The 288,358-nt window shown below is 41.9% G+C and overlaps 7 protein-coding genes across 19 annotated transcripts; 2 read left to right on the top strand and 5 right to left on the bottom strand.

Annotated features, from left to right (window-relative positions):
- Nucleotides 1–65,399: 65,399 nt before the first annotated feature.
- Nucleotides 65,400–70,797, bottom strand: tcim (transcriptional and immune response regulator). The gene has a single exon (XM_021606380.3). It carries the CDS (start codon nucleotides 66,297–66,299, stop codon nucleotides 65,994–65,996), a length of 306 nt encoding a protein of 101 aa, XP_021462055.1. The 5' UTR covers nucleotides 66,300–70,797; the 3' UTR covers nucleotides 65,400–65,993.
- Nucleotides 70,798–84,069: 13,272 nt separating this feature from the next.
- On the top strand, nucleotides 84,070–97,043 carry LOC110525887 (zinc metalloproteinase-disintegrin-like berythractivase). Its single transcript, XM_021606373.3, has 22 exons — nucleotides 84,070–84,239; nucleotides 85,414–85,499; nucleotides 85,695–85,771; nucleotides 86,056–86,134; nucleotides 86,237–86,313; nucleotides 86,407–86,599; nucleotides 86,869–86,931; nucleotides 87,180–87,251; nucleotides 87,586–87,755; nucleotides 88,976–89,057; nucleotides 90,204–90,337; nucleotides 90,606–90,783; nucleotides 91,651–91,740; nucleotides 92,199–92,394; nucleotides 93,054–93,159; nucleotides 93,281–93,437; nucleotides 93,562–93,648; nucleotides 94,424–94,517; nucleotides 94,762–94,870; nucleotides 95,021–95,108; nucleotides 95,221–95,310; nucleotides 95,424–97,043. Exons 1-22 carry the CDS (start codon nucleotides 84,182–84,184, stop codon nucleotides 95,451–95,453), a joined length of 2,316 nt encoding a protein of 771 aa, XP_021462048.3. The 5' UTR covers nucleotides 84,070–84,181; the 3' UTR covers nucleotides 95,454–97,043.
- A 270-nt stretch (nucleotides 97,044–97,313) lies between these two features.
- On the bottom strand, nucleotides 97,314–178,237 carry ppp3cca (protein phosphatase 3, catalytic subunit, gamma isozyme, a). Of its 9 annotated transcripts, none has more exons than XM_021606375.3 (14): nucleotides 177,387–178,237; nucleotides 152,037–152,234; nucleotides 148,637–148,761; nucleotides 123,927–124,038; nucleotides 117,659–117,804; nucleotides 116,014–116,153; nucleotides 113,588–113,665; nucleotides 111,859–111,953; nucleotides 111,025–111,150; nucleotides 110,718–110,795; nucleotides 110,147–110,237; nucleotides 107,875–107,972; nucleotides 102,609–102,635; nucleotides 97,314–100,648 (listed from the first exon to the last, which is right to left on the bottom strand). In XM_021606375.3, the coding sequence occupies exons 1-14, from the start codon at nucleotides 177,454–177,456 to the stop codon at nucleotides 100,506–100,508; spliced, it is 1,527 nt and encodes a 508-aa protein (XP_021462050.1). In that variant the 5' UTR covers nucleotides 177,457–178,237; the 3' UTR covers nucleotides 97,314–100,505. The 9 variants fall into 9 exon arrangements, 8 of the variants coding, with proteins under 8 accessions (XP_021462050.1, XP_021462052.1, XP_021462051.1 ...); XM_021606377.3 differs by having other exon boundaries at nucleotides 97,314–100,639; XM_021606376.3 differs by having other exon boundaries at nucleotides 110,147–110,234.
- Nucleotides 178,238–183,895: 5,658 nt separating this feature from the next.
- Nucleotides 183,896–205,586, bottom strand: LOC110525886 (vacuolar protein sorting-associated protein 37B). Its single transcript, XM_036980055.2, has 4 exons — nucleotides 205,337–205,586; nucleotides 197,613–197,784; nucleotides 187,703–187,785; nucleotides 183,896–187,375 (listed from the first exon to the last, which is right to left on the bottom strand). Exons 1-4 carry the CDS (start codon nucleotides 205,466–205,468, stop codon nucleotides 186,905–186,907), a joined length of 858 nt encoding a protein of 285 aa, XP_036835950.1. The 5' UTR covers nucleotides 205,469–205,586; the 3' UTR covers nucleotides 183,896–186,904.
- A 289-nt stretch (nucleotides 205,587–205,875) lies between these two features.
- On the bottom strand, nucleotides 205,876–218,785 carry abcb9 (ATP binding cassette subfamily B member 9). Its single transcript, XM_021606367.3, has 12 exons — nucleotides 218,526–218,785; nucleotides 216,617–217,356; nucleotides 215,421–215,535; nucleotides 215,091–215,221; nucleotides 213,430–213,635; nucleotides 212,971–213,168; nucleotides 212,590–212,718; nucleotides 212,252–212,440; nucleotides 210,916–211,089; nucleotides 210,509–210,668; nucleotides 208,461–208,597; nucleotides 205,876–207,992 (listed from the first exon to the last, which is right to left on the bottom strand). Exons 2-12 carry the CDS (start codon nucleotides 217,302–217,304, stop codon nucleotides 207,756–207,758), a joined length of 2,364 nt encoding a protein of 787 aa, XP_021462042.2. The 5' UTR covers nucleotides 217,305–217,356; nucleotides 218,526–218,785; the 3' UTR covers nucleotides 205,876–207,755.
- Nucleotides 218,786–222,918: 4,133 nt separating this feature from the next.
- On the top strand, nucleotides 222,919–226,204 carry ogfod2 (2-oxoglutarate and iron-dependent oxygenase domain containing 2). 2 transcript variants are annotated; one of them, XM_021606369.3, is made up of 7 exons: nucleotides 222,919–223,228; nucleotides 223,336–223,392; nucleotides 223,484–223,594; nucleotides 223,713–223,812; nucleotides 223,929–224,053; nucleotides 224,192–224,449; nucleotides 224,738–226,204. In XM_021606369.3, exons 1-7 carry the CDS (start codon nucleotides 223,094–223,096, stop codon nucleotides 224,993–224,995), a joined length of 1,044 nt encoding a protein of 347 aa, XP_021462044.2. In that variant the 5' UTR covers nucleotides 222,919–223,093; the 3' UTR covers nucleotides 224,996–226,204. The 2 variants fall into 2 exon arrangements, with proteins under 2 accessions (XP_021462044.2, XP_021462046.2); XM_021606371.3 differs by having other exon boundaries at nucleotides 222,959–223,228; nucleotides 224,192–224,323.
- Nucleotides 226,205–230,729: 4,525 nt separating this feature from the next.
- On the bottom strand, nucleotides 230,730–287,968 carry LOC110526893 (electrogenic sodium bicarbonate cotransporter 4). 4 transcript variants are annotated; one of them, XM_090237880.1, is made up of 27 exons: nucleotides 287,829–287,968; nucleotides 282,962–283,043; nucleotides 281,391–281,630; nucleotides 262,009–262,138; nucleotides 261,403–261,563; nucleotides 260,713–260,868; nucleotides 260,334–260,414; nucleotides 257,897–257,952; nucleotides 256,339–256,496; nucleotides 255,811–255,898; nucleotides 255,320–255,474; nucleotides 255,013–255,141; nucleotides 250,005–250,179; nucleotides 249,292–249,425; nucleotides 246,941–247,121; nucleotides 246,734–246,824; nucleotides 246,004–246,068; nucleotides 242,586–242,777; nucleotides 238,305–238,418; nucleotides 237,993–238,154; nucleotides 237,342–237,520; nucleotides 237,104–237,176; nucleotides 236,774–236,842; nucleotides 235,932–236,105; nucleotides 235,265–235,447; nucleotides 235,101–235,159; nucleotides 230,730–230,988 (listed from the first exon to the last, which is right to left on the bottom strand). In XM_090237880.1, exons 2-27 carry the CDS (start codon nucleotides 283,023–283,025, stop codon nucleotides 230,874–230,876), a joined length of 3,384 nt encoding a protein of 1,127 aa, XP_090094006.1. In that variant the 5' UTR covers nucleotides 283,026–283,043; nucleotides 287,829–287,968; the 3' UTR covers nucleotides 230,730–230,873. The 4 variants fall into 4 exon arrangements, with proteins under 4 accessions (XP_090094006.1, XP_090094007.1, XP_090094008.1 ...); XM_090237881.1 differs by lacking the exon at nucleotides 230,730–230,988 and having other exon boundaries at nucleotides 233,506–235,159; XM_090237882.1 differs by lacking the exon at nucleotides 230,730–230,988 and having other exon boundaries at nucleotides 233,506–235,159; nucleotides 246,004–246,041.
- Between the last annotated feature and the right edge of the window lie 390 nt (nucleotides 287,969–288,358).

Here is a 288,358-nt window from a genome sequence, read left to right as displayed (position 1 = left end):
ATTTTAAGTCAATTGCCCCAAAAGTATTTTTGACCTCCATTGGACAAAATTATATTGCAGTTCTAGAAGCTTGTTAGAATTAATTCTGAAGAGGGCATTGGTCACATTATTTTGGACTGACTGACTGACTGACTGACTGACTGACTGACCGCCCGCCCGCCCGCCCGTCCGCCCGCCCGCCCGCCCATAGAGATCTCACTCAATTATTAGAAGGTCTATGTCATAACCCTCAAAGTTCCAAAATTGAGTGAAAATGGCAGCCATATTGGTCAGGGAGAAATCCAAAACAGTCTAATTGATGGTTTCCCAAACACAGTCCTGGATTCCCCAAGGGGTGCTCATTTTGGTTTTTGCCCTAGCACTACACAGCTGATTCAAATAATCAAAGCTTGATGATGAGTTGGTTATGGGCAAAAACCAAAAAGTGCACCCCTTAGATACCCAGGATCGAGTTTGGGAAACACTGGTCTGATTGGAATGATTGGCAGTAGAGTCATAATCCTGATTTTACTTATGTAGGAAAATAAAAGTAAGGCATGTGATATATCAGAAATTGTGTAATAGAATTATTGTCAACCTAAAAAATGGTCATATAAAGTAATTATAAATACAGTTTATACATGTTTTTGTATGTAGGGCTGTTGCTGTGACCATATTACCGCCACACTGGCAGTCATGAGTCATGACCACAGTACAATTCCTTGGTAATCTCCTCTTATGCACTCTGGACATGCTTGGTAGTGCTCGCTAACAAACATAAGGTTGCTAACGGTCTGCTGCTCAGGGCTCTATTGTTCCTCTAACCACTCTGACATCAATGCAAATCCTATCAAAAGTCACATCAAACACTTATCATCAAAACAGTATCATGCTTTTAAAACTTGATCATAATGTATCAATTTGAAGAAATAAGTTTAACAACAGGTTGAAAATGAGTGGAAACATGGTTGTTGTGGATGTTGTTTCAAAGCCTAACACAACTAAATGGACAGCGCTTTCTAAGGTGAGGATTCATTAAAAACACCCATAGGCATATTAGAGCTTATGCATAGGCCTATATGTGAGCCCAAGCCCCCCCAAAAAACTGAATTGAAATATTGATTGTGCCGTTATACAATACATAGCCTATTACTCATTGCAAAAAAACGTTTAAAAAAACTGATTTAAGATGCTTTTGGTACATAATAGTCTGGCCTACACTCCAAAATTAAACAAATGATTGTAATCACTTTAGAGTGTGGACTGTATCATTATGCATACTGGATGGACTGGTTGCCTTAAGCTACACTCCAAACTGTCTATCCATGAGTCTGGGAGAAAACTATAGATCTAGGTGATGATGTTGGTTCATTGATTGTGTAGGGCGGCTTACAGAGAGCCTTCAATTAAAGTGCATTTGTATTTGATTTTGAATAGCCTAGTAATAGGGCTTTTTTTTATCATAATGAATAGGCTGACACATTACCTTCAGCTACAGAATATCTCACCACTGTGTGTTTCCATCTCCTCACCTCTCTCCTTCATTCCTTTCTCGAGGGTGCAGAGAGAGGGGCTGTCAAAATTTTAATTAAATATGTTTTGTTGTTAAAACATGTTACAATCCATGTTCCCGAACAGATTTCACTTGGTTTCCCAAAACACTTGCCCCTGTTCCTACCCATTTGATAATAGGCCATTCTACATATTAGTAAAGACAAGGTTGAATTGAGAATAGTCTGATGGGTACAAATATGATGACTTGATGAGAGAACAGCATGTGCAGCCTGAGGCAAGGAACAAATCGCAAGCTTTTGTTTTAGAGCTTCTTAAACCATCAGCAGCCCATAAACCGTAGTTGCATCATGCAGCCCATATATGTTTCGATTTCAAATAAAATAAAATACAATGTATTTTTATTGGTCACATACACATGGTTAGCCGATGTTATTGCGAGTGTAGCGAAATGCTTATGTTTCTAGATCCGACAGTGCAGCAGTATCTAACAGGTAATATCTAACAATTCCACAACAAAACCTAATATTTAACAAATTCCACAATAAAACCTAATACACACAATCTAGTAAAGGAATGGGATAATAATATATAAGTATGAAATATATGGACGAGCAGTGACAGAGATGCAATAGATAGTAAAGAATAGATAGTGAAGGATACAGTATACATATGAGATGAGTAATTGACATTGTTTTGTTGACATTGAGTGGTTATTTTCCTGGCACCACACTCCAATGGCCCTCACCTCCTCCCCGTAGGCTGTCTCGTCGTTGTTGGTAATCAAGCCTACCACTATAGTGTCATCTACAAACTTGATGATTGAATTGGAGACGGCATGGCCACGCAGTTGTGGGTGAAAAGGGAGTACAGGAGGGGGCTGAGAATGCATACTTGTGGGGCCCCAGTGTTGAGAATCAGCGGAGTGGAGATGTTGTTTCCTACCTTCACCACCTGGGGACGGCCCGTCAGGAAGTCCAGTACCCAGTTGCACAGGGCAGGGTCGAGACCCAGCGTTTCAAGCTTAATGATGAGTTTGGAGGGTACTATGGTGTTGAATGCTGAGCTGTAGTCAATTAAAAGCATTCTTACATAGGTATTCCTAATCATGAAACATACACCTCCGCCCTTCTTCTTACCAGAGAGATGTTTATTCCTGTCGACGCAATGCACTGAAAATCCCGTTGGCTGTAAGGACTCCGACAGCATGTCCCCAGCTAGCCATGTTTCCTTGAAACAGAGTATGTTACAATCCCGGATATTTCTTTGGAAAGCAACTCTTGCCCTGATTTCATCGACTTTGTTAACTAGGGACTGGACATTAGTGAGTAATATACTCGGAAGCGGTTGGTGGTGTGTGCGCATCCGGAGCCTCACTAGAAGACCGCTCTGGCACGCTCTCCTCCGGCAGCTTTGTTTTGGGTTGGCCTCTGGAGTCAGGTCAAACACCCTGGGAGGTGCAAACAAAGGATCCGCTTTGGGAAAGTCGTATTCCTGGTCGTAGTACTGGTTGTGCTGGTAAGTTGACGTCTCTCTGATATCCAATAGTTCTTACCGGCTGTATGTAAAAACACTTAAGGTTTTCTGGGCAATGTAAGGAATAATACATAAAAAAACAAAATACTGCACAGTTTCCTAAGGACTAGAAGCAAAGCTGCCATGTCAATCTATAATTGTTTTTAAAATGTTCTGAGGTTCGTATCATTCATAACCAAAGTTGCCAAATAACTCTAAATCTAGCGTATAGGACCTGTTTCAAATTATAACTTTTATGCTCAACATAGCCACTTCATATCTCGCTCTGGAATGGGAAAAATATCCTTTGGATTTTATTCAGCTAAGGTAAATTAAGCTGCAACTAGATCTTCTGCACAGATTCTGTCAGACCTGGGCCCTGACAGTAAATCTCAGTAAGACAAAAATAATGGTGTTCCAAAAAAGGTCCAGCTGCCAGGACCACAAATACAAATGTCATATAGACACCATTGCCCTAGAACACATAAAAAACTATCCATACCTCAGCCTAAACATCAGCACCAGAGGTAACTTCCACAAAGCTGTGAACGATCTGAGAGACAAGGCAAGAAGGGCCTTCTATGCCATTAAAAGGAACATAACATTTGACATGCCAATTAGGATCTGGCTAAAAATACTTGAATCAGTTTTAGAACCCATTGACCTTTATGGTTGTGAGGTCTGGGGTCCGCTCACCAACCAAGAATTCACAAAATGGGACAAACATCAAATTGAGACTGCATGTAGAATTCTGCAGAAATATTCTTCATGTACAACGTAAAACACCAAATAATGCATGCAGAGCAGAATTAGGACGATACCTGCTAATTATCAAAATGCAGAAAAGAGCCATTAAATTCTACAAGGAAGTGATTCCCAAACCTTCCACAACAAAGCCATCACCTACAGAGAGATGAATCTGGAGAAGAGTTTCCTAAGAAAGTTCGTCCTGGGGCTCTGTTCACAAAAACAAACACAAACAGACTCCACAGAGCGCCAAGACAGCAACACAATTAGACCCAACCAAATCATGAGAAAACAAAAAGATAAGTAATTGACACATTGGAAAGAATTAACAAAAAAATGGATCAAACTAGAATGCTATTTGGCCCTAAACAGAAAGCACACAGTGGCAGAATACCTGACCACTGTGACTCACCCACAATTAAGGAAAGCGTTGACTATGTACAGACTCAGTGTGTCACGCCCTGGTCGAGGTATTTTGTGTTTATCTTCATTTATTTGGTCAGGCCAGGGTGTGGCATGGGTTTTTGTATGTGGTGTGTTTTGTCCTGGGGTTTTGTTAGGTATTGGGTTTGTGGCTTAGTAGGGTTATCTAGTTAAGTCTATGGCTGTCTGAAGTGGTTCTCAATCAGAGGCAGGTGTTTATCGCTGTCTCCGATTGGGAACCATATTTAGGCAGCCATATTGTTTGGGTGTTTTGTGGGTGATTGTCCTTAGTGTCTTGATGTCCTTGTTCTGTGTGTATGTGCACCAGTATTAGGCTGTTTTGGTTTTCGTTACGTTTATTGTTTTTGTATTGATTCGTGTTTACTTTGTTTTTATTAAACATGAATCTCAATAGCCACGCCGCATTTTGGTCCGACTCCCCTTCACATACAGAAATCCGTGACACAGTGTGCATAGCCTTGCTATTGAGAAAGTTCGCCATATGCAGTCCTGGCTCTCAAGAGAAGACAGGCTATGTGCACACTGCCCACAAAATGAAGGGGAAACTGAGCTCTACTTCCTAACCTCCTGCCAAATATATTACCATATTAGAGACACATATTTCCCTCAGATTACACAGACCCACAAAGAATTTGAAAACAAATCCAATGTTGATAAACTCCAATATCTATTGGGTGAAATAGCACAGAGTGCAATCACAGCAGCAATATTTGTGACCTGTTGCCGCAAGAAAGGGGACACCCAGCCTCTTAAAGAATAAGTTACAGGTCTGTGAGAGCCAGAAATCTTGCTTGTTTGTAGGTGACCAAATACTTATTTTCCACCATAATTTGCAAATAATTTTTTTTTTCTCATTTTGCCTGTCATAGTTGAAGTGTACCTATGATGAAAATTACAGGCCTCTCATCTTTTTAAGTGGGAGAACTTGCACAATTGGTGGCTGACTAAATACTTTTTTGCCCCACTGTACGTCCATAGCCATGGGAAGTAGGGGTGCTGAGTGTGCTGCAGCGCCCCCTGGAAAATCAGAATAAATAAAATACAGTGCATTTGGAAAGTATTCAAACCCCTTGACTTTTTCTACATTTTGATACGTTACAGCCTTATTCTCAAATGGATTAAATCGAGGGGTTTGGACCTTCTATAGACAGATGTGCCTTTCCAAATAATTCTTATGTAAATTGGTATCTGTTTTTTATATTGTTTAAATTTGCAATACATTTCTAAAAACCTGTTTTCGCTTTGTCATTATGGGGTGAAGGTTGATGATTTTTTTTAAATTATTTAATCAATTTTAGAATAAGGCTGTAACATAACAAAATGTGGACAAAGTCAAGGGGTCTGAATACTTTCCGATTGCGCGGTATATTATTTTCTCACAAAAGTAGTTTACCGGGCCTTTAATAGTACTGTATTAGCGGACAGATATATATTTTCTGCACACTCCATGAAAATACAAGAAAAAGGAATAAGAAAAAAACATGCCAAAGACATGGATGACGATTTAAGGCAGTCCCCCGCATCTCTCTGATTCAGAGGAGTTGGGTTAAACATTTCAGTTGAACAACTGACTGACTGACAACCCTTTCACTTTGACATGAGCTTCAAATGGTTGACACTCATCTTTTCCCATTGGCTCCAGAAAGCCTGCTGAGTGCATGGCCAATTGACATAAGCGTCAATTGGTTGAGGCATAAGTTTTAGCACAAACATGACCGTATGACGTTTTCCTATGATATCATGTTAGATTTGATTCCTTTCTCTTACTCTCTGTTGAGCACACCAGGACATTTACTTTCCAAGCTAAAAACTAATTGTTAGGTGATTTTGGTATCAAGGCACAAGGCGAGACCCATAAGTGACACCTGGAGGGGTTGGAGACAATCACAGGAACAGGTGAAACAGATCAGGGCGTGACAATTGGAGAGCTCCCAGGGTTTTATCAAGTTGAATTTAAAGTCTATAGATTGTGTCTGTGCATGTTACATCTTAACACCTCTTTTCGATTTAAGTAATTGTTCTAGAAACAGAAACACATTTCTTAATCTACCAGTTCCTATTCTCTGTGGAAGATAGATTAGGTTGAGGCTGTAATACAGTCACCATTAAAATATATTAGATAAAAGGACAACCATGATGTTGTTGAGTGCGTCATCTAATAAAAAAGCACCACTTGCTTTCATGTGCCAAATGGTGCACTACAGAAAATTCAAATGGCCTTTCTACATCTCATTTCCATCCTGATGAGGGAAATGTATTGCTCTCATTCGTTCCATAGTCAGGGGGAGATACTGCAGCTGGTCACTAGAGCAGCCACTTAAGGATACAGCACAAAACATAAATTGCTGTGTGATTAATATGCATGTGTGCAAATCTAGCATGTGCTCTAAATTGATTCCTCATGTCATGGCAGAGTACATGTTGCTAACATCCAATGCAGGGGTTTGCAGAAATGCCTTTAAGCTCATCTCTAAAGCATCAACAAGTTGCTATTGAACATATGGGACAACCATGTACGTCACCATTATCTACATACACCAACACATACAAAAGAACCATGACATTTAACATTACCAATAATATATATTTAAAAAAATATATATATTTCACCTTTATTTAACCAGGTAGGCAAGTTGAGAACAAGTTCTCATTTACAATTGCGACCTGGCCAAGACAAAGCAAAGCAGTTTGACACATACAACAACACAGAGTTACACATGGAGTAAAACAAACATACAGTCAATAATACAGTAGGAAAATAAGTCTATATACATACAATGTGAGCAAGTGAGGTGAGATAAGGGAGGTAAAGGCAAAAAAAGGCCATGGTGGTGAAGTAAATACAATATAGCAAGTAAAACACTGGAATGGTTGATTTGCAGTAGAAGAATGAACATAGTAGAGATATAAATAATGGGGTGCAAAGGAGCAAAATAAATAAATAAATACAGTAGGGGGAGAGGTAGTTGTTTGGGCTAAATTATAGATGGGCTATGTACAGGTGCAGTAATCTGTGAGCTGCTCTGACAGCTGGTGCTTAGAGCTAGTGAGGGAGATAAGTGTTTCCAATTTCAGAGATTTTTGTAGTTCGTTCCAGTCATTGGCAGCAGAGAACTGGAAGGAGAGGCGGCCAAAGCAAGAATTGGTTTTGGGGGATGACCAGAGAGATATACCTGCTGGAGCGCGTGCTACAGGTGGGTGCTGCTATGGTGACCAGCGAGCTTAGATAAGGGGGACTAGCAGGGTCCTAGCAGGGTCTTGTAGATGACCTGGAGCCAGTGGGTTTGGCGATGAGTATGAAGCGAGGGCCAGCTAACGAGAGCGTACAGTGGTGGGTAGTATATGGGGCTTTGGTGACAAAACGGATGGCACTGTGATAGACTGCATCCAATTTATTGAGTAGGGTATTGGAGGCTATTTTGTAAATGACATCGCCGAAGTCGGGGATTGGTAGGATGGTCAGTTTTACAAGGGTATGTTTGGCAGCATGAGTGAAGGATGCTTTGTTGCGAAATAGGAAGCCAATTGTAGATTTAACTTAGGATTGGAAATGTTTGATGTGAGTCTGGAAGGAGAGTTTACAGTCTAACCAGACACCTAGGTATTTGTAGTTGTCCACATATTCTAAGTCAGAGCCGTCCAGAGTAGTGATGTTGGACAGGCGGACAGGTGCAGGCAGCGATCGGTTGAAGAGCATGCATTTAGTTTATCTTGTATTTAAGAGCAATTGGAGGCCACGGAAGGAGAGTTGTATGGCATTGAAGCTTGCCTGGAGGGTTGTTAACACAGTGTCCAAAGAAGGGCCAGAAGTATACAGAATGGTGTCGTCTGCGTAGAGGTGTATCAGAGACTCACCAGCAGCAAGAGCGACATCATTGAGGTATACAGAAAAGAGCGTAGGTCCAAGAATTGAACCCTGTGGCACCCCCATAGAGACTGTCAGAGGCCCGGACAACAGACCCTCCGATTTGACACACTGAACTCTATCAGAGAAGTAGTTGGTGAACCAGGCGAGGTAATCATTTGAGAAACCAAGGCTGACGAGTCTGCCGATGAGGATGTGGTGATTGACAGAGTCGAAAGCCTTGGCCAGGTCAATGAATACGGCTACACAGTATTGTTTCTTATCGATGGCGGTTAAGATATCGTTTAGGACCTTGAGCGTGGCTGAGGTGCACACATGACCACCTCTGAAATCAGATTGCATATCGGAGAAGGTATGGTGGGATTCGAAATGGTCGGTAATCTGTTTGTTGACTTGGCTTTCGAAGACCTTAGAAAGGCAGAGTAGGATAGATATAGGTCTGTAGCATTTTTGGTCAAGAGTGTCCCCCCTTTTGGAGAAGGGTCAGTAACGGTTCAAATAAAGAGCCAGTTGTAATCAGGATCTTAACGGCTGAACAAAAAGTAGCAACCAGCCTTATCTAATTAGCTATTCATGGATTTCAGATTTGTCAGAGATTTTCCACTGAAGAGAGATGGAGAATAAAGAGAGACATCCCCTATCCGCTCCGCTCTCCCTGCCAAAATGTGGTTTTAACACAGCGAGCGGAAAAACTGAACCAGTGTAGGCTTCCCAAATGGCACCCTATTGCATATATAGTGCACTACCTTTGACCAGAGACATGGTCAAAAGTAGTGCACTAAATAGAGAATAGGGAGCCATTTGGGATGTGGACACTGTGTTACTGGGAGCTGGGGAGCAGTAATTACCACTGCCCAATGACCTCTTGAATCATATTGATTTGGAAGTCACTGTTTTTTTGCAGCTGACAGACACAGACACCTCTGCTTGTTAAAATGCCTTGCTCCCTGGGGATCTGGTTGAAATCTGAGGGAAATCCATTCTGGTTGCATCCCAAATGGCACCCTATTCCCTATAGAACATTTGAACATCTTGGCCATGTTCTGTTATAATCTCCACCCGGCACAGCCAGAAGAGGACTGGCCACCCCACATAGCCTGGTTCCTCTCTAGGTTTCTTCCTAGGTTTTGGCCTTTCTAGGGAGTTTTTCCTAGCCACCGTGCTTCTACACCTGCATTGCTTGCTGTTTGGGGTTTTAGGCTGGGTTTCTGTACAGCACTTTGAGATATCAGCTGATGTACGAAGGGCTATATAAATAAATTTGATTTGATTTAGTGCACTACTTTTGACTGCTGAAACAAGGCAGGCAATAACCTCTGATTGCTTTACTCAGCCTCATATGAGAATATGAATGAATCTCTGTTGTCCTAAGATTACTCAGGTTAAGAATGTAATATATTATAATTATTGTTTCATTTCAAGTGATGTGCTCTGCCAATTCTGTTAATTTTTTGATAGACTGACATAAGGATAGGAGATCAACACAACTATTTCCAAAATCAAAAATGCTTGAAGTCCTCCCTTTACTAGCTTCAGCTTGATTGGGAGAGAAGCAGAGTCCCAGCTAACAATTCTAGGGAGAGAGAACGTTTCTAATGTTATCGGTAATGTTCCCCTAATGTTAGCTAGGCTAGGGGTTAGGGTTACAGTTAGGGTTAGAGTTAGGGTAAGGCATAGCTAAAATAGTTAAGGTTAGGGGAAGGGTTAGCTAATATGCTAAGTAGTTGCAATGCAGCTAAAAAGTAGTAAGTAGTTGAATAGTTGATCATGTTAAAGTTCTCTGTGATGAGATTGAAACTCGCAACCTTTGAGTTGCTAGACGTTCGCGTCACGCACACCCATCCACCCTGACCAACCACCCTACTTTAGTTTAGTAACCATCTGTCTTATGTAACCATACCAAACTTAACATACCATACTAATTTGGGTGTCCCGGATTTACTTTTAATAATTTACATCAAGTCTATGAGACCAGGCTGAGCACTTGCCCCCAAAAGTGCACCATTTGGGTTAACTTGGTTGAGTTTACAAAAACAGATAAGATCTAGGTCAACCTCACTGACTGGGGTCTAACATAGAGGTGTCATCCTCAAGTGGGAGGATAAACACACAAGTACATCACAGAGTACATGTCAAATATGCATAAGAACAAAGTAATTGCTAGGTGTTACACTGGATTTGTATCTTGAGGGGTACCTACTTGTTATTAATGTGTACTTACAGTGAGCACCATAATTCATTGGACAGTGGCCATTTTTTGTTATTTGGTTCAGTACTCTAGCACTTTGAGTTTGAAAGGATACAGTGACAATGAGGGTGAAGTGCAGACTGTCAGCTTTAATTTGAGGGCATTTTCATGCGTACCGGATGAACCGTTTAGAAATGACAGCACCTTTTGTACATGGTCCCCCCATTTTAAGGTACTACAAGTATTTGTTGAATTGGCTTCACAAATGTGTGTCGTTAGGCAGGTGTATTCATTTGTGTTGTTAGTGAATGCAGGAAAGCTGTTGATGAATAGTATTGATTCTAGACTTTGCTATTGCCTTTGGAGGTGGTTGTTGGGGTGTGGCAACATGAGGAAGACAGCAGTGTCGATGCAAATTAAGCTGGCCGTCATAAGGCTCAGAAATGAAAATCAAACAATCAGGAACATTGCAAAAACCCTGGGCATGCCCAAGTCAACAGTTTGGTCTCAACAAGAAAAAAACAACAGGTGAACTCAATTATGTCAAAAGACCGGGTAGATTGAGGAAGACCATTGTAGTGGATGACCGGAGAATACTCTCTATGGTGAAGAAAACCCCCTGACAACAGCCCAACAGATCAAAAACACTCTCCTTAGATGCAGGTGTAGATGTGTCAACGTCTACCATACGTAGAAGACTACACCAGCAGGACTACAGACGGTACACTACAATATTCAAACCACTGATAAGCCTGAAGAACAGAAAGGTGAGACTACAGTTTGCTTAAAAGCACCTAAAAGAATCCCAAGAGAAAAAAAGTATTGTGGACAGATGAGACAAAGATTAACATGTACCAGAGTGATGGAAAGAGGAAAGTGTTGAGAAAGAAAAGACATGCCCATGATCCAAAGCATACCACCTCATCCGTGAAACATAGTGGAGGGGGTGTTATGGCTTGGGCCTGTATGGCTGCCAGTGGAACAGGCTCACTTGTCTTCATCGATGGTGTGACTGCAGACAGAAGTAGAACAATGAATTCTGAAGTCTACAGAAATATTTTATCTGCTCAGATAAAACCAAATGCCAAATGCAACAAGACCGTGACCCTAAACATACTGCTAGAGCAATGAAAGCGTTTTTTGATGGCCAAAAAGTGGAAAATCCTTGACTGGCCGAGTCAATCACTGGATCTGAATCCAATTGAACATGCATTTTACATGCTGAAGAGGAGACTGAAGGCAAGTCCCCAAAACAAGCAGGAACTGGCAGAGCATCACCTTGGAAGATACCCAGCGTCTGGTGATGTCGATACATTGCAGACCTCAAGCAGTCATTGCATGCAAAGCATATGCAACCAAATATTAACAATGATTACTTTATTCTACATTATGTTAAACTGTCCAATGTTTTTTGATGATCGAAAATTGGGGGGACTATGTACAAAAGCTTCTATAATTTCTATACGGTTCATCTGATATGTATGAAAATACCCTCAAATTAAAGCTGACAGTCTGCACTTCACCCTCATTGTCATTGTATCCTCTCAAACTCAAAGTGCTAGAGTACAGAACCAAAATAACAAAAAAAGGGTCACTGTCCAATGAATTATGGTGCTCACTGTATATAGTACATTATCCATCCTGACAACCTGGCCCTAATTTTAAAGCTTATGGTTGCACCATCCAAATGAGGAAATAAACACACAAGTACACCAGAGTACATGTAATATCTGCACACATACATTGTATTTATTAGGTCTTACACAGGATTTAGCTATTTAAAATAAAGTGAATCTTGAGGGATACTTACTTGTTATTATTGTGAACCTACAAAATATGATACCCTTCCTGACAAACTAATCATCAGCTCCTGAAAGCGCCATCCAAGTGAGAAAATAAACACACTAATACACCATAGAGTACATGTCTGTAATATCTGCATAAGTACAAGGCCTTCGCTAGTTGTAACATACGATTTAGTTATTTAAAGTTAAGTGTAACTTTAAAGTTACTTACGAGCAATTGCTTTATAATTACTTACCAAGTGAAAATACCTACAAACACAAGATGAGATTTTCCTTTAGTCAACTTTATTGCAACATGTAAAAATTACCTTACATTTCTTACAAAAGGTGTTATTGTTAGATTAATAATTTGTTTAATTAGATTAAATAAATAAATAGACCTACTCAATAACATAAAAATAACCATTCTACCAGTGGTGAGGAGTAGTCCAGATGGCTCATTTAGAAAAATGGGATGATCTTTTTCTCCCCTTTTTAACATTACAAGTAAATAGATAACTCTGCCTCCTAACCTAATATGTGTAAATATTTGTATGAACATAACAAGATTCAACAACTGAGACATAAACTGAACAAGTTCCACAGACATGTGACCAACAGAAATTGAATAATGTGTCCCCGAACAAAGGGGGAGGTCAAAATCGGAAGTAACAGTCAGTATCTGGTGTGGCCACCAGCTGCATTAAATACTGCAGTGCATCTCCTCCTCATGGACTGCACCAGATTCGTCAGTTCTTGCTGTGAGATGTTACCCCACTCTTCCACCAAGGACACATGCAAGTTCCCAGACATTTCTGGGGGGGAATGGCCCTAGCCCTCCCTCACCCTCCGATCCAACAGGTCCCAGATGTGCTCAATGTGATTGAGATCCGGGCTCTTCGCTGGCCATGGCAGAACACTGGCATTCCTGTCTTGCAGGAAATCATGCACAGAACGAGCAGTATGGCTGGTGACATTGTCATGCTGGAAGGTCACGTCAGGATGAGCCTGCAGAAAGGGTACCACATGAGGGAGAAGGATGTCTTCACTGTAATGCACAGAGTTGAGATTGCCATCAATGACAACAAGCTCAGTCCGATGATGCTGTGACACACCACCCCAGACCATTTCAGACCCTCCACCTCCAAATAGATCCCGCTCCAGAGTACAGGCCTCGGTGTAACACTCATGCCTTCAACGATAAACGCAAATCCGACCATCGCCCCTGGTGAGACAAAACCGCGACTCGTCATTGAAGAGGACTTTTTGCCAGTCCTGTCTGGTCCAGCGACGGTGGGTTTGTGCCCAAAGGTGACGTTGTTGCCAATGATGTCTGGTGAGGAGCTGCCTTACAACAGGCCTACAAGCCCTTAGTTCAGCCTCTCTCAGCCTACTGCGGACAGTCTGAGCACAGATGGGATTGTGCATTCCTGTTGTAACTCAGGCAGTTGTTGTTGCCATCCTGTACCTGTCCCGCAGGTGTGATAATCGGATGTTCCTATCCTGTGCAAGTGTTGTTACACTTGGTCGTCGACTGCGAGAACGATTAGCTATCCATCCTGTCTCCCTGTAGCGCTGTCTTAGGCGTCTCACAGTACGGACATTGCAATTTATTGCCCTGGCCACATCTGCAGTCCTCATGCCTCCTTGCTGCATGCCTAAGGCACGTTCACGCAGATGAACGGGGACCCTGGGCATCTTTCTTTTGGTGTTTTTCAGAGTCTGTAGAAAGGCCTCCTTAGTGTCCTAAGTTTTCATAATGGTGACCTTAATTGCCTACCATCTGTAAGCTGTTAGTGTCTTAATGTTCATTAATTGTTTATGGTTCATTGAACAAGCATGGGAAACAGTGTTTAAAATGGATTTGCCAGTGGATTGTCAACTTGATTCATGATGATGACTGCTAGCTAAGATTTTGAAAGTATGATATTGACATGATCAGTCCAATCAAATCTGCTGTAGATATAACACGATTTGAAATCATTTTATCTGTGGCCAATGATCTTGAGCCTTCTTGGATGGCAGCACCCAAGGGTCTTGAAATTTTGAGCTCTACCCTTAGACTTGGCGGTGACATAGTGTCCCCATGAGTGAGCGAACACTGAGGCGCAAGGCTCCCTATTTTCTGCTGGCTTGCCCCACCACCACAAAAAGAGACCATGTTTCTACATGGCTTTATTAACTCAATGATATATATATATTTTTACATTGTTTGCAAACTGATATATGTCACATATTAATATCAAAATAACATACAAAACAGGCAAGCACCCCATAAAAAAAATATTTAAATGTTATTTATGTTTGCCCTGAATGACGGGTCACCACTATTTGGGATATATGTTTGGGATGCTAATTGTAAACTTGAACAGTTGTAACAAACATGGTAACAAGCGTTCAATGTTACACCTCAGTAATTACAGACTGCAATTACCACCAGTTAGTTACATGTTGCTATTACAGTGAAACTATGTATTACAATTTATAACAATATTTGTTACAGTATAATTACATAAGTACCCTTTAAAATGAGTTACCAAAAGGTCAATTGAGTAATGGCACAAAAGTTCTGTGATTTTAATGTTTCATCATTTGGTTTGGATCAGTTGTGGGTCTACTCTCTAGAAATGCACACTAGCAGGCCAGTCTGACTGTATTTTCACTTCTGATACTGAGCTGTGCGGTCTGTTGCAGAGCCTCATTCTCCCAAGTCATCCTATAATAATGTGGCCACATATGCTCCCAGCAGGCCCCGTTTTTCAGGAAAGTTAAACACGCTCTCTGCCTCCTTTCCAATCTGAGCGGCTATTCCTTGCACACCTAGAAGCTATCTCTTCAATATAGCCTATTATCATTTAACTTTTATGTATTACCTTTTATATGTGGCATAAACGCAATGAGTCACAATGTTTTAATCTATGTAGACTACTTCAAAATTCCCCTGTAGGCATGTGCACATTCGTCCAAAATGTAATTCCAGCATCCTCAAAATAGCTTGACATTAACCAGGTTTCCGTCCCACCTTTTTATGCGAGTAAAATACATGTTGGATAAAACATGTTGCTACACCATGGGAAAGCATGCAGTTTATTAGGCTACAGATGAAATAAATGATGATGAACTTCACAGGGTGGTAAAAGTGCACAGTGATGAGGTTGATGCTCCTTTCAATAAATATGGAGGGTCTTATTCTGGTGACATTATGATCGATGCTTGGCTGATATTTGACAGATGAAAATGATCTCTTCCATAATAATCTCATCATGTAGTAGGCTATACCTGCACTATTTCTGCAAGCTGTTGGCTAGAGTGCACGTGCCAAATCCAGAGTGGGAACATTTGTGTCACACCCTGACCATAGTTTGCTTTGTATGTTTCTATGTTTTGTTAGGTCAGGGTGTGATCTGAGTGGGCATTCTATGTTGGATGTCTAGTTTGTCTGTTTCTGTGTTTGGCCTGATATGGTTCTCAATCAGAGGCAGGTGTTAGTCGTTGTCTCTGATTGGGAAGCATATTTAGGTAGCCCGTTTTGTCATTGTGGGTTGTGGGTGATTGTCTATGTGTAGTTGCCTGTGTCTGCACTAGGTTTCATAGCGTCATGGTCATGTTTAAATACTGCAGAGATTGTTTATTTATCCGTTATCTGAGAACCCATTCTCATTTGCAGCAACGACCTGGGGAATAGTTACGGGGAGAGGAGGGGGATGAATGAGCCAATTGTAAACTGGGGATTATTAGGTGACTGTGATGGTTTCAGGGCCAGATTGGGAATTTAGCCAGGACAACGAGGTTAACACCCCTACTCTTACGATAAGTGCCATGGGCTCTTTAATGACTGCAGAGAGTCAGGACACCCGTTTAATGTCCCTTCTGAAAGACGGCACCCTACACAGGGCAGTGTCCCCAATCACTGGCCTGGGGCATTGGGATATTATTTAGACCAGAGGAAAGAGTGCCTCCTACTGGCCCTCCAACACCACTTCCAGCAGCATCTGGTCTCCCATCCAGGGACTGACCAGGACCAACCCTGCTTAGCTTCAGAAACAAGCCAGCAGTGGTATGCAGGGTGGTGTGCTGCTGTCAAGCCAAGCCTTGCATACTGGGTAGGCCTACAAGGTAGAGTTTGATTGCTGGGGTCCGACACATAGCGAAAAAGACATTACAGACAAAATACTTTACAATTGACGTACATTTTAAAACATGAACATCTAGTGTGTGTGTGTGTATCTATCAGTTACACATACATGTCAGTATACATACAACAAGTAGGTCACATGGGGGAGGCGTTATTCCATGAGGCGTTGCTTTATTACAGTCGTTTTTTTTAAACCAGACTTGCCGTTCACTTGTGGGATGGAAGGGGGTTCCATGCACTCACGGCTCTGTATAATACTGTACCTTGAATTTATTCTGGACCTGGGGACTGTGAAAAGACCCCTGGTGGCATGTCTGGTGGGGTAAGTGTGTGTGTCAGTGTTGTGTGTAAGTTGACTATGCAAACAATTTGGAATTTCCAAAACATGAATGTTTCTTATTTTTAAAAGTGAGTCAGCCTTTTCTCAACTCTTAGCCAAGAGAGACTGGCATGCATAGTATTAATATTAGCCCTCTGATTACAATGAAGATCAAGATGTGCCGCTCTGAACAGAGCCAGCTGCAGCTTAACGAAGTCTTTCTTTGCAGCATTTGACCATATGACTGGACAATAATTAAGATAAAAATTACCATCTGCAGGACTTGCTTTGTGGAGTGTGGTGTCAAAAAAGCAGAGCATCGCTTCATTACGGACAGACCTCTCCCCATCTTCACAACCATTGGATTCGGTGAATACAGTGTATTTGGAAAGTATTCAGACCCCTAGACTTTTTCCATATTTTGCTTAGGGATGATGTTCTGTTGAAAGGTGAAGCTTCGCCCGAGTCTGAGGCCATGAGCAGGTTTTCATCAAGAATCTCTCTGTACTTTGCTCCATTCATGTTTCCCTCGATCCTAACTAGCCTCCCAGTCGCTGCCGCTGAAAAACATCCCCACAGCATGATGTTACCACCACCATGCTTCACTGTAGTGACTCCAAGTGAGACGTCATGTGCCTTTTACTGAGGAGTAGCTTCCGTCTGGCCACTCTACCATAAAGGCCTGATTAGTGGAGTGCTGCAGAAATGGTTGTCCTTCTGGAAGGTTCTCGCAATCTCCACAGAGAAACTCTGGAGCTCTGTCAGAGTGATGGGTTCTTTGTCAACCTCCCTGACTAAGGCCCTTCTCCCCCAATTGCTCAGTTTGACCGGATGGCCAGCTCTAGGAAGAGTCTCGGTGGTTTCAAACTTCTTCCATTTAAGAATGATGGATACCACTGTGTTCTTGGGGACCTTCAATGCTGCAGAAATGTGTAGTCTTCCCCATATCTGTGCCTCGACAAAATCCTGTCTCGGAGCTCTATGAACAATTCCTTCCACCTCATGGCTTGGTTTTTGCTCTGACATGCACTGTCAACTGTGGGACCTTATATAGAGAGGTGTGGCCCTTTCCAAATCATGTCCAATCAATTGAATTTACCAAAATTGGACTCCAATCAAGTTGTAGAAACGTCTCAAGGATGATCAATGGAAACAGGATGCACCTGAGCTCAATTTCTCATAGCAAACGATCTGAATACTTATGGTATTTCTGTTTTTGTTTTTCTAAAAACCTGTTTTTGCTTTGTCATGATGGGATATTATGTGTAGATTGATAAGGATTTTAAAAATGTATTAAATACATTTTAGAACAAGGCTGTAACGAAAACTAAATTTGGAAAAAGTCAAGGGTAATACTTTCCAAATGCGCTGTATGTACGTTTAAAACACCATATGTTAAACACAATGTGTGTTTAAGTATCCCTAACCTTGCCAACAGACAAAGAGCTATGAAAGGATCAGTGGGTCACCAATCAGGGCCTTGTATGGCTCGGTAAGAAGACGTGATGTATAATTAAACTTTTTTCGGACACATATGTTCTTACAACGTTTCCATGAAAAGTGTCTAGAAAATGAATATCTTATGTTCTGAGAACATAGCAACCACGTTCTGTTAAAGTTAGTTGGGACGTTGATGGAATATTCTCGTAACCCACAGAAAACTGTGATACATGAATGTTCTTGCAACGTTCCCATGAAACGTGTCTAGTACATTAATATCAAGTTCGGAGAACATGGTAACAAAGTTCTGGTTAAGTTCTATTTGACTTTAAGGGAATGGTCTCTTGGAAACTTTCCTTGCACATCACAGGAGCATTCCTATGAAACCGTTAGTTAATGACCTAATGACACTCGTAATCCTTTCCTGCAGTCAAATGACCTAGTGGCCTCATGGGTGCAATATTACAGTATTAATATTTTTCTTAGTTTCATAAATTATAAACAGTGTTTAAAAAAAAAAAGCCGAAAACCTGGTGTTTTTATGTCAAACGGTTTTGTTACATTTCAGTCTTCTGTGAAGTCTATATAGTGTAACATTGGGATGCAAACTCAAAATGGAATACATTTCAACACTATATCTGACATTTTTTAAGACCATAATCATGTGTGTGAGGTGTATACTTTAGTTTCAAAGTAGATTTGTTTGACTACCAAGAAACAGTCTTTGTGAACCTGATTTAGCCCACTGCAGTTTTACATTTTTATTGAACCTTTATTTAACTATTTAAATTTATGTACAGTGCCTTGCGAAAGTATTCGGCCCCCTTGAACTTTGCGACCTTTTGCCACATTTCAGGCTTCAAACATAAATATATAAAACTGTATTTTTTTGTGAAGAATCAACAACAAGTGGGACACAGTCATGAAGTGGAACGACATTTATTGGATATTTCAAACTTTTTTAACAAATCAAAAACTGAAAAATTGGGCGTGCAAAATTATTCAGCCCCTTTACTTTCAGTGCAGCAAACTCTCTCCAGAAGTTCAGTGAGGATCTCTGAATGATCCAATGTTGACCTAAATGACTAATGATGATAAATACAATCCACCTGTGTGTAATCAAGTCTCCGTATAAATGCACCTGCACTGTGATAGTCTCAGAGGTCCGTTAAAAGCGCAGAGAGCATCATGAAGAACAAGGAACACACCAGGCAAGTCCGAGATACTGTTGTGAAGAAGTTTAAAGCCGGATTTGGATACAAAAAGATTTCCCAAGCTTTAAACATCCCAAGGAGCACTGTGCAAGCAATAATATTGAAATGGAAGGAGTATCAGACCACTGCAAATCTACCAAGACCCGGCCGTCCCTCTAAACTTTCAGCTCATACAAGGAGAAGACTGATCAGAGATGCAGCCAAGAGGCCCATGATCACTCTGGATGAACTGCAGACATCTACAGCTGAGGTGGGAGACTCTGTCCATAGGACAACAATCAGTCGTATATTGCACAAATCTGGCCTTTATGGAAGAGTGGCAAGAAGAAAGCCATTTCTTAAAGATATCCATAAAAAGTGTTGTTTAAAGTTTGCCACAAGCCACCTGGGAGACACACCAAACATGTGGAAGAAGATGCTCTGGTCAGATGAAACCAAAAGTGAACTTTTTGGCAACAATGCAAAACGTTATGTTTGGCGTAAAAGCAACACAGCTCATCACCCTGAACACACCATCCCCACTGTCAAACATGGTGGTGGCAGCATCATGGTTTGGGCCTGCTTTTCTTCAGCAGGGACAGGGAAGATGGTTAAAATTAATGGGAAGATGGTCTGCAAAAGACCTGAGACTGGGACGGAGATTTGTCTTCCAACAAGACAATGATCCAAAACATAAAGCAAAATCTACAATGGAATGGTTCAAAAATAAACATATCCAGGTGTTAGAATGGCCAAGTCAAAGTCCAGACCTGAATCCAGTCGAGAATCTGTGGAAAGAACTGAAAACTGCTGTTCACAAATGCTCTCCATCCAACCTCACTGAGCTCGAGCTGTTTTGCAAGGAGGAATGGGAAAAAAATTCAGTCTCTCGATGTGCAAAACTGATAGAGACATACCCCAAGCGACTTACAGCTGTAATCGCAGCAAAAGGTGGCGCTACAAAGTATTAACTTAAGGGGGCTGAATAATTTTGCACGCCCAATTTTTCAGTTTTTGATTTGTTAAAAAAGTTTGAAATATCCAATAAATGTCGTTCCACTTCATGATTGTGTCCCACTTGTTGTTGATTCTTCACAAAAAAATACAGTTTTATATCTTTATGTTTGAAGCCTGAAATGTGGCAAAAGGTCGCAAAGTTCAAGGGGGCCGAATACTTTCGCAAGGCACTGTAACTAAGTCAACACCCCAGGTTAAGGGAACATCCTTTAAAGTTGTGGGAACGTTTGTTGTCAGCTGGGTGCACCTCTACAGCTCCACCTCATCTGTCTTGAGAGAAGAATAATAACAGAAGTTCCAGCCTCTCCGCCTGCCCTTTTCTCCTTCTCCTAATCTACTGTATGCTCATCACACACAGATCTGTGCCCTCCGATGACTTCATCCATCTGCTCAGTCTGACATAGATGACCTATCCATCAGCGGCAGACTATACATTCGTCCCAAATGGCACCCTATTCCCTTTATAGTGCACTAGTCAAAAGTAGTGCACTGTATAGGGAATTGGGTGCGATTTGGAACGCGCACTTATGAGAGATGACCTATCCATCAGCTGAAGACTATGACAGACAGATGATCTGCTTTCGCCTCCCCCACCTTCACCACCATGACAGCCTCTGTCTCTCATACAGAGATGAGTTATGGAGAGACTGAGAAAAAGGATCCCAGAGTCTAATGAACTCAGAGAGCAATGAATGAGCTATCAGACTTTATTATAGAGTGAAATTCGACACGCCCAATGTTTTCCTGATAATTAATACGATATCAGAAGTTTTAGATTATAGTTATAATAATCTAAAAGGCTATTTGACCAAGAAGGAGAGTGATGAGCGCTGCATCAGATGACCTGGCCTCCACAATCACCCGACCTCAACCCAATTGTGATGGTTTGGGATGAATTGGACCGTGTGGTATAACACTGACATAGAGGTAATATGCATTATAAACCTGTGGAAATGGACAAACACAATTTGAGAAAATGAATTACAATTTTTAAAGGAACTGTTTGACTTTATCTTAGCTAGCTAGGTCTTTTTAATTTGTCTAAATTTGCATTAAGAATGGCATAATGAAGTTACTGATTATGGTTTATAATGTCTGACTTTTTGGTTTGCTGTGGGCTTCCTACTGGTGAGAATGTTTAACTTATTTTGTCCTGCCATGAAAGACAATTGCAAGAACAAGAAAAATTTTGCATGAATAGAATGTACTGTATGGGGTTTGGCCACGTGCCCATATTTTGAATAGGGATTCAAGGAAAATAATGAAAAAAAGAGTGAACCATCTCATTATAAATGAAGATAGCTGCATGCCTCATATGGAAATTGCTCTGTACTCTTTCCAAGAGATGTAATTAGAAAATGTTATAGCTCCCATGATGACCCAGAGGAAAGTGTAGACCAAGTGTATCTACACCGTGATGGAATGAGGCAAAAAATATTCCCTATCCAGTCTATCTTAAAGATAGATATTGCTCATAATATATTTTCAGAATTGCGTTCAACAACACCCCCGTTGACACGATTCAAGCTCCAAAAAAAAAATTATTCACACGTTTGTTTTCACACTCGCTTTTTGACTTTGAGACTCAGTCTAGGGAGAATGAACATCGTATAATTGCACATTACTACACTGTGCCGTTGTCTCTTTACTAACAACAAGCATCACACCCTCCCTCAATTTCCTGCCAAAGTGCTAAGTGACCTTCATGAGTCACAGATGTAAAATAATTACTCAACCTATGCACAGACAGACACCTCCGGAATTATTGTCGACCTTGAAAAAGACTGTGTACAATAAATAATACAAATACGGAGCTATATTGTATGCTCAAAACTTGTTGAAAAATACATTATTTGATAATAATACAATTGCTCAGAGAAAAATATTTAGTTTAAGAATGATTTTTTTTGTATCTAGGAAACATAGCTGTCAAAAATGATTGCCACCCCTAAAGATTCTTATAAATAAAATCAAACATTATCAAATCTGCATTAACATTCTACTTTTTAAAATGTATCTCAGCTTAAGGAACTGTATTGTGGCCTTCCATGGTTTTCTGTTTCACTAGGGTATACAAATAAGGTAACACACTGAGGGAACTGCAAAATCCATTTGTCATCCATCACCATGGGGAAAGGCAAAGAACTCACAAATGAAAAGAAACAAATGCTTGTTGACCTTCATAAAATCAGGCAATGGGTACAGAAAAATAGCAAAAAAAAAAATACTTAACACTATTAGGGCAATCATTTTGATTAAAACCAATAGAACAGTAGTAACTTGTTGGTAAAGGACACACGTGTATCTTGTTCCCAGGCACAGTGAGGGTGATGGTTCAGAAGGCAAAGAAAAACCAAGGGGCCACAGTTGGAGAATTACAGAACTTGGTTGTATGTTGGTGTCACCATGTCTCCAAATCTACATTTAGAGCCACCTCCATGCCAATAGGCTCTGTGAAAGAGTTGCCAGAATATAGCCTTGATTGAGCGCAACCAACATACGTAAACACCTGGCGGTTTCTAAACAGCATTGGCACTTTGGAACCTGGTGCTATGGTCAGATGAGATGAAAATGTGGTCTTTTGCAACGCAAACCAGCGGTGGGTTTTGCTTCGAAAGAAGGATGCATATGCAGAAAATAACCTCATACCTACTCTAAAATATGATAGTGGATATTTTATGTTATGGGGTTGTTTTGCTTCCACTGGTCCTGGGGCCTTTGTTAAGGTCAACAGCATCATGAACTCTACCAATTATCTGGATCATGGCCGCAGGTGGATGTTCCAGCAAGACACTGACCCCAAGCACACATCAAAATCCACAAAGACATTTGTAATTGACCACAGAATCAACTATTTGCAATGGCCATCAGTCTCAGTCTCCAGACTTGAACCCCATTGGAAACCTGTGGTTTGAATTAAAGAGGGCAGTCCTTAAGTGCAGACCAAAGAATATCAAGGATCTGGAAAGATTATGTATGGAGGAAGGTTCTAAGATCCCTCCCAATATGTTCTCCAATCTCATAAAACATCATAAAAAAGTTTCAGTGTTGTTATCCTTGTAATGGGGAAGGTGCACAAAGTATTGAAAACAGGGGTGCCAATATTTTTTACAAAAATCGTTTTTTATTTTAAAAAATGTATCACTTGTTAACAAAATCTCTTTCTCTGAGAAAATGTATTACAATAAAATAATATGATTTTAACCATTTTTGCACATCTTTATCAAGGGTGCCAATGATTTGAGGTGACCTTATCCTACTGTAAGCTATTATAATTGTTCTCATTGCCATAGCAAAAGCAAGAAACATAATAACCAAGTGTGTAACACACAAGCTTGATTTGATTGATTAGACCTTTTGCCTCTCCTGCCTCTCCAAGACTCAAATGAACTAAACCTTGCATATGTCATCTGCTCTTTCCAGTACAGGGAAATCAAGTAGGATCAGCAATGTATAGCGGAATAGAAAGGGATGGAGTAAAACACTGTGGGATTTGTATATGGGATTAAGTGGGAGAGATTTCTGTTCCCAATGCATTTCAACTACACTCTTTCTCTTCTCCTAACCCGGCTTCGTTCTCATCATTGACTTTCCGGTAGAGAGCCATGCCTTTATCTCAAGGCATTTGTGAAAGAACATTGAATTTAATTATAAAAAATGAGGGAGAGATTGCAGAGCAAGTCAAAACTGAGCTGAGGAGAGGAGAAGCGCTGTCATGTGTGGATTAATCAAGCTTTGAAGACTCAGCAGAATCTTGCGGAGGAGGGCAATGAGATGGAAAGCCAATAGAGAAAGAAAGTGTTGACATTTGCTCTCTATTACACTTTAATGCTTTTGCTTTGATGTGAGGGGCCGCTTGTGTCTGATTGGGAGATTCTTCAGATATGCTGGAAACGCAGTAAAGTTGAGCTATGGCTTTACTTTGGTTTATCTTCTGGGCTCAGAAAGTGGGTTCCAGATCGCCTTGTGTGAAGAAAAGCACGTGTCTGAAAATCTCCATCCGGTGTAAAATCTTGCAACAGTACTGAACATATATAAAAAAACACATATACATCAAATACGTCAGAGGAAGTGAAGATCATGGACGTCAGTTTAAGTATTATGAGGAGAGACAAAAATGTTTGTCATTATTCAAAAGAAAAGCATGTGTCTGAAAAGCTCCATTAGATTAAACTGATCACATAAATGTTACAAAATGAATCATTCAGAGTGCTAAATCAAGTCGTATACTTCAGTTTATAAAACGTTTTTATAAAGTGGTTGATATGTGGGAGTTGTGGGACAACAACTCCCGCAAAATACATGGTGTGTTAATCTCATAATTCCACTGTCCCCGCAGCCCAGGCAGGAAATTCATGAATTTAATCTCCCTCGGGAAAAAAGTGTTCACACATTATTTTTCCATGCTACTCTTTGGTTTGCAACCATGGGGGATTGTATTAACCTATCTGTCTGCCGGTAGACTAGCTAGACCAAGAATTCATGCAAAACTAATAATTCACCATGGAAACAACCGTAAACAATTAACTAGCTAAGTGGTTTATTTAAATTATTGTCTCTCATCGTTATTGAATCTAAGCTACATGCCAATGATTTGTTTAGCATAGCAACGGTCAAATTAATTTCAATTATTAGAATTAAGGATTGTGCCAAAAGATGAGAAAATGACCAGCCCGCTTGGGTTGCAACTTCAGAATGCAAAAGGTATCCAGGCCCGCATTGGATAGAAGATAAATAATGGCTGTGAGTGGCAATCGGTGTGAGATCTCACTCAAGAGTTATTGGCAGCCCCTAACTTTAAGAACAGAAAGCAATGGAGTGCCATTTAAACTGGCAACAATGTGAGTGGGTCGTCCTATTCTCCTCGAAAGAAGAAGCAAGTGCTGGCTGTCGCAAACCAGCACCAGGACGATGGACAGTTCCACTCGCGGGCCATCAAGGGAACCATCACTAATAACATCACCAACTAGTTTCGTTAACTCGGATTCGTCAACCATAATAGTTGCTGCCTATGTAAGGCTATTATTGGATGTTAATTCTAGTAAATCGTTATTTATCGAAGTTATTGTCTCTCATCTTTGAGTCTCTGCTAGCTAGCCACATGCCAATGATTTGTTTAGCATAGCAACGTCGAAAGAATAGAATGATTGGTATTAATGACTGGGTCAAAACATCAGAAAATAACAAACAACCAGTCCTATTGGGTAATAACTTCAGAATGCAAAACTAATTTATTGTTTCCATATATTGTACACGGAAACCAAATGAGGGTGGTCTACGGTGATGGGTGGGCTGAGAGTAGCTGAGGGGTAGGATTAAGGACCTCATGATCCAAAATTGTATTTTTGAAACACTACATATAATGTATACCAGAGTAAATGTATGTTGGTATATGTGCTGTATGTGTGTGTATATACTGTATATACATATGATATCTTTGTCATGTGAATGCTGTATATAAAAAGTACCATGTACAGTGCATTCGGGAAGTATTCAGACCCCTTGACTTTTCATTTTTTGTTACGTTACAGCCTTATTCTAAAATGGATACAAATGTTTTTAATGACAAAGCAAAAGCAGATGTTTCAACAAAACTGAAATGTCACATTTACATAAGTATTCAGTTCAAGTACAGACTCTGGCTGGGCCACTCAAGACTTGGGACTTGTCCTAAAGCAACTCCTGCGTTGTCTTGGCTGTGTGCTTAGGGTCGTTGTCCTGAGCGCTCTGGAGCAGGTTTTCATCAAGGATCTCTCTGTACTTTGTTCCGTTCATCTTTCCCTCGATCCTGACTAGCCTCCCAGTCCCTGCCACTGATAAAAATACCACACCATGATGATGCCACCACCATGCTTCACCGTAGCGATGGTGCCAGGTTTCCTCCAGACGTGACGCTTGGCATTCAGGCCAAAGAGTCCAATCTTGGTTTCATCATACCAGAGAATCTTGTTTCTCATGGTCTGAGAGTCCTTTAGGTGTCTTTTGGCAAACTCCAAGAGGGCTGTCATGTGCCTTTTACTGAGGAGTGGCTTCCGTCTGGTCGCCTGGAAGGTTCAACCATCTCCACAGAGGAACTCTGGAGCTCTGTCAGGAACTTGGTCACCTCACTGACTAAGGCACTTCTCCCCCAATTGCACAGTTTGGCCAGGCAGCCAGATCTAGGAAAAGTCTTGTTGGTTCCAATCTTCTTCCATTTAAGAATGATGGAGGCCACTGTGTTCTCTTCAATGCTGCAGAAATGTTTTGGTACCCTTCCCTAGATCTTTGCCTCGACACAATCCTGTCTCGGAGCTCTACGGACAATTCCTTCAACCACATGGGTTGTTTTTTCCTCTGACATGCATTGTCAGCTGCGGGACCTTATTTAGACAGGTGTATTCCCTTCCAAACCATGTCCAATCAATTGAATTTACCACAGGTGGACTCCAATCCAGTTGTAGAAACATGTCAAGGATGATCAAAGGAAACAGGATGCACCTGAGCTCAATTTCGAGTCTCATATCAAAGGGTCTGAATACTTATGTAAATAAACTATTTCTGTTTTGAATTATTAATCCATTTGCAAATATTTCTAAAAACCTGATATATATATATATATATACACACTCTCTCTCTATACACCATATTAATTATTATAATACGCTCTCTCTCCCTCTACAGCCCTCTCACACACTGAAGTCATTGATTTGTGGCTTCTCTACACAAGAGGGCACGAGGGCTCCGTAGATCAGCACAGCCGTGCTAAAAAAAAGTTGTTTTACACAACCTCAAGTGTACAATTGCTTTTCTACAATGGGTCACCAATTACATACGTAACTTAATTTTGATAAGTGTATTCATAGGTTACTATTTCATCCCTCAATAAAAATATAGGCCTAGTCCCAACACATCTACGGTTGCTAGCCAAACCGACTGGCCATTCGTTCTATAGGTTAGGTTGCCAGAGACGCGACCCAGTCGTGAACTCTTTTTGTTCTATATCTATGGACGTTACCCCAGTCGTTGGTTCTAAATGCTCCGTTGCCATGCTGGCTGGGAACGCTCTCATCCCTTTCTTGCTAGCTAACCAACTACAACTAACACAGTCAGGTCAAACAGTCCACCTAGAATAACGTCAAAGTAGCTGCATTTGTGTTTGTTTAATAAGCTGTTTTGGATACATCCATAACAATGAGCTAATGAGGAGCGATTTCGCCTGGCATAGAAAATGTCCTCTCTCGTCAGGACACTGTTCAGAGGAGCTAGCCAACTACACAGATAACTTAATCACTTCAAACGGAAGCTGATAAGACAGCAGACTAGCTGCATTTCATGTTGTTTGACCAGTTTCTCTAGTAACATTTCTTTCTATATATCCATAAAAATGATGCTGATTCATGATTTCGACTGGCTGAGAAAAGATGTCTGTCTTGTCCTGTTAATTGTCAATAGGACAGTGGAGATTGAATTCCAGAAATATTCAATATACCTGTACGTTGCAAAGCCTCGAGAGACAGACAGAAACTTTTGTACAAACCCCCGTTTTTGCTAACAAAATGTTAGGCTAGAAGCAAGGGGAAATAATGTCTGGATGCTTTTTACAGTGGAGATCAAGTTAATGAATTGGCTGGCTGGGCTGATGGGATAGTGGATGCTCAGGGATTTCTCATTTGGAACAGATAACAAAATGCCCATTTTTGGTTCAAAGGCTTGCCCGTGCTAAACATGTTTTTGAATATGGCTTAGAACGCGTCTCAACCAATCACAATGCTTGTTCTGGCTAACCCGTTGTAGAAATTTGAATAATGAATGGAGCGGACACGCAACAGTGTGAGGCTTTCCGTGTTTATTTATGTATTGGAGTGAAACATGTTGCTAGTCGACAGATTCCTCCTTGAATCCAATGAACAGGGTGTTAGACATTGGTTGTATCCCAAATGGCATCTGATGCACTACATAGCGCACTACTTTTGACCAGAACCTTGGGACACAACCATCGACTCCTAAAGGATAAACTCAGAGAGAGAGAGAGAGAGAGTAATGGGGATAGGTTCACTTCATCTTTCAGATTGATGTGGGTGAACTTCCACTTAAAATCACCAAAATGTATAGACTCCTCTGGTAGTAGATCATGCCATTTTAGCATGAATATTCTCCTCTCATCACAACTGACTGCTTGGCATGATTTGATTTGTGGAAGGCTCCCCATGCTCTGAAAGAGATTTGAATTCTAACCTTCTTTGTTTGTCAGGAGTTATGTTGAAGTTTTTACCAGATCGATATAGTTCTAACGGAGAGGTGGACACAGTGCCAGGACTGGAATTCACTCATTACTGAAACGTGGTTACAGGTGTGGTAGATCTACAGTAAAGGCTGCTATAAAGGAAGACAAGGGGCATTACAGAGGAAAGCTCATTCTCATAATGTACGCTATGGGATTTCATCTGTTTGCATGGTAAGCTATTCAATTTTACTGTACCATTACACAGTACATGCAGTCCGTGGGCCCCATTTTACCAATACTTTGTCACTGAAAACATCCTGGATTAAGTTTAACTCCCAGTGAACCCCACAGCAAAACACTGAATGTCACCCAGAGATAAAAACGTATTGTGTTGCTAAATCTGATTGGACATTGTGAAACACTAGCTCGCCCATTGCAACCAGATCCCAGAGAAATGGCCACGTTCAATTCATTTCCCATGTGGTGCAGGACACTTGAGAGCACAGGAACGTGGCTTTTGTTTTGCTAGACGTCTACAGAGCCTGTATATGAGCTAAGAGCTAGCTGATGAGAGCCTGTCCCCAAGTGTAATATCTCTGCTGCAAAGCATCTTTGTTTCCATAACCCCCTGACAGTTAATACTGCGTGCCAGGGGATACCTGTTGAATATTTGAAGCCTTTTTTTGCAGGCCTCCTGTGGAGTGAGATATATAAGTCATTTTAGCACGCTTGCTCTCAATTTTTTAAAAAAAGATGGCAACAAATGATAAAGCCAGTAGAACATTTGTGACCAGAAGCCTATGTGTTATGTGTGTGTGCGGAGTTTTGAAGATGAGCTGGAAGTAATCAGACTTGTCATATTGTACTGCATGTCCACCTGTAGAAAGGATCCCCTGCAAACTAGTTTCATTACACATCTCCCCGAGTTACTGTTGCCAGGACCAACAAGGCTGGTGACTGGTGAACCACTGATCCATTCACAACACTTTGTGTTTGCAATTTTAGGGACATCAGAAACAGTGCTTTTAACGTGCTGGGGACATATTCGCATCTCCAAAGGTGTATCCACCAATTACAATGGTCAACTTAGTTGCACGTGATCAAACGTTACGTGTTAGCTGTTCCCATTACATAACCTGGCACATTTATCCCTATGCTAACCGGAGCAGGTTGCCGTGATTATTTCCTGTAACAAATTCTGCAAGGCAATTTCTACTTCCAAATTCAAGGTTTACTTTTTTTCCCACATGGTCTCTCACAATTGTAGAACGCCAATATTGCACGATACATCATTTACTGGGCTACTATCTACTAACATTGAACAAAATTCACAAAGTTTTCGCATATATGACAAAATCCCCAAATCTTTTTGCTCATCCGTTTCACGCACATCCATGTGCTTCTACAGAAAAAAAGATAAGCAGGTCTATACAACATTTAAAAGTCAAAGAGCCTCATGGTCTTGTCGAATAGCTGTCATGTACCGTCATCATCATTGCTTCCTGGTGGCGCACACCACTAAAGGGTTGACTCTAAAATGAGAGTGCACATTAACCATGGGTTCTTTCAGAAACTGTCAAATACAGCAAATGTCACTGTGAAAGTTTAAAACATTCTGACAACGCCTCCAGAGACATTTGATCGAGTTCACAATTTTTGTTTATTTTAGAAAAGGCCTTGGCCTAATTCCAATACTTAAAAAGTATACAGCAAATAAGGGCGTTATTGTCACCATAAAAGGTGAATGATGGGCGTTTTTCAGGCAGAGTTTTAATGCTTGTTCTCAGGACGGTTCTGATTTATAACGGGAAACATGCGTATGTATGGCGTGCACCAAGTTCATAAATCTCTTTTCAGAAATGGCCCACACAGACATTTAGTGTGAAATGTTATAAATGAGGCTCCTGGGATTTGAACTCACAACCTCTTGGTTCACGGCATTTCGATCTTCCTGCTATGACACCATGTCTGTATCAATGACAAATTTCCCCTGTACTCCTTGTCACGTTCTTCCTCCTCTTCATCTGAAGAGGAGAGGCGAGAAGGATCAGAGAACCAAAATGCAGCGTGGTATGTGTTCATGTTGAATGTTCAATTAAAGAAAGAACTGAACACTGGATACAAAACAATAAACAAATAAAGACCGTGAAGCTATCATAAGGACTGTGCTGACACAAGCAACTAACATAGACAATCACCCACAAACAAACAGTGCAACCCAGGCTACCTAAGTATGATTCTCAATCAGAGACAACTAATGACACCTGCCTCTGATTGAGAACCATACTAGGCCGAAACATAGAAATGCCCCAAAACATAGAAAAACAAACATAGACTGCCCACCCAACTCACGCCCTGACCATACTAAATAAATACAAAACAAAGGAAATAAAGGTCAGAACGTGACACTCCTACACTTTGCACTTCAAAGTAAATCTCAGCTCTCTTAAAAAACACACGCAAAACAAACAATTATATTTAGGGACAGATCACAATTTACTGGGGGGAGGTTTGGTCCAAAATAGGGGAGGGTTGTCAAACTTATTTGTTTGCTTTGGGGAGGGTTGTGTGGTCTTTTATTGGACACAGGGAAGGGCATTGCGTTTTTTATCCTCTTTCACATTCGCTCTTTTGCAGTTTTTACAATATAATTTCTTCCATCCTTGGCAAATTTACTCATCTGCTTGCATGTGCCTCCACTATATCAAGGTGTTTTGGTACTTCCCTTACGCGCTACGCTTTTCTGTGTGCTAACTTTTACTATACCACAGGTCAATATAGTCTACCAGTCTAACAATCTATCCCGCCCGTTATCCATCATTCATAATGACAATAGTGCCAGGTGGATTGTTTGTCCAGATCTGCAATTATGTCCTGGTAACTTACAGGGAACTACACAAAGGTTCCCTCGGGATCATCACTTGATGTCCTACCATGCAAACAAAAATGAGTCGTAAGGACATCCTTGGAACATCACAAAATGGTTGCCTAAAGTGCCAAGGAGTCAGGACGTTGTGTAATTGTCCTCTGGATATGTTGTCTAGTTCCCGGTTTGTTCCGGGAACATCCCCAAGGACATTTTTAGGACTAGACAAAAAAACTCAACTAGACAAAAACTTCCAGGGGATGATGACACATCTTAAAAACTTCCTAAAAACTTCCTTGGGGATGTCTCTGGAACCAAATGAGAACTACACAAAAACCTCCAGGGGACCATGACACAACATCCCAAGAACGTCCTAAAAACGTTCTCGGGGACGTCCCCGGAACAAACCGGCAACTAGATAAAACCTCCATGTTGTGACAAAGCTCTTAAAATAAAAAGTGAAGGAAAAAAATGAGAATGGACTGTACCTACATGTGTATTTATCCTACTGTTTTCAACAAACAAATGTAAATTATTTGACAGCATAGCACCACTTGCGTCATGTCTCCAACATTGAAGGACTGGAGAAATTCATGTTCATTCCATCATGCACCACATTAGGTCATCAGATGTCTCTGCAAAAACAAGTGAATGCTAGCTAGGAAAAGACACCACATTCATACGGATTTTCACAAAGTGGGCAGTTCGGATTTGTCACTTCAAGCCGAAAATATATCATACTTTGACTAAAACAATGACTTATTGGCTTACATTGTTGTGCAACATCATAGGTAAGCTCTGGCCATTGTCTTTCACCTCGGAAAAAGCGGATTTCTGGGAATTTAATGTGACCTAATGTTGCCTAATGTCCTTAGGACATCCCCTGTTTGCTAGGGGTTGACACCTTAGTCTACAGCAGACAAAAACTCATATAAAACCTGATTCTCTGTCCTTATCCATGCCCAATGGCATACATTTTTTAAGATTAGCTGTTGGGTCTCTCATATCCATATTGTGGCAAAGAAAGAACAACTAACTACATCATGTAGCATGTGATGCAGACTTTTTTCTGCAGATAATTGTCCTGCTTAGCTTCTGTTCTTCTCCTATGAATGCCGAATGAGAGAATGAGTGATGACAGATTGAAAAACATTGAGTGCCCTGAAGGCGGCAGTCCCTCGCTAAATGACAATGTCAGTGTGCGAGATCAGGCTGATAATACAGACACCTGTCAAGTGAATGATTCTCTCAGCTGCTGAGGAATGTCAAAGTCACTGTCACTGGCCTCATTGTTGCCTGTGTTTCTTATCATGCAGCTAAATCACCTGCCTAAAGATGTACAATCCCTTCTGCTATTTGTAGTACATTTATCCATCATGTTGTTAATAGGGTACTGTATACCCAGTGGAATATGACAAGAAGTAGCCTAAACGTGTATTAACGTCCTTTCAAATCACTATTGTGTCCCCTCCTGGCTCTGCACTTTAATCTCTGACGGATTTATTTTTAGCATTTTGAGGTGCTGGAGATTATCAGCGGCACATCAGTGATGACTATTGCAGAGGCGCAACTTCAACATTCCCTTATCGCCATTCTGCAGGGGGCATATAGCAATTGTGACTGTGCTAAGCAGATCTAACCAGGGTTACTCAAACTCAGAGAGAGTCCCAAATGGCTCCCTATTCCCTATATAACATACTACTTTTGACTAGAGCCCTATAAGTCCTATGGGTCCTATGGATCCTATGGGTCCTGGTCAAAAATAGTGCACTATATAGGCAATAGGGAGGCATTCGGGACAGACTCTGAGTCTGAGTAATCCTGTTGAGCCTTCAGACTCAGAGCTGTACACTCTTAACTGGCGGCCATCTCTTTATTTTTATAATATAACACTGTTCGGCTCTATCTAACCCGTGCTTACAATTTCATTTTTTTTTTAAATTCAGACATCCATATGATCTTATCTTCACCTTTAATGCCTGAAACATAATTCACTTACCTTTATAATTAATCAGCGGTGGTCTTAATTGTAATCTTCAGCAAAAAGTCACATACATTTTGAAGCCAGCCCTCCACTGGGGTCTGTGTCGCTTTACTGTGGCATCACTCTTGAGAGTCTCAGAGAAGGTAAACACATGAATGTTTTACAGAAACATTTCATATGACACGTCTTTTTCCCTCTCATTAAGTTACTTTTAGTGCCAAAACCCAGGGCTGTCAAATAAAGCGTAGAGTTATTAAATTACACTAAGTATGCTTCCCACTGAGTTTTTAATCATAAAACTGTTTATCGGATTACAACAAAAGCTATCTTTTTACAGGGGGGAAATGAAAATATGATTCAGTCCGAGAGGAGCGAGAATATATTAGATTCAGATAACTAATCAGAACGCTGTGTGTGTATTAAGATGAATAGCACAATTGTCTTCATGCCCACCATGACTCTCTGTAGATGTTTCTCTTAAAGTGAAGGGTGACATGTATGTAGACCATGTGAGTCCAATTTTTAACCATACAGTAACGGATAGTCCAGCTGTGACCGTTGTTGTTTATTTATTTCATTTTGTTGTTCTATGCTCAGATAATTATGCACCTAACCCACTGGGCATATGCTGGTTGAATCAACGTGGATTTCACATAATTTCAAGGAAATTACGTTGAACCAATGTGGAATAGACGTCGAATTGACTAATGAATTCACATTTGCCCCTTGCATTTGTCCATTTGCTCAATCAAGCACACACGGTACCATGCAGTACCACCAGTTATGTTAACACTGCACCAGTCACTTTGGTCAACCCTGAAACAGCAACGTCCCGAAGAACAGACGACAGCGAAGCATGACAGTATGTTTTGCTCTGTTCATTTCCACAGACAGGATCAGGGATGTGACATTCTCCATATTCTCCCCCAGCCTAATTGAGTCCCACACCCCCTCCATGCGTGTTCTCCTTGTAAAGCAGGTCATTAAAGATGCATGAGATTTATCCGCCGCTGGTGTGCCAAACTTGGCTGCATGTGGTCTCTCCATCTTTCTTTCTCTTCCTGCTTCTTACTCTCTCTTTCTCGCTTTCTCTCTCATCTTTCTCTCTCTCTTGCCTTCTTTCTCTATCCACGCCTCTATCTCTCTTTCTCGCTTTCTCTCTCATCTTTCTCTCTCTCTTGCCTTCTTTCTCTATCCACACCTCTATCTCTCTTTCTCTCTGCCCCCTGGATGTTGTCATTCTGTGGGCCCAGGAGAATGAACCTGCTCTGCGCTCCTCTATTCTCCCCCGAGTTCTCCGTCACTCTAGCCGATCAAAGGTTTGAGCGACAACAATGTAAAACAGTTCCCAGGCATCTACCACACTGGGGAATTTCAACACCCTCTCTCTCTCTCTTTTCACATACAGTGCTACTATGCATTGATTGCCTTGTAAGAGTGAGAATTGGAGTTGATGATCAATGATTAGTAGTGCCTGGCATGTGTCTTGTAAATTCCTGTCGTCGCGTGAAATGATTCAGAATAAAGACACGTTTTGTAGAGCTCCTTTATGCTGCCTCTGTCTGGTCTTAACTTTTTCATGAGTTCTTCTTCTCACCATCTGACAAACGTGTCGGAAGGGGTAGTAGTTGATGGAGTTTGGTAGAAGGGTTTTGACGTGGGTGGTAATTGTGCTGAGCCTGCTGGCGGGGTCAGCTCTCAGCCGTAGGGCAAGGTTGTGCTGCCCCTCCTACAGGCGGGGACCAAGGTTGAGCTGGACCGCCACTGTGCAGGAAGCCTGAAGGGTGACTCAATGGGGGGGACGGGGGAGTGGGTCAAAGGATCAGCACAACCTGCAGTACGACTGTTTGTTAGGCAGAAGTACAAAGGAGTGAAGATGGATACCGTTTATTAAATACTATGAGGGTGGTTGATTAGGCAAGGGGATTCAGGCAAGCGGGGGCGGGGGGGGGGGGGGATTTTGCTTCTTAAAACAACATGTACAGTTTTTCTTTTATGGTTAAGAAACAAGGACGTTTTCTAAGTGAGTAACACATCCCACTGGGCACACCATTTGGGTAACATTTGATTGAGACATTGATCAATGAGAGAAACCTTTATTCACAGGCAGAAAGACAGCCAGAGGTTTGTTGAATTCCCTATGTTTTATCACTATGCTTTCAACCTTCTAAAAGCACAACCAAATTCCAATGGAAAAACAACGTCAGAAATGTTTGTTTAGTTGACATCTAAATGTGTTATCACTGTGCTTCATCTAATAACACAACCAAATGACCTGGAAGGCAGTTGAGAGTACATGAAAATACAAAGTGCAAGTGATCAATGTACAGATTACTAGAGCAATTGTGAAAATCTCCACAGACCTGCGACCTTTGCATGCTATATTGAACTTGCACGCTTTCTATGATTACATAATCATACATTTATAGTTCTAGTAACCTCAAAACGTGGCCATGGATGTGTCACTCCTTTTAAGGTTGAATAAATACTGTTACATTAGCTAGTATTATAGCCTTAACTTTAGGCTATTTACTGTATTACAAAAGTCATATTGAATTATGTTTCATTGACAACACAACCAAATACAAGCATTTAAAGGATACCTAATGCTTGGATAGTTTCATTTGAGCCACTGGCTTAATCCTTTTCTTTGACATTTATTTTTGGTTTGGTTGGAGAAGATTTCAACGTATCATTTGTTAAAGGCCCAGTGCAAGAAAAAAAAAAGAGTTTTCCTTGTTTTCTATGCACTTTATTAGGTACACACAGTTAATTTGGTACAGCCATCTAGTAACGGGTCAGAGCCCCCTTTGCCTCTAGAACAGCCTGAATTATTCAAGAGGAATGGTTTCTCAATTGGTATCAAGGGACATTGCGTGTGTCAGGAAAACGTGCCTGGCCCCGATGATCATACCATACTCAAAGTCGCTTAGGTCACTCGTTTTGCCCATTCCAATGTTCAATTGAACAGTAAAGGAATACCTCAATGCCTGTCTGCCTGCTTTATTTCGCAAGCCATGGCCACGTGACTCAGTGTCTGTAGGAGCGTTCAATTTTTGTGAACATGGTGGTGTACCTAATAAACTGACTGTATATTTTATACTTGGAATAATACTGTGAAATTGTGAAAATTATGATAATTCCCTTATAGTGTAAGAGCTGTTTGAAAAGACTGACATTTCAGCCTATTTTGGTGGGATGGAGTTTTGACCTGCCTGGTGACATCAACAAGTCATAAAGGAGTTAATAGACCAATAAGAAAGAGAGTTCCAAACCTCTCTGCCAACAACAGCTAGTTTAAGTTTTCCTCTCCCCACTCAGACCACTCCACAGCAAAATTCTAGCTTGAGGAAATATTAGTCGCTAAAAAGCTATTTTTGTTTCTTTTTGACAATTTCGATTGAAAACAATCACAGTTTAGGTACTTATTTGTTACCTAGAAATTATTTTGATGTTAAGATAAAAACAGATGCATTGGACCTTTAACTTTTCGACAAGTAATAGGGCATTTACTGTATTGCAAGAGTCATGTTTTTATTTAACTAGGTAAGTCAGTTAAGCACAAATTCTTATTTACAATGACAGCCTAGGAACAGTTGGTTAACTGCCTTGTTCAGCAGCGCGACGGATTTTTACCTTGTCAGCTCGGGGATCCGATCAAGCAAACTTGTGGTTACTGGCCCAACTCTCTAACCACGAGGCTACCTTCCGCCCCATGTTGAAGTGTGTTTGGTTGTCAACACAACCAAAAATCAACATTTGAAGGAGGTGTATCTTTTGTGCCACTGACTTAGTCTAGATTTAACTCGGTTTGTCTAAAAATATATATATAATTGATATGTTGGATCCACGTCTCCATCTGAACCAAACATTGAAGTTAAAGAATAGTACTAAATCAAATCAAACTGTTTTTAAAATGCATTTAAAGATTGATTTGATTTGGCTTAGTCCTATTCTTTAACTTCGATTTCTGGTTGAGATGGAGATGTGAATCCAACATATCAATAATTATTTTGTAGACAAACTGGAATTAAAAGCCAGATTAAGTCAGTGGCACAGATGGCAGACAATACATCTCCTTCAAATGTTGCATTGACCACCAAACACAATTCAATATCCAGTTTGTCTGCAAACCAACAAAGTTAAAGAATAGGACTAAATCAAATCATACTTTAAATGTGCTTGAAATATATTTCGATTTGATTTAGTTCTATTCTTTAACTTTTTTGGTTGAAATGGAGACGTGAAACCGACATATAAATTGTTAACTTCAAGATTACATTTGAAATCAATTAAAGCTTGAAACTCTATGCCTATATGTATTGTCTATTTTTATTTGAACCCTGGGTTGAATTGAAACAATAGTTGTTGATGACTTCGCAAATGCTATGTAGACCTAAGTAGTTTCTTTGGTGATATACAGTGCCCGCAGAATGTACTCATACCCCTTGACACATTTTGTTGTGTTACAGCCTAAATTTTAATTGGATTAAATGGAGAATATTTTGGGTCACTGGCCTGCCCTAAATACCACAACGTCAAAGTGGAATTATATTTTAATTTTTTTTTTAGGAATGAATACGTAATGAAAAGCTGATGTATTGAGTCAATAGGTATTTAACCCCTTCTTACGGCAAGCTTAAATAAATTCAGGAGTAAAAATGTCCTTAGCAAGTCACGTAATAAATTGCATGGACTCACTCTGTGTGCAAAAACATTGTTTACCATGACTACCTTGTCTCTGTACCCCACACATACAATTATCTTTAAGATCCCTCAATCGAGCAGGGAATTTCAAACACAGATTCAACCACAAAGACCAGGGAGGTTTTCCAATACCTCACAAAGAAGGGCATCTATTAAAAAAACAGATATTGAACATCCCTTTGTTCATGGTGAAGTTATTAATTACACTTTGGATGGTTATCAATACACGCAGTCACTACAAAGATACAGGCGTCCTTCATAACTCAGTTGCCGAAGAGGAAGGAAATTGCTCAGAGATTTCACCATTAGGAGAATGGTGATTTTAAAACAGTTACAGAGTTTAATGGCTGTGATAGGAGAAAACTGAGGATGAATCAACAACATTGTACTTACTCCACAATACTATCCTAATTGACAGGAGTAATTGATACCAGTCAAAAGCTGCGACACCTACTCATTCAAGCGTTTACATTGTAGAATAATAGTGAAGATATCAAAACTATGAAAGAATACATATGGAATCAGCATATGTGGGAACTCCTTCAATACTGTTGGAAATGCATTCCAGGTGAAGCTGGTTGAGAAAATGCCAAGAGTGTGCGAAGCTTTCATCAAGGCAAAGAGTGGCTACTTTGAATAATTTAAAATATCAAATATATTTGTTTAACACTTTTTTGGTTACTACATGATTCCATATATGTTATTTCATAGTTTTGATGTCTATTCTACAATGTAGAAAACAAATTAAAATAAAGAAAAACCCTAGGTGTGTCCAAACTTTTGACTGGTACTGTATATATTATATTGGATTTTTTTCTTCACAGTAGTGCACTGGGCCTGCACAAACCACATCTGCTATAGAGGGCTCTCAAGTCTGATACCCAGGCCCAGGTCCAGCTTTCGTTTGAAATGCATGGAAGCTTATGAGCGTTATGGCAAAATGGGACGTTTATGGCAAATATCTTAAATTGTTAAATCATTTAATGGTGTATTTGACCTGGAAAGCAACAGTAGTTCAGGAAGACAGGGCTTGACAATGGGCGAGTTGCTTTATTATTACTTTTGTATACTTCTTTGCCAATAGATCTGAAAGGAGCTCTCACGAGACAAAACTAAAATGGTGAGGGGCTGAAGTTTATTGGCTAGAACTCGAATTGCTAGGGGCCTGGTGCATGTGGGGGAACATTTTGGGAAAATGGCGCAGCACAGCTTCCAGAAAAAGTTACTATCAAACTAGGGATTTCTTGGCTAATTGATGTAAGACTGTAATTCTGCTCATAGATTATGCATGTATGAACTACTGTACACGTTGACACATCCAGCCCAAAGCGGGAGGTATGAAAAAATACTTGGTGGTTTCCAATGTTCTGGAGCATGTCTTAAAACGTCAGTAAAACATTTTTAACACATGAATAAACAATTATGGATGTACTTTTGAGATAGGCATTCAGTGCTTGCCAAATTGTGAGCCTACTAAGCTCAAATCAAATCAAATTATATTTGTCACATTCACAGATGTTGTTACGGGTGTAGTGAAATGCTTGTGTTTCTAGCTCCAACATTGCAGTAATATGTAACAATTCACAACAAATATACAAAATATACATAACCTAAAAGTAAAACAATGTTATTAAGAAATATATAAAAAATATTAGGATGAGCAATGTCGGAGTGGCATAGACTAAAATACAGTAGAATGGAATTCAGTATATACATATGAGATGAGTAAAGCAAAAATATGCAAACATTATTAAAGTGACTAGTGTTCCATTATTAAAGTGGCCTGTGATTTCAAGTTTATGTACATGGGGCAGGAGCCTCTAAGGTGCAGGGTTACGTAACCGGGTGGAACAATGGTTCATAATTGGTTGGTTGAATAATGGTTTATTCATCTTGATGGTTGTACAGTCGTCTCAAATAAAACTGTGAAGGACCTCGGCGTTACTCTGGACCCTGATCTCTCTTTTGAAGAACATATCAAGACTGTTTCAAGGACAGCTTTTTTCCATCTATGTAACATTGCAAAAATCAGAAACCTTCTGTCCAAAAATGATGCAGAAAAATTAATCCATGCTTTTGTTACTTTTAGGTTAGACGACTGCAATGCTCTACTTTCCGGCTACCCGGATAAAGCACTAAATAAACTTCAGTTAGTGCTAAATACGGCTGCGAGAATCCTGACTAGAACCAAAAAATGTGATCATATTACTCCAGTGCTAGCCTCCTACACTGGCTTCCTGTTAAGGCAAGGGCTGATTTCAAGGTTTTACTGCTAACCTACAAAGCATTACATGGGCTTGCTCCTTCCTATCTTTCCGATTTGGTCTTGCCGTACATACCTACACGTACGCTACGGTCACAAGACGCAGGCCTCCTAATTGTCCCTAGAATTTCTAAGCAAACAGCTGGAGGCAGGGCTTTCTCCTATAGAGCTCCATTTTTATGGAATGGTCTGCCTACCCATGTGAGAGACGCAGACTCGGTCTCAACCTTTAAGTCTTTACTGAAGACTCATCTCTTCAGCGGGTCACATGATTGAGTGTAGTCTGGCCCAGGAGTGTGAAGGTGAACGGAAAGGATCTGGAGCAACGAACTGCCCTTGCTGTCTCTGCCTGGCCGGTTCCCCTCTCTCCACTGGGATTCTCTGCCTCTAACCCTATTACAGGGGCTGAATCACTTGCTTTCTGGTGCTCTTCCATGCCGTCCCTAGGAGGGGTGCGTCACTTGAGGGGGTTGAGTCACTGACGTGATCTTCCTGTCTGGGTTGGCGCCCCCCCTTGGGTTGTGCCGTGTCGGAGATCTTTGTGGGCTATACTCGGCCTTGTCTCAGGATGGTAAGTTGGCGGTTGAAGATTTCCCTCTAGTGGTGTGGGGGCTGTGCTTTGGCAAAGTGGGTGGGGTTATATCCTGCCTGTTTGGTGGGGTGCGTCACTTGAGTAGGTTGATGACACCCCCTGTCCGGGGGTGTCATCGGATGGGGCCACAGTGTCTCCTGACCCCTCCTGTCTCAGCCTCCAGTATTTATGCTGCAGTAGTTTGTGTCGGGGAGCTAGGGTCATTCTGTTATATCTGGAGTACTTCTCCTGTCTTATCCAGTGTCCTGTGTGAATTTAAGTATGCTCTCTCTAATTCTCTCTGTCTCTCTTTCTTTCTTTCTCTCTCTCGGAGGACCTGAGCCTCAGGACTACCTGGCATGATGACTCCTTGCTGTCCCCAGTACACCTGGCCGTGCTGGTGCTCCAGTTTCAACTGTTTTGCCTGCAGCTATGGAACCCTGACCTGTTCACCGGACGTGCTGTTTTCAACTCTCTAGAGACAGCAGGAGCGGTAGAGATACTCTTAATGATCCACTATGAAAAGCCAACTGACATTTACTCCTGAGGTGCTGACTTGTTGCACCCTCGACATCTACTGTGATTATTATTATTTGACCATGCTGGTCATTTATGAACATTTGAAAATCTTGGCCATGTTCTGCACAGCCAGAAGAGGACTGGCCACCCCTCATAGCCTGGTTCCTCTCTAGGTTTCTTCCTAGGTTTGGGCCTTTCTAGGGAGTATTTCCTAGCCAACGTGCTTCTACACCTGCATTGCTTGCTGTTTTGGGTTTTAGGCTGGGTTTCTGTACAGCACTTTGAGATATCAGCTGATGTAAGAAGGGCTATATAAATAAATTTGACTTGATTTATAATTGCACCTAAAATGGTCATAAGGCAACCTATTATTTCATCATGTAAATTTGCAAGGGTTTCGCGGTTGAAGAACATTCTCACTTTTAGATGGGATGCATTGGTGCACTTATTTATTTAGCCCAAGAATTAAGGCATCACATCAAGATCTGCCCATCGGTGCAACGCACTCACCTGGCTTTTCCATTTCAAGAAGCTTCAACGGTTAACTTGACCCCGCCCTTATAAAATCAAAATCAAATATTACAGGTGGAGAAGTATCACGTTATTCACTTAGCCTACCTCAGAGAATAGAGGTGAGAAGCATTTTTCCCCCACTTTTTTATGGAAACCCAAAGGAGTCATACCTAACCGCCGAGTGGCTTTCCATAGCCCCCTACAGACACCGTGGCGCACCCTGTCCATTGTGCTGAAGTAACACAGTGGAGATACAGTATTACGTGAGACACAACCAGCATGTTAACGTTAGCTAGCTAGGTACTTGTGTCAACATAGGGTCAACATAGCAATGAGTAGTTCATTTTCAATGTAAACACTAGCTAGCTTATTAACGTTGGCAAGCACTGTTATTAGTATAATGTTAGCTGGATAACAACTAGGTAGCTAGGCCTTAAACAATAGAAATCATGATAATTATGATAACAGATATATTGGATGTCACGCGGTATAAAGGATTTGGAGACAGGCGCAGGAATACACAATAGGGTTTTTTAATACACCCAAAACAAACACGTATACAACAACACTGGGCTGTACCCAAACAAAAGAGCGAGGGTAAACCTCATTGAATGACACGGGATGAGACCCGTAATACACAATATATAAAGCACACAGCATAACAGCTGCACCAACGCATAGGTACTCACACGACCAACGGACATGGGAACAATAACCGACAAAGACAGAGGGAACAGAGGGCACATATATAACATACAAATGGGAACCAGGTGTGTGTAATCTGACAAGAGAGTCCGGGGTTGATGATGATGAATCCTGTTCAGTGAAGCCTAGAAAGCCGGTGGCGTAGACCTCCGGAACTGGTGAACAGAATGAGCAGCAGTACCGGGGGGATCCGTGACGTTGGAGGAAGTTCCCTATAATATATCTCATTATAGCTAGCCAGTGGGTTAATTTTAGAGTGTCCTTTCCTAAATTGTCAAACATTCTTCTACTTTACAGATTCCCACAAGGTTTCAGACTCCAGGATAGGAAAATGCTTACAAGAAAGAAACAGATGAATACACAGATGTTGTCGATTTCCATTGTTACTAAGTAATGTTGTATAAAGGGGAGAACAAGACAATCCCATTTTCTCTGAATTAGCTAGCTAGCTGCCTAGGCTACTCACCATAGGGCTACAGATTTGAGAAAATATTTATTTTATGTTATTGAGTGAGTCTATATCTTTGTTCATTCTAATTAATCAAATTATTAATCCAACAATAAAAGTCCTTATTATTTTGTAAGGAATGTTTTTACATGTTGCAAGAATATTGACTAAATCAGAAGCTCAGCTTTTGTTTTGTTTTGACTTTGTAATGTAAGTAAGCATATGATAATTACTCATAGGTAACTACAGTACCTTGCAAAAGTATTCAGACCCCCTGGATTTCTTCACATTTTATTTTGTTACAAAGTGATGTTTTTTCTTCTACAAACTGCACAAACTACACAAAATACAAAATACTCTTGAATGTAATTTGATATCATTGATACATAAAACTAAATATATAGAACAAAAATATGGTCTTTGCACAAGTATGTAGACCCTTTGTTTAGGCAAGCCTCATAAAGAAGTGCAGTGATTAGTAGATGGGTAACAATAACAAATCAGACAGCAAAAAAAAAAAAAAAAAACAGCAATGGAATAAACTTTTTGGTCTAAATGCGAAGCCTTATGCTTGGGGCAAATCCAACACATCATGGAGTAACTGCCTCCTTATTTGACATCAGTAAAATGCTGGGGAGTTTTTCAGGATACCAATGAATTGGATGGAGCTAAGCACAGGCAAAGTCCTAGAGGAAAACCTACTTCCATTTGCTTTACACCAGACACTGGGAGAGGAATTCAACTTTCAGCAGGACAATAACTTACAACACAAGGCCAAATCTTGGTTACCAAGAGGACAGTGAATATTCCTGTCTAGCCACGCTCCCCAACATCTTGACAGAACTTGATGAATTTTGAAAAGAATAATTGGCAAATATTGCACAAGGTTTGCAAAGCTCTTAGATACTTACCCAAGAAGACTCACAGCTGTAGTCAATACCAAAGGTGTTTCTAACATCTATTGACTCAGGGAGCTGCAACGATTATATTTTTTGTTTTAAAAGTTGTATTAATCAGCAACAACAACAACAAAAATCTACCACTTTGACAGAGTATTTTGTGTAGATTATTGACAAAACAATGACACTTCAATCCGTTTTAATCCCACTTTGTAACACAATAAAATGTGAAGATATATAAAGGGACGGAATACTTTGCAAGGCACTGTATCAACAGTTTGTAGGTAATGTACTTACTTGTAACAATAATTACAAGTACTCCTCAAGATACAGTTCATTTTACTAGCTGGTAACTACATTGTGCTTCGGCAGATATTACATGTACTCTGAGGTGTACTAGCGTGTTTATCTTCCCACTTGGATGGTGCTTCCAGAAGCCTTAAAATGAGGGCCAGGATGTAAGGATGAGTAATGTATTATATAAGTACACATTTATTAAAAGTAAGTACCCCTCAAGATACATTTATTTTTAACTTGCAAATCCTGTGTAACACCTAGTACTTATGCAGATAGTACATGTACTCTGTGGTGTACTAGTTGGTTTATCCTCCCGCTTGGATGGCAAGGAGGTTCAGGTTGTCATAATGGGCAACATGCACATTCAGTATAAGTACATTATTAAATTATAATATTTAGTAAACTCAACGAAATTAACCCAGATTACTGCTACTGTAGCAACAATTAGAAGCTATTGAGACACCAACCTTTCTTAACATAATCTGGACACCCAGATTATCTGTCCACGAGAGATTACAACCTTGTGATAGTTGTTACTGAATCCGATGCAGCTCTGAGAAGAAGCAAAAAACTGAATTGGTGATTTTAGTGGAATCTTGCCCATATCGTTTCGGCCGGGCTAGAGTGGGCATCGAGCCAAGTGCCATGAAGCCGGCTCTACGCATCTGGTCTCCAGTGCGTCTCCTTGGGCCGGCTTACATGGCACCAGCCTTGCGCACGGTTTACCCGGTTCGCCTGCATAGCCCAGTGCGGGCTATTCCACCTTGCCGCACTGCAGGGCGACCGGGAGCATTCAACCAGGTGAGGTTGGGCAGGCTCGGTGCTCAAGAGCTCCAGTGCGCCTGAACGGTCCTGTCTATCCGGTACCACCTCCACGCATCAGCCCTCCGGTGGCAGCTCCCCGCACTCGCCCTGAGGTGAGTGTCCTCGGCCCAGTACCACCAGTGCCGGGCACCACGCACCAGGCCTACAGTGCGCCTCGCCTGTCCAGCGCCTACAGTGCGCCCCGCCTGTCCAGCGCCGCCAGAGTCTCCCGCCTGTCCAGCGCGATCCGCCAGAGTCTCCCGCCTGTCCAGCGCGATCCGCCAGAGTCTCCCGCCTGTCCAGCGCGATCCGCCAGAGTCTCCCGCCTGTCCAGCGTGATCCGCCAGAGTCTCCCGCCTGTCCAGCGCGATCAGCCAGAGCCGCCAACCTGCCTGAGCTTCCTCTCAGGCCTGAGCTTCCTCTCAGGCCTGAGCTTCCTCTCAGGCCTGAGCTTCCTCGGTAATGAGGCACCCCTCAGTCCAGGTGGACCCTTTGTTAAAGTTACTAGGCCAAGGTCGGCGGTGAGGGTCGCCACTCAAGGGACGCTAAGTAAGTGGACTAAGACTGTGTTGGAGTGGGGTCCACGTCCCGCGCCAGAGCCGCCACCGTGGACAGACGCCCACCCAGACCCTCCCCTATGGGTTTAGGTGTGCGGCCGGGAGTCCGCACCTTTGGGGGGGGGGGGGGGGGGGGTTCTTTATTATTGTGGTTTGGCCAGGGTGTGACATGGGTGATTATGTGTTTGTCTTGTCTAGGGGGTTTTGTAGATTGATGGGTTTGTGTTCAGTGTAGTATTCTAGGTAAGTCTATGGTTGCCTAGAGTGGTTCTCAATCAGAGGCAGGTGTTTATCGTTGTCTCTGATTGGGAACCATATTTAGGCAGCCACATTCTTTGGGTATTTCGTGGGTGACTGTTTCCTGTCTCTGTGTTTTGCACCAGTTAGGACTGTTTCGGTTTTTCCATGTTTTCTTGTTTTGTATATGTATATTGTTCACGTTATCATCTTTATTAAAGATGTTTAACCATAACCATGCTGCATTTTGGTCCGCCTCTCCTTCCCAGGAAGAAAACCCTAACAGTCACATGAAATGATTGAGATGGTGGTTGCTTCTAGAGAATAAAGACAATCCTCTGAACAGCGTGTTACAGCCTCTTATATGAGGAAAAATATGTCTATGTTAAAAGCATGTATGATAGCAATCTGAACCCACTGGGTACAGACGTCAGTTCAATGTCTAGTTTTGATTTACATTTGGCTGAGTTGTCAACTAATGGGAATTCAATGTTAAATCAACCAAAATGATCCTGTCACCCTGTCATTGGATTTAGGTAAAGAATTGGGTGAAAAATACTAAATTCCCTTAGGTTGATGACTTTTCGCAAATCCAATCAGTTTTTCACATTGATTCAACATCATCACATTGCATTTTTGGTTGAAATGACGTTGAACCAACATTGATTCAACCAGTTTTTGCCTAGTGGGAATGCACACGTATGTTAATGACGAGTGTCATGCAGCAGTCTTCTCATGGCCTCTATATGGCACAATATGACCAGGCTTTAGATGTGTTTTATCTGGTTGCATACAGTGCACATTCCATGACAATATTGTTGGCTCGGCTGAGTGGGTGTGTGTGTTGTTATTTTTTTCCCATTGCGTGTGTTAGTGAAGCTAAAAGCCTGGTGTGATTGAGGGTAGTAGCATGAGAACAAGCATAAGCGGTTGAGTGCATAGTGCCCTTGCAGGATGACCTGAGCCTGTAGGCGTTTGTGAGTTTTTGCTTCCTGTGGCTGATGGCTACATGAGCGGCTCAGCATAATGGACTTAGACAGAAGCACTGCAGGGGGAGGGGCATGCAGGCAATCTTTTCTGAGTCAAATGTGAAATGAGGTCAGACTAGGGGACAAATTTGAGATTTGTTTTAACGTTACTGAGATACAGGGTGGATGTCTTGACTTGAAATGATCATCCCTCACTGCATGGCATCTAAACGAACTGTACTTCTACTACTGAGAAATAATCAATAATGTGTTAACATTACCCCATCTCCTGTTAGTTCTATTCTGTTCTATTCTAAGTTAGAACAATGTGTAGTGTCACGTGACAATGTCACAACTGTCAATACATATTACAGATTTAAAAAACACATTGTAGACCACTCCGAGAGTTTAAGGCACTTCAATCCTGCTTCTACCTCCACAGAGAAGACAAGGATAATCAAGATGTCCCTTAAAATGGGTGTTTGTCACAACAGCCATTGTTTCAGCTGAGCACTCACTCACGCAGCGGAAAACACTTTTCACCCCTCTTAACAATTCCCCTGAATCTTAAAAATGTGGATCAAGCCTCCACTATACAGACAGCATAATTATATCCATTTCCTCTGAGTGAATATCTGTGTTCACATCTGAGATCTGACAGTCACTATGCCTCATCTCCATACAGATGGCTTTGCTGGAGACTGCTGGAGATACAGGCTACATCACAAATGGCACTATATTCCCTATATAGTGCACTAGTTTTGACCAGGTAGTAGTGCATTATGTAGGGAACAGTGTGCCATTTGGGATGCATTCACAAGCTCAGCTCTCCCACAGTGATTGGTCTCCACCACTAGGCAGTCACAGCCTCTGGCAGCAAAACAGCAATTAAGGGAAAATAGCCATGTCAAATTCAATGACTATATTTCTGGTCGTCTTGATAATCATTTCATGTCTTGGAAAACCCCACAATCCCGCCTGCTCAGCAAAGAGGCAGTGTTGTTTCAGAGAGAGAAGTACTCAGAGAGGACAACAGGGAGATAAAGATAAATAAAGAAGAGTCCCAATACTGTCATTAAATCCCCAACAATAAATAAGACTTCAATATCTGACCTCTATAGTATTACTATAGCTAGCCTCAGGCAGTGGGCCAACACTTTCAAACCACCGGTGAACATTGTCCACTTCCGAAATGGTATCCTATCCCCTAATATAGTGCACTACCTTCAACCAGAGAGACACCCTCCCTAGGCCCTCTGTTGCTCAGCTCTTCTATAAAGGACCTTTCCTTTTTAAAGAGGGCACTTGCCCGCAGTTGTGTGTGTTCAGTAATCATTGTGAACAGCTGGCCTTTAGCTGGGGCCTTGAATGTACCGTGCCCTAGGGTACAGGAAGCACCTAAACAAGCACCAGCCCCAGTCCATGCCTTAGCCCCATAGCAGCATCAAATACGGTGAAAGTGTGTGTGCATGTATGATAGTGTGTGTGTAGGTGTGCGTGTGGCGTCAGCATGCGCGAGTGTGTGTGTGCGTTGTGCGTGACAGTGTAAGTGTTTGTGTGGGAGTGCGTGGATCGAGACCTGAGAGTGTGCATGGAGTCCGTGCAGATTTTATCAGTGCAGATGGGGGGGACAGCAGCCATTGGTTAGCTATACAACAGTCTGCTTGGAGACAGAAGCTGTCTCTGAGCCTGTTGGTCCGAGACCTGATGCTCTAGTACCCTTTTCTCTCTGTCTACTCTGTGACCTTTCAGTATTTCATGTGTATTTCATTTTTTTCCAAATGTCAACATATTGTCATTGTCCATTAAGCCAGTTGTGCTAAACATGATCTGAAGTTCAAGTCACATCTTGGGATCAAATAATGGATGTAGTGGACAATACATGTTCAATAAGTAATTGTGACCCCCCCCTTTTTGATAGGTTGAATAAAACATAGAAGAAAGCATGGTTGTTCCTATATCCTCTCCTGTCTATTAAAAGGGTGAGTCACATGTGGATGTTTTAATGCTCTTTCTTGCATACCTTGTATGCTTGGTATGTCATTGTCAAGTTCTAACCACAATGACCTTATAACAGTGACCATTGAAAACAGCACAACAACATCTTGACTGAAGTGTAAAGTGTCAGAAACAGACAATCAGAAATAGAGGAAATGTCATTCCCATTCCCTCACTTCTGGGAACTTTGTTTATTGTCTTGCCCAAAGTCTGAAGTATGTGCTCAGAACAAGTGATGGGATATTATTGTCTGGATGCAGGCTTTTGTGTTGTTTTTCAATGTTAAAACTTCCATTCTTATTTCATAATAATATATGATCAAATGATGTTAATATGTTTGCTACTTCTGTACTGCACATACCTGCTATTCCAATTCCTGTACGTTGCAACTAAAGATGCAGTGTGCAGTTTGACCACAAGATGGAGGAATGGTGCAAAGAAAAATAAGTTGCAAATGGAGAAAACAGTACGTGTGAGGGAATATAGCACAATCAATTGTTTTTTTTTTGTTTTTATTTGACTTTTGACTTTTATTTATTACCAATGTTAGTGATATACATCCCATGGATTTCAACTTCCATTAGACATTGCCCTTTCATCTGCTAGAATGTAAATGATTAATAGTTCATCAAAATCGGGCAAAAAATCACTAGAGATTTACATCGGAAGTCATCTGTAACATACAGTAACTGAACATACAATAACAGTACATCCTTTTATAAATGCTCTGTAGATGAACGATGCTTTGACCTTTAGCCCTGCAACAATTACACAAAAAAATACCAAGGTTGTTTCCCAAATGGCACTATATTCCCACTACTTTTGACAAGAGTAGTGCGCTATGTAGGGAATAGGGTGCCATTTGGGACGCAGTAGCTGCTCTTTTATGGGGAAATTATGGAGATAAGGACTGCATGCTGAAGAATGTGGACATTGTTATCATCTGGAGCTGCTGTCTTGCACTGGCTGATGGGATATATTAACTAATCAGGAACATATGGCAAAAACTTGCATGAATGAAAAGAACAGACTCAGAGGAATATTAATATGTACTATATAGCCTATATATATGAATACATTAAAGAAAAAAGGTAGAGAAGATAGGTAGAGGTACTGTAGAATGCAGGTAGAGGATAAATATGTCATACAGAACACCCACAAACACTGGGAGGGAAGGAGTGCCTGAGGTTCAGAGTTCATTGTAGCGTGTCCTGGTGACCTGAACTGGCAGGAGCACAATCTGTTCCGGCCGGGTGGACTCATTAAATCCAGCCAAGTACTCGTTTGTTTACTTGTTTGTTTATTTAAACTACAATTCCATACAAAGGGTTTGTTTGTACCCTAGTCTATCACCAGTAGAGGATGTTTTTAATTTTAAAACGGTAGCAAAGCAAGGTACGCTAATACACAGATAGTGCTACATTCTCCAAAAGAGCACTGACAGCATACTAGATTATAGATGGCATGAGCTGGAGTTCTGTATTGCTCTACAGTGTAGGGAAGGTAGCCTAGTCATTATTATTGACTGTATGTTTGTTTTACTCCATGTGTAACTCTGTGTTGTTGTATGTGTTGAACTGCTTTGCTTTATCTTGGCCAGGTCGCAATTGTAAATGAGAACTTGTTCTCAACTAGCCTACCTGGTTAAATAAAGGTGAAATAAATCAAATAAATAAAGAGCGTTGGTCCAGTAACCGAAAGGTCTTTGGCTCGAGTCCCCGAGCTCTGGGTGAAAATTCTATCAATGTGCCCTTGAGCAAGACACTTAACTCTGGATAAGAGTGTCTGCTAATTGACTCAAAAAAAAAAAAAAATATATATATATATATATATATATATATATATATATATATATATATATATATATATATATATATATATATATATATAAAAATGTGTAGGGGAAATGCATAATTCGGTCAGTAGATGGAGCTCTTGACATATAAAGTTTTGGTTGGGATTTCCCAGTCCAGTGCACTGCTATAAAAACGTGAACAAATACAATCAGGTGAAGTGAGTAAACACACACTCAGCAGGGCACAAGAAGACTGGCTCCGTCCCAATGGGCCCTATATAGTGCACTACTTTTGAGCAAAGCCCTATGGGCCCTGGTCAAAAGTTGTGCACTACATAGGGAGCCATTTGGGATGCAAGAACTGTGACTGATGTTATCAAAGAGTCAATAGACATTTCTTTGTTTTCCAGTCCATTTTCCAGCCCATGTTCAATAGTGAGCAGGCTCTAGGATGTACTGTAAGAGACGTTGGTAGAATGTGTGGGCCTGGAACAAAGCTCTGGTGCGTCAACAACAAGACAAAGCAGCTGTCACAAATACGCTGCAGACTGCAGCGTCACACTGCCTTAGGCCTCTCTCTCTCTCTGTGTGTGTCACTGTCTTTCTCTCTCTCTCTCTCTCTCTCTGTCACTCTTTCTTCAGCCATCTTTTAATCTGCTGCAAACACACACACACACACACACACACACACACACACACACACACACACACACACACACACACACACACACACACACACACACACACACACACACACAAATACACACAAACAAATGCAGGCAATTAGACTCTAGTCAAATGACACATGAACACTATTGGTTGTGGGTTTGTGAGGAGCCGGTGGGTGGGAGGAGAGATGCTACTACTTGGAGACAGTGTGCCCCTGTCTGGTGAGAGAGCGCGACTTTGACAAATAAAACAAGATAAGCAGGTCTGATTTATCCTGCTGGTAGGTTCTGGGTCATTCCACTAGTTGACAACAACCTCTGTGTGTTTACACAACAACAATACATGTAGAACACAGCAGCTCGATCTGTGTTGCTTTCTACCCAGACTGCTCTTCCATAGTGTGTGTATGCAGAGAGGTCTTTGGACTGCTCGCTCCCTCGACTGATTGGCAATAAGTGGTGAAGTTTATACCCAGCCAGACCAGTGTTGTGACATAACCCCCTGCCTGTCTGACTCAGGAAACCACCTGACACCTCACTCTGAGCAATAAGCAGCTTAGCGTTTCCATCCATGCTCCTGCTACCTGTTATAGTTTGTGTTGTTGTTTTTATTTACCCCATTTAAGAGTCATTTGTAAGATGAGTCGTGCCAGCATTAACTTTCTTGAAATTTGGAATTTGCAAGGATTGATCTGAGACTGACTCAGTCACAAGGTGCTTTAGGCATTGTTACGAGAGACACTGAATTGGATCTGCTCACCAGAGTGTGACAGAACAGCCTCCCTAAGCACATGTAGGACAAAAATACCATATGATATGGCTCTGCATAGAAAACGAGCCAGAGCTTGAAACGAAATACAAGGTTACGCTTTTCTTAATGCATTATGATGTCTTTATAATATTCAAATGTTCTAAAATGTAAATGTTATATTAAAATGGAATATGCACTGAGTAAAACTAACATTTGGAACACCTTCTTAATATTGAGTTGCACCCCTTTTAATTTCAGAACAGCCTCAATTCGTTGGAGCATGGACTCCACAAGTTGTCGAAAGCGTTCCACAGGGATGATGGCCATGTTGACTCCAATGCTTCCCACATTTGTGTCAAATTGGCTGGATGTCAATTGGATGGTGGATCATTCTTGGTACACACAGGAAACTGTTGAGTGTGAAAATCCCAGCAGCTTTGAAGTTCTTGACTCAAACCGGTGCGCCTGGCACCTACTACTACACCCCGTTCAAAGGCACTTAAATATTTTGTCTCGCCCATTCACCTTCTGAATGGCACACATACACAATCCACGTCTCAAGACTTGAAATCCTCCTTTATCCTGTCTCCTCCCCTTCTTCTACACTGACTGAAGTGGATTCAACAAGTGACATCAATAAGGGATCATTTACTTTACCCTGGTCAGTCTAAGTAATGGAAAGAGCAGGTGTCCTTAATGTTTTGTACACTCAGTGTATAATGCATTGTAAGACCTCCTAAGCATGTATGACCCACTTATAATATACTATAATCATCTCGTAATGATCCTGATTAAATACTTTCCATTTTAAGTCAGTTGATATTTTGGAGGTGCTTAGCTAGATGGTAATTGTGTCACTGTACCACGATTTCACCTGCTGCAGTGAGTCATCTGTGTTTTGGTCAGGCATTGGGTACGGGACGGTCATGCATCCTGGCAGGCTGACAGATGAGCTGCTTATGGGCTTTAAGTGTTAGGCTTCCGCCCGTGATAAGGTGGCCTGCCTAGCTGGCATACTCTCTGACGGCAGCGCCCTCTCCAACTCACTCTGACTTGACTTGCTGTGTTAATCTGAACAGGTTTCAAACCGGTTCTTTGGCTGCGGTACCCAAGCTCAGGCAGCTCTGGTTCGACTGCTGCTACTACTTGGGCCAGATACAGTGTGATACTGTGTGTGTTCTCTCTCTGCACAGCCAGATGTGTAGTTACTGTCTACTCAGCTCTGGGTGTGTCTTAGATGTTATTTGGACATCTGCTGGTCCTTTTCTAAGAAGCTCTCTGATGTTATTATCTGTCAGACCCAGAGGTTATTCTGGGGTTTGTTATTTTTGCCATCCCCTCAAAAGTTTATCCAAATATCATCATTTCCAATGTTTCTGTTATTTTGAACTTGTTCAAATAACTCTTTCAAAACTTTGGGAGTTTTTTGCCTTGTTACACAACCAATGTTGATGTGATGATGAACTCTACTCTAGTATTGACAGCGTGTCATTGGGAGAAAAGTACTGAGATGGATCCATTGTTTCTTCAATAAATGTGCAGAAACCAACATGTACTTTTTCATCGCAACACAGCAAGAGCCGCTGAAACAGTATAGGAGTGGGGAAACAAAGATCAGTGAGACAGAAGAAATCAAATCGCCAATGACATCTTTGCTCTCATTTATGGATTTAAAGTTGCCCTGGTTTGCACACAGTATGTAGACATATGGAGCTTTTACACTAACTCTACCCTTTTGTCCCCCTTGGCTGGAATTCAGGTGTTAGTTTAGTGTTAGTGTTATTTTGACGGGTGGGGGGCTGCAATTGAGTTGAGTTGCATTGACCCAGAGTACTGAGCACTAACCCCTTTCCTCACAGTACTGTATGTTACCCCATGGGTGTGCCCCAAACGGCACCCTAGACTCTGATCAAAAGTAGTGCGCTATAGGAAAAGGACTGAGAGGGAAAGAGAGAGACTGTTTCTTTTGCTGTTTCCTGCATTACTGGTTCACTTTATGTAGACTGAGGAAATACAGAAGAGGAAGTGCATTCCACGAATAGAAAGATTCTATAGTACAAAGAGTTCAGTAAGTACTTGAGTTGTTTATTGTTCAGTCAAAGAGACATCATGTGATGATCAATATGGAGGCCCAGATAGTGTGGCCTGGAAGCGTGGCTGTATTATAGACCGCAAATCAATTCTATAGACACAAGGAACTGTGTTTTCCACTAAAATACCTTTGCATGTATGCACTGAATAGTAATCTAAACACACAAACGATTGACCCTTCATGACCGCACAACAGATTAGGAAGCAGTCATTTACGGGCCTTAAAGATCTGACTATACGAGAGACGACTAGCTCCTGAAGTTAGCCAGGCCTGATACGGATCAAGCCGCGAAGCAATAGAGGCTTATCAGTTTCCCTTTCCCCTATCAAGTTCCTGTCTGAACTGATGGATGTGAGGCAAGTCTGCACAGGGAAAGAGCCATTGGGCTAGATTCTATCCGATTCGTGCTAGCCGACACTCACATAGTGGTTGTTTTGGAAGTGTCGGAAGTGGAACTACGTTAGAGCTGTCAAATCCACAAGCAGCTCCAGGCATTATACCTAAAGCGGACATTACCATTGGCTGTATGGAGTCACATTAAGAGAAACCCCATTCAGCCTTGTTTACAAGCGCAAACACTGGAATGTGAGAAGTGTAATCTACACCCCAATTAGACTGATAGAAGTCAATATTTTGTTCAATGATTTTCAAATTAAGCGTCATTATTTCTATATAGCCTATACTTTCTCATTCCGAACTTCTAATGCGAGTGGGATGGGTGTGGCTTTGTGACAATGATCACAAGAGCATCTGCTCACCGATTTGACAGTGCCGTTACACCTCTGACACTGCCAAAACATCAGCTGTGCGGGTGTTGGCTATCGTCGGCTAACGCTTGATCTGATTTAATCTAGGCCAGGGATGGACAACTATCCGCCAGTTCCCCCTTTTGTAGGCATGCGATTCATATTTTTTGGTCGAACTCAGTCAGGGTCTCAACGTAGTGTTGACAGTTAAAATAGCAGAATACACAAGGTCAGGGGCATCATGCACCCAAACAATCTGAGGGGGGCTCAAAGTAGGTGTTGTTGTAGGGAGGTGGTCAGAGAATTTTGGCATAATCATTATAATTGTATGACATACAGTTGAAGTCGGAAGTTTGCATACACCACAGCCAAATACATTTCAACTCAGTTTTTCACCATTCCTGACATTTAATCCTAGTAAAACTTCCCTGTCTTAGGTCAGTTAGGATCACCACTTTATTTTAAGAATGTGAAATGTCACAACAGTAGAGAATGATTACTTCAGCTTTAATTTCTTTCATCACATTCCCAGTGGGTCAGAAGTTTACATACAGTCGTGGCCAAAAGTTTGGAGAATGACACAAATATTAATTTTCACAAAGTCTGCTACCTCAGTTTTTATGATGGCAATTTGCATATACTCCAGAATGTTACGAAGAGTGATCAGATGAATTGCAATTAATTGCAAAGTCCCTTTTTGCCATGCAAATGAACTGAATCCCAAAAAAGCATTTCCACAGCATTTCAGCCCTGCCACAAAAGGACCAGCTGACATCATGTCAGTGATTCTCTCATTAACACAGGTGTGAGTGTTGATGAGGACAAGGCTGGAGATCACTCTGTCATGCTGATTGAGTTCGAATAACAGACTGGAAGCTTCAAAAGGAGGGTGGTGCTTGGAATCATTGTTCTTCCTCTGTCAACCACGGTTACCTGCAAGGAAACACATGCCGTCATCATTGCTTTGCACAAAAAGGGCTTCATGGCAAGGATATTGCTGCCAGTAAGATTGCACATAAATCAACCATTTATCGGATCATCAAGCACTTCAAGGAGAGCGGTTCAATTGTTGTGAAGAAGGCTCCAGGGCGCCTAAGAAAGTCCAGCAAGCACAAGGACCGTCTCCTAAAGTTGATTCAGCTGCGGGATCAGGGCACCACCAGTACAGAGCTTGCTCAGGAATGGCAGCAGGAGTGCATCTGCACGCACAGTGAGACGAAGACTTTTGGAGTATGGCCTGATGTCAAGAAGGGCAGCAAAGAAGCCACTTATTTCCAGGAAAAACGTCAGGGACAGACTAATATTCTGCAAAAGGTACAAGGATTGGACTGCTGATGACTGAGGTAAAGTCCTTTTCTCTGATGAATCCCCTTTCCGATTGTTTGGGGCATCCGGAAAAAAGCTTGTCCGGAGAAGACAAGGTGAGCGCTACCATCAGTCCTGTGTCATGCCAACAGTAAAGCATCCTGAGACCATTGATGTGTGGGGTTGCTTCTCAGCCAAGGGAGTGGGCTCACTCACAATTTTGCCTAACACAGCCATGAATAAAGAATGGTACCAACACATCCTCCGAGAGCAACTTCTCCCAACCATCCAGGAACAGTTTGGTGGAAAACAATGCCTTTTCCAGCATGATGGAGCACCTTGCCATAAGGCAAAAGTGCTAACTAAGTGGCTCAAGGAACAAAACATCGATATTTTGGGTCCATGGCCAGGAAACAACCCAGACCTTAATCCCATTGAGAACTTGTTGTCAATCCTCAAATTCTGACAAACTCCAAGCATTGATTATGCAAGAGTGGGCTGCCATCAGTGTGGCCCAGAAGTTAATTGACAGCATGCCAGGGTGGATTGCAGAGGTCTTGAAAAAGAAGGGTCAACACTGCAAATATTGACTTTTTGCATCAACTTCGTGTAATTGTCAATAAAAGCCTTTGACACGTATGAAATGCTAATTATACTAATTATACTAATTATACTTCAGTGTTCCATAGTAACATCTGACTAAAATATCTAAAGACACTGAAGCAGCAAACTTTGTGGAAATTAATATTTGTGTCATTCTCAAAACTTTTGGACATGACTGTACACTATATAATTATTATTATTATTTGGTAGCATTGCCTTTAAATTGTTTAACTTGGGTAAAACGTTTCGGGTAGCCTTCCACAATCTTCCCACAATAAGTTGGGTGAATTTTGGCCCATTCCTCCTAACAGAGCTGGTGTAACTGAGTCAGGTTTGTAGGCCTTGCTCGCACATGCTTTTTCAGTTCTGCCCACAATTTTTCATAGGATTGAGGTGAGGGCTTTATTTTTCCAGGTTTCATAAATTCACAAATAGCGATTAAATATTCACTTACTTTTTGAAAATCTTCCTCTGATTTGTCATCCAAAGGGTCCCAGCTATAACATGTAGTGTCGTTTTGTTTGATAAAATCCTTCTTTATATCCCAAAAAGACTGTTAAGTTGGCGCCATCGATTTGAGTAATCCACTTGTTTAACATGCAGAGAAAGGAATACAAAAATCTACCGCTAAACTTTGTTAAAACAAGTCAAAATACGTTTCTATTGACTCCTCAGATACCCTAACATTTTGTCAAACTATAATATTTCATATGCAAAGAAGTATGTTCAATAGAAAAACGATATTAGCAGGTGTGTCTCCTCTTCGTCGCACGCGCTGACACAAATTTCCTAGACTGTGTCCCTGTAGTAAAACTCATTATTCTTACTCGTTTTGGACGAAACAAGCCTGAAACCTGGAACATTGAGTGCTGACTCCCAGTGGAAGCCATAGGAATTGCATACTGGGAGCTAGATTTAAACATTTCCCTATACTTCCCATTGTAAGAGCATGGGCTCTCAAAACAAAATGAAATTCTGGTTGGTTTTTCTTTTGGATGTTCTCCAGCCATATCTATTGTGTTATAGTCCCCCACATTATTTTAACATTACTACAAACTTTAAAGTCTCTTCTTTCCAATGGTACCATCTATATATGCATATCCTGGCTTCAGGGCCTGAGCAACAGGCAGTTTACTTTGGGCACGTTAGTCAGGCAGAAATTGAGAAAAAAAGGACCCTATCCCATTTTGCCACAACTTTGGAAGTATGGTTGGGGTCATTGTTCATTTGGAAGACCCATTTGCAACCTAGCTTTAACTTCCTGACTGATGTCTTGAGATGTTGCTTCAATATATCAACACATGATTTTCCTACCTCATGATGCCATCTAGTTTATTAAGTGCACCAGTCCCTCCTGCAGCAAATGCACCCCCACAACATGATGCTGCCACCCCCGTGCTTCACGGTTGGGATGGTGTTCTTCGGCTTACAAGCCTCCCCCTTTTTCCTCCAAACATAACGATGGTCATTATGGCCAAACAGTTCTATTTTTGTTTCATCAGACAAGAGGATATTTCTCCAAAAAGTACAATCTTTGTCCCCATGTGCAGTTGCAAACTGTAGTCTGGCTTTTTTATGGAGCTTTTGGAGCAGTGGCTTCTTTCTTGCTGAGTGGCCTTTCAGGTTATGTCTGTATAGTACTCGTTTTACTGTGGATATAGATACTTTTGTACCTGTTTCCTCCAGCATCTTCATAAGGTTGTTTTACTGTGCTGTTGTTCTGGGATTGATTTGCACTTTTCGCACCAAAGTAAGTTAATCTCTAGGAGACAGAACGCGTCGAACGATTGTTTGTACAGATGAACGTGGTTGGAAATTGCTCCCAAGGATGAACCAGACTTGTGGAGGTCTACAAATGTTTTTCTGAGGTCTTGCCTGATTTCTTTTGATTTTCCCATGATGTCAAGCAAAGAGGCACTGAGTTTGAAGGTAGGCCATGAAATACATCCACAGGTACACCTCCAATTGACTCAAATGATGTCAGAAGCTTCAAAAACCATGACATCATTTTCGGGAGATTTCCAAGCTGTTTAACTGCACAGTCAACTTAGTGTATGTAAACTTCTGACCCACTAGAATTGTGATACAGTGAATTGTAAGTGAAATAATCTGTCTGTAAACAATTGTTGGAAAAACTACTTGTGTCTTGTACAAAGTACATGTCCTAACCGACTTGCCAAAACTATAGTTTGTTAACGATAAATTTGTGGAGTTGTTGAAAAACGAGTTTTAATGACTCCAAGCTAAGTGTATGTAAACTTCTGATTTCAACTGTAAATGTGTATTTTTCTGCATAGGTTATCTAAACTTTACCTGCTTGATTGCAATTTTATTAATGATCCACATATATTTTTAAGAACTGTTATGGCTTAGGGGTTTAGTACAACTGCCACACTCGTATATGGTATTATAACTATAAGAATTAAAGCAATTTTTGTCAATTGTGTACATAGCCACAGGAAGTCGGAGTGCTGAGGGTGCCGCAGCACCCCCTGAAAAATAGGAAATGTAAAAAATATCTTATTTTATGTCTTTTTTTTTTTATTCTCACAAAAGTAATGGATTGGGCCTTTACAAATCCTGTATTTGCGGACTGATATAGCCGTCTGTAGTACAGGCAACCCCGCCCCTCCCCCAAGCTTGATCAAATTAAATTAATCCCCTACGAGTCCTACCCATCACATTCACCGACAGTTGAAATAAAATCAAATGAGGTAGGTCTCATTCTAGTCTACTACAAAGATGGTGGATAGTATACTCTTACTCTGTGAAGATAGGCCATTTACCAGTGAAGTTCCGGTCTACTTAAGGGGAGTGCTCTCCCATAGACACTAATGCGATAGAGGCTGAGTCTGGTCAGACAGGAAGAGGCGAAGCAAGAGGGATAACTGGGCCCAAAATCTTCTCCAGCAGGAGAAGGAGACGCCTCTGCACGAGGTACAATTTCTACATTTGGTTGTGCATCAGCAGTTTTACTCTTGTTATGTCAGTCACTGACAATCACCCAATTAGCCCATGCCAGCTAACATTTTTGTATTGTTAAGGTAGTCTAGCCAGCTATCTAAACTTATATTAACCATGGTCGAATTACCGATTGGGGGCCCCCACTGATTTTGTTGGTCACTCTCACTCAGATATCATTCTCAAAACTGCAAACATTTCTCTCCGCCCCATGACAAAATGTGTAGAAATAAAGAAAACTTGTTTTAAAACCCCACAACGCCTGGGTCAAGCACCCATTGGCCTATAACTCTATCAGTCTCTGTGTAGGTATAACCAGCATTATACCAAGTGTCAATGATGAGGATCAATGAGGATCTGTCTGCCAATGTACTCGCCATATTCTCATAGCATGGATGTTATGTGTTATCTGTGGCGACGACTGCACCTGACCAGCACTGATAACAGTTGACCCTTGAAATGGCACCTATATTCAGCCATTACATCAAAGCTACTGTAGCTTGTGTTCACTTTCCAGAGAGAATGTTACAACATGTCAGTCATGGTGGGTTTTGCTTTTCAAATATCAAAGACAATCGAAAGACAGAAGTATCACAGTCTACCATATACAGTGTGTACGCCACAACCTAAGAAAGATGACATTGGGAAATTCCTGACACTGTTGGCCTTCTTCATCCACAGTGCAGTGGGGCAAGAAATACTTATCATTCACCTAAGAACCTTTTCATAACCCATCGTTACAAAATCTTCATCAGTGAGGACCTAAAAGTGATATATAAATAGAAGCTGGGATCTGCCATTGTCTATGTCTTGGCTTAGCTTCCTCCTCAGGCCTATAGTCCAGCTGCACCTGCAGGGCCAGGAGCAGGGCAAGGTGGGGAAGGGGCACTGGGGGGTTGGCGTGAGGGGCGGAGGGGACAGGACGAGGGAGTGAAAGAGAGAACAATGGCAAGGCCGCATGGTGGAACTGGAGCGAGACAGCCAGTCTGCTTGGCGTACTGGCCAACCCAGCCCCAGGAGGAACCTCAGCGCCACACAGGAAAAGGCTTCTCTGGAGCAGCCCCCCCCACACATATAGACAGACAGACAGACAGACAGACAGACAGACAGGCAGGCAGGCAGACAGACAGACAGACAGACAGACAGACAGACAGACAGACAGACAGACAGACAGACAGACAGACAGACAGACAGACAGACAGACAGACAGACAGACAGACAGACAGACAGACAGACAGACAGACAGACAGACAGACAGACAGGACAGGACAGGACAGGACAGGACAGGACAGGACAAGACAGGACAGACAGACAGACACATACACAGCCATCCCAGGTCTACAAGCCCGGCCCCGAACATAACTCCAGCTCCAGGGACTTAACGCACACAACCGAAAGAACAGGAAGTCCTGTCAGAGAGGGAGGGGAGGGAGGAGAGAAATGGTTACACAATCTTAGAAGAACTGCTCTGCATGGAGAGATCCCCCCCACTAAGCCCTGTTCGGCATTGATGTAGTGCTGGGGTGTACAAGATTACTGCTCATATCAACACACAATATCTGTGAGTTGAGAAAAAAAATATTTGACCCATTGTGTTAGGTTTAAAGGCCTAGCCTATAATGGGGACAAGCACAGTGCTTGATTTGGGCAGGAGCTAACATTAGCTGAGTACTGGAACCTCAAATTTCTACTGCTTGAGCTCCTGTTCCTCTTGTAGAATATAAGCTCAAATGTATTGTGGAGCACCTGCACCTAAATATAAACAGTACCGGCACCTATTTAAGTCCAAGTCAAGCACTTGACAAGCTGACCTGAATGGGACAACCTGGTTCTGGAAATAAAAGTTAAATAAATAAAATACAGTCTGAGGTCTTGAGCGCTCTGTAGCAGGTTTTCATCAAGGATCTCTCTGTACTTTGCTCCGTTCATCTTTCCCTCGATCCTGACTAGTCTCTGAGTGCCTGCTGCTGAAAAACATCCCCACAGCATGATGCTGCCAACACCATGCTGATGCCAGGTTTCCTCCAGACGTGACACTTGGCATTCAGGCCAAATAGTTCAATCTTGGTTTCATCAGACCAGATCATTTCTTATGATCTGGGAGTCCTTTAGATGCCTTTTGGTAAACCTCAAGCGGGCTGTGCCTTTTACTGAGGAGTGGCTTCCGTCTTGCCACTCTACCATAAAGGCCTGATTGGTGGAGTGTTGCAGAGATGGTTGTCCTTCTGGAAGGTTCTCCCATCTCCACAAAGGAACTCTGGAGCTCTGTCAGAGTGACCATCAGCTTTATCACCTCCCTGAATTTAGGCCCTTCTCCCCCAATTGCACAGTTTGACTGGGCGGCCAGCTCTAGGAAGAGTCTTGGTGGTTCCAAACTTATTTAATTTAAGAACGATGGAGGTCACTGTGTTCTTGGGGACCTTCAATGCTGCAGACATTTTTTGGTACCCTTCCCCAGATCTGTGCCTCGACACAATCCTGTCGTGGAGCTTTACCCGTCAATTCCTTTGATCTCATGGCTTGGTTTTTGTTCTGACATGCACTGTCAACCGTGGAACCTTATATAGACAGGTGTGTGCATTCCAAATCATGTCAAATTCAATTGAATTTACAGGTGGACTCTAATCAATGGAAACTGTATGCACCTGAGCTCAATTTTGAGTCTCATACTAAAGGGTCTGAATACTTATGTAAATGAGGTACTTCTGTTTTTTATTTTTAATACATTTCTAAAAACCTGTTTTCACTTTGTCATTATGGAGTATTGTGTGTAGATTGATGATGAAAAAATGTAATTTAATCCATTTTAAAATAAGGTTTTAACATGACAAAATGTGGAAAAAGTAATGGGGTCTGAATACTTTCCAAATGCACTGTATGTGTCCCCACTGATAATGGACTTGTCATGTCAACACCCGTAATAAATCCATGGCAACAGGAATAGACAGTAGAGTGATGTTTTGTTTGGGAAGTGAAAGAAGCATCAGTGTGTCTCCATGGTTCTCCTCTGGGCTCATGACGGGCCAGCAAGGGTCATCTCAAATGGAAGTGACTGAAGCAACACACACACACACACACACACACACACACACACACACACACACACACACAAACACTGGCCTCAATCTACAGCCCTGCAGGACCAATCCTACACAAATTGCACCAAACACAACCAATACACTGATTCATCCAAAAACAAAAGAGGAACTCAGACTAGAGTTAGTTGTGTGTCGCTGTCTACGACATAATGCCAGTGATTAACAACCACAAGAATGTGCCAAAATCTAGATATCTCAGATATTCCAGAACTGGAAACGAGTCATTTCTGTGTGATTGTTTTGTGTACCCTTTATGAGGTTGTCAGTACTGCTGATGCGCTTGGCTGGCTGGCTGACCCCTTTTGGGAAAAATGAATGAGTCAGACTGTAAGACACACAAAGGAAAAGTATTGGTCAGTTCCTGTTCGTCTCCATCTGTACCTCTAGCAAATTCCTGACTTTCCTGTATGGAGCCCACTTTTTTCATCCCATTTGACCTTTAGGAGGTCTCTCTCTCTCTCTCTCTCTCTCTCTCTCTCTCTCTCTCTCTCTCTCTCTCTCTCTCTCTCTCTCTCTCTCTCTCTCTCTCTCTCTCTCTCTCTCTCTCTCTCTCTCTCTCTCTCTCTCTCTCTCTCTCTCTCTCTCTCTCTCTCTCTCTCTCTCTCTCTCTCTCTCTCTCTCTCTCTCTCTCTCTCTCTCTCTCTCTCTCTCTCTCTCTCTCTCTCACCAGCTGCTTTTGACACACAAGATTGACTGAGAAAGAAGAAAGGTTGGCCATAGCACCTGAGTGCTTAGGTTAGGACCATCAGAGTCAAGACATGTGAGACTAAGAACTGAGTGGTATGAGAGAGTGAGTCAGCATTTAGGCTATTGAGAAAAAGGGGTGATTGAGTTTTAGAGCTGAGGGTGACAAGCTAAATAGTTATTCACTGTCTGTTTTCAGTAGACGCCAGTAAATATGTAATTGCTTTGTTGTGGGGAACACTTGAAACCAAATGAGTTTTTCAGTAGATGGGATGCATGGGTCACAGAGTTACCAGAGCAAATACCAGAACAAACCAGCTTTTTCAATTCTGTATCAAGAGAGAAAATATGAGTCATGAGGGTAACTTGCGGCTGTTATAGATAGGATCTTCCCAGCTAATGCTGACTAATATTAACATCCAGCTCACTCTTAGTTCCTCTTCTAAAGAGCATGATTAAAACCGGTCCACACTGGAATCAGAGGACAGTCCTTCTGATCAGAAAATCCCGCCTCTACTCCCCTCTCACTCTCTCACTCCCTGTCACCATAGCAATGGCACCAACACAGAGGCTAGATGGTCGTCTGCCACAGTGTCTGTTGACATCAAAGTGATGCAGCACTGAGCTGTATGAAAGGGAGGAAGAGTCATTTGAACATAACCCTATAACAATCATGTCAGGCACTTTTTTTCAAACCGAGATGGCCAGTTACTTTTTAGTGTGTTTATGAAGCAAAGAGCTGTGTTTGATTTTCACAGGTTTAAAAAGCAGATCGCGCAGACACAAAGAACGTGATCTAGTCAGGGCTCTATTTAATCCGTAGCGCTGAAGATCTGATTTATAGTGCGATTGACAATCCAAGTCATTGTTCCCATGGTCACGGAGACTGCATTAACAGTATATGTTGGCTCAATCGGAAATTACCTTTATATTTTAACGCAGATCTTCTGCGATACGGACTGAATCCGGACACTAGTGTAGTGAACGAGTGAAAGCGTGTGCATTTGTGTGTGGGTGAGAAAAAGAGAGAGAGGCAGAGACAGAAAGAGAGAGAGAGTGTTTGTATGGTATGTTTTACCTTGCGTCACCGTGCCTGTAGGGTCTGGCACAGGTAGATATTTTCCTGAGAAATCCCCACCCTCAGGCTAGAGGCAGGGTTTCCTGTGTCTGTTGCAAGCGGCGGCCAAGTACATGTTCAGATGTCAGACAAATCATCCATGCCTCTGGTTTGAACTGGTTTGAGACTACCAAAGCAATGAGATTAGCAGACTCTCACTGATCCCTATGACGCCAGCTAATCCAACCTGTAACAAAACCCTGATAAAAATGACAGAACTGATTAAGACCCCAAAAGTGTGTGAAAAGATGTAAACTGTTATTAGACAGTTTAATAGGTGATATTGTCACTGTACTGTCTGATGAAAGACAGGTAAAGGCAGCGTATTGTAGAACCTCTTAACACAGCAGACCTAAACCCTGTAATACTAGTCAAACTAATTCTTATCTGCAGAGCGGGGATGATGAGATACACCTTAGACAAACACTGCTGTGCACAGCAGCAAACCTCCCCAGCAGAACTGGTTTGCACCGGTCTGGAGTAAGCCACATCAGAGGGGAAACCGATGAAGGTTAACCACATCAAGCAATGTGTAAAATCCCCCCCCCCCCCCCTCGTTTCAGTCCTGCCATCAGGGCGTAGATATAGGTCTTATAATATATATATATCTTGTAAGCATTTTTATCTCTGTGTGAATGTTGCTGTTTATATGTTTACTATATATATTTATCTTATCCAACTTGCCACAAGTGAAGTTCCATCTGGAAAAACAGTCATTTTATTATATAAAGGTGTAACTTAATGGAATTATTAATAAAGGATGAACCCCCTTTTAGACTAAATGAAGCCTGAAATAATTACAGTGTATTTAAAAACTAAGGTGAAAACAGGTCTATCAGAGAGGATTCAAACAAAGTAATGTGATATGGAGTCATTTTAAATGAAAGCAAAGAGAATGGACATTATATTTCAATAATAATTTATTAAAGAAATTGCAAAAGGACATTTCATAAATGCATGTCATTATATTGCTGTAACATTTTTGTTACAAATACATTTGTGGCCACTAATAAACAGTGTTTATAGCAGGTATCACAAAGTTAATATGATACAGAGACAAGGCATATGTTTTCACCGGAACAGGCATTTTCAGGCAGTTTCTTCGGCAGTCTCTTCTTATAATTACTATGTACCAGCAAACAGGCACCTATAAGGTACACATTGAATGTGAAGCATTCGACAGAATGCATAGTCAGTCAGGGAGAGCATCGTGTATCCATGTTTCTTTGTTCGGGACAACAACCCTCGGTATTCCATTCACCTCCTTCTTTCTCCATCCAGCACGACGTATCCAAACGAACATACCATTACGCACGGAGTGCATGTTCATGGAATAGTCTCACTTTGTTGCCTTCGAAGCAAGTGGCTTGAATTTAGGCAAAATCCATTCGAGGACGTCTCTTCTCCATGACAGGTCGGCATTACCTGACCAACCGCTGCAGCGACATTGTTGGGCACTTCAATTCAACTCGTTCAGCAGAGCCGAAAGAGAATGTTCAACGCAGTTTCAGCATGTGGCGAACCAGGCCCACGATCTGGAAGAACTTGTCCTTCTTTCGCTGCTTGAGCGCCATCAGAGCTTTGGCCGTCTCCGCTGGGTCCTGCGTGAAGGAGAAGATGCTCCTCACCCTCTCCTCCGCTTTCTTGTCCCCGGTTTTCTCGAACAGCCTCATCACCGCGTCCTGGTTGACGTTCTCGAATATGTTGGGCACGGCCTTCTTGCGGTAGGCAGTGTCGAATTTGTTCCCGTGGACGGATGGGCTGACTCGGCGAGAGTCGGAGGATACAATGTAGCTAGTCATCTTGATGACTCTCTTGTAGCGGCTGCGGTGCAGTCTCAGAAACTGGTCCAGCAACTCCTTTGACTGGTGTTGTAGGGGGGGAGAGAGAGCACTACTCGCCTGAGAGGGATTGCAGTGAGTGAACGCTGTGAGCGCTGCCTGCGCTATTTAAAGGGATTAGAGGGAAGCTCGTGCAGTCAAGCCCCAGTTACAGAAGTGACATCACTGGTTCCAGGGAATGACTGACTCTCTACACCGACTGCAACAGTAAGCTACTTACAGTGCCTTCAGAAAGGATTCACACCCCTTGACTTTTTCCAAATTTTGTTCTGTTTACAGCCTGAATTTTAAATGGATTTAATTGTGATTGTGTGTCACTGGTCTACACACAATACCCCATAATGTTAAAGTGGAATTGTGTTTTAGAAAGTTTGACAAATTATTAAGAAATGAAAAGCTGAAACGTCTTGAGTCAGTAAGTATTCAACCCCTTTGTTATGGCAAACCTAAATAAGTTCAGGAGTAAAAATGTGCTTAACCAGTCACATAATAAGATGATATGGACTAACTCTGTGTGCAACAATAGTGTTTAACATGATTTGTAACTTTTTAAATGACTACCTCCTCTCTGTACCCCGCACATAACATTTTCTGAAAGGTGCCTCAGTCGAGCAGTACATTTCAAACACAGATTCAACCACAAAGACCAGGGATGTTTTCCAATGCCTTGTAAAAAAAAGCAGGCACTGAATATCCCTTTGAGCACGGTGAAGTTATTGATTACACTTTGAATGGTATATCAATACACCCAGTCACTACAAAGATACAGGTGTCCTTCCTAACTCAGTTGCCGGAGAGGAAGGAAACCGCTCAGGAATTTCACCATGATGCCAATGGTGACTTTATTACAACAGTAGCAGAGTTTAATGGCTGTGATAGAAGAAAACTGAGTATGGATCAACGACATTGTAGTTTCTCCACCATACTAACCTAAATGACAGAATGAAAAGAAAGGTGCATGTACCAAATCAAAATATTCTAAACCATGCATCCTGTTTGCAATAAGGCACTAAAGTAAAACTGCAAAAATGTGGAAAATAAATTAACTTTATGTCCTGAATACACAGAATACATATTTGGGGCAAATACAACACAACACATCACTGAGTACATCTCTTCATATTTTCAAGCATGGTGGTGGCTGCATCATGTTAAAGGTATGCTTGTTATCAGCAAGGACTAGGGAGTTGTTTAGGATAAAAAATAAATGGAATGGAGCTAATCACAGGCAAAATCCTAGAGGAAAACCTGCTTCACTCTGCTTTCCAACAGATACTAGAAGACTAATTCACCTTTCAGCAGGACAATAACCTAAAACACAAGGCCAAATTTACAGTTGTTTACCAAGATGACATTGAATATTCCTGTGTGGCCTAGTTACAGTTTTGACTTAAATCGTCTTGAAAATATATGGCAAGGCTTGGAAATGTCTGAATTTTACTCTTCCTGGGGTCCAAACAGGAAACAACACAACAAATAAAATACAAAATATTCATAAATATACATACATAGCACTGAATTTACATTACAATTTAGCCATTCAGCAGACACTCCCTTCCAGAGCGACCCACAGCTAGTGAATCGTTTTTATTATTATATGGTTTTATTGCTAGTTTGAGTTACCTGGGGTGGCAGAGAGTTCGATTTAGTCATGGCTCTATTTAATATTGTGTGTTTCCCAGCCTTTGTTCTGGACCTAGGAACTGTGTAGAGACCTCTGGTTGCATGTCTTGTGTGATACCGATGAGTGTCCAATCTGTGTGCCAACTGCTTGAACAGACAGTTTGGTACCTTCAGTACATCAACACCTCGCACAAAGACCAAAAGTGATGCAGTCAATCTCTCCCCAACTTTGAGCCAGGAGAGATTGACATGCATGTCATTGACATTCACCCTCCATGTAAATCTACGTGCAATACGCGCTGCTCTGTTTTGGAGCAACTACAATTTGCCTTTGTCCTTCTTTGCGGCAACTGACCACACAACTGGACAGTAGTCCAGGAGCGACAAAACACTAGTGCCTGTTGAGCTTTTCTGATTGACTGAGATATTAAGAAAGCAGAGCAATGCCTTATCAAGGACAGACCACTTCCCATTTTAGTAACCATTGAGTCTACATGTTTTGACCATGATAGCTTGCTATCTAGGGTGACACCCAGCAGTTCAGTCTCTTCAACTTATTACTGTTGCTGTCAGTATTATTACTGCCTTTACTTTCTAAAATATAAAAACAGGTTACATTTAAACATTCCAGTTAGTAGCACTATAAATACCCTTCGTTACGTTTTCCAACCCAGGGGGGATGTTGTTGTTTTTACTGGCAGGTCTGACTGAGAGGAAGGGGTGCATCCCGAGACCCAGCTCCCTACTGATGATAACAGAGTGTGCATCCCAAATGGAACCTTATTCCCAATTGGCCCTGGTCAAAAGTAGTGTAGTATATAGGGAATAGGGTGGCATTTGGGACGGAGCCAGAGAAAGGCGTTCCTCTTTAAAAACTTTGGAATGTATAAACTCCACATCATACACAAACGTCTAGGGCACATATCTTGTAAATACTCACTGTGAATGTTCATGGAGCTTGAACCCTCAAGCTGCCCCCCATTCCTTAGCATGTTTGCCCTGCCTGGACTGAGGGGAAAGTTCCCACTGCCCTTTGTTATGTAGTTCACTCCCCTCATTGATGTACACACTCCCTTATATGGAAACAAAGGTTAGAGACTGTTACCTCTCTCAGCAATTGTTCTGGTATGTGTCTCTAGAGAAGTTGTTTAGAGAGTTGTGCCAAGGTATGGAATGCTGGTTATTTTGTCATTGTCTGTCTGTGCTGAGTGAAACAATGTACAATACATAACCCCTGACTTAAACTCCGTTTCTGTACTGAGGCTCCAGGGCTGTCTGTACACTGTCTCGCCACAGGATACTTGTCTGTCTCGAGCTGGCATGGGAGTTATGGCTGAGGACACAGAATATTAGCCAGGTTTTGGAAAGGTTGAGTCAGCAAAATGGCATATTTATGACCCAAAAGTACTTAAGTTGAGTTTATTTAATTTTTTACATGGACACTGCACATTAATCAACGTTTCAGTAAAAGTGCTGGTTTTAGCCAGCCGGCTAATTTTCAACCGCAGTCCCTGGGCAGGTTATTAAAAACAATTACAATATAGACAATAGCAACATAGGACAAGCAAGGCGTAGCATACAGACAGAGCAACATAGGACAAGCAAGACGTAGCATACAGACATAGCAACATAGAACAAAAAGCAGCAAGACAAAATTCATAAAAGCAACAAAGTGTTTCCACACCTCACAAGCTACAGACAACAGACAACATGGAAAGCGGCAACACACAGCTAGGGACCATGTTCACAAATTTGATGACCTTTAGCCATGTCTTCAAGCATTTTGTGAAAGTGTGATGTGTGGTGCAGTTATGTGTGTCTGATGGCAGTGTATTCCAGACATGGGAAGCTCTCACAGAGAAAACGGATTTACTAAAGGTGCTTTTCCTTAAGGGAACTATACAGTCACCTCTCATGGTAGACCTTGTGGATCTGCTGCCATATGTTTGGGTTTTTTGTTTAACAAAAATACTGAGCCAGGCCATTTAGGATCATGAATACAAGACATGCGTTGGTGTATTGCACAATATTTTCCCAACTCAGGAGCTCATGCTTTCTGAGGATGTAACAGTGATGATGGCTATTGGGTTTCCTATCAAGCACTTTGAGAGCCTGTTTGTAGACAGACTGAATAGGTCTTAATGTTGTACAGCAAGCTTGGGCCGAACTAGTCAAGCAGTATGTTAAGTGGGGGAGTATCATAGATTTGAAGTACAGTTTTGCTACCTCTGTAGTCAAACAATTTCGTATAAATCGGAAATTAGCTAGGTTGAATTTGGTTATTTGAATTATCTTTTTCACATGCTTTTTAAAAGAGAGGTTGGAATCAAGTATGATGCCAAGGTGCTTAAAATCAGATACCACCTGGAGCTTCTCCCCTGACACATATACATCTGGCTCAGTAGCATCTGTTGCCCTCTTTGTGAAGAACATGCAAACATTTTTTTTCACATTGAGATGCAAACACGAGTCGCTGAGCCACTTTGTAACCTGGACCATTACATTAGTGAGTTCTTGTGCAGCTTGTTGTTTGCTCTTTGCATGCACTGTGTCATCTGCACACATTTGAACTTCAGACCCAGTACAGACAGAAGGCAGTTCATTAATGTACAGGCTGAACAGGAGGGGCCCCAGTATTGACCCTTGGGGCACGCCCACATCATAGCTAAGAGTGGGCGACAGCTCATTGCTCACTCTGACACACTGAGTTCCGCCTTCAAGGTATGATTTCATCTATCTCAAGGCATCAGGGGAAAAGTTGAACTTGGACAATTTTGTGATGAGAATCTCATGGTTAACAGTATCAAAAGCCTTCCTTAGGTCCAGAAACAGAGCCCCAACAATGCCCCCTTTGTCCATCTTGGACTTCACATTTTCCAGAAGAAAGCAGTTGGCCGTTTCTGTGGAGTGTTTCGCTCTGAAGACAAACTGCATGGAGCGTAATGTGAAGGGGCTGTTGTTGAGGTGGGCAATCAGTTGTTCTGCTACACACTTTTCAACAACCTTTGACACCACAGGTAGTATACTAATGGGCATGTAGTTACTCACGTCAGCAGTGTCGCCTGATTTAAAGATAGCCAACTTCCATACCCTTGGAAACACCCCGAGACCAATATATGTATTGGTGACCTTAGTCATGGGGCCAATGAGTGACTCTTTGTAGTTTTTAAGAAAGGTAGAGTCCAGCCCAAACACATATTTGGCTTTAGAGTTAATTAGTGAGCTAATTACCTTGTTCACCTTTGACTCAGAAACCTCCCTTATGATGAAGACAGGTTGAGCATCATTTACTAGCACTGAGCCCAAGAAACCAGTGGAGGGGTTCTGTGTCAGGACCCTGACAGAGTCAATAAAGTAGGAATTGAAGGCTATTGCTATTTCGACTGCATCCTGTGTTAGATTGTTATTCACTATGATTTCTAGTCTTTTTGCAGTGTTACTATGCTCTTTCCCTGTTCACTTTTTTAGAGTCTCCCAGATCAGTTTAGAATTTCCCTTTGCTTCACAAATTATGTTAATAAAAAAGTTTGCCTTGGCCTTCAGAGCAGAGACACTGTCATGTGCACAAGTACAGTGAAATGCCTTTCTTGCAAGCTCTAAACCCAACAATGCAGTAATCAATGTGAATATAGTACTAAAAATATCATGAGGTAGAACAAAATAGATAGAGGTAGATATGTATGTATAGGGATGGGTAAGGTGACTAGGCATTGGGATATATGATAAAGTAGTAGCAGCAGCGTACATGATGATTGTATGTGAGTGTGTGTGCATGTGTATAGAATCAGTATAAATGTGTGTGCATGTTATGTGTGTGTGAGCAAATGAAGTGTGTGTGTGTGTGTGTGTGCGTGTGTGTGTGTGTGTGTGTGAGCGAGCGAGCATGTAGAGTCCTGTTAGTGTGCATAGAGACAGTGCCAAAATATGGAAAACTCAGATAGTCCGCGTAGCCATTTTGTTAGCTATGGCTTGGGGATAGAAGTTGTTCAGGAGCCTGTTGGTATCAGACTTGATGCACCCGTACCGCTTGCCATGCGGAAGCAGAAAGAACAGCATATGACTTGGGTGGCTGGAGTCTTTAACCATTTTCCAGGCCTTCCTTTCACACCGCCTGATATAGAGGTCCTGGATGGCAGGGAGCTTGTCCGCAACACCTTCTGTAGGGCCATGTGTGTTGCCATATAAAGCAGTGATGCAGCCAGTCAAGATGCTCTCAATGGCTCAGATGTATATTTTTGGGAGGATTTGAGGGCCCATGCCAAACCTTTTCAACCTCCTGAGGGGGGAGAGGCGCTGTCGCACCTTCTTCGTGACTGTGCGGGTGAGCGAGGATCATTTTAGACTGTGAGACACAGTCACAGACAGCCAGCGCTGCACAATGAGATCTCTAGGTGCAGCCAGCGGGGAAACGGAAGTTCGGGCCATTTACCCCGTTCTCTCATGCAGACAAGTGTCCCAGTATTAATCACAACAAAAGGGGGCTAAATTTAGCGAGGGTCAAAGGTCTTGTCATCATTCTTCCCCTTGGGGTCAACTCTGTGGAGACTCCTTTTCCAGACATAAACTGTCTCCGCTTGCTTGGCAGAACAGTTTGTTCATGTCTGAATCATAAATGTGTACTAGACCAACAGGGTCAATGTCCTTCTGTAGCTAACTCTATCCCCTATCCCCATGTCTTGATCATGTCTGCATCTTGTTTTATGATGGATTCTAAGGTGCATTATATGACAATATATAGTGCCACTGATAACCACTATCTCCTCTATCACTAATATCAGTCAAATTCAATAATATTGGCGTTGTGGCCAGTGTTATGAGCTGGCATTCTAGTGGTTTAAATGAGGTAAACTGATTTTCTTTTAGTTCTTCTCCATCCTGTCTGTGTGTGCATGGCTTACCATGCTGGAGTTCGGGTTACACCATTGTCGGATGTTGTCGGATATTCTTGGAGCTTTGTCTGGAGTGGATGATTTCATGCATTGTAGTTTGGGATATGATGTCAACCAGCCAGTTAACGTGGCCATGTCCTATATTAATAATGTAGGGTGTGGGTGTTGATATTTCTATCCATTATTATCTTAGTGAGGCTCTATGACAGACGGAGCAGTCTGGCACCCCATTACCTATTTAGCGCAGGTTATTGCGTGTCACTCAGATAACTTTGTCAAATAACTGTCAAATAGGTACGTCAAGCTGTGTGTTGTTTACTCAGCTACTGTTGTTCTGACGGGCACAGTTATTGTCAAGTTGGTATGAATGATTCGGGAGACAGGCGCAGGAATGCGTAATAGGGTTTTTTATTACACCAAAATTACGGCGTGCCGTGTAAAGGCACGGGGGCAAAGACCAAACAAACACGTATACAAAACACAGGGTAGAAACCCAAAACAAAAGAGCAAGGAGTACCTCAAATAAATAACACAAGCGCACAATGATTAACACATGGGCCGAGACCCGTAATCATCTGCGCAATCCACAATGGCACGAAAGCCAAAACACACACGCACCAATGGACATTGTAACAATAATCGACAGGACAATGGTAAACCAAGGACACACTTATTCAATTACTAATCACTGGGAATTGGGGCCAGGTGTGTGTGAGACCAGGTTGTTCTGTACTGAACGACACAGTCCTCTTGTCATATAGGGTGGGACAATTACAGTTCTGCTGTATTCACTGGGGGGAGGGGTTGCATTTTCATTGTTGGACATAAAAAACTGTATGTAAGAACACCAGGATTTTAATTTTGGAAATCTGTTCCCAGGTATTTCCACGCATAATAGAGAGACACGTGATCATATACAAATGTAAGTAAGGTTTGAAATGATTATGTTTTAGTCAGATATTATATCTGTTTGGGCTTCTTGCAGTAAATTTGCCGTACACAAATGATTAGTAATTATGTTCCGGCCCCCTGAACATCCGACCAAGAAAAAATAATCCAGTGGCTGAATCTAGTTGATGATCCCTGCCTTACAAGGATCTGTGGTGCTGGCAGAAATCATCCCATAACCATGATCCAATGCCACCTTATTACGCAATTCTGAGAAGTGAATTTTGGCCCTGGCTGTGTTTATAACAGATCTTACCCATGGCACCTCTCCAATGGCAGTGGCAAGCCAGCATCTTTTTTACATTTATTTTTTATTTAACCTTTATTTAACTAGGAAAGTCAGTTAAGAACAAATACTTATTTACAATGACGGCCTACCAAAAGGCCTCCTGCGGAGACGGGTGCTGGGATTTAAAACAATTATATATTTTTTAATATAGGACAAAACACACAAAACGACAAGAGAGACACCACATCACTACATAAAGAGAGGCCTAAGACAACAACATAGCATGGCAGCAACACATCAATACTCATAGTATGAACCAGGCCGGCATACCAGACATATTCCTGCTTCTGACTGGCAGTCAGGCAGGGGCTCAGAGGGATGGAACACGGAACAGGGCACTGGAACACCGAAGCACTGCACTACCGAGGGATATAAACATTATCAGAGTTATGTGTGTCAGACCTCTTTCAAGATGAAATGACATGTTTTCCACCCAATCAAAGGATCAGAGAATGAATCTAGTATTGACCGCATAAGCTACAGCTAGCTAGCACTGCAGTACATAAGATGTGGTGAGTTGTTCACTCAAAGAGAGAGAAAGACAATAGTGGAACAGTTTTGAGATAATGCATTTCTTCAAAAATGAAGGAGAAGCAAAAGAGAGAGAGAGAGAGAGCTAGCTGTATTTTCTTGTATTTTTTTCACTTTCACTTACTTAGCTAGCGAATGCAGCTAGTCAGTTTAGCCTACTCAAACACCCGGCTCAAATATAGAGGGTAGCCATGTTAGCCAGCTGTCTATGGCTATCCAACACTGGTGATTTTTCAAGATAAGCTTTTGGTTTTGTTAATGTATTGCTACCGAGGCCCGCCGGTGTAACTGCTAAACTGCATGTGCTGCATGATTGTAGCGGGTTTTCTAACGCGTTAGTTCTAGTAGCTATGTTGATCATGGCGTTAGCTAATAGGATGACAATGATGTAGGCTGTGTGAAGCGGTTATGATGGTCTGGCTTGCAAAGGTTTTTTCACCTGGTCACAGACAGCTGATGTGATGTGCACTGAAGTCCACAAGCATTGGGGAAAAGGTGAGAGGAGGAGAGCGTGTGGATGCGAGAAGAAACACCTAGCGTCAATTTCTGCGGCCCGGGGATAACAATTAGCATAATAAAAAATTCACCTGAAAAATGTGTCAGTTTAAGTTAGAGATATTGTTGCGACACCGCATCCGCCGATGTCTCATTTCCGAATCTGAGGTGAAGATGACAGAGCTACAGTGGTGTTTGTCAAGACCATGAGACGAAAATCGATCTTCACACAAAATCTATTGTAGCGTCTGAAAAGTTTGGCCTACAAAACTATTGTGAACCCTCTATGGAAAGATGAGACTCTCACTAACACGATGGTGTTCTCAGTTCTCCGTTCTGAAGTCGGTACAGCCGATCTGCCAACTTCTGTCTGTAGCGTCCAAACAGTTTGGGCTACACACTAACCTTTCCACCCCTCTGTGGGAAGGTGAGACTCTCATGAATGTGTTGGTTGTTTTGCTCTAGGGCGCCCACAGGCCTCACAATACTTGTATGAAGGTCTCCCGGTACCCGTTGAAAAGATTTATGGAAGTATATATGGAGACTATTTAGAGCCAAAAATAAGGGGTTAAATATATGTAACAAAAAAAAAATCCTGATCCTTCTTATAATGTATCTCTCAGATATAGATACTTCCGAACCTACTTCCTTTCAATTTATTTGGGGAATTTTCTGTTATTCAATGCGTTTTAATGGGCCAAATATTTTTTTTTATCTCAAAAAAAAAAATCTGTGTTTTAAAATTCAAAATCTAAAAGCTAAGTTATCCTGAGTATGACCTTCTTAAAACAATTCCATACAGTTTAGTAGAACCCCCCTGCCCCAGCTTAGACAGGGCGTATACTGTAGAGGGATTTATTAACGAGCAAAGTGATCGTGCTGTTTGTATGTGGCTACTATGAAGGTTACAATTAGTGTTAGGGTTAGAATTAGCTTTAGGGTTAGGTTTAGGAGCTAGGGTTAGATTTAAGGTTAGGGTTAGGAGCTAGTGTTAGGTTTAGGGTTAAGGTTAGGTTTTTGGGTTAAGGTTAGGGTTAGGGTTACGGTAAGAGTGCAGGTTAGGGTTAGGGAAAATATAATTTGAATGGGACTGAATTGTGTGTCCCCACAACGCTACCTGTACAAGAACGTGTGTGTGTGTGTGTGTGTGTGTGCGTGTGTGCGTGTGCTTGCGTGCGTGATCTCCTGACGGTAACACAGGTGCATTCATCAGTTCACTCATTGGCCTGTGACTGAAAAACACACAGCAACGCTTGACTGACTTTTAAAGCCTATTATAAAGACGAGCTCTTCAAGGGGGGTCCAATCCAGTTTTAGTGTCAATAAAAGTCTAATACCTACAGTTATGGGAAATAGGCTTAATATATCATCTAGCGGAGTAGCGTTTACCAGAAAAGGTTTGTGTTTTCGATGACAAAAAGGAAAACAAAAACTAGTAAGCTTTTTCAGTTTTTCTGGGATGAGTTTCATAACCCTCAGGGAGCCTGGCGCAGAAGGCAGGCAAGAGAGAGATCGGGCAACTTTTGGCCAGAGATTCTGGAGGCAGCACTGGCATGCACAGAGCAGGCAGAGCTATAGAGCTTGTGTTTCCTCTTTCTCTCTTTCTCCCTTTGTCCTCCTCTCCCCCAGGGACAGGCCTGAACATGCAGATTAAATGACTGTGCATCGCTCCCACACACAGCCTGGGCACCCAGGCAGGCAGGCAGCATTACACAGAACCGGCTCAAACCGGCTGCTGCCGGCTTGCCTCTACCTCTGATCACGGCTGGTTGCACTAAGACGGCCACGAGGGCCATGGTGCATCTGTCTTCACATCACTATCCAATCAGAGTCTGAACGCCAAAGACACATCAATACAACACATGATCAGGTACCTCATTAGGGTCACTGCATGGTCCTAGGGGGTCAAGGTGACATTCCAGACTAGGGCACCATCCCAAATGGCATCCTGTACCCTATATAGTGCACTACTTTGGACCAGAGAACCTGGTCCAAAGTAGTGCACTATGTAGGGAATAGGGTGCCATTTAGGATGCATCCTAGAATTATAGGTGTGAATAGCGTCGGACTGTACCAAATCAGGTCAGAAGTAAAAAATAAATAAAAAATAAATTTGTATTTTATTTTTTTAAATGTTGCTTTGTCTTGCATGGAACTCACAAGAACATAAATAGGTATCAGTCAAACTTAATGTCTCTTGATATCGTACAGTTTCAGTTACAACATAATAACCACTAAAACCAGAACAAAAACCGACACATTGTTGCTGTCTATGTGTATCATTACAGATGTTCCGGTTTTCAGGGGAAATGGAAAGAGAGCCTGTGACACGACTTTTGCTTATGGATGTTAACAAGGCAACACTCCATCTTAATTGGAGTTAATTGGACTTAATTGGAGGTTGAAATGTGCAGACGAGAACCTTCCCCAACATTTATTTTCTTCGCATCAAGACCAGTATGTAGGGGATCTAGTTTCAGGCTTTTCTTTTACACCTGCTAAGTTAGGTTAGGTTACCTGTGACGAACACTGTTGTTGTGTCTTTGAGATCACCTGTGGGTCATGTGCTACATACCATCTCCATGGCAATGCAGGGACACAAACAGGAAAGGTGAGGGGGAAGGGATTTCCAACAATACCACACGCTGAGGTGACAACAAGATCAGGTGAATGGGGGAGAGGTGAGAGGGGGGAGGTGGGGGGGGGGGGGGGGGGGTGCGAGAGGGAGTAGGAAGGCAGGGTGAATGATATCAGCACGTTCGACTGTGTCACCAATCACCATAGTAATGCAGTCCCACTCACAACTTAGTCAGAATGGTTAGTACATTAGAATGTGGCTTCCTGTCACAGTGGCAAATGGTTTTGGCCATTTTGTCCGACCACATCAGAGGGATATGGCATCCCTTTCTTCCCACTTATTATGTAAGTGGTTTTGGATAAGATGTTGGCAAGTGGGCGGTCACGTGTGTTTGAAAGGCAGAGGATCTGAGATCGAGTACCAGTAAGGACTTTTTAGGAAGGAAGCTATACTGTTAGGCACGCACAGGAACGCCAGTTACAATAGCGATGGACACAATTACTTGAGTAACAATCAAACTGACAGCATAGGTCCTGCCAAGAATAATTTTATCTTGGATCTGTCCAATTGGCCCTGCCGACCTAACATTGAGCCTACAATCCCATGGGGAGTCGTTTGGACTGGCGCCAGGTGAAGGACAGGAAAGTTCCAGAGGAGAGTGGGAGAGGCTCTGGGAGGGACAGGCTCATTGTTCATCCTGGCTGGAGGACAAGGTCAGAGCAGGCAGACTTGAGGCTGGTGCTCCCTCCCCAGGGCTCAGTCTTGCTGACTCCCCTCTCTCCACCCCATGGCTGGGGCCTCCACACTCTCCGCTCCTGGAGCTCCCTCCCCCTGTCCTCACGACTAGAGCCTCCCAACTCCCTATACTCTCCATTTCCCTCTTCCCACAGCTGGGGCCTTTGACTAGCTCCCTCCTCACTCAGTGGTGTAAAGTCCTTAAGTAAAAATACTTTAAAGTACTACTTAAGTAGTTTTTGATGGTATCTGTACATTACTATTTATATTTTGGACAACTTTTACACACTACATTCCTAAAGAAAATAATGTACATACATTTTCCCTGACAGCCAAAAGTACTCATTGCATTTTGAATGCTTAGCAGGACAGAACATTTTTCCAAATTAACACATTTATCAAGAGAACATCCCTGGTCATCCCTGCTTTGTTTGTAAATGATGTCTGAGTGTTGGAGAGTGCCCCTGGCTATCCGTAAATTTAAAACCAAGACCATTGGGCCGTCTGGTTTGCTTAATGTAAGGAATTTGAAATTATTAATACTTTTACTTTTAATACTTAAGTATATTTTAACAATTACATTTACTTTTGATACTTAAGTATATTTATAAACAAATACTTTTATACTTTCACTCAAGTAGTATTTTACTGGGTGACTCACTTTTACGTTAATCATTTTCTATTAAGATATCTTCACTTTTACTCAAGTATGACAATTGGGTACCTTTTCCACTACTGGTCATATATGGGCTGGCAGGTAGCCTAGTAGTTAGAGCGTTGGGCCAGTAATGGAAAGGTGACTAGATCGAATCCCTGAGCTCACAAGGTAAAAATCTGTCGTTCTGCCCCTAAACAAGGCAGTTAACCCACTGTTCCTAGGCCGTCATTGTAACTAAGAATTTGTTCTTAAATGACTTGCCTAGTTTAAAAAAAATACACTAAGTGTTTCGGCTGGGAAGAATGCGGATGCCTTTAATCATCTGCTAGTGTCTGTGGTAGCCCCTACCTACTGAGGGCAGCAGAGTATGCTGTGTGCCAAAGGACATATTTGGACTGGGAGCACTGGGCCAAGGGCCAAGGGCCCTAGAACCAACAGATTGGCTAAGGGACAACATTACAGCACTTATTTACAGTAACTATCTGCAGACTTTGACGGAAACCCTGGCTAAAGCTTGGGATATCCACATCAGCACTTTCAATGTTCAAGCTGGCGCTTCTGAACTCTAAAGAGTAGGGTTGCCCGGTACTACAAAACAAAACCAATGTGTGGTTTTCATTGGTGTAATGGGAAATTATTATTCATTATTTTCCTGTATGTGATTTACTGTTGAAATGGATTGATACGTATTAAACATGAATGTACGTGCGGGAAGACGCAGACAGATGCATTCCCCCTGGGAGAAGGAAAACAGGAGTTAACCATGTATGTTTACGCGCCATATTTAATCAAGTAGTTTTCACTTGTTTGTCTACAAAATCTGTTGTAACTAAGTACTGATGTTCTACCTTTGACCTGTTTAACTGCCAGTATCAAATGTCTGCCCGTGTTGAATGTTGTGGTTAAAGTTTGACGCCCGGCTGGATTCAAGGGAACACTGATAATGTGTCTGTGACACTGTGTGATTCTGTAGCAGCTGCTGTTGTGACTTCCTCTCGGGGCTGGTGGGGCTGGTGTTTACAGAACATTTGGTACTGTGCGTTTAATATATAACGGTCTTCTCAGAGAAGGATCGTTAGACATTTTCTCGGCTTCTGTTCTGGAGGTGTCTCCCTGTTGCAACTTGTAATAAACCAGATTTTTAATTATTTATTGATATTATCAACGACTGCTCTCCTTGTCCACCTGGAAATCCCCTTTACAATCGGGCAACGATCAAAGTGGAGCAAAGCTAGTGTAGAGGAGGTCAAGTTACGTCAGACATTCTACAGCTGTTCTACAACATAACGGAAAGTGTGACAAATGTTAGTGTCTGTATTGTTTCTATAAAGACTGAATGAATATGACCAACATTTATTACCATTCTCCACACAAAAATATGATAATTAAAATAAATAGGTCATCCAACCAGACAGTACCTCATATTATACAACCTGCAGTGGGGTGTATTTATTAAAATTAAAATCCTACAAAACACCAATGAGATTTACACATAGTAATACGTAACAATACTCGAATAATAAAAACAGAAGGATTGACCACAACAGAGCTGTCTTGCGACTGGCCCCGCAGGAAACAGTGTGAGCTCAGAGAGGTTTTATTGTGCTTAGCGTGGCTGCGTGGATGAGGAACTGAGAGCCGACAGCTCGGCCAGGGACTAGCCAGGGCCTAGTGCAGTCGGTTCTATGCTGGTTCAAACTGGTCAGCCGGAAAAATAAACCAATCTTGCAGATGACTTAACTCACTACAAGGCAGGGCTTTGGATATCCACCAGCATAGCATCAGTTCTAGGGCCAGAACATGGAGAAAGCAGGTCAGAGAGGTACAGCAATATCAGTATCAGCAGCTCACCATACAGGGAGAGACAGGCCGGGAATAACATTCAACCATACCAACAATTATTCTCCCAGCATCTCAAGGATGATTAGAAAGTGCACAAGCTCTCCTGGAATTGTATCATAGAATGACGGATAGTGAGGAAAGAGAAGAACAGAATTAGGTCAAACAGACATGACTCTCCAACTCCACAATGAGACTAATTCTATAAAACCATTCACGTGTGTTTAACTCTTTCTAAATTTAGCCGAGAAGACAGGAGGCTTATTGTAAGAGATAGTGTTTTGGAGCAGAATAGACCATGTGTTGTAGCAGGCAACATTATCCCTGCTCTGTTGTTTAAGTCCCACACGTGCAGTCGGCTACTCTAGCCCAGTGGATCATTCCAGTCTAGCATGAACTTTCAATCTCTCAGCTGACTTCTGTTGTTTGCGTTGTTCTGGAGTTCCTCCTTTTCAGCCATCTTGGTCAAGGCTGCATCTTCCAATCTGGTAACATTAACAAAACTCCACGGTAACCGCATCTGCAGACCAGCACCACAGACAGACGGACAGACAGACAGACACGCGCGGTGTTTGATAACATCCATCGTAGAATGGACATATCGACAAATCACATTAGACTGAAAAACATCTACAAAACGTCACCTTGCATCCTCAATAACTCAGTCGCGTTTTGACAAAAGTCATGCTGTCTGACGTAAGACAAAGCACCACAGAGCCTCATTTTTTTTTTTTTACGGCTCAGCCCACAGCATTGTGTTACACAAAAAGAAATAGACAGTGAATACAAATGAAGGCTCTACTGAGCTTCAGTCATATCATTAATAATCATGCCAATTCTGTAGGTTATATTAGAAATCTCCTAGTTTCAAAGCTTTAAAAGGATGCCTAACCTAAGTTATTTATATTGACGCTGTATTCTATTAAGAATTCAACCTGGACCACACATGCAAATGTTTTCTGCAGTGGCAGTTCCTCATTTGTATGGTTCCTCACAGTGACTTTCAGCACCGCAGCCTGCACCTACACGCATTAAACCAAGCAGCAATAAAAATACATGCATAGACAGCTCTCGTTTGTCATGATAGCAATAGCATAACACGGTAATCCGTTTTACAGGACATGCTTCAGCTTCAAAAGGCAGACGTAACCTCCTCCTTCAGAGACAGGGAATCATGAATCATGCAACATGGTGCGTGTTGGAGAAAGAGTTCCGCATAAAAAGATCCAATCCCAAATTCGAGCATAATCTCCCCGTCTCCCAAAAGTGTCTGAGATTTGTCTGATTTGTCTTTCTTTATTGGTGACATGCATTGTAAATGGTGCATACAAATCCAATTATAAAACAGTGGTGCACAGTCCTGCCACACACTTTCCCTCTGTCATCAAGGACAAAAAAACAAAGAACAGATTGCCATGTCCCTGGCAGGGCTCCAACCACAGAGATGCGCAAACAAACCCAGCCAGCTGTCCTCTTTTTGCCCTGTGCTCATATCTGCCCCGGGCAGGCAGGCAGAGCAGAGAGACAGGCAGAGAGGTAGGGAAGAAGGGAGGTAGGCAGAGCAGAGAAGGCATGCAGAGGCAGGAAGAGCAGAGAGACAGAGAGGTAGGCCGAGCTACAAACTCTCACATTCTCACGTCAAAATTAGACGTTCATCCATGTTTCTCAAACGTCAAATTTCAAAGTGGTTAAGGTTATGTTTAGGCATGATCTCCTCATTTTTAAGGTTAATCATTCACTCCGAATGGTTATGGTAAGGGCTACGGTTTGGGACAGGCTTAAAGCAAAAATATGAAAACAACTTTCTATCGCTGGATTTGAACATGCAACCTTTGCTTACACCCATACGCCATCCCTGTCCGCAACGCCAAAACCTACTTGAAGGTAATAGCACCCACTGATGCCCCTAGTTGCTGAATTCCACATCAACTTCCGACGTCCTCAGACATGGATGGACGTCGAATACTGACTTGTATCACGGGTGACCTGCCTGGGCAGAGAGGCAGGCAGGGAGGCAGAGCAGGAAGAAAGGCAGGCAGAGAGGCAGGCAGGGAGGCAGAGCAGGAAGAAAGGCAGGCAGAGAGGCAGGCAGGGAGGCAAAGCAGGAAGAAAGGCAGGCAGAGCAGGCAGGCAGGGAGGCAGAGAGGCAGGCAGGGAGGCAGAGTAGGAAGAAAGGCAGACAGAGCAGGCAGGCAGGGAGGCAGAGCAGGAAGAAAGGCAGAGAGGCAGGCAGAGCAGGAAGAAAGGCAGGCAGAGAGGCAGAGAGAGAGGCAGGCAGGGAGGCAGAGCAGGCAGAGCAGACAGGCAGGGAGGCAGAGAGGCAGGCAGGGAGGCAGAGCAGGAAGAAAGGCAGGCAGGCAGGCAGGCAGGGAGACAGAGCATGAAGAAAGGCAGGTAGAGAGGCAGGCAGGGAGGCAGAACAGGAAGAAAGGCAGGCAGAGAGGCAGGCAGGGAGGCAGAGCAGGAAGAAAGGCAGGCAGGGAGGCAGGGCAGGAAGAAAGGCAGGCAGGGAGGCAGGGCAGGAAGAAAGGCAGGCAGAGCAGGCAGGCAGCTGAGCTGAGCTCCATTGTGGACTGCAGTGATTCACTTGGCATGAGAGCCTGAGGTATTATGAGGAGAGATTGCCCTCTTGTGGTGCTATATTTTCCTCACAATTTTGTATTTATTTTACTCTCAAAGGTTAGTTTCTCCTAACAGACAAAAACAGCTTACCGGAGGCCAGGACTAACATGAGTAAAATAATATAATAACATTAAGATGACTCAGTGATTGGTCAGTGTGGAAAGTGGTGAATATTGCTAACATGTAATTGAAATGTTCTGTTTAAATGTGTACCATGTTTTGAAAAATATATCGAGATAGATACCAAATCAAATGTGACAAATACGCGGCAAATATATATATTCTCATTGTACCCTTAGTCACAACATTACAGAGATTAACTAAGTAAATACATGTGTTCATACAGTACTTTTCACTTTATAGTGCACTACCGGTCAAAAGTAGTGTACTTTATAGGTAATAGGGTGCCATTTGGGAAACACAGGCACTGTAGCAAGTCGTGTGTACACTAGCTATGACTAACAGGAAGTGGCCATGAACACCACTGGGCCATGAAAAACAAACTCCATCACTGACAGGCTGGGGCCGCCCAATAAGGTGTGGCCTGTAGATGGTATCACATGAGCATGCAACCAGGTAACCCATTAAACCCCTCAGACCATCACTTGTGTTTCAGTAGCTGTCTGCACTTCGACAATGACACATACACGTCTATTGTGGATCTTTACCCTAACTGCCTCCCTCAATCTCTCAGGTAAGTCATTGGATACACCCGTCTCCTCACAGCACAATGGCACAGGTTAAGCCCTAGTCAGCCATAGCCAAAGGGCACTTTATTCAGACTGGTTGCATTAACAGTACAGTGAGTATATAGATACAGAGAAAAAAATCGCTAAAATGCAATCTGGATTATTTTTTTTTTACTGCTATATTGATAGTAAATGTAGCAATTGTATAACAAGGGAACAACATTCCCACCTTTTCATTGTCAATAATTCCATTTTGCCCATATTCTTGATGTTAATAAGCTCACCGGTTAGAGACCACAAATCAACCAAATCCGCTGAACAGCACAGAAAATAGCTCTATATTCAAAATACTGACTGAAGAAGAATTGATCAGAGATTAAATTATTTTATCACTTTCTACTGTGTTTTTGTGGTTTAAGTGATTTATTTTTTACTCAGACACCCTCAACCCTTTCAAAACCTCCCACTCCACCAGTCAAGAATCACTGATTTATAGTGATAAATCCTTAGCCAAGTCTCATTCTCACAGCGACTATTGGGAAACATCAATTTAGTAGTGTTAGTAAGTGTTGACACACCAGGTGCAGTACGGATGGAATGACAAGACAGAGATTATTGCATTATCTGGTCAACTCAAACTGACTGTGGTGGACATCGCCCATATGTCAAAACCTTGTGCTGTGGAAGTGTCTGGAAACGAGATGACCAATTTAATGACATAATTCCCAATGTTCCTCTACGGCCTAATCATGGCTCAATGGGCCAAGGTCAAGTACAAATCAAACAGGCCTGATGGAAAGAAAAAAAAAACATCTATCCATGTGTCAGCCCTTGATATACACTCTCTAACAAAACAGCACCTAGTATAATGATCATATACGAGGGTCCAACAGCCTGTGTTCATCATGTATCTGAGGTATTCAGACTGTAGTTTTATTAGACAATGTGTAAACATGAATGAAATGCATTGAATATAAGGAAAGCTGGGGTTATACTCCTATAGTTCAAGGGTAAAACACTGCTATACTGCCATCTGACTGTTCCTTACCAATGGACCAGTCAATGCCTGAAAACAAGGTTCAGCTTATGACACGTTTAGAATAGAATGGAAAAAGACAAAGATGGTCCATTCTTGAACTCTCTCTATCCCTCACGTTCTCTCTCCTTCTCTCCCCACAGTGAGTCATGGTCCTCTTGAAGGAGTGAGGGACTATGAGGTAGTCCGACCCATCAGACTACATACTCTGCGGAAAAGAGAAACCGAGGTACATTCGTCTCCTGTTCTTCCTTCCTGCACAGGAGCTGTTTTGCTGTGAAGTACTCTGTAGACATCAATGCCAACCTATTCTTTGTTAACAAATGTGTTTACTGCTTGTAACAAAGTGGTAAAAGAGACCATGTTAATATACTGAGGAGAGATTATATCTATGGTATCAACTAATCCTAATCCTCTCTCTCAGTCATCCAGGCCAGAAACTTTGAAGTATGCAATGAGAGTGGGTGGGAGAGACATTGAGATGCATCTGGAGAAGAATAGGTATGTACTCTGGCAAAAGACTCCTATCTCATTCTCCAAAATGTTGACCTCTCACACAAGTAGGATTACCACATGCTTCTTCTTACCCCTAAATAAGGAATGGCACTATGTGGAGAACTGTCTTTCCAGTCTTATCTTAGTTGCCATTTGTAGCCACACACTGCATCCTCAAATATATTTTTAAAACATTCATGAATTTTGTTATCACCTCATGAATTCCTTTGAACATGTAGGACAGTCTAAGGAAATGTAATAAATAACTTTTTTTTTTTAAATCCCCTCAGGGAATTACTCACGAAAGACTATAGTGAGACTTACTACACTGAGGATGGCACACCAGTCACCTCTACGCCTCAGGATATGGTAAGTGATTAGAACATAGGCTACATAGGTAGCCGTAGGCTGTTTATAAGTGTCTTGATTAAGGCCCTTTAACCTCGCCTTCTACTTAATTCTCTTCTCCAGGATCACTGCTACTATCACGGTAGTATTGTGGATGACAGTGAGTCTATGGTCAGCATGAGCACCTGCGATGGACTCAGGCAGGCAGCACTACATTTCTATTAGTCCACAGTGAAACACTATTTCATCCCCTAAATCGATTGTATAATGTCTATTGCGTGTTTTTATTTTAGTGGATATTTCAGAACGGCCGCCCAAAGGTACCTGATTGAGCCCCTGTCAGGGGGGGATGATGGGGATCACGCAGTGCTAAAATACGAGGACCAGAGCTCCAAGCCTATGCTGTGTGGAGTCACTAATTCTACCTGGAACGAAGATTACCCTGACTACCCTTCCATTACTAGCAGGAGCCGTTCTCGAGCCTCAGTAAGACATCCAATCCATGAATACGCCTAAAATGTCGGCAGTTAAATATAGTCTGATATTCCCTAACAGGAAATGATGTGTTCTGATGAAGGCCATTGATGGCCGAAACAACACCTTTTTAACTTTGCGTGAATTAAACATTGAGATTTTAGTGGTGAGCGAGCGTTGAGCCTTTTCAATGATGATCCCAATCCTTTTTTTGGTTGCACCTCAACTCACATTGGTTTAGCGCCCTCCACTTCTAACCACAACGTTTTCCTGTTTACTAGGGTCCATCTATACTTCAACAGCAAAAATATGTTGAGCTTGTCCTCGTTGCAGACAACCGTGAGGTAAGAACTGACAATACACCAGCTAACACAAGTGCCTCACCTCTACCCGAATCAACACAATAAACTTCAACATTTCATTTTTATCATTTATTTGGCCAATATTTTTTACCAAATAATATTTAGGAAAGCAACGCAATATCTATAAAATAATGTTAATAATCATATCTAATTGGTGAGCAATGCATCGTGACAGGGTGTCCGTTGTTCTCGTGTGCACACTAAAACATATCGCATCCATACCGTTTCAGTACAAGAAGATGGAGAGTAATCGGGGAGAGCTGCGTAAGAGGATATTTGAAGTGGTTAACTTTGTCAACATGGTGAGTCAGTCACATGGTGATGCCAGCTTTACATACCTACAAGATCCCCTTACAGCACCGTGTCCCTGTTGGCCTGGTATCCGAATATCCAACACCTTCACATTTAATCCGTTTCTCACCACAACTTTTTTGGTCTTCTGGCTCTGCTTGGACAGTACTTGTTTGCTTCTCTGCCTTATGAAGGTCATTCAACTCAAACCGCTCTATGTTTTAATTGCTTTCCAATGAACTGTAATGGTTTCCAGGACACCGATTAGGCCTAGTTCTGGTAAACCACCCCTAATTGTTTTAATGGGGAGAGTTTAACCTAATCATGAAACAAATCTGCCTGCAGGTGTATAAGCCCCTCAACACCTTTATTGCCCTGGTTGGTCTGGAGGTGTGGTCAGACAGTGATAAGATATCAGTGACCGCCCCTGCTGGCGCCACCCTGGACGCCTTTACCACGTGGAGGAACAACGACTTGGTCAAGACTAAGCCCCACGACAACGCACACCTCATCAGGTAGGCCATGACGTACACACCTTATTAGATAGGCCCCAACACAAACCTCATCAGGTAAGCCCCAACTCACACCTCATTGGGTAGGCCTGGACATACACACGTCATCAGGTAGGCCACAACGCAGATCTAATCAGGTAACTATAGGACTCAGCCAAAGAAATTGAATTGTTTTTCTAAATGTCCTCACCTCTTATCTCTGACTGGTTTAAGTGTTTCATCTCTGTGAGTCACTCATGGTTGAATATAAGGTAAACAGTGAGTATAAAATAAGAGGCAGATAACATTCACTTTGGACATGAACGCAAGTCCTCCAATGTCTGCCAAACCATGAAATGTTTGGTTTGGGGACACTCTTTTCACACTACTTCGATACAGCTACGACCGGAAGTGATTTTCGTAGCAGGTTAGGTGATCATTTTTTGCTAACCCTAATTCTCCTAACCTGCTACGAAAAAGGTAACTTCTGTTCGTAGCGATATCAAAGTGGCGTAAAAATTGTTTTTCTCGTTTAGTGTGTGCTTGTCAGACACCTTTATAGGGTCAGCTGATGGTCACCTGATTAGGCCATCTTGGTTTGGAACATTGTTATTCTTGATAGACTCATATTGAAGAATTCATAACATGGGTATTTGACATCAGGATCATAATCTTCTTTATTCACCAAGTACATTAAAGCAATAAGGCCTGAGGACGGATGGTATACGGCCAATATACCACGCCTTAAGGCTGTTCTATTGCTCGACACAATGCGGAGTGCCTGCACACAGCCCTTAGCCGTGGTATATTGGCCATATACCACAAAACCCCATGGTGCCTAATTGCTATTATAAACTGGTTATCAACGTAATTAGAACAGTAAAAAAAAAATACAAAAATGGTCATACCCATGGAATACGGTCTGATATACCACAGCTTTCAGCCAAGCAGCATTCAGGGCTCGAACCACCCAGTACATAATTACACATACCCAGTCCACAGACATCATACAGATACAATATCAGTATTTCGGTGGCTGAGGACAAAAGTTTGTGAACAAAAACAGCTGGCAATGTGTCTCTAATATTCAGTAGCTCATCCTGAGTAAAAGTAATCCTCATTCGTCGCAAATCCATGAGTAAACAAACAAAAACAACGAATACACGGGCAGCACAAAAACACTGTGGCTGACATGAATACATACGTATGTGGGGTTGACATGTTTCTTGTTCCCTGTGTTTCAGTGGCATTGACTTTGAGGGATCGACGGTGGGTCTGGCCTTTATCGGGACTCTATGTTCAGGTCATTCTGCTGGGGTGGTGCAGGTAAAGTACATTCATTAGGTGTACATTTGCCTACACAATAAGCTGCCATTATTTGAAATGTGGAAGTAGGATCGTTTTTGCTTCGAGGAATTGAATAAGTGAAATGGGACAATGGAGAGGTTCTACCAAGCATTCAAACTGTGACGTTTACAAAGCAGAAAGGGAGAAGATTGAATTGCAAGATTAACTTCTTTAGAAATAGTTGTGAGAAAAATGGCATGGTAATGAAATGTATTTTACGGTCCCATGTGGCTGAGTTGGTAGAGCATGGTTCTTGGGTTCAATTCCCACAGGAATACAAAAAAGTACAACAAATATATGCACTCACTACTTTATGTCGCTCATGTGGAAAAAATGTATGAAAAGTGTAATCATTGGCCCCAGAGAAGTCATTAAAGACTTCTCTGGGTCTAGTTAGGGACCATTAATAAATTACACAATGTAAATGGGACAATATTTTCATGTTGCACAACTTTAGTTGTCTCATTAAATGTTTTCAATATTTGTGTATGAATTTCTACAACTTATAGTTGGTTTGAGGTTTTTAAGTCATTGAAATTTGGAGCTATTGACATCATTTTTATTTCCCATGTACATTGTGTAATTTACTGATGGTCCCTAAATAGCCCCATAGGGATATCGAATGTCATTGGGCATTGTGATCGGGTTGCATGCAGCTGCGCTATTAATTGATGATTATTTCGGTGCTGTGGGCATTTGTGCAGGATTTAAACAAACCCAACCCAAGGGGGGAAAGAATTGCGTACCCTGTATTCTGTGACACACAATTTTTTCCTAAATCTCAGTTTTGGACGAGACAGATTTTATGAGCAAAAGTATCCTATTTACACTTTGTAGTAAAGTTTGACAGTAGAATAAATGTTTCTGACTCATATCAAAGCCACGTAGGAATTTTCAAAATGAGAAGTTGCTTTTTGCTCTAATCAACCAACATGCAGAACAAGATGTCTAAATCAGAAAAAGGAAGCTCGATTAGATCTTAGCGCATTTTGATAGAATGAGACAGTGACAGTCATTGTATGTCAATTTAATCTCTAATTTATTCATCCAGGTTAGTTTCACTGATAGAACATGTCATCAAACACAGTCAATTCTATTTCATGTTAACTATTTACTTCCTTACAGGATCACAACCCCAGGGCCATAGCTGTGGGGGCCACATTGGCCCACGAGATGGGCCACAACCTGGGCATGAACCACGATGACTCCAGTGCCTGTGCTTGTTCTGGGAATAGCTGTGTAATGGCTGGGGCCCTCAGGTAAGGACTGTTATTATGAAAAGTTTCAAGATATATAATGTTGTGACTAGATTGGAATGCTGTCAATGATAAACCATATGATTGATTGCGGTTTACAAGCAAGAGGGAACTTGTATTAAAGAATACTTACAGGCATTGTTTTCTCTGCTCATAACACACACAGAGCAGCCATACAGTACTGACCCCTTGGACAGCACAGTGGTTTGTGCTACAGTGGTTATATTGAAAGTCAGTATATGACCTTATGGGTAACAGTTTTTTCTTTCAGCTGGGATATCCCAAAGTCATTCAGTAGCTGCAGTAGTTTGAGCTATGACCAGTTCCTGAATAATCGTAACCCTGAGTGCCTACTGAACAAGCCAGACTACCGAAATGTGGAATCAACCCCAGTGTGTGGGAATGGCTTTCTGGAGAGAGGAGAGGAGTGTGATTGTGGCTCCCTGGAGGTGAATTAACCTTCTCATTCTATTCCATCTACCCACCATTTAGATCAACAATGTAGCAATCAAATCAGACAAAAGTTGGTTCTCGTGGAGTTAATACAAGTATGTCAAGTGATTACATTACATTTCTGGGAATAACATTTCAGATTTACGTGCGTGGTCTTGCCTGTTTTCCTTAGCTCGGGGCAAAAGGGAGAATGCCTTTAACAAGCACAGGCCTATCCTGATATATATATCCACCACCACCAGCCTTAGAAAAACGTACATATTTACCCAGTTTGGGAATGTCTCTTCAAATGAGTACTAACATAGCAGTAATGCAATGATAAGACTCACTAGATGATTCACATTTCCAGACATTGCAGTCTATACATTTCCACACATAGTATGAGAGTCATGGCTATATGGTGATCTGGTAAAGGAAACTTTGAAGGTAACAATCCATGAGCATCTGTTTACATTCCAGTCAGAGGGAGTTAAGTGTGCAGAGCAGTTCATTCACGTCAATCTGTCCAGACCTGTTAAGTCAGTTGGATAAGATACCATATTTTTGTGTAACTATCTTGCTAAACTACACCTCTCCTGCCAAGTCGTGTTTGTTACAGATGCTTGTAATTCCTATTCATAGCCTACTAAGGTACAATGTTTGTTTTAGTTAGTTAGCGTGTCTTACTGCGGTATAATACTCTAGCAGTAATCATGGAGTGGGGAAACCCCAAGTTATCTAGTTAAAGCCTACACATGCATAGTGGCTTGACTTTGAGACAACTTACACACTGGATGGACGTACGTTATGTTCTCATTCCTTAATAACTTTCTGATCCCCCTCATAGCATCATCATAATGACATGTAGGATGTTGATGTTATAGGAGTGTACAAACCCTTGCTGTAATTCCACCAGCTGCACACTGACCAAAGGCTCAGAATGTGCTGCAGGAGAGTGCTGTGAAGACTGTAAGGTGAGACCCGACCACATAGCCACCATGCCTCTCCGTCTGCTCTAGACATCCGGATGTGTTCCTTTGATTCTACAGCCCCCTCGAGAACATGCAGCAGACACGTATAACTATGTCAAAGGCTTTTTATGACTCAAGTGCATTGAAGACATTTCACTTGCATTCCTTTATTTGATCAAACTTAAAAAGGAATGGAATTAGTGGAAGCAGAATATTTTCCATGTCATCACTTGAAAACAAATCCTCTTGAATGCGTATTTTGTTTAGAACTAGGCTGGCAAAAGCAACTCGCGGTGTACACGTAAATTAATCTTCTATTTCGGCAATCGGAGTGGATTCAGAGTACAGATGCAGCTTCACATCTCCTTCACCAAGCTAATAGACTATACATTCTATACTCATGACTGTCGGAAGACTAACAAGCTAGTGATAGTGAACATAGCAACAACCACTCTCCACAGATCATGGCCTCGTCCACAGAGTGCAGAAGGAAACATGACGACTGTGACCTAGCGGAGTACTGCACAGGGAATTCAGCCGTCTGTCCTGAGGACGTCTTCTCTGTCAATGGGATCTCCTGTGACAGAGGGAGGGGCTACTGCCGCAACGGCCAGTGTCCACAGCATCATGACCAGTGTGTGAAAATGTATGGCCCATGTAAGTGTGAAAGCATTTCCCTGTCTCGTCATCACGGAGTCACCTCTCATCAGATCAGGTGATGGAGGTAGCTAGCTTTTCTGGTCTTTTTTTTAGATTACATTTTCTGTCATGAAATGGTCAAGTCAAGTGTATTCTAATGCTAATGTTTAAAGTGTGGAAAAAATGGTAACTTTTGTTGTTGCAGCCTTTTTGACACGTGGTGTCAAAAGGGAAACACGAGCGTGGTCGTATCAGCAGATATTGCACCAATTTGATTCAAACTCTACTTAAATGCTATTTAAATTTGACCAATTGTACAAATGCTTCTTCAATGCTGGATGTCATGCGCAACCATGCCCTGGTGTCTCTTGCTACATTTGCTGCTGTAACTAGCTGTTACTCGCTATGCTTGCGGTTTCTGATATCCCACCACCCCAGCCTCCACCTGTGGGTACTGTTTCTTCCATCGGGGTATCTGATATCGTGCTCACTGCCTGTAGTTATATTATCATCTTCATATGACGCTTCGCTCTGGCAGATACCCTGAAGGAGCAGAGCCCTAACGCCAAGACTATGCGTTGTAATATTTTCTAATAAATGGTTAAACGTACACGTGGTGTTTCCTTTCTGAACTACTCTAATGCATTGTGTAACATTGGGTGTTATTCCCTCCTCAGCTGCTGAAAAGGCCACAACGTACTGCTATAACCAGAACACCAGAGGACTGTACTATGCCTACTGCAGACGGCCTTCACAGGACCAGTTCATCCCCTGCCAGAGCCAGTGAGGCCTAACGAGCAATAACATGTTATTTCAATAGGCTGCTTTTACACTCAGATTGTGGTGTTGCTTATATAAGCGACATGTCACTGATATGACTCCCTCCTGTGGCTCTCCTCTGTAGAGATGTGCAGTGCGGGAAACTCTTCTGCAAGAACGGTAATGATGACCCCAACTATGGTCGCATGGTGAAATTCTCCGACTGCAAAGCCACATTCTACGGTGATCACACCAGTGACTTTGGACAGGTGAACACGGGGACCAAGTGTAATGATGGGAAGGTAAGGTTACTTTTGTCTGTTGCTACTGGGGCCACCTCTAGTTTTTTGAAATAAAATCAAATTGAATGTGTACCGTGTTATTTTCTCATTTATTCTGGTGCCCATTCCTGTCTTCTATTCTAAGGTGTGCAGCAAGAACGAGTGTGTGGATCTTGAGACAGCCTACGGACCCAAAGCCACCAACTGCTCAGCACGGTGCAAAGGACATGCTGTGAGTACAGCACCCCCCGTCTCTGGTTTGGTATTTGTGAGCTCAAGAAGAAACACTGCTAATAAGGAGCATAGGCCATTGACGAATGTTCTCCATCTCATTCGGTTTGAGGCAAGATTTTCCAGGCTTCACCAGTTGAGGCTGCTTTTTGTCATCTCTGCTTGGACGTCTCTCCTCCAAGTGTTTCTTGGACGTCTCTCCTCCAAGTGTTTCTTGGTTGCGCTTTCTTTTTGGTGAAAAAGCCAAACTAATTTTGAATGACATACCTACTGTAGGAAAAAAAGGATAATATTTTCTTTCTAATGATGTACATTTTTTAATTCTCAACTCCAAATATTGAGCAAATTACACTCATTGGAGCCAATTGCACTCACTGGATTATTTGACATAGGCTTTGAAAATGCACCCGTGGTAGGCTACCATTATGGCAATTTGCTGCTGGTAAGCTTTCTTGACTTGGACATTTTTGCCAACACATGGCTAACCTTTGTTTAACCAGCTAAACAGCTGCTCTTAGCAAAAATGTGTTTGGGGTTACCTTTCATGCTGATAGGCTGTTAGAATTTACACTTCCTCTACCAAATTTTATGTGGGAAAGTCAAAATAACGAAACTATCTACCAAATCTATTCATTTTAAAATGCATCTTTCCATTATCATTCACCTTTTTGTTAATGTATTATGGGGTTGCCGGGGAGGGGGTTCCCTAGGCACGTAAAGGTTGAAGACCCCTGCCTTTATTATAATGTATGTGTTTCTGTGTTGTGACACTGCAGGTGTGTAATCACAGAATGGAGTGCCAGTGTGAACCTGGATGGTCACTTCCAGGCTGTGATACAAAGGATGGAAGCTTCACGGGCCTTTCCAGAGGTAGGCCCCTAAAGACATAAATCAGAAAATCGTGTTAAAAAAAAACCAAAAACAGTTTCAATTGATACAAGGGATAACATTGATACATGTTACTCCAATATTGCTAGAGTAATTAGTGTTACTACAGGAATTTGAGCATCTTTATGTATAGTTTTGCCAATAGGTTTGGTCTGTGTTTTCATTGTATTCAACTTCTGTATAGACCTTTCCTTAACCTTGCCAACCTCTCTATGTGTGATTGTAGAAGGAGTGATTGGCATTGCGGTGACAGTCTCTCTGCTGCTTCTGGCTGCTATTGCTGGGGCAGTGGCTGTGTTCCTAAAGAAGAGACGACAGTCCCCCACTCTGCCTAGGTTAGTCCACCACGTGGGGCATATATAAACATTCACTGCCAAGATAATTATTTGATGTACTCAATTGTCAGGTCTCCATTGTAAAATACGTATTCTGACATCATTGGGACTTCCTGGATAAAAATAAAAATCTGTCTGCTCATCCACCAGCCACCATACCCAGAAGAAAATCCATGAAGTGGACAACCACATCCATAAACTGCCAATTCCCAGCCAAAATAAAGCTATGCCACAGCAGGTAATGAAATACCTTTTGATTTATACAGTATCATCTCAATGTTGGTCTTGGTTGATAAGGTTCTTGTGTCCGTGCACTGTTGCCCATTTATGAATAGCTTTACTATTTCCAGCCCAAGCGACCAAAAGTAGCTCCGCCCCCACCCCCTCCAGCTGCTAACCAATCACAAGTCCCGGTCTATGACTTCAGGGCCGCACGACAGGTAAGAGACTATTAGCATAATTTTAGATATTACAATGGCACATAGGTGAATTAATCCATTTAGATATGAATGGGAATAACATTTAGTATTAAGTAAATATTTCTCTCTCTCAGGCTCTGAGACCACCACCACCACGTGTCTGATGTCAACATCTAAAGGAGAAGAGTGGAAACATGAGGATCTCAACCCTTACCAAGACCTCAAATGCAGGGCCACAACTGCTAGGCCAGCCAGTGCAGTCAGTCCAGAGACCTCACTTCTTTGGGATAATTTTACAGAACCCTAGACTAGAGACAAGTTGGCTCTGCCACCACTTCTGAAAAAGCCTGGTCCCAGATCTCTTTGTGCTCTGGCCAACTCCATTGCTCATTGTTTGGCATGACAACGAGTGACAAGGAATTAGCATGATGGCACAAACAGACTGGCACTCAGGCTACCTATGAAGCCCAAGGAATGTGTTTGTGCCAATGATGTGCATGATGGGTGAACTCAGTATAGTCACAAATATGGAATGGACTGAGGAGTCCTCTTTACGAGGAACGTCTTAAAAAATGACACTTTTTAGTATTCATTTTATACCTGTAATTTATTTGTCACTGCCATGTCAGGGAGTGAGTGTTCAGTATGTGATAATATGCCATTTATTTTCATACTATTACATTTATCAATGGTGACTGTATATTCCTGACTTTGGCTGAGTACTGAGTCTACAGTAAATATTTTTTATTCATTTAAAGATTTACTGAGCACAGCCATTGCTGACTAAAGTTCTGTATATATAAAAAAAAAATACACATGCTCAATACTGATAAAGTAACTCAATTTTAGATTTAGGAATTCTAGTGAGCAAGAATTTACAGATTTTTTTTTATAGAACATTCTTAAATGCTGCACAACTAACTGCAAGTCTGCATCCACCGTCTGAGAATACAACTGCAAAACTATTCAGACCCCTTGGATTTTGTCACAAAGTGGGATTCAATTTGATTTGTCATTTTGGCAATCAACACAAAATACACGGTCAAAAAAAAAAAGTTAAAAAAAAGTATTCTTTAAGACGAATAAAAGTGGAACTAAAATAGTCGTTACATAAGTATTCAGCTCCCTGAGTCACTACATGGTAGAAACACCTTTGGCATAGATTACAGCTGTCAGTCTTCTTGGGGAAGTCTAAGATATGTACCTGGATGACTATGTATCTGGGTGATTTAATACATAATCCACAGCATTATATTAACCATGTTTAAAAGAGATATTCAATGTCTGGTAGATGGGTAACTAACAAATCAATCACTGCCCTTCTGTTAAAGCTTTCCAAAAGCTCCCTGGTCTCTGTAGTTAAATCTGTGCTTGAAATTCAATACTTGACTGAGGGACCTGAAAATGTATGTATGGGGGACTGAGGAAGGCTTAGTCATTCCAAAATCATGTCAACCCCTATTATTTGTTAAGCCAAAATGTACTCCTGAACTAATTTAGGCTTAACTAAACAAAGGGGCTGAATACTTATGCAACAATATATTTAGTACTGAATTTATTAAAAGAAAAGAAAGTGAAATCCAAGGGTTCTGAATACTTTTGCAAGGGACTGTATCTGTGTGTGAACGTGTCTGATTTGCTATTAGAGTATACTATTACTTGAACAGCCTTTTCTGTAATCACAATCTCTCTCTCGGATTGTAAAAAGATGCCACCTGATTAACATGTCAGGCATAAAATGTTTTTATTTTTGACACGATTGTCCTGTTTATGTAGTACTTTGACATTTATAAACAACTATTCGGCGCGCAACATTTTAGACACTGAAGTCTACCAGAGGACATGCATCCACCCATTCAACCAGACGTGTAGAGAATAGATTAGCAACATGTAGTATAATTCAGATCAAGAGATACCTAGAATGTAGGCCTAACACGAGCAACTGAAGTGAGAAGGTATTTGGCAGACTGTCCTCAAACCTGCAGAGCTAAAAACTCCAGAAAGCCACGACAGGGAGAACAAGAAACATTGCATTTAATTTTTATTTTTTTAAGTGATACATCTACATAGATTTCATGGCCTCGCATGACAAGCACTGGACTTATTTTTCCTCATCCTTTTTTTACAGCTATTAAGAGACTTTAAATGACAAATATTTTTTTACATTCGAGATATGTTTAGAAACTGACAAGAGGTGAGAAATACGGCCCTCCTACGGGGCCTGTACTTCCCCTAACTCGGAGCACAATACAGGGAAAAGAAACAAATCACATTTTTAAATACAAAACAAAAGTCTCAGATAAACCTGACCCATGTTGAGTTGAAAGAGGCGCCAAGATCTCTCCATGACCACTGCTGAACACAAGAATGGGACATTCTGATTTCCCTTCTCCTCACCAGTCACACACAGGTGTTGGCGTGTGTTTTGGTAGTGGCATGGCACATTGAATGCAACTCGTTTAAAAGCCTTACAATATATATATTATAAAAGGGAAAATTCACATGAGAATAAAAATCTTAAAAGCTCTTCTTGAATGATTAACACAATAGAATAAACTACATGTGGCGCGACGGGAGGAGTGTCAGACAAGCAGTTGTAGCCCCCAAAAATGTTGGGCTAAAACTAAGCACCGGTTCATTAAGTCACAAGTCCTAAAGAATCAAGTCAAACCTTAAAGGGTTGAGAGCGGGTGTTATAAAAGTAGTGTCAGTTCCTGCCATGGAGGGTCAGTTCCTGCCATGGAGGGTCAGTTCCTGCCATGGAGGGTCAGTTCCTGCCATGGAGGGTCAGTTCCTGCCATGGAGGGTCAGTTCCTGCCATGGAGGAACAATTACTATGTATATGTTAAGACCATATAATACTCACAATCAAATTAATTCAGAAGAACCATCAGACATTACTACATGATCAATGTAGAGACACTGTAGGTCCGCAGCTTTGATTCTACCACAGATAGTGAAAACTGTCATAGGGGGAGATAACTCATAGGATGGACAAAGAGCCACTAAAGAGAATGGAAATTCCGATAACATCAATCTTCACAGCGTCTCACTGGATGACTCAATCCACTCCTCTTCAGGGTACTGCTTTCCTCAAACTGCTAGCAACTAAAACATTGAATTGGAGCCAATTTGGAGGCCAGCTTACCCGTACGTTTCCAACATTGGAGTCATTTGAACGCATCTGCATCAAATCAACAGTAGATGGAGACATTAACACAGCTTTTGTCAAGAAACGCCCCAAATATTTCCTTTATGTAGCGTTGACAAGGAAAGCAATATGAAATCAAACTAAGCGTCATTATTATTTCAACACAGAAATGTTTTATCTTAAAACATAAAATAATGAACACGAAGAAGCTTCAGTTCATTTTGGGACATATCTGTGGCGTTACCATTTGCTCCATGGGAAAGATTTCTCCACCATCTTGTCACGGAGGGCATTGAGAAGACGACACCACTGGTTGTTCTTCCCTTGTGTTTAGTATGTTTCTTCACCATGAGGACTTTCTTCCTTCCACATTCAGCACATCACTCAAGAATAGTAGGCCGCTCCCCACTCAATGTTCCAGAAAAGCTGACCAAATGGGGGCACCACACACCCAAGGTACTGGTGGCTGTCTTCAATACATACTGTCGGCCTATATCCCTTTTGAATCAAACTTTACCTTTGCAGAATATCTACACCGAGTGTACAAAACATTAAGAAGACCTGCTCTTTCCATTACATAAACTGACCAGGTGAATGCCATGATCCCTTATTGACGTCACTTGTAAATCCACTTCAAATGAGTGTAGATGAAGGGGAGGAGACTGGTTAAAGGAGGATTTTCAAGCCTCGAGACAACGGAGACATGGATTGAACAGAGTATGGTAATAGGTGCCAAGCGCACCGGCTTGAGTGGGTCAAGAACTGCAACACTGCTGGGTTTTTCATGCTCAACTGTTTCCCGTGTGTATCAACAATGATCCACCACCCAAAGGACATCCAGCTAACTTGACACAACTGTGGGAAGCATTGGGGTCAACATGGGCCTGAATCCCTGTGGAACGCTTTCAACACCTTGTAGAGTCCATGCCCCGACGAATTGATGCTGCTTTGAGGGCAAAAGGGGGTGCAACTCAATATTAGGAAGGTGTTCCTAATGTTTTGTACACACAGTGTATATATTATATAAACCCCCCCCCCAACTGACCTCAGTTAAACACACTGTTAGTAACGGTTGGTTAGTGACAGCTTGCAAACAACAACTATCAAAACACTATGTAGAACACCTAGCACTAGAAAAACAAATCACCGTCCATTGATACATCACATCAATGATCGTAGCAAACTAGAATAAATTCTGTCATGGTTTTTTAAAAATTCTTTGACAAATCATTTGGAAATTCTGTGCAGTTTCTCAAGGATTGACTAAAGGCTGTCAAATTAAATCCTGTTTAACCTAACTATAAAATATAGGGGCAACAAGTTGACCCAAAGCAGCATAAATAGCATTCAGTGGTTTCAAGGTTTTTACCAAAGAAATTAGACGAAAGAACAAAACAGTTCTACTGAACTTCTGCTGGAGGTATAAAATAATCTTCTGCTTGGTGTCAAATCGTTCCCTTCATTATTTTCTCTCTACTTAACACATATATGTTTAAATGGACAACATGTATGAGAGCACAAACTGTAGATATCTGTAGATTCAGTCAACTTTCCCTTGCAAAGCACATAAAATAACAGTAGAAACACTTGCATTGACTAATAAAGGATAAGGTCTCCTTTACTAGCTACCTCAATCCTCAACTCAAATTTACAAAATGGTCTTGATCTTTGACATTTACCATAGTTATATGCTTATTTGAACATCTTAGAAATGTATGTGTTCATTCAATTGTAGCATTACATAATATACCTAATATTATTCATTTAATAAATAAAATGTTTTTTTGTTTATTTTCATGGTTGTACTCTGTGGTGTCTGAAACCATTCTCCCAGTGTGGTGGTGTCTTCCCTACCTACATGTCCTGTGCTTGTCCAACTATAGGCCAGCTGGGTGAAGAGTCACAATGGGACAGAGAGATAGATAGATAGAGATAGAGAGATAGAGATAGAGAGAGAATGAGGGAGATAGAAAACAGAGAGCGAGAGAAGATAGTTTTGGTGTATGAGACAGGGCCATGGCCTGTGTCTGGTGAGGATGAGAGAGGGGGGGGTCACTCTCCGGGCCTAGTCTGTGCCATTCTTGGGGGCATTTGGGTTGACCGGCTGCTGGCCATCCTTGCGTGGAGGCATCCTCTCGTTGACTTTGTCCAGGCTCTGCGCCTCCGCAAAGTCCTTGATCTTCCTCGTGGGAGAGAAGCCTTGAATAGCTAGAAGGAAGAGGAGAGGGAAAATTAGAAATCAAAGGAAAAAATGGTTTGAATGCTTCAACTTGAAATGTTTGTGAAAAAATATTTAGCCATCTCTTTTAAGGATCTGCAATAAAGGATCTTCAGGTATTAACCTGAAAATTAACCTATTTGTTTTGCCTTTATTGTAGGTCCTTAGTAAACTCCAGGTTCTTATGCTTACAAATGCAGGTAATAGCTGACCGTCCTTAGACAAACAGTGCAGACATACAACAGCTGTACGTACGGTGAATACACAGTCCTAGTACTGTTGACAAAACCACAGAACAAGCTACAGTACAACACCTCACAGTGAATGTGGGACTTACTGTAAAATTCCAAGTGCCAAGTAAAAACCACAAAGAAAACATGGGCAAACGAGAGATATACTGTAAGTAACTATTCAACAACAACATCAATAAGGCAAACATTTAGAATAAGAGGAAAATATGGACGTTTTACAGTTGACAATAGGAGAATGTGATCAATGACACTGCACTCATAGAAAACAGATCTGCAATTTTAAATAACATCTTAAGTTAGTTGGTTTGCTAATGAGAAATGTATCATTGCAAGGCAAACATTAGTTGTAGTTGAAGGTGCACTACGCAGAAATCTGAAATTGCTAAAATTCTAATAGTCACCTAATTTCCGTTTGGTGGCAAAACAAGCAAGTATATTGTAGAGAATCATTGTACCATCTGAACTGTTGTGAAATCTCTCTTCCATTAACAAAAATATAGTATTTTCAGCTGACAAAACCGAAGGTAAAACACGCAAAAAAATAATAATCTGGAAGCCTAGATATAGGTCACCTAGAACAGATCTACCGCTTCCAATGACAGATCTATAACTCACATTTTTATGTGAATTTGGTCAACTTGCCCAAAAAGTTATATATTGCAGCTTTAATAGGTGGCTATAAATCAGGGGTCTCCCCAATCCGGCCCGCGGGTGGTTTGAGTAAAAGAATGACAATAATTTAACTACATTCATACAGTTTCTTGACCATGTCCAGCTCGCTAATAATCACCTAAAGGAAAGTAAGACAGCATCGGAAATTCTAAAATCCATGGCTAGAGGACATTCTTCAGAAAATTTTGACAGAGAGGAAATAAACTTTCAGTGCGGCCCTCCGGAACCTCGTTGAAGACCGAATGTGGGCCCCGGGCCAAGATGAGTTTGACACCCCTGCTATTAAACATGCTCTGACATCAACAAAATATATTTGGACAGAAACCAAACTACCTATTACTACTCCAAATGTGTATGCGATCAAAGAGTGTATCTGAATGCTAGAACAGTAACATGCCAACAGAAGCAGACAGTAACAGAGTAGCAACAGCCAAGCAGCGTAACAGGATTAGACCCTGAATATATCCCTGGATAGCCAGGAGGAGGAAGGAGGTGCTCCCTAGGCTAGCAGAGTCTTAGCTGGCTTTGCTCAGGGACGAGCTGCCTGCAGCAGTGGCAAGGAATCTAGCTCCCACCCATGTGACCTCTGCCTACAGCTGTTTGTTAACAAGTCTCTGTTTCTCAACATGTCACTGTTAGGCCAAATGCCTGACTCTCTGTATCGGTATCTATATCTGTAGCCTATCTGTGAAGACTGTGTTTAGACCCAGGAACAATGTAACTATACAGTGCCTGTTGAGGTTCAAGCTAAAGTCCTTCCTGCCAAATGGAGTGCCCACTGCATTTGAGTCCTATCATGCATGTACAGTAGTAGCAGGAACTGGTAATGCAAGAGCAGCAATTTTGCAAAATGAAGTACACCAATCCATGGCAAAACTCACAAATCACACACACACAGTGAATGCACAACAATAACAAAATGAACATTTAAAAAGGGACAACAGGGGTGCATAAAGAATGAGGGCCCTGTTGGAAGGGTTAGAAGTAACAACACACTGAGGGAGGGATCCGGGGACCGCTTGCGTACCTTTTGCCTCCGCTGCCTCAGCGGCGGCTATGTAAATGTGAGTAGTGGTGAGAGGAGAAAAGTGAGTCATCAATGCAGAGAACCAGAGATCATCAACCACAGAACAGACAGTCCGAATCATCCAAACAACCCATCATAGACGAGATCCCCCCCCATTATCAACATCATGATCAGAGAAAACACAGGCAGGCAGGAGAAAAACATCCCTGACAAACATAGGCGGTATAATAATAATTATAATAATATAGAATTAGGTGTATTGGGAAAGTATTCAGACCCCTTGACTTTTTCCACATTTTGTTACGTTACAGCCTTGTTCTAAAATTGATTGATGAGGGGGAAAAAATATTCAATCTATACACGCAATATCCCATAATGACAAAGCAAAAACAAGTTTTTAGAAAATTTAGCAAAAAACAAAATGATATATTACATTCACAGAAGTATTCAGACCCTTTACTCTGTACTTTGTTGAAGCACCTTTGGCAGCGATTACAGTCAAGACTTCTTGAGTATGATGCTGCAAGCTTGGCACACCTATATTTGGTGAGTTTTTCCAATTCTTCTCTGCAGATCCTCTCAAGCTCTGTCCGTTCTTTGATGTTTGATTGTGTTCAAGTCTGGGCAAGTCGGAGACATGTCCCAAAGCCACCCCTGCGTAGTCTTGGCTGTGTGCTTTGGGTCATTGTCCTGTTGGAAGGTGAACCTTCGCCCCAGTCTGAGGCCCTGAGCACTCTAGAGCAGGTTTTCATCAAGGATCTCTCTGTACTTTGCTCCGTATATATTTTCCTTGATCCTGACAAGTTTCTCAGTCCCTGTAGCTGAAACACATCCCCACAGCATGATGCTGCCACCATCATGCTTCACTGTAGGGATGGTGCCAGGTGTCCTAAAGACGTGACACTTGGCATTCAGGCCAATCTTGGTTTCATCAGACCAGAGAATCTTGTTTCTCATGGTCTGAGAGTCTTTAGGTGCCTTTTGGCAAACTCCAAGCGGGCTGTCATATGCCTTTTACTGAGCAGTGGCTTCCATCTGGCCACTCTACCATAAAGACCTGATTTATGGAGTGCTGCAGAGATGGTTGTCCCCCTGAAAGGTTCTCCCATCTCCACAGAGGAACTCTGGAGCTCTGTCAGAGTGACCATTGGGTTCTTGGTCACCTCCCTGACCAAAGCCCTTCTCCCCTGATTCCTCAGTTTGGCCGAGCATGCAAGCTCTAGGAAGAGTCTTGGTGGTTCCAAATTTCTTCCATTTAAGAATGATGGAGGCCACTGTGTCCTTGGGGACCTTCAATTCTTCAGACATTTTTGGGAACCCTTCCCCAGATCTGTGCCTCAACACAATCCTGTCTCTGAGCTCTACGGACAATTCCTTCGACCTCTGGCATGCACTGTCAATTGTAGGACCTTATATAGACAGGTGTGTGCCTGTCCAATCAATTGAAATTTACCACAGATGGACTCCAATCAAGTTGTAAAAACATCAAGGATGATCAATGGAAACAGGATGCACCTGAGATCAATTTAAAATCTCATAGCAAAGTGTCTGAATACTTATGTAATTAACATATTTATTTGTATAACTTTTTATACATTTGCAAAAATTTCAAAAAACCTGTTTTCACTTTGTCATTATGGGGTACTGTTCAAGGAAACATTTTTTTAAATCAATTTTAGAATTAGGCTTTAATGTAACAATAAGTGGAAAAAGTCAAGGGGTCTGAATACTTTCCAAATGCACTGTGTATAGTGGTGGAAAAAGTACCAATCGTCATACTTGAAAAAGACACATTCATAAAAAATTACTCAAGTTAATCACTACTTGAGTAAAAGTCTAAAAGTATTTGGTTTTAAATATACTTAATTATCAAAAGTAAATATAATTGATCAAATGTACAAGTATAAATAATTTCAAATTCCTTATATTAAGCAAAACAGAAGGCACAATTTTCTTTTTTACCTTCTTTTTTACAGATAGCTAGGGGCACACTCCAACACTCAGACATAATTTACAAACAAAGCATTTGTGTTTAGTGAGTCCGCCAGATGAGAGGCAGTAGGGACGACCAGGGATGTTCTCTTGATAAGTGTATGAATTAAACCATTTTTCCTGTCCTGCTAATCATTCAAAACCTATCGAGTCATTTTAGGTGTCAGGGAAACTGTATGGAGTAAAAAGTACATTCTTTTCTTTAGGAATGTAGTGAGGTAAAAGTTGTAAAAAATAAATAGTAAAGTAATGTACAGATACCAAAAAAAAACGACTTAAGTCGTACTTTACACCACTGACTGTATAGCTCTGTTTCACTGTATGTACAAGTGGGTAACCTGTACAGGTGTGAAATGGAAATGTTTATCTTGCATATCCCACTTCCCCTTAGACATCCTCGGAGAGTGGGGTCACGGCCAGGGATCAGACATTATTGACGGCGATCCTGGAGCAATAAGGGCTAATTGCCTTGCTCAAGTGTAGAATGAGATTTTTCCTTGTCGGCTCTGGGATTCAATCCAGCAACCTTTTGGTTACTGGCCCAACGCTCCTAACCGCCAGGCTACCTGCCGCATCTACACATGTTATAAATGCTTCTAAAAGGCTACTTACAGAGAGACTGTACAATTCAAATACACCTCAAACTGGTTTTAAGTGTGATAAAATCATCTGCATCCTTAGTGACACTTTATTCCTTTAGAGCCCATAGGGCTCTGGTCAAAAGAAGTCCACTATCGGGAATAGAGTGTAATTAAGGACACACCTAGAGTGAGAGATGCCTGCTGGAGACCTTAAGATGGTGCTTGCTGGCGTTAAAGAGCCATTGGGATTTTGCTGCGCAGTGAGCACACACACACACAGGCCTTTATATAGTTATTCTGGATCTTGTTATGGGAACCAAATCAATTGATGAAGTCTGCTGGGAGGAGAAGGGAACTGATTTCAGGCAGCTCACTACGTCTCACATTGTCATAATGAAGTGTGTTTAGGCTCAGTTTTCAAAAGGAACACATACATGTGATGAAGACAGATGAGAACTGTGGTGAGATGACAGATTTAATCTTTCTATTTGAGTTGTTCTTAATGAGGTGCTTTGTTACTGGTGTCACTTACATAATAAGTGGTGGTGAATCTAGCTATAAGACCATCTTTCATTTGTTATAGTCATACAGGCAGCGGGTAGCCTAGCGGATAGAGCAGGGGGGGGGCAAAGACATCATTTTATCCCTTTTTCCCGCCCCAATTTTGTGGTATCTAATTGGTAGTTACAGTATTGTCCCATCGCTGCAACTCTTGGGAGAGGTGAAGGTCGAGAGCGGTGCGTCCTCTGAAACACGAACAAGCCAAGCCGCACTTCTTCTTTACATGCCCACTTAACCCGGAAGCCAGCCGTACCAACGTGTCGGGGGAAACACCGTGCACCTGGCGACCGTGTCAGCGCGCATGCGCCCAGCCCGCCACAGGAGTCGCTAGAACGCGATGGGACAAGGACATTTCTGCCTGCCAAACCCTCTCCTAACCCGGACGACGCTGGGCCAATTGTGTGCCGCCTCATGGGTCTCCCAATCACGGCCAGCTGTGACACAGCCTAGGATCGAACTCTGGTCTTTAGTGATGCCTCAAGCACGGCGATGCAGTGCCTTAGACTGCTGCGCCACTCGGGTGGCCCCCGCAAATTGATTTAACAAACAATTATTCCCTCAAAAAATGCGTCCCTCAAAATCAGTAGCAGAAAAGTCGCTGGTTCTAATACCCAAGCTGACAATGTGAAATTTTAAAAAATGAAAAAAATATATATATATTTTTATTTTTATTTGTATCGGTTGATGTGCTCTTGAGCAAGGCAATTTCGATGCAGCTATCCGGTGTGTGTGACAATAAAACATCTTCGAAGGAGTGGAATAGAAATTGCTAGGCTAAGGCATTTCCCTTCTTAATTTGGCACGGCATGTTTTTAAAGAGCACTGCAGTCAAAACTGGACAGTGTATCCCTAAAATGTCACTAGAGTACTGCTAGGAAGCAGTGAAGAGAAACAACAAACGGGATGTAATGAACCAGAACACACATCTGACTGGAGGGACTGACAGACACAGGGTGCGTCCCCTAAATGGCACCCTATTCTATATACAGTGCAATACCTTTGATCATTGCCTATAGGGCTCTAGTCAAAAGTCGTACACTCTATTGTGAATAGGATGCCATTTGGGACGCATACAGACAATGGCATTCTGGTAAAGGTCATGTCATGTGGTTTCCGTCCGAATGCTCACAGCTCTACCTCTATTCGCTACACCTCTGCCTCGCCTGGGAGGAGACCAGCCCCCAACCTCCAGCATTCCCTTCTCTCCTCCCTGCTGACAGACCAGGTCCTCCTGCGCCGTGTGTGTGCATTCCCCCAGCTGGCTGGGCTGGTTGACCTTTAGCTGGGCTGGTTGACCACATCAGTGACAGGCCACTTTGGTCCAGCCCCCCTCCAACCGCCTGCCCGCCCACAGCTCAGTCTCCCTAACCTTCTACCCAACTAGTCTCGAAAATCTGGCCCAAGGCAACACAGTGACTAGGGTCTGGTTTCAATGACTTTTGGCAAAGAAGAACTACGACACTGCCTTCGTTATTACTTTATCGGCTTTAATAAAATACTAAATAATAGCAAGCAAGATGGAGAACAAAGAGGTTATTTTTTTAACGAGTGCATTAAGTGGCTAGTTCGCATTAAATCAAATTTGTCACATGCGCTGAATAGACCTTATAGTGAAATGCTGGGTAGCCATTTGACTAGATGGCACATCAGCTACCTTAACTAAAAGGCAGTGTATTTTAGGCAGTGACGTAGTTCCTCTATACCAAGAGAGTCATTGAAACCATTTTCTGTTGCCTCGGGTCGGGTTTTCAATACTACCCAAAGCGGACAGCTGGCTTGACACAGAGACCCAAACAGACAAATGCTGCGTCCCATATGTAGGCTTCAGTGGCAGTGATAGTTTCCCTCTCGACTGCATAATTGAAAACGGAACACAGAGGAGCAGGGTCTATGATTTGTTTTCCATAATGAAATGTAAAAATGTAAAAACGTTCAGTGAAGCGTACATCCTTCAGTTTACCGTGCGGTTGGGCTAAGCCTGTGTTAGCGCAGGGAGAACGGCAGTGTTAAATGACACCCCAAGGCCCTCTGTGGGGGTAGGGCATGGGGGCTTCAGAGAGAGAGAGAAAGACAGCAGGGTGCGGGAGGAGAGGGGCGTTTGAGGGGGTGAGGAGGGGGAGAGAGACACGTACCGGTATGCAAGGTCTCTTTGCCCCCTGACAACACTCCTAGAGGCAGCGACCCAGTGGGGGTCAGTCCTTTGAGTGTCAGCACACTCTCACTCTCCTCCCTGAAGAAAGAGAGGGAGCGAGAGACACAAACACCTTAGAGATCTAACAAAGCTTTCAGTAACTAAACTCAGCAAAAAAAGAAACATCCCCTTTTCAGGACCCTGTCTTTCAAAGATAATTCGTAAAAATCCAAGTAACTTTGCAGATCTTAATTGAAAAGGGTTTAAACACCGTTTCCCATGCTTGTTCAATGGACCATAAACAATTAATGAACATGCACCTGTGTAATAGTCGTTAAGACACTAACAGCTTACAGACGGTAGGCAATTAAGGTAACTTTTATGGAAACATAGAGGACACTAAAGAAGCCTTCTACTGACTCTGAAAAACACCAGAAGAAAGATGCCCAGGGTCCCTGCTCATCTGATTGAACGTGCCTTAGGCATGCTGTAAGGAGGCATGAGAACTGCAGATGTGGCCAGGGCAATAAATTGCAATGTCCGTACTGTGAGACGCCTAAGACAGCGCTACAGGGAGACAGGACGGACAGCTGATCGTCCTCGCAGTGGCAGACCACATGTAACAACACCTGCACAGGATCGGTACATGCGGTCATCACACCTGCGGGACAGGTACAGGATGGCAACAACAACAACCTGAGTTACACCAGGAACACACAATCCCTCCATCAGTGCTCAGACTGTCTGCAATAGGCTGAGAGAGGCTGGACTGAGGGCTTGTAGGACTGTTGTAAGGCAGGTCCTCATCAGACATCACCGGCAACAACGTTGCCTATGGGCACAAACCCACCGTTGCTGGACCAGACAGGACTGGCAAAAAGTGCTCTTCACAGACGAGTCACGGTTTTGTCTCACCAGGCATGATGGCGGATTCGTGTTTATCATCGAAGGAATGAGCGTTACACCGAGGCCTGTACTCTGGAGCGGGACCGATTTGGAGGAGGGTCCGTCATTGTCTGGGGTGGTATGTCACAGCATCATCGGACTGAGCTTGTTGTCATTGCAGGCAATCTCAACGCTGGGCGTTACAGGGAAGACTCCCTCCTCCCTCATTCTGGTACCCTTCCTGGTCCTGACATGACCCTCCAGCATGACAATGCCACCAGCCATACTGCTCGTTCTGTGTGTGATTTCCTGCAAGACAGAAATGTCATTGTTCTTCCATGGCCAGCGAAGAGCCCGGATCTCAATCTCATTGAGCACATCTGGGACATGTTGGATTGGAGGGTGAGGGCTAGGGCCACCCCCCCAGAAATGTCCAGGAACTTGCAGGTGCCTTGGTGGAAGAGTGGGGTAACATGTCACAGCAAGAACTGGAAAATCTGGTGCAGTCCATGAGGAGGATGCACTGCAGTACTTAATACAGCTGGTGGCCACACCAGATACTGACTGTTACGGTTGATTTTGACCCCCCCTTTGTTCAGGGACACATTATTCCATTTCTGTTAGTCACATGTCTGTGGAACTTGTTCAGTTTATGTCTCAGTCGTTGAATCTTATGTTCATACAAATATTTACACATGTTAAGTTTGCTGATAATAAACGCAGTTGACAGCGAGAGGACGTTTCTTTATTTGCTGAGTTTACATATGTTAAAACACTCGTCATTTCTGCTCATACAGAGCTGTAGCAGCATCCCATGATATCTCTGTATATGGGCCACTGTGAAAGACAGACTGCTCTATATAGAAATAGGCCTACTTCTAGAACAAACTTCAATTCTAGGATCTCTGTGCTGATCTACATATCTCCCTTTCCCCATTGCAGTTGTGTGGCAGGCTAAATCACAGAGACAGCATTAATCTGGAATCATGTCTAATGGCATTATGCACACGGTGGTGTGCTGCCTCGTGACTCACTGTTGCCTGCTCATTCATCCTTATCGAAAAGCGGCACTGTGTTTTCAAACACGAAGTCATTGTGCACTTTCAAATTGACTTCACTCATTTCATAAACTAGACTCATTCTAGTCTCAACTAAAAATAGAGACTGCAGTCTATTCCCACCCCGCTCCATTCACTCTGACTTTCCCTTTTCAGTATGGTTGAGTCCAAAATGTCAACCTATTCCCTGTATAGTGCACAACTTTTGACCAGAGCCCTATGGACCCTGGTCAAACGCAGTGCACTACATAGGGAATAGTGTGCCATTTAGGTCAGCCTTTATGCTGTCGTGTGTGATGACGAGACAGAGAGAGTGAAAGGCTTTTTCACCTGAGAACAGAGAAGACTCTGGCCATTTTCCCGATGGCTCGGATCTTGTTCCGGATCACCTCCTTACGCACTGCTGGGATTCCTCCATCTTCTCATAAAATACAACAAAATATTCTAAGCATTTGGTTGGGCATTATAATGCGTTCTACTGCTTTAAATAGTCTGTGAACATCAGAGCAGAGGAAGGTGGAAAGAAAATGAGAAAAGTAAGGGAACAGAGGAAAGAAAGGAGAGTAAAGAGGAGAAAAGGAAGGAAGTAGAGGGGAACAGGGGAGGAGGTGGAAGCGGAGGAGAGGGAGCGGAGGGGAGAGGAGTAAAGGAGAGGAGTGTACAGTGGAATGTCGAGTTGAGCACCGTCAGATCTCTTGTGACTCCTGAGATGTTCTAGATGAACTCCAGATATGAGACTGTGTGTGTTTGTCTGACAGAGCTGTTATGACATGCTGTGGATGAACCAGCTGTAATGAAAAATGAAGCTACCAGCTTTACCTTCTTAACACTAGTGAGGAGTTAGGAGGGGTGCGGGCGGGGGTCTTAACGTGCCTCATTAAATCCTGGCTGTTCCTCTTACCTTCACACAGGTCGTCTCCTTCTGACATGAGTTCATCATCTGAGCAGATGTTCAGCACATTCACCAGCATCTCTGTCACTGTGCAGAGAAGGGAGGTACCACCACAACTCAGCTAGCACCACCACCAAAACGCTCTTTGCTACATCTTTTAGAGTGCAGACCTAGTACTGTTTTTTTGTAGTTGCATTTTTAGCACCAAAACACACCCCTCTCATGCTAGAATTTTCCAATGCTCATTCCTGGAATTCTACTGGCACATTCTTAACTCTGACAAAAACACTGATATGGACAGGGAGCACATACATACCTTTCTCTCCGACAAAGGGCAGAGACCAGGTGAAGACGTCCATGAAGTTGGGCAGCCAGTAGGGGTGGGGGGAGCAGTTGAACTGCCGAATGTTCATCACATTGTTCTCATACTTTAATACAGCAGCTGGAAGTTGGAGTGAGATGTAAAGAACAAAAGAATGATCAAGTTAGCCATTCTGACTAACAAGACTAAATGTTTCACTGACAAACACTACTAGCCAATTGTTGTCATATTTTGGGGACAGCCCAAGTGGACCTGGAGGGGCAGAAAGGTCAGAGGGACGGGAATCAAAATCCCAGATTTGTGAAACCTGACCCCCGTGGCTGTACGCCAGCCAGAAGACAACAGCTATAGACCCATTTCCCGGCCCGGTCATGAATAGTTGCCCACACGTGTGTGTCAGAAAGTTTGTTTACATGGAAGGAGGATACGATCACATGCAACTTCAAATTCAGCTCGTGCAAGTCAACAAACACGTAATCAGATGGTTATCGTCGTCAAAAGGGTTGATTACATAGCAAGCCAGCAACGCAAAGTAAAACATCACAAACAGAGCTAGATAAAGCCAGAAGAATAGTATACTTGTTGAACATAGCTATAGCCACCAGTCTTGCATGTTTTCATTGTCTTCACTCACTCACTGGACGTTTGTCAAGGTCCTGACATCAACGTTAGCTATCCTGTTACAAAGATTTTTGATGGAGGGACACGCGCCTCACTCGAACGTGACGCTTGATGGTAAACAGAAAATGGCTCTTTACAACAGCACAAAGGCACGTGCTACACTATGCATATAACCCATCACAGTCTTGATCTAAAGAGTACACACACCTTTGTTGTTGTATACATCTAGGTAATTTGGTGCTGAGAAGATTGTAATTAATGAAGGAAAGCCTGTAGTCTGGCTTTTTCTGTACATCCGATACCTGGGAAGAGAGACAAAATTACCTTAGTTTGAGAAATAAAATGGTGAAGAGAGAGCAACATTTTTTTTTGTAAGCCCATACAAATACACACACACACACACACACACACACACACACACACACACACACACATACACATATAGAGCGATTCATTTAATTAATATGAATCGATTATTTTAAACAATTATTTTTGAGAAATCAAATGATTCGCTTTGCCATTGTAATAGTTAGGGTTCTGTTCAATCAAGGTGAATCAAATCATTTGTGAATCGCAAACGGTAAAAGGAAAACATGTTAGCTGTAGCCTTACAGATTGTTGTCGCTGCAAAAAAACGTATTTTGTAGATACTTTAAGTTGATTTGGACATTTATGGAACATTGCACCAATAGATTCCAGAAGTCAGCCTGAGGTAAACACTTCTTAGGTAAGATACAGTATATATAGGGCCCTATAAAATCTGCAATATGGAAAAGCATGCCAAAACAGTCAATTCTAAAGGTTACCTTTAAAAAAAAACACGGCAATTAAATGTAGGCCTACCTTGCAGAATGATATGATGCTTGGTATCAAATCGGGTGAGCAATAGCCTTTATTTCTGCTAATAGTCACACAATGGTCTCTTGCTAGGAGGCAGTTCAATTATTTTTTATTTAACCTTTACCTAGGCAAGTCAGTTAAGAACAAATTCGTATTTACAATGACGGCCTAGGAACAGTGGGTTAACTGCCTTGTTCAGGGGCAGAACGACAGATTTTTACCTCGTCAGCGCAGGGATTCGATCTATCAACATTTCAGTTACTGGCCCAACCCTCTAACCACTAGGCTACCTGCGTGGTTAGGGGAACCACTACAGAATAACTACATTCGCTGAAGAAAAGGTGTGCGCTTGCTTCAGCCGTCTTATTTGTATGGTAGTGGGAGACGTGTAGAACTCAAGCTAAATAGTTCAAGCACAAACTGAAGCAGTTCAGTATAGTAAGAATAAGTCTAATTAGTTTAGTAGACTGCTATCAGCAGCACATCAATTATTAAAAATGGTAGATCTATGCATCTGTGACTAAAACTGGGTTAGTGGATGTAGTGGATCTGTCATTTCAAAACCATTATACTATCATGATCCTCGCTATATGAGCAGCGTTACAATTCCCACCAAGAGGGTTTACCCTCTGGCCTTTCACACCAGTGACCCGGTTTTGATTCCCTGCCACGGCGTTTGCTAAATTGGTGCAGAGGTGGGAAGACGGCCGTGAGGGTATCGGAACACACGGCCAGGACGTACTAGGGTGCCGAGTATTCAAAGCGCGGGGCGTGCCTTCCGTTCGGAAAGGGCACTGTAGCAATGCTCGCTATATGAGCTACTTTAGAATTCCCACCAAGTAGATTTACCCAATTGGTGCGATGTGTAGGGTCTTTGCATTTCACAGCAGCATCCCATGTTCTATTCCCTGCCCCTCCAGTCACTGCCATACCAAAAGGCTAAAATCTCTTGAGGTGTTGTCCTAAGATTGTTTAATATTATTACAAGGGGTACAACTTATAAAATGTTTATATTATTATTTTATTTTTTCGCCTCACTTTAAATAAAAATCCGTTTTACGGTTAAATGTATTACTCTGTAAACAGTGAAACTTACCCTGCATCCTGTGCTTCGTGTGCTCTAATTACCGACAGCAAGTTATTATTTATCAAAAAGTCACATACTGCCGGGTAACTGCAAGGCAAGAGAGAGAGGAAAAACAGCCAATTAGAACAGCCAGTGGAGTGAGGTTAAAGCTGGACCGCACAGTCAGTCTTGGCAGCCATGTAGTGTGAGATATGACTGAAATTCTTTGAGGAACAGCGTGTGGCCATTAGAAGCATTTTCTGGCTGTTCTTTACTTTTGGAAATACATTAGGAATTCCTGTCAGTATCTTGCCCTCTGGCCTGGGAGGTAGGGAGGGTTTAATTGAACCACTGAGGCCAGAGCAGAACAGTGCCAAGGAGGGCTGTGGTATTTATGGACTCGTATAGCTGCTCCAGAGGCAGCCAGTAGGCCACAGCCACAGGAGAGCAGACCTGGTGTGAATCCCAAATGGCACCCTATTCCCTAAACAGTGTACTTCCTTGATCAGAGCTCTATGGGCCATAGCCGAAGGTAGTGCACTATATAAGCAATAAGGTGCCATTTGGGAAGCACACCATCTATGTGGCTGACCGGCTTTTACTTGGGTTTCTACAATGACCCCACCAGCCTATTCCACCTCTCATAAAAGACTGCTCGGGTAATTAGCCGGACACCTGCATTTAGTTAGCATGGCAAAAACCCATCAACAGCAGAAAGAGATATACAGTGCATTCGGAAAGTGTTCAGACTCATTCACTTTTGTTACATTACAGCCTTATTCTAAAATGGATTAAATACTATTTTTCCCCTCATCAATCTACACACAATACCGCATAATGACAAACCAAAAAGGTTTAAAAAACTGAAATACCTTCTTTACATAAGTATTCAGAAACTTGCTATGAGACTCGAAATTGAGTTTAGGTGCATCCTGTTTCCAATGATCATCCTTGAGATGTTTCTACAACTTGATTGGAGTCCACCTGTGATAGATTCAATTGATTGGACAAGATTTGGAAAGGCACACACCTGTCTATATAAGGTCCCACACTTGACAGACTGTGCTCATCAAAGCAAAAACCAAGCCATGAGGTGGAAGGAATTGTCTGTAGACCTCAGAGACAGGATTGTGTCGAGGCACAGATCTGGGGAATGTCACAAAAACATTTCTGCAGCATTGAAGGTCCCCAAGAACATAGAGGCCTCAATCATTCTTAAATTGAAGAAGCTTGGAACCGTCAACTCTTCCTAGAGCTGGACGCCAGGCTAAACTGAGCAATTGGGGAAGAAGAGCCTTGGTCGGTGAGGTGAACAAGAACCCTATGGTTCAGAGCTCCTTCCAGAAGGACAACCATCTCTGCAGCACTCCACCAATCAGGCCTTTATGGTAGAGTGGCCAGACGGAAGCCACTCCTCAGTAAAAGGCACAGGACAGCGGACTTGGAGTTTGCCAGAAGGCACCGACATGACTCAGACCGTGGAAAACAAGATTATTTGGTCTGATGAAACCAAGCGTCATGTCTGGAGGAAACCAGGCACCGCTCATCACCTGACCAATACCATCCCTACGGTGAAGCATGGTGTTGGCAGCGTCATGCTGTGGGGATGTTTTACAGCGACAGGGACTGGGAGACTAATCAGGATCAAGGGAAAGATGAACAAGGCAAAGTACAGAGAGAACCTTGATGAAAACCTGTTCCAGAGCACTCAGGACCTCAGACTGGGGGGAAGGTTTACCTTCCAACAGAACAACAACCCTAAGCACACAGTCAAGACAACGCAGGAGTGGCTTCGGAACAAGTCTCTGAATGTCCTTGAGTGGCCCAGCCAGAGCGCGGACTTGAACCCGATCGAACATCTCTGGAGAGACCTGAAAATAGCTGTGGAGTGACGCTCACCATCCAACCTGACAGAGAGGATCTGCAGAGATGAATGGGAGAAATTCTACAAATACAGGTGTGACAAGCTTGTAGCGTCATACCCAAGAAGACTCGAGGCTGTAATCGTTGCCAAAGGTGCTTCAACAAAGTACTGAGTAAAGGGTCTGAATACATACGTAAATGTGATATCAGTTTTTTATTTTTAATACATTGAAAAAAAATCTAAAAAACAGTTTTTGCTTTGTCATTATGGGTATTGTGCGTAGATTAATTAGAATTTTTTTAATCAATTTTAGAATAAGGCTGTAACATAAAATGTGGAAAAATTTTCTGAATGCTAGTACTGCTAGGGAGGCAATGGACTGGCGCTTCCTAGGGTCAATACCTTACAGTACACTCCCAAACTGGACAGTGCAGTGGCCTATACTTCAACTAACTAAAACACAGATATATCCCTGGTGTGTCACCAGTAGCTCTTCAAGTAGCAAACTGTATTATTTTCAACTTATGGCCAGTATTATTGGCCATATAAGTTTCTTATGTAGCTGAACCTTGATATAGAGCAGGTAGCACACCTGAAAAAGTAGGAGCAGCCTCGAACAGAGTTGTGGTTGAAGTGTTCTGCTGTCTTCTCACTGCCGTAGTCCTCTCCTGGGTCAGCCCAGATCAGGTCACACATAGGGCCGAATGCTGGAGGCTCCTTAAACCTGTCTAACTGTGGAGCGCAGACACACACGCACAGCACCATGAGTCAAAGAAAGTTGATTGATCACAGATTTTTTTTATCCACTAAACTCAGCAAATAAAGAAACGTCCTCTCACTGTCAACTGTGTTTATTTTCAGCAAACTTAACATGTGTAAATATTTGTATGAACATAAGATTCAACAACAGACATAAACTGAACAAGTTCCACAGACATGTGACTAACATACATGGAATAATGTGTCCCTGAACAAAGGTGGGGTGGGGGGGGTCAAAATCAACAGTAACAGTCCGTATCTGGTGTGGCCACAAGCTGTATTAAGTACTGCAGTGCATCTCCTCCTCATGGACTGCACCAAATTTGCCAGTTCTTGCTGTGACATGTTACCCCACTCTTCCACCAAGGCACCTGCAAGTTCCTGGACATTTCTGGGGGGAATGGCCCTAGCCCTCCGATCCAACAGGTCCCAGACGTGCTCAATGGGATTGAGATCCAGGCTCTTCGCTGGCCATGGCAGAACACTGACATTCCTGTCTTGCAGGAAATCACGCACAGAAAGAGCAGTATGGCTGGTGGCATTGTCATGCTGGAGGGTCATGTCAGGATGAGCCTGCAGGAAGGGTACCACATGAGAGAGGAGGATGTCTTCCCTGTAACGCACAGCGTTGTGATTGCCTGCAATGATAAGCTCAGTCCGATGATGCTGTGACACACCGCCCTAGACCATGACGGACCCTCCTCCACCTCCAAATCGACCCCACTCCAGAGTACAGGCCATGGTGTAACGCTCATTCCTTCGACAATAAACACGAATCCGACCATCACGCCTGGTGAGACAAAACCGTGACTCGTCTGTGAAGAGCACTTTTATTTGAGGGCCTGCAAGCCCTCAGTCCAGTCTCTCTGAGCCTATTGCAGACAGTCTGAGCACTGATGGAAGGATTGTGCATTCCTGGTGTAACTCGGGCAATTGTTGTTGCCATCCTGTACCTGTCCCACAGGTGTGATGTTCGGATGTACCGATCCTGTGTAGGTGTTGTTACACGTGGCCTGCCACTACGAGGATGATCAGCTGTCCGTCCTGTCTCTCTGTAGCGCCGTCTTAGGCGTCTCACAGTACGGACATTGCAATTTATTGCCCTGGCCACATCTGCAGTCTAAGGCACGTTCACGCAGATGAACAGGGACCCTGGGCAACTTTCATTTGGCGTTTTTCAGAGTCAGTAGAAAGGCCTCTTCAGTGTCCTAAGTTTTCATAACGGTTACCTTAATTTCCTACCGTCTGTAAGCTGCTAGTGTCTTAACGACGTTCCACAGGTGCATGTTCATTAATGGTGTATGGTTCATTGAACAAGCATGGGAAACAGTGTTTAAACCGTTTACAATGAAGATCTATGAAGTTATTTGGATTTTTCCGAATTATCTTTGAAAGACAGGGTCCTGAAAAAGGGCCATTTCTTTTTTTGCTGAGTTTAAATTCATCCAAACTTAGTTTGTAGTCAAACACGGACTTACTTTCCTAATGTCGTCTAGGCAGTTGATTTCTGGTGAGAGCCCACCATGTACACACAGGAACTGTTGGTTGAGGAGAGCAGCGAGCGGCAGGCAGTCAAAGGCTTCCATGCAGGCATCGTACACGCGCTCTGAGTACTTGATCTTACCTAAACATGGAACAGGGGATTCACATAAGATATGGTTCACTATCGCTTTCAGAGCACATCTGCTTGCGCTTGCTAAACTCTTGATTAAATGAGGCAGTACCACTTCAATTGTAACCAAGGTCAAACTAAGCTTCACTACATGCCAGGTTTTTTCTGCATTAATGAAAGTGTAAATATATATATATATTTTTTTAATACATTTTCGGGATTGGAAAACAATTTCAGTGTAAACTTTATGACTAAAATCATATATAAAGTACGTAGAAAAGATAATGGACCTAGATACAGTGTACAAAACATTAGGAACACCTTCCTAATATTATCATTTTTTTGCCTTAAGAACAGCCTCAATTCGTCGAGCATGGACTCTAAGGTGTCGAAAGCGTTCCACGGGGATGCTTGGCCCCGACTCCAATGCTTTCCACAGATGTGTCAAGTTGGCTGGATGCCCTTTGGCTAGTGGACCATTCTTGACACACAAACTCAAACCAGTGAGCCTGAATTCAGGAGTATTTATTTTGTTATAATGTTTAAGTATTGAATTGCAGAAAAAAAATTGCTTTAAAACTGCAACATTTTCTCTCAGCTCCATGGCAAAAATGTGTAAAATTGCAAAAAGTTTGCTTTAAAACACAGAAATGCTCTTCAGCCAAGATGGGGGGCCTCAATAATTGGGGCTGAACATTGCCCCCACTCACGACCTAAGCCACTTTTTGATCCAGAAAAACAATGTATGCCAAAATAACTGCTAGGGAATCATCTCAATTAGCTATACAGTGCCTTGCAAAAGTATTTGGCCCCCTTGAACTTTGCGACCTTTTGCCACATTTCAGGCTTCAAACATAAAGATATAAAACTGTATTTTTTTGTGAAGAATCAACAACAAGTGGGACACAATCATGAAGTGGAACGACATTTATTGGATATTTCAAACTTTTTTAACAAATCAAAAACTGAAAAATTGGGCGTGCAAAATTATTCAGCCCCCTTAAGTTAATACTTTGTAGCGCCACCTTTTGCTGCGATTACAGCTGTAAGTCGCTTGGGGTATGTCTCTATCAGTTTTGCACATCGAGAGACTGAAATTGTTTCCCATTCCTCCTTGCAAAACAGCTCGAGCTCAGTGAGGTTGGATGGAGAGCATTTGTGAACAGCAGTTTTCAGTTCTTTCCACAGATTCTCGATTGGATTCAGGTCTGGACTTTGACTTGGCCATTCTAACACCTGGATATGTTTATTTTTGAACCATTCCATTGTAGATTTTGCTTTATGTTTTGGATCATTGTCTTGTTGGAAGACAAATCTCCGTCCCAGTCTCAGGTCTTTTGCAGACTCCATCAGGTTCTTCCAGAATGGTCCTGTATTTGGCTCCATCCATCTTCCCATCAATTTTAACCATCTTCCCTGTCCCTGCTGAAGAAAAGCAGGCCCAAACCATGATGCTGCCACCACCATGTTTGACAGTGGGGATGGTGTGTTCAGCTGTGTTGCTTTTACGCCAAACATAACGTTTTGCATTGTTGCCAAAAAGTTCAATTTTGGTTTCATCTGACCAGAGCACCTTCTTCCACATGTTTGGTGTGTCTCCCAGGTGGCTTGGGGCAAACTTTAAACAACACTTTTTATGGATATCTTTAAGAAATGGCTTTCTTCTTGCCACTCTTCCATAAAGGCCAGATTTGTGCAATATACGACTGATTGTTGTCCTATGGACAGAGTCTCCCACCTCAGCTGTAGATCTCTGCAGTTCATCCAGAGTGATCATGGGCCTCTTGGCTGCATCTCTGATCAGTCTTCTCCTTGTATGAGCTGAAAGTTTAGAGGGACGGCCAGGTCTTGGTAGATTTGCAGTGGTCTGATACTCCTTCCATTTCAATATTATCGCTTGCACAGTGCTCCTTGGGATGTTTAAAGCTTGGGAAAAAATATTTTTGTATCCAAATCCGGCTTTAAACTTCTTCACAACAGTATATCGGACCTGCCTGGTGTGTTCCTTGTTCTTCATGATGCTCTCAGCGCTTTTAACGGACCTCTGAGACTATCATAGTGCAGGTGCATTTATACGGAGACTTGATTACACACAGGTGGATTGTATTTATCATCATTAGTCATTTAGGTCAACATTGGATCATTCAGAGATCCTCACTGAACTTCTGGAGAGAGTTTGCTGCACTGAAAGTAAAGGGGCTGAATAATTTTGCACGCCCAATTTTTCAGTTTTTGATTTGTTAAAAAAGTTTGAAATATCCAATAAATGTCGTCCACTTCATGATTGTGTCCCACTTGTTGTTGATTCTTCACAAAAAAATACAGTTTTATATCTTTATGTTTGAAGCCTGAAATGTTGCAAAAGGTCACAAAGTTCAAGGGGGCCGAATACTTTCGCAAGGCACTGTAGCCTGGGTTTTCAGAGGGTGTTGTTGCTTTGGTAACCTATATGTTTTCAACCACTAACTCCACAGTTACTAGCTACTCCGCAGGGGATGTTGTGTTCTCCTAGGTGATTGCTTAAGCTTGTTTTACTTCAGGCCTAATAGACAACTCCTATCAGATTGAGTGTAACTTGTCTTTCAAGTTATCGCGCTCCTGAGAAATCAGGAGCGCGATAACTTTTCTTGGGCCCAAAACCACAGCCCGCCTTATAGCATGGAACGTCCGCACCATGTTTGAAACTTCAAAAGACAAGATAACCCATCCACCTGACAGGTGTGGCATATCAATAAACTGAATAAACAACATGATAATTGCACCTTGTGCTAAGGACAATAAAAGGCCACTCCAAAATGTGCAGTTTTGTCACACAACACAATGCCACAGATTGGCATGCTGACTGCAGGAATGTCCACAAGAGCGGTTGCCAGAGAATTGAATGTTAATTTCTTTACCAAAAGTCGCCTCCAACGTCATTTTAGAGAATTTGGTCCAACCCGCCTCACAACCGCAGACCACGTGTAACCACGCCAGCCCAGGACCTTCACATTCGGCTTTCTTGACCTGTGGGATCGTCTGAGACCAGTCACCCGGACAGCCGATGAAACTGAGGAGTATTTCTGTCTGTAATAAAGCCCTTTTGTGGAGAAAAATTTATTCTGATTGGCTGTGCCGGGCTCCCACCCATGGCTGCACCCCTGCCCAGTCGTGTGAAATCCATAGTTAGGACCTAATGAATTTCTTTAAATTGATTTCCCTATATGAACTGTAACTCAGTAAAATCATAGAAATTGTTGCGTTTATATTTTTATTCCGTATAGATGAGAAGGCTGGGCAAAAATCTGCTGAGCGCAAAATCCCCCAGGCTGATTGTGCGAGCACAGCAAGAATACAAGACCATGGACAAAGACGTAAAATGAGTGCTTGAAGGGATAAGAGAGCCTTTGTCCAGGAATTGGCCTGTAAGGCAGAACAAGCTGCAGCAAGAGGAGAACTAAGCACTGTATATAAGATCACAAGACATCTCCGTGGCCAAGCTAGCAACCACACAATGCCAGTCAAAGACCAGGTAAAATGTTAACAACCAAAGAGGAACAAACTGCAAGATGGAGAGGTCCTCAACTGGCCAAAGCCTAATGATCCAGCAGACCCACCACCCTCGGATGAGATTGATGGTATAGACACCGACCCACCAGTTGAAGCAGAGGTCCAAGAAGCCATCAAGGCTATGAAGAGTGGCAAAGCACCAGGGATTCTCTCAGCAGGCTGAGCTACTTAAAGCTGATGACAACACGGTTACCAAGGTGCTGACTGATCTCTTTAGCAAGATCTGGGAGCCACAAGACTGGAGAAAAGGCCTTATCGTCAAACTGCCAAAGATCGGAAACCTCAGCGAATGTGACAACTGGCGAGTTAAAACACTTGTTTCCACCCACAGCAAAATCTTTGGTGGAGATTCCTGCAGTCAGCATGCCAATTGCATGCTCCCTCAAAACTTGAGACATCTGTGGCATTGTGCTGTGTGATCAAACTGCACATTTTAGAGTGGCCTATTGTCCCCAGCACAAGGTGCACCTGTGAAATGATCATGCTGTTTAATCAGCTTCTTGATATGCCACAACTGTCAGGTGGATGGATTATCTTGGCAAAGGAGAAATGCTCACTAACAGGGATGTAAACAAAGTTGTGCGCAACATTTCAGAGATAAGCTTTTTGTGTGTATCTAAAATGTATTTTATTTCAGCTCATGAAACGAACACTACAGGTTGTGTTTATATTTTTGTTCCGCATAAAATGCTTAGTGCTGGACAGGGGCCATTCTCACTGAGAGCTCAAGGAAAGCGAGATAATCTGCGAGTCCCTGGGGTGAGAGAGAGTAGCTAGCATTCAAACGATTCCAAGGTAGGGAAGGGAGAGAGCACGACACTGCACCGCAGTCCCTTCATTTGGCCTTCAGGCTTTGAAGTCAGTTAGCATGGAACTCATGCTTCCTGATATGGTTAACATGTTCAGAGGCCTTTCTAGCAACACAGAAGTTCATTTATCAGTCTTGCAATAGCCTTGCACAAACCCAAAGGCTGAAGAACCAACCAAAACAACAACAGTCAAACAGCAAGTCTCTTTGAAATACTATGGCTAGACAATAGCCAAGCTAATTTAATCTACAGATGTAGCCGATCAAGTGAAAAAGTCATGTATCTCCCCAAGGTGCATAAAGGACCCAGAGATAAACTGTCAGTTACATGAACTCCTGGCAGCGTAAGAAGGACATCCGGAGAGGAGAAATAATAAGGTCCTGACAGATGGGGGTGGACCAGGGCTGCCGTTACAAGACCAGGCTTTAGTAACAACAGACAGACACGGACTGACTGGGCTCAACGGTTAGGCGCAGCCTGTGTCCCAAATGGCACCCGTAGGGCTCGGGTCAGAAGCAGTGCACTACATAAGGAATAGGGTGCCATTTAGAACGCGCAGAGTGTCTTAGACCTGTCACTTCTCAAAATGCCTGAGAAACATACAGGCACACCCACTCTCTCCGGGGGTGTTCGAGGTCAGATTTTTTCAGATGATTCGATCTCACAACACCTGGAGAAACATCCCAGAAACCACATTAACATGATCTAGAAATCTTCGGCTGTGCAGCGTGACTGCTAAACGACGACCTGGAACACCACCTAAATCTAAAGCAGGAGGGGAGCAGTCTATTTTTACAGTATGTTGACTTTCATCCTGAAGAAAAGAGCAACACTTATCAGTGGAGCCATCTGCTGCTTAAGGCTAACTGCCTCTGTCAGCCCAGCGCTTGTCAATTAGTTTAAATGCATGCTAATGAATGCATTCATTATAAACTAATTAGACTGAAGCATCTTTCTTTCCAATAGGTTCTTCCCATTCAAATGCTGTTTGCCAATGTTGTTGCTGCCTCTCCTGTCCTGTCCGCCAACGCAAGGTTTGTTTCTTTGATGAGGTTTGCATACTAATGCCTAACACCTGTGCCGCCACTTGAATGCACAGCGATAAGTGTTCACTCACACATACCCATACTCGTGCACAAACACACACACCTTGTGGGTGTGGCAGCTCTCTTTCATTGTGTGTAACGGTCTGAATAACGTCATCTGCATGGCTGGCTGCTCTCCATGCCTCAGCAGCTCGCCGTCTGGCTGCACCGTGAAGAGGAGACATGGTCTCTATGCACGATGGATAAAGACACCTGAACAATGAGATGTTCCTATTGGGAACTGTGGCAGACAGGCTTCCTGATCCTGATGTGTCAGAGTAGAGGGAGGCTGTTCAATCACGGAGACAGCCACCAGGCACAGGCAGGGAGGGGTCTGTCTCTTTGTGCCTGTGTGCCTGCGTGTGTCTGTCTGTCTCTGTGAATGACTCCGTCTCTCTGTCTGAATGTCTGTTTATCTCTTGGTTTGTCTCTGTCTGTCACTGAACGGTTGCTAAGCTCACCAGCCACAAATAATACTGTACTATAATAAGAACATCAATAAGCCACAGAGCTAGGGGGAAGAATGTCCCCTTCAAGTATGTACTTCATGTCTGTTTGCAGAGTAGGGCCAAGTCTGCTTCTCTAGGTTGCAGAGGGCCTTTGATCTCTAAGTAGTACCCTATGGTGTTGCATCACATTAGGCTTGCCCTCATTGGTGTGACATATCATGCTGCAGTGACAGTATACTTACATTCCTGTTTGAAGGTGAAGTACTCTGTGAGGTGCCGGCACTCATGGTTCCCTCGCAGGAGGAAGAGTGTGGTCGGGTGATTGATCTTGAGTGACCAGAGGTACAGCACACACTGTGAGAGGAGAGAGCGAGTGAGGGACACAAGGCAACCAGGACATGAAAGTCAAGCACACAACCCAAACATAGATCCTGAATGCCCAACATGAATTATAAATCACAAATCTCTACACAAAATAAACGTTTACATTCGGTTGAGGCTGAGAAGGTCAGAAAACACAAAATGATAGAAGAACCACAGGACCAGGCCCCTCAGATTGTAAGGACGAGGAGAATTGTCAACTGCAACAGGTAGTTTAAAACGGATACGCTCCAGCCAAAAGGTTTGCCTACACCTCTTCAACCAACCAGATGGCCTGTGTCTACAGTACAGTGCAAAAATAAAAACAATAAAACAGGGCATTAAAACTGGGGTCGTATCCACAAAGTGCCTCAGAGTAGAAATCGGTTGTAAGTGCTGAGAATAAAGACTTTACACCTATCCTTATGGGTAAAAATAAAAGCTATACATTTAGCCTCTTTAGTCATAAGAGCCCCATCTAGGCGACAGATACTGTATTTAGGACACCTCATGAGCAGTGTGCCACACGCAATTGCATTGGAGTTGTTAAAGGGACAATTTTTATCTCAATATAGAATAATTAGTGCCTTAGTGTTCTTTTTTAAATTGTTAAAATGGTTAAAAATAGCTTCTTAGCAAAGAACAATTTCTTAAGGAAGAATTTTGCTACAAGCGGGAAGAGGACTCCTGCGGGTTCTCATTTGGTTGTTATCAGTTGTGTACAGGCAACTGTCTCGTGAGCGCTGAGCAGCAGCCAAAACGAGCAGTTGCTAGGCTACTCACACGCAGAGCGCCTGTATCGCATTAGTGGAAACAAAGACTTCTCAGGGAATATCTTCCGGTTGTGACTATAAGAAGTGACTTTTCGTAGCAGGTTAGGAGAATTAACGTGGTAGGTTGGGATAATTAGGTTAAGATTAGGAAAAGGTTAGGGTTAGCTAAAAATGTTGAAAGTATCTAGCTACAACCAGGCTGCGTATAAAAGTTTGCATGGGTCGGAAGTGATTTTTATCGGGATGGGACAGACAAGTATGCGAAAAAGTTTGACAGGACAAGATGGACAATAATTAATTTTCACTCCTGTGTCAACCTCAGAGTGGTCTGAGTGATGGGCCTAATTGGACAAGCCTAATGAGAGGGAAATGTAACCAGGAAACTCTGATATTGGCAGAGGTTTGAAACTCTTTGTTATTGGTATATTAACTTATACCGCCTGGTGATGTCGCCAGACAGGCCAAAACTCCATCCCACCAAAACAGGCTGAAATTTCAGTTATTTTCAAACAGCTCTTACACTAAAACGGCATTATCATAATTTGTACAATTTCACTGAATTATTCCAACCTCAGTGTGGAAATGTACACAGAGTACACCAAACATTAGGAACACCTTCCTAATATTGAGTCGCGCACCTTTTGCCCTCAGAAGAGCCCTTAATTCATCAAGGCATGGACTCTACAAGGTGTCGAAAGCATTCCACAGGGATGCTGGCCCATGTTGACTCTAATGCTTCCCACAGTTGTGTCAAGTTGGCTGGATGTCCTTTGGGTGGTGAACCATTCTTGATACACACATGAAAAACAGTTGAATGTGAGAAAACATGCAGCCTTGCAGATCTTGACACAAACAGGTGCACCTACTACCATACCCCGTTCAAAGGCACTTCAATATTTTGTCTTGCCCATTCACCCTCTCAATGGCACACAATCCATGTCTCAATTCTTACAAGGCTTAAAAATCCTTAATGAACCTGTCTCTTCCCCTTCATCTACACTGATTGAAGTCTATTTTAACAAGAGACATCAATAAGGGATCATAGCTTTCACCTGGACTCACCTGGTCAGTCTGTCTCATTCTTAATGTTATGTATACACAATGTATATAAAACTAAAGGTAAATCACATTTTGACTGCACTGGGCCTTTAAAATAATGTTTTGATATATCCATATATGATCAAGCCATAAATAATCTAAATCTACATGCAACAGTATCGCTTGCACTTTAACAACGATTTCACGAGGCCTATTTCACATTATATGCAAAGTCAAAATTCTGCTTTTAACAACCATCAGAATAGGTTAAACAGAAAGTTATTCCAACATACTGTATTTGTCAATTGTTAAGAGTAGGCAAAGTGATTATGTCAGGTGAAAATTATATAAAATGTTTAAAGGGCCAGTGCTGTCGAAAACATGATTTTCATGCGTTTTAAATATATTTCCACACTATGAGGTTGGACTAGTACTGTGAAATTATGAAAATTATGATAATGCCCTTTTAGTGTAAGAACTGTTTATTTGAAAAGACTGCCTGAAACAGCAGCCTGTTTTGGTGGGATGGAGTTTTGGCCTGCTAGTGACATCACCAGGCGGTAAAATGAGTTAATAGACCGATATGAAAGAGTTCCAAATCGCTCTGCCAATAACAGCTAGTTTCCCGCTCCCCACCCAGACCACTACCAGACAGTCCTAACAACATTTTTGCTTGAGAAATTTGTCTTCGCTAAGAAGCAATTTTTGTTTATTTTTTACCATTTCAATTGAAAACAAATCACAGTAAGGTACTTCATTGTTACCCAAAAATGATTTGATATTGAGATAAAAACAACTGCATTGGACCTTTAACCATTGCAAAATTTGATGTAGTCACATTTACTGTGGTTGTCTGAAGCGTGCTATAGAGTTCCCAGCTGGCGATGCCTCATCACAATTTGTTATTCCCCATAATTTGAAACAATGCCAATGAGCATCATCACAATCTTTCCTTTGCCTCAAACTACAGTGACTACCACCTGAGATACACTTTTATGAGTTGATTTTAGTCCTGGCTCAGAGTTTGTCTGGGCAGTGTCTTATTAACATCGTCCTAAAATCTACTCGGGAAATGATTTTTTTTGTCAAAACAGGTTAACAGGATTCAAAGGACCTTTTTTGCGCTGATTTGTGGCTACGGGCCCAGGTCTCCTCTGAAAAGCAACAACAGACTAGTCATTCTCTCCCCGTTTAGGGCTTTCAATGAGAGAGGATAAAAAAACACCAGATTCAATCAAATTTAATTCACCCTCAGACACTCTTTGATGCAGTACCCAAATAGAGTTCGGGCCGCATTTAATGTGTGACGACAATATGAAAAGCGGGCTACATTTACAATCCAAATGAGATTGCTTCCCCTTCCACTTTCCAGCCTCAGACGACAGACAAACAAGGTAGCAGCACTCATTAGTCTCCACTTGGCTTGCCACTCTCAGTCTCCCTCTATCTCAGCCCCCTCACTCTTCATCCTCTACTTTAAAATACAGCCAGGCAGGAACACAACCAGAGCCCTACATTAAGTCCCTAGAACAGGATGCCAAGGCAACCAAGGCCAGCAGGTGTCCATTCAAATAATACACAATAGAGAAGTGGGCATTGCGCTACCCATAATTCCAGAGTTTCTAGGAAGGATGGGGTGTTCCGAAGCGGAGAAGCGCAGGTAGGGACTTGGGATTGTTTGTGTCATCATCATGCCAACTCCTTGTCATTCTTTGGCATGTCAAACATCGGTTAACTATGACTAGGGGACTGGTTGACCATGGGGAGAGGTTCAAGCCAGGGAGGGAGCCAGGGTGAGGAGAGGGGCAGTTTAGAGTCAGTGAAAGGACCTCTAGTCTGAGTGAGGGGCTTTGAGTGGAGTGCCTCAGGCTGAAGGGCGATTTAATGAGTCTCTCCCCCCCTCTCTCTCCCTCCCTTCCTGCCTGCCTGCCTGCCTGCGTGCGTTGAGCGGGGGAGGCAGACAAAGGCAGCAGAACAGCACGTTGTGTGTCAGACACAAGTGGCTGCTACCTCCCTCACCTCGAAACACACACACTTCACTTCAGACAGCAGTGTGCTGCCTGGTGGTGGCTGGAGGCTGGGAGAGGTCTATAGGTTAGAGCACTTTCCTGCATCAAAGAGGGAGAAAGGAATGAGGAGGCGGTGATGCAAAGGAGGGCACACAGGAGAATCAAAATGGATGGCTCACACGTACTCAATTTAGACCGAGCAAATGTCTGGCCTGAAAATGGTAAAGCTACCTACCTTCTACGAAAGGATAAGGTCAGTCTTTCCATTCTTGGCCTTCATATGGAACTAGAACACAGGTTTCTGAGCCCATTTCCACGAAATCAAAATCAATCTGGGTGTACATATACCAACAAGTGCCTTAACAGGGCGTCGGGGCACCACGAGCTAGAACAGCTTCAATGCACCTTGGCATAGATTCTACAAGTGTCTTGAACTCCGTGCGACACCATTCTTCCATGAGAAATTCCATCATTTGGTGTTTGGTTGATGGAAAATGATGTCTCAGGCTCCGCTCCAGAATCGCCTGTGTGTTTAATTGGGTTGAGATCTGGTGACAGACGGCCATGGCATACGGTTTCCATCATTTTCACACTCATCAAACCATTCAGTGACCATTCATGCCCTGTGGATGGGGGCATTGTCATCCTATGGGGGCATAGCCTGGTAGCCAAAATAATGACTAAGCATGATGGGATGTTAACTGCTTAATTAACTCAGGAATCACACCTGTATGGAAGGACCTGCTTCCAATATACTTTGTATCCTTTATTTACTCAAGTATCCATTATTCTGGAAATTACATGTAGAGCTCACCATGTGTCTCCCTATTCCATATGTAGTGCACTAATTTTGACCAGAGCCCTATGAGCCCTGGTCAAAAGTAGTGCACTACATAGGGGAAAAGGGTGTCATTTGGAACGCATCCACCCATAAATCCAGTGAGTTATGCTGTGGTCCACCTCTGGCCCATGTCCAATGGTAGATCTCATTACTGGCCTAGTCAACACACTGGTTTAATTTACGCAGCACATCAAAGAGAGCTTTGCTTTGCCAGTCCTTCTAGGAGGGCAAGGCACTGGCAGTACCCTCCTCCTTACCCCTAGACTAAAGCACAGCCGGTAATCATATTAGCAGATATTTGATGTGTAACAGAAAGCACATGGAGTCATTTCATTCTTGTCATTTTAACCAGGATATTCAACTAAGTAACACTTGCCACTGTTAGGGCCCTAGAAAATCTGTGTTGCAGAGAACGTGGACAGAATCAAGACATTAAAACTGAATTTTAATTAACACATTTTCCCCAAGTTTATCATAAGACATGAACAAAATACATCGTATTTTACTTCAACTTTGTGAAGAGGCAACAGCACAGGAATGCCCCAGTCTGTTTGTCTACTACTTTGTGTAGCCTATAGCGATGATGCTAATTTAATGACAATCGTCTTCTGGTAAAAGGTTCCCAAAAACATTCTCAATTAAATGATAACTACAAAGTAGCCTACCTGGCAGAATGATTTCATGATTATTTGCATCAATCCAGTGGCCATTTGTTTTGCAAACTCTGCAATCACAAGCGCTACAGAAACACTGCTAACCAAACAGTCTCTGGCTGGTGCTCAGTTGCATTAAAGGTTAACAACACCTAAAATAAAACAAATGTCAGATTTTTCACAGACCTCAAAAGTAGTCTCCTGATGTGGTTTAAGCATTGTTGTGGACTTGAAAATCCACTTTTGTTGTTTTTCTATTAAAGTGTGATTTTGGGAAAAACAGAACGAAGTCGGCAAAATAAAATAGATTTTAATAGGGCCTCACACTGTTTTCCTGGGAGTAAAGTGAAAATCAAGTGAACGCCAAACGACGGAGGCTTGACTACACAATAAGCGTTTCAAAAACTTTTTGGTGAGTGAAATGAGCCTTGATTTTTACAGGCACATAACTCCATTGTGCTTCCAGAGGGGTCATTGATGGACATTAGCCTACCTATTTCCTGTGAGTCCTGTCTGGTTATGAGGGGAAGAGAGCATTTAATCTAGAATAGCTGATCAATGGCCCAGGAGTCACCCGTCATTCCCTATGCTCTTTCACCGACACCTTTTCATCTGTGACATTTCACCTACCGCCTCCCATCAAAAGCCCCCCAGAACCACAGACAAAGCAGGTCGATGCTTAGCCCAGTTAGCCGTCCAGGCCCTATGGCCCTGTTGACTCTTCCATTCAACCCCCCTCAGCCCTATAGCCCCGTCGACTCTTCCATTCAACACCCACAGGTCATAACTCAGCCAGCCCAGTTCTGCACCCTGAGGACTAGTCAAACTCTGCAGAATTTTGTATTCGATACCAGGTTTAGTATCACGATACTCAATACCATTACAATACTCAAAACGAAAAAAAGCAGGCTTATTAGACAAAGTTACAGAATGGTGCTTGAGCCAGACAGATCTTTTGCGTTGAATATCATTACATTTGAAATTTATAGTCAATATGACTGTTTACCAATCTAACTACATAATGGTAATCACTTATTTGAATAGTACATCTCTAATGATAAACTCAGTAAATCAAGCTGTAGGCCAGCCTAGGCCTATTCACAATAGAGGTGTGAGTACATGTAGTGAGGTATTGAGCTCATTTTGGCTGATTTCATGGGCTATAGATGAAACACAATCTGTTTTCTTTCCATTTGGGACTTATTTATTGTACTGATCAACAATATTTGCATAGAAGAAGCAATCTCTTATTTTATGAAAGTGTCTCATTCACACATGCAGTCAGTAGAGACGCGAGGCGGGGGAGACTAAGTGAATGAATAAAGTTTTTGGTGACAATCTTTAAAAATCGGCAATATTTTGCTGATACTAGGGTAGTGAATTGATGTTAGCTTCAGCTATATGCAAGCAAGGAAAGTTAGCCTACAAAGCTGGATGCTACCTGTATCTTCTTGCATTAAGTGTTCTAGCCTGTAATGGATATGCTTGTGTGAACAGTAATTCCGTAATTAAAAAGAAAATAACTAAAAACACAGCGTTACATTATGCTGCAGTTAACACACTTGAATAAGTGTTGAATGTGAATCAGCCCAGACTCCCAGTGAGTGCAGTGGTTCATCAGGACAGGCTAGAGCTAGCAACGACTAAGAGGAGCAGGCACGGTGCACTCGCTAGGATTGAATACTTTCCCGGTGTTTTACAAATGTTCCACCTGACAATAAATCACTTTTCTCCCGGGTAACCCTCTATTCCTGCCAAAACCCGAAGTGTAATTCTAAAGCATATAAATAGGCCTGTCTGGATTTGATTAGAGCTTTGATAGAAAATGCATGCCTGATGTTAACTGAGCCTGATGAGCCATACAATAAATACATTTTATGAGCCCTATATTAAAATAAATTTACATTTAGCATCTTTATTTTTCACTATTTTCTACATAGTAGAATAATAGTGAAGACATCAAAACCATGAAATAACATATGGAATTATGTAGTAACCAAAAAAGTGTTAAACAATTCAAAATATATATTATATTTGGGATTCTTCAAATAGCCACCCTTTGCCTTGATGACAGCTTGGCATTCTCTCAACCAGCTTCATGAGGTAGTAACCTGTAATGCATTTCAATTCGAAAGGTGTGCTTTCTTCAATTTGTATTTGTGTAATTTCTTTCCTTCTTAATGCATTTGAGCCAATCAGTTGTGTTGTGACAAGGTGGGGGGGTATATAGAAGATAAAACTATTTGGTAAAATACCAAGTCCATATTATGGCAAGAACAGCTCAAATAAGCAAAGAGAAACAACAGTCCATCATTACTTTAAGATACGAAGGTCAGTCAATATGTAACCCTTGAAGAACTTTGAACGTTTCTTCAAGTGCAGTCGCAAAAACCATCAAGTGCTATGATGAAACTGGCTCTCATGAGGACCACCACAGGAATGGTCGACCCGGAGTTACCTCTGCTGCAGAAGATCAGTTCATTAGAGCTACCAGCCTGAGAAATTGCAGCCCAAATAAATGCTTCACTGAGTTCAAGTAACAGACATCTCAACATCAACTGTTCAGAGGAGACAGTGTGAATCAGGCCTTCATGGTCGAATTGCTGCAAAGAAACCACTACTAAAAGGACACCAATAATAATAAGAGACTTTCTTGGGCCAAGAAACACAAGCAATGGATGTTAGACCGGTGGAAATCTGTCCTTTCCAAATTGGCGACTTTTGGTTTCAACCGCCGTTTGTCTATGTGAGACGCGGTGTGGGTGAATGGATGATCTCTGCATGTGTATTTCCCACTGTAAAGCATGGAGGTGGTGGTGTTATGGTGTGGGGGTGCTTTGCTGGTAAAACTGTCTGTGATTTATTTAGAATTCAAAGTGCACTTAAACAGCATGGCTACCACAGCATTTTGCAGGAATATCCCTGCAGAATCTGGTTTGGGCTTAGTGGGACTATCATTTGTTTTTCAACAGGACAATGAGCCAACACACCTCCAGGCTGTGTAAAGGCTATTTTACCAAGATGGAGAATGATGGAGTGCTGCATCAGATGACCTGGCCTCCACAATCCCCCAGCCTCAACCAAGTGGAGATGATTCGGGATGAGTCGGACCGCAAAGTGAAGGAAAAGCAGTGCTCCGCACTGGTGGGAACTCCTTCAAGACTGTTGGAAAATCATTCCAGATGAAGCTGGTTGAGAGAATGCGAAGCATGTGCAAAGCTGTCATCAAGGCAAAGGGTGGCTATTTGAAGAATCTCAAATATAAAATATATTTGTTTGTTTAACACTTTTTCAGTTACTACATGATTCCATGAGTGTCATTTCATAGTTCATGTCTTCACTATTATTCGACAATGTAGAAAATTGTAAAAAAATTAAGAAAAACCTTTGAATAAGTAGGTATTTAAAACTTTTGACCAGTAGTGTATGATATAGGCTATTTAACATTACACACAACAGAAAAACAGAAAAGTCCATAGATGTAGCTTGATATACAGTTGTGGCCAAAAGTTGAGAATGACACAAATATTCATTTTCACAAAGTCTGCTGCCTCAGTTTGTATGATGGCAATTTGCAGATACTCCAGAATGTTATGAAAAGTGATCAGATTTATTGCAATTAATTGCAAAGTCCCTCTTTGCCATGCAAATGAACTGAATCCCCCAAAAACATTTCCACTGCATTTAAGCCCTGCCACAAAAGGACCAGTTGACATCATGTCAGTGATTCTCTCGTTAACATAGGTGTGAGTGTTGATGAGGACAAGGCTGGAGATCACTCCGTCATGCTGAATGAGTTCGAATAACAGACTGGAAGCTTCAAAAGGAGGGTGGTGCTTGGAATCATTGTTATTCCTCTGTCAACCACGGTTACCTGCAAGGAAACACGTGCCATCATCCTTGCATTGCACAAAAAGGGTTTCACAGGCAAGGATATTGCTGCCAGTAAGATTGCACTGAAATCAACCATTTATCGGATCATCAAGAACTTCAAGGAGAGCGGTTCAATTGTTGTGAAGAAGGCTTCAGGGCACCCAAGAAAGTCCAGCAAGCACCAGGACCGTCTGAAGTTGATTCAGCTGTGGTATTGGGGCACCACCAGTACAGAGCTTGCTCAGGAATGGCAGCAGGCAGGTGTGAGTGCATCTGCACGCAAAGTGAGGTGAAGACTTTTGGAGGATGGCCTGGTGTCAAGAAGGGGAGCAAAGAAGCCACTTCTCCCCATGAAAAACATCAGGGACAGACTGATATTCTGCAAAAGGTACAGGGATTGGACTGCTGAGGACTGGGGTAAAGACATTTTCCCTGATGAATCCCCTTTCCGATTGTTTGGGGCATCCGGAAAAAAGCTTGTCCGGAGAAGACAAGGTGAGCACTAGCATCAGTCCTGTGTCATGCCAACAGTAAAGCATCCTGAGACCATTCATGTGTGGGGTTGCTTCTCAGCCAAGGGAGTGAGCTCACCCACAATATTGTCTAAGAAGACAGCCATGAATAAAGAATGGTACCAACACATCCTCCGAGAGCAACTTCTCCCAACCATCCAGGAACAGTTTGGTGATGAACAATGCCGTCTCCAGCATTATGGAGCACCTTGCCATAATGCAGAAGTGATAACTAAGTGGCTCGTGGAACAAAACATTGATATTTTGGGTCCATGGCTAGGAAACTTCCCAGACCTTAATCCCATTGAGAACTTGTTGTCAATCCTTAAGAGGCGGGTGGACAAACAAAACCCCACAAATTCTGACAAACTCCAAGCATGGATTATGCAATAATGGGCTGCCATCAGTCATGTGGCCCAGAAGTTAATTGACAGCATGCCAGGGCGGATTGCAGAGGTCTTGAAAAAGAAGGGTCAACACTGCAAATATTGACTCCTTGCATCAACTTCATGTAAATTGTCAATAAAAGCCTTTGACACTTATGAAATGCTTGTAATTATACTTCAGTATTCCATAGTAACATCTGACAAAAATATCTAGACACTGAAGCAAACTTTGTGGAAATGTATATTTGTGTCATTCTCCAAACTTTTGGCCACGACTGTATACTCTCTTGGGTAAATGGATTATATTAGCTGTAGTAGGCTAATATTTTGAGCGTGAACTATATTATACTGCATTATATGGACTGGAATTACGCACATTGTTCAAACCATTCGAAAACTAGGAGAGAACATGGGATTCTGGTGCAGCACATGGCCTTCAAAGGTATAGGCCAACGAATTTGATTGAAAAGGGCCTATTTGTCTAATTAGTAGGCTGAGTAACCGAGTGGCGCACCGGTCTAAGGCACTGCATCTCAGTGATAGAGGCAACACTACAACAGACCCTGGTTCAATTCCAGGCTGTATCACAACCGGCCGTGATTGGGAGTCCCATAGGGCGGTGCACAATTGGCCCAACTGGGTTTGGCCGTCATTGTAAATAAGAATTTGTTCTTAACCGACTTGCCTTGTTAAATAAAAAGGTTAAATCAAATAAAAAATGTTTTAATAATATTTCCCCTAATGTTCTTAGTAGGCTCTTTTGCTCTTTATTGTTGCTTAATTCCTTCCTCTCTTTCAACAGTTAAATGAAATAAGTTTTGTTGTCCTGATCTTCATCATTCTAATGACATCCTTAATTATTATAGGACTAGAATCAGATGCATAAGTCTTTCCCTTCTCATGAAGATTGAATGGTTATGGGTCTGAAATTATAACTGCTTTTGCCTTTCTCCATCACGTGTTCACTCTTTCAAACTACCAGTGATTTCTAGTGGCTGCTGTATTTAACATTAAACAAACGAGCTTGTGTACCTGAGTCTATTGGTATAAGAAATGCTAAAACATTATGTCCAACAAGGTCTAGCTTTTCCTGCATGGGACTTGATGTTAATGACAAGATGGCACCAATAGAGATGGCAGCTTCGCTTCTAGTCCTTAGTAAACTGTGCAGTTTTTTTTTATAAATGTATTATTCCTTACATTGTTAGCCCAGAAAACCTTAAGTGTTTTTACATACAGCCGGGAAGAACTATTGGATATCAGAGAGACGTCAACTTAACAGCACAACGATCAAGAACACGACTTTCCCAAAGCGGATCCTTTGTCTGCACCGCCCAGGGCATTTGAACTGATTCCAGAGGCCGACCCAAAACAACACCGCCGGAGGAGGGCGTGCCGGAGCGGTCTTCTAGTGAGGCTTCCAAGTATATTACTAATTGCTCATTTCCAGTCCCTAGTTAACAAAGTCGACGAAATCAAGGCAAGAGTTGCTTTCCAAAGAGATATCCGGGATTGTAACATACTCCGTTTCACGGCAACATGGCTAGCTGAGGACATGCTATCGGAGTCCATACAGCCAAAAGGATTTTCAGTGCATCGCACCGACAGGAATAATTATCTCTCCGGTAAGAAGGGCGGGATGTATGTTTCATGATTAACGAGTCATGGTGTAATTATAACAACATACAGGAACTCAAGTCCTTTTGTTCAATCATATGCCGACTTTATTATCTGCCAAGAGAACTCTCCTCGGTTATCACAGCCGCGTACATCCACCCACAAGCGGAAACCAAGACGGCCATCAAGGAACTTCACTGGACTTTATGCAAACTGGAAACCATATATCCTGAGGCTGCATTTATTGTAACATGCTCGACCATTGCTACTCTAACTTCTGTGATGCATACAATGTCCTCCCCTGCCCTCCTTTTGGCAAATCTGACCATGACTCCATTCTGTTGCTCCCCTCCTAAAGGCAGAAACTAAAACAGGAAGCATCCGTGCTTAAGTCTATCTAACGCTGGTCTGACCAATCGGATTCCAAGCTTCAAGATTGCTTAGATCACGTGGACTGGGATATGTTCCGGGTAGCCTCAGATAATAACATTGACGTATACGCTGAAAATCGGTGAGCGAGTTTATAAGGTAGTGTATAGGAGATGCTGTACCCACTGACTATTAAAACCTTCCCTAACCAGAAACTGTGGATTGATGGCAGCATTCGCGCAAAACTGAAAGCACATACTACCGCATTTATTCATGGCAAGGCGACTGGAAATATGGCCGAATACAAACAGTGTAGTTATTCCCTCTGTAAGGCAATCAAACAAGCAAAGTGTCAGTATAAAGACAAAGTGCAGTCGCAATTCAACGGCTCAAACACGAGACGTATGTAGCAGGGTCTACAGACAATCAGATTACAAAAAGAAAACTAGCCCCGTTGCGCACATCATTGTCTTGCTTCTAGACAAATTAAACAACTTATTTGCGAACTTTGAGGACAATACAGTGCCATTGACACGGCCCGCTACCAAAGACTGTGGGCGCTCCTTCTCTGTGGCCAATGTGAGTAAAACATTTAAACGTCTTAACCCTTGCAAGTCTGCCAGGCCAGACGGCATCCCTAGCCGTGTCCTCAGAGAATTCGCAGACCAGCTGGCTAGTGTGTTCACGGACATATTCAATCAATCTCTATCCCAGTCTTCTCTCCCCACAAGCTTCAAGATGGGCACCATTGTTCCGGTTCCCAAAAAAGCTAAGGTAACTGAACTAAATGGCTATCGCCCCATAGCACTCACCTCTGTCATCATGAAGTGCGTTGAGAGACTAGTCAAGGACCATATCACCTCCACCTTACCAGTCACCCTAGACCCAGTTTAATTTGCTTATTGCCCCAATAGGTCCACATACAATGCAATCGTCATCACACTGCACAATCCCATCTGGAAAAGAGGAATACCTATGTAAAAATGCTGAGAGCTCAGCATTCAACACCATAGCACCCTCCAAGCTCATCATTAAGCTTGAGACCCTGGGTCTCGACCCCACCCTTAGCAATTGGCTCCTGGACTTCCTGACAGGCCTCCCCAGGTGGTGAAGGTAGGAAACAACATCTCCACTCCGCTGATCCTCAACACTGGGGCCCCGCAAGTGTGTGTTCTCAGCCCCTTCCTGTACTCCTTGTTCACCCACGACTGAGTGGCCATGCACGTCTCCAACTCAATAATCAAGTTAGTAGATGACACACCTGTGGTAGGCTTGATTACCAACAATGACGAGACAGCCTACAGGGAGGAGGTGAGGGCCCTCGGAGTATGGTGTCAGGAAAAGAACACCTCAATCAATGTCAGCAAAATAAAAGAGATGATCGTGGACTTCAGGGTGCACACTCCCTATCCACATCGACCTGACAGCAGTGGAGAAAGTGGAACATTTTAAGTTACTCAGTGTACATATCACCGACAAACTGAAATGCTCCATTCACACAGACAGCGTGGTGAAGGCGGCGCAACAGCGCCTCTTCAATCTTTTGGGTCGTCACCAAAATCACTGACAAACTTTTACAGATGCACAATTGACAGCATCCTGTCGGGCTGCATCACAACCTGGTACGGCAACTGCACCGCCCTCAACCGCAAGGCTCTCCAGAGGGTAGTGAGGTCTGCACATTGCATCACCGGGGGTAAACTACCTGCCCTCCATGACACCTACAGCACCCGATGTCACAGGAAAGCAAAAGAGATTGTCAAGGACAATAACCACCCGAGCCACTGCCTGTTCACCCCGCTTCCATCCAGAAGGCGAGGTCAGTACAGGTGCAGCAAAGCTGAGAGAGAGAGATTGAAAAACAGCTTTTCTCCCAAGGCCATCAGATAGCACAAAGAGGTGGCTGCTTACCTACAGACTTGATATCATTGGGCACTTTAATGAATGGAACACTAGTCACTTTAAGAATGTTTACATATCTCGCATTACTCATCTCATATGTATATAATGTATACTGTATCCTTCACCATCTATTCTTTATAGTCAATTGCATCTTAGCCACTCTGTCACTGCTCATCCATATATTTTATACTTATATATTCTCATCCCATTCCTTTACTAGATTGTGTGTATTAGTTTTGTTGTGTTATTTGTTAGATAGTGCTGCACTGTCGGATCTAGAAGCATAAGCATTTAGCTACACTCGTAATAACATCTGCTAACCATGTGTATGTGACCAATAAAATTTGATTGGACTTCAAGAGCTAAGGAGAGTGTAAGGAGAGAGGCCAGTGGAGCACATGTGCATGCATATTGTGCAAGAGACAGAGGCTATAAGTTAGAAGCTTATTATGCATAATCCATCATTAATTAGCTAACAATAAGGCTAATACTGCATTGAATGGATTACCTGGAAGACGTAGGCTGGGACATCTGTATATAGGGTTATACAGTATATCAACTAGAACAGAATGATCTATTTCTGATGCAATTTGAATGGAATTGATGAGAGCACAAGAGTGTGAAAGAGTGATTGCGTGTGCACTGATTTAAAGCAACGATATTCGAGTGATAAGCTGTTTTAAAGTAATGCTTAAAAAAAAAATCTTTACAATAAACAAATTAGGTGACCCCCAAAAGCCAGATGGTGATGGGTAAATTAGACACACATTCAATCTTTATTTTAAAGACTATGCTGCAACAAATGTAGGACTACCTGCCACAAGAAAAAAAGTTACCATGATGAGATGATCTATCTATACATTATGAACTGCGCTCCAATCTGAGATGGGCTGTCTGTCCCCACCCTGAGCATTGAGGATTCATCATGCTGAGGCCGTAGAGAAACCAGATTTAGACAACCCATATCATTTAACGCCATGCTGTTCATATTAATAATACATTATAATTTATTGGTTTCTTGCAGTTATTTATCCTGGGAAAAGGGAGTGGTTTTGGGCAGTAAATCTCAGTTACCGCGTTCCTGCCATTCAACCCTAGTGCTTGCGTTGTAAAAAGGGAAGATTGGCTGTGACGGTAGACAGACTTGATCCTCTCTCAATCAGTAGACGACGGGAAACATTTGACATAAGTATCAAAGTAACAAAACGCCTAGCACCAAACTGTTTTTCATGTTCTAGTATCGAAACAGTTAAGACGTTTCGGCATACAGTGCAACACTACTCTGCTGTGAGGATCCAGGTTTCCACTCTAGGGGTCAAGTCTACCCGTTTCTGCTCTTCTTATTTAGTGGCTGCAAAATCCATTATTTAAATCCTCTATCAACGTAATAATGGAAATGCTTTAATCCACTTTACATGACAACGGCTCCTGGACAGAAATTTTCGTTTAACACTCTAATTTCAAACTAACAGAAATGCTAAATCATGCAGTTACCACGATGACCATTCAGAGAGCACAGGAAATCAGCAGAAAGAAAACTCATTAAAATAAAAAATCCAACAGCAGTCTCATTTTCGTTTTTTTCTAGTTTCAGCAGACCCAATTTCAGGAGGCCACAAAAGCTATATGGGGATACAAAAATGGGTCTGATCTACATTAACCAAATCTGTCACGGCAAAACATGTCAAATCAGCACTCAATAGTAAGCTTGGGCTGTAAGAGTATGCATCCCAAATGGCACCCTATGCCCTATAGTGCTGGAATTCGTTTCCTAAAGCTTCATATTACCCATTACTTCAAAGTAAAGTGCTACATTACAAAATTACTTTCTGTGCAGATTAATGAGTTCTATTAATTGTCATTTAACTTATAGTAAAATATAACTGAATGAAATAATATTTTTCAACTTGAGGAAAGCATGGAATCACAGTTATTCTACAGTGATATTTTTAACGAAATTTCATCTGCTGGTGATTGTCAAGCAAATAACGGTCAGTCTCACGGTAATTCACCGTTAATTAACAAACACATTTAGCATCTCCTGGCTTCCACAAATAGCCTACAAGCCATTTTAAAAAGTCAAATAAATCCATGTAATATAGCCTACACCTTCACAATAAATCCATTATTTATTTTAGACAAGTCTAAAGAAACATGAAATGAAAACAAATGTCCTTATGTTAGGTCCTGATGTGGCTATGCCAAATGACTGTGTGCTACACCAGTTGCTTTAGCATACAATATTTGCTTATAATCTGTGGCATTATAGTATGAATACAATTAAACAAAACTTTAAATATATATTTTTCTCCAAACGATGAGGGAGTACGCACATGCGGCTATTCTGTGTTGAGCGGCTAACAAAGAAATATGTACTCCTATGCTTAATTTAGAGTTATTAATGTAACTTTAGTTGTTCTACAAAAAAACAAAACAAAAATCGGGCAATATGTTTTGATTTTTAATACATTGTAAGGCTGCATGATGAGACTAAAGATTATTTGAAAAAAGTTGCTTGAAAGGAATGAGCTTTGTATATACAGTGCCTTCGGAAAGTATTCAGACCCCTTGCCTTTTTCCACATTCGGTTATGTAACAGCCTTATTCTAAAATTGATTAAATTGTTTTCCCCCCTCATTAATCTACACACAACACCACATAATAACATAGCAAAAACAGGTTTATAGAAATGTTTGCTAATTAATTCAAAATAAGACAAATATGGCATTTACTTAAGCATTCAGACCCTTTAATCAGTACTTTGTTGAAACACCGTTGGCAGCGATTATAGCCTTGAGACGTTTGGGGTATGACGCTACAAGCTTGGCACACCTGTATTTGGGGAGGTTCTTCCATTCTTCTCTGCAGATCCTCTCAAGCTCTGTCAGGTTGGATGGGGAGTGTCGCTGCTACTTTCAGGTCTCTCCAGGGATGCTTGATTGGGCTCTGGATGGGCCACTCAAGGACATTCAGAGACTTGTCCAGAAGCCACTCCTGCGTAGTCTTGGCTGTGTGCCTAGGGTTGTTGTCCTGTTGGAAGGTGAACCTTCACCCCAGTCTGACGTCCTGAGCGTTCTGGAGCAGGTTTTCATCAAGGATCTCTGTACTTTGCTCCGTTCATCTTTGCTTCGATCCTGACTAACACCCAGTCCCTGCCGCTGAAAAACATCCTCACGGCATGATGCCGTAACCACCGCTTCTACGTAGGGATGGTGCCAGGTTTCTTCCAGACATGACGCTTGACATTCAAGCCAAAGAGTTCAATCTTGGTTTCATCAGACCAGAGAATCTTGTTTCTCATGGTCAGAGTCTTGAGGTGCCTTTTGGCGAACTTCAAGCGGGCTTTCATATGCCTTTTACTGAGGATTGGCTTCAGTCAGCCACTCTACCATAAAGACCTGATTGGTGGATGGCTGCAGAGATGGCTGTCCTTCTGCAAGGTTCTCCCATCTCCATAGAGGAACTCTGGAGCTCTGTCAGTGATCATATGGTTCTTGGTCACCTCCCTGAATTTAGGCCCTTCTCCCCTGATTCCTCAGTTTGGCCGGGTGGCCAGCTCTAGGAAGAGTCTTGGTGGTTCCAAACTTCTTCCATTTAAGAAGGATGGAGGCCACTGTGTTCTTGGGGACCTTCAATGCTGCATACATTTTTTGGTACTCTTCCCCAGATCTGTGCCTCGACACAATCCTGTCTCGGAGCTCTAGAGACAATTCCTTCAACCTCATGGCTTGGTTTTTGCTCTGTCAACTGTGGGACCTTATATAGACAGTTGTGTCTTTCCAAATCCTGTCCAATCAATTGAATTTACCACAGGTGGACTCCAATCACGTTGTAGAAACATCAAGGATGGTCAATGGAAACAGGATGCACCTAGGCTCAATTTCAAGTCTCAAAGCAAAAGGGTCTGAATACTTATGTAAATTTGCAAAAATGTCTATAAACCTGTTTTTGCTTTGTCATTATGGGGTATTATGCGACAATGGTGCGACAAAAAAAAAAAAGTAAGCGGCAGTCCTGTGGCTGAAAACAGCTCGATGATGAGAGGATGAAGGAGAAGCTAACAGGCGGGCCCAGGGGCAGCCTAGTGGTTAGAGCGTTGGACTAGTAACTGGAAGGTTGCAAGTTCAAATCCCCGAGCTGACAAGGTAGAAATATGTTGTTCTGCCCCCGAACAGGCAGTTAACCCACTGTTCCTAGGCTGTCATTGAAAATAAGAATTTGTTCTTAACTGACTTGCCTAGTTAAATAAAAGGTTAAAAAAAAGTACAACAGTGGTGTGCAGAACGGCATCTCGGAATGCACAACTCGTCGGCCATTGCAACAGATTGGACCACACAGCGTTCCATTTCTATTAGCTAAAAACAAAAAGCGGGCTCGAGATCACCAACGCTGGACAATTGAGGAGTGGAAAAATATTGCCTGGTCCGACGAGTCCCGGCTTCGGTTGTGTCATGCTGATGGCAGAGTCAGGATTTGGTGTACGCAGCATGATTGGAACAGGTGGTAGTGGCGGTGGTGTAATGTTTTCCTGGCACACGTTAGGTCCCTTGATACCAACTGAGCAACGTTTAAATCCACAGAATAATTCAGGTTGTTCCAGAGGCAAAGGGGGGGTTCAACCCGGTACTAGATGAGTGTACCTAAAACTGGCCACTGAGGATATATAACGCACTGGCAGAGATATGATTCTGAAAGTATAATTGAAAAAGTAACTAATTATATTATCCAATTGTAAAAAGTTACGTTATATTACTGTTTTAAAGTAATCTGATTACTGTAATGCATTACACTCAACATGGATGCCATATATAGTGCACTACTTTTGACTAGAGCCTAAATGGGCCTGTAGTGCCATTTGGACCCATCAGCAGCAGGGCTGTCTAAGAAGTGCTACAGCTCATTAGGGTCAAAACCCACCACCATTTTGCTCTCTCACCACTGATATACTATATTCCAGACACACAGGCAGTCTTGAGGGTGGATAGTCTGTGGGTCTGTCACAGAGGTGGAGGCCTGATTATACAAAAACAGCTGGTTCAGTGAGGGGGCCTCAGCCAAGGGCCTCAGACGTAGCTACGTGAGACTCTGAGACTCTCTTTTAATGCACGCACAGCCAGTCTCCTCGCACACAGACAGACACACAACCATTGAACCCTACTTAGAAGCAAACACAAAAAAACTAGTCTACACCAGTGGCAAACCTGCCAACCCGTCCAACTTTTTGGAGTACCAGACACGGGCGAGGAAATAGGAGATGTAACACTCGCTGAATTGGGGTACTTTAACCCAGCAGATCACAAACTGGCAACACAAAGCTTAAGTAGGCTACCGCAAAGGGAATCTGAACACTGTTCGCTAGAACAGTCTGGTGTTCAGCCTATGTAAAGGTGCCTATTGTATTTCTTTGCAGCGCATACATTTCAGATTGTCGAAATTGATAACATCTCAAAAATAAGTACAAAGGCATTTTAGAAGCATTGCCTTTATAGCTAATACCGGACACTCATTCATTCACTCCCCCCCCCCCCCCCCCCCCCCCCCCCACCCCACACACACACACACACACACACACACACACACACACAATGTCAAAGTGGAATTATATTTTTACAAATGGCATTTTTTTAAGGATGGAATGTCTTGAGTCAACCCCTTTGTTATGGCAAGACTAAATAAGTTCAGGAGTAAACATTTGCATAACAAGACACATAATAAGTTACATGATCTATAAATTACATAATAAGATAGTGTTTAAAATGATTTAACGTTAAAACATCTCTGTACCCCACACATACAATGCATTCAGAAAGTATTCAGACCCCTTGACTTTTCACATTTTTGTTACATTATAGCCTTATTCTAAAATGTATTAAAATACAAATTCCTCAAATCTACACAGAATACTCCATTATAACAAAGCAAAAACAAGTTTAGACATTTTTGCAAATGTATTACAAATTTAAAAAATACCCTTTGCTATGAGACTCAAAAATTGATCTCAGATGCACCCGGTTTCCATTGATCATCCTTGAGATGCTTCTACAACTTGGAGTCCACCTGTGGTATATTCAATTGATTGGACAAGATTTGGAAACGCACACACCTGTCTATATAAGGTCCCACAGTTGACAGTGCATATCAGCACAAAAACGAAGCCACGAGGCCAAAGGAATTGCCCGTAGAGCTCAGAGACAGGATTGTGTCAAGGCACAGATCTGGGGAATTGTACCAAAACATTTCTGCAGCATTGAAGGTCCCCAAGAACAGTGGCATCAACCATTCTTAAATGGAAGAAGTTTGGAACAACCAAGACTCTTCCTAGAGCTAGCCGCCTGGCCAAACTGAGCAATCGGGGGAGAAGGACCTTGGTCAGGGAGGTGACCAAGAACTCGATGGTCACTGTCAGGGCTCCAGAGATAATTTGTGGAGATGGAAGAACTTCCCAGACATACAACAATCTCTGCAGACCTCCACCAATCAAGGTAAGGTATGATAAAGATATACCTTACAATCAAGCTAAGGTATGATACAAAAACTGTGGGAGCTTTTTTATTAGACTTCAGTGCATTTTTTGACATCATTGATCACAATTTGCTGCTGGAAAAACGTATTGGCTTTACACCCCCAGCTATATTGTGGATTGCGAGTTACCCGTCTGAACAAAACACACAAGGTGTTCTTTAATGGAAGCCTCTCCAACACAATCCAGGCAGAGTCAGGTATTCCCCAGGGCAGCTATCTAGGCCCCTTAATATTTTCCATCTTTACTAATGACCTGGCTCAGATTAAAGCATGTGTGTCCATGTATGCTGATGACTCGACACATCAGCTGCCACAGCACGTGAAATCATTGCTGCAGTTCGTTTCAGAATGGGTGACGAGAAATAAGTTTATCCTAAACATTTCATAAATGAAAAGCATTCTACTTGGGACAAATCATTCACTAAACCCTAAACCTCATCTAAATCTTTTAATGAATAACGTGGAAATTTAGCAAGTTGAGGATACTAAACTGCTTGGAGTAACCCTGGATTTTAAACTGTCATGGACAAAACATATTGATGCAACATAAACAAAGATGGGGAGAGGTCAGTCCATAATAAAACGCTGCTCAACACTAACAACAAGACAGGTCCTACAGGCTGTTGTTTTGTCGCATTTGGACTACTGTCCAGTCGTGTGGTCAGGTGCCACAAAGAGGGACTTAGGAAAATTACAATTGCCCCAGACAGGGCATCATGGCTGGCCTTCAAAATGTACACAGAGAGCTAACATTGATATTATTAATGTCAATATCTCCTGGCTCAAAGTAGAGGAGAGACTGACTTCATCACTACTTGTATTTATGAGAGGTATTGCCATGTTGAATGCACCGAGCTGTCTGTTTAAACTACTAGCACACAGCTCAGACACCCATGCATACCTCACAAGACATGCCACCAGAGGTCTCCTCACATTTCCGAAGACCAGAACAGACAATGAGAGGTGCACAGTACTACATAGAGCCACGACTACATGGAACTCTATTCCACATCAAGAAACTCATGGAAGCAGTAAACACACCAAGAACAAAAAAATATATATATAAAAACACACCTTATCAAACAGTAGGGCTCCCGAGTGGTGCAGCATTCTAAGGCACTGCATCTCAGTGCTAGAGGCCTCACCACAGACCCTGGTTTTTAACTTGCCTAGTTAAATAAAATAAAAATGTAAAAATGAAATAGCAACTGTGTAGAGAGACACACGATAGCATAGATTTTGTGTTGTAGATATGTGGTAGAAGGGTAGTGGCCTGAGGGCACACACTTAATCTATTGTGAAATGTAATGTAATGTTTTTTTAATTGTATATAACTGCCTTAATTATGCTGGACCCCAGGAAAAGTATGGGGATCCATAATAAATAAATACAAATTGGCTGTCTAGCAATGATCAACAACCAACTTGAAGAATAGCTTGAAGAATATATATTCTTTTTAAGTGCAAATATTGTACAATCCAGGTGTGCAAAGCTCTTAGAGAGACTTACCCAGAAAGACTCACAGCTGTAAATCACTGCCAAAGGTGATTCTAAGATATACTGATTGACTCAGGGGGTTGAATACTGATTGACTCAGGGGGTTGAATACTGATTGACTCAGGGGGTTGAATACTTGTCAAATCAAGATATATTACATGCTGACCACACCGCTCGCATAGCAAAATAAATGTTACTCAATCATTGCACCCACACTGCTCGCACACGTGAAGAAGCGTCTGCGTAGCCAGGCACTAAAATAGAACCTGGTTATATTTGTGACGCAAGAACTGCTGCAAGTCCTGCCTCTCCCATCTCCTCATTGGTTTATAGAAGCATATACCCACGTGGGTGATTGAAAGATGAACTGAGGTCCACACTCCAGTCCAGTTAGTAGTGCACCTTACAGTTGGTTGTCAACTGCCATATAAAGTCCAAAGAAGAAACAGCCTGAAGGAGGAGAGATGTCATTTCTAGTACTCTGTTTACTCTTTTATCTGTGGATTAATTGTCCAAGTAGAGGACCTTGTGCATTTCAGGTAAAATAACAACCCAATGTTTATATCCCGGGACAAATGATCTAACAGCAGCAAGCTAGCTAGCTAAATTGCCATAAATGTTTTTCGACCTGTCCCCAAATTAATATTGTTGGATCAGAGTTTGTTTTGATATTTCAACCTGCGTGTCCTGATCGCGTCTGGTGTGGGTGGACAAAATCAACATGCGCTCGATGGTGGACGCACGCACGCGAGCGGTCTGGTCAGCATGATAGTGTTATATATTTTAACGTTATAATTTTTCTTCCAGTTTCAAATTAGTATTTGGTGTAATCGTTGACAAAAAATAATTAAGTTTAACAAAAAAATGTCAATGGGTGTGAATACTTTCTTAATAAGGCACTGTAGGCCATTTTTGTGGTCTACACACCCAGTTTACTCAGAATAATCTAGCTAACTAACTAGAGGACACTGACACCAATTCACGTGCTCTGCCTTGAGAAGAGCAACAAAAGTATGACCACGAACCAAAATGGCAGCTATTATTAAGGTTTTGACTATGTGATGTAACAAAGGACTTAGCAAACTTGACCCTGAGCAACATTCAGACATGAAATAATTCCACGTGAGAGCACAGCAGAGTGGATGCCCCTCAATGGGCTTGAGAGGTAACTACAGAGAGCGAGAGATGTCTAAATTAAACATGGCACACTAGTCCAACAGGGCCAGACACATATCACCATGTTATACAGTTGAAGTCGGAAGTTTACATACACTTAGGTTGGAGACATTAAAACTTGTTTTTCAACCACTCCACAAATTTCTTGTTAACAAACTATAGTTTTGGCAAATCGGTTAGGACATCCACTTTGTGCATGACAAGTCATATTTCCAAAAATTGCTTACAGACAGATTATTTCACTTATAATTCCCTGTATCACAATTCCAGTGTGTCAGAAGTTTATACACTAAGTTGTGACTGTGCCTTTAAACAGCTTGGAAAAATCCAGAAAATTATGTCATGGAACTAGAAGCTTCTGATAGGCTAATTAACATAATTTGAGTCAATTGGAGGTGTACCTGTGGATGTATTTCAAGGCCTACCTTCCAACTCAGTGCCTCTTTGCTTGACATTGTGGGAAAATCTAAAGCAATCAGCCAATACCTCAGAAGAAAAAAAATTGTAGACCTCCACAAGTCTGGTTCATCCTTGGGAGCAATTTCCAAATGCCTGAAGGTACCACGGTCATCTGTACAAACAATATTACGCAAGTATAAAACACCATGGGACCACGCAGCTGTCATACCGCTCAGGAAGGAGACGCGTTCTGTCTCCTGTTCTGTGAAGGGAGTAGTACATACACAGCATTGTACCAGATCTTCAGTTTCTTGGCAATTTCTCGCATGGAGTAGCCATCATTTCTCAGAACAAGAATTGCCTGACGAGTTTCAGAAGAAAGTGCTTTGTTTCTGGCCGTTTTGAGCCTGTAATCGAACCCACAAATGCTGATGCTCCAGATACTCAACTAGTCTAAAGGCGGCCAGTTTTAATGCTTCTTTAATCACAACCACAGTTTTCAGCTGTGCTAACATAATTGCAAAAGGGTTTTCTAATGATCAATTTGGCTTTTAAAATGATAAACTTGGATTAGCTAACACAACGTGCCATTGGAACACAGGAGTGATGGTTGCTGATAATGGGCCTCTGTACGCCTACGTAGATATTCCATTAAAAGCCATTTCCAGCCACAATAGTCATTTACAACATCAAAAATGTCTACTGTATTTCTGATCAATTTGATGTTATTTTAAATGGACCAAAAACAAGGAATTTTTTAAGTGACCCCAAACTTTTGAACGGTAGTGTACCGCTTTGCTTGCCTTCAAACACAACACAGGGGATTTCCTCCTGCAGCAGGATCTAAATAAGGCCAATCATAGTTATCCTCTCCTTTTGAGTGCTCTGGAATAGACTCACCAAGCAGTCGCCAAACCTGATCCCCAACTTTTTATTCACTCCTCCGCTTCACCCCAATTCCGATTATCCTTTTTCATTGGCAGACTCAAGGAGAGGGGGAAATTGGGTCAGTAGGGTAGAATCACCTCAATACTGAAGTAGCCTCGGTCTACGTAGTCTCCAAGGAAAAGATAACGTGTGTTGCTGGGCGAGCCTCCCACTTCAAACAGCTTCATTAGGTCAAAGAACTGGCCGTGGACATCTCCACACACTAAGGACAAACAAACAACACTGTTAGGGAAGGAAACAATAGGTAATTATCCTCTAGTACAGGAGAGACATGGTCTGATATGACAATACTTTGATATGCACAAGAGTGAGAGTAATTTCAGAGTTACCCAATTCTGTCTATGACAAAGTAATCTATTCATATACAGCGAAGACATGTAGGCCTATTTGCATGTGATTGAGGCTGTGTGTGAGCACTAGCATGGTGCAGAACAGATATGCTAAGCTGGACCAGGACAGTAAGGACAGCTGTGTGAAACTGGGAGTTCAGTTCAAAGGCATTTGATGACACCCATAACTCAGGCCAGCAAAATGGGTCCACTCCAATACACCTTCTGTCAACAGATACAGTTAACAGTTGTGTGGTACCATGGCATAGTGCCCAGGCACGTGCTGTGTTTACTCTGGGCCCGGTTGGGCACTATTCCATGGCACTGTGTGAATGTCTGTCTGCTGGGTGCCAGAGAAAGAGTTGTGCATGTACTATCCTCACTCACTCAGCATGTGTGTCGGCCAGAGGGAGCAGGCTAGCCAGCAGCATACCCCCCTGCATCCCAATGCTGGCTTGCTTCTGAAGCTAAGCAGTGTTTGTCCTGGATGGGAGACCAGATGCTGCTAGAAGTGGTGTTGGAGGGCCAGTAGGAGACACCCTTTCCACTGGTAAATGTTTCGTTATCCCAATGCCCCCGAGCAGTGATTGGGGACAATGCCCTGTGTAGGGTGGCGTCTTTCGGATGGGACGTTAAACGGGTGTCCTGACTCTCTGTGGTCACTAAATGTCCCATGGCACTTATCGTAAGAGTAGGGGTGTTTACCCCGCTGTCCTGGCTAAATTCCCAATCTGGCCCTCATACCATCCCGGTCACCTAATCATCCCCCCGGTAACTATTCCCTAGGTCATTGCTGTAGATGAGCATGTGTTCCCAGTCAACTCACCTGGTAAAATAAAAAAAATAAAAAACCCTGATGAAACCAGTCTAATCCCTGCGTTATCACCATTCTATTTCACTTGTGCAGTAAAACAATGGAGAGATCAGGCTGGTTTCACCAGCCGAGGAGAGTTTCAAGTTTTATGAGTCGTATGTACGGTATACACATGGTATACACTGTCCAATGAAATGCTTACTTGCGGGGTTCCTTCTCAACAATGAAACAATAAGAAATAATAAAAGGATAGTACGAACATAAAGTAAAAGCCTCAGTAGAATAGAATACAGTTGAAGTCGGAAGTGTACATACATCTTTGCCAAATACATTTAAAAACTCTGTTTTTCACAATTCCTGACATTTAATCCAAGTAAAAATTCCCTGTCTTAGGTCAGTTAGGATCACCACTTTATTTTAATAATGTGAAATGTCAGAATAATAGGAGAGAGAGTGATGTCATATTTTATTTATTTCATCACATTCCCAGTGGGTCAAAAGCTTACATACACTCAATTAGTATTTGGTAGCATTGCCTTTAAATTGTTTAACATGGGGTCAAACGTTTCAGGTAGCCTTCTACAAGCTTCCCACAATAAGTTGGGTGAATTTTGGCCTATTCCTCCTGACAGAGCTGGTGTAACTGAGTCAGGTTTGCAGGCTTCCTTGCTCACACACGCTTTTTCAGTTCTGAGGTCAGGGTTTTGTGATGGCCACTCCAATACCTTGACTTTGTTGTCCTTAAGCCATTTTGACACAACTTTGGAAGTATGTTTGGGGTCATTGTCCATTTGAAAGACCCATTTGAGACCAAGCTTTAACTTCCTGACCGATGTCTTGAGATGTTGCTTCAATATATCCACATAATTTCCCTCCTCATCTAGTTTGTGAAGTGCACCAGTCCCTCCTGCAGCAAAGCACCCCCTCATGATGCTACCACCCCTGTGCTTCACGGTTGGGGTGGTGTTCTTCGGCTTGCAAGCCTCACCCTATTTCCTCCAAACATAACGATGGTCATTATGGCCAAACAGTTCTATTTTTGTTTCATCAGACCAGAGGACATTTATCCAAAAAGTACGATCTTTGTCCCCATGTGCAGTGGCAATTCGTAGTCTGGCTTTTTTATGGCGGTTTTGGAGCAGTGGCTTCTTCCTTGCTAAGCGGCCTTTCAGGTTGTCGATATAGGACACGTTTACTGTGGATATTGATACTTTTGTACCCGTTTCCTCCAGCATATTCACAAGGTACTTTGCCATTGTTCTGGGATTGATTTGCACTTTTCGCACCAAAGTACGTTCATCTCTAGGAGGCAGAACGCGTCTCCTTCCTGAGCGGTGTGACGGCTGCGTGGTCCCATGATGTTTATACTTGCGTAATATTGTTTGTACAGATGAACGTGATAACTTCAGGCATTTGGAAATTGCTCCCAAGGATGAACCAGACTTGTGGAGGTCTACAACTGTTTTCTGAGGTCTTGGCTGATTTCTTTAGATTTTCCCACAATGTCAAGCAAAGAGGCACTGAATTGGAAGGTAGGCCTTGAAATACATCCATAGGTACACCTCCAATTGACTCAAATTATGCCAATTAGCCTATCAGAAGCTTCTAAAGCCATGACATAATTTTCTGGAATCGTCCAAGCTTTTTAAAGGCACAGTCAACTTAGTGTATGTAAACTTCTGACCCACTGGGTAAAAGTGACAATCTGTCTGCAAACAATTGTTGGAAAAATGACTTGCCAAAACTATAGTTTTTTTGAGTGGTTGAAAAACGAGTTTTAATGACTCCAACCTAAGTGTATGTAAACTTGACTTCAACTGTACATTTTTGTGCGTAAGTGTAATACAGGAAGGCACAATTTATAGTCCAATATTTACATGTCTTTTGGGGAAGGGGAAATTGGGGTAATTATTTAAGTTGTGCAGTATTTAGCAATCATAAGTCTGGTTGCAGCAGTTGATGTGTGTAGCATGAAAGAGTGTGTGTGTGTGCTAACGTGTGGAGAATCAGATCAGGTGGTCAGTCCAGTTCAAGTGTTCAGCAGTCGTATGGCTTGTAGATCAAAACTGTCTCTGAGCCTGTTGGTATCAGACCTCATGCTTCAATAAAATGTGCAATAAATATGCAATAAAATGCAAATTACTTAAAAATCATACAATGTGATTTTCTGGATTTTTGTTTTAGATGCCGTCTCTACAGTGTACCTATGATAAAAATTACAGACCTCTACATGCTTTGTAAGTAGGAAAACCTGCAAAAATCGGCAGTGTATCAAATACTTGTTCTCCCCACTGTATGTCTCAAACTGACTAATAAAGTACTATTTTCCCTTACCTGTGATGGGTGCCTCTACCTCCAGCATGCATTTCTCCTGTCTCAGGATGTTGGCGCCGTCGTTGATGACCCGGAGGGCCACCTCTTCCTCCAGCCGGCCCTCCTTCACTAGGTGGGTGCGGAGCGTCTCTGCGTTGGGCTTGCCATCCTCAAACAGCTCCTTCATAGAGAGACGCTGCTGGGGAGGGTATGGAACAGCTTGACAGGGGAAAAGACGGTAAACAATACAATATTAAGGATGTGTCCCAAAAAAAGTACCCTTTTCATATTTAGTGCACTACTTTTGAGCAGGGCTTTGGTACAACCTAGGTCCACTGGGTCCCACCCACAGACATTTGTCTTGCATTTAGCTTTAATACCTCCATGAGTCAGTCAGAGTGCAGTGATCTACAATGCATTATGTCTGACAGTGTTCTACAGATTGCTAATGTGTGCTGGCAAACCACATACTATCTAAACTCAGCAAAAAAAGAAACATCCCTTTTTCAGGAATCTGTCTTTCAAAGATAATTTGTAAAAATCCAAATAACTAAACAGCTCTTCATTGTAAAATGGTTTAAACACTGTTTCCCATGCTTGTTCAATGAACCATAAACAATTAATGAACATGCACCTGTTGAACGGTCGTTAAGACACTAACAGCTTACAGACGGTACGCAATTAAGGTCACCGTTATGAAAACTAAGGACACTGAAGAGGCCTTTCTACTGACTCTGAAAAACACCAGAAGAAAGATGCCCAGGGTCCTTGCTCATCTGCGGGAATGTGCCTTAGGCATGCTGCATGAAGGCATGAGGACTGCAGATGTGGCCAGACCAATAAATTGCAATGTCCATACTGTGAGACACCTAAGACAGCGCTACAGAGAGACAGGAGGGACAGCTGATTGTCCTCGCAGTAGCAGACCACGTGTAACAACCCCTGCACGAGATCAGTAGAGCCGAACATCACACCTGCGGGACAGGTACAGGATGGCAACAACAACTGCCTGAGTTACACCAGGAACGCATATTCTCTCCATCAGTGCTCAGACTATCCGCAATAGCCTGAGAGAGGCTTGACTGAGGGCTTGTAGTCCTGTTGTAAGGCAGGTCCTCACCAGACATCACCAGCAACAACGGGACTACGGGCACAAACCCACCGTTACTGGATCAGACAGGACTGGCAAAAAGTGCTCTTCACTGACGAGTCGCGGTTTCGTCTCACCAGGGGTGATGGTCGGATTCACGTTTATCGCCGAAGGAATGAGCATTACACCGAGGCCTGTACTCTGGAGCGGGATCGATTTGGAGGTAGAGGGTCTGTCATGGTCTGGGGCGGTGTATCACAGCATCATCGGACTGAGCTTGTGGTCATTGCAGGCAATTTCAATGCTGTGCGTTGAAGTGAAGACATCCCCCTCCTCCTTTGACCCCCTTTTGTTCAGGGACACATTTTTTCCATTTCTTTTAGTCACATGTCTGTGGAACTTGTTCAGTTTATGTCTCAGTTGTAGATTCTTGTTATGTTCATACAAATAATTACACGTTAAGTTTTCTGAAAATAAACGCAGTTGACAGTGAGAGGACATTGCTTTTTTTGCCGAGTTTACACACATACATTGACACAAATTCGCCTAGAGAGCCCACATCTTAGGCAATAAAACAATAACCCATCAAGTAGTAATTTAAGACAAACTGATGGAAAACCTTTCCCATCTGCATCCAGTGTCTACCCCAGCCATTATTAGATTATATGGCAGCAGGCAGCTGTATCCCGTGGTAGGCTTGTCAGTCAGTGTCAAATTGCACACCTGGCCGGGCGGTAATCTGTTCTCCAGTCCCACAATCCTTTGCAGAGTGCAAAAGGTTGCGATCGTGTAAAACCCTTTATTGTTTTAGATACTGGACTCTCAGCTGTCAAAAAAATTAAGAAATAAATGTTCATCTTTTGTTTAAAAAAAAACTAGGGTAAATTGTAGTGATGAGGAAAAAAATACACCATTACATCACAATATTATATAGATACTTTGACTATCGATAGCATTAGCTAGTGCTAGTCGACTGTACCTGCACCAATACACCGTTTTTTTCATCCTATAGCTTGTTCTCTTTAAATAGTGAGCCAACATGTATTCAGCACTTATTTCCATGACTGATCAAAACTCGTTTTAATTATGCCTCTCTCGTGTCTCGGCAGCTGACATACACAGAGTACACAAAACATTAAGAGCACCTGTTCTTTCCATGACAGAATGACCAGGTGAATGCTATGATACCTTATTCATGTCACTTGTTAAATCCACTTTAAATCAGTGTCGATTAAGGGGAGGAGAAAGGTTTAAGGGATGATTTTTAAGCTTCGAGACAATTGGGACATGGATGCAAGCCTATGTGTGCCATTCAGAAGGTGAATGGGGAAGACAAAAGATTTAAGTGCCTTTGAACGGGGATGGTAGTTGTTTTTTTCACACTCAACAGTTTCCCATGGTCCACCACCCAAAGTACATCCATCCAACTTGACAACTGTGGGAAGCATTAGAGTCAAAATGGGCCAGCATCCCTGTGGAACGCTTTCGACATCTTGTAGAGTCCATGCCCCGACGAATTGCAATACATATTGCATTGCCACCTAAGTATGATAATATCATGATAATATCGAATTGTGAAGTCCCTGGCAATTCCCAGCCCTGCTAAATTGTGTAGCAACTAGAGGTTGACCAATTATGATTTTTCAACGCCGATCCCGATTATTGGAGGACCAAAAAAGCCGACACCGATTAAAATCGGCCGATTTTTAAAAAACATTTATTTGTAATAATGACAATTACAACACTTATTTTAACTTAATATAATACATCATTAAAATCAATTTAGCCTCAAGTAAATAATGAAACATGTTCAATTTGGTTTAAATAATGCAAAAACAAAATGTTGGAGAAGAACGTAAAAGTGCAATATGTGCTATGTAAGAAAGCTAACGTTTCAGTTCCTTGCTCAAAACATATGAAAGCTGGTGGTTCCTTTTAACATGAGTCTTCAATATTCCGAGGTAAGACGTTTTAGGTTGTAGTTACTATAGGAATTATAGGACTATTTCCCTTTATACCATTTGTATTTCATTAACCTTTGACTATTGGATGTTCTTATAGGCACTTTAGTATTGCCAGTGTAACAGTATAGCTTCCGTCCCTGTAGTTAGCGCGCGCTAACTAGCTAGCCATTTCACTTTAGTTACACCAGCCTCATCTCGGGAGTTGATAGGCTTGAAGTCATAAACAGCGCAATGCTTGACGCACAAGGAAGAGCTGCTGGCAAAACGCACAAAAGTGCTCTTTGAATGAATGTTTACGCGCCTGATTCTGCCTACCACCACTAAGTCAGATACTTGTATGCTCAGTCAGATTATATGCAACGTAGGACACGCTAGATAATATCTAGTAATATCATCAACCATGTGTAGTTAACTAGTAGTTATGATTGATTGTTTTTATAAGATAAGTTTAATGCTAGCTAGCAACTTACCTTGGCTTACTGCATTCGCGTAACAGGCAGTCTCCTTGTGGAGTGCAACGAGAGAGAGGCAAGTCGTTATTGCGTTGGACTAGTTAACTGTAAGGTTGCAAGATTGGATCCTCCGAGCTGACAATGTGAAAATCTGTCGTTCTGCCCCTGAACAAGGCAGTAAACCCACTGTTCCTAGGCCGTCATTGAAAATAAGAAAGTGCTCTTAACTGACTTGCCTAGTTAAATAAAAGGTATAGAAAAAATATAGAAAAAAATAAATCATTTAAAATTGGCAAATCGGCACCCAAAAATACCGATTTCCGATTGTTATGAAAACTTGAAGTTGGCCCTAATTTAAATCGGCCATTCCGATTAAATCGGTCGACCTCTAGTAGCAACACCTGCAAGCAATTAGAAAAGATTATGACAATGATGCTGCTTTTAGGTGTAGACTATACTACTACTACACATATGGAACTTGGAAGTGGGTCGGCAGTTGGAATACAGGAAGCAACCATCTCCATTCCTTAAAACAGAAAAGCTGTGTGTTTTCATTTTAGAATTCAACAGCCAGCCACCCAGACAGACAGGGTCGTGATAAGGCTTTTACCACATATTTGTGCCCAGGCTATTATTTCCAGTGTGGCAGGTACTGTAGGTAGGGCCTAACATTCCCTTCGTCCTGGTTGTTACATTGGTAGCAGGTCAATTGACCTCAAAGCTTTCATAGAGCCACAGTCTCTTCATCTAACCTACTACTAGCACAGGGGAGTAAAGACTAGAGACACTGGTCTTCTTTAGAAAACAATGACCAAATCAGACACATCGAATCAATCTTAGATCTTCTGTCTCTCAACTCTAGCCTGCAGGTGAATGGAAATATTGTATTGCTGTCCCACCTAGTATGACAAAGCATGAGCATACAATGCATCAACAATGAGCTTAACAGGGCTCTAGACTAACTTTTTCCAACAAAGGTTTTCAGTTGATGGCACCAGCACATGATAGGGTCGCACCAATTTTTCACCGCTGCAAGGTGATTAGCGAAATGCTTGTGCTTCTAGTTCTGACCACGCAGTAACATCTAACAAGTAATCTAACAATTTCACAACAACTACCTTATACACAAAAGTGTAAAGGAATGAATAAGAATATGTACATACACATTTATGGATGAGCGATGGCCGAACGGCATAGGCAAGATGCAGTAGATGGTATAGAGTACAGTATATACATATGAGATGAGTAATGTAGGGTATGTAGACATTATATAAAGTGCCATTGTTTAAAGTGACTAGTGATACATTTATTACATCCAATTTTTAATTATTAAAGTGGCAAGAGATTTGAGTCAGTAAGTTTGGCAGCAGCCACTCAATGTTAGTGACGGCTGTTTAACAGTCTGATGGCCTTGAGATAGAAGCTGTTTTTCAGTCTCTCGGTCCCAGCTTTGATGCACTTGTACTGACATCGCCTTCTGGACGATAGCAGGATGAACAGGCAGTGGCTCGGGTGGTTGTTGTCCTTGATTATCTTTTTGGCCTTCCTGTGACATCGGGTGGTGTAGGTGTCCTGGGGGCAGGTAGTTTACCCCCGGTGATGCGTTGTGCAGACCTCACTACCCTCTGGAAAGCCTTACGGTTATGGGAGGAGCAGTTGCCGTACCAGGCGGTGATACAGCCCGACAAGATGCTCTCAATTGTGCATCTGTAAAAGTTTGTGAGTGTTTTTGGTGACAAGCCAAATTTCTTCAGCCTCCTGAGGTTGAAGATGCGCTGCTGAGCCTTCTTCACCACATTGCGTCTGTGTGGGTGGACCATTTCAGTTTGTCCGTGATGTGTACGCCGGGGAACTTAAAACGTTCCACCTTCTCCACTACTGTCCCGTTGATGTGGATAGGGGGGTGCTCCCTCTTCTGTTTCCTGAAGTCCACGATCATCTCCTTTGTTTTGTTGATGTTGAGTGTGAGGTTATTTTCCTGACACCACACTCCGGGGGCCCTCACCTCCTCCCTGTAGGCAGTCTCTTCGTTGTTGGTAATCAAGCCTACCACTGTAGTGTCTTCTGCAAACTTGATGATTGAGTTGGAGGCGTGCATGGCCACGCAGTCATGGGTGAACAGGGAGTACAGGAGAGGGCTGAGAACGCACCCTTGTGGGGCCCCAGTGTTGAGGATCAGCGGGGTGGAGACCAGACACCTGTGTCCCATAATGTGCCTGCATTCCATACAGAACCAGGCTAATAACGACAAGCCATATTTTAAATTAGCATGCCCTTGCAGGGCTTGACATTCAGGTAAATTTGCCAGTGGCAACCCAGGCCAGTGCCAACTGAAAGCTATTGCCCCGAATGAAAAATATATATATATATACTGCCCCGGAAAGTTTGCAGCATTTAAGTGTATGTTTAATTTGTGGGCTGAGCAAGTACCCTGTAATGTCTTACCCTCCATAAACACAATTACATTTTAACTTGACAATATCATATTTACAATTGATTGTTTGGCAGGAAAAATAAATTGATTGCGCAATCTCAAAAAAGGAGGTTCTTGTTAGCGATTTTGAACAGTCACTCTACAGTTGTAGGGCCCTATAAAATAAGTTTGATAGTTTGGTAAATTTTGTTGTATTTTTCTCCAGATCTCAGAGTTTTATCAGGTTTTTGCTCTCAAAATAATTCATAAAATAGTCCACAACTATGTCGAAACCAGATCAGGAGACCACTTTTGAGGTCTGGTAATAATCCCCCTTCAGAAATGTGGAGGGTGTAGTTGCTCTGTAATTTAATTGCACGCATAGCAATAGACTTGTGTTTGGCTAGCAGTGTTCTTGTACTGTACAATGTACAGTGTAGACTAGAGGTCGACAGATTAATTAGGGGCGATTTCAAGTTTTCATAACAATCTGTAATCTGCATTTTTGTGGCCGATTACATTGCACTCCACGAGGAGACTGCGTGGCAGGCTGACTACCTGTTACGCGAGCGCAGCAAGAAGCCAAGGTAAGTTGCTAGCTAGCATTAAACTTATAAAAAACAATCAATCTTAACATAATCACTAGATAAACTAGTAATATCATCAACCATATGTAGTTATCTAGCTTGTCCTGCATTGAATATAATCGATGCGATGCCTGTTCATTTCTCATTGAATCACAGCCTACTTCACCAAACGGGTGATGATTTAACAAGCGCATTCGCGAAATAAGCACTTTCGTTGCACCAATGCGTGCCTAACCATAAACATCAATGCCTTTCATTAAAATCAATACAGATGTACAGTGCCTTGCGAAAGTATTCGGCCCCCTTGAACTTTGAGACCTTTTGCCACATTTCAGGCTTCAAACATAAAGATATAAAACGGTATTTTGTTGTGAAGAATCAACAACAAGTGGGACACAATCATGAAGTGGAACGACATTTATTGGATATTTCAAACTTTTTTAACAAATCAAAAACTGAAAAATTGGGCGTGCAAAATTATTCAGCCCCCTTAAGTTAATACTTTGTAGCGCGACCTTTTGCTGCGATTACAGCTGTAAGTCGCTTGGGGTATGTCTCTATCAGTTTTGCACATCGAGAGACTGAAATTGTTTCCCATTCCTCCTTGCAAAACAGCTCGAGCTCAGTGAGGTTGGATGTGAGCAGTGAGCAGTTTTCAGTTCTTTCCACAGATTCTCGATTGGATTCAGGTCTGGACTTTGACTTGGCCATTCTAACACCTGGATATGTTTATTTTTGAACCATTCCATTGTAGATTTTGCTTTATGTTTTGGATCATTGTCTTGTTGGAAGACAAATCTCCGTCCCAGTCTCAGGTCTTTTGCAGACTCCATCAGGTTCTTCCAGAATGGTCCTGTATTTGGCTCCATCCATCTTCCCATCAATTTTAACCATCTTCCCTGTCCCTGCTGAAGAAAAGCAGGCCCAAACCATGATGCTGCCACCACCATGTTTGACAGTGGGGATGGTGTGTTCAGGGTGATGAGCTGTGTTGCTTTTACGCCAAACATAACGTTTTGCATTGTTGCCAAAAAGTTCAATTTTGGTTTCATCTGACCAGAGCACCTTCTTCCACATGTTTGGTGTGTCTCCCAGGTGGCTTGTGGCAAACTTTAAACAACACTTTTTATGGATATCTTTAAGAAATGGCTTTCTTCTTGCCACTCTTCCATAAAGGCCAGATTTGTGCAATATACGACTGATTGTTGTCCTATGGACAGAGTCTCCCACCTCAGCTGTAGATCTCTGCAGTTCATCCAGAGTGATCATGGGCCTCTTGGCTGCATCTCTGATCAGTCTTCTCCTTGTATGAGCTGAAAGTTTAGAGGGACGGCCAGGTCTTGGTAGATTTGCAGTGGTCTGATACTCCTTCCATTTCAATATTATCGCTTGCACAGTGCTCCTTGGGATGTTTAAAGCTTGGGAAATCTTTTTGTATCGAAATACGGCTTTTAACTTCTTCACAACAGTATCTCGGACCTGCCTGGTGTGTTCCTTGTTCTTCATGATGCTCTCTGCGCTTTTGACGGACCTCTGAGACTATCACAGTGCAGGTGCATTTATACGGAGACTTGATTACACACAGGTGGATTGTATTTATCATCATTAGTCATTTAGGTCAACATTGGATCATTCAGAGATCCTCACTGAACTTCTGGAGAGAGTTTGCTGCACTGAAAGTAAAGGGGCTGAATAATTTTGCATGGCCAATTCTTCAGTTTTTGATTTGTTAAAAAAGCTTGAAATATCCAATAAATGTCGTTCCACTTCATGATTGTGTCCCACTTGTTGTTGATTCTTCACAAAAAAATACAGTTTTATATCTTTATGTTTGAAGCCTGAAATGTGGCAAAAGGTCGCAAAGTTCAAGGGGGCCGAATACTTTCGCAAGGCACTGTATATATTTTTAAACCTGCATATTTAGCTAATATTGCCTGCTAACATGAATTTATTTTAACTAGGTAAATTGTGTCACTTCTCTTGCGTTCCGTGCAAGCAGTCAAGGTATATGCATATGCAGCCGTTTGGGCCGCCTGGCTCGTTGCGAACTGTGTGAAGACCATTTACTTCTAACAAAGACGTAATTAATTTGCCAGAATTGTACATAATTATGACATAACATTGAAGGTTGTGCAATGTAACGGCAATATTTGGACGTTTTGTTTTTGAAAATATAGTTTCCGGATTTGACCATATTAATGACCTAAGGCTTGTATTTCTGTGTGTTATTATGTTATAATTGGTCTATGATTTGATAGAGCAGTCGGACTGAGCGGTGGTAAGCAGCAGCAGGCTCGTAAGCATTCATTCAAACAGCACTATTGTGCGTTAGCCAACAGCTCTTCGCTGTGCTTCAAGCATTGAGCTATCAACTCCCGAGATTAGGCTGGTGTAACCGATGTGAAATGGCTAGCTAGTTAGCCGGGTGCGCGCTGATAGCGTTTCAATCGTTGACGTCACTCGCTCTGAGACCTTGAAGTAGTTGTTCCCCTTGCTCTGCAAGGGCCGCAGCTTTTGTGGAGCGATGGGTAACGATGCTTCGAGGGTGGCTGTTGTCGATGTGTTCCTGGTTCGAGCCCAGGTAGGGGAGAAGAGAGGCACGGAAGCTATACTGTTACACTGGCAATACTATAGTGCCTATAAGAACATCCAGCAGTCAAAAGGTTAATGAAATACAAATGGTATAGAGGGAAATAGTCCTATAATTCCTATAATAACTACAACCTAAAACTCTTCCCTGGGAATATTAAAGACTCTTGTTAAAAGGAACCACCAGCTTTCATATGTTCTCATGTTCTGAGCGAGGAACTTGAACGTTTTTTACATGGCACATATTGCACTTCTACTTCAACACTTAGTTTTTGCATTATTCAAACCAAATTAAACATCTTTCATTATTTATTTGAGGCTAAATTGACTTTGATGTATTATATGAAGTTAAAATAAGTGTTCATTCAGTATTGTTGTAATTGTCATTACAAATAAATACATTATTTATTTACTTATAAAAAATATATATATATATATATTTTTTTTTTTAAATCGGCAGATTAATCGGTATCGGCTTTTATTGATCCTCCAATAATCAGAGTTGAAAAATCATAAATCGGTCGACCTCTAGTGTAGACTACATGCGATGGCAGAGTTTGATAAACAAATGCCCAGCGATTGATACAAATCATCATGGTATCATTCTGCCAGGTACCCCTACTTTTTAGAAAACATTTAATTGGGAAGGTTTTTTGGAAAAGCCTTTAGAAATTTGAATTCAAACAGCGCATGATGACAATTGCACATCGCAAAGATTCAACCAAGACTTCGGACCAAACTTCTTTAATAAGCTACCTGGTCTGCATACAAATTGAGGCATACACATTGCAGTTTCAATAAATCTTGATAATAAAATAAAGCTAATTGTGAATCAAAAACTAACGTGACCAGCAACAAAATGTACATCACTGGCAACCAATAAAAAATTGATGTTGCACTGCCAAGTTAAAGGGACACAGCTTTGAACCCTGCTTAACACACTTAATATAAACTGGAACCAGCCACGTTGGGTGCGTGAGCATTGCAAAATAAATGTACACATGGGCATTTCCGTCAAAGGACCCATGAGCATAAACATGTAAAGTTCATAGGGGCATATACAAATTGGGTGTCAAACTAAAGCGAAGAGTCTATATTTTGGGAGAATGAAAGCATGGATACATTTTTCAACCATTTTCCAGCTTAAAAAATAGGCATAAGTAAAGGCTTTGGTTTCTGGATAAACAGATGGAAAAGGGATCTTTGAAAACATTTACCAGAAAATGTCTTAACTTCTTTGGGATAGGGGGCGGTATTTTGACGTCTGGATGAAAAGCGTGCCCAAAGTAAACTGCCTGCTACTCAGGCCCAGAAGTTAGGATATGCATATAATTGGTAGATTTGGATAGAAAACACTCTAAAGTTTCTAAAAACTGTTGAAATGTCAGGAGTATAAACAGAACTTAATTGGCAGGCGATACTCAGAGGAGAAAGCATCCAGGAAAATAAAATACAATTTTGATCACGGTTTTCTACTGGTTTCCTATAGGAAACTAGATGTGGCATTTGGTTGCAGTTTCTATTGCTTCCACTAGATGTCAGTCTTTAGAAATTGGTTGATGTTTTTCCTTTGAGAAATGAAGAAGCAGAACGAGTAGAGCCAAGTGTACTCTTTTGTTTGGTGAGCGCTCCAGGTTTCACGCGCTCCAGGTCTCACGCTCTCAACGTTGATTTTATCCTCTATTGAACACTTTTTTCCATCTTAAATGTAATAGATTATTTACGTTTTAGGATACCTAAAGACGGATTAGGAAAGTTGTTTGAAATGTTTGGACAAAGTTTACAGGTAACTTATTAGATCTTTTGTAGTCATGTTGGGCGAGTTGGAACCGGTGTTTTTCTGAATCAAACACGCCAAATAAATTGACATTTTGGGGATATAAACTTTTTTTTAATCGAACAAAAAGGACCATTTGTGATGTTTCTGGGACATATTGGAGTGCCAACAGAAGAAGATCTTCAAAGGTAAGGCATGAATTATATAGTTATTTCTGACTTTCGTGTCGCACCTGCTTGGTTGAAATATGATTTCATGTGTGTGTATGATGGGGTGCTGTCCTCAGATAATCTCATTGTTTGCTTTCGCCGTAAAGCCTGTTTGAAATCTGACACGTGGCTGGATTAACAAGAAGTTAGGCTTTATTTTTGTGTAATGCACTTGTGATTTTATGAAAGTTAAATATTTATAATATTTGAATTTGGCGTTTTGCCATTTCACCGGATGTTGTCAAATCGATCCCGCTAACGGGATTTGATCCCTATGAAGTTTTAAAAAGGTATCAGAAATACACCAAAACACAATGTTGACAGAATGAACCCTGCGAGCTAATAACACTTATATTTCGTTTTGGATACATTGTTTACCTTCAGTAAGTTTAAGAAATATTTCAATGTAATTCAATTACCAAAAACCCACAAGATATTTTCTAATTTATCTCCCTCATGAGGGAGAATAATGAAAGTTCACAGAAGTAACAAGTAACGGTAGAGCTACCAAATGGTGATTTTACTGATAATAATACATAAACAAGTGATAAATGTGCAATTCCGTTACCAATTACCAAAAATCAGTCATGGAATTAATGCAACTGAATTGGCTACAATGGGAAATAATAAGTCATAAACCACAGTTTGGTCACCAACTACTGGCCTCCATTCCAGTGGCATACTGTTACAGTGCAGTCAGAAAGTATTCAGACCCCTTGACTTTTTACACATTTTAAATTTGATTAAATTATTTTCCATACAGCATGCTGTTGCCACTACCGTGCTTCACTGTAGGGATGGTGCCAGGTTTCCGCCAGACGTGACAGTTGGTATTCAGGCCAAAGTGTTCGATCTTGGTTTCATCAGAGCCGAGAATCTGGTTTCTCATGGTCTGAGAGTCCTTTAAGTGCCTTTTAGCAAACTCCAAGCGGGCTCTCATGTGCCTTTTACTGAGGAGTTGCTTCCGTCTGGCCACTCTACCATAAAGGCCTGATTGGTGGAGTGCTGCAGAGATGGCTGTCGTTCTGAAAGGTTCTCCCACCTCCACAAGAGAAACTCTGGAGCTCTGTTAGAGTGACCATCAGGTTCTTGGTCACCTCCCTGACCAAGACCCTTCTCCCCCTGATTCCTCAGTTTGGTCAGGCGGACAGCTCTGGAAAGATTCTTGGTGTTTCCGAACCTCTTCCATTTAAGAATGATGGAGGCCACTGGGTTCTTGGGGACCTTCAATGCTGCAGACATTTTTTGGTAACCTTCCCCAGATCTGTGCCTGTACACAATCCTGTCTCAGAAATATACAGACAATTCATTCGACCTCATGGCTTCGTTTTTGTTCTGACATGGACTGTCAACTGTGGAACCTTATATAGACAAGTGTGTGCCTTTCCAAATCATGTCCAATCAATTGAAATTACCACAGGTGGACTCCAATCGAGTTGTAGAAACATCAAGGATTTTCAATGGAAACAGGATGCACCTGAACTGAATTTCAAGTCTCATAGCAAAGGGTCTGAATACTTACGTAAATAAGGTATTTCTCTATTTAAAAAATATATAATACATTTGAAAAAATATAAATAAAAACTTTTCGCTTTGTTAGTATGAGGTATTGTCTGTAGATTGTGGAAACGTTTTTATTTAAACCATTTTAGAATAAGGCTGTAATGTGAAAAAAGTCAAGGGGTCTGAATACTTTCCAAATGCACTGTATTTTCAACTCATATCTGTTTTCTTTGTCTTTCTGTTGTCTGGTAGTCAAACCAAGAGTGTTAAAACAGTCTTGAGTATGGACAACCCCCCTCTCTCTCCAGTTAATGCCACCTCTCCCAGCTCTTTCTGACACCTACCCATGAAGCCCCTCGCTTTCCATTTACTGTAACCAGCATCCTCACCCACTGAGCACTGACCAACACCGTATGTCCATGGACGTCCATGAAATCTGGTCAGTCCACCCTGGCCTTGATAATGTCCACAGACGGACCACACCAAATCTGAACCTATCATAGTTGTATGTTTGGATAATACAGTACTCTACAGTGACTAGAGAACAGTGAAGTACTGTACAGTGAGTAGAGCACAGTAGAGTACATTCTAATACAATAACACAGTACAATACAGCACAGAAAAGTAAGGTATATTGTACTGTACTCAACTACACTGAACTCTACCATACTCTGCTTTGGTGTGCTGTATTGTACTGCACTTTTTTCTACTGGGCTGTCCAAACTTGTGAAACATGAGGAGATATGCATATGCATTTCTGTGTTGTATAGTTCAGGGACCCATAATGTAATTCCTTTATCTTAATTCTGTTTCCGGGTGTAAATCCACTTCCCTTCAATAACCAAAAGAGATTTTTTTCAAACTCAAGGTGCCATGTCATTGTTGACACATTCTTTCTGCAGACAATTTTTTAATTTTTTATTATTATTATTTACCATAATTCCGTTACCAAAGTTGGTATCTGCACAGTTCTTGCACTAAATACGTTTTAGACTATTTTTCTGTGGAAATTGTTAAAAGTAGTCCTTGTGCATAGTTAAACTTGAAATCAATGATTTTTGTTTGGCATACATTTTAAAGTGAAAAAACCTGAGTCAAAGCTCCCCGAGTGGCGCGTCACTGCAGTACCTGGTTCGAATCCAGGCTGCATCACATTCGGCCGTGATTGGGAGTCCCATAGGGCAGCGCACAATTGACCCTGCGTCGTCTGGGTTTGGCCGACGATGTAAATAAGAATTTGTTCTTAACTGACTTGCCTAGTAAAATAAAGATTACAAAAAAATGTATATAATTTTCTACCGTGGAATTGCCCACATACAGTACATGTTATTCAGTAATTTCATCCAAACTGCTCATGCGCGCTCTACAGGAATCTGCGTAGCCAGGCGGTAAAATAGAAATTGGTTCTTTTTTAGACGATTGATGCCCTGCAAGTCCGGCATCTCCCATCTCATTTTTTTTACTCCTTTTTTGTAATATCCAAATTGGTAGTTACAGTCTTGTCCGTACTGGAGTTGCTGCGATGGGACTCGGGAGAGGAAAGGTCGAGAGCCGTGTCCTCCAAAACACGACTCTGCCAAGCCGCACTGCTTCTTGACACACTGCACACTTAACCTGGAAGTCAGCCGCACCAATGTGTCGGAGGAAACACTACAACTGGCAACCGTGTCAGCGTGCAGGCGCCCAGCTCGCCATTTTAACTTGCGTGCCATGAATGAGTCTGGTGGGGATGGACAAAAATCAAAATGCGTACAATGACACATGCACAGAGACGGTTTGGTCAATGTGTTAGGATCACATACACATTCCAGGCGGGGCCATGTCTGGGGTGTAGGGATGCACATTTCTGTCAACGTTGCTACAGACTGCCTCCACATTTCTATGGTTGGATTTTGGCAAGGCTACTTTGAAGCAAGGCAAGACATTCCTCATTATTTGAAGTAAAGCAAAACGTTCACGTTTCAAACAATTATACTGCATCCAGCTCACATTGTAAAGAGGTGGGTGATACGCTGACAGGCGTATGGTAGGCAGGTATGCAAGCTTTAATTACAAGTTGAGAAATAAGAATAGTAGCTCTTTTAAACCGTGGCCATCAAAAAAGTTTAAACCTATATAGACCGATAATGTATTGTCAGCGTCAAACCGGTTAACTGTGGGTTCATGAACAACTGTCTGCTAAACCACACCCCTGACAATCTGTGCCATTAGATCCATACCACTGTCCAGACTGTTACCTCAGGTGCCTGAGAAGAGGGCACAGGCGGGGTTAAAGTCCGGATCAGGGGCCACTTAGTCTCCACATGGCTCAGGTTGTAGCACCGCACAGAACATCAACAGAGATTCGAGGCCACATGCCGCTCACGAAAGCCACACAAACCAATGGCTGAAATATGAGTGAGCTCTACTGAGCTTTTTTGCGGGTGTGTTTAAATCAGTGTGGCTGCACCTGACTGTCCAGAGGACCAGAGGCAGCCTGATGCATTAGGCTACAGCCTAACCTTACCTACTATCATCAGTCACAGGTTTCCAGGAGGTTGAGGCCAGTCTGGAGAGATGAGGGGTTTGGTTGACTTGTGCAATGCGTCAGCAGCAGAATCAATTGATAATATTACCTGTCGTCTGAGAAGCAGTCTGACACACCGTTTGTCATGCTGAAACAAAATGCCACATCTCTTTACTCCACTGGCATCTTCAACAGGTTTTGGAGCAACAAATCAGTCAAATGCAAGTCCATCCTATTCCCTACATAGTGTACTACCTTTGACCAGAGCCTTGTGGATAGCCTACTATGAGTCCAGCAGCCTCGTTTTGGTGTGCAGCACAGGACAGGTAGGGTGTAGGCTGGCTGTGTGATGAGCTGGCTTGGGATGGGGAATGGGGGAGGGGGATTACTGGCACGGACCTGGCCGGCCTGCAGTGGGATTGCACCAGCAGAACACATAGTGAGCTCCAACTTGGTCAGCCTATGATCAATACAAGCTGTCATGCTCTGACAAGTGTGGTATAAATAAACAGTAAGCGTTCCTGGACCTACAAGGCAGGCAATGAAAGGAACTGTAAGCTGGGTACAAGCGTTAAGAGATTAGGCAAAGCCTCTATTAGCAGGGGATTCGAAGTTCAGACTGTTTATTTAGAAGCCTAGCTAGCTAGCCCCACTGATGGCAAGATCCTGGCTGCAAGGATCCAAGAAAATATGGATGGATGGCAACTCGGTGAGGTGCGAAGGCAAGGCAGGCAGTAGCTAGAATGTGTCAAGGGCTAGGCCTATTGGCCAGTTATTGGGAACAACAACACCATCTCAGTGAAACTGACTTGAGCAAAAGTGCTGGATCACACGTCGCACAGATCAGCCATAGTATTCTAGGGTCACTTGCACATGATCCCAGTCTACAGTGGTGGTGACTAAATCCACTGCAAAATTAGTTGGAGACGAGATTCAAACTGCTATTGGTCAGGAGGACCAAGAGTTTGGAAACAAAATCATAGGTTAGGATAAGCCTAAACTGAGTTTATATACACTACATGACCAAAAGTATGTGGACACCTGCTTGTTTAACATCTCATTCCAAAAATGGGCATTAACATGGATTTGGTACCTCCTTTGCTGCTATAACATCCTCCATCCACTCTTCTGGTAAGGCTTTCCACTCGATGATGGAACATTGATGCGGGAACTTGCTTCCATTCAGTCACAAGAGCATTAGAGAGGTCAGGCACTGATGTTAGGCGATTAGGCCTGGCTCGTAGTCGGCGTTCCAATTCCTCCCAGAGATGTTCGACGGGGTTGAGGTCAGGGCTCTGTGCCGGCCAGTCAAGTTCTTCCACACCGATCTCAACAAACCCTTTCTGTACGGACCTTGCTTTGTGCATTGGGGCATTGTCATCCTGAAACAGGAAATGCCCTTCCAACTGTTGCCACAAAGTTGGAAGCACAGAATTGTCTACAATGTCATTGTATGCTGTAGCGTTAAGATTTCCCTTCACTGGAAATAAGAGGCCTAACCTGGAACATGAAAAACAGCCTCAGACCATAATTTCTCATCCACCAAACTTTACAGTTGGCAGTAGAGGTCGAACGATTTCAAGTTATCATAACGATCGGAAATCGGTATCTTTGGGTGCCTTTTTATTTAACTAGGCAAGTCAGTTAAGAACACATTCTTATTTTCAATGACGGCCTAGGAACGGTGGGTTAACTGCCTTGTTCAGGGGCAGAACGACAGATTTTCACCTTGTCAGCTCGGGGGATCCAATCTTGCAGCCTTACAGTTAACTACTCCAACGCGATAACGACCTGCCTCTCTCTCGTTGCACTCCACAAAGAGACTGCCTGTTACGCAAATGCAGTAAGCCAAGGTAAGTTGCTAGCTAGCATTAAACTTATCTTATAAAAAACAATCAATCATAACTACTAGTTAACTACACATGGTTGATGATATTACTAGATATTATCTAAATCAAATCACATTTTATTTGTCACATACATATGGTTAGCAGATGTTAATGCGAGTGTAGCGAAATGCTTGTGCTTCTAGTTCCGACAATGCAGTAATAACCAACGAGTGATCTAACTAACAATTCCAAAACTACTACTATACACACACACAAGTGTAAAGGGATAAAGAATATGTACATAAAGATATGTGAATGAGTGATGGTACAGAACGGCATAGGCAAGATGCAGTAGATGGTATCGAGTACAGTATATACATATGAGATGAGTTTGTAAACAAAGTGGCATAGATTAAAGTGGCTAGTGATACATGTATTACATAAAGATGCAGTAGATGATATAGAGTACAGTATACACATACCCTACAATACTCTTCTCATATGTATGTAAACATTATATTAAGTAGCATTGTTTAAAGTGGCTAGTGATATATTTTACATCAATTCCCATTATTAAAATGGCTGGAGTTGAGTCAGTGTGTTGGCAGCAGCCACTCCATGTTAGTGGTGGCTGTTTAACAGTCTGATGGCCTTGAGATAGAAGCTGTTTTTCAGTCTCTCGGTCCCAGCTTTGGATGATAGCGGGGTGAACAGGCAGTGGCTCGGGTGGTTGTTGTCCTTGATTATCTTTATGGCCTTCCTGTGACATCGGGTGGTGTAGGATGGGGTGGTGTAGGATGGCAGGTAGTTTGCCCCCGGTGATGCGTTGTGCGGACCTCACTACCCTCTGGAGAGCCTTGCGGTTGTGGGCGGAGCAGTTGATGATACAGCCCGACAGGATGCTCTCGATTGTGCATCTGTAGAAGTTTGTGAGTGCTTTTGGTGACAAGCCTAATTTCTTCAGCCTCCTGAGGTTGAAGAGGCGCTGTTGCGCCTTCTTCACGATGCCGTCTGTGTGGGTGGACCAATTCAGTTTGTCTGTGATGTGTACGCCGAGGAGCTTAAAACTTAATACCCTCTCCACTGCTGTTCCATCGATGTGGATAGGGAGGTGTTCCATCTGCTGTTTCCTGAAGTCCACAATCATCTCCTTAGTTTTGTTGACGTTGAGTGTGAGGTTATTTTCCTGACACCACAGGGTCTCGAACTTGATGACGAGTTTGGAGTGTACTATGGTGTTAAATGCTGAGCTGTAGTCGATGAACAGCATTCTCACATAGGTATTCCTCTTGTCCAGATGGTTTAGGGCAGTGTGCAGTGTGGTTGAGATTGCATCGTCTGTGGACCTATTTGGGCGGTAAGCAAATTGGAGTGGGTCTAGGGTGTCAGGTAGGGTGGAGGTGATATGGTCCTTGACTAGTCTCTCAAAGCACTTCATGATGACGGAAGTGAGTGCTACGGGGCAGTAGTCGTTTAGCTCAGTTACCTTAGCTTTCTTGGGAACAGGAACAATGGTGGCCCGCTTGAAGCATGTGGGAACAGCAGACTGGGATAGGGATTGATTGAATATGTCCGTAAACACACCAGCCAGCTGGTCTGCGCATGCTCTGAGGGAGCGGCTCGGGATGCCGTCTGGGCCTGCAGCCTTGCGAGGGTTAACACGTTTAAATATTTTACTCACCTCGGCTGCAGTGAAGGAGAGTCCGCATGTTTTGGTTGCGGGCCTTGTCAGTGGCACTGTATTGTCCTCAAAGCGGGCAAAAAAGTTATTTAGTCTGCCTGGGAGCAAGGCATCCTGGTCCGTGACTGGGCTGGTTTTCTTTTTGTAATCCGTGATTGACTGTAGACCCTGCCACATACCTCGTGTCTGAGCCGTTGAATTGAGATTCTACTTTGTCTCTATATTGACGCTTAGCTTGTTTGATTGCCTTGCGGAGGGAATAGCTACACTGTTTGTATTCGGTCATGTTTCCGGTCACCTTGCCCTGATTAAAAGCAGTGGTTCGCGCTTTCAGTTTCACGCGAATGCTGCCATCAATCCACGGTTTCTGGTTTGGGAATGTTTTAATCGTTGCTATGGGAACGACATCTTCAACGCACGTTCTAATGAACTCGCTCACCGAATCAGCGTATTTGTCAATGTTGTTGTCTGACGCAATACGAAACATATCCCAGTCCACGTGATGGAAGCAGTCTTGGACTGTGGAATCATATTGGTCGGACCAGCGTTGAACAGACCTCAGCGCGGGAGCTTCTTGTTTTAGTTTGTTTGTAGGCAGGGAGCAACAAAATGGAGTCGTGGTCAGCTTTTCCGAAAAGAGAGGGCCTTATACGCGTCGCAGAAGTTAGAATAGCAATGATCCAAGGTTTTGCCAGCCCTGGTTGCGCAATCGATATGCTGATACAATTTAGGGAGTCTTGTTTTCAGATTAGCCTTGTTAAAATCCCCAGCTACAATGAATGCAGCCTCAGGATATGTGGATTCCAGTTTGCAAAGAGTCAAATAAAGTTTGTTCAGAGCCATCGATGTGTCTGCTTGGGGGGGAATATATACGGCTGTGATTATAATCGAAGAGAATTCCCTTGGTAGATAATGCGGTCGACATTTGATTGTGAGGAATTCTAAATCAGGTGAACAGAAGGACTTGAGTTCCTGTATGTTGTTGTGACCACACCACGTCTCGTTAACCATAAAGCATACGCCCCCGCCCCTCTTCTTACCAGAAAGATGTTTGTTTCTGTCGGCGCGATGCATGGAGAAACCAGCTGGCTGCACCGACTCCGATACCGTCTCTCCAGTGAGCCATGTTTCCGTGAAGCAAAGAACGTTACAGTCTCTGATGTCCCTCTGGAATGCTACCCTTGCTCGGATTTCATCAACCTTGTTGTCAAGAGACTGGACATTGGCGAGAAGTATGCTAGGGAGTGGTGCGCGATGTGCCCGTCTCCGGAGTCTGACCAGAAGACCGCTTCGTTTCCTTCTTTTACGAAGTCTTTTTTTTGGGTCGCCGGCTGGGATCCATTCCGTTGTCCTGGGTGAAAGGCAGAACACAGGATCTGCTTCGCGAAAGTCATATTCTTGGTCGTACTGATGGTGAGTTGACGCTGCAATTATATTCAGTAGTTCTTCTCGACTGTATGTAATGAAACCTAAGATGACCTGGGGTACCAATGTAAGAAATAACACGTAAAAAAAAATAAAAAAACGCATAGTTTCCTAGGAACGCGAAGCGAGGCGGCCATCTCTGTCGGCGCCGGAAGTAGTGTCCTGCGTTGCATATAATCTGACTGAGCATACAAGTACCTAAGTATCTGATAGTGGTGGTAGGCAGAAGCAGGCGCGTGTTCTGAGCAAGGAACTGAAACATTAGCACATATTGCTCTTTTACTTTCTTCTCCAACACTTTGTTTTTGTAGTATTTAAACCAAATTGAACATGTTTCATTATTTAGTTGATTTTATTGATGTATTATATTAAGTTAAAATAAGTGTTCATTCAGTATTGTTGTAATTGTCATTATTACAAATAAAAAAATAAATCGTCCTCCAATAAATCGGTATCGGGATCGGCGTTGAAAAATCATAATCGGTCGACCTCTAGTTGGCACTATGCAGTCGGACAGGTAGCGTTCTCCTGGCATCCACCAAACCCAGATTAGTCCATTGGACTGCCAGATGGTGAAGTGTGATTTCATCACTCCAGAGATCGTGTTTCCACTGCTCCAGTGTCCAATGTAGGTGAGCTTTACAACACTCCAGCCGATGCTTGGCATTGTGCATGGTGATCTTAGGCTTGTGTGCGGCTGCTCGGCCATGGAAACCCATTTCATTAAGCTCTCGACGAACAGTTCTTGTGTTGACGTTGCTTGCAGTTTGGAACTTGGTAGTGAGTGTTGCAACCGAGGACTGACGATTTTTACACACTTTGCGGTCCCTTTCTGTGGGCATGTGTGGCCTACCACTTCGCGGCTGAGACATTATTGCTCCTAGACATTTAAACTTAACAATAACAGCACTTACAGTTGGCAGGGACAGCTCTAGCAGGGCAGAAATTTGACTAACTGACTTGTTGGAATCCATCCTATGACAGCGGCACATTGAAAGTCATTGAGCTCTTCAGTGAGGCCATTCTACTGTCGGTGCTTGCGTATGAAGATTGCATGGCTGTGTGCTCGGGTTTATACACCAGTCAGCAACGGGTGTTGCTGAAAAAGCCGATTCTCCTCATTTGAAGGGGTGTCCACATACTTTTATACTGTGCCATGCGAAAGTATTCGGCCCCCTTGATCTTTGCAACCTTTTGCAATTTCAGGCTTCAAACATAAAGATATAAAACTGTATTTTTTTGTGAAGAATCAACAACAAGTGGGACACAATCATGAAGTGGAACGACATTTATTGGATAATTCAAACTTTAACAAATCAAAAACTGAAAAATTGGGCGTGCAAAATTATTCAGCCCCCTTAAGTTAATACTTTGTAGCGCCACCTTTTGCTGCGATTACAGCTGTAAGTCGCTTGGGGTATGTCTCTATCAGTTTTGCACATCGAGAGACTGAAATGTTTTCCCATTCCTCCTTGCAAAACAGCTCGAGCTCAGTGAGGTTGGATGGAGAGCATTTGTGAACAGCAGTTTTCAGTTCTTTCCACAGATTCTCGATTGGATTCAGGTCTGGACTTTGACTTGGCCATTCTAACACCTGGATATGTTTATTTTTGAACCATTCCATTGTAGATTTTGCTTTATGTTTTGGATCATTGTCTTGTTGGAAGACAAATCTCCGTCCCAGTCTCAGGTCTTTTGCAGACTCCATCAGGTTTTCTTCCAGAATGGTCCTGTATTTGGCTCCATCCATCTTCCCATCAATTTTAACCATCTTCCCTGTCCCTGCTGAAGAAAAGCAGGCCCAAACCATGATGCTGCCACCACCATTTTTGACAGTGGGGATGGTGTGTTCAGCTGTGTTGCTTTTACGCCAAACATAACGTTTTGCATTGTTGCCAAAAAGTTCAATTTTGGTTTCATCTGACCAGAGCACCTCCTTCCACATGTTTGGTGTGTCTCCCAGGTGGCTTGTGGCAAACTTTAAACAACACTTTTTATGGATATCTTTAAGAAATGGCTTTCTTCTTGCCACTCTTCCATAAAGGCCAGATTTGTGCAATATACGACTGATTGTTGTCTTATGGACAGAGTCTCCCACCTCAGCTGTAGATCTCTGCAGTTCATCCAGTGATCATGGGCCTCTTGGCTGCATCTCTGATCAGTCTTCTCCTTGTATGAGCTGAAAGTTTAGAGGGACGGCCAGGTCTTGGTAGATTTGCAGTGGTCTGATACTCCTTCCATTTCAATATTATCGCTTGCACAGTGCTCCTTGGGATGTTTAAAGCTTGGGAAATCTTTTTGTATCCAAATCCGGCTTTAAACTTCTTCACAACAGTATATCGGACCTGCCTGGTGTGTTCCTTGTTCTTCATGATGCTCTCTGCGCTTTTGACGGACCTCTGAGACTATCACAGTGCAGGTGCATTTATACGGAGACTTGATTACACACAGGTGGATTGTATTTATCATCATTAGTCATTTAGGTCAACATTGGATCATTCAGAGATCCTCACTGAACTTCTGGAGAGAGTTTGCTGCACTGAAAGTAAAAGGGGCTGAATAATTTTGCACGCCCAATTTTTCAGTTTTTGATTTGTTAAAAAAGTTTTAAATATCCAATAAATGTCGTTCCACTTCATGATTGTGTCCCACTTGTTGTTGATTCTTCACAAAAAATACAGTTTTATATCTTTATGTTTGAAGCCTGAAATGTGGCAAAAGGTCGCAAAGTTCAAGGGGGCCGAATACTTTCGCAAGGCACTGTATATATATAGTCTATGTCCTTTAGATTAGTTTACTAATTAGCATGGCCGTTCAATGACAAACAAGACCTACATCTCACCCAAATTGGCATAACAAACAAGACAAAGGGCCAATATATATTCAATCTTTGTTTCAGATTTGGATCCTGCTGGTATAGAAATAGTCGTTCTATTAATTGTATCAAACACTCACAAAAGGGGACAATGGCACACTGAATGATTAGGCTATAGAATCAGGATGCCAGCAGCATACCACCCTGCATCACACTGCTGGCTTGCTTCTGAAGCTAAGCAGGGTTGGTCCTGGTCAGTCCCTGGATGGGAGACTAGATGCTGCTGGAAGTGGTGTTGGAGGGCCAGTAGGAGGCACTCTTTCCTCTGGGCTAAAAACAAAATATCCCACCCTGTGTAGGGTGCTGTCTTTTTGCTGGGATGTTAAACGGGTGTCCTGACTCTCTGAGGTCATTAAAGATCCCGTGGCACTTATCGTAAGAGTAGGGGTGTTAACCCTGGTGTCCTGCTAAATTCCCAAGCTGTCCCTCATATGGTCACCTAATCACCCCCAGCTTACAATTGGCTCATTCATCTCCCTCCTCTCCCCTGTAACTATTCCCCAGGTTGTTGCTATAAATGAGAACGTGTTCTCAGTCAACTTTCCTGGTTAAAAATATCTCTCAGGTAGCTGTGGGGGGAGTTGGACATTATGCTGTCCTCCCATCTGAATTGCCCTAATCACTGAACACATTACTCAGCCAATTAGACAATTACAGTGTAGATATGGACAAAAATCAAAATTACTATAAATTGACAGAATTGATACGTTAACGGATTTTATAGGGCCCTAAAATATCCTTTAAATTACTACTACTAGTTTGATGGTTGTAGACATTGATTGTCCCATTAACAATAACCCATATTACCATACTTACTTAATTTCAAACTTCACATCTCTCTAGTATAGGCTACTTATTGTAATAAATGATATGAGCAAAATGCCTGCGATAAGTGTCGATCATTTCTGGCTTATCTTCCCAGCTCTAACCCAGAGTGGTGGTCCTCTCTGCCACTGAGTCAGTGACATCACATGCTCTGTGCATGGCACAGGACCAAGCTGGGCCTCTCCCTTTCAGACAGGCAGACATGGTTAGCATACACTCTGGTTCAGTCTGGTTCAATTACCAAATTACTGATATTTGAGGCTACCCCTAAACCACATAAATGAAGTGAAGCGCAAAATATCAACTCACCAATAAAGAAAAAATTATGAATATCTGTCATTTTCCATCTGGACTACAGTTGTGGTACAAGTAGAGCACTTGTACAACACATCCCATCCACCTCTTTAATAATGTAGGCTATCCACAATGGAGAGGATTTCAACAGAAAGAAAACAGAAAGTATCAGTTTTAGTGTGAGACAAAAAAAGGTGGATAGTACCATTATCAGAAGATTAGCAGCATCATTCTACTCATAAATCCTCTCCTTAGCCTTGGTACAGTTAAAACTGCCATGCCGGGACCCCACTGGTCCTGACTGGATGTACAAACAAATATCTTTCTCGCACTCTTCCTCCCACAATCCCACACCCGTGGCTAGACCATGTCGGGCACGCTACTGGGGAGATTCTTTCCGCAATTAACTCACCCTCTCCCTACTGGCATACATTTAAATGTTGATCCCCTGCCAGGGCATTCTCTTTCTCCTGGCCCTCTCACCCTGAATTGGTGGGTAGCGCTGGGCTGGCCGAGGGGGAGAGCTGGCTTGTGCTCAGCTGCACAGACACTTCAGGCCAGGCAGTGCTAACAAGGTCCACAAGAGCTGAGTTAAGAAATCCACCTTGCCAGCCTAATCACAGCAATAGCAAACCTCTCACGGCCCACTCTCCCTCAGTGGCCCTTGTGTTGCACACTGCACACAGTCACTACATTTCTCATGATGAGATATCATTGGCCTATCTAGACTACCCCACTGAAACCTGCCTAATGATGCCAGGTACCTTACATCACTTTCCATGACCATAGACTAAGTAGACCTCCTCAAAGAACGTGTCAGACCTGCAACCACAAAGCTATGCCCTGGTGATTTAGAGCCAGGGGTCACATGTGCCTCTTGATTCACCTCTGGTCACAGTAAAGCTTCATGGCAGGCCTGCTATAAACCATGTCTTGAAAATATACTGGCCACTATCAATCCTTTCTCAAACCATTCTGTGTATGTCGTCGTGCCTGTTGACTTCTACATGTGGGGAGTGAATACTAATATATATATATTATATATATATATATATATATTTTAACAAGTTAACTTGTGTCCTACTGTTACTTAGTGAAATTGAACATTGTGACAGAACTAAATTAAACTAAGCTAGTTACTACAGCCAAGTAGATACAGTTCTGGTTGGTTCAATTTAACGTTAACTAGTTAATTACTGTAGCATGTTCTCGCAGCTTCATTTGGTGTAACTACAGTAACGTTACCTAACTTGTCAGCTAGCCAACATTTGGAATGTTAAAACAGAACGTTAGGTAATTTACATAGCTAGTTAACGGCACTGTAGTTAGCTACGTTTGCAAAATCGACTCACCTTTTACGAGCCGCTCAGTTGTAGATTGTTTTTCTCCGGCGTTCTCCTTGTCTTTGTCTTTTCCAGACATGTTAGTTCCGTCTGGTCTCCACTCAGGACCAAGTTTGATGAGCTAGTTTGACTAGCTAGTTTGCAGCGCTAGCTGGTTACTCCGTCTTGAAGTTATGAGAGTGAATAGAGATTTGTTTTCTTCCCGAGAGGATTGATTTGATTAGGTTCGATTACTAACAGCGTTAATCCGTGTCAAAATGTCACAAATTGATATGGACCATAGAAAACAGAGAAGTGGTGATTGTCCCGTGTAGCAAAAGTCTTCACTATTTACTTAGTGGATAAACTTAATTCGATTTTAAGAGTTAGCTAGCAAACTAGCTGGGTGTCAGATTGACAAATCACTTGCAATCCATTTGAATGCTAATATAAACGTTAGTCAGTAACCTCATTATCAAATTGCTTGAATTTACTTAGATGACTCATCCATAAAACCTGTCGCTTTCAAACCAGCGTTTCCTCGCGGTTATCGAGCCCTGTTCCAGGTGTAACTAGCTATTGTTCCCGTTCTGACCGTAACCCCACGGATTAAACTCTAATCTGACAGCGCACACAGACGGTCGTCACTATTTACCACAACCACAAAGTAATAAACCCCTCCTATTTCTAAAATGTATCTTCTTACAATCTGATTTTAAACCTAACCTTAACACTAACCACAATGCTAACCTTATGCCTAAACTTAAATTAAGACAAAAAAGCAACACAATATTAATAATACATTTTTACGATTATAGGAAATTCCGCCTTTGTGACTGTGGTAACTAGTGGCAACACAGAGACGGATTTCCTACAATATGGCGGAGGCGGAATTGACTGCCTAACGAAATGACGTAGCTATGGTAACGTAATGCGTACACGTCAAATCAAATCCAATTGGATTTGTTACATGCGCCGAAAACAACAGGTTTGGACCTTACCGTGAAATGCTTACTTACAAGCCCTTAACCAACAGTGCAGTTTTAAGACAAAGAGTTTAGAAAATATTTACTGAATAAACTAAAGTAAAAAAAACAAAAGAGCAACAATATGATAACAATAACGAGGCTACATACAGGCCGTACCGAGTCAATGTGCGGGGCACAGGTTAGTCAAGGTAATTGAGGTAATAGGTACAGTACCAGTCAAAAGTTTGGACACACCTACTCATTGAAGGGTTTTTCTTTATTTTTACTAATTTCTACATTGTAGAATAATAGTGAAGACATCAAAAGTATGAAATAACACACATGGAATCATGTAGTAACCAAATTTTTTTTAAACAAATCCAAATATATTTTAGATTCTTCAAATTAGCCACCCTTTGCCTTAATGCCTAGAATGTGCAAAGCTGTCATCATCTCAACCAGCTTCACCTGGAATGCTTTTCCAACAGTCTTGGAGTTCCCATATATGCTGAGCACTTGCTGGCTGATTTTCCTTCACTCTGCGGTCCAACTTATCCCAAACCATCTCAATTGGGTTGAGGTCGGGTGATTGTGGAGGCCAGGTCATCTGATGCAGCACTCCATCACTTTCCTTGGTTAAATAACCCTTACAAAGCCTGGAGGTGTGTTTTGGGTCATTGTCCTGTTGAAAAACAAATGATAGTCCCACTAAGTGCAAACCAAATGGAATGGCATATCGCTGCAGAATGCTGTAGTAGCCATGCTAGTGAAGTGTGCCTTGAATTCTAAATAAATCACTAACAGTGTCACCAGCAAAGCACCCCTACACGATCACACCTCCTCCTCCATGTTTCACGGTGGGAACCACAAATGCGGAGATCATCCGTTCACCTACTCTGGGTCTCACAAAGACACGGCGGTTGGATCCAAACATCTCAAATTTGGACTCTTCAGTCCAAAGGACCGATTTCCACTGGTCTAATGTCCATTGCTCGTGTTTCTTGGCCCAAGAAAGTCTCTTCTTCTTATTGGTGTCCTTTAGTAGTGGTTTCTTTGCAGCAATTCGGAATGGAATGGCCGATTAATTGGGGCCGATTTCAAGTTTTCATAACAATCGGAAATCGGTATCTTTGGGGGCCGATTTAAAAAAAAAAAAAATGTTTATACCTTTATTTAACTAGGCAAGTCAGTTAAGAACACATTCTTATTTTCAATGACGGCCTAGGAACGGTGGGTTAACTGCCTTGTTCAGGGGCAGAACGACAGATTTTTACCTTGTCAGTTCGGGGGACCCAATCTTGCAGCCTTACAGTTAACTAGTCCAACACAATAACAACCTGCCTCTCTCTCATTGCACTCCACAAGGAGACTGCCTGTTACGCGAATGCAGTAAGCCAAGGTAAGTTGCTAGCTAGCATTAAACTTATCTTATAAAAACAATCAATCATAATCACTAGTTAACTACACATGGTTGATAATATTACTAGATATTATCTAGCGTGTCCTGCGTTGCATATAATCTGACTGAGCATACAAGCATACAAGTATCTGACTGAGCGGTGGTAGGCAGAAGCAGGCGCATAAACATTCATTCAAACAGTTGTGCGTCAAGCATTGCGCTGTTTATGACTTCAAGCCTATCAACTCCCGAGATGAGGCTGGTGTAACCGAAGTGAAATGGCTAGCTAGTTAGCGCGCGCTAATATCGTTTAAAACGTCACTCACTCTGAGCTTTCTAGTAGTTGTTCCCCTTGCTCTGCATGGGTAACGCTGCTTCGATGGTGGCTGTTGTCGTTGTGTTGCTGGTTCGAGCCCAGGGAGGAGCGAGGAGAGGGACGGAAGCTATACTGTTACACTGGCAATACTAAAGTGCCTATAAGAACATCCAATAGTCAAAGGTTAATGAAATACAAATGGTATAGAGGGAAATAGTCCTTTAATTCATATAATAACTACAACCTAAAACTTCTTACCTGGGAATATTGAAGACTTATGTTAAAAGGAACCACCAGCTTTTATATGTTCTCATGTTCTGAGCAAGGAACTGAAACGTTAGCTTTCTTACAAAGCACATATTGCACTTTTAATTTATTTTCCAACACTTTGTTTTTGCATTATTTAAACCAAATTTAACATGTTTCATTATTTACTTGAGGCTAAATTGATTTTATTGTTGTATTAAGTTAAAATAAGTGTTCATTCAGTATTGTTGTAATTGTAATTATTGCAAATAAATAAATAAAAATAGTCAGATTAATCGGTATCGGCTTTTTTGGTCCTCCAATAATCGGTATCGGCGTTGAAAAATCATGTTCGGTCGACCTCTAATTCACACAGTCTCCTCTGAACAGCTGATGTTGAGATGTGTCTGTCACTTGAACTATGTGAGGCATTTATTTGGGCTGCAATCTGAGGTGCAGTTAACTTATCCTCTGCAGCAGAGGTAACTCTGGGTCTTCCTTTCCTGTGGCGGTCCTCATGAGAGCCAGTTTCATCATAGCGCTTGATGGTTTTTGCGACTGCACTTCAAGAAACTTTCAAAGTTCTTGAAATTTTCTGCATTGACTGACCTTCATGACTTAAAGTAATGATGAACTGTTGTTTCTCTTTGCTTATTTGAGCTTGCCATAATATGGACTTGGTCTTTAACCAAATAGGGCTGTCTTCTGTATACCAACCCTACCTTATCACAACACAACTGATTGGTTTGGATGCATTAAGAAGGAAAGACATTCCACAAATGAACTTTAACAAGGCACCCCTGTTAATTGAAATGTATTCCAGGTGACTACCTCATGAAGCTGGTTGAGAGAATTCCAAGCGTGTGCAAAGCATCAAAGCAAAGGGTGGCTACTGTGAAGAATCTCAAATATAAAATACATTTAGATTAGTTTATAACTTTTTGGATTACTACATGATTCCACATTCTACATGTGTTATTTCATAGTTTTGATGTCTTCACTATTATTCTACAATGTAGAAAATAGTAAAATAAAGAAAAACCCTTCACTGAGCAGGTGTTTCCAAAGTTTTGACTGGTACTATACATGTAGGCAGTTTTATGGCTTGGGGATGGAAGCTGTTAGGAAGCCTTTTAGACCTAGACTTGGCCGCTCAGGTACCACTTGCCATGCGGTAGCAGAGAGAACAGTCTATGACTAGGGTGGGTGGAGTCTTTGGCAATGTTTAGGCCTTCCTCTGAAACCACCTGGTATAGAGGTCCTGGATGGCAGGAAGCTTGGCCCCAGTGATGTACTGGGCTGTACGCACTACCCTCTAAAGCACCTTGCGGATGGAGGCCGAGCAGTTGCCATACCAGACGGTGATTTAACCAGTTAGGATGCTCTTGATGGTGCAGCTGTCAAAGTTTTTGAGGATAGTTGTGGGCACTATGTTGTTGAATGCTGAGCTGTAGTCAATTAATAGCATTATCATGTAGGTATTCCTTTTGTCCAGGTGGGAAAGGGCAGTGTGAAGTGCAATAGAGATTGAGTCATCTGGGGATCTGTTGGGGCGGTATGTAAATTGGAGTGGGTCTAGGGTTTCTAGAATGATGGTGCCTTTCAAAGCACTTCATGGCTACAGACGTAGTCATTCAGGCAGGTTATCTTGGTGTTCTTGTTCTCGGAGTACACGTCCTCGTAATCCATCTGGCCCTGTGGCCTTGTGAATGTTGACCTGTATTAAGGTGTTACTCACATTGGCTACGGAGAGTGTAATCACAGTCATCCAGAACAGCTGGTGTTCTCATGCATGCTTCAGTATTGCTTGCCTCAAACCGCGCATAGAAGTCATTTAGCTCATCTGGTTGTCTCGTGTCTCTGGGCAGCAGGCTGGGCTTCCCTTTGTAGTCAGTAATAGTTTGCAAGCCCTGCCAGATCCGACGAGCATCGGAGCCGGTGTAGTAGGACTCAATCTTAGTCCTGTTTTGACGCTTTGCCTGTTTGATGATTCGGAGGGTATAGTGGGATTTCTTATAAGCCCCCGGGTTAGAGTGCCGCGCCTTGAAAGCGGCAGCTCTACCCTTTAGCTCAGTGCGGATGTTGCCTGTAATCCATGGCTTTTGATTGGAGTATGTACACGTGCAGGTCACTTGGGGTGCATTCAAAATCCACAACGTGTTGGCTGTATCAGAAAGGGATAAGGAAAGGGGAATACCTAGTCAGTTGTAAAACTGAATGCATTCAACTGAATTGTGTTTTCCGCATTTAACCCAATCCCTCTGAATCAGAGAGGTGCACGGGGCTGCCTTAATCAACATCACGTCATCGGCGCCCAGGGAGAAGTTGTTGTTGTTGGAGGTTATGCCACATTCAAACCAACTGGGAACTTGGAAATCTCTGACTTCCGATTTCAGTGCGTTCAAAACAACTGGGAACTCAGGGAAAAAACAAGCTCTGACTGGGAAAAATCTATTTGAACGGTCATCCTTCTCGGAATTCCAACTCGGGAACTTGGGCCTTTTTCTAGAGCTCCAACCTTCCGACCTGAACATCACTGACGTCATGATTTTACCTCATATTTTTCTGAGTTACCAGTTCTTTTGAACACATCAATGCCACGTTCATATGCTAGTCGGAACTAGGAAACTCTGACATTTCTGACCTGCTGATTTGTTGAACGTGGCACATGTATAACTACAACCAGTTAGCAAGTCGAAAATGTGAGTTTCTTGGTTCCAACTAGCACGTGAATGTGGCATAACAGCAATTGCTTAGGGGCAGAATTACGGATTTGAACATTGTCGGCTCTGGGATTTGATCCAGCAAGGTTTTCATATACTGGTATACAGTCATTGGTTTAACCTGTTTTATAAGGTCCTTCCTTGGGTTTAACAAATCATTTGTTTGTCTTAATCATACATTTGCTATATTCAATGCACACATCTACCAGGCAGCCCACCTGTCCTAATCAATTTCATTTTTAGGAAGGTCAGAATATCGTCATTTCAGGAACATCAAAATATACACCTAAATATTCTCCCAGGGCGGGACATCCATCATATGCAGTGGTGGAAAAAGTACCCAATTGTCATACTTGAGTAAAAATAAAGATTCATTAATAGAAAATTAAAGTAAAAGACACCCAGTAGAATACTATTTGAGTAAAAATATAAATAGTAAAGTACAGACACCTAAAACATCCACTTAAGTAAAAAATACTTTAAAGAACAAGTACTTTACACCATAATAACCTGTCAGTAAATCAACACTAGATGGCGGTCTTGTTTCAATTTACCCTGCAGAGCTTGCTTTTACCATCAATGCTGGAACCTGCATTGTAATTTGGTTAATTGAAAAAAAAAAACTTAATCAGTGAACTGCAATGTTCATTATAATAACATTTAACATAATCAAGATAAATGTGACAATGTATTTTGTTGTAAAGTTGCATTCAATGAGGGGATTCGATTAATCTGGCCCAGGTGGGCATATTTTGTACCGTGTGAAAAGTGATTGCATTCGTTTTGGAAGCAGGCTGCCTCCCTGTGCCACGCTCTGTTTGACAGCGAAGTCGTCTCAAAACAAAAGTGACAGGTTAAGAATGTGGAGTAATGACTAGGATTCTGTGTTTTCACATGCAAAGTGATTTATTTTGATAAACACCATCTGCTTTCCCAATTAAAACGATTTTGACAATTCAAAACGTACACTGAGTATACCAAACATTAGGAACACCTTCCTAATATTGCACCCCAGCCGCCAGTTTGTACTTGAAGTGTAGGAATATGCCTTCATATTCAAAAATAACTTGAAATGGCCAACTGACTCCTAATAACCAGAGATCAAGCTCTGTGATTGAGTAAGGCAACTCAAAAGACATCAATACAAAAAACAATTTATTTATTCACTGTCCCGTCCTTAAAATTTTTTTAAAGTTTCATAATTTTAATCAACCACCTCTACAATCTTCATAAGCCAACATACCTACAACATTACAATGAACAACATGTATGAACATGAGTATTGAAAATAAACCTGTATTTTAAAGCAGCCCAAACACCCAAATTATGCCAGTTATAAACAAACTGCTACAGCAGAAAAACTCAAATGAATCACAATCAAATAAAAACATGCACACAATGATTAATATCATTCGTTTAATTTAGAAATGCTGGTAGGCTAAAGTATATCAAAACAATTGGTATTCAATACATAACATTTCTTGCATTTGAGAAATAAATAGGGACATGGCTTTTTCTTCAACCTAACTTACGGCAAACTGTTATTGCGCCGATTTGGCCAATTTCTCAGAAAGATGCATTTCTGTTAGATATTAAGATACATTTAAAAAAATATAGGAGCCCTGTTGTCTTGGCGAACCACCGATATGCATAAGAATATAAATGGTGGTCACCCACCTCAGGGCAGGCAAACCACAGTTTGTGTTGATGGTACAAAGAAGCTGTAGGAGTACCACAAGCATTAGGCACATACCCCAAGGACATATCTCTCTGGCACATGTTCAGAAGAAAACTGCACCAGTTAGGAGAGAAGAAGCCTGGCAGACAGATGGACTCGAGCCTCTCCTGCCCCCGGGCATGCACCACCATCACATCGGTTGCAGACAGCAAATGATAACAGGCTGGGGAAGTAGACATTGATGGTGGGGCTAACTAAGGTGATCCAGACCAGAAGAGCAGTCAAGCCTGGTCAGTTTACACAGATAAGAGGCATAGAGCAGTCAGCAGTGTGATCCTCCATATCAGTCCAGTTCAGTGAAGGCACTCAGTGGCTCGAACAGTGCACAACTGCAGCATTTAGGCCAAGGTAACCAAACACTCTTTTGATGTGACTTCTTTAGGATTAGTACTTGTAATAAAAATGGTGCAAGAAACATTTTAGATGGGTACTGTATAAATTTTCACATTTCATCAATATGGATCAAAAGTGTGCACTCCTCAAACTACTGTCATAACATGGGTATAAACCTGACAAATTGATGCAGGAAAGTATGAAAATAGTAATTTTACACAATGGTTTCTCAATAAATGGCTTTGGAATTGATGTGTCAATGTGTAGTTCATACATTCATAATCTATGAGCAGAATTACTGTCTTACTTCAATTAGCCACAAAATCCCTAGTTTATCTTTTCAATGTTTTTCTGGAAGCTGTGCAACATTTTCCCTACACGTGGACCAGCCCCCTAGCAATTAGAGTTCTAGCCAATGAGCTTAAGCCACTCACCAGTTGCAAGACAGCTAGCAAGATGCATACACAGCAGAGCAATAACGTGGTGCACATATCGGCACATATGTGACATAGTATGCAATTTTCGCAGACCACTTCTGGCTCGTGAGCACTACTTTCAGATCTACTGGCTAAGTATATAAAAGTACCGGATAATCTCTTTAAGATAACATAGTCTTTGTTCAGTCAATGTGATAATTACCTTCAATTACAGAGGGTTTTACTGTTCACACAACAGTGGATGACTGGCTTAGTTGCAGTATATACTTGATTTGATATGGACTGTATATGGTTATATCACCGAATGAACTTAAATAGACTAATCTTGTTTCAACAGCAATGACGATAATCAGCTTTATAACGTACCCAAGAGAAAACGCCATTCAATGATTAAAGGAGTGATATATGGAAGGACAAAAAAATTATTTTCCAAAACTGTTGCGCATCAAGTATGCTATTATTGACTAAAACAACACTTAAGGTAAATTGATTATATGGCAATGACAGATCCTTCGCAGGCAAGACCAAGAGGCCAAGGTTTCAGAGTGTTTGTGACACCAACCCCCACCCACCCCTACTATGTGCATGTTTGCACATGTCTGCCCTGAGCGACAGAGACCAATTCGACTGTCCTCCATATTGGATTGGGCATGAGATCCACACACTTTTTTGACAACTGTCCATGCTGGAGAAGAGGTGCACACACACCTCACAAATTAGTTATTTCAAAATGTCTGTCCAATCTTTCCTGGCAACAATAACGCTGTATGACATTAGTACTCTAAATATCTATTGCATATGATTTACCATCGTCTTCTGGGAAGTCTCTGGTTACACAATATAAAAACAACATTCAAATGACACTGTAGATCAAATGAGAAACAATGAATGGCTCTAGTCCCCATTCGGCTTTAGACACCACAGATGACAGATGAGAGGCACCTTCACTGTAACGGGCAGGAAGAGGAGAGGGAGGACTGAGGAAACACCTGAGGGGCATAAAGTGCTGAAAAAAATAGGCCTCATCTGACTGGGGTCATGGCCAAGCCCAATTTTAAGAGGCCAGCTAACCATAAATTTATTTCACTTTAGACTACATCTAAAGCCCTATCGCTGAGAGATTTAACTTTGCAGACGCAAGCACTGGTCAGTCAAGTCCTTTCTGGGGTGTTGTAGCAATGGAGTGCTGATTCTGGTGAGAAGAGTGCAAATTCAAACTCGATTCTGTTTTTCAGTTGAATATGCCCAGACCAGCCTTCAATCTAAGTTAGTCGACCCCCTTTGCATTACGTTGTGCCATATTCAGAGGCTCACAGCCTGACACAACACAGAAGATAGTTCCAGCAAGATTGCAGTGCAAGTCCACTGCATGTACTTTACCCCCTTCACTACTGAATCATGAAGCCAGACTGCGGGGCCATGCGAGGGGGAGGCCTTTGAGGAAGGACAGGGGGGCACTGAGACATGAAGTGGTGCTGGTGCTCCGGGTTGGCACTGGGCAAAAGGTGGGCTGCCCTGGGGGGGATAGGGGGGTATGGGATGGCAGGATAGGAGAAGACAGCAGGCTGGGGGGATACACCTGGGGGTTGTTGGGCTGGAGGGGGAGGGGGAGCTCTCCTGGGCTGGGGCACAGGGGAGTGGTTGTTGACCTCTATGTAGAGGGGGGCTGGCCTGGCTGAGACCTCCTGGGGATGGGAGCAAGAGACTGGCACCTGGGGCAGCCTATGGCCCTTCAGCACCATCTCCTGCAGCTTGTCAATCTTCACCCTCCTCAGGTGGGCCAGCTTCCTCTTGCTCTGGTACGAGTCTATGAAGGTATCTAGGGTGACATCGCCGTCCAAGAAGGAGTCGGCCATGTTCTGTTTAGGAAGAAGCAGGAACAGTTTAAAACGTTAAAATAAAAGCACATTCTGGATATTCCATGCAAATGCCTTTTTTCCCCTTTTTTTAAACACTTATAAAAATAAATACAAATATGATGAAAAGATGTGAGGATTGGACAGTAAAATAACTATAAAGAAAATCTGAGGGGTGTCCACCTTTCTTGTAACAAAAGGGACCATAGAGTTAGATTAATAAACCATAGTATGCCCCTTGGGTCAAAGTGCAAATAAAAAAAACAGGAAAGGCAGGACACTGTATGTGTGTGTGCGCGCGCAAGAGAGAGATATTTTCATGCTGCTTACCTCAGTCTCCTCTTCAATCTTGGCTCCCTCTGCCTGCAGTAGAGCTAGCAATGTGTCCAATGAACTGTTCCCAGGGGTGTGGTCTGTGAGCAGAAGAGAAAGAAAAAAAAGGGACAAGACAAAAGTTAGCATTTTGTTTATGACCGCAACTATAATTCATCCTCTGTCGCCTCAGTCACAGGACCGTTGAAAATGTACTGATGAAAATAATTAGCAGGCCTTAATAACATGACACTAAATCACATGATGACTGCTACAGAAGAATGAGGGAGTAGTCAACCAGTGAGAGAAAACACGAGCGCACACAGAGCTAAATCTCCATCAGTCACTCATTGTCTACAACAACCTCCTCTGACACCCAAACCAAGGACAGAACATCTGAGCAAAAAGACTGACTGTCTTCCACAATGAGTGGTAAACTAAGACTGGAGCCTGGATCTGAAATGGTACCCTACTCCCTTCTACACTGAGGCCAACAACCACAACAACTTCTCCTCTACCCCTTGTTCTCTCAATTGCCGTGTCAAAGCAAAATCAGCTAAAATTTCAACAACACTGGACAAATCAAAGCTCACAGGCACAGAGCTCATGTAGCCTAGAAGATGTGACCATTAAATGGTTAAAAAAGTGTATGTTTTATACTCTTATCGTGTAGTACAATGTGTAATAACAAAATAAGTATATGCATAAACCCATTCGCTGTTGTCCGAATATAAGGAACATCTGAGCCATACATTCAGGGCTATAAAGTGCGACGAAAATATTTTGCTGTGGGACCTGGAGTTTTAAAAACAGATGTCATTATAAACAACCTTGACACTCTTGAAGACAGTGTACAATTCTCTATGGAATACATCTAAATAGGAAAGTAGTACCGGTATATGAATCAACATTTTAGCTGTTTATAATAAATCAGATGTATTTACAGGGTTACATATTTGTTTCTAGGGCACAACATTAATTCATACAGTAAAGGCTATATATCAATAGATTTAAAAAAAATCATTTTCTGGTGCTCCTAAATGTTATGCTCCTAACGTTTTAAAGTTGGCAACACCAGTGGGGGGGAAGAGAGCGAGCGACAAAGCCCTGGCACGCTCCTCCCCGCTCAGTGCCAAATAAGAGGCTTAATTTAACCAGCATTACACAAGGCTTTTCACAGTTGATCCAGCCAGTCAAAGGATTTTTCTGCCATTGAAAACCTTGGGCGGGCCACCTAAGCTTTTTTATTTTCCTCTGGTCGCCTAACATGCTGACTACACCACTCGTGTCGCAGGGGGAAGCGTTGCAAAATAAACGTACACATACATTATTCAATCATTGCACCCACACCTCTGCGAAGCCTTGCGCTACAATTGAACTTGCTTCTATTTGTGATACTTAACGCACTGCAAGTCCTGCTTCTCCCATCTCCTCATTGGTTTTTAGGTGTGCTCGGTCCTCCTTTTCCTGTAGTCCACAACCATCATCTCCTTAGTCTTGATCACGTTGAGGGAGAGGTTGTTGTCCTGGCAACACAGCCAGGTCTCTGACCTCCTCCCTATTTGCGGTCTCGTCATTGTTGGTGATCAGGCCTACCACTGTTGTGTCATCAGCAAACTTAATGATGGTCTTGGAGTCGTGCCTGGCTGTGTAGTTCATGAGTGAACAGGGAGTAGAGGGGACTGATCATGCATCCCAGAGGGGCCCCAGTGTTAAGGATCAGTGTTGCGGGTGTGTCGTTACCGTCCCTTACCACCTGGGGACGACCCGTCAGGAAGTCCAGGATCCAGTTGCAGAGGGAGGTGTTTAGTCCCAGGGTCCTTAGCTTAGTGCTTAGCTTTGAGGCCACTATGGTGTTGAACGCTGTGTTGTAGTCAATGAATAGCATTCTCACGTGGGTGATTGAAAGATAAACTGAGGTTCACACTCCAGTGCCGGTGGTAGTGCTAATGCACCTTAAAGTTAGTTGCCAGCCGCCATATGAGGTCCAAAGAAGCCTGAAGGAGGAGAGATTGTTTCTAGTAAACTCTTAACACTTGTCTGTGGATTAATTGTCAGAGTAGAGGACCTTGTGCATTTCAGGTAAAATAACCTAATGTTTATATCCCAGAACAAATTAGCTAGCAACAGCAAGACAGCTAGCTAAATTGCCATAAATGTTTAATGCTTTTCGACTGGTCCCTAAATTAATGTAGTTGTTTCAGAGTTCATTTTGGTATTTCAAACTAAGTGTCTGTGTGTGGGGACTAAAATCAACAGGTAAATCAAAAACAGTAAAAAAATATATAAAACATTTCAAATAGATTAAATAAAAACTAATAAAAACACTACTTTCAAATAATAACACCAAAATAAAGGCTAGACAGTCAGAGAGAAAAAATTGTAGCATTATATATTTTGTTATTATGTTTGAGCAGAATAACAGCATTAGCCAAGGCAAAATGCAAAGAATTGCTGGAAATTAGCTTTAAAATTGCAAACATGCATCGCTGCCTTAATTTGCTCAAGGCCACAGGTTAATTGGGAATTTGTTTTTCTTTACTCTGGCTGAAACTTTTCCAGTTGAAAGTATACATAAGTAAATATATTATTGTATTACATAGTATTATTTATTTCTGAATTAAAATATGCAAAGAGGCAAAACGTCCTTAAAACTTCTTACGGCTGAAATCCCGTTAACGGGATCTATATGACAATAGCCAGTGAAAGTGCAGGGTGCCAAATTCAAACAGAAATCTCATAATTCAAATTCCTCAAACATACAAGTATTTTACACCATTTTAAAGATAAACTTGTTGTTAATCCCTCCACAGTGTCCGATTTCAAAAAGGCTTTATGACGAAAGCATACTTTGCGATTATGTTAGGTCAGCACAAAGTCACAGAAAAACAGCCATTTTTCCAGCCAAAGAGAGGAGTCACAAAAAGCAGAAATAGAGATAAAATAAACCACTAACCTTTGATGATCTTCATCAGATGACACTCATATGACTTCATGTTACACAATACATTTATGTTTTGTTCGATAAAGTTCATATTTATATCCAAAAATCTCAGTTTACATTGGCGCGTTATGCTCAGTAATGTTTTACTTCCAAAACATCCAGTAATTTTGCAGAGAGCCACATCAATTTACAGAAATACTCATCATAAATGTTGATGAAAATACAAATGTTATACATGGAATTAAAGATATACTTCTCCTTAATGCAACCGCTGTATCAGATTTAAAAAAGGCTTTACGGAAAAAGCACACCATGCAATAATTTGAGTACAGCGCTCAGGCACCAAAAAAGCCATACAGATACCCGCCATGTTGTGGAGTCAACAGAAGTCAGAAATAGCATTATAAATATTCACTTACCTTTGATGATCTTCATCATAATGCACTCCCAGGAATCCCAGTTCCACAATACATGTTGTTTTGTTCGATAAAGTCCATCATTTATGTCCAAATACCTCCTTGTTTGCGCGTTTAGTTCACAAATCCAAATTCATGAGGCGCAAGCACTAGGTCCAGATGAAAAGTCAAAAAGTTCTGTTACAGTTCGTAGAAACATATCAAACAATGTATAGAATCAATTTTAAGGATGTTTTTAACATAAATCTTCAATAATATTCCAACTGGACAAATCCTTTGTCTTTAGAAATGCAATGGAACGCATGTCGCTCTCACGGCCACGCGCGTGACCAGCTTATGGCCTTCTGCCAGACACCTGATTGAAACAGCTCTTATTCGCTCCCCCTTCACAGTAAAAGCCTGAAACAAGGTTCTAAATACTGTTGACATCTGGTGGAAGCCTTAGGAAGTACAATCGGACCAAATGTGCACTATCTTGGATAGGCAAAGACTTGAAAAACTACAAACCTTAGATTTCCCACTTCCTGTTTGGATTTTTTCTCAGGTTTTTGCCTGCCATATGAGTTCTGTTATACACAGACACAATTCAAACAGTTTTAGAAACTTTGAGTGTTTTCAATCCAAATCTACTAATAATATACATATCTTAGTTTCTGGGCCTGAGTAGCAGGCAGTTTACTCTGGGAACCTTATTCATCCAAGCTACTCAATACTGCCCCCGAGCCATAAGAAGTTAAATGTGCTAATTTGCATACCACAAGAGTCTGTTTTTCAACACATTGCTTCAAGGCAGAATGTTTTTTGTTTTGTTTTATTGTAATAACACACTTAAATGGTCAGACTTTTACAGATCAGTTCATCAAAATCTTGTAATTTCATGGAATAATAAAAAAAAACACTTCACATGTATGAAGGATGCATATTTTGCATATATTTACACAAAATTACACTTAAAACAAAAAGCCTCTAAAAGTCTGACTATAAATCCTAAGAACCTGTGTTTGGAATAATGTGAATTAGAGATGGACCGATAATGATTTTTCAACGCCGATACCGGTTATTGGAGGAACAAAAAAGCCGAAACCAATTAAAAATCAGACAATTTTTGACATTTATTTGTAATAACAATTACAACAATACTGAATGAACACTTATTTGAACTTAATATAATACACCAATAAAATCAATTTAGCCTTGAAAAAATTATGAAACATGTTCAATTCGGTTTAAATAATGCAAAAACAAAGTGTTGGAGAAGTAAAAGTGCAATATGTGACATATAAAAAAAGCTAACGTTTAAGTTCCTTGCTCAGAACATGAGAAAGTTGGTGGTTCCTTTTAACATGAGACTTCAATATTCCAAGGTAAGAGGTTTTAGGTTGTAGTTAATATAGTATTTATAGGACTATTTCTCTCTATACCATTTGTATTTCATATACCTTTGACTATTGGATGTTCTTACAGGCACTATATTATTGCCAGTGTAACAGTATAGCTTCCGTCCCTCTCCTCGCCCCTACCTAGGCTCGAACCAGGAACGCATCGACAACAGCCACACTCGAAGCAGCGTTACCCATCGCTCCACGAAAGCCGCGGCCCTTGCAGCGCAAGGGGAATAACTACTCCAAATCTAAGAGCGAGTGACATTTGAAACGCTATTAGCGCACACCCAGCTAACTAGCTAGCCATTTCACATCGGTTACACCAGTCATTAGGCTGATAGGCTTGAAGTCAAACAGCGCTGTGATTGCGAAGAGCTGCTGGCAAAATGCACGAAAGTGCTGTTTGAATGAATGATTACCAGCCTGCTGCTGCTCAGTCAGACTGCGCTATCAAATCAGACTTAATTATAACATAATAACACAGAAATACGAGCCTTTTTTCTTTAATATGTTCGAATCCGGAAACTATCATTTCGAAAACAAAACGTTTATTATTTCAGTGAAATATGGAACCGTTCTGTATTTTATGTAACGGGTGGCATCCCTAAGTCTAAATATTCTTGTTACATTGCAACCTTCCATGTTGTGTCATAATTACGTAAAATTCTGGCAAATTAGTTCGCAATGAACCATGCAGCCCAAACTGTTGCATATTCCCTGACTCTGCGTGCAATGAACGCATGAGAAATTACACAATTTCACCTGGTTAATATTGCCTGCAAACCTGGATTAGTAGTTATAACTAGTGATTATGATTGATTGTTTTTTATAAAGATAAGTTTAATGCTAGCTAGCAACTTACCTTGGCCTCTACTGCATTTGTGTAACAGGCAGGCTCCTCGTGGAGTGCATGTGGTTAGAGCATTGGACAAGTTACTGTACGGTTGCAAGATTGGATCCCCTGAGCTGATGAAACCCCCCCCCCCCTCTCCCCCTCTAACGACACAGACTCACAGGAGTATCAGCACTCCTCCACACAATGGAATGATTCTCTACCTCTGAAAGACCAGCGAGGAACAGGAACACACACACACCCCCCTTGGACCCAGGGATCATGAGACTGCCATTTAGTAATGGATACAGGCCAGCCTTCACTGGTAGTCTGAGGGAGAGTTTTTGGCTTTTCTATCTCGCTCTTTTCCCCTCTCTATCCCTACCTCCCTCTATCACAGTTTGGCTCTCACATGCCCAGCAGCACAATGGCTCACTGTGGACTGCTGTAATAAGGGGCAGGGGAGCAGAGTCTGTCCTGTCATCCTGGCTCCCACTCACTGCTAGACTGGGAGTCTCTTCTGAAGAACCCCCTTTGGCATTGCCTTGAAGGATTGGTGGGGGAGTCACTGTATACAAAAGGAAACACACAAATCAAACAATACTGGGTTGATTCTGCTTGGAGACATTGATTTATTTTTTTTTGCTATGGGATGTGTCCCAAATGACGCACCCTATTTCCTATATATAGTTTACTACATAGAAAATAGGCTGCCATTTGGGATCCAGTTGTGCTGTTCTGCTCTGTCCTTCCCAGGCATCTGCTGCTAGGACAGCCAGCACACAGTAAAATCTACATTTGACTAAATGGAATTCGGAATTCAACAAACAAATGGCAGGTCAGGTGCTTTGACTACAGGAGAATACAAGGTTAAACCAACTTCATCAGTGAGTGCTAAACTACACCCACTAGAACAAAGTAAGTAATGAAATGTTGACATGCTGTTCAGAGTGGCTTCCCTGGAAACCTTTGCATCATACCAGGTCATAGGTATCAGCACCCAACTTATTACTCACTCCACACAAAGTGCTGCTAAGGTGTGCCATTATGGGGGTATAAACTACTCTCTAACTCTCGCCTACTGCAGTATAGCTGGGATCTAAGTCAATGCTGTATTCTGCTCAATACTGGCAGAGATCAGCTACTGCGGGAAGGAAAATGACAAATGCACTAGGGCCACTATTTAATAATAATAATCAGGAAATGGAGAAACTGGTCAGATCTGCATGTCAATGGAAGAACAAACAATAGAAAAATATTGTAACTACCGTCTCAAACTATCCATGGCAGTAAACAACGTTCAAAAGTTCAGAGTGAGTTGTCAACTGATTTGGTAATCCAGATAATAGGCATAACCTTTTCAAACCATTCAGCCATCACAATTAATAGGGTTGGACGATATACAGATTTTCATATCGTCCTTCTGTCATCCATGATTTACGGTATTACCAGCTTATTACACAAAGGCGCACCAAAACCCCCGGCAAAATATGCCCATTAGGCATCTATTACTAGAACGCTAACAAATTTAGCACAAGTAATAGCACATTTCCATGGAGGCTGCTAGCTAAATATGCTAGCGAGCACAAATTAAAATAAACAAATTGCATAGACAGGCAATCAAGCTCATAAAGTTAAACTTACAGTGTGTTCAGAAAGTATTCACACCCCTTGACTTTTTGCTAATTTTGTTGTCTTATGGTCTGAAATGATAATTGCTGAAAAAATTTAACTGGCTTACATATTCACACAATACCCCATAATGTCAAAGTGGAATTAACTAATAAAAATTTCAACAATGAAAATGTCTTGAGTCAATAATTATTCAACCCCTTTGTTATGGCAAAGCTAAATAAGTTCCGGAGTTAAAAACTTGCTTAACAAGTCACACAATAACTTGCATGGACTCACTCTGTGCAATAGCATTTAGCCAGATTTTTGAATAACTACCTCATCTCTGTACCCCACAAATACAGATATTTTTAAAGCCCCTCAATCGAGCAGTGAATATCAAACCCAGATTCAACCACAAAGACCAGGGAGGTTTTCCAATGCATCACAAAATAAGCATATATAAAACACATAAGAAATATCATGCTGCGTTTTGTAAACGCAGACCTAAAATGCTTCTTATTGTAATTTCTTCTCAGCATCAGAAAAATGTTCAGTTGCACTTCTCCACTCGGGTGAGAATTCATAAACGGGTATTCAATCAGCAGACAACACTGAGTGATGTGTAGCTACAGTGGCAAGAAAAAGTATGTGAACCTTTGGAATTATCTGGATTTCTGCATGAAATTGGTCATAAAAATATATCTGATCTAAGTCACAGACACAGTGTGCTTAAACTTATAACACACAAATTCTATTTTTCTTGTCTATATTGTATACATCATTTAAACATTCACAGTGTAGGTTGGAAAAAGTATGTGAACCCCTAGGCTAATGACTTCTCCAAAAGCTAATAGGAGTCAGGAGTCAGCTAACTTGGAGTCCAATCAATGAGACGAGATTGGAGATGTTGGTTAGAGCTGCCCTGCCTTATAAAAAAATAAAAAAGCAAACTCAAATTTTGTGAGTTATTCAGAAGAAGCATTGCCTGATGTGAACCATGCCTCGAACAAAAGAGATCTCAGAAGAACCAAGATTAAGAATTGTTGACTTGCAAAAACCTGGAAAGGGTTACAAAAGTATCTCTAAAAGCCTTGATGTTCATCAGTCCACATTAAGACAAATTGTTTATAAATGGAGAAAGTTCAGCACTCTTGCTACTCTCCCTAGGAGTAGCCATCCTGCAAAGGACTGCAAGAGCACAGCACAGCTCAATGAGCCTAAGAAGAATCCTGGAGTGTCAGCATGTTCCAGGGATTTCTGTAAGTCTTTAGCTAACATCTCCATTTACGAGTCTACGATACATAAAACACTAAACAAGAATGGTGTTCATGGGAGGACAACACGGAAGAAGCCACTGCTGCTGCTGCAAAAAAAAACATTGCTGTACGTCTGAAGTTCGCAGAAGAGCATCTGGATGTTTCACAACGCTGCTGGTAAAATATTCTGTGGACAGATTAAACTAAAGTTGAGCTGTTTGGAAGAAACACACAACACTGTGTGTGGAGAAAAAAAAGACACAAAACCTCATCCCAACTGTAAAGTATGGTGAAGGGAGCATCATGGTTTGGAGCTGCTTTGCTGGACAGCTTTGCTATCATCGACGGAAAAATGTGTTCCCAAGTTTATCAAGACATTTTGCAGAAGAATGTAAGGCAATCTGTCTGCCAATTGAAGCTCAACAGAAGTTGAGTGATGCAACACGACAACGACCCAAAACACAGAAGTAAATCAACAACAGAATGTCTTCAACAGAATAAAATATGCCTTCTGGAGTGGCACAGTCAGAGTCTTGACCTCAACCCGATGCTGTGGCATGACCCCAAGAGGGTGATTCACAACTGACACCCTAAGAATATTGCTGAACTGAAACGGTTTTGTAAAGAGGAATGGTCCAAAATTCCTCCTGGCCCTTGTGCAGGTCTGAGCCGCAACTACAGAAACCATTTGGTTGAGGTTACTGCTGCCAAAGGAGGGTCAACCAATTTTAAATCTAAGGGTTCACATACTTTTCCCACCCTGCACTGTGAATGTTTACACGGTACGTTCAATAAAGACATGAAAATGTATCATTTTTTGTGCGTTATTAGTTTAAGCAGACTGTTCATCTATTGTTGTGACTTAGATAAAGATCAGATGATATTGTATGACCAATTCATGCAGAAGTTCAGGTAATTCCAAAGGGTTCACACTGTACTTTTCTCCGGTACTTAAAATGCAAGATTAACTTTAAGTAAAACATTAGGAAATGTAGCAGGCATTCACACTCTTACATTCTTCCTACGATAAACATTAAAAATATGATGGCCATGCATCATTTTTACAAAAAATACCTTGCTTTTTCATTGTAAGGGACAGATCACAATTTACTGTGGGGTGTTCCAAAATAGGGGAGGGTTGACAAACTTTTTTTTGTTGCTTTGGGGAGGATTGTGTTTTTTTTTTTTGGTGTTGGGGGGGGGGGGGGGGGGGGGGGGGTGCACAGGGAGGGTAGTTTTTCCCCTGGTTTACATTCGCTCTCTTGCAGGTTTTACAATATAATTTATTCCATCCTAGCCAAATGTCCTTATCTGCTTGCATGCACCTCCCCTATAGTAAGGGGATTTGGTACTTCCCTTATGGAGTTGCGCAACCCCCCCCCCCCTCGTCTATGCCATGGAAAGAGCAGGTGTTCTTACAGTTTTGTACACTCAGGGTATAATGAAATTTACTCAAATTCTGCAGACAAGTGAACATGCGTTACCTAGTTTGGACTTGTGGACCTGGTAGGCCTCAAAGCTCTCCTGTAGTGAGCCGTAGCATTTGGTGAGCTGGGTCTTCTGGTGTTCCAGGCTGGGCTGCAGTTGAAGATTCTGCTCTGCCAGGCTCCGGTTACTGGCCAGGATCATCTCCTTGATCTGCTGCACATCCTGCATCTACAATACACATTAAGACCCACACACAGTGAAACTGACAGTGTTTAAGCAACATGAAATCTTATAGAAATCTGCTCAGATACAGTACACCCCCAGGAAGAATATGACTGCTTTCTGACAAGCGAGCACTTAGACACCTTCATGTTCACGTTTTCATACATTCACAGAATGTTTGGTAATGACGTAGAGTAAGTTAAATTCTACAGCAATATTGCGGGAAAGCGGCCGTGCGTTCGGACAATCAATAGACACTGCAGTAAATAAAACCTAATAAAAACTGTTAGTCTTGTCCAGGACCGGACTCTACGCAGACCGTTGTGCCATATCCAATCAGAGCTACAGTAGGCATATATGCAAATAAGCTAGTTGCCACACGGGCCTGCCATCATTCACTTTGAACTGGACTGTGTGTTTACAGGCAGTGACAACTGGATGGGAATTGCCTGTCTGCCCATTTGTCTGATGCCAAATACATTTGATTGACAACTAAGAGATATGCATGCTAACTGTGGATAATAGTCATTCAAATTCAGCATAGCTAGCTAGCAAAGTGATATCCATTTCTTGCTAGCTAACCAAATGACACCTGCATCTCTAGCTGTAGCCACAGAAAAACAATGAGGGGAAAAAGCTGACAAACTCCCATTAGTTAGCTCGCTAGGTAGCTAAAGTAAGCTTCGTGTTTTAATCAAGCTTGCTAAATAAAGACCTAAATGAATAGATACGCTAACCTATTGGCCATGATATGATTGACTTGTGGTCACGGCGATTGCTGTTTGATTGTATTGACATTCCCAGCCTTGGTTACATTTGTCCGTTTTTGTCCAAACTATTCAGTCATTGAAACAAACCATGCATCTTGAATGGGTGGAGGCAGCAAACAATGCACCAGGTCAGCTGTGAATTACAACCTGATAGCAATATTTTTTGGACTTCCAAATAATGTATTAGTGAATTATATGCATTGAACTGTATCCATCTATTCTGCCAAAAATGCCTTACTCTACATCATGGAATTTTGAGTTAAATAGAACCTATTTTTAAAACCTTGTATAAAGTTGGTTTTGTAGCATTAACTGGGAACTTGATATTTGGGAATTTGATATGACTGATTGCCTGTGTTTCATATCTGCAAAGTAGTTCAAACGCTGTCAGTTCAATTTTAAGACATACATTTTATGACACATTATAAAGACACACATGGTAAGACATGCGGATACACAAACACAATGGAAGGCAACACCAGGATGGGTAGGGATCAGATCTTGTGCCTGTCCTGTCAACACTCAAAACTAGAACCCGCTGTGTGACTTCTCAAAACAAGCCCACGGCATGTGGATTATGTAAAAAAGTATATATATATTTTTTAAAAACTCAAATTAGTCACGTGAAGAAAATATGAATATGGAGTTTAATTTGAGCCAAGAATCTAAACAGTGGCTGATGACTAACTATTCAAGAGCTTTTCCCACATGACTCAAATTCACAGTCGCATCAAGCTACATAAACAGACAGAAATAGCAAGTGGCTTGGGTGTGAATCGAATCATGTGACCCAGCTCTGAAAATACATAAACTAACCTACCATGTAGAACACTACTTCCAAGACGGATTATCTTGTAACAGAAAGACAGAAACCAGACAGCCGCGTGGGCTTTGGCCGCAGGGCTGTGGGTTAGAGGGTGACAGAGAGAAAACAACATTTCAGACAAGGCCAGAGGCTAAATACACGTATTGCCACTGTGCTTTACTGCTTCCGCCACTGCACTGCCATGTCCTGAGCTGACCAAACAAAGCCAATTAGCCACTCCAACGCCGTGCACCGAAAAAAAGTAGGCCCTTAAATAGCATCCATAACTGCAGGCTTATTCTGTCCAACCAAACACATTTTGCGGGGGAAGGAAATGCGTTCAGAAAAACTCTCCACTTTCTCTGTTCACAGTGACAGTACCTGAGGGAAAATACTAGAGGGAACACCAAAATCGTCACAACACACATACTGTGTTCAATACATTCCTTTTTTTCTTCACATTTAAGACACCCCCCAACTAACATAATGAAGTTATTATGAAATAAGAAGGCATGGCCAGGGAGGACTTAATCCTAGATCAGCACTGCTACTTAGATGATTTATGAATACAGGACCACAGCTCAGAGGGCCAGAGGCAGCATCAGCAGCCAGCAACACACCCAAACAGAGGGTTTTCATTCAGTGCCTCCTCTGGAGCTCAGTCCTAGAGATGATTCTATTCTAGAGCTCAGCCAAACAGGGAGCAAGATATAGAGGGCTACATCTCTCAATGTCATGCCTGGTATAGGTCTAGCTACATATCTGCAAATAACAGTTTCTCAACTAAGTGACACTGGCTCATACCTGTGGATGTTATTTTCCTTCCTTCCATTTCTCTTTTGAACCACAATCACTTCAAAGTGACAATACAGTGCTCTACAGCACTCTATTGAGAGGGAGGATTTGCCTACTGAGACTGACTGATCATGGAAGGAATTCACAGAGGGGCTGAATGACTGTACAAAGTCAGCTTAATCTCAAATTTACTTCACATGTGAAATGTCAAAACACAAAGTTAATCAGCGGACACATCATGTGGTGATGGAGAACTAGGCCAACCGCCACCCAGTGTTGAGATACTACCGGTTACATTTGCTGAAAAGGAACTTTAGTTGCTTGATATGCTATTCTTAGCTGGCTGTGTTAAATTGAAGATTGATCAGGCCCAGCAACTGCACTAACCAAGACCAGTCTGGCAGCTATTACTCCTGTCTGTCCCTGACTGCCATGTACATTCACACACACAGGCACACAATCCAAACATGCCATTAGAGAGTGCAGTAAAATGATAATGCACTGCTGTTAACTTGGAACAAGGGGTTTATATCTCCTGGCACGGCACACACATGCCAGGACTGACAGACAAATATGAACTGTCAGTATGTAGCCATGATATTAACCAAGGTTGGCCATAGAAAGGAGATTCATGTGATTCCAGTGAGAGGCTGGACATTGTTCTGGTTATTTGAAATGATAGGAACACACACCCATTGAACACCATTTGCATACAAAGAGTGAGTAGGTGTGCGAGTGTGTATTCCAAATGTGAAAAAGAGTGGTTAGTTAGCTAGCATAAAGCATAAAAAAAAGTGTCCATATTTACAGGTATGCATTTCCATACCGGAGCAGTACAGTGTACATACATACGGTACCTGCTCAGATTACATTGTGTACATCAGGGCTAATCAACCATATTCTCACAGGGGCCAGACGTAAAAAAGGTTAATTGCACGGGGGGTGGACATTTTCCACATGCTATTATTCTTCAGAAGAACTGTATAAAAAGCAACGCACACACCAATAAAGAACTTTCCTTAAAATTAACTGTTGCTCAAAGTAATTAGGAAAGAAGCAGAGGGTGCTGAACCAACGTGAGTCGAGCTGCAACCAATTTTTTTTCATAATCGTTGTCAAGGACACAACTATTAAAATATTCCTAAAAGTAATTATGTCATTTTAGCCTGAAGACTAAGCATCTCAATAAATAATAAAGATACTATGTCAAATCAGGTAATGCCAAATTCCAGTCTGAAGGAAGTATGTTGAGAATTAATCTCTCTCAGTCATAAGGTGTGTTTCTTTGTCACACTCCCTTCGAATCCATGTGACCAGCGGGGAAAACAGAAAGCATTCGGAAAAGTATTCAGACCCCTTGACTTTTGTCACATTTTGATACGTTACAGCCTTATTCTAAAATGGATTAAACCATTCCCCCCCCCCCCCCAATCTACACACAATACGCCATAATGACAAAGCAAAAACAGTTTTATACATTTTTGCAAATGTATAAAGAAAAAACCCGGAAATATCACATTTACATAATTATTCAGACCCTTTACTCAGTACTTCGTTGAAGCACCTTTAGCAGCGATTACAGTCTCAGGTCTTCTTGGGTATGACGCTACAAGCTTGGCACACATGTATTTGGGGAGTTTCTCCCATTCTTCTCTGCAGATCTTCTCAAAAGCTCTGTCAGGTTGGATGGGGAGCGTCGCTGGACAGCTATTTTCAGGTCTCTCCAGAGATGTTAGATCCAGGCCATTCAAGGACATTCAAAGTCTTGTCCTGAAGCCATTCTGGCGTTGTCCTGACTGTGTGCTTAGGGTCGTTGTCCTGTTGGAAGGTGAACATTCACCCCAGTCTGAGGTCCTGAGCTCTCTGGAGCAAGTTCTTTCAGGCCCTCTGTACTTTGCTCCGTTCAGCTTTCCCTCGATCCTGACTAGTTGCTTAGTCCCTACCGCTGAAAAACATCCCCACAGCATGATGCTTCCACCACCATGCTTCGCCGTAGAGGTGGTGCCAGGTTTCCTCTAGACGTGATGCTTGGCATTTAGGCCAAATACTTCAATCTTGGTTTCATCAAACCAGAGAATCTTGTTTCTCATGGTCTGAGAGTTCTTTAGGTTCCTTTGGGGCAAACTGCAAGTGGGCTGTCATGTGCTTTCACTGAGGTGTGGCTTCTGTCTGGTGGAGTGCTGCATAGATGGGAGAACCTTCCAGAAGGGCAACCATCTCCACAGAGGAACTCTGGAGCTCTGTCAGAGTAACCATCGGGTTCTTGGTCACCTCTCTGACAAAGGCCCTTCTCTCCCGATTGCTCAGTTTGGAACTCTACAGACAATTCATTTGACCTCATGGCTTGGTTTTAGCTCTGACATGTACTGTCACCTGTAGAACCTTAAATAGACAGGTGTGTGCCTTTACAAATCACGTCCAATTTCAAGGCTCATAGCAAAGAGTCTGAATTAGGGATGCACCGATATGACATTTTTGGCCGATACCGAAAATCAGATATGTTTCTTGCAAAACCCCCTCCCCACCCCAAATAACGCACCATTATCTTTTATTTTAGCGGCCTTTTAAGCATTCTAGTACAGTTAAATAGTTAACACACGCACACAGTGGTCTAAGGAACTGCATCTCAGTGCAAGAGGCATCACTACAGTCCCTGGTTCAAAGGCCATCACTGTAAATAAGAATTTGTTCTTAACTGACTTGCCTAGTTAAATAAAAAAGGTTACACACACCACACTGAACAAAAGGTTATTTTGTTGGCATTTACCTACATTATGTCCCCCATTTACGTATGTAGAGCATGGTGGCGACACAGTAAAGAAGCGCCAGACAGAATACCACCCAATCGATTGTTCACAGCCTCGAGTTCTTTTGTAAGTTTTAACCCCACGGTGTGTGTCAGCAGTTTTGTTGAGCAGGTGTTTGTTGAGCAGGCGTTTCAATGCCATGACAGAGGGTATCGCGTCTGCTGCAGAAGCAGTTGACTAGCTTCTTTCTCAAGTGAGTTGTTCGAATGGCACTAGAAGTGTGTATATGTTTCAAACATGTTCTCAAATGCCATTGAAATGGCAGCAGTGGTATGACAACCAGCACATTCTTGAGCATGCAACACGGCTTTCCTCAGTACGAAATCACCGTCGACCCACTGTGCTGTTGTAACGGATGTGAAACGGCTAGCTTAGTTAGCGTGGGCGCTAAATAGCGTTTCAATCAGTGACGTCACTTGCTCTGAGTATGGGCGAGGGGACGGTTTAAATTTGTACTGTTACACTGTCAGACTCGGCATGCCCATGGGGCTGATGTCGCTGGTAGAAATGTCAGTCGTGACGCCCATAGCAAATAGCATAATGAATTCCATTATCTTGGCGTTAATGGATTTCGCCTCTCAAATGACTGCTCAACTTAAACTTGTTGGAAGTGTGCCCTTAGTATTTTTCGTGGTGTCATTACGTCATCTACTTACGTTAAACACGTATGCACATCAGATTTTACATCGGTTTTGCACACTGCCGTTAAACTAGACATTGGGCCGATGCCAATGTCACCATTTGTAGGTAATATCGTCTGATTCCGATATGCTCACCGATATATCACACATCCCTAGTCTGAATACTTACATAAGGTATCTCTGTGTTTTCTTTATTTTTATACATTTGCAAAAAATTCAAAAAAAACTGTTTTTGCTTTGTCATTATGGGATATCGTGTGTAGATTTATGAGGAAAAAAGTAACCTACAGCAATCAGCTATGCTATCAAGCCCTTCGTCATTCCACTCCACTGCCACAACGTGAGGAAAACGAAACCATTGGCAGCTAGAATCAGATACAGGGAGGAATAAAATCGTAACTGGGACTATAAAAAGCAGGTCTCTGGTATCGAGACACATGCAAATCAATGCTAGCTGGTTTCCTTTATTAATTTACAAGGTCAGTTAAAGACCTTACAGCTTACAATTGTCCTTTCCCCTACAGATGGATCTATGGAATTGTCTAGGAACAACTATGTAAATTCACCCTCACAGCTTGTTCTTCTCTCAGGTGTGCTACTAGAAGTCCTGCCCAAGGAGGAGAACTCTGAGAACATAGTCTGTGAAATGTTTGTATTTATTATTTAACTAGGCAAGTCAGTTAAGAACAAATTCTTATTTACAATGATAACCTAGGAACAGTGGGCTAACTGCCTTGTTCAGGGGCAGAACAACAGATTTTTACCCTGTCAGCTCAGGGATTCGATCCACAAACCTTTCGGTTACTGGCCCAATGCTCTAACCACTAGACTATATTAAAGATAATCTAACAAATAAACTACCATACTGAGTGTAATGACTCGGCACAGCTGGCAGTAAAAGTTCATTCAGCAGCTGACAATTTCATGATTATCGTCATCAGTGACTTTATAGCTAATTGTGTTACCAAACCTCATTCAAGGTTCCTTATGGCTAAAAAGGCAGCTGGTTATACAAGATAACATGTTTTTTTTTGTAAAACAGGCGCGGAGGTGCATGACCTTGACATTGTGCCAAATTAAACAAAAAATAAATGTATGAACACCTGCCCTTATTGGGTCTTGTAATTTAATTTTCATAAACGGAAACTCTGACCTCCTGAACTGTATGTCGTGTCATTACTGTAGCTTGGTAAACACTGGTATTTTTGCTTCGTCACCAACCATAATACCAGTTGACACTCCCAGAGAGGAAGTGTTCTTACTCTTTTCATGTCCATATCCATCTGCAAGTAACGTTCTTCCAAAATATATTGCTGATCAAGAGAAGAGAAGCATGGATACTATACATTTTCTCTGCAGCAATATTGTTATGTTGCTGTTACTCGCTGACAATGTAAGTGTTTGTTTATTTTATGGCAACAATGTGGCAAAGCATGTCGAGTTCCAGGAAGGTTTGCTATTTCGAGTTAGACCGCAACATTCTAAAAGTTCTTCAAATAATTAAAAAATATATGTAAAACTATATATATATATTTTTTAAACACCTGCCATTGACGGTAACGTTATCTGTCCACGCACCAAAGGTTGAAAAACGATGTATTGGAAGGTATGCAATATAATTCCGCAAATTCTCGACATTCACTAAATGCTTCGTTACCTGCTGGCAAAAGCCAAACAAAAGGCTTGAAAAATGTAAACATTGCGGCAGTAAACCCAAGTGAAGTTGTTACAGTGGCTTACCTCTTCCATTTCTTGAATAATTATGTTAAGTTTGTCATCATCTTCAAGCATTTCGTTGAGCTGCGCAATCGAGTAGGAGCTAAACTTGTTCCAAAAACCAGACATTTCTGTCACATCTGTCTTAAGATTCATTCTTCCCCTCAGATCCCCTTCGTTGAAGCACCTTCACTCTCACGCGCTCCGAAGACTAAACAGCTTGGCTGAAAAAAACGAGCAAGCTACAGACTGTAACCGGAAGCTGTGTGACTCTGGCACAGGATAGGAGGTGGGAATATATGACGTCATACTGAATGTAATACAGTCGAAGAGGCCTCTGCAACGATAAAACCAACAGGCAACAATATGACAAACAATATGTTTTCAGTAGCCTGGTTGCAGTCATGTCTTTGTTAATTCAGTACATTCACTTTTACTTGTGCAAAATCAAGTATTGGACAGCATCCACATGAAATCTAATCTATTCAGCAATGATAGTGTCATATAGTTTCAAGACATTGCACTTCCCATTGCATAGAATAAATACATTCTGCACATTCTCATCCAGTGAAGGCACCTCTCTGTCCTTTATACAGTATATGTTTACAAATTAACCAGATACAGAAAGGCCTAGATGCACACAGAGATAACTTTACCATTTCCACCTAATATTGCAATTAGAAATAAAGTATCACAATTCCTATTATTGTTTTGTACGTCATACAATCAATGATATTAACGATATTCATACACTGAACAAAAATATAAAAGCAACATGCAACAATTTCAAAGAGTTACATTTCATATAAGGAAATCATTCAATTGAAATATATGCATAAGGCCCTAATCTATGGACTGCAATTAATTAATTAGGCCCTAATCTACGGATTTCACATGACTGGGACAGATCTGCATCTGTTTTTCACAGATACTTTTCTGGTGTGACCACCATTTGCCTCATGTAGCACGACATATCTCCTTCACATAGAGTTAATCAGGCTGTTGATTGTGGCCTGGTGAATGTTAATGGTTGTGTGAAGTTGCTGGATATTGGCGGGAACTGGAGGATGCTGCCGTACAAGTCAATCCAGAGCATCCCAAACAAGCTCAATGGGTGACATGTCTGGTGAGTATGCAGGCCATGGAAGAACTGGGACATTTTCAGGAAATGTATACAGATCCTTGTGACATGAGGCCGTGCATTATCATGCTGAAACATGAGGTGATGACGCGGATGAATAGCACAACAATGGGTCTCAGGATCTCGTCACGGTATCTCTGTGCATCCAAATTGCCATCGATAAAATGCAATTGTGTTCGTTGTCCATAGCTTATGCTTGACCATATCATAACCCCACCACCACCAGGCACCACAATGTTATCAACAGCAAACCGCTCGCCAACACAACACCATACACACTGTCTGCCATCTGGCTGGTACAGTTGAAACCTGGATTCATCTGTGAAGAGTACACTTCTCCAGCGTGCCAGTGGCCATCGAAGGTGAGCATTTGCCCACTGAAGACCATTACGATGCCGAACTACCATCAGGTCAAGACCCTGGTGAAGTCTTGGGAAAGCACACAGACAGTTTGTGCAGAATTTCTTTGGTTGTGCAAACCCACAGTTTCATCAGCTGTCCGGATGGCTGGTCTCAGACGATCCTGCCGATGAAGAAGCCAGATGTGGATGTCCTGGGCTGGGGTGGTTACATGTGGTGTGCGGTTTAGGCCTGTTGGCTGTACTGCCAAATTCTCTAAAACAACATTGGAGGCGGCTTATCGTTGAGAAATTAATATTCAATTCTCTGACAACTTCCTGCACACTCCCTCAAAACCTGAGACATCTGTGGCATTGTGTTGTGTGACAAAACTGCACATTTATGGCCTTTTATTGTCCCCAGCACAAGGTGCACCTGTGTAATGATCATGCTGTTTAATCAGGTGCATGGATTATTTTAGCAAAGAAAAAATGTGTAAACACATTTTTAAATAAATTACTAGCTTACTGTACGTATAGGAAAATGTCTTGGATAATTTATTTCAGCTCATGAAACATGGGGCCAACACTTTACACTTTACATGTTGTGTTTATATTTTTGTTTAGTGTAATATCACCACTAGGATTAACTAATTAGCGTGTTGCTCATTCATGTCCAGAAGAACTGGTCAAATGACTACTCTTATTGATTATTCAATAACAAATATTCAAGGTTTTGAACACTGTCAAATAGACTTGAGTTGAATCTATTCAACCTCATGTGCAAATAAAACATCAAGGGTAATGTAATGCCTTGGTTTCGAGGCACTGCTCAGCAGTGCCAGTCAGTCAGTGTTAGCTACCAATAAAGCCCTAGGAACCTCTCTCAGTAGCGTGGTGTTCACATTTTGACTCGCTGGCACTGCTGCTATCATGTCCACTCTGCCTCCGCTGACTACCACCCTCAGATGTCCACCTCTGGAGGGTTAAGAACGGCCCCCGTCTCGATGCCCAGGACCTGCCTCTGTACCAGCTTGCAGTAGAGCCCCCCCTTGGCCATCAGTTGGCTGTGTGGTCCCTGCTCTACCACACAACCGCGGTTGATGACTATGATGTTGTCTGCCCTCTCCACTGTGCTGAGGCGGTGGGCGATCACCAGCACTGTGTGCTGACGCATGATGTTGTTCAGAGCCTGCTGGACCTGGGGAGAGAGAACAGAGAGAAGATCCTAAGCTACACTAAAAGTCAAATATGAGATAGCATTCAGAAAACGAGATAAAGTGCCATCAAATTAGAGACAACCGATAAAGAGAATATGTCAAAGATTAAATAATAATACTGACCTTTTTAAGCCAGCATAGTTACAATGCAGAGAGTTTGATTATACTAAAAAGGATTATCCAGGGTTAATAGTATCTAGTATAGTTGAAGACTTGGTCTGATTAAAAACAGCACAGAGGACACCAGCAGCTGAGAGTTATTATAATAACATTAGACTGCATTTAGTGAACTAGGTTATTGTCATGAAACTTGAGGAGCTGCATATTACAGAATATACAGTACATGCTTCCTCTCTAAATCCATACTGTATCTTTATCTATAATTCACGACTTGATCTTATTAAACCCAGATCACAGTCACAGAACACTGATTTAGCCTGTCTCCTTACAACATGTTCGCTCTCTGCATCCAGTGCACTGGTGGCCTCGTCCAGGATGAGAACATGTGGGTTGCGGATGAGTGCCCGTGCGATGGCCACCCGCTGCTTCTGCCCCCCTGACAACTGGGTGCCCTTCTCACCCACTCCTAAGAGAGGAACGAGGAACAATTTCATTGCGTTCGAGATCTTAAAATAGAAATGCAAAATCATATGCAAATAGTGAGGAGAGGCTATTATTTTGTGTAACTCAAAAATTATATGGCCAATGTTCATACAGTATGTTGCAGTAAACATAACATTTTGCAGTTTTTAGTTTGCTATTTTTTTAGATTCACTACTAGGACCCTTGGGGGTGCTTGGCCTATCCACAGGGGGTCCTTGAGAAGACTCAGGAGACCATAGGCTTACTGGTAAAATGCACATGATGGGGTACTTCAGATGTACTCTGGACATATCAAAATTCAGATTTTTTTAAAATTTTATTTTACCTTTATTTAACCAGGTAGGCAAGTTGAGAACAAGTTCTCATTTACAATTGCGACCTGGCCAAGATAAAGCAAAGCAGTTCGACAGATACAACAACACAGAGTTACACATGGAGTAAAACAAACATACAGTCAATAATAAAGTATAAACAAGTCTATATACAATGTGAGCAAATGAGGTGAGAAGGGAGGTAAAGGCAAAAAAGGCCTTGGTGGCAAGGTAAATACAATATAGCAAGTAAAACACTGGAATGGTAGTTTTGCAATGGAAGAATGTGCAAAGTAGAAATAAAAATAATGGGGTGCAAAGGAGCAAAATAAATAAATAAATTAAATACAGTTGGGAAAGAGGTAGTTGATAGGGCTAAATTATAGGTGGGCTATGTACAGGTGCAGTAATCTGTGAGCTGCTCTGACAGTTGGTGCTTAAAGCTAGTGAGGGAGATAAGTGTTTCCAGTTTCAGAGATTTTTGTAGTTCGTTCCAGTCATTGGCAGCAGAGAACTGGAAAGAGAGGCGGCCAAAGAAATAATTGGTTTTGGGGGTGACTAGAGAGATATACCTGCTGGAGCGTGTGCTACAGGTGGGAGATGCTATGGTGACCAGCGAGCTGAGATAAGGGGGGACTTTACCTAGCAGGGTCTTGTAGATGACATGGAGCCAGTGGGTTTGGCGACGAGTATGAAGCGAGGGCCAGCCAACGAGAGCGTACAGGTCGCAATGGTGGGTAGTATATGGGGCTTTGGTGACAAAACGGATTGCACTGTGATAGACTGCATCCAATTTGTTGAGTAGGGTATTGGAGGCTATTTTGTAAATTACATCGCCAAAGTCGAGGATTGGTAGGATGGTCAGTTTTACAAGGGTATGTTTGGCAGCATGAGTGAAGGATGCTTTGTTGTGAAATAGGAAGCCAATTCTAGATTTAACTTTGGATTGGAGATGTTTGATATGGGTCTGGAAGGAGAGTTTACAGTCTAACCAGACACCTAAGTATTTGTAGTTGTCCACGTATTCTAAGTCAGAGCCGTCCAGAGTAGTGATGTTGGACAGGCGGGTAGGTGCAGGTAGCGATCGGTTGAAGAGCATACATTTAGTTTTACTTGTATTTAAGAGCAATTGGAGGCCACGGAAGGAGAGTTGTATGGCATTGAAGCTTGCCTGGAGGGTTGTTAACACAGTGTCCAAAGAAGGGCCGGAAGTATACAGAATGGTGTCGTCTGCGTAGAGGTGGATCAGAGACTCACCAGCAGCAAGAGCGACCTCATTGATGTATACAGAGAAGAGAGTCGGTCCAAGAATTGAACCCTGTGGCACCCCCATAGAGACTGCCAGAGGTCCGGACAACAGACCCTCCGATTTGACACACTGAACTCTATCAGAGAAGTAGTTGGTGAACCAGGCGAGGCAATCATTTGAGAAACCAAGGCTGTTGAGTCTGCCGATGAGGATGTGGTGATTGACAGAGTCGAAAGCCTTGGCCAGATCAATGAATACGGCTGCACAGTAATGTTTCTTATAGTAACCAAAAAAGGTTGGTAACCATTAGTTTAGGCAATAGCATTAATGTCACCTGTGTTATAGCCGTTGGTTAGACCGGTGATGAAGTCGTGTGCGTTTGCCTCGGTGGCAGCCTGCACCACAGCCTCCATAGGGATGTCAGTCAGTCCATAGGTTATGTTCTGCTCTACAGAACGGGCGAACAGGACAGGCTCCTGGCCCACTAGTGCTACCTGCAACAACAACACAGAGAGAGGCTCAGTCTTTCTGCACAGGGATCTTTACCAGTCTTCATCTTAAAATGAATATTGATGCCCTCTGGTGGTTGAAAGGAATAAGCTATCTAGCACGAGACAGAATATTTCGATTTCATGGAAAACTTCTCAGGTAGACAGTGATTGTGATTTACCGCAGAGGCTTAGTTGTACACATTGTAAACAACGAGTTAAAATGCCAGAGGAGCAAATGTGGAGCACTGACCCGCGAGTGGAGGAAGCCATGCTGGTAGGTGTGCACCGGCCGGCCGTCCAGAAGCACCTGGCCTTGTTGTGGGGCGTAGAAGTTCTCTAAGAGACCCACACAGGAGCTCTTTCCACTGCCAGATGGTCCAACCAAGGCTGTCACCTCTCCAGGCCGCAACGTGAAGGATACACTCTGGAGAAGAAGAAGAAGATTAAGAAAAATGTAAAATCCCATTTCGCTGATATTTTTTATCTAAAGTGACTTTGTCGTGCGTCCATACATTTTTTACATATGGATGGTCCTGGGAATCAAACCCACTATCCTGGCATTGCAAGAGCCATGCTCTACCAACTGAGCTACAGAGGACCACCAAGAAGAAGACAAACCATCTGTTCATATATACCCAACCATCATGTCATAAGCATACATATATCATTAATATAAGTTTAGACATGATAAAAAGCACTGTTGTGAAACTGACTAATTGACGTGAGCACATTTTAGTATGTTTATAATCATAAAAGTAGCCTAGCAATAGTGATTAGCGTGTTATGCGTTAGATGGAATGATCTATGTGCAGTTGTATTTTGATAGAGGTAAAGTTCAAAAGAGATGGTAACCATCTCAGCTGCTCCCGTCTTTGAAACAAAAAGTTTCCATAAGGGTGAGATAGGAGCCATATGATTGTAAACTACTGCCCAATAACACTGTCTTATAGTTGTACTGTTTTATATCATTGTATCCTCTCAATATGTTTTGCGTCCTTATATTATGAATAGATTGCTTATTCACAGAAATAGCTCTTTGTGTATGAGGATAATTATCTATCGGACTGCGGCAGGCTGCAAGAATATGCACTCCCTAGACTTAAGGGTTCTCCTGACTGATAAGAAGACCGTGAGATGCGTGGAGGTGTAGCAAAGGTTCCAGATTTGAGCTGGTACGATAGCACCACATGCCTAGCCACAGAGATGAATTGTTCCTACACACAGAAGGGGGGTCTGTTTGGAAAGGGGGGCGGGGTTGAGGCCTAGTTGGAGGTCATAAATATATGTGCTTGTGACTTCATATCTTGTCTTTGCAGCTGTATGACCCAGTGTGGCGAATAAATCTTTTTCGGAGTACGACTGGGATTTGAACCAGAACTTAGAACCTAACAGTTCTGACATTGATCAATACAGTAGCTTCCTTGTATGATTGATAGTGTACTGGCTGGCTTTGCTGCATGGGGATGATATAAAAGCTTACTACTGGCATGAAACAATACAGAATTGCCTGACAACGTTGTTTCTGTCGATAGCTCCACTCATCAGTCTAGCTTTGAGCCCAAACCTAATGGTCAGCTGACACATACCTTTAGAATGTCTGTTTCGGGCCGTGTTGGGTAGGAAAACGTGACATCTTTAAACTCGACCAGTCCTTTGCAGGTGTCGGGGACCTCTTTCCCATCATGTTGGTGTTTGGGCTCCCTGTCGATATACTCAAACACCTTCTCAGCTGCTCCCACTCCCTGCATGAGACCTGTGTAGACCGATGCTATGCTCTGTAACACAAGTTATTCAAGACAGGGGACAAAGGATAATACAATTAGCTAGGTAGCTGTCTTACTTACGGTAATATAAGGTGGTTAAAGGGATAGGTTGTGATTGTCATGTGTACAGTTAGAGATGTATATGAATGAGTCAGAAATACCTCCAGGCACTCTCCTAGCTCCAGCTCATATATGACAAAAGATATCAGGGTGCCTCCACTCATCTGCTCAGTAATGACCAGGTGACCGCCGTAGAAGAGGATTGCCACTTGAAGAACAAGTTCTGAGATCTGGAGCAAGCGAGAAACACATTTGAATGTGCCCCACAACCAAGGTAAAGCGAGCAGATACAGTGGATGCAAAAACACAAGACATAAAACATGAGGGAGCTCCTTAACACTTTCTTTTATTTATTTAAGGGAGCTTTCTTTTATTTATTTAACTTGTATTTAACCAGTCAAGTCAGTGAAGAACAAGTTCTTCATCCTTATGTACATTGATGGTCTTACCGGCAGTAGCTACTGTACATTGGTGATACCTACACAACTGGACCACATGTAGAGGGCGTAGGCCAACGCTTGCTTCTTGTTCAGTTGAAACATGACATGCAGCCTGCCGTAGTAGGAATCAGCCTCCTGTTCCTCATTGGCAAAGCTGCGCACCGTCTTCATGGATGAAACAGTTTCCTCGGCCACCTGGTTAGCCTGAGCCAGGGCAGTCTGGACCTCTTTGGTCAATCTCTGATGATGAGAACCATGGAAAGTTTAACAAGTAAAATTGCAAACTAAATACTGTATGAATGAAGCTTTTAATAAACAAGTGTTCAAATGTATTACAATTTAATACATGGGCTGGGGTGAAGTGTCTATGTGTGTACGTGTGTGCGTGAGAGCTTGTGCATGTGTGGGTGTGCATGCTTGTGCGTGTGTGGGTGTGCATGCTTGTGCGTGTGTGGGTGTGCATGCTTGTGCGTGTGTGTATACAAGCAGCAGAGTGAATACCTTATAGTACTCCCCATACACATTGGAGATGACGGCGATGAAGGGGAATCCCATGATGGTGACCAGAGTCAGCTTCCAGGACATCCCGAACATGAAGATGAAGAAACCTATGCCCTTAACCATACTCCTCAGGAACATGTTGACGTTTTGAGAGATCAGGTCACTGACTTGAGTAGTGTCAGAGGTCAGGCGAGAGGTGATGTCACCTGCAGGACAAACATTTTTTTTTTGTGTATTTTTTCCAAACTCTTTCTGAATTATTTTCATTATTTAATGACAGGTTAGGAGCAGAAATATGAAGGCAGAGTAGAGGGAGAAATGTGAAGGGCTTTTGGGCATTTGGGGATCAGACTCCGAGCTTAGGAGAAAAGCTTTTACACTATAACACTTAAACCCCACAGGCTTTAACATAGTGTTGGGGCAAAATGGTTCTGTTACAGTCTAATGTTATGTAAAGACTTGAGTTGAATACTGTAAGAACTGGTTAGAACCTGTTCTTGTTTGTACAAAGCTTTAATAAAGTGGAGCCAAGTACCCCTTATCTCTCATTTAGCCTGGACTTCCTGACGGGCTGCCCCAGGTGGTGAGGGTAGGTAACAATACATCCACCATGCTGATCCTCAACACAGGGGTGCGTGCTCAGTCCCCTCCTGTACTCCCTATTCACCCATGACTGCACGGCCGGGCATGACTCCTACACCATCATTAAGTTTGCAGAAGACACAACAGTGGTAGTAGGCCTGATCACCGACAATGACGAGACAGCCTATAGGGAGGAGGTCAGAGGCCTGGACGTGTGGTGCCAGGACAACAACCTCTCCCTCAACGTGATCAAGACAAAGGATATGATTGTGGACTACAAGAAAAAGAGGACCGAGCATGCCCTCATTCTCATCGATGGGGCACGACAAAACCTATTCCCCCTCAGGACAGTAAAGATTTGGAAAGGGTCATCAGATCCTCAAAAGGTTCTACAGCTGCACTATCGAGAGCATCCTGACTGCTGGATCACTGACTGGTATGGAAAATGCTCTGCCTCCAACCGCAAGGCACTACAGAGTGTAGTGCGAACGGCCCAGTACATCACTGGGGCCAAGCTTCCTGCCATCCAGGACCTCTATACCAGGCGGTGTAAGAGGAAGGCTCTAAAAACTGTCGAAGACTTCAGCCACCCTAGTCATAGACTGTTCTCTCTGCTACCACACGGCAAGCGGTACCGGAGCGCCAAGTCTAGGTCCAAGAGGCTTCGAAACAGCTTCTACCCCCAAGCCATAAGACTCCTGAACACCTAATCAAATGGCTCTCCAGACTATTTGCATTGTCCCCCCCCCCCCTCTCCCTCCCCCCTCTTTTACACCGCTGTACTCTCTGTTGTTATCATCTATGCATAGTCACAATAATAACTCTACCTACATGTACATATTACCTCAACTAACCGGTGCTCCCGCACATTGACTCTGTACCGGTACTCCCCTGTATATTGTCTCGCTATTGTTATTTTACAGCTGCTCTGTAATTATTAGTTGCTTTTATTTCATATTATTATCCATATTCTTTTTAACTGCATTGTTGAGAAAATTTGATTTGCTTGATTTGATTTAATCAGAGGAAGAAGGGAAAAGCATGAAGGGAAGGAATAAAGAGAAATCTTGAGAGCTCACCTGTGTGGTTAGAGTCAAAGAAGCCCACCTCCTGACGCATCAGAGATCTGAAGAGAAGATTTCGCAGGCGAAGATTCAGTCTGGCAAAGGTTAGATTAAAGAGGCCACCTCGTACTCCAATAGCTATAGAGCTAAGGAGAGACGCAAGAAATGAAACGCAGTCAGAGATACATTATACGCCACAAACACACAAGATCAATGTATATATTGTTGAATCCATAATAGATATGCAGCATGTGCAAGACATCAAAGAAGATATGGCACACAACAAGGACAACCAGTTAACAAAACACACGCCTTGTGATCACTGTTCACTTCAGCATGGCTTACCTGACTAAGGCCAACACTGTGAGAGTGATCAGGGGCTTGGTGAAGTACTCCATACTCTTGTGAATAACAATGCCATCTATAGCCTGCCCAGTGTAGTAGGGGATGAAGGCCTCACCTATAAAGTGGATAACATAGTACCATTAAATGTTATGAAAAATAATAAGCACAATTGTGTAAAATAGAAATACAGTTAAATGTATAGATATATTTTGATTTGTCTATAATGAAATGAAATGAGTAGGGTAGAGTATTTTTTTATTTAACCTTTATTTAACTAGGTAAGTCAATTAAGAACAAATTCTTATTTACAATGACGGTCTACCGGGCCAAACCCGGACGACGCTGGGCAAATTGTGATACAGCCTGGATTCAAACCAGGGACTGTAGTGATGCCTCTTGCACTGAGATGCAGTGCCTTAGACCACTGTGCCCCTCAGGAACCCCATCATGCTTTATTCATGGTACATGAGTCATTAATGTAATTTGTCACTCCTATAATTAAGCAATAAGGCCTGATGGGGTGTGGTATATGGCCAATATACCATAGCTAAGGGCTGTTCTTATGCACAACGCAATGCGGAGTTCCTGGACACAGCCCCTTAGCCGTGGTATATTGGCCATATATCACAAACCCCTGAGGTGCCTTATTGATATTTTAAACTGATTACCAACATAATTAGGGCAGTAAAAAATAAATGTTTTGTCATACGTGTGGTATACGGTCTGATATACAACGTCTATCAGCCAATCAGCATTCAGGGCTCAAATCACCCAGTTTATAATGAGTAGTAGAGCAACCTTGCAACCCTGAATGCAATACCATGCTGCTATGAGTTCAGTAATAAAGTCTTAAATACAAATGCATGGGATCCAAACAGAACTTCCAAGAGGCTGGTTATGTTTCTTTATTACACATCTTCTGTGTAACTATCTCATGCAACACTGTGTAATATGCCAGCGTCACATTGGTGATGATCTCTACATTAATCAACTTGACTTGTCATCTGTTGGGCCCACGAGTTCTTCCCGACCATGGCCAGGCCAAATAACTGATATGACCTGACCAGGGAAATCCTCAGTTCCCTAGTTATTGTCTGTACCTAGAGCCCTGCGTTGTTCCTGGTCAGGTCATGTGTTCAGGAAAAACGCAGGGCCCTAGTCGTCTGTGCATTGTAATTAAACAAGTTGCCACTTACACACAGCAGAGATGAGGAGGAAGAGGAAGGCTACAGAGAGCAGCCCAGCGTATTTACTGCAGTAGGACAGCAGACGCCCCAGTGTGGCCCCTGAGTTCTTCTGGTCCTCTGTTCCTTTCCTGCTCGCCCTACTCCTCTTCTTCTCCCCATGCTTCTGCTGCTCATCCACCTCCTCAGTGCCATTCTCTCCTGCTGCCTCCACTAGCCTCTCAGTCTCCTCACAGACACTTCCTCCACCATCTCCCTCTCCGTCAGTCACAGTGTTAGGAGCCCTTCCCAGGAGTCTCCAGAGGAGCACGGTCCCCAGCACTGACACACAGGTCCAGGAAAACAGACTGAGGAACCAGGGTTGGTGAGCCAGATCGCCCTGCTCCGAGAGCATCAGGAGCTTAGCTAAGGCGTAGGTGCTGACGGTCAGGCAAATTAGGAGAGTCAGGGTCCCCAGGGCAGAGACCCTGCATGGGCCGTCCACTCTGTTCCATAACACCCCTATGGAGGCCCCAAGCAGAAGGCAGACTCTGACCAGCATAGTCCCCCAGAGGTCCAGGACGGAGTGGAGAATGTCAAAGTTCTGCACATCCTCTGTGAATATTGCAGTCTGGCAACCATGTAAGTAGAGGACAGTGGTGACAATAACATCCACCAGGATAAATAACAAGATACAGCTCACCACTACTATGACCCCCATTACGTTTCAGTCTATCCGTGGAGAGATAGTGTCCTGTGAAGAATGAACAAGTCTGGGAGGAAACAAGAATACAAAAAGCTAAAACTGTAGCCTATTGTTTTGTTTTAATATTGTTGCTATTACAATACATTTATAGGCTATTACAATTTTATGACGTTTTTTTTCGAACAAGTGTTTTGAATTCAACCCAAATGGAAGTTCACCGAACTACACTGAACAAAAATATTAATGCAACATGTAAAGTGCTGGTCCCATGTTTCATATGCTGAAATAAAAATCCCATAAATGTTCCATACGCACAAGAAGCTTTTTTCTCTCAAATTTGGCGCACAAATTTGTTTACATCCCTGTTAGTGAGCATTTCTCATTTGCCAAGATAATCCATCCATCTGATAGGGGCAACAGGTAGCCTAGTGGTTGGACTAGTAACCGAAAGGTTGCAAGATTGAATCGCCGAGCTGACAAGGTAAAAATCTGTCGTTCTGCCCCTGAACAAGGCAATTAACCCACTGGCTGTCATTGAAAATAAGATTTAGTTCTTAACTGACCTGCCTCGCTAAATAAAGAGCATAATCATTACACAGGTGCACCTTGTGCTGGGGACAATAAAAGGCCACTCTAAAATGTGCAGTTTTGTCACATGCCACAGATGTCTCAAAGTTTGTGGGAGCATGCAATTGGCATGCTGACTGCAGGAATATCCACCAGAGCTGTTGCCAGAGAATTTCATGTTAATTTCTCTATCATAAGCCACCTCCTATGTGAATTGTGCAGTATGTCCAACCTGCCTCACAACCACAGACCACATGTATGGCATCATGTGGCTTATGGTTTGCTGATGTCAACATTGTGAACAGAGTGCCTCATGGTGACAGTGGGGTTATGGTATGGGCAGGCAGGCATAAACTAGAGACACAATATCGATGACAATTTGAATGCACAGAAATACCGTGACTAACTCCTTAGGCCCATAGTGAGGCCCATTTTAAAGGTATCTGTGCATATCTGTATTGCCAGTTATGTGCAATCCCCAGGTAAGGGCCTAATGAATTTATTAAAATTGACGGATGTCCTCATATGAACTGTAACTCAGTAAAATCTTTGAAATTGTTGCATGTTGCATTTATATTTTGTTCAGTATAAATGCCTACCGTGATCCATGATCACAAATGCACCCGTGACATCAGGTTTCGACAAGGTTACTGTATCACATTGACCTACCGTGCGGCGCTCTTATCTCCTCTCGGATATTCGATCACTTTCCTTGATACAGTAATTTATTATATTTTAGGCGACATGGCCGTCTCGCCACTATGTCGCATTCTGAGTTCATATCGATTTGCACTTAAGCTGCACTGGTGATCCTTTATGCAATGTATATGGAAACCGGTAATATAAATGGTGTGCGAGGCTCCTCCTACAAGATCATCCCAGGACGGAACTGGCGATGCTATCCAGAGCCGGTATTTCAGAGTCCTTCTGACACAGTGCTCCCTGCGCTACATCACGTGAGTCTCGTCAACCGGACTAAATAGCCAGAGCCATGCAGTGTATTATTATGAGGTTTATTCAAAGAGTCTCAGAGATTGTGTGTGTGTTTTGTGTGTAAGACAGATCATTTGGACAAACATAGGAGAACTGATGTATTTACTTATTACAATGTGCATTAAGTGACTCATAACTTCCATGTGAAAGTCATATTTATCACTTTAGGGGTACCGAGTCTGTTAAGACTTTGTTGTGTGGTGATGTCCCTATTCAAAGATTATTCAGTAGAATGTGGGGCCTATGGGGAATTTTGAATCCATGCACAGCAATACACTTTTAAGCCATCATTTGGTATGGACCCAAACCAATGAATAACATTTCTTCCCTAAAGCAGAGCTGAAATTCAAAGTATTCATGAATGACTGATTGTGGATATGAAGTATCCCAAGTGTGGGCCCCCCAAAAACTGATGCTGGCTCCAAGTGCACTGCTCCATGACATTAATGCGACTTCATATCCGATTTTGAACAGAGGTGGATTCTACATTATCTAGTGTAAAAGTATTAATTTCGTTCACCTCTTGCTGAAAACAAATGGCCTTTAGCACCTACAGGCATCACAATAGCAATGACAAGACCACAAATCCACCAGGCACTGCTAGAGAGATCCTATGTATTTGGACACGTGACCAACCCAATAATTCATCAATATTTTTGGTCAGGATTCTTGATGTTGGTTGCCTTTATGTTTGCCAATCTTCTCTCAGAGGTGAAGCTGCTTAGCATTGTGGACAGAATGTCTCCATCGCAGCACTGAAGCGAGACAAATAATTGAGCCATCAATACAGTCACTGTATGAGTCTCAATTCTGTACCCTGTATACCATAACCCCAGGATAGCAGGCCTCAATGAACATCAGAAACCAGGGGGTATTCCAAGTCACTCTTTTTGTCATCTGAGCAGCTTTGCTTAGTGGCGAGGACTGTTTCTACAGGGAAAGACAAGTAAATGCTCGGTTTCAGTTTTTTCTGGGAGGGTGACTCTCCCGAGCAAAACATAGGGTCGGTGACTTTGAAAGTGATGGAGGGCATGTTCCGAGATCTTCTCTTGGCATTCTTCTTCTCCTGTTTGTAGGCCGCATTCATGTTGGCGATCACCTGTAAGCACAAACAATTATTTACCATTTCCAATGGAATCCAGAGAAAGCTCACATAGGAATGTCACACATTGACCCACAGTATGTCCTGATGAATGATGCTTCCCAAAGAGCAAGAGGGTTGAAGTCAAGTGAGTCAGCAGTGAAGTAGAAATTAAGTGGCACCCATGAAACAAGCGTATCAGGCTCTCTTTAGTGGTGTAGCACAGCATCTCCCAAAAGTGAAGATATTGCATTTCCAATTCAAACTCACCAGCTGCTTGACAGAGATCTGCTGTTCCTGCATCACTGTCATACAAGCAGAGGCCTCTTTCTTTGAGTGATACAAATCCGTCTCTTGGTCGTAACTGAAAGGAGCAGCTTTTGTCTTGACAAAATAAATCGTAAATTAGTAACTAAACATGAACAATTACATAGTAATAACACAATTTGATGCATTTTTAAACCAAACAAAGTGACACAAAAAAAACATATCACCTCACTGGGCAAAATGGCTTCCCTGCTGAACATGAGTGAATAGGGTGTGAACTTGGTTGTGGGGTCGATGGTCATCCTAAACAGATATAAAACAGGGTCCAGGAAATCGTCCCACTCTGCCCGCTTCTCTGCCACCACCTGAGTGATGGCCTCCTTCAGCAGGCCACTGCTGCGGTCGTGTAGCAGGTTCAGCTCCACAGCAGATACACTCTGCACTATGTTCCACCTGTCACACAGGTGCTTGGTCACCTGGAAGTAACATTACGGGAGAAATGTTGATATCGGCCTATCCACTTCGTTAAGATTGTAAATAGACACAGGCTAATAATTTCTCACCTCATCACAAAAGTCAACGCTTTGTGTGGAGATAATTGTTTTTGCTGCCCCAAACCTGGTAGGGGGGGAAAAATATGGTGATTGAGCGCCATCTCATGACAACTCATGTTGTTGATGATTGTTGTACCTTGCAGATAATATTCAAATTAGTATTGAAATGTGTGTGTTTAATTAGGCTACCTGTAAATGGATGTAGAAATACATCTGGCAACAGAGAGGCAATCTCTCTTTTGAATGGGGAATGCCTCCACCCACTTGCTGAAGTAATCTGTGATGATTACCACGCTTGAATTACCTTGCTGGGTTTCTGGGAAGGGTCCTGGTGAAAAGAAGAACGGATTCTTTAATTTAAAGACCCTTGCTTCCTTTGGTCTGAACATTGAGTTTGATCAGAAACTCCTGTGATTTTTCTATCTATTTGAAATAAAATTGTAAAGGCTTTTTATGATGTAGGCTATTTGTGATTTTTTTCCATTGATTGTAAATTAAATTGTGTACTCTAGGCTATGATCATTGTGTATCCATTCATGCTTTTCTCGATATTATTGTTATGTGTAAATTGACCAATGATGTCATGCCATAGCCAGCCATGATTGCAAACACCTGCGTGTGTCCAATGGAAACCTAATACACTGGTGACCTGCAGTGCTTGACATGAAACCCTGATGAAGACAGCTAGCTGTCAAAATATTGCCATATTTTATTTGCCATCAGCGCAATTAGTGTGTGGCTTTTCCTTTTCTTCTAAAGAAGAGCAAATTCAACAAAGTCAGACAAACATTTGAACTCTTTATCTATTGTTCTGAGACTAGTGTAATAGTGTTTCTTCTGTCCCTCTCCTCGCCACACCCTTGGCTTGAACCAAGTACCCTCTCACCATATCGACAACTGCCTCCCACGAAGCATGATCACCAATCGCTCCACAAAAGCCGCGGGAAACAGGGAAACAACTACCTCAACTTCTCAGCTGAGGTGACGACACCAATTGAAACGCTACTACTACTGTGCACAGCTAATTAGCTAGTCATTTTACACCAGTTACACTAAATGAGTAGTTTAATTTTCTGAGAAGTTTTCTGAGAGTTTATTTACCAAATATATCAATCCCTAGAATTTCCCAGGGAGCTTCCACTTTGATTGGCCGAACAGTTCTTGTCATGTTTTTGTTCCTCTCCGAGCGTTGACAGGTTTCACATACCTTTATCTAAGGCAGACAAATGCACAAACACAATTTGTAAGAAGAATAAATGAATGATATGCCTCCAAGTTGTATTATTGCATTACACTGAATTATTGCATTACACAAAGAGACGCACATACCCAGTCCACGACGTCCTTCACAATACCCAGCCAGTAATACTTGCTTTGGATCTTGTGAACAGTCTTCTTTTGTCCCAAGTGATGACCGATGTCATTGAAGTGGCACTCTAGGAATATATGCCTCTTACGTTCCGCTTCAATCACCACCTCTCGCTTCTCTTCCTTCTTGGGCCCCACATAATACAGTCGACCCTCTAGAACAACAAAACCACACAGACAACATGCAATTAGAAAGAGATGCTATTCTAGTCAACAACACACATTTCAACCGCCCTCTACACATTAAGAATTTTCTTGTTGTTATTTGTTATCTATTCACTCTCTTACCATCAATTATGAATTTCTGAGCATATCTTTTGAGATTCTTCTTTCGTATAGGATTCATAGTCTGGGGGTAGCAGCCCTCGGCCACAAACGTGTAGATGTCACCCAGTCGGTTTGAGCTCGACTCCACCACCTCCTCTTCAGCCACCACTTGCAACGAATCCACACTCAACATCCCAGCAGCAAAAAGGGACCTAAAACCACTGTAAATATGCGAGCCAAATTATATATTACAAGGAGTAACCGATGTACGAGCAAACAAATATTAACATGACAAAATAACAACTAAATAATGAGTCAACGGATGAGAGATTCGTATGTTTCCTTAGTATTCTGCGAACGGACGATTTATGTTGACGGACCCGGAAACGCAACTCGAAGTTTACCTTTCCTCTTGAATCCATTTTACATCAACATATAGAAAAATGGCCACATATTTAAATAATAGAGTACCGTTTGATATTTCTATATTTTATATACAGCAATGTGTCTCTGTTTGAGCTCTTTTGTTGGTTACAAATCATGGAAACTAAATGCTGAGAGTATCATTTCACATCGGACACATAACATAGTTGGATCACAACAAACAACTACAGTTCCGCGGGCGATATCCCCCCTGCTATATTAGCCAATATTATTATGAATTGTCCTATAATACGTTGATTTGTATTATCTTTATATGACAAGTCATGCAACACGTCAAGGATTCCAAGGCAACATTTTACACTTGTAGTTGTTTTAGCACTGACAATATTTTCCTCGAGGAGTTCAAACTTCATGTCAGATTTCTATCCGAGCACCAGTTTAGATCTGATTATCAAGCGGTGGGTATCTGGCCTAGCTAGGCAGTAGATCTACAGACGGTTGTCACGTTACAGCATCTTGTTAGATGAGTGTAAAGTTAGCAACCTTACTTCTGTTTACATTCCAGGTGTTAAGAAATCTTGGCTGCTCCACTGACACAGAATTCAAGGACATCCTGAAAAAGGCAAGTAGACCCATGTATTTTAAGTATTTTGTTAAAATCGGACTGAATTGTCATTATATTTTAATGTATGGGTTGAATGTTTCTTATCTAGATTGAGAAAGAAGTTGAAAGGCGCAGGAGCCTTGGTGTGAAGTCAGCTGAGAGAGCTGCAGCCATTAAGGAGATTTATAAACCACTCCATGACCATGTCTACCTTCTCCATGTAGGAATCATACAATAGTACTGCAGTCTTCAAATCCATACACAGATACTGTTAATTAACCCTTTGATCTGGGGTATTACTGTACAGTGTAATTTACTTAGATTGTCTATCTCTTTAGGAGTCCTATATGGCACCAGAGTTTAAACAGATGGTGGATTATTGTCGAAGTGATGAGGCCAGTAAAGAGGGACTGTTGAGTTTAATGCAGACAGAAGCAGGTGAGTTTTCCTTAGAGTTCATATTTGACATAGGTGGTGCCTGTCATGACTGTTCAACTTCATAGGCATTTTTATTCCATTGTCCACATTAACTCATTATTTTTTATTTCTTAAAGCGGCAAGGGTCTTCCGCTTTCCTGTGTTCAAGAAAGTCTTCTGTGATGAGCTGATAGAAGAGATGGAACACTTTGAACAATCTAGATCGCCCAAGGGCAGACCGAATACCATGAATAACTATGGGGTACACGTCCTCTTATATATATGAGAGAAATCTGTAGAATATTAGATTTGGAGATTTCAGGCAAAATGCTCAATGTATAAAGTGTTACCTGTGGTAACTCATGTTCCTTTTGTTGGTGATGTTCTTTTGTCCACACAGATCCTCCTGAACGAGTTAGGGTTTGACGAAGGCTTCATCATCCCTCTCCGTGAGCAGTATCTGCAGCCTCTCACATCTCTGCTCTACCATGACTGTGGGGGATGTTACCTGGACAGCCACAAGGCCTTCATGGTGAAATATGACATGCATGAAGACTTGGACCTCAGCTACCACTATGACAATGCAGAGGTCACTCTCAACGTGTCTCTGGGGAAAGAGTTCACGGAGGGGAATCTCTACTTTGGTGACATGCGACAGGTGCCTCGTTAGAGCCAGATGGGGAAGTGTGATAACACAATACTGTTATATATAATGAAATAATAAATGGAGCTGTGCTCTTGGTTTAGATTCATACTCATACTATCTCTCATTAATTCCACACACACTGTGGTTTAAAAACCATACCAGGTTTACACACTGTTTTAGGTTGTGAAATCGCAGATTTATTAGTTGCATGAACAAAAGTCACCACAGCACTTTAGTAAACATTCTCATTGTTAGTCTAGTATGGTTCAGTGGCTGATGGTGTTTTTGCTGCCCCTGCAGGTGCCTCTGAGTGAGACAGCATGTACAGAGGTAGAGCACAAAGTGACGGAGGGTATCCTCCACAGAGGACAACACATGCACGGTGCCCTGCCCATCTCCTCTGGGCAGCGCTGGAACCTCATTGTCTGGATGAGAGCCTCACAGGAGAGGAACAAACTGTGCCCCATGTGCAACAAGATGCCCACCCTGGTCGAAGGAGAGGGTTTCGCAGACGGCTTCACGAGTGACATAGGGATGTCTCTTCTACAGAATGTATAATGTGTCCTGCATTAACTTAATGTTGCTGGTCCATCTGTATTTGTGTATGTTAGTGTAACTATTGTCTGGATGTTTACTTATCGTAGAGATTATCGCATGTGCCAAAGAAGAGTTGTGGAGAGGAAACGTGAGACATTATGAACATAGGGAGGCTCATCACTACTTCTTCAAAACACCTCACTACAAACTTCATTATGCAGTGTCACATTTATTCCTATATTTCCTAAAACATCATGTCCATACAAAAAATGTGTAGCTAGTGAATTGAATGGTATTTTGTACAGGTAGGGGTATTTCATATTCAAATGCCAGTGTTTATAGACAGTGGGGGAGAACCTGAGCTTTTGCCTTCCCCTTTATGGCTTACTTTTAGTGGCCTTGCTCCTGTTTCTTGTTCACAGAAAGTTGACAAGATTTTTAATCTGTACAATTTATAAATCATGTAAATATACGGAACAAAAATATAAACATGACATGTAAAGTGTTTGCCCCATGTTTCATGAGCTGAAAAGATCCCAGAAATGTTCCATATGCACAAAAAGCTTATTACTCAAGTTTTGTGCACAACATATGTTTTCATCCCTGTTAGTGAGCATTTCTTCTTTGCCAAGATAATCCATCCACCTGACAGGTGTGGCATATCAAGAAGGTGATTAAACAGCATGCTCATTGCACAGGTGCACCTTGTGCTGGGCCAAAAATGTCTCAAGATTTGAGGGAGTGTGCAATTAGCATGATAACTACAGGAATGTCCACCATTGAATTGAATGCTAATTGCTCTACCATAGGCCGCCTCCAACGTCGTTTTAGAGAATTTGGCAGTACATACAACCGCCTCACAACTGCAGACCACATGCAACCACACCAGCCCAGGACCTCCACATCCAGCTTCTTCACCTGCGGGATTGTCTGAGACCAGCCACCTGGACAGCTGATGAAACTGAGGAGTATTTCTGTGTAATAAAGCCCTTTTGTGGGGAAAATCTAATTCTGATTGGCTGGGCTTGGCTTCCAAGGGTTGGACCTACACCCTCCCAGACCCACCCATGAGTGCACCCCTGCCCAGTCATGTGAAATCCATAGATTAGGGGCTAATGAATTTATTTGAATTGACTGATTTCCTTCTATGAACTGTAACTCAGTAAAATAGAAATTGTTGCATGTTGTGTTTAAATATTTTTTCAGTATAATAATAAATGCATAACTGTAGTTATGGTCTTACTAATTCTGTAATAATACATACAAAAAATAAATAATGCACAGGCATTTCTCTGTTGATAAAATCTATCATGTTGAAAGGATCAACATTTAGCAACAAAGAAAATATCACAAGAATACAGTTTGTACATCGTCTTTGGGTTATTGTTAGGTGTCTGCTCAGTAAGTGTCCGCAGTCATTTACACACAATAGGGCAGGGATCGTCAACTGGCTGCCCGCGGACAAAATTATTACTAATTATTTTGTTAAATTTCCGTTTTTTGACATAAAAGACTTTACAATTATTTCAATTTAGTAAATCTATTCCCATCTATTTCCACTCATAAACAGAGAGACCATATGACCATATACCAATGTAATCAAGGTTTGAAATGATTGTTTTTGTCAAATACAATTTTTTCTTGACAGGGTTTGTACATCATGAAAATCCTGAAAAAGTCATGGAATCTTTTTTTAATTTTACCCCTTTTTCTCCCCAATTTCGTGGTATCCAATTGTTGTAGTAGCTACTATCTTGTCTCATCGCTACAACTCCCGTACGGGCTCGGGAGAGACGAAGGTTGAAAGTCATGCGTCCTCCGATACACAACCCAACCAAACTGCTTCTTAACACAGCACACATCCAACCCGGAAGCCAGCCGCACCAATGCTCCGGAGGAAACACCGTGCACCTGGCCACCTTGGTTAGCGTACACTGCGCCCCAGGAGTCGCTGGTGCGCGATGAGACAAGGACACCCCTACCGAACAAGCCGTCCCTAACCCTAGGCCAATTGTGCGTCGCCGGTCGCGGCCGGTTACGACAGAGCCTGGGCGAACCCAGGGACTCTGATGGCACAGCTGGCGCTGCAGTACAGCGCCCTTAACCACTGCGCCACCCGGGAGGCCAAGTCATGGAATCTTAATATTGTGTTTTCCAGGCCTGGAAAAGTTTAGAAAAATGATCAAATCCGAAAAGTATGGAAAAAGTCATGGAAATGAATTTAATAATTTCTGTTAAGGTACTTTATTTAGAAAATTATTAAATATTTTATCAATTTATAAAATAATAATAATAATTAATTCAAGGAGTGAGTGCATTGGTGTTCAGTCAGGCGCTTTCTTTGAGCGAAAGCTAACCCACATTCCGCGCAAACATGTGGCTTCTGTTTTCCTGTATGGGTTTGCTCGTGTCTTTGCCTATGGTAATTTAATCTGAAACGTTTGTCACAAACACTGCATGCAAATGGCTTGTAAATTGATCAAATATTTAATAATTTTATATATATATATATATATATATATATATATATATATATATATATATATATAATGAACATATCAGCCAGGATTGTGAAAAAAGCCATACAAAGTGCCACACAAATTAATATTTGAAACTGTTATTGAAGAAATGAACGATTCACTAATTCACCATTGTGTTAGTTGGGCTTCTGTTCAATCGTTGTGAATTGAGACATGTGAATCAAAATAATAATTTGTGAATCGCGAAAACTAATTTTAGGAAAAATATTAGATTTAGTCTTCATTTTGCATTATGCGGCTGCAAAACTTGTTTTTGTAGATAAGTCGGAAGTTTACCTACACCTTTGCCAAATACATTTAAACTCAGTTTTTCACAATTCCTGACATTTACCCCTAGTAACAATTCCCTGTTTTAGGTCAGTTAGGATCACCACTTTATTTTAAGAATGTGAAATGTCAGAATAATACTAGAGAATGATTTATTTCAGCTTTTATTTCTTTCATCACATTCCCAGTGGGTCAGAAGTTTACATACACTCAATTAGTATTTGGTAGCGTTGCCTTTAAATTGCTTCACTTGGGTCAAACATTTCGGGTAGCCTTCCACGAGCTTCCCACAATAAGTTGGGTGAATTTTGGCCCATTCCTCCTGACAGAGTTGGTGTAACAGAGTCAGGTTTCGAAGTATGTTTGGGGTCATTGTCCATTTGGAAGACTCATTTGAGACCAAGCATTAACTTCCTGACTGATGTCTTGAGATGTTGCTTCAATATGTCCACATCATTTTCCGTCCACATAATTTTCCCTCCCCATAATGCCATCTAGTTTGTAAAGTGCACCAGTCCCTCCTGCACCAAAGCACCCTCACAACATGATGCTGCGGGGGTGCCCGTACTTCACGGTTATGGATGGTGATCTTCGGCTTTCAAGTCTCCCCCTTTTTCCTCCAAACATAACGATGGTCATTATGACCAAACAGTTCTATTTTTGTTTCATCAGACAGGACATTGCTCCAAAAAGTATGATCTTTGTACCCATGTGCAGTTGCAAACCGTAGTCTGGCTTTTTTATGGCGGTTTTGGAGCAGTGGCTTCTTCTTTGCTGCGCGGCCTTTCAGGTATTGTCGATATAGGACTCGTTTTACTGTGGATATAGATACTTTTGTACCCGTTTCATCCAGCATCTTCACAAGTTCCTTTGCTGCTGTTCTGGGATTGATTTGCACTTTTAGCAGCAAAGTACATTCATCTCTAGTTTACGGAACGGTATGACGGCTGCGTGGTCCCATGATGTTTATACTTGCGTACTATTGTTTGTACAGATGAACGTGATAACTTCAGGCATTTGGAAATTGCTCCCAAGGATGAACCAGACTTGTGGAGGTCTACAATTTTTTTTCTGAGGGCTTGGCTGATTTCGTTTGATTTTCCTATGTCAAGCAGAGGCACTGAGTTGGAAGGTAGGCCTTGAAATACGTCCACAAGTACACCTCCAATTGAATCAAATTATGTCAATTAGCCTATCAGAAGCTTCTAAAGTCATGACATCATTTTCTGGACTTTTCCAAGCTGTTTAAAGGCACAGTCAAATTAGTGTATGTAAACGTCTGACCCACTGGAATTGTGATACAGTGAATTATAAGTGACATAATCTGTCTGTAAACAATTGTTGGAAAAATGACTTGTGTCATGCACAAAGAAGATGTCCTAACCGACTTGCCAAAACTAGTTTGTTAACATGAAATTTGTGGAGTGGTTGAAAAACAAGTTTTAATGACTCCAACCTAAGTGTTATGTAAACTTCCGACTTCAACTGTACTTCCAGTGGATTTGGGCATCAAATGTATGTGGACATTGCAACTCAATAGATGCTTGTCAGCCTGCAAAGTAAATACTTCTAAGGTAGGCCTAGCTAGGACAAATATGACTAAACTAAAAAAGTACATTTCCTGAAGAAATATGTGGGCTAAGCCAAAAGCACAGCTCTAAAGATTTGTGGCCTATCATAGCCATTTGATCTTAGATATATTGAATGAGTGATTTTTTTTATTAAGGCATAAATGTATTTGGTTGTAAAGTTGCAATGTTTTACAATTATTCAATATTTTGGAAGATGGAGAGCTACTGGGTGTGCATGCTTTTGTAAGTGCTTCCCAGTGTCGATAACACATTTAAGCATGCCATTTTTTTGTCATTGAAACTTGTTTAAATGTCATGGAGAAGTCCTGAAAAAGTCATGAAAATCCATCTGTCAAAATATGTATGAACCCTGGTTTGGGCTTCTTGCTTCATCCTGTAGAGTATTTTTTTTTTCAATTTGCAGAGTACAAATTTATAACCCCCCCTCAAGAAAAAAAGAATCCCACAGCTGAATCTAGTTGATGACCCCTGCAGTATGGGATAATATAACGATTGGAAAACGCTGTATTCAACCATGTTATTAACAAATCAATCATTTTTCAAAAACAACAATATTCAGTCAAGTAGGCTATTCACAATTTTTTGGCTGTTTCTTTTTTCCCCAGTGGCTTTAAAACACAAGAGGGAATAGGAATGAGGGAATAGGCAAGCTAGTTTTCTACAAGAAGAGGCACCATACAACCTCACAACACACACACACACACACACACACACACACAAACAAAAGTATTTGCTGAAGAAGGATATTCAAGAACTCATTTATCAGATGAAAAGGCAGGCCAATGTTACTGACATTGAAATTCTGGATTTCACTTCAAGTTATTCTGGACCTTACACTTCATACTTACTATTTATATATATATTTATATATATATATATATATATATATATATATATTTATATATATGTTATATATATATATATCTGTATGAACAGTGAAAAATACATACTATATACTTTTATAATCTAAATAAATATCTTGACACAAAATACTCTTATATACAGCATATACCAGATCTTTCACTCACCTTTCTCCTATATCCCTCCATTGTGTTTCTAACCTTACGCATATCCTGAAAATTATACAGTCAACATGTTCTTAACAGAGATATCCATGACAGTTCAGCAAAGAGCCTCCTAGTTTAAAAGCAGAAACTGTTGCTGGGATTTTGGACACATTGAAATTGACAGCTATGGGAAATGTAGTGCTCCATGTGCATGTTGTATTCCCAGTTCATTTATGTTAGGTGTCATATGCTGTCAGCTGTTAGTCCACGCCACCTTGTACTGTCCTTTGCAGGCATTCTAGAAGAGTCTTGGTGTGTAAGTGGGTCAGCATTTTACATCTATGTACTGTACAGAGTCCGCAGTGGACCCACGTTTTGCTGTGCTCTGTCACACAGCGGTCAGTGCCTACAGGTGACAACTCGGTCTGTCAATCGCCTAAAGCGTTGTTTCGCTGACCAAGTCCCTGTGGCGGGGGTGATCAGTGTCCGTGTCCTAGTCCGACTCCATCTCGATCTTCACCTGGGGCACGGGGAAGGCCATGCCACGGCCGTGGGCCATAGGGACCGTCGGGGACGAGGGACAGGAGATCTTCAGATGCAGGGTGATGCTGAGGAACGGCAAGTTCCAGTTATCATACATACATGTGGTCCTGCGTGGCTCAGATTGGTTCGATTACCGCTGTGCCACACATACAAGAATGTATGCATGCACTACTATAAGTCGCTTTGGATAAAATATGTTAAATTAAATATATGACATACACAGCGAGAGGCAAGAAACACAGAAGGAAGGAGGGACGGGAGAGGGGTAAGGTAACCTTGGGCTAGACAGGGAGGTAGTCAGTTGTTAGATGTAATATGGATCTGATGCATAGTACCAGAGAGTAAATTAGACTAGAGGGGAGGTTGGACAAACTAATGTGAAACAACAGGACAGAGAGTTAGGCTGGCTGTCAACTATGATTGATGTCTGTTCTTTATGCCATAGTGTTTCAAGCCTTTCTGTGGATCATCTGAATATGGTGCAATTGCAAACTGCAAACTGATATTAGTTCCCTAATATCAGGAAACGCCCATTGATACCTGCCATTGGTCAGTTCTGGTGTTGTGAGACTGATGGTTTCTCAACACAGATGATTTGTTTACATAACATGTTAGGATAACTAACGTGGCAGGTTAGGATAATTAACGTGGCAGGTTAGGATAATTAACGTGGCAGGTTAGGCGATTTAGCGTGGCAGGTTAGGTGAATTAGCGTGGAAGGTTATGAGACTGAGGTTAAGGTTAGCAGTTGCCAACAATTGTTGTCCTCTACGTGAAAAAAATGGCCACAGACCAATGGCGAGCATCAATGGGTGTAACTTGATATCAAGAAACGCCTATATCAGACAATGCTTCTAATTGCGGTCTGCAATTGCACCCTTCTTGATCAGCTCACACCCTATTTGGAATGTGAGGGGTGGGAATGAATGCAATGTACAGTTTGTGAAGAATAAATGCAAAACTTCACTTAATGAAAGTTTGTCCTTACTTTGCAGTTTTCCCTTTCCTAATTTATTTAGAAAAACCACAAGCAAAGACGTAGGTCTAACCATGGGCGGCAGGTAGCCTAGCGGTTAGAGTCGAGCAAGCGACCGGAGGATTGCCAGTTTGAAACCCATATCTAATGGGAAAAATCTGGCAGGGAGTGAGCTGGCAACTGGAGGGTTGCTGGTATCAAAACCTAGATGCCATTGCCTACCGTTGTGCCCTTGAGCAAGGCACTTAACACCCAGAACAACTGCTCCACGTGCGCCCAGTGTGGCAGCCCCCTGGTCCAACATCTATAACCTGTGTGTCTTTCGGCGGGGTTGGGATAAAGCAGAAGTCAAATTTCAGTTGGTCCTTGATCTTACTCTTCAATAAGTCTATTCTGAACTATGCTTCCTTAAACGTAACGCAGACATGAATTGTTATCATAGTTCCTATTCAAAAATACCATGCAGAGGTAGGCATGACTAAAAGGATAGAAGGGGAAGAATATGCAACTATATGGGATGACGACACAACTAAACTAAACATTTGTGTTTGTGAATGGGACCCATAGATAGGCTACTAGACTATACAACACATGGAGGAAAAAGAAACAACCAACACTCTGAGAAAAGCCTGATGCATGTGGCATGGGGATGCACACATACAGTGGGACAAACGCTGTTCACTCTCAAATACTCAAATACTGTGCATCCACTACATTCAAATATAATTGTAAACTTTTATGAATCTATTCCAATATGTCAAACATTTCTACAGAATATAAAAGTGAAAATACATAGGAGATTGGCTAGCATGCTGGAATTATGCACATGCATGTGATGTGTATACACATATCGAGAGACACTGACACAAAATGACACAACTAGTTTTCCTAACGCAGCATAACGCAGCCTTAAAAATAGCAGCAAATTTTGCTTAGCACAGGGTTTCCCCAAACTCGGTCCTGGGGCCTAGCCCTAATTAGACATTTTTTTTTTCCTTAGCACTAGGGGTTAAAAACATGTGCAAAAACTATCTGCATCGTATGAAAGTGCATGGAGAGAAGGGTGTGAAGGTATATTCTCTGAGAACAATATAGAACACGGTCTGTGATAAATTATGTGTGTATTTATAGCTGTGTGTGTGCGCGTGGACATGTTTAACTATACTTGTGGGGACCAAAAGCCCCCACAAGAAAAGTAAACAAACCAAAATCTGACCAACTGGGGACATTTTGTTAGTCCCTACAAGGTCAAATGCTATATCGAGGGGGTTTAGGGTTAAGGTTAGAAATAGTGTTAGGGTTGGAATTAGGGTTAGGAGCTAGGGTTAGTTTTAGGGTTAGGGTTAAGGTTAGGGTTAGGGTACGGCTTACGGTTAGGGGTTAGTGAAAATAGGATTTTGAATGGGACTTAATAGTGTGTGTCCACAAGGTTATTTGTATAAGACCGTGTGTGTGTGTGTGTGTGTGTGCATAGGCGCCTGAGCAATGGCACATATTACATGATTAAATCTGTGAAAAAATGTTTCTCCCCAAGCTGTTTACAGGTATTTAACACGCTTCTGCATTTTTGCCATCTATTTCCCCAACATCAATCGGTGAAATCACATAGATAAAATGTTTTAATTCAGTTACAAAAGTAACAGTCCTGGTTGAGTGCTCGGTGCGAGTGCACATGTGGCCGATTCACAGTTACAATGCAAAATTAAAAAGCACATCATATTTGTACCCCGATAAAACAGCTCTACTTTGCTTGGTAAGTAAAATTGACTCCCGTTGCATAGAATATTTCTGCTGCTGAGACAAGTTTTAAACATCGTCATGGTGACACGGTGACAAAAAAAACTATGTCGGAGGTATGGATGGGCATCAGTCTCTCTCCATCTTTAACCAGATAAAAAATAATGAAATACAGTACTATTTAGTGGAATGTAGTTTGAAAGACAATGTTAATTTGCTTTGACACTAGTGTTCCATAGGCCTATGTGTGCATTTGCGGGGCACAACTAAAAATAAACTAAGCCAAGCATCAAGCATTTCTTCTCCCATTAGGCCTAGAAATACATGCCTAGAGAAAAAGTATCTAAACGATGGGATACACAAGCTACATTCCTTGCCAAATGATGACAGTTGCGTTCCTTCTATTTTCCGCTTTGGTTACGTTGTGACCTGCTAGTGCCCTTTGAGTTGGTTAGTCTAGGGCTAGGCTACACAGGTTCCTCACTGAAAATATGCAAAAACTTTAGTTTGACAAAGACAAAGACTGTATTTTCATCAGATTCATTAGGCCTATGCCTACTGTAAACATATGTTGTGGCCGTAATTCGCTACTTGGAACTGTTCGTTTAGAAAATTCCAAACAGGCAGAATAAACTAAATCAAACATCTGAATGATAAAAAATGTCTTTCAACACGCCAAATTGAGTCGCGAGATGCAATTCACTTCACACTTTTTTCATTTGGAAAAATATTCTGTTGTATTTTATTCTGTTCTAATACATTATGGGGTTTTTTTTACTACAAAATAGGTGTCTTGACTGTTATAATGGCTCGGGAAATAAGAGCGTCCTAAATTAACAAAACAAGGCTACGCCATTGCATAGCCATAGGATTCTACAAGCAAGATCCACTGCTGAGGTTACTGCCTTTTGCAGATTGTATTCCATCACATAATATAACCAGTTGATGTTGCGGTTTAAAAAAAAAAAAAATCTTAAATGGCACTTGTTTTTTTTATTGACAATTTAGAAATTAGGTTTTGCTATCTGTAATGATTATGATAAATTAGGCATTGTTGCGCACTGTTGGCATTTGGGCCTAGATAAATGTGCACATATTCCTTTCTGGCCTTGTGTTCTAAAAACACTTGAGTACTCGACCTCAATATAACTTGTGGCAGAACTTAAGAAAAATAGGTGCGTTCTGTTCATAAATATAGATTCCACCTGTAAAGAAACAGTGTACAATTGCAGGAAATGTTTTTAAAATGTTTAACTCTTTTTATTATTTTTTTTACTTTAAGACAAAGTCAGGCGCCCATGTGTGTGTGTCTGCATATATCTGCCAGGCTGATGTTTCATGTTTATGTAATCTATGTATCAGGGGATGTATTTGCCTGGCTGGCAGTGAGCGGCCCACTGTGACTGGGCGTCAGCGGGCTGAAGGAGGTCTCTGTAGGGGACGTGTAGTTTAAGCACACAGTACCTGCGGTCCAGGTCAGACTCAGAGCTGGGCGAGCAGTTGGAGTAAGCGCGGTACTTCTCCTGCATACAAACACACACACACAGCCATCAGAAATACATGATTTAGCAAGGTTTCTTTTGCTCTAAACCAGCCAGTTGGTGGCAGTAAATCTTAACGTTTCTCACCTTGTCTTTGCTGTCGTCTGCTCTCCCTTTCTTCTTGTCTTTCTTCTTCGTGTCATCTTTATCGCCCTTCTTCTTCTTATCCTTCTTCTTATCTTTCCCAGGCAGGATATCATCTATCCAGGCCAGGTCGTGTTGAGAGAACACCATATCCAGCATCTTACGCACCACCAGCAACCCCAGGATCTGTTAACCACACAAGCACATTATCCTATCTTACATAACTTCCACGACAAGAAAATAACATCAACAGGAAAGAAGATGAAAGTTAAACTCTTCATAAGTAACCAACATTTACATCACATCAGGTCATTTGTATGTTGAAGTGTGCTTGAATGTATAGCTGAAATTATGTCCGTTGTGATTTCTGGTTATAAATCTAAGTAAAACTTTAGTTTGTGAGAGCTGACCATCTTTTTTTATGCATTAATGCAGGGGTTTCATACACATTCTATTGAGGGGTGAGTGTCTGCAGGTTTTGCTCCTCCCATGTACTGTACTTGATTGATCAGTTAAGCTCATTTATTGGTAACAACTCACCTCAGCTGGTTGTCTAGGTCTTAATTGGACACAAATTGAAAGGAAAGAAAAAAAACAGCAGACACTCAAATGGGTTTGACAGCTATGTATTAATGCGTGTTCCAATCAAAAGCGAGTCATGAATAAATACCATGACAGGGAAGAGGATGGCCAGAACGGTGGACTTGAGAACCCAAAGGACAGCCAGACAGATGATCTGGACCAGGGTGAAGAGGTGGACCCTCCTCAGAGGCACGTGACGCAGGAAAGGGAAGTCAGGCTGGTACTTGGACGGCATCATGTACAACTTGATCCTCTCCCAGAACTACAGGGGAGTGACAATGAGAACACACACTCATCACTGTCTGCATTATTCTCAATTTCCAATGTTTTATCTACATAAGATATGCAATTTGGCAGACACTTATCCAAAGCAACTTACAGTAATGTGTATATACATTTCTATATGGGTGTTCCCAGCAGGAACCAAACCAACAACCAAAGCATTGGAAGCTCCATGCTCTACCAACTGAGCCACACACAATTGTTTATGGATTGTGGGCAATAGGCTTGTGACATACTGTATTTCCATGTATACACTCATGGACCCTGTCTAATGTTTGTTCACCTTGCTGTTGACATTTTACTCTTTCGTCTGTGACATTTCCCTTTGATTGGCAGGGTGCAGCCAAAAAGCACAACACACAGAGCACAAACAGACTCACTGAGCCCTTCACTGAAATCCTAGCTCCGCTCTGAGCAGCCTAGCTAATGCCCTCATCAGAATGCATCTCCAAATTGCTTTAGACGCGGCTAGAATACAGTCACCTTCCCTCCAGACACACGGTTTCTGATAAGGAAAAGAACGACATCACAGAGAATGCATCTTCATTTGGAGATTTGAATTCATGTCAGAGGAAGAACCCGCATACCATGAGACTTTCAATTGACACAACCACTGGCTGTCTACTTTGTTTTCTGGTATATACATACTTGAATGCCGCTGAGAGATGCTACGCCCATGTAGAGAAACACACCGTAAAGTACTGGCATGGGTATGAACTGTGAGTGAAAGAGAGGGAGAACACACATCTTAAACACACAGACAACATCAGCACATTATCTTGTTGATCCCCTTTAATAATGTTACGTGGTGGTATAGAAAACACACTGATTGCACCCCAAATGGCCAGTGCACTACTATTCAGTGCACTACTTTTGACCAAGGCCCATAGGGAATGGGGTGCCATTTGGAGTGCAGATACTTTTTATCCTTCATCCAGTCCTTGTTTAGGTCAGAGGAAGTGAATACATTTTACTGACCTGTAGAACGGGAGCCAGGAAGATGGAGACTCCAGTGAGAACAAACACCAGAATCCCTGTCAGTCTCTGCTCCCTGTTCAATAGAGAAAAAGCGAGAGAGAAACAGGGAGGGGGTGACTACCAGCAAACCTTTCCATCTATAATAGACAGCAGACAAGAGACAAGCCCTGCCTGGACTATACTGTCCAGTACATCCTCCATAGTCAAAGTCTACGGTCACTGCTCAGTGCTCCCTCACCTGACACCAAGGAACTGGGGCTGCTCTCCAGGGGCGCTGGACTCACTTTCCATCTTCAGCGAGTCGATGTGTGCGATGGAGATGACAGTGGCAGCCACATACCAGGGCAGGCCCAAGAAGGAGCACACAGCCATCAGCACCCCCACCCAGAACAGGTCCAGGTGGTAGCCACACCCTTTCTGCCAGGGAGGGCACACAGGTGGAGGGACACACAGAGCAGATTAGGACAAACTCACACTGGGGGATGACATTGAGGCAATTGTCCTATGCATTATGTAGGCCCCAACATGACACCAAAACCCAATTAAGGTTCTAGGAACTATAGTTTAACTCTACAAGTACATTTCTTATATACATTATAAATGGCTCATTGTGGCAATCATCCTCTCTCATGGACAGATTTTGCACAAATTACACAAGATTTTAGTTCTGGGTTAACCGAGATTATGGCAAACAACATGTGTGATGCCCACTGTGATCTCCAAAAAACTGAGGTTAAACTTGTTATCAATGTCTGCACTATAACAGGCTTGGCTGTGTATATAATAGAGAACATCCAGGTGTCCCTTCTAAAAGAGGTCTCCTGAACTCAATGGGACTTCCAGGATAAATAAAGGTTAAATCAATCAATAAAAACACCCCTCAAAGTACCCTCAGTTTGTTCTCCTTCCGGTTGACAATGACAGCACTGATCTGCTGGTCCATGAAGATGAGGATGGTGACCAGGAGAGCAGGGACGAAGCTGGCCAAATACACCCACCATGGGTTCTTCCCAAACGGCAGCACTATCCAACCCCGGTCGGGACGTGTGGGCTAAAGGGAGTCAGTAAGGGACAGTGTCCGAGTGACCATTCATTAATTAAAGGACAAAAACATACATGTATAATGATACACAACTGTTCCAGGGTACGGTCAGGAATATAACTAATAAAAAGAGTAGCTATTTTGAACCTGTTCCTTTACCTTAAACTCTGTGGGAACAATGAGCTTGGGGGTTTTAAGCCCGATTAACCTGTCCAGACCCACAAAGGTCATAATGGCCATGAAGATGGAGAAGTCACTGATGAGCTTCCGCAGCTGTTTACAGAAGCCACAGACAGAGCAAGAGACAGACACACAGACAGACACAATAGACAGAGACAAGGACAAAGACACGGACAGACACAGAACAAAGCAAATGAAAAATAATTAAAATATGTCTAGCGAGAAACATAAATCATCTCTCAAAGAAATACACGAAGAGTTTATTTCCAAAACACTACGTTCACTCATTTTTTACATTTGTTTTTTCATCAGAAATGATTGCTTACCTTCATGTCTGTCAAAACAATTCTGTTCTCAATTCAAAGACTATAGATCTTTATAAAAAAAATGTTTTTTTTGCAAAACGCTATATCCATTGATTGGCTGGAATGGAATGTTCGTATCCTGCATATTTGACTGTGATATGTAGTTGTCTCACCTAGCTATCTTAAGATGAATGCACTAACTGTAAGTTGCTCTGGATAAGAGCATCGTCTAAATGACAAAAAATTTACATGTACAGTATATCTCATCTTACTGTATTGAATTATAAAATATAAAAATATTGATGTCACAAATGTACCATTTGTAAATTTCTTTATAGAAAATGTAGTTATTTGTTACATTTGACTGTAAAACCTAGCAGTACTACTTATTTCTCTGAGTGGCGGATATATTGCATTTAGCAAAAAAAACATATTTGTCTGTCTAAAATGAAACCATCAAGTTCTAGATTTTAAACAAATACATGTCTGTCATTGAATAGCCCCATGCCATGATTAGATAGTGAAAAAACACACCAATCTCTTTGATAATTTCTTTAAAAAATAAAAGCTAATTTACCAACATTTCTGAAAATGGATATATAGTGTTTTGGAATTAAACTCTTTAAATGCAGCGACACAAACACAGAAAAAACACTTGTTTTTTAAGCTTGTTCAAGATGGTGCCGGAGGAGAGGACTGCCATCTTATCGGATCTTAACCAACCATGCAATTTTTTTTGTTTTTTTGCGTTGTTCGTAACTTGCTTTGTACATTTTGTTGCTGCAACCGTCTTTTATGACCGAAAAAAGCTTTCGGACATCAGAACTGGGATTTACTCACCTCAAATTGGATGAGGAGTTCTTCTTCAATGAGTCAGACGCGAAGGATATACTACAAACACCCGACCAGGCCCAGATCCCTGTGATTCACTGGAAAAGGAAATGTAGGTTTCGCGGAAAGAGATCGGGATGCCTTCTGAGAATCAGGCGACGAGTGGCTAATCTGCCCTTGCCTTCCGTTCTGCTAGCTAACGTTCAATCACTTGAAAATAAATGGGGCGACTGTACGGGACATTAAACTGAAATATCTTATATCTCACGGAGTCGTGGCTGAACAACGACATTAAGAACATACAGCTGGTGGGTTATACACGGCAGGACAGAACAGCAGCCTCTGGTAAGACACGGGGAGGGGACCTATGCATATTTGTAAACAATAGCTGGTGCACGATATCTAAGTAAGTCTCAAGGTTTTGCTCGCCTGAGGTAGAGTATTTCATGATAAGCTGTAGACCACACTATCTACCTTGAGAGTTTTCATCTGTATTTTTTGTAGCTGTCTACATACCACCACAATCCAATGCTAGCACTAAGACCACACTCAATGAGCTGTATTCCGCCATAAGCAAACAGGAAAATGCTCATCCAGAGGCGGCATTCCTAGTTGCCGTGGACTTTAATGCAGAGAAACTTAAATCAGTTTTACCTAAGTTCTATCAGCATGTTAAATGTGCAACCAGAGGGGAAAAAATTTGAGACCACCTTTACTCCACACACGCGTACAAAGCTCTCCCTCACCCTCCATTTGGTAAATCTGACCATAACTCTATCCTTCTGATTCCGGCTTACAAGCAAAAATTAGAGCAGGAAGCAGCAGTGACTCGGTCAATAAAAAATTGGTCAGACAAAGCAGATGTTAACTACAGGACTGTTTTGCTAGCACAAACTGGAATATGTTCTGGGATTTATCCGATGGTATTGAGGAGTACACCACATCAGTCACTGGCTTTATCAATAAGTGCATAGAGGACGTCGTCCACACAGTGACTGTATGTACATACCCCAACCAGAAGCCATGGATTACAGGCAACATTCACACTGAGCTTAAGGGTAGAGCTGCCGCTTTCAAGGAGCGGGACTCTAACCCGGAAGCTTATAAGAAATCCTGCTATGCCCTCCGACGAACCATCAAACAGGCAAAGCGTCAATACAGGACTAAGATCGAATCGTACTACACCGGCTCTGACGCTCGTCGGTTGTGGCAGGGCTTGCAAACCATTACAGACTACAAAGGGAAGCACAGTGAGAGCTGCCCAGTGACACGAGCCTACCAGACAAGCTAAACAACTTCTATGCTCGCTTCGAGACAAGTAACACTGAAACATGCATGAGCGCATCAGCTGTTCCGGACGACTGTGTGATCACGCTGTCCACAGCAGATGTGAGTAAGACCTTGAAACAGGTCAACATTCACAAGGTCGCTGGGCCAGACGGAATACCAGGACATGTACTCTGAGCATGCGCTGACCAACTGGCAAATGTCTTCACTGACATTTTCAATCTCTCCCTGTCTGAGTCTGTAATACCAACATGTTTCAAGTAGACCACCATAGTCCCTGTGCCCAAGAACACTAAGGTAACCTGCCTAAATGACTACCGACCAGTAGCACTCACGTCTCTAGCCATGAATTACTTTGAAAGGCTGGTCTTGGCTCACATCAACACCATTATCCCAGAAACCATAGACCCACTCCAATTTGCATACCATACCAACAGATCCACAGATGATGCAATCTCTATTTCACTCCACACTGCCCATTCCCACCTGGACAAAATAAACACCTATGTGAGAATGCTATTCATTGACCACAGCTCAGCATTCGACACCATAGTGTCCTCATAGCTCAACACTAAGCTAAGGACCCTGGGACTAAACACCTCCCTCTGCAACTGGATCCTGGACTTCCTGACGGGCCACCCCAGGTGGTAAGAGTGCGTAACAACACATTCGCCACACTGATCCACAACACGGGGGCCCCTCAGGGGTGCATGCTCAGTCCCCTCCTGTACTCTCTGTTCACTCATGAATGCACGGCCAGGCACAACTCCAAAACCATCATTAAGTTTACTGATGACACAACAGTGACGGGTTGCATCACTCCCTGGTATGGCAACTGCTCGGGCCTCCGACCGCAAGGCACTACAGAGGGTAATGCGTACGGCCCAGTACATCATCGGGGCCAAGCTTCCTGCCATCTAGGACCTTTACACAATGCGGTGTCAGAGGAAGGCCCTAAAAATTGTCAAAGACTCTAGCCACACTAGTCATAGATTGTTCTCTCTGCTAACGCACAGCAAGTGGTACCGGAGCACGAGGTCCAAGAGGCTTCTAAACAGCTTCTACCCCCAAGCCATAAGACTCCTGAACAGCTAATCAATTGGCTACCCAGACTATTTGCATTGACCCCCCCCCCCCCCCCCCCCCCACGCTGCTGCTACTCTCTGTTATTATCTATGCATAGCCACTTTAATAACTCTACCTACATGTACATAATTACCTCAATTACCTCGACAACAGCGGTGCCCCAGCACATTGACACATTGACTCTGTACCAATACCCCCTGTATACAGCCCCGCTATTGTTATTCACTGCTGCTCTTTAATTGTTTGTTATTCTTATCTCTCACTTTTTTTTAGGTATTTTCTTAAAACTGCATTGTTGGTTAAGGGCTTGTAAGTAAGCATTTCACTGTAACGTCTACACCTGTTGTATTTGGCACATGTGACAAATACTATTCAATTCAATTTGATTTGAAGCTGTATTCAGCTATAATATAGGTGAAATAGAATATTCCTGTCTGTGAGTAACATGCAGTTTCAGGATACCATGGGATCTACTGTAACATGTACATTGAGGAGTTTGGGGAGACAATTGTATACAAAAGTTTAGATCTAAGCATGTTTCGGTCATTGCTCTTATTTACACCATATCTCCATGGAGATTACCCCAAATCACCACAGATTACACATAATCATATCTGCCTCGAGTGTTTTAAATAGATCATCTTTGCCTTGAAAAATATGAAACTGTGGCTGAATCAGGCTGCTATTTGCGATGCAGCCTCTATGTCAATGAATAAACATCCAGCTCCTCTTCAGTTCGTTCTAGTCTCACCTTGGTAGGAAAGTAGCGGCTAAACTTGAACTTCTTGAGGGAGACGGTCATGGAGTAGGTCCCGAAGAACAGGATGAAGGACATGAGGGCCAGGTCAGGGACGTACTTACAGGTGTTGCCCACCAGAGAGCCTCCGTACTTCACACACTCCTTCTTACTGAGCTGGCTCCAGTCCAGGTCTGTGATGTTCAACTAAGAGGAGAGAGGGATGCAGGAGGGAAGGGAGTAGGACACCGTTTTAGAGGTCGAAGAATAAGGTGAAGGGGAGCGTAATGGCTGTGAGGATGTGAGGTTTCTTGGGAGAGAGAGAGAGAGCGAGAGAGAGAAGATAAAAGGAAAGAGAGTGCAAGAGAACATAAGGGCGACGAAAATAATAATATGGGAACTAATCGACTTATTTTTCAGACTCCTCAAAGGAAAGCCATTTGCTGTAAACAAATAATTCCCAATTGGCTGATAAAGTGTCTACATGATAAAGTGTCCTTGTTTTGAAAGAAAAGCACATTTTCTGTCCATTAAAACAACATCAAATTGATCAGAAATACAGTGTAGTCATTCTTAATGTTGGAAATGACTATTGTAGCTGGAAATGACTGATTGTGTACAGAGGCCCATTATCAGCAACCATCACTCCTGTGTTCCAATGGCACGTTGTGTTAACTAATCCAAGTTTATCATTTTAAAAGACTAATTGATCATTAGAAAACACGTTTGCAATTATGTTAGCACAGCTGAAAACTGTTGACCTGATTAAAGAAGCAATTAAATTGAATAAATTAAATACAGGCTCAAAATGGCCAGAAACAAATAACTTTCTTCTGAATCTCATCAGTCTATTCTTCTTCTGAGAAATGAAGGCTATTCCATGCGAGAAATTGCCATGAAACTGAAGATCTTGTACAACGCAATGTACTACTCCCTTCACAGAACAGCGCAAACTGGCTCTAACCAGAATAGAAAGAGGAGCGGGAGGCCCCGGTGCACAACTGAGCAAGAGGACAAGTACATTAGAGTGTCTAGTTTGAGAAACAGACGCATCACAAGTCCTCAACAGGCAGCCTCATTAAATAGAACCCGCAAAACACCAGTCTCAACGTCAACAGTGAAGAGGCAACTCCAGGATGCTGGCCTTCTAGTAGAGTTGCAAAGAAAAATCCATATCTCAGACTGGCCAATAAAAATAAAAGATTAAAATGGGCAAAATAACACAGACACAAGAACTCTGCCTAGAAGGACAGCATCCCGGAGTCGTCTCTTCACTGTTAATGTTGAGACTGGTGTTTTGCGGGTACTATTTAACCTCTTAGAGCTCTAGGGGCGCTATTTCATTTTTGGATAAAAAACGTTCCCGTTTTAAGCGCGATATTTTGTCACGAAAAGATGCTCGACTATGCATATTCTTGACAGTTTTGGAAAGAAAACACTCTGAAGTTTCAGAATCTGCAAAGATTTTGTCTGTAAGTGCCCCAGAACTCATTCTACAGGCGAAACCAAGATGATGCATCACCCAGGAATTAGCAGAATTTCTGAAGCTCTGTTTTCCATTCTCTCCTTATATGGCTGTGATTGCGCAAGGAATGAGCCTACACTTTCTGTCGTTCGCCCAAGGTCTTAGCAGCATTGTGACGTATTTGTAGGCATATCATTGGAAGATTGGCCATAAGAGACTACATTTTCCAGAGGTCCGCCCGGTGTCCTTTGTCTAAATTTGTGCGTAATCTTCAGGTGCGGGCATTTTCTCCTGGGATTCAGGAGAGAAAGCATGTGTCCAAGAACGATGTATCAATGAAGAGATATGTGAAAAACACCTTGAGGATTGATTCTAAACAACGTTTGCCATGTTTTCAGTCGATATTATGGAGTTAATTTGGAAAAAAGTTTGCGTTTTGAGGACTGAATTTATGGATTTTTTTTGGTAGCCAAATGTGATGTATAAAACGGAGCTATTTCTAATACACAAGGAATCTTTTTGGAAAAACTGAGCATCTGCTATCTAACTGAGAGTATCCTCATTGAAAACATCAGAAGTTCTTCAAAGGTAAATGATTTTATTTGAAGGCTTTTATGTTTTTGTTAATGTTGCGTGCTGGATGCTAACGCTAATGCTAACGCTAAATGCTAACGCGAAATGCTAACTCTAGCTAGCTACTTTTACACAAATGATTGTTTTCCTATGGTTGAGAAGCATATTTTGAAAATCTGAGATGACAGTGTTGTTTACAAAAGGCTAAGCTTGAGAGATGGCATATTTATTTCATTTCATTTGCGATTTTCATAAATAGTTAACGTTGTGTTATGCTAATGAGCTTGCTGATAGATTTACACAATCCTGGATACAGGGGTTTTTTCATAGCTAAACGTGACGCAGAAAACGGAGCGATTTGTCCTAAACAAATAATCTTTCAGGAAAAACTGAACATTTGCTATCTGAGAGTCTCCTCATTGAAAACATCTGAAGTTCTTCAAAGGTAAATGATTTTTTTGAATGCTTTTCTGTTTTTTTGTGTAAATGTTGCCAGCTGAATGCTAATGCTAAATGCTACGTTAGCCATCAATACTGTTACACAAATGCTTGTTTTGCAATGGTTGAGAAGCATATTTTGAAAATCTGAGATGACAGTGTTGTTAACAAAAGGCTAAGCTTGAGAGCTAGCATATTTATTTCATTTCATTTGCGATTTTCATGAATAGTTAACGTTGCGTTATGGTAATGAGCTTGAGTCTGTATTCACGAACCCGGATCCGGGATGGGGAGATCAGAAAGGTTAATGAAGCTGCCAGATGAGCACGTGTGAGGCTTCTATTCGTCAAACTTGACACTCTAATGTAGATATTCTATTAAAAAAAGAATCTGCCGTTTCCAGCTACAATAGTCATTTACAACATTAACAATGTATTTCTGATCATTTTTATGTTATTTTAATGGACATAAAAAGTGCTTTTCTTTCAAAAACAATGACATTTGTAAGTGACCCCAAATTTTTGAACGGTAGTGTAAATATAGGGAATGTTTGTTGCCTTAAGGGGGAAGGTGTTACAGGCTTTGGTTTTTCCATTTATATTTTGTGGTTGGATGTTAGCACGTTAGCACGGTCGGCACACCGATTGGAGTCACCTCATTAGTCAGAAGGTATTTCCCCTGTACTGGCACTGGTGATATTTAAGAGCAGCTGGCCCAGTGCACAAGTTGGCTTGACAGATGTGGAGGGTTAACTCATTTCGTTGCCGTTTATCTGATCTTCCTTGTTTTTTGCTTTTCTCCTCTTTTTGGTTTGATTCCTGTCTTTAAGTTTGGTGTGGGTTTGAAATTTGTTTGCATTTCTTGGGCAAATTTAGGGGCCTTGTGGTGGGTGGCTTAGGTCCCAGTTGTTGTTGCTAGACATGACAAAGTAAAAACGTAATTTCAAAAATCACTTACTCCAAAGAGACTAGAGGTGTTATCAGTTGGCACTGGCACTAAACCATTGAAGATCATTGAAGCCACTGTTTAATAAGTGAAAAGAAGGGAGACAGAAGGAGAGAGGAGGGTTATGAAGGAAAAATTGAGATGCAGAGAGTGAAAACAGTGAGAGGGCAGAGTCAAGGGACAAGAGAAATGGAATAAGAATTCATCAGGTAGACTTGGAGACCTTGAACAGAGAAAGTAGCTAGTTGGAGCTCATGCATACAAAGTGTTACTCACTCGCATCAGACAGCAGCCATTTGTGAGTGCAGCAAAAACAAATATAAGACAAATCAGTTACATTATTCAAATACCTTAAGTCAATTCTCATAACGATTTCCCAATGCAGTGAACATCTCCAGAGAGGCATAATACCTCCTTATATTACCAAACCATACGATAATCTTTATGTCCCCAAATCCCTTAGAGGTAGCCAGGTCCTGTTTATACTCCTATCTGTTTGTGCTCTTGCCAACTCCATTTCTGTCAGTGTCAAGTCAAACCTTTGCCATGTTTGGCATGACAATTCCATAAGGATTTGACATGAGAGCAGAAACAGATTGCCACCCAAGCTACTAGGCCCTAATTCCCCATTTACTACCCCCTCCAACCATATGACAACCACTATGACCCCCGTTGGTAATTCTGGCTAACTTGATTGTTACTGTACTATAATGATATACTATACAGCCAAGGATGGACTCACTGGGGTCTGGGGCCAGGCACTCGCACTTGTAGGCAGTGACGTAGTCTGGCTTGAAGTCGGTGTTGATGGGATAGTACTTGAAGGAGCCCATCTGTAGCAGCACATTACATCAACAGTTAAGTGTGCGCGTGTGTGCCTGTGTGCGTATGTGCCCAAGTGTGAGCGTGACTGCGCCTGTGTGCATCTGCCTGCCTGCGTGTGACTCACCATCTTCTTGATGGCGTCAGAGATGAAGATGAAGGAGATGAGGCTGGAGAAGCCCTCCTCTGTGAAGCGGGTCATGTACTTGATGATGTAGCTGGCGTCCGTGGCAACCAGGAGGAAGCACTGGATACAGGAGTGGATCCCTATCCACAGACGCAGTTCCATGTAGTCTATACCATTGTTCCTTAGAAATAAGAACATTGATATAGGGCAGAAGGTGAAAGGTAAGACCGTCCTTTTATAAAGCTGGTACGGACAAGCTCTCCAATATGGCATATCAAATCTCACCATTGTGCCTTTCATAGTATATCATGTCTGATGTGGGTGTTTGAATTGTCTTTCAAATCAAAGGGAGGAACCATATGTATCAATATATTATATACTGTATAGGCTACAGCAGGGGGTGTTTTTTTGGGGGGGAGAGAACTCAATATATTTTAAAATTAAGAAAATAAATTGAAACTGTGTAGAAATTATAATGGACCTACAGTGGGGAGAACAAGTATTTGATACACTGCCGATTTTGCAGGTTTTCCTACTTACAAAGCATGTAGAGGTCTGTAATTTTTATCATAGTTACACTTCAACTGTGAGAGATGGAATCTAAAACAAAAATCCAGAAAATCACATTGTATGATTTTTAAGTAATTCATTTGCATTTGATTGCATGACATAAGTATTTGATCACCTACCAACCAGTAAGAATTCCGGCACTCACAGACCTGTTAGTTTTTCTTGAAGAAGCCCTTGAAGAAGCCCTGTTCTCCACTCATTACCTGTATTAACTGCACCTGTTTGAACTCGTTACCTATATAAAAGACACCTGTCCACACACTCAATCAAACAGACTCCAACCTCTCCACAATGGCCAAGACCAGAGAGCTGTTTAAGGACATCAGGGATAAAATTGTAGACCTGCACAAGGCTGGGATGGGCTACAGGACAATAGGCAAGCAGCTTGGTGAGAAGGCAACAACTGTTGGCGCAATTATTAGAAAATGGAAGAAGTTCAAGATGACGGTCAATCATCCTCGGTCTGGGGCTCCATGCAAGATCTCCCCGCGTGGGGCATCAATGATCATGAGGAAGGTGAGGGATCAGCCCAGAACTACACGGTAGGACCTGGTCAATGACCTGAAGAGAGCTGGGACCACAGTCTCAAAGAAAACCATTAATAACACACTACGTCATGGATTAAAATCCTGCAGCGCACGCAAGGTCCCCCTGCTCAAGCCAGCGCATGTCCAGGCCCATCTGAAGTTTGCCAATGACCATCTGGATGATCCAGAGGAGGAATGGGAGAAGGTAATGTGGTCTGATGAGACAAAAATAGAGCTTTTTGGTCTAAACTCCACTCGCCGTGTTTGGAGGAAGAAGAAGGATGAGTACAACCCAAAGAACACCATCCCAACCGTGAAGCATGGAGGTGGAAACATCATTCTTTGGGGATGCTTTTCTGCAAAGGGGACAGGATGACTGCACCGTATTGAGGGGAGGATGGATGGGGCCATGTATCGCGAGATCTTGGCCAACAACCTCCTTCCCTCAGTAAGAGCATTGAAGATGGGTTGTGGCTGGGTCTTCCAGTATGACAACGACCCGAAACACACAGCCAGGGCAACTAAGGAGTAGCTCCGTAAGAAGCATCTCAAGGTCCTGGAGTGGCCTAGCCAGTCTCCAGACCTGAACCCAATAGAAAATCTTTAGAGGGAGCTGAAAGTCTGTATTGCCCAGCGACAGCCCTGAAACCTGAAGGATTTGGAGAAGGTCTGTATGGAGGAGTGGGCCAAAATCCCTGCTTGCAGTGTGTGCAAACCTGGTCAAGAACTACAGGAAACGTATGATCTCTGTAATTGCAAACAAAGGTTTCTGTACAAAATATTAAGTTCTGCTTTTCTGATGTATCAAATACTTATGTCATGCAATAAAATCCGAATTAAGTACTTAAAAATCATACAATGTGATTTTCTGGATTTTTGTTTTAGATTCCGTCTCTCACAGTTGACGTGTACCTATGATAAAAATTACAGACCTCTACATGCTTTGTAAGTAGGAAAACCTGCAAAATTGTCAGTGTATCAAATACTTGTTCTCCCCACTGTATGTTCATACAGTTTCTTGACTGTCCAGCTCACTAATAATCAATAAACAGTCAGGCAGGGAGCATTGAAAATTCAAAAAACGATGGATAGAGGACAATGTTTAGAAAAGTCTGACAGCAAGGAAATATTTAAAAATGTCAGTGCGGCTTTCCGGACCTCGTTGAAGAATGAATGCAGCCCCCAGGGCAAAATGAGTTCGACACCCCTTGGCTACAGTGTCTGACTTTGAAGTGGGGTTGAGCTCTCACTCACTTGCTGAATTCGAAGAGCAGTTTCTCGAAGATGAGGATGGGTCCAGTGGAGCTAAGGATGATGAGGGGCTGACCACTAAACATACAGAACACTGTTCCTGACAACGCTGTGCCCAGGAAACTCTCCATCACACCCTGATATAGAGGAGAGAGAGAAGGTAGGGCAGGGGGAGAAACAGGGTAGGGGAGAGAGTAGGGAGAGAGAGATGGAGTGGGAAAATGAAGAGAGACAGACAGAGAGAAGTGGTTGTGAATGTGTTAGAGAAAGGCAGTATGAGCCTGCTATATTTCAATCTGACAGACAGTCTGTGCGAATCATCAGTAGCAGCCAGCCAGAGCACTTATCCTAAATGGTTTCAGTATGTGTTGAGCTGAACAAATGGATTTAGTGCAGTCCCTGTTCCCATCCGTCACACACATATATCACCTAGAGTGAGTTAGCTACCATACAATTTTTTTGGCACATGTTCCATACTAAAAACATTCTTTAGCAAATCACCGACTCAGATACATTTTTTTTTGAATCAGTAAATTAACTCCATTTAAATTAATTCAAGGGTCATAAGCCCTAACTCGGGTACCAGTCTGTTTGTGCTAACGACGATTCACTCATTTTACTCCGTAAATATGCCAAACTTGTTGTCATTTGACACAGCTTACAAGGGGTAGAATGTTAGCACAACAGTTCTGGAGTTCAAGCTACATCAGCTCTACCTGATAGTTGTCTGTGGCATCCCCCAGCAGGCCTCCAAAGGTGATGGCATTGGTTATGCAGCCCAGGTAGATGAAGAGGACTGCAGAGATGGACTGGATATGGAAGCCTTCGTAAAAGTCACTAGGAAACCAGGGCAGCTTTCTCTTCATGTCCAGAAACAGACCTCCGCAGAACCTGACAAAAACACAGACACTCTGGTAATGATGCAGAGCCTGACACAGCTACAAACACTATGGTCTCCACATAACCTGTCACGGACACAGGCACAGACACAAACCCTCTGGTTATGATGCAGAACGTGACACAGACACAGTCAATAAATCAAATATATTTTATAAAGCCAGTTTATACATCAGCAATTGTCACAAAGTGCTTGTCACAGACACAAACACTTTGGTAAGGGTGGTGCACATACTCTGTTTGAAATTCATTATCACCTGTTTTATGCATCACACGGACTCACTTCATTTCAGTCTGTCTGTCGTTTCACAGTGTGACAGGATGGGCCAATTGAACCGATGATGATTTAAAACTATAATATCAGGCCGATGAGGAATGGAGACGAGATTATCATGGCTACACTCTTGGATTTTGCTATCTAGAACCTAAAGGGGTTATTCGGCTGTACTCATAGGAAAACCCTTTGAAGAACCCTTTTTGGTTCCAGGTACAACCCTTTCGGTTCCAGGTAGAACTCTTTTGGGTTCCATGTAGAACCCTTTCCACAGAGGCCTCTACATGGAACCAAAAGGGGTTCTGCCTGGAACCCCAAAAAAAATTATCCTATGGGGACAGCCGAAGAACCTCTTTGGAACCCTTTTTTCTATGAGTATATTTCTGAACGCTTGACCAGGAGGGGTCCAACTCAAGGTGTCATAAAATAAATTGCACCCCCCTCCCCAGCGTCAAAAATATTTTCATATGACCCTCACCTTGTACTGTAAAATAAATTGAACACCCTCCACCTTCATAGAATTAACTCAAAATAATGTTTTACGACCACAAATAACAATAACTGTAGCGACCCTGTGCTTATCAACGTGGATATCTACTTTGCTTTTGTTGCCCAGTCGATGCCACGCCGGGCTATGAGCCAGAAGATTGAGGGTTCGCCGACCACCACAAGAGCTCACTCTCCCTGCATGTTTCATTACTTCATAATCAGAACCGGTTGCAGACAATGAACAGCTATGGGGAAAATCAGATTTTCAACTTTTTGATGGCTTGTTTATAATTATATAAAATATACTGTTTGCAACAAATTTTCCACCAACACAACCAATAATGAAAACATACCGACATGGGTTGTGTTTTCAACACCACAATAAATAGACAATCAGAAAACACATCCCTCCCTACCTTGGAGGCTTAACCAGGATCAAAGGCTTGGCTTGACAATCTCTGAATGTAATTAAACGTTTTGGTGTTTTGTAACAGATGTCTATCTATTTCTGTTCATCAAATTGCAAACTTGTGAACTGATTTAAACCTTCATACAAGTTTTGAACAGGCTATATTGCAGCAATTAGGCTATCAACAAAGGCAAGTGCCTACCATACCCAACAAATGACAGACATAGGCTACTTATAACTTATCTTGAACTATATATGGGGCACACAATTAAAAAAGACAGATCTAATGGAATTTAGCGAATTAAAATGTTTAAACAGAATTAAACAAAACAGGTTTTGCATATTTAAGAACTGGTTTCAATTAATATTCTGAACAAAAATATAAACACAACAACATATAAAGTGTTGGTCCCATGTTTCATGTACTGAAATAAAATATCCCAGAAATGTTCCATATGCACAAAAAGCTTATTTCTCTCAAATTTTGTGCACAAATTTGTTTGCATCCCTGTTAGTGAGCATTTCTCCTTTGCCAAGATAATCCGTCCAGCTGATAGGTGTGGAATATCAAGAAGCTGATTAAACAGCACGATCGCTACACAGGTGCACCTTGTGCTGGGGACAATAAAAGGCCACTCTAAAATGTGCAGTTTTACAACAGATGTCTCAAGTTTTGAGGGAGCATGCAATTGGCATGCTTACTACATGAATGTCCACCAGAACTGTTGCCACATAATTGAATGATCATTTCTCTACCATAAACCTCCAACGGTGTTTTAGAGAATTTGTCAGTATGTCCAACCGGCCTCACAACCGCAGATCATGTGTAACCACGCCAGCGCAGGACCTCCACATCTGGCTTTTTCACCTGTGGGATCATCTGAGACCAGCCACCCGGACAGCTGATGAATTTGAGGAGTATTTATGTCTGTAATAAAGACCTTTTGTGGGGAAAAACTGTCTGGCTCCCAAGTGGGTGGGCCTATGCCCTCCCAGGCCCACCCCTGGCTGCTCCCCTGCCCAGTCATGTGACATCCATAGATTAGGGCCTAATTACTTTATTTCAATTGACTGATTTCCTTATATGAACTGTAACTCTGTAAATCGTTGAAATTGTTCCATGTTGCGTATATATTTTTGTTCAGTAAATAGGCTTACAATAATAACAATGACATACAATGATAATAATAAAAAGGATAAAAAACGAATTATTATAAATAAATGTAAGTTTTAAAATTGAATCCTACCTAAATAAGGAGTCGTACAGTACACTGCATTCTTCTCATCTTAGTCCACTACAATATTAAAACATTATATCCCCCTCTTTTCACTATAGGCATACTCTTTCTCTAACTTTGGTTTTACGTCAATGAAAAAGGCCTCCATCTTTGCAATCAACGGTGGCCTAGGCCAAGGCTCCTCTCTTGCGCTCTCTCTCCTCAGAAGCAGGCACATGTGTACGCAAGGCATGAGAGAATGGTGCTGAAGCGCAAATTCGGGGTGTCAGCTATGATAGACAATCTCTCTTGGACAATTTGGCCTGCTACAATGTTATTTATCAGTTTTTAATTTTTTTATCAGCCAAATGCCAGCAATTACCAGCGAAGGGAAACCCTGGAGCATTTTCCCATCAGACTTGTGTTTCCGTCAAATTGACTTGTTGCAGATAAAAGTCTGTGTGTAAATACGTAGTGCACATCAAATAAGACCCTCAATATTTATTGAAAGGAGCATCGACCTCATCACTGTGCACTTTCACCACCCTCTGAAGTTCATCATAATTGATTTAATCTGTAGCCTCATAAACCGCATGCTTTGCCATGGTGTAGTGACATTTATCAGACACGTAGGCTACTTTACTCGCATAAGAAGGTTGGATGGAAACCTGGTTAATGTCGAGCCATTTTGAGGACGCTGGAATTACATTTTGGTTGATTGTGGACATGCCGACAGGAGACTTTTGAAGTAGCCTTCTCGGATTAAAACATTGTGACTGGCTGTGTTTATGCCACATATAAAAAGTCATACATTTTAAAAGTTAAATGATAAATATTTAGGCTCTATTGAAGTGTTAGGTTCTAGGTGTGCGAGGAATAGCCGCTCGGATTGGAGAGGAGGCTGAGCATGTGTTAAGCTTTCCTGAATAATTGGGCCTGCTGGGAGCATATGTGGCCACATTATTATAGGACAACTTGGGAGAATGATGATGTGAAACAGACAGCATATTCAGTATCAGAAGTAAAAATACAGCCAGACTGGCCTGCTACTGTGTCTTTCTAGACCTTATAAACTTTTGAGTGGACCCACAACTGGTCTGTTATTCAAATTCCATTTTCACTTCAGCCTAGAGTAGGCTATAGAATGTTGTACTCACTTTTAAACAATAATGCAATTATTAATTGCATTGTGATGTTGTAGGCTAATCTAGGTAGAATCATTGTATTGTCCCTAAACAAGATCAACAGGGGAGATTTTAGCTGTGTGTCTCATGTCTTCACTGTTTTTTCATGCGCAATGATGCACCTGGCCTCTGCACTGCCTATCAGCTATTGTAATGCGACGCTACTGGCGGCAGAGAAGTCAGGCGCAGGAGAGCGGAAACGGATTCACAACGGTTGTGTCTAATAACCATAAACCACCGTCAACAGAATAATGCAATAGATGGGTCAAACAAAACCCAGTACATACCAGCATACCGTGCACAAGCACTACAACAAACAATTACGGACAAGGACATGGGGGGGAACAGAGGGTTAAATACACAACATGTACTTGATGAAATTGGAACCAGGTGTGATGGAAGACAAGACAAAACCAATGGAAAATTAAAAGTGGATCGGCGATTGCTAGAAGGTCGGTGACGTCGACCGCCGAACGCCACCCAAACAAGGAGAGGGACCAACTTCGGCGGAAGTCGTGACAGCTATTCCTATTTGCTCCTGTCGATACATATAAAAAAAAATTGATGCAGACTTGAATGTTTTTATGTGTGTCATGATTGCTCGTTGGCCTATTTCAGATCTGGACAATTATCCACCTACCACTATTGTCACTATGAATGGTGGATAGAGGGCAGGATAGACCGTTAGACTGTTAGAATATACTGTGGTATAGTAAACATTTGCACACGGAAAAGCACAATGCATATGGGAAGTACCAAAACACCTTCCTTTCTATTGGGGAGGCGCATGCAAGCGGATGAGGAAATGTGTCTATGATGGAATAAATTATAAATTAAAACCTCCAAAGGAGCAAATGTAAACCAGGAAAAAACATACTACCCTCCCCTGTGCCCAATAAAAAAAAATACACAACCCTCCCCAAAGCAAAAAAAAAAGTTTGACAACCCTCCCCTATTTTGGACCCCCCCCCCAGTAAATTGTGATCTGTCCCTAATCCATCCACTGGGTGAATGTTCCCAATGTGAATTAACAAGAGACATGATGTTTTCAAGCACATTTAGATGTCCAAATGTCTCTTTAAAGGCCAACTCTAGTACCAGTTCCACTCAAGTACTCTACCTCATATCTCAATTCACTCAGTGGCATTTCTCGTTATCCCAGTTCAGACCCAGTTCCTTTCATGTTATCATTCTTCCTAGTCTCCTAACGTACATGTAAAAGATGTCAATCCCAGTCCTCAACCAGTAGCCTACCTCCCAGTGTGTGCCAGCTCCTCTCCCAGTTCGTGAGCCACTGGCATCTCCTCATCCTCAGAGTGGCCTCCACTTCCTCCCGCCGTACCGTTCGGCTGACCCAGCTCATTCAGAGAGTGCACTGACTTCCTGTAAACAGAGGGAATACACACAGGAAGAGAGGGAAGGGAAGTGTTGATGACAGAAATACTGAGAAGGACCTCATATCTGGGTCTTAGAGGTGACTTTTTTTAAATGTGGGGAAATGATTAGGTAATGGAACTAACATAGATTAAACTAGATTATAAAACCTAAATATGACTCCAACCTCTTGTCAGCCGTGGGCACCTTCTTAGGTGGCTCGATACGGATTTTGGGGTCCCACTCGCCGGGCGGCAGCACAATCACCTCATCCAAGAACTCATCTATACCAGCAATCAGATCTTCTCGATCTCTAGCCTTGTACGCCACATCACTAAAAAGCTGGGGGGGGGGAGAGAAATGATTACTATTATTACTATTAGTAATGGGATACAAACCCTGGGAACTGTTCCTAATTTATGACCATGGTGGGACTCTGTTTAAAACACCTGTCTTTTATGGTGAAATAACAGGCTGTTGCCTGTCTGACATTCAATGTTTTTTCCCCATGATAGTGACAGGAGAGGCTGACCGTTACCAACAGCAAGCCATGGTGGCCTCATTATCAGTATGTGAAGTCCACACATTTTTGGCTGACTCAAGTTGCCAGACAATCAAGCCTGTATTTCCATGTCATCTGTATTCAAGAAAAAAAAGGAAGCATTGACAGACACTTACGTCATCCACCATTAGAGTAGCTATGGCTCGACCGATCTGATTATAGGACTTGGCTTTTCCTGTGGGCCCCAACAGAATAAACAGGAATCTGTGGTAGTGTGGGGAAAAAGGTACCTCAACAACGGCTCACAAAATGTCAAAAGATGTGCTCACTTGGGCATGAGAACAGACGCAAAGGAGAAAGTAAGGCAGCAACTATTTACAGTATGTGTAAAGTATGTTAGACCACAGACCACATTTTGTACATTTTTGTCATTTAGCAGAAACTTATCCAGTGCGACTTACAGTCAGTGCATTCAACCAAGGTTAGATTAGGTAGTGTGGATAAAATAGACACCTCAAAAATGGTTTAGGGCTCACAAAATACATTTGCATGGGTATAAGAACAAATACGGAGAAAAAGACGAGAGACAGACAAAAAGAGAGAGAGAGAGCGAGAGAAACACACAGATAGACAGACAGAGAGGAGTAAAGGGTAATATGAATAGACATGGTAATGTGTCAGACAGGCAGGCAGACAGCCATTACCTGGTGGGCACAGGAACCTCTGTAAGTCCTCCCAGAGTGGTGGCCTGTGCCAGGCGGACAAAGGCTACAAAGGGTTTATCCAGGAAGTCCACCTCACCCACTAGCACATTTGATGCCTCAGCATCTCTAGGGATCTTTTTCATGAACTTATTCCTTAGCTATGGAGGGAGGGAGGGAGTCAAAAATAGTTGATACATCGTGGCATATACTGTAGGGTATGGACACTGGATTTCTTGTCAGCATAACTGACAAAACACATTTGAGGTGAAATTGCATCATATCTTCAAGTTCAAGTCCTAGTTTTTTTTTATATACCCAGATAAATATGACACTAATAAATTATTCAAATATGACAGTGAAACCATACAATATGTGCATATAATAGATTTATCCTTCTTGACATTGTCATTGTGCTCTAACAATGCCTTTAGGCTTCTATCTATCCACTCCATGATCTGTTTGAAAAACATAATTACATTTCACCTCACTGCTCTTCTGGCAGCATATGTTTTTGCTGGATAACAAAATTGGTCTCTGAGCGTCAATTCTAATTAATGTAGCCTGGGACTTGAATGTGTGAAGGAAACGTGGCCAACGGTATCACTAGCACACTGGTACATGATTTACTGTATGTATGTATACCCCTACGTGTAGTATAAACCACTCAACCATAGACTAAACAGTGAGGGTAGTTTAAAAACATTGGGATAGCCTGGAAGCCAGTCTGTTTTTGCGTTACGCTAGCCAAATAGATGCAGAAACAGTCAAGTACCCAGAGATGTATTAATTTGCATATCTACTGAGTTAAACCCGACGTATTTGTCCAGAACATTATCTCAAGACAATTATTTGGGCATAAAAATTGTCAGAGGCATTCGTTTTAACCCAATGCTTAGCACAACACGCCTGACCCATCCTCCATCATTCACAGCATAATAACCCTGCTAACAATGGAATTAAAGAGAGTTCGTCTGTCTCACTGGGTTTGAATTCTCCTTTTAAAGAAGAATTCTCCTAAGAAAAGACTGAATTGTGAAGCAGCCTGCTCCCAACTGCTCTGTGACACCAACACTAAAACGAACCCAATCAAATATTTTATGAGAATTATAACAATGCTGACTCTCATCGGGTTCCCATGGCAACAATGAAATACAACTGCAATACAAATCCTCTGCAGCATACAGCTGCTTGCCACACTTAATTAAAATGTACATGTCAAATTCAGCACATTTACTGGTTAAATGGATATTGAAAATTCGGCACAAACACATACTGTATGTATACACAAACTCAACACGTTTTGCCATTGCAAAAGAAGGAATATGAATTCCTACAAACACTCTGGTTGCAATTCAATCAAACATCGTTGCGGAAAGCTAATGTAATTTCTGCACAGAGGAAGTGTACATTTTAAGTAATGTAACTACCCTAAATTAACTTAGATTATAAGACCTAAATTATTTTATGACAATAATTCTATAAAACCTGCAGTTTCGCTCTGCAAGGATGTTTGAATGAATTGAGCCTGCTGAGTTGTAATGTTGCATTAGTGGGTCACCTGGTCTGTGCTCAGAGTGTCTGCAATGTCATTCATACTCCTACTATGGGCATGACCTGTAAAGCAACACAGTACATGTGAACAATTGATCATATCAATGTTGAGGATATGGAGAGTGTTCTATGTATCAAAGACACGTGCAAATCAACTGAGTTTTTCTTTTTCAAATGAAATGAATTCATGACCTGAAGAAGATGACATATTATCACTTCTCCTCTGGATTTTTTTAACAAGCAGGTGCTGCTGAGTATGGCTGGGGAGGAGGCCAGGAGGGGTCAATGCTCCCCTTTGGACTCCGATTTTTTTTTTTTTTTTTTAACACCTGTAACTGCAATTTCCTGCAATCTAGAGCAAAAGATGGCCTTATATGATAACAAATAAAGTAAAAATACAGTACCAGTCAAAAGTGTGGACACGCCTACTCATTCAAGGGTTTTTATTTATTTTTACTATTTTCTACATTTTATAATAATAGCGAAGACATCAAAACTATGAAATAACACATATGGAATCATGTAGTCACCAAAAAAGTGTTAAACAAATCAAAATATATGTAATATTTTAGATTCTTCAAAGTTGCCACCCTTTGCCTTGACGGCAGCTTTGCACATGCTTGGCATTCTCTCAACCAGCTTCACCTGGAATGCTTTTCCAACAGTCTTGAAGGAGTTCCCACATATGCTGAGCACTTGTTGGCTGCATTTCCTTCACTCTGCGGTCCAACTCATCCCAAACCAACTCAATTGCGTTTAGGTCGGGTGATTGCGGAGGCCAGGTGATCTGATGCAGCACTCCATCACTCTCCTTCTTGGTCAAAATGCCCTTACACAGCCTGGAGGTGTGTTTTGGGTCATTGTCCTGTTGAAAAACAAATGATAGTCCCACTAAGCGCAAACCAGATGGGATGAAGTATTGCTGCAGAATGCTGTGGTCGCCATGCTGTTTAAGTGTGCCTTGAATTCTAAATAAATCACTGACTATGTCACCAGCAAAGCACCCCCACACCATCACACCTCCTCCTCCATGCTTCACAGTGGAAATCACACATGCGGAGATCATCCGTTCATCTACTCCGCATCTCACAAAGACACAGAGGAACCAAAAATCTCAAATTTGGACTCATAAGATCAAAGGACAGATTTCCACCGATCTAATGTCCAATGCTTGTGTTTCTTGGCCCAAGCAAGTTTATTCTTCTTATTGGTGTCCTTTAGTAGTGGTTTCTTTGCAGCAATTCGACCATGAAGGCTTGATTCACACAGTCTCCTCTGAACAGTTGATGTTGAGATATGTATGTTACTTGAACTCCGTGAAGCATTTATTTGGGCTGCAATCTGAGGTGCAGCAGAGGTAACTCTGAGTCTTCCTTTCCTGTGGTGGTCCTCATGAGAGCCAGTTTTATCATAGCGCTTGATGTTTTTTGCGACTGCACTAGAGGAAACTTTCAAAGTTCTTCTTGTCTTAAAGTAATGATTGACTGTCATTTCACTTTGTTTATTTAAGCTGTTCTTGCCATAATATGGACTTGGTCTTTACCAAATAGGGTAAAGACCAATCTATTTGTGTGTTGTTGTGTTGTGACCTACCTTGTCACAACACAACTGATTGGCTCAAACAGATTAAGGAAAGAAATTCCACAACTAACTTTAAAAAAAAACTTTTAACAAGGGACACCTGTTAATTGAAACGCATTCCAGGTGACTACCTCATGAAGCTGGTTAAGAGAATGCCAAGGGTGTGCAAAGCTGTCAAGGCAAAGGGTGGCTACCTTGAAGAATATAAAATATAACATATATTTTGATTTGTTTAACACTTTCTTGGTTACTACATGATTCTGTGTTATTTCATAGTTTTGATGTCTTCACTATTATTCTACAATGTAGAAAATAGTCAAAATAAAGAAAAACCTTAGAATGAGTAGGTGTGTCCAAACTTTTGACTGGTACTGTATATTTTTTACGCCTCTCGTACATTCTTTAGGGAGGACCCTGTAGTATTCTATATCGCTTCAAACACATCTAAAAAGAGAGCGGCAAATCATTTGATATTAAAAGCTGCAATATGTCACTTTTTGGGTGACCCGACCAAATTCACATAGAAATGTATGTTCTAGATCTGTTAGTCTCATTGAAAGCAAGTCTTTTACTTTTGGTTTTGTACACCAGCTTCAAACAGCTGAAAATACTAGATTTTCAGTTATGGAAAATATATTTCATAGTGTTTAGATGGAACAATGATTCTCTACACTATACTTGCTTGTTTTGTCATATAAACTGAAATTAAGCAAACTATTAGAATTTTAGCCACTAGGAAATGGAGGAGCGATTTCTGCAGAGTGCATCTTTAAGAGCGATACAAGAAGTCACAGGAAGAGAGCATGAAAGAAAGAGAAAAAGAAACAGACAGGCTCTAGAAAGATGATGAGAGAGAGACTCACGCAGACGACCATAGCCTCCTGATTTCATGCGTAGGTCCTCTGTGGAGCGGTTGAATGCGGCCGCTGCCCCTGGACTACGAGCTGAGGAGGAAATTCAAGTAAGGAAGACAGGAGACTGTTTAAGGAGATAAACTTTATCCCCAAGGATAAATTATAGTCTATTTAATTCAACTGAATAAAACTGAGAGGACTGCATACATTTTTTTGTGGTTGATAATTTGCAATTAAAGAAAGTGTAAGAAAGCCTGTGCAGTGGGCATAATATATATATTTATGTGTATACATAGGCTACAAATTTAAACCTATAGTACCGGCAGTACTATAATGTGTATAGGGATACCGATGGCCATTCTTGACCATAGAGCAGAGGGACACTCACGGGCACCACCACCGCTGGCCTTGCCCATGTCAGCCAGAGAGCGGTGGATGGGCTTTTTGGTCTGGTGCCTGTGCTTCCTCAGGAGGACAAAGCTGATCTTCTCTCTCAGGTCAGGAGACAACATGCCCTCGTCTATCTGCCGCTCAATGATTTCATCTGCAGGAGAACGTTGTCTTAGTACTGTTTGTAGTATCACTCACAACCAACAGTTAATTTCCTTGTTGGTACCATAATGCCTTTCCTGTCAACTACTGGATGCTGCTAGCATCACTGAAATACACTGCACACACTAGGCTAACTGTTCTTAGAAGGGGTAAAAACTCTGCTTGTCATTTGTGACAGAGACTTGAAATTGTTAACAGTACTATCTCTAAACATTAGGTAAGAATCACACAACACTTATTTGGCAAGTGTAACAGTATAGACTTTACGTCCGTCCCTTTGCCCCGACCTGGGCGCAAACCAGGGACGCTCTGCACACATCAACAGTCACCCTCAAAGCATCGTTACCCATCGCTCCACAAAAGCCGCGGCCCTTGCAGAGCAAGGGGAACCACTACTTCAAGGTCTCAGAGCAAGTGACGTCACCGACTGAAACGCTATTAGCGCGCACCACCGCTAACTAGCTAGCCATTTCACATCGGCTACACGTGCATTAGCGCTCTGTAAAGGGGAATTTGTGATGCTCACCAACTATCTGAGGCAGTGAGTATCCCTCCAGATCCAGCACCACAGTGCCGGTCTGTAGACAGGTCCTGAGCTCAAACAGACTGTGCAGGGACAGGGTGGACACATGGGGCTTGCTCCACCTCTCCCCTCCGTCCTCTACCTTCTCCTCAAACTTCACCCACCTGGACCCCAGGTCAGAAAGAGGGCATGAGTTGGAAGGGACAAATCACTCATGTCAAAGCTGGTAGGATGTAAACACTGACTGCTTGTCTTGGGAATGACACATGCTAACAATCAGACATTCATTCATCATGCATGCCATGCATGCCATAATCATGCATGCCATAATAAACATGAAATGCATGACAAAATTGGTGGGTTCTGGAATGACATCCGTCTATGCTAAAGGAATAGGATAATTTGTTCTATGAAATGTATTTTTGGTATCACCATACGCACGTCAAAATATAAATGAGTCTACAATACAGGTGACTCAGAAGTTCATAGTTATAACTATAACAGACCGTCAACTTCTTGATATTGGCTGTCAAGGCTGGCTTTTGGCGAGCGTTTCTATTATGTTTCTGTATGTCTGTGTGTGTGTGTAATTTATGGGTCAGAAGTCACCTAGCAGACTCTTTCCACTCCAGCTCGTCCCCGTCCTGCTGCAGCGTGTCCATCTCAGTGAAGAGGGTGGGGTTGGGCATGTCATCATCCTCTCCCAGGATATAGCGGAGACGCTCCGCTGCAGGGGACACTGGGGCAAACACACACACGTCAGACATCATCACTGCTTGACAGACTCATATTTACTCTGGAGAATTTTTGACTTTTATGGCTCTGAAATATAAACATGCTTAATCTCTTCCCTGTGAGCCCACTTATTAAGCGGGGAGTTTCAAGCAGTGGTGCAACAACAGATGGTGATGATTACATTTCCTAATATTTAAAAGGTCAAGCTGAATATTTTTTTTTTTTTACTGGGTTGCTATAATTCCTCACAGACAGGGATGAAGGGGTGGTAAACTGAAAAATGAAGCTGATCAATTGGATCAGCAAGTTTTAAAAAAACGTGTCATTCTGTCTTACCCTTCACTTCAATGGCAGTGATCTGATCTTGAGCTTGACAGCATTTCTATCAAGCCTACAGGAACATCTGTGACCAGAGGGCTTGATCTCTACCACGAGGTGTCAATGCTCAGGCTAACTCAGCAACCTGACAAACAGTGCCTTCAGAAAGTATTCAAATACCATTTACTTGTTCCACATTTTGTTGTGTTACAGCCTGAATTAAAAATGGATAACATTGATTTTTTTCTCCTCACTCATCTACACACATTACCCCATAATGAAATGTTAGCACATTTATTGAAGATGAAATACAGAAATATCTCATTTACGTAAGTGTTAGAACCGTTTCGATGTTAGCGACTTATTTGGGTTGATTTATGAAAGATATAGAAATCTATTGAGAATGCTTATTATTGTAGAGGAATGTATGTAAACTGTTCATTATGTTAAATACAGTATTTATATTAGAAGCCTTTTATGGATGCTATTGTGACACCAGGTGGACACCTATGGTTGACCTGTAAGAATAGAGAATGAGGGGTTATGGGTAAAAATGGTGTCACTAACTCATTAGGACAGGTAATGGCGCTTGATGGAAGACACCTAGTAGAGCTATAGTTTTCTACTTATGTAGTCGCTAAGGTTCCAGATGATAAAATGCCACATCTATGGAAACCCATAAGGAACCAAACCTGTATTTGGGTGTTTATAGAAGTGGCCATTTAGAATAATGAACCCTAGCCACTACATGTCAATACATTTGGCAGCAATTATAGCTGTGAGTCTTTCTGGGTAAATCTCTATGAGCTTTGCACACCTGGATTGTACAATATTTGCACATTATTCTTTAAAAATTCTTCAAGATCTGTGAAGTTGGTTGTTGATCATTGCTAGACAGGCATTTTCAAATCTTGCCATAGATTTTCAAGCCGATTTAAGTCAAAACTGTAACTAGGCCACATAAGATTAGGGCTGTTGCAGTGACAGTATTACCATCACACCGGGAGTCATGACCGCAGTAAAATTCCACGCGAGTTAAGGTAATCTCTTATGCACTCAGGACATGCATTGATAGTACCCTAACCACCATCAGGTTGTAATGGCCTGGTACTCAGTGCTCTATTGTCCCTCTAACCACTCTGACATCAAAGCAAAAGTATCATGCTTTAAAAACTCACCTCACTGTGATGATCAATTTGAAGAAAGTTCGAAAGCAGGTTGAAACTGAGTGAAAAACAATGGTCCATTTGGATGGATGGATGTTGTTTCAAAGTCAACACAACAAAACGAAATGGACAGCGCTTTCTAAGGTGATTATTAATTAAATACACCTAATGCATAGCCTATTGGAGCTTATGCATATGCATAGACTTGTGAGCCCAAGCACGAAAGAAAAACATGAATTCAAATTATTATTGTGATGCTGTTACACAATACATAACCTACAACATTTTACGCATAGCAGAAAAGCACACAACAAAACTGCTTTAAGATGTTTTTGCTACAAACTTGGTCTAGCCTTTACTCCAAAAGTAAACAAATTTGAGTATTCGCCTTGAGTGTGGACTGTATTATTATGCACATTTGATGGATTGGTTACCTTACGGTACACTCCAACATTTCTATCCAAGAGTCTGGGAGAGAACAGCCAGCCCTAGGGGATACTGTTAGTTCATTGATTGTGTAGGGCGGTTTACAATTAGAAATGGTAGTGAATTTGATTTTGAATAGCCTACTAGGGAAATTAGTATATTTTCATAATTAATGGGCAGACACCTTTAGCCACAGAATATCTCACCGCCGTGCGTTTCCATCTCCTCCTTTCTCTCCTTTACAGTATTCCTTCGTTCTCCTTTATTCCTTCCACGAGCACGCAGTCAATAGTTTAGTGAAATATTTTCATTGCGAAAACATGCTACTATCGATGTTCCAGAACAGATTTCACTTGGTTTCCCAAATTAAGCACTGGGGTAGCTACAGGAACAGGGTTGGAGAGCCAATGGCATACAGAGTTTGGGCGGATTATCACCTCTCGCACAGCCAGAGCATGCTCATGAGTGAAGTGAAATAAATGTTGTTATATTTATCAGCTGCTCGCATTAAACACAGCTCCGCTATAAAACCGAAGTTGTCAATCTGGCATCATAGAAAAACGGACCTGCGGGAAAGCGCGCGGCCTCCATTTGATGTTGGAGTGCATTCAAATGACATATTAGCAAAGACAAGATTAAATTCAGAATAGCATGATGGGTGGAAATATGATCACTTGATGAGAAAACATCTGTGCAGCCTGAGGCAAGGAACAAACCACAAGCTTTTTTTTCGGACTTTCTCAAATTATCAATAGCTCATAGTAGCATCATGCAGACCATATACTGTACATGCCTACAACTTTGAATATACAAAACATTTTTTTGGGTGAAACAAACAAGAAATAAGACAAAAAAACTGAAAAATTGATTGCATAACTATTCACCCCCCCAAAGTCAATACTTTGTAGAGCCCCCTTTTGCAGCAATTACAGCTGCAAGTCTCTTAAGGTATGTCTCTATAAGCTTGGCACATCTAGCCACTTGGATTTTTGCCCATTCTTCAAGGCAAAACTGCTCCAGTTCCTTCAAGTCGGATGGGTTCCGCTGGTGTACAGCAATCTTTACATCATACCACAAATTTAGCAGTATGCTTAGGGTCATTGACCTGCTGGAAGGTGAACCTTCGTCCCAGTCTCAAATCTCTTGAAGAATGAAACAGGTTTCCCTCAAGAATTTCCCTGTATTTAGCACCATCCATCATTCCTTCAATTCTGACCAGTTTCCCAGTCCCTGCTGATGAAAACATCCCCACAGCATGATGCTGCCACAACCATGCTTCACTGTGGGAATGATGTTCTCGGGGTGATGAGAGGTGTTGGGTTTGCGCCAGACATAATGTTTTCCTTGATGGCCAATAAGCTCAATTTTAGTCTCATCTAACCAGAGTACCTTCTTCCATATGTTTGGGGAGTCTCCCATGCCTGCATCTTTGTAGTGATTGGGTGTATTGATACACCATCCAAAGTGTAATTAATAACTTCACCATGTTCAAAGGGATATTCAATGTCTGCTCCTTTTTTATTTTACCTATCCACATTTATTGCTTCCGGGGCCTGCCGGTGTAACTGCTAAACTGCATGCTGACTGTACTGCATGATTGTAGCTGGTTTACTAATGTGTTAGTTCTAGTAGCTATGTTGACTATGATGTTAGCTAATATGGTGACAACGTAGGCTGTGTGTTAACGATTATGATATGAAGGTTTGGCTTGGAAAGGTTTTTTTCACCTGGTCACTGACAGCTGAGGTGTTGTGCACTGAAGTCCACACGTGAATGGAAAAGGAGAGAGGAGGAGAGCATGTAGATATCAGAAGGAATTATATAAGAATTAAAGGGATCATGTTGTATGTATGTGGCTGCTGTGAAAGTGAACTGTGTTTGCGTGTGATCAGGGGTGTATTCATTCCGCCCATTCTGTTGAAACACGTTTCTTAAACAGAAGCAAACTGAACGAAACGGGGATAAACATACCTGAATTTGTCCAATTGAAAATCTCATTGAACAGGTTAGACTAATGATTAGACCGTAGATCAGCTAGATGCAGGCAAGATTGTGCAATGCGGTATTGAATCTGTCACCTTGATTAATTTCAAATTTCACTCGACTTGTAAACTTTCATTCATATGCTAGATTGTAGCAACCTCTTGATGGGTATCGGGAAAATTCAAGAAACATGTAGTAGCCTAAACCTATTGATGTTACATTGAGCTGGGTGAATGGAATATGAATGACAGTCCAATATGCTGTAATAGAAATAAGGCCATGCTCATGAAAAATGTATATATATCTTAAACGGCACCAACCGCCACTGATATATACATATAACTAGGGATAGAGTGACTCGGTAGCAGGATAAATGAAAAACATTCGCAGCAACTTATGTGATGAGTCATAAAAGTTAGTGAAAAAAGGTCAATTAACTATTTAACAAACCATTTAGGAGTCTTATGGATTGGGGCTAGAAGCTGTTCAGTGTCCTGTTGGTCCCAGATTTGGTGCATCGGTAACACTTGCCATGCGGTAGCAGAGAGAACAGTCTATGACTTGGGTGGCTGGAGTCTTAGACAATTTTTAGGGCCTTCTTCTGACACCGCCTGGTATAGAGGTCCTGGATGTGTGCTCTGTTCTCTATCCACTTGCATTGGACAAGGTTGAGAATTTAGAGGGCTCATTTAACAAATGTACGATTAATAGGCAGAACAAAGTAGGCTACTGACATTTGGTACAACAAAGTCAACTTAATTTCATATGTTACTTTGAAAAACCCTAACCAACTGTAAGCAACTATTAGAAACTTGTAGACACAAACAGTTTACAAACACAGTGTCTGGCTGCTTTGCGTGGTGTATGGGGGTCTCTACCTTCTTGCCCTTTGTGCTGTTGTCTGTGCCCAATAATGTTGGTACCCTGTTTTGTGCTACTATCATGTTGTGCTGCTGCCATGTTGTGTTGCTACCGTGTTGTTGTCATGTTGTATTGCTACCATGCTGTGTTGTCATGTGTTGCTGCCATGCTATGTTGTTGTCTTAGGTCTCTCTTTATATAGTGTTGTGTTTTCTCTCTTGTCGTGATGTGTGTTTTGTCCTATATTTTAATTGAATTACATTTTTAATCCCAACCCCCGTCCCCGCAGGAGGCCTTTTGCCTTTTGGTAGGCCCATATTGTAAATAAGAATTTGTTCTGAACTAACTTGCCTAGTTAGATAAAGGTTAAATAAAAAAACATATAAATAATATAAAATAGTAGTTTAATTCACACAAGAGAGATTGGTTTACATCAAAATTATTTTAAATTTTCTTTATTTAAGGTTTCTAAGCTTTCATTGAGGGGTGGCAGGTAGCGTAGTGGTTACAGCGTTGTGCCAGTAACCAAAAAGTTGCTAGATCAAATCCCTGAGCTGATAAGGTAAAATCAGTTTTTCTGTCCCTGAACCCACTGTTTCAAGGCCATCATTGTAAATAAGAATTTGTTCTTAACTGACTTGCCTAGTTAAATAAAATGTAATCTCCTAACACTTTATTGTCCTGAAGGTCTTTGTATTTACTCTCTCAAATATTCAAACTTACTGTTCCTATTATTATTGTATGTATAATAGCCCTCTGCTAAGATTGCAGCTGTGTAGGTGCCCTCTTAAATCAGCTAACAAGCTGACTGAAAATAACAACTGTGTATTCAAGCTATTGTGCTGCAGTGAACTCAATTACACCACATTGAGCAATGTGTACATCCTCACATAGTGAAAACATCCTCAATTCCATTCAACTAGCTGAGTGTTCTGGGTAAGGGATGCAATTCCAACTCCACCTGATTTATTTTATATTTTAGTCTCTCTATTTTGGTTACTGTAAGAGTCACAGATCCACTCCCCCAAACAAGACAACATTTGCAGTTTTCTCAAGGGAGATAACAGCTGGCTAGCGTTGTTATGATGCACTCAGCGTCACTGAAGTGTGATGTGACTCATTTGTGGAGTGAATGCAATGGTATCAAACAAATGGAAACCATGTGTTTGATGTGATCATGACATGCCTGTGATGTAATGTGTGATTAGACATACAGACATTTCCATGTAAAAGTACCCAAGAGCACCAACGTGAAGTTCATAGGAGCATGTCAAATTGGGTGTCAAATGAAAATGCTAATAGTCTATATTTTTTGAGAAATTAAGGCATACATAACTCTTTCAACTATTTTCCATCCTAAAAATGAGAAATTAACAAAGGCTTTGATTTCTGGTCAAACAGGTGGAAAGGGGGTCTTACATTTTCTGCCTTCTGTAAGTTAAACGAACATTTCCGTGTGCCTTAATATTCCGTTACCAGAAACCCACATATCTTTATGATATTTTCTGATTTCTCTCCTTCATGAGAAAGAAGGATAATGAAAGTTCACAGAAGTACCAAGTAAAGGTAGACGTATCAATTAGTTAGTGTTTTTACTGATTTAAATTGTGTTTATGAACTATTAAGTGATTAAAACCAATTGGTAAAAGAATTTCCCCCAAAAATTGGTAATGGAATTTTTGCAATTTAATTGGCTACAATGGAAAATCATAGTAGTCACAAACCACAGTTGGGTTCACAAGTTTGGACAGCACAGTACAGTACCATACAGTGCAGTACAGTACAGTAAAATAGAATACAATAAAGAAAAGTAGAGTATAGTACAGTACAGCATAGCACAGCACAGAAGAGTACAGTACAGTAAAGTTTGTTCAGTACTAGGGGTGTAACCGTTAACCAAACCGAAAGTTCAGTACGTATTGTGGTTTTTGGGGGTTACTGTTCGGTTTCGATACAATGAAATGCCAACAGTTACTGTAGTTCATTTTTGTTTTGGCAAAAGAAGTAAAACTAACCCAGGAATAGATCTTGAGCCATATGATGTAGGGTCCTATAAAACCGTTTGTATTTTTTGCGTTATTCCGTTTTCTCCATTTTGGTTTTCGATGTTTCAGATTTTCCCTGTTTTTCAGGTTTTCAGTCTCAAAATCACACTTTAAATAAAAGAAAAACAACTAATTTGGAGGTTCTAAGTCCATAACAATGATTAAACCACATCAGGAGACATTTTTTTTTTTAGGTCTGGGAAGAATCTCAGAAATGTAGATTTATGGGTGTAGATACCTTTTAATTTAGGTGCTACCAGCAAGAGCCTTGCTTGGTTAGTGATGTTTCTGAAGCACACGTGATTTGCAGAGTTTGCTGAACAAATCACCACTGGATTGATGTAAATAATCATGATACAATTTAGCCAGGTATGCATAGACTACTTTGTAGTTAACATATAATTTAGAAGGTTTTTGGGAAAGCCTTTCATCTACCAGAAGGCGTTGTCATGAGCATCATTGCTAACGGATACATACAGGGCATTTTGAAAAGTATTCAGACCCCTTGACTTTTTCCACATTTTCTTACGTTACAGCCTTATTCTAAAATGGATTTCCCTCATTAACCTACACACAATACCCCATAACGACAAAACAAAAACAGGATTTTAGAAATGAAATATTGCATTTACACAAGTATTAAGACCCTTTACTTAGTACTTTATGAAGCACCTTTGGCAGCGATTACAGCCTCGCGTTTTCTTGGGTATGAAGCTACAAGCTTGGCAAACCTGTATTTGGGGACTTTCTCCCATTCTTCTCTGCAGATCCTCTCAAGCTTTGTCAAGTTGGATGGGGAGCGTTGCTGTACAGCTATTTTCAGTTCTCTCCAGAGATGTTTGATAGTGTTCAAGTCCGGGCTCTGGCTGGGCCAATCAAGGACATTCAGAGACTTGTCCCAAAGCCACTCCTGCATTGTCTTGGCTGTGTGCTTAGGGTCATTCTCTTGTTGGAAGGTGAACCTTCGCCCACAGTCTGAGGTCCTGTGCGCTCTGGAGCAGGTTTTCATCAAGGATCTCTCTGTACTTTGCTCCGTTCATCTTTCCCTCGATCCTGACTAGTCTCTGCCACTGAAAAACATCCCCACAGCATGATACTTCACTGTAGGGATGGTGCAAGATTTCCTCCACACGTGAGGCTTGGCATTCAGGCCAAAGAGTTCAATCTTGGTTTCATCAGACCAGAGAATTTTGTTTCTCATGGTCTGAGAGTCTTTAGATGTCTTTTGGCAAACTCCAAGCGGGATGTCATGTGCCTTTTACAGAGGGGTGGCTTCCGTCTGATCAATCTACCATAAAGAACTGATTGGTGGAGTGCTGCAGAGATGGTTGTCCCTCTGAAAGGTTCTCCCATCTCCATAGAGGAACTCTGGAGCTCTGTTAGTGACCATCAGTTTCTTGGTCACCTCCCTGACCAAGGTCCTTCTCCCCTGATTGCTCAGTTTGGCCGGGAAGACAGCTCTAGTCTTGGTGGTTTCAAACTTCTTCCATTTAAGAATGATGGAGGCCACTGTGTTCTTGGGGACCTTCAATGCTGCAGAAATGTTTTAGTACCCTTCCCCAGATCTGTGCCTTGACACAATCCTGTCTCTGAGCTCTACGGACAATTCCTTCAACCTCATGGCTTGTTTTTTGCTCTGACATGCACTGGCAACTGTGGGACCTTACATACGTGTGTGTGACTTTGCAAGTCATGTCCAATCAATTGAATTTACCACAGCTGGACTCCAATCAAGTTGTAGAAACATCTCAAGGATGATAAATGGAAACAAGATGCACCTGATCTCAATTTCCAGTCTCATAGGAAAGGTCGGAATACTTATGAATACTTTAGTATTTTTAATACATTTGCAAACATTTCTAAAAACCTGTTTTCTCTTTGCCATTATGGGGTATTGTGTGTAGATTGATGAGGAAAACGTTTTATTTAATCAATTTTAGTATGAGGCTGTAACATAACAAAATGTGGAAAAAGTCAAGGGGTCTGAATACTTTCCAAATGCACTGTAGTGGCAGTAGAACAATCACACACAGATGGGTCAATCCCGCGCTGTTGCCTCTTCAGAAAGTAGAAGAAAATACAAAGAATTTATGCATGTTGTTCATTCATGTCCTATCATCTTATCATGTTCTAATAAATTCAAAACATTTAGTTGATTACCTAAGTTCAATCCATTTTGGCTGCTACTGTTTCCCAAACTGAAGATTTAAATGATGATAGAGGATCCTCCAATTCCGGTTCATCAACCCCATCACTCGTCATCATAAAGAACTAGATCCCTTGCTGCGCTTCACAAAAGGATAGTTTGAAATGTGATTAATTAAGATTTACATTTTTATCACAACGTGTTCATAGGCTCTAGTTTATTTTAACGGAATAGCCTACAATGTTTTTCATCTCAGATTTACTCAAAGCATACAATGCAGTGTAGACATAGCCTATAGGCCTAGTGTTTTATTCACTTCACATACAGTGCCAGTCAAAAGTTTAATTGTAGAATAATAGTGAAGACATCAAAACTATGAAATAACACAAATGGAATCATGTAGTAACCAAAAAACGTGTTATAAAAATCTAAATATATTTGAGATTCTTCAAAGTGTCCACCCTTTGCGTTGATGACAGCTTTGTACACACTTGACATTCTCTCAACCAGCTTCATTAGGAATGCTTTTCCAACAGTCTTGAAGGAGTTCCCACATATGCTGAGCACTTGTTTGCTTCACTCTGCGGTTCAACTCATCCCAAACCATCTCAAATGGGTGATTGTGGAGGTTTGGACATCTGATGCAGCACTCCATCACTCTCCTTCTTGGTCAAATAACTTTTACAAATGTCTGGTGGTGTGTTTTGGGTAATTGCCCTGTTGAAAAACAAATGATAGTCCCACTAAACGCAAACCAGATGGGATGGCGTATTGCTGCAGAATGCTGTGGTAGCCATGCTGGCACACTTATGGCTTGATTTCTAAATAAATCACTGACAGTGTCACCAGCAATGCATCCCCACACAATCACACCTCCTCTTCCATGCTTCATGGTGGGAGTCACACATGCGAAGAACATCCATTCACCTACTTTGCATCTCACGAAGACATGGCGGTTGGACCCCTACTAATGTCAATTGCTCGTGTCTCTTCTTCTTATTGGTGTCCTTTAGTAGTGGTTTATTTGCAGCAATTCGACCATGAATGCCTGATTCACAGTCTCCTCTGAACAGTTGACGTTGAGATGTGTCTGTTACTTGAACTTTGTGAAGCATTTATTTGGGCTGCAATCTGAATTGCAATTAACTCCAATGAACTTATCCTCTGCAGCAGAGGTATCTCTGGGTCTTCCTTTCCTGTGGCGGTTCTCATGAGAGCCAGTTTCACCATTGCGTTTGATGATTTTTGAAACTGCACTTGAAGGAACTTTAAAAGTTCTGGTAATTTTCCGGATTGACTGACCTTCACCTCTTAAAGTAATGATGGACTGTCGTTTCTCTTTTCTTATTTGAGCTGTTCTTGCCAAATATGGACTTGGTATTTTACCAAATAGGGATATCTTCTGTATACCACCCCTACCTTGTCACAACACAACTGATTACCTCAAACGCATTAAGACGGAAATAAATTCCACAAATACATTTTTTAACAAGGTACACCTGATAATTGAAATGCATTCCAGGTGACTACCTCATGAAGCTGGTTAAGGGAATGCCAAGAGTGTGCAAAGCTGTCATCAAGGCAAAGGGAGGCTACTTTGAATAATGTCAAATATAAAATATATTTAGATTTATTTAACACTCTTTGGTTACTACATGAATGTACGTGATGTTTAATAGTTTTGATGTCTTCACTATTATTCTACATGTAGAAAATAGTAAAAATAAAGAAAAGCCCTTTATTGAGTAAGTTGAAGTCGGAAGTTTACATACACACTTAGGTAGGAGTCTTTAAAACTTGTTTTTCAACCACTCCACAAATGTCTTGTTAACAAACTATCATTTTGCCAAGTCGGTTAGGACATCTACTTTGTGCATGACACAAGTCATTTTCCCAACAATTGTTAACAGACAGATTATATCACTGAATAACAATTCCAGTTGGTCAGAAGTTTACATACACTAAGTTGACTGTGCCTTTAAATAGCTTGGACAATTCCAGAAAATTATGTCATGGCTTGAGAAGCTTCTGATAGGCTAATTGACATAATTTGAGTCAATTGGAGGTGTACCTGTGGATGTATTTCAAGGCATACCTTCAAACTCAGTGCGTCTTTGCTTGACATCATGGGAAAATCAAAAGAAATCAGCCAAGAAAAATAAATAAAATTGTAGACCTCCACAAGTCTGGTTCATCCTTGGGAGCAATTTACAAATGCCTGAAGGTACCACGTTAATCTATACAAACAATAGTATGCAAGTGTAAACACCATGGGACCACACAGCCGTCATACCGCTCAGGAAGGAGACGCATTCTGTCTCCTAGAGATGAATGTACTTTGGTGCGAAAAGTGCAAATGCTGTGAAAATGCTGGAGGAAACAGGTACAAAAGTATCTATATCCACAGTAAAACGAGTCCTGTATTGATATAACCTGAAAGGCCCTCAGCAAGGAAGAAACTACGGCTCCAAAACCACCTTAAAAAAAAGCCAAACTGCAGTTTGCAACTAGACATGGGGACAAAGATCGTACTTTTTGGAGAAATGTCCGATGAAATGTCTGATGAAGCAAAAATAGAACTGTTTGGCCGTAATGACCATCGTTATGTTTGGAGGAAAAGGGGGAGGCTTGCAAGCCGAAGAACACCATCCCAACCGTGTAGCATCATGTTGTGGGGGTGCTTTGCTGCAGGAGGGACTGGTGCACCTCACAAAATAGATGGCATCATGAGGACGGAAAATTACGTAGATATATTGAAGCAACATCTCAAGACATCAGTCAGGAAGTTAAAGCTTGGTCGCAAATGGGTCTTCCAAATGGACAATGACCCCAAGCATACTTCCAAAGTTGTGGCAAAATGGCTTAAGGACAACGAAGTCAAGGCATTGGAGTGGCCATCACAAAGCCCTGATCTCAATCCTATAGAAAATGTGTGGGCAGAACTGAAAAAGCGTGTGCGAGCAAGGAGGACGACAAACCTGACTCAGTTGCACCAGCTCTGTCAGGAGGGATGGGCCAAAATTCACCCAACTTATTGTGGGAAGCTTGTGGAAGGCTACTCAAAACAATTTATAGGCAACGCTACCAAATTCTAATTGAGTGCTAAAAAATGGTGCCGGAAGAAATGGCAGCAGTTTTACAGGTGCCCAACCAATTGTGCTATTATGTGTTTTTTTGGCGTTATTTGTAACTTATTTTGTACATAATGTTTCTGCAACTGTATCTTACGGCAGAATAGAGCTTCTGGAAATCAGAACAGCGATCACTCACCTCGGATTAGACAAAGATTTTTTCAACAAGAAGCAAGACTCACATGATATTCTCCAAACACCCGGCAGGGCTGACATCCCAGGTATTCGCAAGTGGAGGCAACGCGGGTACAGAGGACGAAGATCCGGATGCCTCGTCAGGACCGGCAGAAGGCGAGTAGGAAAGCTGCCGTTACCGTCAATATTACTCGCCAACGTACAATCATTGGACAATAAATTAGACTAGGTACGATCACGAATATCCTACCAAAAAAAATGTAATATCCTATGTTTCACGGAATCGTGGCTGAATGACGACATGGATATTCAGAAAGCGGGATATATGCTGATCCGGCAGGATAGAACAACACACTCCGGTAAGACAAAGGGAGGGCTGTCTGTGCATATTTGTAAACAACAGCTGGTGCACGAAATCTAAAGAAGTCTCTAGATTTTGCTTGCCTGAAGTAGAGTATATTGTGATAAATTGCAGGCCACACTACTTGCCTAGAGAGTTTTCAGCTATACTTTTCGGGGCTGTTTATTTACCACCACAAACAGATGCTGGCACTAAGACCGCACTCAGTCAGCTGTATAAGGAAATAAGCAAACAGGAAACCACTCACCCAGAGGCGGCGCTCCTAGTGGCCGGAGACTTTAATGGAGGGAAACTTAAATCAGTTCTACCAAATCTCTATCAACATGTTAAATGTGCAAACCGAGGGAAAAAAACTCTGGACCACCTTTACTCCACACACAGAGACGCGTACAAAGCTCTCCCTCGCCCTGCATTTGGTAAATCCGACCACAACTCTATCCTCCTGATTCCTGCTTACAAGCAAAAATTAAAGCAGGAAGCACCAGTGACTCGGGCAATAAGAAAGTGGTCAGATAAAGCAGATGCTAAACTACAGGACAGTTTTGCTATCAAAGACTGGAAGATATTCCGTGATTCTTCCGATGACATTGAGGAAAACACTACATCAGTCACTGGTTTTATCAATAAGTGCATAGAGGACGTCGTCCCCACAGTGACTGTACGTACATACCCCAACCAGAAGCCATGGATTAGAGGCAATATTTGCACTGAGCTAAAGGGTCAAGTTGCTGCTGAGCTAAAGGGTCAAGTTGCGGGACTCTAACTCGGAAGCTTACAAGAAATCCCGCTATGCCCTGTGACGAACCATCAAACAGGCAAAGCGTCAATACAGGGCTAAGATTGAATCATACTACACCGGCTCCGACGCTAGTCGGATGTGGCAGGGCTTGCAAACTATTACAGACTACAAAGGGAAGCACAGCTGCGAGCTGCCCAGTGAGACGATCCTACGAGACGAGCTAAATCACTTCAAAGCTCACTTCGAGGAAAGCAACACTGAGGCCTGCATGAGAGCATCAGCTGTTCTGGAAGACTGTGTGATCACGCTCTCCGTAGCCGATGTGAGTAAGACCTTTTAACAGGTCAACATACACAAGGCTGCGGAGCCAGACAAATTAACAGGACGTGTGCTCCGAACAACTGGCAGGTGTCTTCACTGACATTTTCAACATGTCCCTGATTGAGTCTGTAATACCAACATGTTTCAAGCAGACCACCATAGTCCCTGTGCCCAAGAACACAAAGGCTCTGTAGCCATGGAGTGCTTTGAAAGGCTGGTAATGGCTCACATCAACACCATTATCCCAGAAACCCTAGACCCACTCCAATTTGCATTCCGCCCAAACAGATCTACAGATGATGCAATCTCTACTGCACTCCACACTTCCCTTTCCCACCTGGAAAAAAGGAACACCTATGTGAGAATGCTATTCATTGACTACAGCTCTGCGTTCAACACCATAGTACCTCAAAGCTCATCACTAAGCTAAGGACCCTGGGACTAAACAGCTCCCTCTGCAACTGGATCCTGGACTTCCTGACAGGCCCTCCCCAGGTGGTGAGGGTAAGTAGCAACACATCTGCCACGCTGATCCTCAACACTGGAGCTCCCCAGGGGTGCGTGCTCACAGTCCCCTCCTGTACTCCCTGTTCACCCACGACTGCATGGCCAGGCACGACTCCAACACCATCATTACGTTTGCAGATGACACAACAGTGGTAGGCCTGATCACCGACAACGACGAGACAGCCCATAGGGAGGAGGTCAGAGACCTGGCCGGGTGGTGCCAGAATAACAACCTATCCCTCAACGTAACCAAGACTAAGGAAATTATTGTGGACTACAGGAAAAGGACCACCGAGTACGCTCCCATTCTCATCGACGGGGCTGTAGTGGAGAAGGTTGAGAGCTTCAAGTTCCTTGGAGTCCACATCAACAACAAACTAGAATTGTCCAAACACACCAAGACAGTCATGAAGAGGGCACGACAAAGCCTATTCCCCCTCATGAAACTAAAAAGATTTTGCATGAGTCCTGAGATCCTCAAAAGGTTCTACAGTTGCAACATCGAGAGCATCCTGACCGGTTGCATCACTGCTTGGTACGGCAATTGCTCGGCCTCCGACCGCAAGGCACTTCAGAGGGTAGTGCGTGCGGCCCAGTACATCACTGGGGATAAGCTGCCTGCCATCCAGGACCTCTACACCAGGCGGTGTCAGAGGAAGGCCCTAAACATTGTCAAATACCCCAGCCCCCCCAGTCATAGACTGTTCTCTCTACTATCGCATGGCAAGCGGTACCGGAGTGCCAAGTCTAGGACAAAAAAGCTTCTCAACAGTTTTTACCCCCAAGCCATAAGACTCCTGAACTGGTAACCAAATGGTTACCCAGACTATTTGCATTGTGTGCCCCCCCCTCAACCCCTCTTTTAAGCTGCTGCTACTCTCTGTTTATCATATATGCATAGTCACTTTAGCCATACCTACATGTACATACTACCTTAATAAGCCTGAATGACCGTTGTCTGTATATAGCCTTGTTACTGTTATCTTCAAATGTCTTTTTTCTGTTGTTTTATTTCTTTACTTATCTACACACACACACACACACACACAAACACATACCCTTTTTTCACACTATTGGTTAGAGCCTGTAAGTAAGCATTTCACCTGTTGTATTCGGCGCACGTGTCAAATAAACTTTGATTTGATTTGTATGTAAACTTCTGACCCACTGGGAACGTGATGAAATAAATAAAAGCTGAAATAAATCATTCTCTCTACTATTATTCTGACATTTCACATTCTTAAATAAAGTGGTGTTCCTAACTGACCTAAGACAGGGAGTTTTTACTCTGATTAAATGTCAGGAATTGAAAAACTGAGTTTAAATGTATTTGGCTAAGGGGTATGTAAACTTCCGACTTCAACTGTAGGTGCGTCCAAACTTTTGACTGGTACTGTATGTATGTATGTATGTATGTATGTATGTGTGTGTGTGTGTGTTCGTTCATTTGGGTTCACGGTGCACACAGAACCAAGGTTGAATATGTGTACCGTTATACTCCTATTCAGTACTGTAGAATTCAGTACAGTAAAGAAAAGTAGAGTACAGTACTGTAGAGTTCAGTACTGTACACAGTAGAGCACACTAGAGTTGAGCACACTATAGTGTACTCTATTGTACTGTACTCTACTGCACTGTACTTTACTGTACTGAACTATACTCTACTGTACTACTGTATTGCACTGAACTCTAAATTAGTGTACTGTACTGTAGTCTACTCTACTGTACTGTACTGAACTCTACTATACTGTTCTATGCTGTACTCTACTGAGCCTTACTGTGCTGTACGTTGATGTCCAAACTTGTGAAACATACACGTAAATGATTGGTTCAGATTTGGTCCGGTTCAGACCAACTAAATTGGGTCTTGTTTGGGGCCAGAGCTCATTAAAAATAATAGCCATTGTGTAGAATAATACACAAATATGCCAAGGAGGATAATGCATATTCATACATTTTTGTGTGCCTATCTATTTAGGATACATAACCATGAAGAGAATGATATTTAACTTAATTATGCATTTCTGTGTAGTACAGATCAGGGACACATGATGAAACTGCGTTACCACAATTCCGTTGCCGGGTGTAAATCCACTTCACTAACTTTGCATCTGCACAGTTCTTCCAATAAATGTGTTTTTGTAAAATGTTCAGTGTAAATTGTTAAAAGTAGTCATTGTGCATAGACTTGTATGGTTTGCTTTTAATCAACATTTTTTTGTTTGGTATACATTGTAAGTGAAAAATCTGAGTTTCAGCATAACCATGGAATTGCCCATACATACAGTATACATCATTGTCAATGACGACCCGTCGTTCAGGACAGGTGGGGCAAACATGGTCTCTTTTTTTGCTTTCTAGAGTAATGCAGCTCCAAAATTCAGGTGTTTCAGCTTTGCTTAGTGTTTTCTGTGGTGGTGGGCCAGCCAGTGGAAAATACAGAGCGTAGCGGTTGGTACTGTTCTCTAGTTGCGCCGTGATTGGCTCAGTGTTCTGTCACTCATGGGGACACTACGTCACCCCAAAATCTACAGGGAGAGCTCGAAAATTCAAACCCCTTGGGTGCTGCCATAGATTTACATTAGAAGTGCCAATCCAAAAAAGGCTCAATGTCATTGGCCACAGACAAAATGACATCAAATCACGTTTTATTTACCGTAGCTGTGATTGGACTGATCATGTCAACATCATACTTTCAAAATCTTAAGTAGCAAGATAGACAAGCAGTCATTATCATGAATCAAGTCGACAATCTACTGCCAAATCCTTGCAATTGTTGTCATATGAAGATAAATTAGAGATAAAAAGTATCGGTGCTCATTGGCTATTGGACATAAACATTACAGAAGTTGAAAATCGCAAATTCAACAATGAGTGGTTTGGAACGAATCAGTGGTTAACTGCAAGCGTTACAAAGCAATCACTAGCCTGCTAGTCAGTGAAGAGGGTCCAAGTCTGGGTTTAAGGGTCTCTTTTCCAAACTTAAAAGGATAAACATTCACATGCAACACCATGGGCCAGAAAAGGTTGAATACATTGGTCATGCTGTCAATCCAGCATGACTTCTGCCACGTTCAAAACAACTGGAAACTCAGAACTGGAAAAGCTTTGACTTCAAGACACCTGGGAACTCTGGAAAAAAAATGAGCTGGAAAAATAAGTTTTGAATGGTCATCCAACTCGGAATTCCAAGTCGGGAACTCAGGCCTCTTTCTAGAGCGTCGACTTGAAGATCACTGACGTCATGATTCAACCGTGTTTTTTTTACCAGAGTTCCCAGTTGGTGCACCTGGGCTGGAATAATACATTATGGCCTTTCTCTTGCATTTTAAAGATGATGGTACCAAAAAAATACAAAAGAAAGGTTGTTTATTGTCTTTGTATTATCTTTTACCAGATCCATTGTGTTATATTCTCCTACATTCCACGAACTCCAAAGTGTTTCCTTTCAAATGGTACCAAGAATATGCATATCCTTGCTTCAGGGCCTGATCTACAGGCAGTTAGATTTGGGTATGTCATTTGAGGCGAAAATTGAAAAAAAGGGGCGATCCTTAAGAGGTTTAATCAAGTCAACCATGGAAAACTAAATGCATGCTCTTCAACCGATCGCTACCATCACCTGCCCGCCCATCCTGCATCACTACTCTGGACGGTTCTGACTTAGAATATGTAGACATCTACAAATACCTAGGTGTCTGCTTAGACTGTAAACTCTCCTTCCAGGCTCACATTAAGCATCTCCAATCCAAAATTAAATCTAGAATCGGCTTCCTATTTCAAAACAAAGCATCCTTCACTCATGCAGTCAAACATACCCTCGTAAAACTGACTATCCTACCGATCCTTAACTTCGGTGATGTCGTTTACAAAATAGCCTCCAACACTCTACTCAGCAAATTGGATTCAGTCTATCACAGTGCCATCTGTTTTGTCAACAAAGCCCCATATACTACCCTCCACTGCAACCTGTATGCTCTCGTTGGCTGGCCCTCGCTTCATATTCGTTGCCAAACCCACTGGCACCAGGTCATCTATAAGTCTTTGCTAGGTAAAGCCCTGCCTTATCTCAGCTCACTGGTCACCATAGCAGCACTTACCCGTAGCACGCGCTCCAGCTAGGTATATTTCACTGGTCACCGCCAAAGCCAATTACTACCTTAGCCGCCTTTCCTTCCAGTTCTCTGCTGCCAAATGACTGGAACAAATTGCAAAAAATCACTGAACCTGGAGACTCATATCTCCCTCACTAATTTTAAGCACCAGCTGTCAGAACAGCTCACAGATCACTGCACCTGTACACAGTCAATCAGTAAATAGCCCATCCAACTACCTCATCCCCATACTGTTATTTATTTTATTTTTTGCTCCTTTGCACCCCAGTATCTCTACTTGCACATTCATCTTCTGCACACCTATCACTCCAGTCTCTATCACTCCAGTGTTTAATTGCTAAATTGTATTTATTTCGCCACTATGGCCTATTTATTGCCTTACCTCCCTTATCTTACCTCATTTACACACACTGTATATATACTTTTTTTCTATTGGGTTATTGGCTGTATGTTTTGTTTATTCCATGTGTAACTCTGTGTTGTTGTTTGTGTCTCACTGCTTTTTTTTTATCTTGGCCAGGTCGCAGTTGTAAATGAGAACTTGTTCTCAGATAGCCTACCTGGTTAAATAAACGTGAAAGAAAAGTCAGCTATGTTTTTTTAGAAAGGCACTAAATGAGGCTGAATGAACAGTTTCGCCGCCAGGCAAGGCTCCGCTGATAGTCGGGTGTGGCGGTGGTAAGGATTCACTCCATGGTGCTGAAAAGAAAGCTCTGCTTTTGGGACAGCATTATGTAGGCCCTAACAGTTTTTGGGCACTGTTTGTCACCGTTATAGTGCAATTCATGTATTGTTTAGTGTTGTGTTGTGGCTTTGCTGGCATGCATGATAATAAAACAGTTGAGTTTGCCCCACCAAGATTTACATGCTAAAATCACCTCTGACCATTGGTTGTTATGGTGCATAGGCACTGAAGTGTAATGTGATTGTGGACCTGATAAAAAAAATAAGTGCACTACATAGCAAATAGGGTTGCCATTTGGGATGCAGACCATGACTTACCTGTGCGGTTGATGTCTTGAGGGACTTGGATGTCGTGTTGGTCCACGAGTCCCTCCTCAATGTCTATGTCTCTGTATCTATCCCTGTCATCATGCTCGTGGTCATGTTGTTTGTGCTGGTCATAGTGACTGTCCCCCCTCTCCATGTTCCCCGCCTCATGGCCCCCTGCAGAACGTCTTCGCCGGCGCTTCCGTCTGTACCCACGAGGCACCGGGACACCGATGTAGATGTTCTGCTGGTCTGTGGACAAACGGTAATCCAAAGTTAAGTTAACAACAAAGTTGGGTACTGGGACACCAATGCAGTTGGACTAATGGTCTGGAAAGAAACGGTATTAAAGTACATTAACATGTCATCGAGGGAAATGTACTGCAAAACATGAAACAGAACATCATTAAAAATCCATCAAGCAAGGCCTGATAATAGTTGTACAGTACAATACCTAGAAAAGCCAAGCAACAACCAACACATAATAACTGAGTCCCATCACATCATTCATTAACCCCTGGTACACAAAGGAACATGTCCATGAATGTTCAGTCATTGAAACAAACAATGAATAAATGATGATACAGTGTTCGTGTATGTTGCTCTAATGAAAAAGCCACTCACTTACATAATGAATGACAAATCAAATGCATTGTTGTTAATGATTTGCATACTGTAAAAGACCACTCTTCTTCTGCACATGATCTTTCATAAGTGACATACTTTGTCATGTTTTCCTGTCAGCTACAAACCACAACCATGTCAACTTTTGTGTTGTTGCCAACAATTAAACATTATTGGCAATTAGAACATTGTTCTAAACCAATGGTGCAACAAAAAAAACTGTTGAAATAATGGAATATTATTTGCCTGAAGGAGCCCGGAAGCTAGACAAAAATTATCCTAGCATGCGAGGCCTAGTCCTAACTAACTCGGGGACATCCTCCTCAGTGCAACGCTGAATACAGTGAAATCATTGCTGGAACAACACACATCCCTGCTGGCAAATTGATAGACACAGGTCTGCTCAGGACACGGTGACCCAAACTGAAAGTACATGCAAACACACACACACAGGTTTACACACAATCTTTCACACGCATACACACACGCGCATGCATGCATGCACACACACACACACACACACACACACACACACACACACACACACACACACACACACAGACGCAAACACACAGACACACACATGCAAACTCATGTCTGCATATAAAATGGTATCCAATGTCGATCCCAATCATGTTGATCTTTAATCTTTGCAATCGCCAATTATCATTATTCTTCATTGAGATAAATTGCACATTTACGCAAATGATTGATCTAATAAATATACATTAGATATTTAAATACAAATAAAATGATGAATGCTATGCAATTAAAAGTAACTGATCTGAACTTGTCGATTACTTTAAAACATCTCTCATGTCTTCTTGTAAGCAATAAAAAGTTTGACCAATTCCATTATGATAGGCCCATTGTACAATATACATAATGTTTGTTTTAAAAAGGAACAGCAATGTATTTTTAGATTAGGATGAAAGCCTGATGTACTGTATCTCACTCACCCTCCTCTTCATATCGATGGTGAATGCCCCCCATTCCCCGGTCTCCCATTCGCTCATGGTCCATCCTGGAGGACAAAAAAGACTACGGGAAAGATTTGCAAAATAACAGTGTATATTAAGCACAACTTACACAACCATTACGTTAACAAAAATGTACATAAACTCAGCAACAACAAAAAAACGTCCTCACTGTCAACTGCATTGATTTTCAGCAAACTTAACATGGGTAAATATTTGTATGAACATAACAAAATTCAACAACTGAGACATAACCTGAACAAGTTCCACAGACATGTGATTAACAGAAATGGAATAATGTGTCCCTGAACAAGGGGGGGGGGGGGGGTCAAAATCAAAAGTAATAGTCAGTATATGGTGTGGCCACCAGCTGCATTAAGTACTGCAGTGCATCTCCTCATGGACTACACCAGATTTTCCAGTTCTTGCTGTGAGATGTTATCCCACTCTTCCACCAAGGCACCTGCAAGTTTTCTGGGGGGAATGGTGTTAAAGGAATTTGATTCCTATACGTTTATTAACCAATTCAATTAAAACACTCTGCCCATTTCTAAGAATTTATAAGATACTTATTTGCATAAAATAGACAGAGGCCAGTCTCAAAATCAATCAATAGCGTTTATTCTCGAGAGTACTGATCATGGTACAATTTACAACAGGTTATAAACTAAAAATGACGTCATAGGTTCTAAACTGTCCTTCCTCCACTCCGATACAATGGCAGTATAGTTCACAAGCCTTCCCACATCGACCACCACCTGTTAAATAATTTACTACTAGCCCAAGGTCTCTCCTCTCCCTGTGTAGAGATAAGATGTCCGTAAGGAACACAGCATTCTAGCCAGTCTGACAATAACTTCATTCGTTTCTAACAAGGAACAGAGAGTCTTTATTCTAATCCTTGATTATAATTACACACATTATATTCAGTACTATGATTATAATAAGATTCATACATCCATACAGTAACATAGTTGTATTCTGTTTAGTTGTAGTTTTAAGCTAAATAATGTATACCTAATTTAGTCATTATTCATCAAAATCTCATAACAAATGGCCCTAGCCCTCACCCTCCGATCCAACAGGTCCCAGACATGCTCAATGGGATTGAGATCCGGGCTCTTCGCTGGCCATGGCAGAACACTGACATTCCTGTCTTAAAGGAAATCATGCACAGAACGAGCAGTATGGCTGGTGGCATTGTCAAGCTGGAGGGTCATGTCAGGATGAGCCTACAGGAAGGGTACCACGAGGGAGGAGGATGTCTTCCCTGTAACGCACAGCGTTGAGATTGCCCTGCAATGACAACAAGCTCAGTCCGATGATGCTGTGACACACCGCCCCAGACTATGATGGACCCTCCACCTCCAAGTACAAGGTGTACAAGCCTCGGTGTAACGCTCATTCCTTCGACAATAAACGGGAATCCGACCATCAGTGAAGAGCACTGCCAGTCCTGTCTGGTCCAGCGACGGTGGGTTTGTGCTCATTGGCGACGTTGTTGTTGAGCACTGATGGAGGACTGATGGAGGGATTGTGCGTTCCTGGTGTAACTCTGGCAGTTGTCGTTGCCATCCTGTACCTGTCCCGCAGGTGTGATGTTCGGATGTTCCGATCCTGTGGTGTTGTTACAATGTGGTCTGCCACTGCGAGGATGATCAGCTGTCCGTCCTGTCTCCCTGTAGCGCTGTCTTAGGCGTCTCACAGTACGGACATTGCAATTTATTGCCCTGGCCACGTCTGCATTCCTCATGCCTCCTTGCATCATACATAAGGCACGTTCACGCAGATGAGCAGGGACCCTGGGCATCTTTCTTTTGGTGTTTTTCAGAGTCAGTAGAAAGGCTTTTTCAGTGCCCTAAGTTTTCATAACTGTGAACTTAATTGCGTACCGTCAGTAAGCTGTTAGTGTCTTAACGACCGTTCCACAGGTGCATGTTCATTAATTGTTTATGGTTCATTGAACAAACACGAGAAACAGTGTTTAAACCATTCACAATGAAGATCTGTGAAGTTATTTGGATTTTTACAAATTGTCTTTGAAAGACAGGGTCCTGAAAAAGGGATGTTTCTTTTTTTGCTGAGTTTATATATACATGTATATTTTTATATATATATTTAATAAATACATAAATATATATATACACTCCCCTCCACATATATTTGGACAGTGAAGAAAACATTTTCAATTTGGCTAGATACTCCTGCATTTTGGATTTGAGATCAGTGTTTCATATGAGGCAAAAGTACAAAATGTCACCTTTTATTTCAAGTTCTTTTGATACATATCTGTGGTCCTGTTTAGAATTTAATGCACTTGTATCTAGTCCCCCCATGTGAAGTCGAAGGTATTTGGACAAATTCACTTATAGTGCATTACAGTAGTCAAACGTTTAGTATTTGGTCCCATATTCCTTGCACTCAATGACTACATCAAGCTTGTGACCCGACAAACTTGTTGGATGCATTTGCATTTTGTTTTGGTTGTGTTTCAGATTATATTTTTCCCAATAGCGACTGAATGGTGAATAATGTTTAATTTGGAGTGACCTTTATTCGAAGTAAGAATATCATATATTTTGGAACATTTTGGATTACCAAGAATGAATAGTGATTAATGATGGATGAGAATGTTAGAGGCACAAAGATCATATCCCACAAAAATGCTAACCTCCCCTGTTATTGGTAATGGTGAGAGGTTAGCATGTTTTGTTGTAGCCTCTGTAACCTTCTCACACATCATTATTAATTCATGATTTTTCTTAATCATGGCATTCTCAGGATTCATTTAGAAGTGTCTCAGAAACATCGTATCTACTTACTTGTTTTATTTTTTTTACTTCAGTCACCCACAATAAACTGAAAATGCATCCAACGAGTATAGAGACAATTGAAAAATATATATTTTCACTGTCCAATTACATATGGAGGGGAGTGTAGATACTGTATATGTAGAAGAGTGTCCGGTTGTGACTGACTATATACTACTATTGTGTTTGTGTGTCTGTGTGTGTGTACAACTTTTGTGTTTGTGTGTGTGTTTGTGTGTGTGTGTACAATTATTGTGTTTGTGTGCATGTGCATACTGCTATTGTGTCTGTGTGTGTCCCCGTGCACGTGTGTGTGAGAGAGAGAGAGAGACCCAGCTGCATTGACTTCTGATGATCACAGATCAATGAGGAAATAATTAAATTGGAGGCTAACTCAATGGAAAGATGCATAATTAAAACAGATAAGCAGAGTACTTCAGCACATGACATACCACTAGATATTTTCTTAAACTGGGAAAGCTATTTGCAATACTTAGGCGACTCATGTTACTGTGGCATAGTATTCCCAGAGAACACATCATCATGATGCCACATCATTATGATGATGCGTTTTGCATTATCACAATGATAAGGCAAGTTACATTTAGCTTTTTTAAAGTCCTATATCTTAAACTTGATTGCTGTCATGCAAAACAGTTTGGGAATGTTACATCAGTGGACGAATTAAAAAAATACCTAAATATAATTTTTAAGTGGATTAGGGGAATAGGTTTGTTATGGCCGTAGGTGGTTAAGGCTGTGTTGAGGCCGTGTTGAGCTTGTGTGGCTCTTGTTATTGCTGGCTTCCTGTGTGTGTAATTAGTTCTGTCACATCAGTGTCCTTCACACCCAGTGGGCAGGATGAGTGGGACCTACAGGCCATCACCTCTCTGCTCTGCCAGCCTGATCGATGGGCCTGCAAACCCACTTAATGTGGACATGCAGCCACACTGATAGATACAAACAATAGGTCTTTGGTCTCTCTCTCACTCACCCTCCCTATGCCCCCCCCCCCCCCCTTCTCTCTATGTTTCTCTCTCGATCCCTCTGCCTCTCTTTCCCTTCGTCTCTCTTTCAATTCAATTCACGGGGCTTTATTGGCATGGGAAACATATGTTAACATTGCCAAAGCAAGTGAAGTAGATAATATACAAAAGTGAAATAAACATAAAATAAAATGAACAATAAACATTACACTCACAGAAGTTCCAAAAGAATAAAGACATTTCAAATGTCAGTATGTATATGTACAATGTTGTAACGATGTGTCTTTCTCTCTCTCCCCCTCTTTTTCTCTCTCTCGCTCTCTCTTTATCGCCCTCCTGCTCTCTGTCTATCGTTGTCTCTCTATCATTCCCTCTCTCTCTCTCTCTCTCTCACACACGTGCACCACACACACAACAGTCCTGTCACGCACAGTTCCCCCCTCCTATCTCACCCCACCTCTCTCTGGCGTACATTCAATTGTCACATCTGCCTAACAGACTACAATGTCTGTTTCTGAAACAATCACAAACCTATCACACCAAAAATATTCTGTTGAGAAAGTATCATGAGAAGTGCTTACAATATTAAAATAAAAGTATCATGAGAAGTGCTTACAATATTATAATATATAGTAATTGAGATTAAAATGGTTTTGAGTACATTCTTAATCAGTTAGCAGCAATTCAATTCCATTAAACCAAATTGCTTTAGACGTTTTGCTTCAGAACAATTTTCTGTTCAAACATTATTTCCCAAAGAACATTAAAAATATATGATCCATTGACAGATGCCAGTGTATATTTATGTAATGGGAAATCAAAGTCTACAAGTAAAACATTATTCCAAAATGCATTTCATAAATCATCAAGTTTCAACAATTTATACAGACTTCCGAAAATCATCACTTGTCTATACTTCAGCAAGTAGTAACAGCCCGAGTTGCGTTTGTTTCTATTTGCCATCTCCAGCAGGGGAGTCTTGATTCTGCTAATGGAATCATACTAAACTACACCTGGAAAACAGGTTAATATATGTACAATAAGATGTCTTACCTGGCGTAGTTTCCTGGCCTGAAATGAGCAAATGGAGAGAAAGAGAGGTCTTCTGTTAATTGCAGGAATGCATCAATGATAACATAGCCTATCACTGGATCTCGAATGAACTATTGACAACACCAAACCGAACAATGGGGAAAAGTTGTTCTCAGTTCGCACCCTCTCTCTCTCTCTCTCTCTCTGACCCTCTCTTCCTAACCCCCTCTCTCTCTTTGAAACCTTGCCCTCTCCCCCTCTGCTGGCTCAATAACAGGACAACTGGTATTGGGGCTGGTTTGGGTGGTGATAGGGTTGACTGATCAACATTCATGAGTTATATGACTATTCTACATGTGACCATGGGTCACTCACTCACACACATACTGTACCTTTTTGCTGACCAGGGCATAACATATAGTGCCTTTGGAAATAATTCAGACCCCTTTTTCTACATTTTGTTACGTTACAGCCTTATTCTAAATTGGATTAAATAAAAAAAAAAATGTCCTCAATCTACACGCAATACCCCATAATGACAAAGCAAAAAC

The sequence above is a fragment of the Oncorhynchus mykiss genome, chromosome 6 (assembly GCF_057628025.1).
Source record: "Oncorhynchus mykiss isolate SJ-2025 chromosome 6, ASM5762802v1, whole genome shotgun sequence".
Taxonomy (NCBI): domain Eukaryota; kingdom Metazoa; phylum Chordata; class Actinopteri; order Salmoniformes; family Salmonidae; genus Oncorhynchus; species Oncorhynchus mykiss.
Note: the sequence above shows the minus strand (reverse complement) of the source record. Positions and strands in the feature narration are given on the sequence as shown.

What these genes read in the sequence shown, in the direction of transcription:
- tcim (XM_021606380.3), bottom strand. Translation starts at nt 66,299, where the DNA reads ATGACTAGCTACATTGTATCCTCCGACTCTCGCCGAGTCAGCCCATCC.
- LOC110525887 (XM_021606373.3), top strand. Translation starts at nt 84,182, where the DNA reads ATGACACATACACGTCTATTGTGGATCTTTACCCTAACTGCCTCCCTC. An exon ending in ATGCATCTGGAGAAGAATAG is followed by an intron (nt 85,772 to 86,055) that starts GTATGTACTCTG and finishes AAATCCCCTCAG; the next exon opens with GGAATTACTCACGAAAGACT. An exon ending in TGTGAAAATGTATGGCCCAT is followed by an intron (nt 92,395 to 93,053) that starts GTAAGTGTGAAA and finishes TTCCCTCCTCAG; the next exon opens with CTGCTGAAAAGGCCACAACG.
- ppp3cca (XM_036980056.2), bottom strand. Translation starts at nt 177,456, where the DNA reads ATGTCTGGAAAAGACAAAGACAAGGAGAACGCCGGAGAAAAACAATCT. An exon ending in CTTCACCTTCAAACAGGAAT is followed by an intron (nt 117,805 to 123,926) that starts GTAAGTATACTG and finishes TTCCATGTTTAG; the next exon opens with GTAAGATCAAGTACTCAGAG. An exon ending in GCCTAGACGACATTAGGAAA is followed by an intron (nt 116,154 to 117,658) that starts GTAAGTCCGTGT and finishes TGCGCTCCACAG; the next exon opens with TTAGACAGGTTTAAGGAGCC.
- LOC110525886 (XM_036980055.2), bottom strand. Translation starts at nt 205,468, where the DNA reads ATGAATCTTAAGACAGATGTGACAGAAATGTCTGGTTTTTGGAACAAG. An exon ending in TTATTCAAGAAATGGAAGAG is followed by an intron (nt 197,785 to 205,336) that starts GTAAGCCACTGT and finishes TGTGTATTGTAG; the next exon opens with ATGCAGGATGTGCAGCAGAT. An exon ending in GGTCCACAAGTCCAAACTAG is followed by an intron (nt 187,786 to 197,612) that starts GTAACGCATGTT and finishes TTCTGCTCACAG; the next exon opens with ACCACACCCCTGGGAACAGT.
- abcb9 (XM_021606367.3), bottom strand. Translation starts at nt 217,304, where the DNA reads ATGGGGGTCATAGTAGTGGTGAGCTGTATCTTGTTATTTATCCTGGTG. An exon ending in ACAGTGTTGGCCTTAGTCAG is followed by an intron (nt 215,222 to 215,420) that starts GTAAGCCATGCT and finishes GTCTCTCCTTAG; the next exon opens with CTCTATAGCTATTGGAGTAC. An exon ending in ATGCAGAGAGCGAACATGTT is followed by an intron (nt 207,993 to 208,460) that starts GTAAGGAGACAG and finishes CTCTCTCCCCAG; the next exon opens with GTCCAGCAGGCTCTGAACAA.
- ogfod2 (XM_021606369.3), top strand. Translation starts at nt 223,094, where the DNA reads ATGCAACACGTCAAGGATTCCAAGGCAACATTTTACACTTGTAGTTGT. An exon ending in TTAGATCTGATTATCAAGCG is followed by an intron (nt 223,229 to 223,335) that starts GTGGGTATCTGG and finishes TTTACATTCCAG; the next exon opens with GTGTTAAGAAATCTTGGCTG. An exon ending in ATACCATGAATAACTATGGG is followed by an intron (nt 224,054 to 224,191) that starts GTACACGTCCTC and finishes TTGTCCACACAG; the next exon opens with ATCCTCCTGAACGAGTTAGG.
- LOC110526893 (XM_090237880.1), bottom strand. Translation starts at nt 283,025, where the DNA reads ATGGACCATGAGCGAATGGGAGACCGGGGAATGGGGGGCATTCACCAT. An exon ending in TCAAGACATCAACCGCACAG is followed by an intron (nt 262,139 to 281,390) that starts GTAAGTCATGGT and finishes TGTTTGCCCCAG; the next exon opens with TGTCCCCTGCAGCGGAGCGT. An exon ending in GAGCTGGCACACACTGGGAG is followed by an intron (nt 250,180 to 255,012) that starts GTAGGCTACTGG and finishes TGTTTTTGTCAG; the next exon opens with GTTCTGCGGAGGTCTGTTTC.